This window comes from Podarcis bocagei (genome assembly GCF_964188305.1).
Source record: "Podarcis bocagei genome assembly, chromosome: 13".
Classification (NCBI taxonomy): Eukaryota; Metazoa; Chordata; class Lepidosauria; order Squamata; family Lacertidae; genus Podarcis; species Podarcis bocagei.
The window spans coordinates 151,794-437,746 of record NC_138138.1 but is presented as its reverse complement, the minus strand read 5'-3'; the positions used below and the strand labels follow the sequence as shown (position 1 = coordinate 437,746).

At 53.1% G+C, this 285,953-nt stretch overlaps 1 long non-coding RNA gene across 1 annotated transcript; it reads left to right on the top strand.

The window, feature by feature from the left end:
* Positions 1 to 58,762: 58,762 nt before the first annotated feature.
* Positions 58,763 to 275,387, top strand: LOC308572517. Its single transcript, XR_014001795.1, has 3 exons — positions 58,763 to 58,791; positions 247,659 to 247,729; positions 275,333 to 275,387. It is a non-coding gene; the product is annotated as an uncharacterized lncRNA (long non-coding RNA).
* Positions 275,388 to 285,953: the final 10,566 nt, after the last annotated feature.

The following is a 285,953-nucleotide window of genomic DNA, read 5'->3' as shown; positions in this document are numbered from 1 at the left end:
AGCTTGAAAAACGTGGGAGCCATTTTGCAATCCAAAAGGCATAACTCTATATTCGTAGGTCCCCAGTGGCGTGAACATGGCCGTCTTCCACTCATCTCCTTCCCGCATGCGAATGAGGTTGTACGCCCCTCGCAGGTCTAACTTGGTGAACACTTTTCCCTTCCGCACCTTCGCTACGAGGTCGTCGATTCGGGGCATGGGGAAGTCCGATGGCTTGGTCCCACTGTTTAAAATGCGATAGTCCACGACCAGTCTTTTTTGGGGCGTGTCTCGCTTTTTAACAAAGAATACAGGACTGCCCCCCGCTGCCTTGGACTCTCGGATGAAACCGCGTTCCAAATTATGATCTATGAACTCCTTGAGTTCTTGCAGTTCGTCCTCTGACATGGAATACAGTTTCCCTTTAGGCAGCGCCGCCCCCGGCAGCAGGTCAATTTTGCAGTCATATGGTCTGTGAGGGGGTAGTCTGTCCGCCTCCTTTTCGCAGAAAACTTCCAAAAATTCTGTGTACTTGTGGGGAATCGCTTGCAGCGTGCCTAGCAGCAGCTGTGACTCCTCTTCCTCTCCTTCCTGCCGGGGCACGATGCAGTGTTCAGCACAAAAGGAAGAGCCGAAGATCAGCTGCCTCTGGTACCAAGCCAGCGTTGGGCTGTGCTTGTCCAGCCAACTCATTCCCAATACAATGGGCGTATCCGATAGTTGAGTGACATTGAAGCTGATGACTTCTTTGTGATTCCCAAGTCGCATCACCATCGGTGGCGTCTGCTTCACCACTTGCCCCCCTAGCAGCTCCCTGCCATCCACCGTGACAACCTGCAGGGGCAGTGTGGCCGGCAGCAATTGTATAGCGTGTTTGTCGACAAAGTCCTGCCCTATAAAGTCCGCATTGCTGCCCGAGTCCACGGTGATTGGCACGTCCATGGTGATTCCATTGGGCAGCTGGAGAGATGCGGTGAGCCTCACCACTGGTTTGGGCGGGAGGGGGTTCACGGGCTGTAAAATCTCTGGGGACTGCGTCACTAACACGTCTGGCTGGGTCCCAGTGCCTCTTCCTCCAGCCAGACTGCGTCGTTTCCCTGCTGTGGTCCACCTTGCTGCGTCGCTGCAGTCACCATTGCTGAGGCTGCAGTGAGCTTGTGGGGCCTCTGGGGACACTCTTTCGCCATGTGCCCTGGCTCCTCACAGACGTAACACTTCCTGTTCCCTCTAGGAGGCTTCGCTTTCACTGCTGCCGGTGCTAGGGCTCTGGTTGCTGACTGAGCCCTTGCACCTCCAACCTCCATAGGTTCCGCTCCTCCTCCTGGTGGAGGCGTGGATTGCGCACGCGCTGCGTCTCTGGGAAGGAAGGAGAGGCCCCTGGCTGGTTCGCGCCCTCCACGCCCTTCGTCCCTGCTCCACGGACGTTCTTCCAGCCGCACCCCCACTGCCAGTGCCCTCTGAACGACCTCCTGGGTGGTCCGGGGTCTCTCCCCCCCTCGCGATTTCATCTTTAATCGAGCTTTGCAGCCCCTCCCAAAAGAGGTCTCTCACAGGGGCCGAATCTCTGTCCCATTCCAGGGCACTGACCAAAGCGAAAAAGCGGGCATGATATTGCCTTACGCTGGCCCTCCCTTGCCTTAGTCCATGCACCTCCTTCCGGGCAAGATCCACGTCAATGCTTGATAAAAAACACCCATCCATCGCTTTAATAAAGGCATCCGCATCTTGGAGCGCCGGATCCTTATCTCTCCATAGATTGCGCAGCCATGCTTTAGCATCCCCATGCAAATGGGACATGATGAATCCCACCTTCTCTTGCTCATCTCTAAAGTCTTTATTCAGCAGTTGCAGTGCGCACAGTACATCTGCTCTAAAGTTGGGATACTGTTGCAGGTTCCCATCGAAGTGAGAGACCAGACCGCCTGTTCGTCTCGCCAACCCAATTCCCTCCTGTCTGGGTGTCTGCTTTGTAAGCACGTCTAACCTGACTTGGAGATCCCTGCAGGCGGCAGCTGCCTCCTCCTCTCTCTTCCGGGATGCGAGAGCCTCTGCATTCAGTTGTGACACTGCTTCTCTGAGTTCCGCTATCTGCTGCTCAGCCGTCATGTCGGCTGCCGTTCGTGAGCTCGCTGGTAGGCACCTGCTTCTCTCCCCTCCTCGAGGCTGTAGATGCCCACACTTGAGTGACGGAGCTTACTGTCAGAGCTGCTCGAAGATCCTAGCTCACAGAGGATCACGCTAGCCAGCGATCATTAAGTAAAAGTCTTTATTGAGTTACAGTTTCCATTCTCAAGCTGCTGCGTGCAACTCTACGTCTAGTAGCTAGATCGGCGAAGCTCCGTCTGATTCTCCGCCCCTTGTGCACCAACTTAATATCCTAGCCCTGCTCCACCTTTTCCGCCTGACTGTTCTCCTCTGGGTCCCTCTGCCCCCCGGGGTTTCTTCCTTCCGGGATTCTTCTGACGCTGACCCTCCTGCCTCCTTGCGCCGGGCTTTAGGACCTGGCTCCCTTTCCGGGCTGCTTACTGCGCCGCCTTCCTCTGCATTTGAACTTGGCGCGCGTGCCCAACCTTCCACTTTCCGCTTAACCGTTTCTTCGCTCCCCGATGGAGGTGTGGCCACTCCTGACTCATGCCCTCCCTCCTGTGGTGAGCTGCCAGCGCTTGCCCCCTGGCTCCCTTCCTCCTCCCTGCTCCCTAGCGGTGACGCTGGTCCCGATTTCCAACTGCTCTCCTCTGAGTCCCCTCTGGCTCTATCTTCCTGGGGTGCCCCCCTAAACTCCCCCCTTGCCCTGGCCACTGGTGCTCCTTTCTGTGAATCCTCTGATTCACTGGAAAGACTCGGAGATCTCGGGTCGTCGTCATCACTCATCTTTTCTTCTGCCTCCTCCCCTTCGCTCTCTGTTTCCTCCCTTGCCCTTGCCTCTGCTCCTAAACCCCTGACAATGAGTGATGACGACGACCCGAGATCTCCGAGTCTTTCCAGTGAATCAGAAGATTCACAGAAAGGAGCACCAGTGGCCAGGGCAAGGGGGGAGCCTAGGGGGACACCCCAGGAAGATAGAGCCAGAGGGGACTCAGAGGAGAGCAGTTGGAAATCGGGACCAGCGTCACAGTCAGAGAGCAGGGAAGAGGAAGAGCGCCAGAGATCAAGCGCTGGCAGCTCACAACAAGGGGGAGGGCACGAGTCAGGAGTGGCCACACCTCCATCGGGGAGCGAAGAAACGGTCAGACGGAAAGTGGAAGGTTGGGCGCGCGCGCCAAGTTCAAATGCACAGGAAAGTGACGCAGTAGGCAGCCCGGAAAGGGAGCCAGGTCCTAAAGCCCGGCACAAGGAGACAGGGAGTTCCGGGGGGTCGGCGTCAGAAGAATCCCGGAAGGAAGAGACCCCGGGGGGCAGAGGGACCCAGAGGAGAACAGTCAGGCGGAAAAGGTGGAGCAGGGCTAGGATATTAAGTTGGTGCACAAGGGGCGGAGACTCAGACGGAGCTTCGCCGATCTAGCCATTAGACGTAGAGTTGCACGCAGCAGCTTGAGAATGGAAACTGTAACTCAATAAAGACTTTTACTTAATGACCGCTGGCTAGCGTGATCCTCTGTGAGCTAGGATCTTGAAGCAGCTCTGACAGTAAGCTCCGTCTCTTGATTGTGGGCATCTACAGCCTCGAGGAGAGGAGAGAAGCAGGTGCTCACGAACGGCAGACAACATGACGGCTGAGCAGCAGATAGAGGAACTCAGAAAAGCAGTGTCACAACTGAATGCCGAGGCTCTCGCATCCAGGAAGAGAGAGGAGGAGGCAGCTGCCGCCTGCAGGGATCTCCAGGTCAGGTTGGACATGCTTACGAAGCAAGGGCAACTGACACCCAAACAGGAGGGAATTGGGTTGGCGAGACGAACAGGCGGTCTGGTCTCTCACTTCGATGGGAACCTGCAGCAGTACCCCAACTTTAGAGCAGATGTAATGTGCGCACTGGAACTGCTGAAAAAAGACTTTAGAGATGAGCAAGAGAAAGTGGGGTTCATCATGTCCCATTTGCATGGGGAAGCTAAAGCATGGCTGCGCAATTTGTGGAGGGATAAGGATCCGGCGCTCCAAAATGCGGATGCCTTTATTAAAGCGATGGATGGGTGTTTTTTATCAAGCATTGACGTGGACCTTGCTCGGCAGCAGATACATGGACTGAAACAAGGGAGGGCCAGCGTAAGGCAGTATCATGCCCGCTTTTTCGCTTTGGTCAGTGCTCTGGAATGGGACAGGGATTCGGCTCCTGTAAGAGACCTGTTTTGGGAGGGATTGCACGGCTCTGTTAAAGATGAAATTGCGAGGGGGGAGAGACCCCGGACCACGCAGGAGATCGTTCAGAGGGCGCTAGCCGTGGGGGTGCGGCTGGAAGAACGTCCGTGGAGCAGGGACGAAGGGCGTGGAGGGCGCGAACCAGCCAGGGGCTCCTCCTTCCTTCCCAGAGAAGCAGCGCGTGCGCAATCCACGCCTCCGCCAGGAGGAGGGGTGGAACCTATGGAGGTTGGAAGTGCAAGGGCTCAGTCAGCAGCCAGAGCCCTAGCACCGACAACAGTGAAAGCGAAGCCTCCTAGAGGGAACAGGAAGTGTTACATCTGCGAGGATCCAGGGCATATGGCGAAAGAGTGTCCCCGGAGGCTCCACAAGCACACTGCAGCCTCAGCAATGGTAACTGCAGCAACGCAACAAGGAGGACCACAGCAGGGAAACGACGATGTCTGGCTGGAGGAAGAGGCACTGGGGCCCAGCCAGACGTGTCAGTGAAGAAGTCCCCGGAGATTTCACAGCCCATGGACCCCCTCCCGCCCAAACCAGTAGTGAGGCTCACCGCATCGCTCCAGCTGCCCAATGGAATCACCATGGACGTGCCGCTCACCATTGACTCGGGAAGCAATGCGGACTTTATAGGGCAGGACTTTGTAGACCGGCACGCTATACAGTTGCTGCCGGCCACGCTGCCCCTGCAGGTGGTCACGGTGGATGGCAGAGAGCTGCTAGGGGGGCAAGTGGTGAAGCAGACGCCACCAATGGTGATGCGCCTTGGGAATCACAGGGAAATCATCAGCTTCAACGTCACTCAACTATCGGACATGCCCATTGTATTGGGCATGAGTTGGCTGGACAAGCACAGCCCAACGCTGGCTTGGTACCAGAGGCAGCTGACCTTCGGCTCTTCCTTTTGTGCTGAACACTGCATCGTGCCCCGGCAGGAAGGAGAGGAAGAGGAGTCACAGCTGCTGCTAGGCACGCTGCAAACGATTCCCCACAAGTACGCAGAATTTTTGGAGGTTTTCTGCGAGAAGGAGGCAGACAGGCTACCCCCCCACAGACCATATGACTGCAAAATTGACCTGCTGCCGGGGGCGGCGCTGCCTAAAGGGAAGCTGTATTCCATGTCTGAGGACGAACTGCAGGAACTCAAAGAGTTCATAGATCATAATTTGGAGCGCGGTTTCATCCGGGAGTCCAAGGCAGCGGGGGGCAGTCCTGTATTCTTTGTTAAGAAGCGGGACACGCCCCAAAAAAGACTTGTGGTGGACTATCGCATCTTAAACAGTGTGACCAAGCCATCGGACTTCCCCATGCCCCGAATCGACGACCTCCTCGCAAAGGTACGGAAGGGCAGCGTGTTCACCAAGTTAGACCTGCGAGGGGCGTACAACCTCATTCGCATGCGGGAAGGAGATGAGTGGAAGACAGCCATGTTCACGCCTCTGGGCACCTACGAATATAGAGTTATGCCTTTTGGATTGCAAAATGGCTCCCACGTTTTTCAAGCGTTCATGCATCACGTGTTGGCGGGGCTCCTCTACAAGACGTGCGTCTGTTTCTTAGATGACATCCTGATCTTTTCGGAATCGCAGCAGGAGCATGACAGACACGTCAAAGAAGTGCTAAGCAGGCTACAGCAGCATAGGCTCTACGCCAAGCTGGAGAAGTGCCAATTCGACGTGACGGAGGTGGATTTTCTGGGCTACAAGTTGTCTGACAAGGGGCTCGCCATGGACAGCGCCAAGGTTCGAGTGGTGTTGGACTGGAAGAGCCCACGCAACCGGAAGGAGGTCCAACGGTTTGTCGGCTTCGCGAACTTCTATCGCAAGTTTATCAAAGGCTTCGCTATGCAGACAGCGGCCATCACGGACACGCTTAGCTCCAAGAAGAAGAAGTTCATCTGGACAGAGCAGGCGGAGCAGTCCTTTCAGGCACTCAAGCGTCTCTTCGCATCGGAAGAGCAGCTGCTGCATGTCGACCCCAGCAGGCCGATGAGGGTGGAGACAGACGCCTCGGACAGAGCCGTGGGGGCAGTCCTGCTGCAGAAAGACCCGCAGGGGGTTTGGCGGCCAGGAGCGTTTTACTCCAGGAAGCTCAGCAAGTCCGAGCAGAACTACACCATCTGGGACAGGGAGTTGCTGGCCATTCATGCAGCATTCAAAGCATGGAGGCACTTCCTGATCGGCGCCAAGCACACGGTGCAGGTCTGCACGGACCACAAGAATCTGGAGCACTGGCGCACGGCACAGTTCCTGAACCAAAGGCAGATACGTTGGGCTGAGTTCTTTGCGAACTTCAACTTCCGAATAGAGTATGTCCCGGGGGACACCAACATCATGGCGGACGCTCTCTCTCGTAAGCCACAATATCTGGAGGACGCCAAGCCAGCGGCCGCCATGCACATCTTCGCACCAACAGTGTGGGCGTGCGCTGCGGCAACAGTGGACCTGGAGGCGGTGCGACGAGCGTTGCAGGATGACTCCTTCGCACAAGCAAAGATGGCAGAGGTGCACAGGGGCACGTCAGCGACCGACGAGTTCCAGCTGAGAGATGGATTGCTCATTCGTAAAGGGGCCATCTACGTGCCGGGAGACGAACTTCGCGCCAAGGTACTGCAGCAGCTGCACGACGCGCCCACTGCCGGGCACTTTGGCAAGGAGAAGACGGTGGACTTAGTCGCCAGGGACTTCTGGTGGCCCGGAATGAGAGGGGAGGTCGCGGACTACGTGGCGAGGTGTGACACCTGCCAGAGGGCCAAACCGGTGCACAAACCGCAGGCCGGACTGTTGGAACCGCTGCAAACTCCGGTCGAACCATGGGAGAGAGTGGCCCTGGACTTTGTCACGGATCTGCCCAGCTCGAGGGGCAAGACGGCCGTGCTGGTGGTGGTGGACTTGTTCTCCAAGATGGCACATTTCATTCCATGTGCCAAGGTGGCCACGGCGGAGCAAACCGCCAAACTGTTCATAGACCACGTGTTCAAGGTTCACGGTCTGCCACAGTCTATTCTGTCCGACCGGGGGCGACAGTTCATCTCGAATTTCTGGCAGAAGCTGATGGGCTTCCTGAACGTCAAGATCAACCTGGCGTCGGCGAGACACCCGCAGACCAACGGGCAGGCGGAGCGGGTCAATGCCATCATGCAGCAGTACCTGAGATGTTATGCGAATCAACAGCCTGCGACGTGGGTGGATTACCTGCCGCTCGCCGAGTTTGCCTACAACAACACGAAGCACATGTCCACGGGGGTCACGCCGTTCTTCGCCAACAACGGGAGGCACCCCAGAACCTTCCCGGGACTGGAAAGAATGGGGGAGGGGGAGCCGCAGACAGCAGATGCGTTCGCGTCGGAGTTGCAGGAGGTCCACGATCAGCTGCGGCGGCATCTGGAGCTGGCCAAACATGCATACAAGGTGCAAGCGGACAAACACAGAAGGGTTGGTGAAGAGATCCATGTGGGAGACTGGGTCTGGTTAGCAGCCCACGCAGTGCCGGCCAGGTCGTTGGCCAAGAAGAAGCTGGGGCATAAGCAACTGGGGCCCTACCAAGTCGAAGAGCAGGTCAACCCGGTGGCTTTCAGGCTGGCGCTTCCGGAGGGTTCCAGAATGCATCCGGTGTTCCACAGATCGGTGCTCACTCCCTACAAGGCACCGCACAGGTTTCAGGAACCCGGAACGGCACCGAGTCCGCTCAGAGAAGGAACCGGGCACGCGGGAGTGGCACAGGAGGAACGCATCAACGAAGTCACGGAGATTTTGGACTCCAGATGGGGGGAAGAAGGGGTAGAATACCTTCTCGCCAAGGAGGGCACCCCGGCCAGTGCGAACAGCTGGGTGCCGGGCTACGCCTTGGACGAACCTCTGCTCAAAGACGAGTTTCATGCCCTCTTCCCGCATAGACCAATGCCAGCAGACTTTTTCGACGACTGGCTTTTCACGCCCACGCTTTCTGCCAGCACGTTCCGGGGGTTCGACTCGGACGAGGACCCGATACGAGACGCCCGCTCCCCGGAGGGGTCACCCTCGGGATCTGCCTCAGAACCCTCGTATTGGTGGGACGATAGACCAGAGGAGCTGTGGCGCAGGAAGTGGCAGGAAGGTCCAGGACGAGCAACGCCGCCAGGAGGAAGTGAGGGAGAGACGGACATGGACGTTTTCGGGGACGACCCTGGTTTCGAGTACGGCGGCACAGAGATGGAAGCGGAGGTGACCGTCGTCGACGAGAGCAGGGAGGCAGAACCGGGAGACTTCAGATGGAGGCCCGCCACGGGAAGCGAACTGTATCCGACGTTCGTCCCTCTGACACAGCAACACCCAGTTCCCGCACCGGAAGGAGGGGAGGGGGGAACGGGGGGCTTCGAGGGGGGGATGGATGTCAGGGGTTCAGGAGCAGAGGCAAGGGCAAGGGAGGAAACAGAGAGCGAGGGGGAGGAGGCAGAAGAAAAGATGAGTGATGACGACGACCCGAGATCTCCGAGTCTTTCCAGTGAATCAGAAGATTCACAGAAAGGAGCACCAGTGGCCAGGGCAAGGGGGGAGCCTAGGGGGACACCCCAGGAAGATAGAGCCAGAGGGGACTCAGAGGAGAGCAGTTGGAAATCGGGACCAGCGTCACAGTCAGAGAGCAGGGAAGAGGAAGAGCGCCAGAGATCAAGCGCTGGCAGCTCACAACAAGGGGGAGGGCACGAGTCAGGAGTGGCCACACCTCCATCGGGGAGCGAAGAAACGGTCAGACGGAAAGTGGAAGGTTGGGCGCGCGCGCCAAGTTCAAATGCACAGGAAAGTGACGCAGTAGGCAGCCAGGAAAGGGAGCCAGGTCCTAAAGCCCGGCGCAAGGAGACAGGGAGTTCCGGGGGGTCGGCGTCAGAAGAATCCCGGAAGGAAGAGACCCCGGGGGGCAGAGGGACCCAGAGGAGAACAGTCAGGCGGAAAAGGTGGAGCAGGGCTAGGATATTAAGTTGGTGCACAAGGGGCGGAGACTCAGACGGAGCTTCGCCGATCTAGCCATTAGACGTAGAGTTGCACGCAGCAGCTTGAGAATGGAAACTGTAACTCAATAAAGACTTTTACTTAATGACCGCTGGCTAGCGTGATCCTCTGTGAGCTAGGATCTTGAAGCAGCTCTGACACCACCACACATGAAAGAACGTCCCTTCTTTTTCTTTACATTTCCAACATTTGTTACACGTCTTATACATCTTTGCTAACTTTACAGGTGTGATGTACCATCTGTAAAACATTTTCATAACATTTTCTTTCAGTGCCGTGCATGCAGTAAATTTTATATTCTCTTTCCACAATTTTCCCCATTCATCAAATTGAATATTATACCCAAAATCTTTGGCCCACTGTATCATTACCGATTTAACCTCTTCATCTTTCGTATGCCATTCCAACAATATCTTATACATTTTTGACCGAGTTTTATATTAATTGTTTATTATGTCTATTTGAAATTTAGATTCTTTTTCTACATAACCCCTTTCTTTTAAGTCTTTTTTAAACATTTCATTTACTTGAAAGTAATGCAACCTGTCAGGGGTTCAGGAGCAGAGGCAAGGGCAAGGGAGGAAACAGAGAGCGAGGGGGAGGAGGCAGAAGAAAAGATGAGTGATGACGACGACCCGAGATCTCCGAGTCTTTCCAGTGAATCAGAAGATTCACAGAAAGGAGCACCAGTGGCCAGGGCAAGGGGGGAGCCTAGGGGGACACCCCAGGAAGATAGAGCCAGAGGGGACTCAGAGGGGAGCAGTTGGAAATCGGGACCAGCGTCACCGCCAGAGAGCAGGGAAGAGGAAGGGCGCCAGGGATCAAGCGCTGGCAGCTCACAACAGGGGGGAGGGCACGAGTCAGGAGTGGCCACACCTCCATCGGGGAGCGAAGAAACGGTCAGACGGAAAGTGGAAGGTTGGGCGCGCGCGCCAAGTTCAAATGCACAGGAAAGTGACGCAGTAGGCAGCCCGGAAAGGGAGCCAGGTCCTAAAGCCCGGCGCAAGGAGACAGGAGGGTCCGGGGGGTCGGCGTCAGAAGAATCCCGGAAGGAAGAGACCCCGGGGGGCAGAGGGACCCAGAGGAGAACAGTCAGGCGGAAAAGGTGGAGCAGGGCTAGGATATTAAGTTGGTGTACAAGGGGCGGAGACTCAGACGGAGCTTCGCCGATCTAACGTATAAGACGTAGAGTTGCACGCAGCAGCTTGAGAATGGAAACTGTAACTCAATAAAGACTTTTACTTAATGATCGCTGGCTAGCGTGATCCTCTGTGAGCTAGGATCGGGAAGCAGCTCTGACACAACCAATCATATACATAATCTTTAACTTGTTCAAATGGTTTCAATTTCCATTTTCCTCCTTCTTTAATTACCAATTCACCATATGTACTCCAATTACCTCTCATATTAATTTTCTTAACACTCATTACCTCCAGCGGAGATAGCCAATAGGGGACTTTTGGCTCCAATATATTTTTGTATCCATCCCATACTTCTATTAAAGAACTCCTGAAAATGTGGTTTCCCGCTCAGGCTTGTGCGATTTTGAATATGACACCTGAAGCTGGAGGATGCCCCACGGCGATTGGTGGAGCTGGGATTGGGCTGAGGTGGGTGATGAAGGTGGGGCTCACACAAGGCACCCCTAAGTGTCCGGGTCAGGAGGGATGACCATTGAGTGCCTCCAGCTCACAACCCTGTGTGGTGGGCTGAGGGGATGGGAATGAATCATCCCAATAACAATTTACACCCGGCTGGGTGTGAACGGAGCTGATTCAGCCCTCTCTTTCTCTCCTGATAAGTATTTTCTATTTTCTAGGGTGCTAGTCTCCGTCCAGGTGGGCGCCGTGCCACCCGCCTCGCAAGCGAGACTCTTCCGCTACCACTACCAGCTTTCCAGGGAGAAAGTGGCAAGTCAGGGTTTGCTTGGGCCAATGGAACTCCCTGCCAAAGGAAGAGCCTCCGGCACTTGAATCCACTGCCCACCTGACTCTTCTTTTCATCTCTCAGCTGGCACCGAGTTCTGGTTGGGCCTGGCAAGAGGAGAAGCTTCTGGTCGACAGCGGTGGCAAGTTTCAGGCAAGCCTTCTCAGAAAGTTTGGGGGCTGTGGGACTGCCTGCCACTGGAGTTGCTATAATAATGAATTTTCCTTATGTTATTCCTGTTAAACTCCTTTTAAAGGTGACAGTGTTTGTCCACCTTTGGGACTGCCTGCCACTGGATGCCCTATAAAGATATGGGGCTTTTCAGCATGAAAAAGAAATCCCAATGACCCCTTTGGGACTCACTGCTACAGTGCCGGGGGGCTTTGGAACTCCCTGCCACTTTGAAATGCCTCTCTGGGCGAGGCGTTCAGCAGGTGGTGGGTTCGAATTCCTCCCTGGCAGGAATGCAGACTTAAAGCTGCTAGTCTGAACCCGTGTCTTGCGGTGGACAACATAGCGTACGCAGCCGGAGGTGGGTGCGAGGAGCAGTGCCAGGAGAGCAGCAAGGAAGGTGAAGAAGCCCAGCAATTGGTGGATCCAGGGTTTGAGAGACAGTATTTTTGCACGGCTTCTTTCCGGCCAGAGCAAAGAAAAGTGACCATGAGAGTAGAGATAATTTATTAAATTTATCTGCTTTATCTGGTTCAATAATTATAATAATTATAATTATTATTTAATTATATATTCTAATTTTAATAATTACAATTACAATAAGAAAAGTAAGCAAAATTACAATAAGAAAAATTGCAATCATTATTATAATTATAATCACGATAGCAATTTTTCTTTCTAAACACACAGACACAGGTAGAAGCCCAAAATGGTAGAGCTAGAAGGGACCCTGGTGGTCATCCAGTCCAATCCCCTGCAATGCATAGACACACAGGCACATACTTTCTGCCCCCAGGGAGCAGAGGCCCTACCCTGCCTTGGGGGGTGCCGTCACTTTGCATTTGTAGGACCGGGTCTGGATTGCGGAGCTGCCCGTTGGTGGACTAACAGGCTCGCCCCCTTCTCCCAAGAAGCCTGCCCAGAAAAGAGAAGTCTGCCTCAGAGATAGTAGTCTGCCCAGAGACAGCCTGTTGGTTGGTTAACAGTAAAGGTAAGGTAAAGTATAATAAGCCTAAAGAAAGCAAAACAGGTTGTTTTGGGTTCCGTCTACATAGAAAGAAGAATCTTGGATTTTGCTTATTAAAAAGTCGTGTTCTTTGGTGTTAATGCACATTTACCCAAAAATCGCAAAGTGAATGTAATGCGACCAAAATAAAGAAACACCATATTTCCTCTTCCATATGCTTCTTCCAGAAGACGAATAAGCTTCGAGAGGGCTTATTTGAATTTGCATGGTGTTTTTGGGGTTTGCACTAGAATCACACAACCAAAGCAAAAAGAATGCACATTCAACCCAAAATCGCAGTGAAATGTTTGTTATCAGCCAAAATCAAACATAGGTTGTTTAACTTAATCTCAATCGAAAGAGGACGAATAAGCTTGGATTGCATTTCAGTATTCATTTACCCACAAACTGCAAATCGAAGTGTCATAAGCATAAACAAAGCAAAACAGGTTGTTTTGGATACCATCTACATAGAAAGAAGAATCTTGGATTTCGCTTATTTCAAAGTCGTGTTCTTTGGTTCTAATGTACATTGACCCACAAATCGCCAAGTGAGTGTAATGAGCCTAAAATGACAAAACACCATATTTTCGCTTCTTTCTCCGCATATGGAAGACGCATAAGCTTCGACGCATAAGCTTCGAGGCTTATTTCAATTCACAGGGTGTTTTTTGGGTTTGCACTAGAATCACACAACCAAAGCAAAAAGAATACACATTCAACCAAAAATCGCAGAGTGAAATGTTTTTTATCAGCCAAAATCAACCATAGGTGTTTAAGTTCATCTCAATAGAAAGAACGAATAAGCTTGGATTGCTCTTTCGGTGTTCATTTACCCACAAATAACAAAGCAAAGTGTAATAAGCCTAAAGAAAGCAAAACAGGTATTCGGTTCCATCTACATAGAAATAAGAATCTTGGATATCGCTTATTTCAAAGTCGTGTTCTTTGGTATTAATGCACTTTTACCCAGAAATCGCAAAGTGTATGTAATGAGACCAAAATAACAAAACGCCATATTTCCGCAACCATATGCGTAGAAAGAAGACGAATAAGCTTCGATTGGGCTTATTTCAATTCATAGAATCATAGTTGGAATTTACATGGTGTTTTTTGGGTGAGCACCAGAATCACCCCCAAACAAAGCAATAAGGTGTTTTGCGTTCCATCTACGTAGAAAGAAGATGAAAACGCTCTGATTGGGTTTATTTCAAATAGCTGTTTTTGGGGTTAGAATGCACATTCAACCAAAAATCACAGAGCGAAATGTTATCAGCCCAAATCAAGCATAGGTGTTTTAGTTAATAGAAAGAGGACAAATAAGCTTGGATTGCTCTTTCGGTGTTCATTCTCCCACCAACGGGCAGCTCCGCAATCCAGACCCGGTCCTACAAATGCAAAGTGACGGCACCCCGCAAGGCAGGGTGGGGGCTCTGCTCCCTGGGGGCAGAAAGAATCCATTAGTATGTGCCTGTGTGTGGATTGCAGGGGATTGGACTGGATGACCACCAGGGTCCCTTCTAGCTCTACCATTCTGGGCTTCTACCTGTGTCTGTGCGTTTAGAAAGAAAAATTGCTATCGTGATTATAATTATAATAATGATTGCAATTTTTCTTATTGTAATTTTGCTTACTTTTCTTATTGTAATTGTAATTATTAAAATTAGAATATATAATTGTCAGAGCCGCTTCCAGGTCCCAGCTCACAGAGGACCACGCTAGCCGGCAGTACTGTACAAAAGTCTTGATTAAGTTACAGTTTCAATTTCCAAGCCGCAGCGCGCAGCTCTACGTCTTAGAAGCTAGACCGGCGAAGCTCCGTCTGAGTCTCCGCCTCCTGTACACCAACTTAATACTCTAGCCTTGCTCCACCTCTTCCGTCTTTCCTTCCTCCTCTGGGTCCCTCTACCCCCCGTGGCCTCTTCCTTCCTGGACTCTTCTGACGCTGACCCCCCGGACTCTTCTCCCTCCTTGCGGCGGGCTTTAGGACCTGGCTCCCTATCCGGGCTGCTTACTGTGCCGCCTTCCTGTGTATTTGAACTTGGCGCGCACGCCCAGCCTTCAACCTTCCTCTTGACCGTTTCCTCGCTCCCCGATGGAGGTGTGGCCAATCTTGACCCATGCCCTCCCGCTTGCGGCGAGCCGCCAGATCCCGATACCTGGGACCCCTCCCCCCTACTGCGCTCTGGTGGGGAAGCTGGTCCCGATTTCCAACTGCTGCTCTCTGAGTCCCCTCTGGTCCCTTCTTCCTGGGGTGTCCCCCTAGGCGCCCCCCTTGCTCTGACCACTGGCGCCCCTTTCTGTGAATCTTCCGATTCACTGGAAAGACTCAGAGATCTGGGGCTGCTGTCATCGCTCATATTTCCTTCGGATTCCTCCCCCTCGCTCTCTGTTTCCTCCCTTTCCTGTGCCTCTGCTCCTGAACCCCTGACATCCATCCCCCCTCGAAGCCCCCCTTTCCCCCCTCCCCTCCATCAGGTGTGGGTGCTGGGTGCTCCGTTGTTATGGGGGTGAGTGCCGGATACAGTTCGTTTCCCGTGGCGTACATCCAACTGGATAAGTCCTGCTCTTCCTCCTTGCCCTCGCCGACGTCGATCTCCTCTGTTTCCATCTCTGTGCCGCCGTGCTCGAACCCAAGGTCCTCCCTGAACACGTCCATGTCCGTCTCTCCCTCGGTCTCTTGGTACGTTGCTCGCCCGGGACCTTCCTGCCACTTCCTGCGCCACAGCTCCTCTGGTCTATCGTCCCACCAATACGAGGGTTCTGAGGCAGATCCCGAGGGTGACCCCTCCGGGGAGCGGGCGTCTCGTATCGGGTCCTCGTCCGAGTCGAACCCCCGGAACGTGCTGGCAGAAAGCGTGGGCGTGAAAAGCCAGTCGTCGAAAAAGTCTGCTGGCATTGGTCTATGCGGGAAGAGGGCATGAAACTCGTCTTTGAGCAGAGGTTCGTCCAAGGCGTAGCCCGGCACCCAGCTGTTGGCACTGGCTGAGGTGCCCTCTCTGGCGAGAAGGTATTCTACTCCCTCTTCCCCCCATCTTGAGTCTAAAATCTCTGTGACCTCGTTGATGGGCTCCCCCTCTGGCGACCCCCCCCTGCGTGGTCCTTTCCCTGAGCAGGCTCGGTGCCGTCCCTGGCTCCTGAAATCTGTGAGGTGCCTTGTAGGGAATGAGTACTGACCTATGGAAAACCGGATGCATCCTGGATCCCTCCGGAAGCGTCAGCCGGAAAGCCACCGGATTGATCTGTGCCTCGACTTGGTAGGGCCCTAGCTGCTTATGTCCAAGCTTCTTTTTCGCTAACGATCTGGCCGGCACTGCCTGGGCTGCCAACCAAACCCAGTCTCCCACCTGTATTTCTTCCCCAACCCTCCTGTGTCTGTCAGCCTGCAGTTTGTATGCGTGCTTAGCTAGCTCTAACTGCCTTCGAAGCTGTTCGTGGACCTCCTGCAACTCTGACGCGAAGACGTCTGCTGCCTGTGGCTCCCCCTCCCCCACTCTCTGTAGTCCCGGGAAGGTTCTGGGATGCCTCCCATTGTTGGCGAAGAACGGCGTCACCCCCGTGGACACGTGCTTCGTGTTGTTGTAGGCGAACTCGGCGAGTGGCAGGTAGTCCACCCACGCTGCAGGCTGCTGATTTGCGTAACATCTCAGGTACTGCTGCATGATGGCATTGACCCGCTCCGCTTGTCCGTTGGTCTGCGGGTGTCTCGCCGACGCTAGGTTGATCTTGACATTCAGGATGCCCATCAGCTTCTGCCAGAAGTTCGAGATGAACTGTCGCCCCCGGTCGGACAGTATAGACCGTGGCAGACCGTGAACCTTGAACACGTGATCTATGAACAGTTTGGCGGTCTGTTCCGCCGTGGCCACTTTCGCACACGGAATGAAATGTGCCATTTTGGTGAACACGTCCACCACCACTAGCACTGCTGTCTTGCCCCTCGAGCTGGGCAGATCCGTGACAAAGTCCAGGGCCACCCTCTCCCACGGTTCGAGCGGAGTTTGCAGCGGTTCCAGCAGTCCCGCCGGCGGTTTATGTCTTAGCCCTCTGGCAGGTGTCGCACCTCGCGACGTAACCCGCGACTTCTCCCCGCATCTTGGGCCACCAGAAGTCTCTGGCGACTAATTCTGTCGTCTTCTTAGTGCCAAAGTGCCCGGCGGTGGGTGCGTCGTGCAACTGCTGCAGTACCTTAGCGCGGAGTTCGTCTCCCGGCACGTAGAGGGCCCCTTTGCGGATGAGCAACCCTTCGCGTATCTGGAACTCGTCGCCCTTCGCCGTGCCCCTGTGCACCTCCTCCATCTTCGCTCGTGCGAAGGAGTCTTCCTGCAGCGCGCGACGTACAGCATCCAGGTCTACGGTTGCCGAAGCGCACGCCCATGCTTCTGGTGCGAAAATGTGCTTGGCCGCCGCTGGCGTCGCCTCCTCGAGGTATTGCGGCTTCCTGGACAGTGCATCCGCCATGACGTTGTTGTCACCTGGGACGTACTCTATCCTGAAGTCGAAGTTCCGCAAAGAACTCAACCCAACGTATGTGTCTCTGGTTCAGGAACCTCGCCGTGCGCCAGTACTCCAGATTCTTATGGTCCGTGCGGACCTGCACTGTGTGTTTGGCTCCGATCAGGAAGTGCCTCCACGCCTTGAATGCTGCATGAATGGCAAGCAACTCCCTGTCCCAGATGGTGTAGTTCTGCTCCGACTTGCTGAGCTTCCTGGAGTAGAAGGCGCACGGCCTCCAATCCCCATGCGGGTCTTGCTGCAACAGGACTGCTCCCACGGCCCTGTCTGAGGCGTCTGTTTCAACCCTCATCGGTTTGCCGGGATTTACATGCAGTAGCTGCTCTTCGGACGAGAAGAGGCGCTTGAGTTTCCGAAAGGACTGCTCCGCCTGCTCCGTCCAGATGAACTTCTTCTTCTTGGAGCTGAGCGTGTCGGTAATGGCCGCTGTCTGCATCGCGAACCCCTTGATGAACTTGCGATAGAAGTTAGCAAAGCCGACAAACCGCTGGACCTCCTTCCGGCTGCGCGGGCTCTTCCAGTCCAACACTGCACGAACCTTGGCGCTGTCCATGGCTAGCCCCTTGTCCGACAACTTGTAGCCCAGGAAATCCACCTCCGTCATGTCGAACTGGCACTTCTCCAGCTTGGCGTACAGTCTATGCTCCTGTAGCCTTTGCAGAACTTCCTTGACATCTCTGTCGTGAACCTCCTGTGATTCTGAAAATATCAGGATGTCGTCCAGGAAGCAGACACACTTCTTGTAGAGGAGCCCCGCTAACACGTGATGCATGAAAGCTTGAAAACAGTGGGAGCCATTTTGTAATCCAAACGGCATAACTCTGTATTCGTAGGTGCCCAGGGGCGTGAACATGGCCGTCTTCCACTTGTCGCCCTCCCGTATGCGAATAAGGTTGTACGCCCCTCGCAGATCCAACTTGGTGAACACGCGTCCTTTGCGCACCGTCGCGAGGAGGTCGTCGATCTTGGGCATGGGGAAAGCCGTGGGCTTGGTTTTCGAGTTCAAAATCCTATAGTCCACCACAAGTCTTTTTTGGGGCGTGTCCTTCTTCCTCACAAAGAATACAGGACTGCCCCCCACTGCCTTGGACTCCCGGATGAACCCGCGCTCCAAATTATGATCTATGAACTCCCTGAGTTCCTGCAGCTCATCTTCAGACATGGAATACAGTTTCCCTGTCGGCAGCGTCGCCCCTGGCAGGAGGTCAATCTTGCAGTCATAGGGCCTGTGGGGAGGCAGCTTGTCCGCCTCCTTCTCGCAGAAAACCTCCAAAAATTCTGCGTACTTGTGGGGCACTGCTTGCAGCGTGCCTAATTGCAGCTGTGTGTCCTCTTCTTCCCCCTCCGGTCTGGGCAGGATGCAGTGTTCTGCACAGTAAGAGGAGCCGAAAGTTAGTTGCCGCTGGTACCAAGCCAACGTTGGACTGTGCCTGTCCAGCCAACTCATGCCCAATACTACAGGCGTGTCCGACAGTTGGGTGACATTAAAGCTGATGACTTCCCTGTGATTTCCAATTTGCATCACCATCGGTGGCGTTTGCTTCACCACCTGCCCCCCTAGCAATTCCCTGCCATCCACCGTGACAACCTTCAGGGGCAGCGTGGCTGGCAGTAGCGTTATATTGTGCTGCTCGATGAAATCCTGTCCTATAAAGTCCGCGTTGCTACCAGAGTCAATGGTAATTGGCACTTCCATTGTAAGTCCATTGGGTAGCTGGAGCGATGCGGTGAGCTGCACTACTGGTTTGGGCGGGAGGGGGTCTGTGGGCTGCAAAATCTCTGGGGACTGCTTCACTGACTCGTCTGGCTGGGCCCCAGTGCCTCTGTTTCCAGCCAGACTCCGTCGTTTCCCTGCTGTGGTTCTCTCTGCTGAGTTGCTTCTGTTACCATCGCGGAGGCTGCAGTGTGCTTGTGGAGCCTCTGGGGACACTCTTTCGCCATGTGCTGAGGACTGTCACAGAGGTAGCACTTCCTGTTCCCTCTAGGAGGCTTCACTTTGACTGCTCCCAGTGCTAGGGCTCTGGTTGCTGACTGAGCCCTGGCGCCTCCAACCTCCATAGGTTCCCCTCCTCCTCCTGGCGGAGGCGTGGAGTGCGCACGCGCTGCATCCCTGGGAAAGAAGGAAGGCGCTCTTGCCGACTCGCGTCCTCCACGCCCTTCGTCTCTGCTCCATGGACGTTCTTCTAGACGCACCCCAATCGTCAGCGCCCTCTGAACGATCTCCTGAGTGCTCCGGGGTCTCTCCCCCCGCGCAATTTCGTCTTTTACCGCACTGTTCAACCCTTCCCAGAAAAGGTCTCTGACTGGAGCTGAATCTTTGTCCCATTCCAGGGCACTGACCAGTGCAAAAAAGTGGGAATGATACTGCCTCACACTGGCCCTCCCTTGTTTCAGCCCATGTATCTCTTTTCTGGCGATATCAACGTCTATATTTGATAAAAAACACGAATCCATCGCTTTAATGAAGGCATCCGTACTTCGGAGCGCCGGATCCTGATCTCTCCACAGATTGCGCAGCCACGCTTTAGCGTCTCCATGCAAATGGGATAAAATAAACCCCACCTTCTCTTGCTCATCTCTAAAGTCTTTGTCCAGCAGTTGCAGCGCAAACTGCACATCTGCTCGGAAGTTGGGGTACTGCTGTAAATTCCCATCGAAATGAGATACAAGGCTGCCTCCTCTTCTCTCCAGCCCAATTCCCTCCGATTTGGGTCCCGGTTGCCCCTGCTTTGTAAGCACTTCCAACCTGACCTGGAGATCCTTGTAGGCGGCAGCCGCTTCCTCCTCCCTCTTCCTGGATGCGAGTATCTCGGCGTTTAGTTGTGTCACTGCGTTTTGCAGGGCTGCTATCTGATGTTCACTGTTCATCTCGTCCGACTTTCGTGAGCTCGCGAAGCACCAATCTTCACCCCTCGCTGCGCCCACTCACGCTGCGAGGCTTTTGGTACAAAAGGGAGACGGAGCTTACTGTCAGAGCCGCTTCCAGGTCCCAGCTCACAGAGGACCACGCTAGCCGGCAGTACTGTACAAAAGTCTTTATTGAGTTACAGTTTCAATTTCCAAGCCGCAGCGCGCAGCTCTACGTCTTAGAAGCTAGACCGGCGAAGCTCCGTCTGAGTCTCCGCCTCCTGTACACCAACTTAATACTCTAGCCTTCCTCCACCTCTTCCGTCTTTCCTTCCTCCTCTGGGTCCCTCTACCCCCCGTGGCCTCTTCCTTCCTGGACTCTTCTGACGCTGACCCCCCCGGGCTCTTCTCCCTCCTTGCGGCGGTCTTTAGGACCTGGCTCCCTATCCGGGCTGCTTACTGTGCTGCCTTCCTGTGTATTTGAACTTGGCGTGCACGCCCAGCCTTCAACCTTCCTCTTGACCGTTTCCTCGCTCCCCGATGGAGGTGTGGCCAATCCTGACTCATGCCCTCCCGCTTGCGGCGAGCCGCCAGATCCCGATACCTGGGACCCCTCCCCCCTACTGCGCTCTGGTGGGGAAGCTGGTCCCGATTTCCAACTGCTGCTCTCTGAGTCCCCTCTGGTCCCTTCTTCCTGGGGTGTCCCCCTAGGCGCCCCCCTTGCTCTGACCACTGGCGCCCCTTTCTGTGAATCTTCCGATTCACTGGAAAGACTCAGAGATCTGGGGCCGCTGTCATCGCTCATATTTCCTTCGGATTCCTCCCCCTCGCTCTCTGTTTCCTCCCTTTCCTGTGCCTCTGCTCCTGAACCCCTGACAATAATTAAATAATAATTATAATTATTATAATTATTGAACCAGATAAAGCAGATAAATTTAATAAATTATCTCTACTCTCATGGTCACTTTTCTTTGCTCTGGCCGGAAAGAAGCCGTGCAAAAATACTGTCTCTCAAACCCTGGATCCACCAATTGCTGGGCTTCTTCACCTTCCTTGCTGCTCCCCTGGCACTGCTCCTCGCACCCACCTCCGGCTGCGTACGCTATGTTGTCCACCGCAAGACACGGGTTCAGACTAGCAGCTTTAAGTCTGCATTCCTGCCAGGGAGGAATTCGAACCCACCACCTGCTGAACGCCTCGCCCAGAGAGGCATTTCAAAGTGGCAGGGAGTTCCAAAGCCCCCCCGGCACTGTAGCAGTGAGTCCCAAAGGGGTCATTGGGATTTCTTTTTCATGCTGAAAAGCCCCATATCTTTATAGGGCATCCAGTGGCAGGCAGTCCCAAAAGTGGACAAACACTGTCACCTTTAAAAGGAGTTTAACAGGAATAACATAAGGAAAATTCATTATTATAGCAACTCCAGTGGCAGGCAGTCCCACAGCCCCCAAACTTTCTGAGAAGGCTTGCCTGAAACTTGCCACCGCTGTCGACCAGAAGCTTCTCCTCTTGCCAGGCCCAACCGGAACTCGGTGCCAGCTGAGAGATGAAAAGAAGAGTCAGGTGGGCAGTGGATTCAAGTGCCGGAGGCTCTTCCTTTGGCAGGGAGTTCCATTGGCCCAAGCAATCCCTGACTTGCCACTTTCTCCCTGGAAAGCTGGTAGTGGTAGCGGAAGAGTCTCGCTTGCGAGGCGGGTGGCACGGCGCCCACCTGGACGGAGACTAGCACCCTAGAAAATAGAAAATACTTATCGGGAGAGAAAGAGAGGGCTGAATCAGCTCCGTTCACACCCAGCCGGGTGTAAATTGTTATTGGGATGATTCATTCCCATCCCCTCAGCCCACCACACAGGGTTGTGAGCTGGAGGCACTCAATGGTCATCCCTCCTGACCCGGACACTTAGGGGTGCCTTGTGTGAGCCCCACCTTCATCACCCACCTCAGCCCAATCCCAGCTCCACCAATCGCCGTGGGGCATCCTCCAGCTTCAGGTGTTGTCAGAGCTGCTTCCAGATCCTAGCTCACAGAGGATAACGCTAGCCAGCGATCATTAAGTAAAAGTCTTTATTGAGTTACAGTTTCCATTCTCAAGCTGCTGCGTGCAACTCTACGTCTAGTGGCTAGATCGGCGAAGCTCCGTCTGAGTCTCCGCCCCTTGTGCACCAACTTAATATCCTAGCCCTGCTCCACCTTTTCCGCCTGACTGTTCTCCTCTGGGTCCCTCTGCCCCCCGGGGTCTCTTCCTTCCTGGATTCTTCTGACGCCGACCCCCCGGACCCTCCTGTCTCCTTGCGCCGGGCTTTAGGACCTGGCTCTCTTTCAGGGCTGCCTACTGCGTCACTTTCCTGTGCATTTGAACTTGGCGCGCGCGCCCAACCTTCCACTTTCCGTCTGACCGTTTCTTCGCTCCCCGATGGAGGTGTGGCCACTCCTGACTCATGCCCTCCCTCCTGTTGTGAGCTGCCAGCGCTTGCTCCCTGGCTCCCTTCCTCTTCCCTGCTCTCTGGCGGTGACGCTGGTCCCGATTTCCAACTGCTCTCCTCTGAGACCCCTCTGGCTCTATCTTCCTGGGGTGCCCCCCTAGACTCCCCCCTTGCCCTGGCCACTGGTGCTCCTTTCTGTGAATCTTCTGATTCACTGGAAAGACTCGGAGATCTCGGGTCGTCGTCATCACTCATCTTTTCTTCTGCCTCCTCCCCTTCGCTCTCTGTTTCCTCCCTTGCTCTTGCCTCTGCTCCTGAACCCCTGACAGGTGTCATATTCAAAATCGCACAAGCCTGAGCGGGAAACCACATTTTCAGGAGTTCTTTAATAGAAGTATGGGATAGATACAAAAATATATTGGAGCCAAAAGTCCCTTATTGGCTATCTCCGCTGGAGGTAATGAGTGTTAAGAAAATTAATATGAGAGGTAATTGGAGTACATATGGTGAATTGGTAATTAAAGAAGGAGGAAAATGGAAATTGAAACCATTTGAACAAGTTAAAGATTATGTATATGATTGGTTGCATTACTTTCAAGTAAATGAAATGTTTAAAAAAGACTTAAAAGAAAGGGGTTATGTAGAAAAAGAATCTAAATTTCAAATAGACATAATAAACAATTAATATAAAACTCGGTCAAAAATGTATAAGATATTGTTGGAATGGCATACGAAAGATGAAGAGGTTAAATCGGTAATGATACAGTGGGCCAAAGATTTTGGGTATAATATTCAATTTGATGAATGGGAAAAATTGTGGAAAGAGAATATAAAATTTACTGCATGCACGGCACTGAAAGAAAATGTTATGAAAATGTTTTACAGATGGTACATCACACCTGTAAAGTTAGCAAAGATGTATAAGACGTGTAACAAATGTTGGAAATGTAAAGGAAAAGAAGGGACGTTCTTTCATGTGTGGTGGGAATAAGAAAGTGAAAAGCTTTTGGGAAATGATATACAATAAAATGAAAAAACTGTTAAGATATACTTTTGCCAGTGGCGTAGCGTGGGGGGTGCAGGGGGGGCCGGCCGCACCGGCCGCAACATCTGGGGGTTAGGGGGCGCAAATCCACGGGTTAGGGGGCGCAAATCCACGGGTTAGGGGGCGCAAATTACTTGCCTTGCCCCGGGTGCTGACGCTACGCCACTGACTTTTGCAAAAAAAACCGGAGGCTTTTCTTTTCTTTTAGAGATCTTAGGAAAGGACATAAGAAGAAAAGACTGTAAACTCTTTCAATATGCAGCAACGGCAGCCAGAATCTTGTTGGCCCAGAAATGGAAGCAAGAGGAAATACCGACGATAAAAGAATGGAGACTGAAATTGACAGATTATGCGGAATTGGACAAATTAACTGGGAAAATCAGATACACCAAAGACCAAAAGTTCATCGAAGACTGGGGAAAGTTCCTACTGAAAGTTACTATCTGAAAAACGTATGCGGCGTTGTCAGGGGTTCAGGAGCAGAGGCAAGGGCAAGGGAGGAAACAGAGAGCGAGGGGGAGGAGGCAGAAGAAGAGATGAGTGATGACGACGACCCGAGATCTCCGAGTCTTTCCAGTGAATCAGAAGATTCACAGAAAGGAGCACCAGTGGCCAGGGCAAGGGGGGAGCCTAGGGGGACACCCCAGGAAGATAGAGCCAGAGGGGACTCAGAGGAGAGCAGTTGGAAATCGGGACCAGCGTCACAGCCAGACAGCAGGGAAGAGGAAGAGCGCCAGAGATCAAGCGCTGGCAGCTCGCAACAGGGGGGAGGGCACGAGTCAGGAGTGGCCACACCTCCATCGGGGAGCGAAGAAACGGTCAGACGGAAAGTGGAAGGTTGGGCGCGCGCGCCAAGTTCAAATGCACAGGAAAGTGACGCAGTAGGCAGCCCGGAAAGGGAGCCAGGTCCTAAAGCCCGGCGCAAGGAGACAGGGAGTTCCGGGGGGTCGGCGTCAGAAGAATCCCGGAAGGAAGAGACCCCGGGGGGCAGAGGGACCCAGAGGAGAACAGTCAGGCGGAAAAGGTGGAGCAGGGCTAGGATATTAAGTTGGTGCACAAGGGGCGGAGACTCAGACGGAGCTTCGCCGATCTAGCCATTAGACGTAGAGTTGCACGCAGCAGCTTGAGAATGGAAACTGTAACTCAATAAAGACTTTTACTTAATGACCGCTGGCTAGCGTGATCCTCTGTGAGCTAGGATCTTGAAGCAGCTCTGACAGTAAGCTCTGTCTCATAATTGTGGGCATCTACAGCCTCGAGGAGAAGAGAGAAGCAGGTGCCTACTAGCTAGCTCACGAACGGCAGTCAACATGACGGCTGAGCAGCAGATAGAGGAACTCAGAAAAGCAGTGTCACAACTGAATGCCGAGGCTCTCGCATCCAGGAAGAGAGAGGAGGAGGCAGCTGCCGCCTGCAGGGATCTCCAGGTCAGGTTGGACATGCTTACGAAGCAAGGGCAACTGACACCCAAACAGGAGGGAATTGGGTTGGCGAGACGAACAGGCGGTCTGGTCTCTCACTTCGATGGGAACCTGCAGCAGTACCCCAACTTTAGAGCAGATGTAATGTGCGCACTGGAACTGCTGAAAAAAGACTTTAGAGATGAGCAAGAGAAAGTGGGGTTCATCATGTCCCATTTGCATGGGGAAGCTAAAGCATGGCTGCGCAATTTGTGGAGGGATAAGGATCCGGCGCTCCAAAATGCGGATGCCTTTATTAAAGCGATGGATGGGTGTTTTTTATCAAGCATTGACGTGGATCTTGCTCGGCAGCAGATACATGGACTGAAACAAGGGAGGGCCAGCGTAAGGCAGTATCATGCCCGCTTTTTCGCTTTGGTCAGTGCTCTGGAATGGGACAGGGATTCGGCTCCTGTAAGAGACCTGTTTTGGGAGGGATTGCACGGCTCTGTTAAAGATGAAATTGCGAGGGGGGAGAGACCCCGGACCACGCAGGAGATCGTTCAGAGGGCGCTAGCCGTGGGGGTGCGGCTGGAAGAACGTCCGTGGAGCAGGGACGAAGGGCGTGGAGGGCGCGAACCAGCCAGGGGCTCCTCCTTCCTTCCCAGAGAAGCAGCGCGTGCGCAATCCACGCCTCTGCCAGGAGGAGGGGTGGAACCTATGGAGGTTGGAAGTGCAAGGGCTCAGTCAGCAGCCAGAGCCCTAGCACCGACAACAGTGAAAGCGAAGCCTCCTAGAGGGAACAGGAAGTGTTACATTTGCGAGGATCCAGGGCATATGGCGAAAGAGTGTCCCCGGAGGCTCCACAAGCACACTGCAGCCTCAGCAATGGTAACTGCAGCAACGCAACAAGGAGGACCACAGCAGGGAAACGACGATGTCTGGCTGGAGGAAGAGGCACTGGGGCCCAGCCAGACGTGTCAGTGAAGAAGTCCCCGGAGATTTCACAGCCCATGGACCCCCTCCCGCCCAAACCAGTAGTGAGGCTCACCGCATCGCTCCAGCTGCCCAATGGACTCACCATGGACGTGCCGCTCACCATTGACTCGGGAAGCAATGCGGACTTTATAGGGCAGGACTTTGTCGACCGGCACGCTATACAGTTGCTGCCTGCCACGCTGCCCCTGCAGGTGGTCACGGTGGATGGCAGGGAGCTGCTAGGGGGGCAAGTGGTGAAGCAGACGCCACCGATGGTGATGCGACTTGGGAATCACAGGGAGATCATCAGCTTCAACGTCACTCAACTATCGGACACGCCCATTGTATTGGGCATGAGTTGGCTGGACAAGCACAGCCCAACGCTGGCTTGGTACCAGAGGCAGCTGACCTTCGGCTCTTCCTTTTGTGCTGAACACTGCATCGTGCCCCGGCAGGAAGGAGAGGAAGAGGAGTCACAGCTGCTGCTAGGCACGCTGCAAACGATTCCCCACAAGTACGCAGAATTTTTGGAGGTTTTCTGCGAGAAGGAGGCAGACAGGCTACCCCCCCACAGACCATATGACTGCAAAATTGACCTGCTGCCGGGGGCGGCGCTGCCTAAAGGGAAGCTGTATTCCATGTCTGAGGACGAACTGCAGGAACTCAAAGAGTTCATAGATCATAATTTGGAGCGCGGTTTCATCCGGGAGTCCAAGGCAGCGGGGGGCAGTCCTGTATTCTTTGTTAAGAAGCGGGACACGCCCCAAAAAAGACTTGTGGTGGACTATCGCATCTTAAACAGTGTGACCAAGCCATCGGACTTCCCCATGCCCCGAATCGACGACCTCCTCGCAAAGGTACGGAAGGGCAGCGTGTTCACCAAGTTAGACCTGCGAGGGGCGTACAACCTCATTCGCATGCGGGAAGGAGATGAGTGGAAGACAGCCATGTTCACGCCCCTGGGCACCTACGAATATAGAGTTATGCCTTTTGGATTGCAAAATGGCTCCCACGTTTTTCAAGCGTTCATGCATCATGTGTTGGCCGGGCTCCTCTACAAGACGTGCGTCTGTTTCTTGGATGACATCCTGATCTTTTCGGAATCGCAGCAGGAGCATGACAGACACGTCAAAGAAGTGCTAAGCAGGCTACAGCAGCATAGGCTCTACGCCAAGCTGGAGAAGTGCCAATTCGACGTGACGGAGGTGGATTTTCTGGGCTACAAGTTGTCTGACAAGGGGCTCGCCATGGACAGCGCCAAGGTTCGAGCGGTGTTGGACTGGAAGAGCCCACGCAACCGGAAGGAGGTCCAACGGTTTGTCGGCTTCGCGAACTTCTATCGCAAGTTTATCAAAGGCTTCGCTATGCAGACAGCGGCCATCACGGACACGCTTAGCTCCAAGAAAAAGAAGTTCATCTGGACAGAGCAGGCGGAGCAGTCCTTTCAGGCACTCAAGCGTCTCTTCGCGTCGGAAGAGCAGCTGCTGCATGTCGACCCCAGCAGGCCGATGAGGGTGGAGACAGACGCCTCGGACAGAGCCGTGGGAGCAGTCCTGCTGCAGAAAGACCCGCAGGGGGTTTGGCGGCCGGGAGCGTTTTACTCCAGGAAGCTCAGCAAGTCCGAACAGAACTACACCATCTGGGACAGGGAGTTGCTGGCCATTCATGCAGCATTCAAAGCATGGAGGCACTTCCTGATCGGCGCCAAGCACACGGTGCAGGTCTGCACGGACCACAAGAATCTGGAGCACTGGCGCACGGCACAGTTCCTGAACCAAAGGCAGATACGTTGGGCTGAGTTCTTTGCGAACTTCAACTTCCGAATAGAGTATGTCCCGGGGGACACCAACATCATGGCGGACGCTCTCTCTCGTAAGCCACAATATCTGGAGGACGCCAAGCCAGCGGCCACCATGCACATCTTCGCACCAACAGTGTGGGCGTGCGCTGCGGCAACAGTGGACCTGGAGGCGGTGCGACGAGCGTTGCAGAATGACTCCTTCGCGCAAGCAAAGATGGCAGAGGTGCACAGGGGCACGGCAGCGACCGACGAGTTCCAGCTGAGAGATGGATTGCTCATTCGTAAAGGGGCCATCTACGTGCCGGGAGACGAACTTCGCGCCAAGGTACTGCAGCAGCTGCACGACGTGCCCACTGCCGGGCACTTTGGCAAGGAGAAGACGGTGGAATTAGTCGCCAGGGATTTCTGGTGGCCCGGAATGAGAGGGGAGGTCGCGGACTACGTGGCGAGGTGTGACACCTGCCAGAGGGCCAAACCGGTGCACAAACCGCCGGCCGGACTGTTGGAACCGCTGCAAACTCCGGTCGAACCATGGGAGAGAGTGGCCCTGGACTTTGTCACGGATCTGCCCAGCTCGAGGGGCAAGACGGCCGTGCTGGTGGTGGTGGACTTGTTCTCCAAGATGGCACATTTCATTCCGTGTGCCAAGGTGGCCACGGCGGAGCAAACCGCCAAACTGTTCATAGACCACGTGTTCAAGGTTCACGGTCTGCCACGGTCTATTCTGTCCGACCGGGGGCGACAGTTCATCTCGAATTTCTGGCAGAAGCTGATGGGCTTCCTGAACGTCAAGATCAACCTGGCGTCGGCGAGACACCCGCAGACCAACGGGCAGGCGGAGCGGGTCAATGCCATCATGCAGCAGTACCTGAGATGTTATGCGAATCAACAGCCTGTGACGTGGGTGGATTACCTGCCGCTCGCCGAGTTTGCCTACAACAACACGAAGCACGTGTCCACGGGGGTCACGCCGTTCTTCGCCAACAACGGGAGGCACCCCAGAACCTTCCCGGGACTGGAAAGGATGGGGGAGGGGGAGCCGCAGACAGCAGATGCGTTCGCGTCGGAGTTGCAGGAGGTCCACGATCAGCTGCGGCGGCACCTGGAGCTGGCCAAACATGCATACAAGGTGCAAGCGGACAAACACAGAAGGGTTGGCGAAGAGATCCATGTGGGAGACTGGGTCTGGTTGGCAGCCCACGCAGTGCCGGCCAGGTCGTTGGCCAAGAGGAAGCTGGGGCATAAGCAACTGGGGCCCTACCAAGTCGAAGAGCAGGTCAACCCGGTAGCTTTCAGGCTGGCGCTTCCGGAGGGTTCCAGAATGCATCCGGTGTTCCACAGATCGGTGCTCACTCCCTACAAGGCACCGCACAGGTTTCAGGAACCCGGAACGGCACCGAGTCCGCTCAGAGAAGGAACCGGGCACGCGGGAGTGGCACAGGAGGAACGCATCAACGAAGTCACGGAGATTTTGGACTCCAGATGGGGGGAAGAAGGGGTAGAATACCTTCTCGCCAAGGAGGGCACCCCGGCCAGTGCGAACAGCTGGGTGCCGGGCTACGCCTTGGACGAACCTCTGCTCAAAGACGAGTTTCATGCCCTCTTCCCACATAGACCAATGCCAGCAGACTTTTTCGACGACTGGCTTTTCACGCCCACGCTTTCTGCCAGCACGTTCCGGGGGTTCGACTCGGACGAGGACCCGATACGAGACGCCCGTTCCCCGGAGGGGTCACCCTCGGGATCTGCCTCAGAACCCTCGTATTGGTGGGACGATAGACCAGAGGAGCAGTGGCGCAGGAAGTGGCAGGAAGGTCCAGGACGAGCAACGCCGCCAGGAGGAAGTGAGGGAGAGACGGACATGGACGTTTTCGGGGACGACCCTGGTTTCGAGCACGGCGGCACAGAGATGGAAGCGGAGGTGACCGTCGTCGACGAGAGCAGGGAGGAAGAACCGGGAGACTTCAGATGGAGGCCCGCCACGGGAAGCGAACTGTATCCGACGTTCGTCCCTCTGACACAGCAGCACCCAGTTCCCGCACCGGAAGGAGGGGAGGGGGGAACGGGGGGCTTCGAGGGGGGGATGGATGTCAGGGGTTCAGGAGCAGAGGCAAGGGCAAGGGAGGAAACAGAGAGCGAGGGGGAGGAGGCAGAAGAAGAGATGAGTGATGACGACGACCCGAGATCTCCGAGTCTTTCCAGTGAATCAGAAGATTCACAGAAAGGAGCACCAGTGGCCAGGGCAAGGGGGGAGCCTAGGGGGACACCCCAGGAAGATAGAGCCAGAGGGGACTCAGAGGAGAGCAGTTGGAAATCAGGACCAGCGTCACCGCCAGAGAGCAGGGGAGAGGAAGAGCGCCAGAGATCAAGCGCTGGCAGCTCGCAACAGGGGGGAGGGCACGAGTCAGGAGTGGCCACACCTCCTTCGGGGAGCGAAGAAACGGTCAGACGGAAAGTGGAAGGTTGGGCGCGCGCGCCAAGTTCAAATGCACAGGAAAGTGACACTGTAGGCAGCCAGGAAAGGGAGCCAGGTCCTAAAGCAAGGAGACAGGGAGTTCCGGGGGGTCGGCGTCAGAAGAATCCCGGAAGGAAGAGACCCCGGGGGGCAGAGGGACCCAGAGGAGAACAGTCAGGCGGAAAAGGTGGAGCAGGGCTAGGATATTAAGTTGGTGCACAAGGGGCGGAGACTCAGACGGAGCTTCACCGATCTAGCCATTAGACGTAGAGTTGCACGCAGCAGCTTGAGAATGGAAACTGTAACTCAATAAAGACTTTTACTTAATGACCGCTGGCTAGCGTGATCCTCTGTGAGCTAGGATCTTGAAGCAGCTCTGACAGGCGTGAACACAACTCTAGTGGGATTTCAAGAGGCACTGTAAAAATAGAGAAATATTGTTAATATGAAATAGTGGGGGAAGGGAGGTATAATGGCAATACGAAAGAAGGGAATGTGTAATTAAAGTTATAAATATGGATGATTATCAGAGACGCTGAAGGAAGTTCAAAAAAGGAGATAATTTGTTGTATTTTGGATAAAAATGTATAATTGCATGGAAAATCAATAAAATTTATTTTAAAAAAACAAAAAAAACCTTATGCAAATAAAGCATTGCTTATTCTTCATCCACTTGGTGTGCTTATTGGCTCCAGATCCAGAAATAACCCTGCCCTTGGCAGAACATATACAGTGCTTTTTTCTGGGGGGGGGGGCACAGAGGAATGCATAAAACATTTTGTGAATGTACTTTTGTCCATTTACTGTATTTATTTTTCCCGGTTTGAACTAAAAAATGGCGATTTTCTTGAGTCAAAATGAGAGTACCCCCAATCATTTTTTTTAGAAAAGAAGCACTGCATATATACATATATCCGTTTTATTTTTATTTATTTACAAACGGACACCTATATCTAGGTATGTATATTCTTGTATATAAACTTCCGCGGCCCACCCGCCCCATCCCTCCGCCAAGGGGCACGAGAGGAAGGCCACTGGGGGAGAAAGGCAGGTGAGGGCGGGGCGGGGGGCAGGCCTGCCCCCTGGGGAGAGCGGGGTCGAGAGAGAGTGGGCGGGAGAAAGAGAGAGGGCCAGCCTGGCTCGGCACGTCTCTGCTGGCCCAAGGTCGCAGCGCCTCTTCCGCCCGTTTCCCTCCCCTTCCTGTCAGCTTGCCTCTCCTCCGGTGGCACCTCCTTCCGGTACCCCTGCCCTCGCCCAAGATGGCGGCAGCACAGGCTCTTCCGCCCGTTTCCCTCCCCTTCCTGTCCTCTTGCCTCTCCTCCGGTGGCACCTCCTTCCGGTACGCCTGCCCTCGCCCAAGATGGCGGCAGCACAGGCTCTTCCGCCCGTTTCCCTCCCCTTCCTGTCCTCTTGCCTCTCCTCCGGTGGCACCTCCTTCCGGGTACCACTGCCCTCGCCCAAGATGGCGGCAGCACAGGCTCTTCCGCCCGTTTCCCTCCCCTTCCTGTCGGCTTGCCTCTCCTCCGGTGGCACCTCCTTCCGGGTACCCCCTGCCCTCGCCCAAGATGGCGGCAGCACAGGCTCTTCCGCCCGTTTCCCTCCCCTTCTGTTTGCACCAGAATCACACTACCAAAGCAGAAAGGTCTTCTACATAGGAAGAAGATGAAAACGCTCTGATTGGGCTTATTTCAAATAAGTGTTTTTGGGGTTACAATGCACATTCAACCAAAAATCGCAGAGCGAAATGTATGTTATCAGCCCAAATCAAGCATGGGTGTTTTGGTTCATCTCAATTGAAAGAGGGAGAAGAAGCTTGGATTGCACTCGGTTTTCATTCACCCACAAATAGAAAATCGAAGTATCATAAGCATAATCAACGCAAAACAGGTTGTTTTGGGTTCCGTCTACATAGAAAGAAGAATCTTGGATTTCGCTTAATAAAAAGTATTGTTCTTTGGTGTTAATGCACATTTACCCCAAAATGGCAAAGTGAATGTAATGCGACCAAAATAAAGAAACACCATTCCTCTTCCATATACTTCTTCCAGAAGACGAATAAGCTTCGAGAGGGCTTATTTGAATTTGCATGGTGTTTTTTGGGTTTGCACTAGAATCACACAACCAAAGCAAAAAGAATGCACATTCAACCAAAAATCGCAGTGAAATGTTTGTTATCAGCCAAAATCAACCATAGGTGTTTAAGTTAATCTCAATCGAAAGAGGACAAATAAGCTTGGATTGCATTTCGGTATTCATTGACCCACAAACTGCAAATCGAAGTGTCATAAGCATAAACAAAGCAAAACAGGTTGTTTTGGATACCATCTACATAGAAAGAAGAATCTTGGATTGCGCTTATTTCAAAGTCGTGTTCTTTGGTTCTAATGTACATTGAGCCACAAATCGCCAAGTGAGTGTAATGAGCCTAAAATGACAAAACACCATATTTCCGCTTCCATATGCGGAGAAAGAAGACGCATAAGCTTCGAGGCTTATTTCAATTCACAGGGTGTTTTTTGGGTTTGCACTAGAATCACACAACCAAAGCAAAAAGAATGCACATTCAACCAAAAATCACAGTGAAATGTTTTTTATCAGCCAAAATCAACCATATAGGTGTTTAAGTTCATCTCAATAGAAAGAGAACGAATAAGCTTGGATTGCTCTTTCGGTGTTCATTCACCCACAAATAACAAAGCAAAGTGTAATAAGCCTAAAGAAAGCAAAACAGGTTGTATTCGGTTCCATCTACATAGAAATAAGAATCTTGGATTTCGCTTATTTCAAAGTCGTGTTCTTTGGTATTAATGCACAATTAATTTGGTATTAATTTCAATTCATAGAATCATAGAATCATAGTTGGAATTTATATGGTGTTTTTTGGGTGAGCACCAGAATCACCCCCAAACAAAGCAATAAGGTGTTTTGCGTTCCATCTACGTAGAAAGAAGATGAACACGCTCTGATTGGGCTTATTTCAAATAGCTGTTTTTGGGGTTAGAATGAACATTCAACAAAGAATCACAGAGCCAAATGTTTGTTATCAGCCCAAATCAACCATAAGTGTTTATGTTTATCTCAATAGAAAGAGAACGAAAAAGCTTGGATTGCTCTTTCGGTGTTCATTCACCCACAAGCTGCAAAGCAAAGTGTCATAAGCATAAACAACGCAAAACAGGTTGTTTTGGTTTCCATCTACATAGAAAGAAGAATCTTGGATTTCGCTTATTTCAAAATCGTGTTCTTTGGAGTTAATGCATATTTACCCAGAAATCGCAGTGTATGTAATGAGACCAAAATAACAAAACGACATATTTCCGCTTCCATGTGAGTAGAAAGAAGACGAATAAGCTTCGATTGGGCTTATTTCAATTCATAGAATCATAGAATCATAGAGTTGAAATTAGCGTGGTGTTTTTTGGGTGTTTTTTTGGGTGTGCACCAGAATCACAAAACCAAAGCAAAAAGGTCTTTTGGTTAACATAAGCTTCGATTGGGCTTATTTCAATTCATAGAACGTCTTCTTTCTACTCATATGGAAGCGGAAATATGTCGATTTGTTATTTTGGTCTCATTACATACACTGCGATTTCTGGGTAAATGTGCATTAACATTTTGAAATAAGCGAAATCCAAGATTCTTCTTTCTATGTAGATGGAAACCAAAACAACCTGTTTTGCGTTGTTTATGCTTATGACACTTTGCTTTGCAGCTTGTGGGTGAATGAACAACGAAAGAGCAATCCAAGCTTATTCGTTCTCTTTCTATTGAGATGAACATAAACACCTATGGTTGATTTGGGCTGATAACAAACATTTCGCTCAGTGATTTTTTTTGTTGAATGTGCATTCTAACCCCAAAAACAGCTATTTGAAATAATCTAAATCAGAGCGTTTTTATCTTCTTCCTACGTAGATAGGACGCAAAATACTTTATTGCTTTCTTTGGGGGTGATTCTGGTGTACACCCAAAAAAGACCATGCAAATTCAAATAAGCCCTCTCGAAACTTATTCGTCTTCTTTCTACGCAAATGGAAGCGGAAATATGGCGTTTTGTTATTTTGGTCTCATTACATACACTGCGATTTCAGGGTAAATGTGCATTAACACCAAAGAACACGACTTTGAAATAAGCGAAATCCAAGATTCTTCTTTCTATGTAGATGGAACCGAAAACAACGTGTTTTGCTTTCTTTAGGCTTATTACACTTTGCTTTGTTATTTGTGGGTGAATGAACACCGAAAAGGCAATCCAAGCTTATTCGTCCTCTTTCTATTGAGATTAACTAAAACACCTATGCTTGATTTGGGCTGATAACAAACATTTGCGATTTTTGGTTGAATGTGCATTCTAACCCAAAAAACACCAATTTGAAATAAGCCCAATGAGAGCGTTATCATCTTCTTTTTATGTAGATTGAACCCAGAACACCTTCTTGCTTTGGTTAGGTGATTCTGGTGCACACCCAAAAAACACCACGCTATTTTCAACTATGATTCTATGATTCCATGAATTGAAATAAGCCCAATCGAAGCTTATTCGTCTTTTTTCTACTCATATGGAAGCGGAAATATGTCGTTTTGTTATTTTGGTCTCATTACATACACTGCGATTTCTGGGTAAATGTGCATTAACTCCAAAGAACACGATTTTGAAATAAGCGAAATCCAAGATTCTTCTTTCTATGTAGATGGAAACCAAAACAACCTGTTTTGCGTTGTTTATGCTTATGACACTTTGCTTTGCAGCTTGTGGGTGAATGAACAACGAAAGAGCAATCCAAGCTTATTCGTTCTCTTTCTATTGAGATGAACATAAACACCTATGGTTGATTTGGGCTGATAACAAACATTTCGCTCAGTGATTTTTTTTGTTGAATGTGCATTCTAACCCCAAAAACAGCTATTTGAAATAAGCCCAATCAGAGCGTGTTCATCTTCTTTCTACGTAGATGGAACGCAAAACACCTTATTGCTTTGTTTGGGGGTGATTCTGGTGCTCACCCAAAAAACACCATATAAATTCCAACTATGATTCTATGATTCTATGAATTGAAATAAGCCCAATCGAAGCTTATTCGTCTTCTTTCTACGCATATGGTTGCGGAAATATGGCGTTTTGTTATTTTGGTCTCATTACATACACTGCGATTGCTGGGTAAATGTGCATTAACTCCAAAGAACACGATTTTGAAATAAGCGAAATCCAAGATTCTTCTTTCTATGTAGATGGAAACCAAAACAACCTGTTTTGCGTTGTTTATGCTTATGACACTTTGCTTTGCAGCTTGTGGGTGAATGAACAACGAAAGAGCAATCCAAGCTTATTCGTTCTCTTTCTATTGAGATGAACATAAACACCTATGGTTGATTTGGGCTGATAACAAACATTTCGCTCAGTGATTTTTTTTGTTGAATGTGCATTCTAACCCCAAAAACAGCTATTTGAAATAATCTAAATCAGAGCGTTTTTATCTTCTTCCTACGTAGATAGGACGCAAAATACTTTATTGCTTTCTTTGGGGGTGATTCTGGTATACACCCAAAAAAGACCATGCAAATTCAAATAAGCCCTCTCGAAACTTATTCGTCTTCTTTCTACGCAAATGGAAGCGGAAATATGGCGTTTTGTTATTTTGGTCTCATTACATACACTGCGATTTCAGGGTAAATGTGCATTAACACCAAAGAACACGACTTTGAAATAAGCGAAATCCAAGATTCTTCTTTCTATGTAGATGGAACCGAAAACAACGTGTTTTGCTTTCTTTAGGCTTATTACACTTTGCTTTGTTATTTGTGGGTGAATGAACACCGAAAAGGCAATCCAAGCTTATTCGTCCTCTTTCTATTGAGATTAACTAAAACACCTATGCTTGATTTGGGCTGATAACAAACATTTGCGATTTTTGGTTGAATGTGCATTCTAACCCAAAAAACACCAATTTGAAATAAGCCCAATGAGAGCGTTATCATCTTCTTTTTATGTAGATTGAACCCAGAACACCTTCTTGCTTTGGTTAGGTGATTCTGGTGCACACCCAAAAAACACCACGCTAATTTCAACTATGATTCTATGATTCTATGAATTGAAATAAGCCCAATCGAAGCTTATTCGTCTTCTTTCTACTCATATGGTTGCGGAAATATGTCGTTTTGTTATTTTGGTCTCATTACATACACTGCGATTTCTGGGTAAATATGCATTAACTCCAAAGAACACGATTTTGAAATAAGCGAAATCCAAGATTCTTCTTTCTCTGTAGATGGAAACCAAAACAACCTGTTTTGCGTTGTTTATGCTTATGACACATTGCTTTGCAGCTTGTGGGTGAATGAACACCGAAAGAGCAATCCAAGCTTATTCGTTCTCTTTCTATTGAGATAAACATAAACACTTATGGTTGATTTGGGCTGATAACAAACATTTGGCTCTGTGATTTTTTTGTTGAATGTTCATTCTAACCCCAAAAACAGCTATTTGAAATAAGCCCAATCAGAGCGTGTTCATCTTCTTTCTACGTAGATGGAACGCAAAACACCTTTGTTTGGGGGTGATTCTGGTGCTCACCCAAAAAACACCATATAAATTCCAACTATGATTCTATGATTCTATGAATTGAAATAAGCCCAATCGAAGCTTATTCGTCTTCTTTCTACGCATATGGTTGCGGAAATATGGCGTTTTGTTATTTTGGTCTCATTACATACACTTTGCGATTTCTGGGTAAAAGTGCATTAATACCAAAGAACACGACTTTGAAATAAGCGAAATCCAAGATTCTTATTTCTATGTAGATGGAACCGAATACAACCTGTTTTGCTTTCTTTAGGCTTATTACACTTTGCTTTGTTATTTGTGGGTGAATGAACACCGAAAGAGCAATCCAAGCTTATTCGTTCTCTTTCTATTGAGATGAACCTATATGGTTGATTTTGGCTGATAAAAAACATTTCACTCTGCGATTTTTGGTTGAATGTGCATTCTTTTTGCTTTGGTTGTGTGATTCTAGTGCAAACCCAAAAAATACCGTGTGAATTGAAATAAGCCTCGAAGCTTATGCGTCTTCTTTCTCCGCATATGGAAGCGGAAATATGGTGTTTTGTCATTTTAGGCTCATTACACTCACTTGGCGATTTGTGGGTCAATGTACATTAGAACCAAAGAACCCGACTTTGAAATAAGCGCAATCCAAGATTCTTCTTTCTATGTAGATGGTATCCAAAACAACCTGTTTTGCTTTGTTTATGCTTATGACACTTCGATTTGCAGTTTGTGGGTCAATGAATACCGAAATGCAATCCAAGCTTATTTGTCCTCTTTCGATTGAGATTAACTTAAACACCTATGGTTGATTTTGGCTGATAACAAACATTTCACTGCGATTTTTGGTTGAATGTGCATTCTTTTTGCTTTGGTTGTGTGATTCTAGTGCAAACCCAAAAAACACCATGCAAATTCAAATAAGCCCTCTCGAAGCTTATTCGTCTTCTGGAAGAAGTATATGGAAGAGGAATGGTGTTTCTTAATTTTGGTCGCATTACATTCACTTTGCCATTTTGGGGTAAATGTGCATTAACACCAAAGAACAATACTTTTTATTAAGCGAAATCCAAGATTCTTCTTTCTATGTAGACGGAACCCAAAACAACCTGTTTTGCGTTGATTATGCTTATGATACTTCCATTTTCTATTTGTGGGTGAATGAAAACCGAGTGCAATCCAAGCTTCTTCTCCCTCTTTCAATTGAGATGAACCAAAACACCCATGCTTGATTTGGGCTGATAACATACATTTTGCTCTGCGATTTTTGGTTGAATGTGCATTGTAACCCCAAAAACACTTATTTGAAATAAGCCCAATCAGAGCGTTTTCATCTTCTTCCTATGTAGATGGAATCCAGAAGACCTTTCTGCTTTGGTAGTGTGATTCTGGTGCAAACAGAAGGGGAGGGAAACGGGCGGAAGAGCCTGTGCTGCCGCCATCTTGGGCGAGGGCAGGGGGTACCCGGAAGGAGATGCCACCGGAGGAGAGGCAAGCCGACAGGAAGGGGAGGGAAACGGGCGGAAGAGCCTGTGCTGCCGCCATCTTGGGCGAGGGCAGTGGTACACGGAAGGAGGTGCCACCGGAGGAGAGGCAAGAGGACAGGAAGGGGAGGGAAACGGGCGGAAGAGCCTGTGCTGCCGCCATCTTGGGCGAGGGCAGGGGTACCGAAAGGAGGTGCCACCGGAGGAGAGGCAAGCTGACAGGAAGGGGAGGGAAACGGGCGGAAGAGGCGCTGCGACCTTGGGCCAGCAGAGACGTGCCGAGCCAGGCTGGCCCTCTCTCTTTCTCCCGCCCACTCTCTCTCGACCCCGCTCTCCCCAGGGGGCAGCCCTGCCCCCCGCCCCGCCCTCACCTGCCTTTCTCCCCCAGTGGCCTTCCTCTCGTGCCCCTTGGCGGAGGGATGGGGCGGGTGGGCCGCGGAAGTTTATATACAAGAATATACATACCTAGATATAGGTGTCCGTTTGTAAATAAATAAAAATAAAACGGATATATGTATATGTGTGTGTTTATATGCAGTGCTTATTTTCTAAAAAAAATGATTGGGGGTACTCTCATTTTGTCTCAAGAAAATCGCCATTTTTTAGTTCAAACCGGGAAAAATAAATACAGTAAATGGACAAAAGTACATTCACAAAATGTTTTATGCATTCCTCTGTGCCCCCCCCCCCCAGAAAAATGCACTGTATATGTTCTGCCAAGGGCAGGGTTATTTCTGGATCTGGAGCCAATAAGCACACCAGTGGATGAATAAGCAATGCTTTATTTGCATAAGGTTTTTTTTGTTTTTTTTATAATAAATTTTATTGATTTTCCATGCAATTATACATTTTTATCCAAAATACAACAAATTATCTCCTTTTTTGAACTTCCTTCAGCGTCTCTGATAATCATCCATATTTATAACTTTAATTACACATTCCCTTCTTTCGTATTGCCATTATACCTCCCTTCCCCCACTATTTCATATTAACAATATTTCTCTATTTTTACAGTGCCTCTTGAAATCCCACTAGAGTTGTGTTCACGCCGCATACGTTTTTCAGATAGGAACTTTCAGTAGGAACTTTCCCCAGTCTTCGATGAACTTTTGGTCTTTGGTGTATCTGATTTTCCCAGTTAATTTGTCCAATTCCGCATAATCTGTCAATTTCAGTCTCCATTCTTTTATCGTCGGTATTTGCTTCCATTTCTGGGCCAACAAGAATTTCAGTCTGTCAATTTCAGTCTCCATTCTTTTATCGTCGGTATTTGCTTCCATTTCTGGGCTGCCGTTGCTGCATATTGAAAGAGTTTACAGTCTTTTCTTCTTATGTCCTTTCCTAAGATCTCTAAAAGAAAAGAAAAGCCTCCGGTTTTTTTTGCAAAAGTCAGTGGCGTAGCGTCAGCACCCGGGGCAAGGCAAGTAATTTGCGCCCCCTAACCCGTGGATTTGCGCCCCCTAACCCTAACCCCCAGATGTTGCGGCCGGTGCGGCCGGCCCCCCCTGCACCCCCCACGCTACGCCACTGGCAAAAGTATATCTTAACAGTTTTTTCATTTTATTGTATATCATTTCCCAAAAGCTTTTCACTTTCTTATTCCCACCACACATGAAAGAACGTCCCTTCTTTTTCTTTACATTTCCAACATTTGTTACACGTCTTATACATCTTTGCTAACTTTACAGGTGTGATGTACCCTCTGTAAAACATTTTCATAACATTTTCTTTCAGTGCCGTGCATGCAGTAAATTTTATATTCTCTTTCCACAATTTTTCCCATTCATCAAATTGAATATTATACCCAAAATCTTTGGCCCACTGTATCATTACCGATTTAACTTCTTCATCTTTCGTATGCCATTCCAACAATATCTTATACATTTTTGACCGAGTTTTATATTAATTGTTTATTATGTCTATTTGAAATTTAGATTCTTTTTCTACATAACCCCTTTCTTTTAAGTCTTTTTTAAACATTTCATTTACTTGAAAGTAATGCAACCAATCATATACATAATCTTTAACTTGTTCAAATGGTTTCAATTTCCATTTTCCTCCTTCTTTAATTACCAATTCACCATATGTACTCCAATTACCTCTCATATTAATTTTCTTAACACTCATTACCTCCAGCGGAGATAGCCAATAAGGGACTTTTGGCTCCAATATATTTTTGTATCTATCCCATACTTCTATTAAAGAACTCCTGAAAATGTGGTTTCCCGCTCAGGCTTGTGCGATTTTGAATATGACACCTGAAGCTGGAGGATGCCCCACGGCGATTGGTGGAGCTGGGATTGGGCTGAGGTGGGTGATGAAGGTGGGGCTCACACAAGGCACCCCTAAGTGTCCGGGTCAGGAGGGATGACCATTGAGTGCCTCCAGCTCACAACCCTGTGTGGTGGGCTGAGGGGATGGGAATGAATCATCCCAATAACAATTTACACCCGGCTGGGTGTGAACGGAGCTGATTCAGCCCTCTCTTTCTCTCCCGATAAGTATTTTCTATTTTCTAGGGTGCTAGTCTCCGTCCAGGTGGGCGCCGTGCCACCCGCCTCGCAAGCGAGACTCTTCCGCTACCACTACCAGCTTTCCAGGGAGAAAGTGGCAAGTCCGGGTTTGCTTGGGCCAATGGAACTCCCTGCCAAAGGAAGAGCCTCCGGCACTTGAATCCACTGCCCACCTGACTCTTCTTTTCATCTCTCAGCTGGCACCGAGTTCCGGTTGGGCCTGGCAAGAGGAGAAGCTTCTGGTCGACAGCGGTGGCAAGTTTCAGGCAAGCCTTCTCAGAAAGTTTGGGGGCTGTGGGACTGCCTGCCACTGGAGTTGCTATAATAATGAATTTTCCTTATGTTATTCCTGTTAAACTCCTTTTAAAGGTGACAGTGTTTGTCCACTTTTGGGACTGCCTGCCACTGGATGCCCTATAAAGATATGGGGCTTTTCAGCATGAAAAAGAAATCCCAATGACCCCTTTGGGACTCACTGCTACAGTGCCGGGGGGGCTTTGGAACTCCCTGCCACTTTGAAATGCCTCTCTGGGCGAGGCGTTCAGCAGGTGGTGGGTTCGAATTCCTCCCTGGCAGGAATGCAGACTTAAAGCTGCTAGTCTGAACCCGTGTCTTGCGGTGGACAACATAGCGTACGCAGCCGGAGGTGGGTGCGAGGAGCAGTGCCAGGGGAGCAGCAAGGAAGGTGAAGAAGCCCAGCAATTGGTGGATCCAGGGTTTGAGAGACAGTATTTTTGCACGGCTTCTTTCCGGCCAGAGCAAAGAAAAGTGACCATGAGAGTAGAGATAATTTATTAAATTTATCTGCTTTATCTGGTTCAATAATTATAATAATTATAATTATTATTTAATTATATATTCTAATTTTAATAATTACAATTACAATAAGAAAAGTAATCAAAATTACAATAAGAAAAATTGCAATCATTATTATAATTATAATCACGATAGCAATTTTTCTTTCTAAACACACAGACACAGGTAGAAGCCTAGAATGGTAGAGCTAGAAGGGACCCTGGTGGTCATCCAGTCCAATCCCCTGCAATGCATAGACACACAGGCACATACTTTCTGCCCCCAGGGAGCAGAGGCCCCACCCTGCCTTGGGGGGTGCCGTCACTTTGCATTTGTAGGACCGGGTCTGGATTGCGGAGCTGCCCGTTGGTGGACTAACAGGCTCGCCCCCTTTTCCCAAGAAGCCTGCCCAGAAAAGAGAAGTCTGCCTCAGAGATAGTAGTCTGCCCAGAGACAGCCTGTTGGTTGGTTAACAGTAAAGGTAAAGTATAATAAGCCTAAAGAAAGCAAAACAGGTTGTTTTGGGTTCCGTCTACATAGAAAGAAGAATCTTGGATTTTGCTTATTAAAAAGTCGTGTTCTTTGGTGTTAATGCACATTTACCCAAAAATCGCGAAGTGAATGTAATGCGACCAAAATAAAGAAACACCATATTTCCTCTTCCATATGCTTCTTCCAGAAGACGAATAAGCTTCGAGAGGGCTTATTTGAATTTGCATGGTGTTTTTTGGGTTTGCACTAGAATCACACAACCAAAGCAAAAAGAATGCACATTCAACCAAAAATCGCAGTGAAATGTTTTTTATCAGCCAAAATCAACCATAGGTGTTTAAGTTCATCTCAATAGAAAGAACGAATAAGCTTGGATTGCTCTTTCGGTGTTCATTTACCCACAAATAACAAAGCAAAGTGTAATAAGCCTAAAGAAAGCAAAACAGGTATTCGGTTCCATCTACATAGAAATAAGAATCTTGGATTTTGCTTATTTCAAAGTCGTGTTCTTTGGTTCTAATGTACATTGACCCACAAATCGCCAATTGAGTGTAATGAGCCTAAAATGACAAAACACCATATTTCCGCTTCTTTCTCCGCATATGGAAGACGCATAAGCTTCGACGCATAAGCTTCGAGGCTTATTTCAATTCACAGGGTGTTTTTTGGGTTTGCACTAGAATCACACAACCAAAGCAAAAAGAATACACATTCAACCAAAAATCGCAGAGTGAAATTGTCAGGGGTTTAGGTGCAGAGGCACGGGCAAGGGAGGAAACAGAGAGCGAAGGGGAGGAGACAGAGGAAAGGATGAGTGATGACGACGACCCGAGATCTCCCAGTCTTTCCAGTGAATCAGAGGATTCACAGAAAGGAGCACCAGTGGCCAGGGCAAGGGGGGAGTCTAGGGAGGCACCCCAGGAAGATAGAGCCAGAGGAGACTCAGGGGGAAGCAGCTGGAAATCGGGACCAGCGTCACCGCCAGGAAGCAGGGAAGAGGAAAGGAGCCAGGAGGGAAGCGCTGGCAGCTCACCACAGGAGGGAGGGCAGGAGTCAGGAGTGGCCACACCTCCATCGGGGAGCGAAGAAACGGTTAAGAGGAAAGTGGAAGGTTGGGCGCGCGCGCCAAGTTCAAATGCAGAGGAAGGCGGCGCAGTGAGCAGCCCCGAAAGGGAACCGGGTCCTAAAGCCCGGCGCAAGGAGGCAGAAGGGTCCGGGTCAGCGTCAGAAGAATCCCGGAAGGAAGAAGCCCCGGGGGGTAGAGGGACCCAGAGGAGGACAGTCAGGAGGAAAAGGTGGAGCAAGGCTAGGATATTAAGTTGGTGCGCACGGGGCGGAGACTCAGACGGAGCCTCGCCGATCTAGCTAGTAGACGTAGAGTTGCAGACAGCAGCGTGAGAATGGAAACTGTAATTCAATAAAGACTTTTACTTAATGACCGCTGGCTAGCGTGATCCTCTGTGAGCTAGGATCTTGAAGCAGCTCTGACAGAAATGTTTTTTATCAGCCAAAATCAACCATAGGTGTTTAAGTTCATCTCAATAGAAAGAACGAATAAGCTTGGATTGCTCTTTCGGTGTTCATTTACCCACAAATAACAAAGCAAAGTGTAATAAGCCTAAAGAAAGCAAAACAGGTATTCGGTTCCATCTACATAGAAATAAGAATCTTGGATTTCGCTTATTTCAAAGTCGTGTTCTTTGGTATTAATGTACTTTTACCCAGAAATCGCAAAGTGTATGTGTCAGGGGATCAGGAGCAGAGGCAAGGGCAAGGGAGGAAACAGAGAGCGAGCGGGAGGAGGCAGAAGAAAAGATGAGTGATGACGACGACCCGAGATCTCCGAGTCTTTCCAGTGAATCAGAAGATTCACAGAAAGGAGCACCAGTGGCCAGGGCAAGGGGGGAGCCTAGGGGGACACCCCAGGAAGATAGAGCCAGAGGGGACTCAGAGGAGAGCAGTTGGAAATCGGGACCAGCGTCACCGCCAGAGAGCAGGGAAGAGGAAGGGAGCCAGGGATCAAGCGCTGGCAGCTCACAACAGGGGGAAGGGCACGAGTCAGGAGTGGCCACACCTCCATCGGGGAGCGAAGAAACGGTCAGACGGAAAGTGGAAGGTTGGGCGCGCGCGCCAAGTTCAAATGCACAGGAAAGTGACGCAGTAGGCAGCCCGGAAAGGGAGCCAGGTCCTAAAGCCCGGCGCAAGGAGACAGGAGGGTCCGGGGGGTCGGCGTCAGAAGAATCCAGGAAGGAAGAGACCCCGGGGGGCAGAGGGACCCAGAGGAGAACAGTCAGGCGGAAGAGGTGGAGCAGGGCTAGGATATTAAGTTGGTGCACAAGGGGCGGAGACTCAGACGGAGCTTCGCCGATCTAACCACTAGACGTAGAGTTGCACGCAGCAGCTTGAGAATGGAAACTGTAACTCAATAAAGACTTTTACTTAATGATCGCTGGCTAGCGTGATCCTCTGTGAGCTAGGATCGGGAACATAGGCGCCGACTCCATGGGGCTTGAGGGGGCCCGAGCCCCCTCAAAAATTCGTTTGGGGGGGCTCAGCCCCCCCAATAATCTCGGGCGGCGGTGGGCGCGTCCGCGGCTTTTATAGGGCGCCCGGCGCGCACCAGCTCGATAACAGGCACCGGCGCGGCGGGGGGCGCCGGGCCGGGGGAGGAGGGCGGCCGGCCTGTCTCCTTGGCAACCCCATTGAGCAGCGCCGGCTCCCCCGGGAGGGCCATCCCCCCGCGCCGCCGATCGCCAACACCGCCGACGCTGTGGCTGCCCGAGCCCGAGCCTGAGCCTGAGCCCGACCCGGAGCCCGAGCCCGAGCCCGAGCCTGAGCCCGAGCCCGAGCTCGACCCGGAGCCTGAGCCCGAGCCCAAGCCCGTCAGTCAGTCAGTCAGGAAGGAAGGAGAAATGGGGAGGGAGACGAGGGAGGAAAATTGCGCGCAGGGTGAAGAAAGGAGAAGGGCGAACGAGACGAGCTTCCAACCCAAAAAAGGGCTGGAAGACTGGGAGGATGCAGGATCGGGAAAGAAAGCGACGCCTTCCCCGCCCGCGACGTCGCCCGCTTGTCATTGGCAGCGCAGCGGGCGCCCAGAGGAGCTGGGCACCGGCGCAGGGCCGCTCCGCAGCCGCGGAGGACAGCTGCGCGGCTACCAAGGTGTGCCGCGTAGAGCGCGGCCCTTGTGTGGCCCGGTGGCCAGGCAAGCTTGGGCGGGGACCCCCATGCAAATCTAAGACGGGAGAAGAGGGCAGAGCAAAGGGGGTCCCTTCCCCAACCTCCGGCTTTGAGACTTCCCTGCGCCCCAGAAAAGCGAAAGGATTTTCTCTTCTTCTTTTTTTATAAATATTTTATTAAGGTTTCAAATACAAAGTTAGAAACATACACTGAAGAAAAAAGTAAAAGAACAAGAAAAAGAAAAAAAGAAAAAGAAGAAAAGAAAACCAACCATTCAACACATTTTTTATATAACTAACTGGACTTCCTCGCATCTCCCTTACCCTGCATTCTTTATAATAAAGATATCAGCAAATTATTACCTTGTTTCGTACCTTATTTTGTACTTTTCAAATACTATACCTCTAAATTTAACATACTTTTCATCAGTTACTTATATCTTAAATTAAACATAGTATTACCTTAGATTTTGACCTTTTCTTACTTAAAATATAATTTCCTGTTTCCCAAATCTAATTGCTGAAGCTATAGTTTCCGAATCGTGTAAATTTTTAACATTCATACAACTTATATTGTTTTTGTAAATAGTCCTTAAATTTTTTCCAGTCCTCTTCCGTTGTTTCTTCTCCCAAATCTCGGATTCTGCCAGTCATTTCAGCCAGTTCCATGTAGTCCATCAATTGCGTCTGCCACTCTTCCAGTGTGGGCAAATCTTGTGTCTTCCAATATTTTGCGATAAGTATTCTTGCTGCTGTAGTTGCATACATAAAGAAAGTTCTATCCTTCTTTAACACTTTCTGGCCAACAATGCCCAAGAGGAAGGCCTCTGGTTTCTTGGGAAAGGTATACTTAAATACCTTTTTTAACTCATTATAGATCATTTCCCAGAAGGCCTTCACTTTTGGACAAGTCCACCAGAGGTGAAAGAATGTCCCTTCAGCCTCCTTACATTTCCAACATTTATTATCAGACAGGTGATATATTTTTGCAAGCTTGACTGGGGTCATGTACCACCTATAAATAATTTTCATAATATTTTCCTTCAAGGCATTACATGCCGTGAATTTCATTCCGGTGGTCCATAACCTTTCCCAGTCCTCAAACATGATGTTATACCCAATATCCTGAGCCCATTTTATCATGGCTGATTTGACTGTCTCATCCTGAGTGATTTTCTCTTCAACCTGCCCTCCATCCTCTTGCAGAAAACTCTTTGCCTGCCCTGCCCGTATCTCGTTTTTGCTTTTTAATTCCACACACGCACCCTTCGGACTTCGTGGCAATCGGGCGCGCGGGTGCGTTTCCTAAGAGAGTGAGGACCCCCGCGTCCTCCCCACCTGCTCCCTCGCCAGCCAGCCAGCCACACGCCCTAGCCGGAGAGCCCCGGCCGTCCCCGTCGCGCAATCGGCTGGATCTCCCTTCAGCAGGCCGTGCTCACAACTCGGCCCAGGGACCCCCCAGCAGCGGATCTCCGGCCCAGCTGAAGAATCCGGCAACAAGCCCCCTCCTCCCCAATCGCTCCGCCGAAATACGCTCCAAAAACCCCCAGATAGGCCGCCAGCCGCCAAGTCTAGTGGCGCCCTGAGCGAGGGTCTCTCCCCAACACCGCCACCTCGAACTGCGTTCTCCCGGCTACCCGAGCGAACCAGCGGCAGGACCCCGGTATGGGCCCCCCCAATATTTTTTATAAGTCGGCGCCCCTGATCGGGAAGCAGCTCTGACAGTAAGCTCCGTCTCTTAATTGTGGGCATCTACAGCCTCAAGGAGAGGAGAGAAGCGGGTGCCTACTAGCGAGCTCACGAACGGCAGACAACATGACGGCTGAGCAGCAGATAGCGGAACTCAGAGAAGCAGTGTCACAACTGAATGCCGAGGCTCTCGCATCCAGGAAGAGAGAGGAGGAGGCAGCTGCCGCCTACAGGGATCTCCAGGTCAGGTTGGACATGCTTACGAAGCAAGGGCAACTGACACCCAAACAGGAGGGAATTGGGTTGGGGAGACGAACAGGCGGTCTGGTCTCTCACTTCGATGGGAACCTGCAACAGTACCCCAACTTTAGAGCAGATGTAATGTGTGCACTGCAACTGCTGAACAAGGACTTTAGAGATGAACAAGAGAAAGTGGGATTAATCATGTCCCATTTGCATGGAGATGCTAAAGCATGGCTGCGCAATTTGTGGAGGGATAAGGATCCGGCGCTCCAAAATGCGGATGCCTTTATTAAAGCGATGGATGGGTGCTTTTTATCAAGCATTGACGTGGATCTTGCTCGGCAGCAGATACATGGACTGAAGCAAGGGAGGGCCAGCGTAAGGCAGTACCATGCCCGCTTTTTCGCTTTGGTCAGTGCCCTGGAATGGGACAGAGATTCGGCTCTGGTAAGAGACCTGTTCTGGGAGGGATTGCACGGCTCGGTTAAAGATGAAATTGCAAGGGGGGAGAGACCCCGGACCATGCAGGAGATCGTTCAGAGGGCGCTGGCGGTGGGGGTACGGCTGGAAGAACGTCCGTGGAGCAGGGACGAAGGGCGCGGAGGGTGCGAAACAGCCAGGGGCTCCTCCTTCCTTCCCAGAGAAGCAACGCGTGCGCAATCCACGCCTCCGCCTGGAGGAGGGACGGAACCTATGGAGGTTGGAAGTGCAAGGGCTCAGTCAGCAGCCAGAGCCCTAGCACCGGCAGCAGTGAAAGCGAAGCCTCCTAGAGGGAACAGGAAGTGTTACATCTGCGATGATCCGCAGCATATGGCGAAAGAGTGTCCCCGGAGGCTCCACCAGCACACTGCAGCCTCAGCTATGGTAACTGCAGCAACGCAGCAGGGAAACGACAGAGTCTGGCTGGAAGAAGAGTCACTGGGGCACAGCCAGACGTGTCAGTGAAGAAGTCCCCGGAGATTTTACAGCCCATGGACCCCCTCCCGCCCAAACCAGTAGTGAGGCTCACCGCATCGCTCCAGCTGCCCAATGGAATCACCATGGACGTGCCAATCACCATTGACTCGGGAAGCAATGCGGACTTTATAGGGCAGGACTTTGTCGACCGGCACGCTATACAGTTGCTGCCTGCCACGCTGCCCCTGCAGGTGGTCACGGTGGACGGCAGGGAGCTGCTAGGGGGGCAAGTGGTGAAGCAGACGCCACCAACGGTGATGCGACTTGGAAATCACAGGGAAATCATCAGCTTCAACGTCACTCAACTATCGGACACGCCCATTGTATTGGGCATGAGTTGGCTGGACAAGCACAGCCCAACGCTGGCTTGGTACCAGAGGCAGCTGACCTTCGGCTCTTCCTTTTGTGCTGAACACTGCATCGTGCCCCGGCAGGAAGGAGAGGAAGAGGAGTCACAGCTGCAGCTGGGCACGCTGCAAGCGGTTCCCCACAAGTACGCAGAATTTTTGGAGGTTTTCTGCGAGAAGGAGGCTGTCAGGGCTGCCACTCAGTCCCAGCTCACATAGGACCACGCTAGCCAGCGTTCAGGTTAAAAGAGTCTTTATTGGATTACAGGTTCCATTTCCAAACTGCAATGTGCAGCCCTACTTCTTCTAGGTCAGACCGGCGAAGACCCGTCTGAGTCTCCGCCTCTAGCACACCAGCTTAATACCCTAGCCTTGCTCCACCTCCTGCGCCTTTCCCTCCGTCTCTGGGTCCTTCTGCCCCCCGGGGTCTCCTTTTTCCTACTCTCTTCTGACGCGGACCCCCCTGACCCTTCCGCCTCCTTGCGGCGGGCTTTGGGACCTGGTTCACTCTCTGGGCTGCTTACTGCGCTAGCTTCCGCTACATTTGAACTTGGCGCGCGCGCCCAACTCTCAACCTTCCTCTTGATCGTTTCGTCGCTCCCCGAGGTGGGCGTGACTACTCCTGACTCATGCCCTCCCTCCTTCTGAAAGCCTCCGGAACCCGATATCTGGTCCCCTTTCTCCCCGCTGTTCCCGTCTGGGTACGTGGGTCCCGATCTCCAACTGCTGCTCTCTGATTCCTCTCTGGACCCTTCTTCCTGGGATGTCCCCCTGCTTTCCCCCCTTGCTCTGACTGCTGGCGCTCCCTTCTGGGAATCCTCGGACTCACTGGATAAGCTCGGCGATCTCGGTTCGTCATCCCCACTCATCTTTCCTTCGTATTCCTCCCCCTCGCTCTCTGTCTCCTCCCTTCTCTGCGTCTCTGCTTCTGAACCCCTGACATCCATCCCCCCCTCGAAGCCCCCCCTTCCCCCCTCCCCACTTTCAAGGGTGGTTGCAGGGTGCTCCATCATCACAGGAGTGAATGCCGGATACAGTTCGCTCCTCGTTGCTGGCCGCCAACTGAAGACCTCCGAGTCTTCCTCCTCGCGTTCGTCAACGGTGAGCTGCTCCGCCTCCATTTCAGTGCCGCCGTGCTCGAAACCGAGATCCTCCCCGCACACGTCCATGTCAGTCTCTGCGTCGGTCGCTTGACCTGGCATCTCCAGCCACCTCCGGCGCCACTGCTCCTCTGGCCGATCGTCCCACCAATACGAGGTGTCGGACGCCGAACCCTCCGGTGACCCCTCTGGGGAATGTGTGCGCTGTGCGGGCTCCCCGTCCGAGTCGAAGCCATGGAACGTGCTGGAGGAAAGTGTGGGCGTGAACAACCAGTCGTCGAAGAAGCCTGCTGGCATGGGTCTGTGTGGGAAAAGGGCATGAAACTCGTCCTTGAGCAGGGGTTCCTCCAAAGCGTAGTCTGGCACCCAGCTATTAGCACTAGCCCGGGTGCCCTCTCTGGCTAGGAGGTATTCCACTCCGTCTTCCCCCCATCTGGAGTCCAAAATCTCCGTGACTTCGTTGATGGGGTCCTGCTGTGGCAATCTTCCCGCCTCCGACCGCTCCTGAGACGGACTCGGTGCTGTTCCTGGTTCCTGGAACCTGTGAGGTGTCCTGTAGGGAGTGAGCACCGACCTGTGGAACACCGGATGCATCCTGGAACCCTCCGGTAGCACCAGCCTGAAAGCTACTGGATTGATCTGCGCTTCGACTTGGTATGGACCGAGTTGCTTGTGCCCCAACTTCTTTTTGGCTAACGATCTGGTCGGCACTGCGTGGGCTGCCAACCAGACCCAGTCTCCCACTCGGATCTCTTCGCCAACCCGCCTGTGCTTGTCCGCTTGCACCTTGTATGCGTGCTTCGCTAGCTCCAGCTGCCGTCGGAGTTGATCGTGGACCTCCTGCAACTCAGACGCGAAAGCGTCCGCCGTCTGCGGTTCCCCTTCCCCCACTCTGTCCAGTCCCGGGAAGGTTCTGGGATTCCTCCCATTGTTGGCGAAGAACGGTGTCACCCCTGTGGACACGTGCTTCGTGTTGTTGTAGGCGAACTCGGCGAGCGGCAGGTAATCCACCCACGTCGCAGGCTGTTGATTGGCATAGCATCTCAGGTACTGCTGCATGATGGCATTGACCCTCTCCGCTTGCCCGTTGGTCTGCGGGTGTCTCGCTGATGTCAGGTTGATTTTGACGTTCAGGAAGCCCATCAGCTTCTGCCAGAAATTCGAGATGAACTGGCGACCGCGGTCGGACAGTATAGACCGCGGCAGCCCGTGCACTTTGAACACGTGATCTATGAACAGTTTGGCTGTTTGTTCTGCCGTGGCCACCTTCGCACACGGTATGAAGTGTGCCATCTTGGTGAACAAGTCCACCACCACTAGTACAGCCGTCTTGCCTCTCGAGCTGGGTAGATCCGTGACAAAGTCCAGGGCCACCCTCTCCCACGGTTCAAACGGCGTTTGCAGCGGTTCGAGCAGTCCCGCCGGTGGTTTGTGCACCGGCTTGGCCCTCTGGCAGGTGTCGCACCTCGCGACGTAGTCCGCGACTTCCCCTCTCAGTCTGGGCCACCAAAAGTCCCTTGCGACTAATTCCACCGTTTTTTCCGTGCCAAAGTGCCCGGCCGTGGGTGCGTCGTGCAACTGCTGCAGTACCTTGGCGCGAAGTTCATCTCCCGGCACGTAGATGGCCCCTTTACGTAAGAGCAAGCCGTCCCGTATCTGGAACTCGTCGCTCTTCGCCATGCCCTTGTGCACCTCGGCCATCTTCGCCTGCGCGAATGAGTCGTCCTGCAACGCCCGCCGCACCGCATCCAGGTCTACTGTGGCTGAAGCGCACGCCCACGCTGTTGGCGCGAAGATGTGCATGGCTGCCGCTGGCGTCGCCTCTTCGAGGTATTGCGGTTTTCGGGACAGTGCATCCGCCATGATGTTGGTGTCGCCTGGGACGTACTCTATTCGGAAATCGAAGTCAGCAAAGAACTCCGCCCAACGTATCTGCCTCTGGTTCAGGAACTTCGCCGTGCGCCAGTGCTCCAGATTCTTGTGGTCCGTGCAGACCTGCACCGTGTGCTTGGCGCCGATCAGGAAGTGCCTCCATGCTTTGAATGCTGCATGAATGGCCAGCAACTCCCTGTCCCAGATGGTGTAGTTCTGCTCCGACTTGCTGAGCTTTCTGGAGTAGAACGCTCCCGGTCTCCAGACCCCCTGTGGGTCCCTCTGCAGCAGGACAGCTCCCACTGCTCTATCGGACGCGTCTGTCTCTACCCGCATCGGTCTGCTGGGGTCGATATGCAGCAGTTGCTCTTCCGACGCGAAGAGACGCTTGAGTGCCTGAAAGGACTGCTCTGCCTGCTCCGTCCAGATGAATTTCTTTTTCTTGGAGCTTAGCGTGTCCGTAATAGCCGCCGTCTGCATCGCGAACCCTTTGATAAACTTGCGATAGAAGTTGGCGAAGCCGACAAACCGCTGGACCTCCTTCCGGTTGCGCGGGCTCTTCCAATCCAACACCGCTCGCACCTTGGCGCTGTCCATGGCTAGCCCCTTGTCCGACAACTTGTAACCCAAGAAATCCACCTCCGTCGTGTCGAACTGGCACTTCTCCAGTTTGGCGTACAGTCTATGCTGCTGCAACCTCTCCAGCACCTCCCGAACATCCTGGTCATGCGCTTGCTGCGACTCGGAGAATATCAGGATGTCATCCAGAAAGCAGACGCACTTCTTGTAGAGGAGTCCCGCCAACACATGATGCATGAAAGCTTGAAAAACGTGGGAGCCATTTTGCAATCCAAACGGCATCACTCTGTACTCGTAGGTTCCCAGAGGCGTGAACATGGCTGTCTTCCACTCATCGCCCTCCCTCATGCGGATGAGATTGTACGCCCCTCGCAGGTCCAACTTGGTAAACACGCGTCCCTTGCGCACCGTCGCCAGTAGGTCGTCAATCCTGGGCATGGGGAAATCAGAGGGCTTGGTCAACTTGTTCAAGAGGCGAAAATCCACCACCAGCCTTTTTTGGGGCGTGTCCTTTTTCTTCACAAAGAAAACAGGACTGCCCCCTACTGCCCTGGACTCCCGGATGAAACCGCGCTCCAAATTGTGATCTATGAACTGTTTGAGTTCCTGTAGTTCATCCTCCGACATGGAATACAGCCTCCCCTTCGGTAGCGTCGCCCCTGGTAGGAGGTCAATCTTGCAGTCATATTGCCTGTGCGGTGGTAACTTGTCTGCCTCCTTCTCGCAGAAGACGTCCAGAAAGTCTGCATATTTGTGGGGGACTGCTTGCAACGTTCCCAACTGCAGTTGTGATTCCTCCTCCTCTCCCTCCTGTTCGGGCAGGATGCAGTGTTCTGCGCAGTAAGAGGAGCCGAAGATCAGCTGTCGCTGGTACCAAGCCAGTGTCGGACTGTGCTTTGTCCAGCCAACTCATGCCCAACACAATGGGTGTGTCCGACAGGCGGGTGACATTAAAACTGATGACTTCCCTGTGGTTGCCAAGGCGCATCACCATTGGCGGCGTTTGCTTCACCACCTGCCCCCCCAGCAACTCTCTACCATCCACTGTGACGACTTGCAGGGGCAGAGTGGCCGGTAATAGCTGTATAGCGTGCTGCTCCACAAAATCCTGTGCTATAAAGTCTGCGTTGCTTCCAGAATCCACAGAAAGCGGCACTTCGATAGTGACGCCATCGGGCAGCTGGAGAGATGCTGTGAGTTGCACTACTGGTTTGGGTGGGAGGGGGTCCGTGGGTTGCAAGATTGCTGGGGACTGCTTCAGTGATGCGTCTGGCTGGGCCCCAGTGCCTCTGTCTCCAGCCAGACATCGTCGTTTCCCTGCTGTTGTTCGCTGTGTTGCGTGGCCGCTTTCACCATTGCGGAGGCTGCAGTGTGCTTGGAGCTCCTCTGGGGACACTCTTTCGCCAAGTGTTGAGAGCTGTCGCATATATAACACTTCCTGGTCCCTCTAGGAGGTTTAGTCTTGACTGCCGCCGGTGCAGGGGCTCTGGTAGCTGACTGAGCCCTGGCGCCTCCCACCTCCATAGGTTCCACTCCCCCTCCTGGCGGAGGTGTGGATTGCGCACGCGCAGCTTCCCTGGGAACGAAAGAGAAACTTCTCGCTGCTTCGCGCCCTCCACGTCCTTCGTCTCTGCACCATGGACGTTCTTCCAGCCTCACCCCCACAGTCAGCGCCCTTTGGACCACCTCCTGCGTGCTCCGGGGCCTCTCCCCCCTCGCAATTTCGTCTTTAACAGCACTGCTCAAACCTTCCCAGAAGAGGTCTCTGACTGGGGGCGAATCCCGGTCCCATTCTAAGGCACTGACCAGCGCAAAAAAGCGGGCGTGATACTGGCGTACGCTCGCCCTCCCTTGTTTCAGTCCATGAATCTCCCGTCGGGCAAGATCCACGTCAATGGTAGATAAAAAGCACGCATCCATCGCTTTGATAAAGGCATCTGCATTCTGAAGCGCCGGATCTTTATCCCTCCACAAATTGCGTAGCCACGCTTTCGCATCCCCATGCAAATGGGATAGTATAAACCCCACTTTCTCTTCCTCATCCCTAAAGTCTTTCGCCAGCAGTTGCAGTGCGCACATTACGTCTGCTCGAAAATTGGGGTACTGTTGTAAATTCCCATCGAAGTGAGCCACAAGCCCTCCTGCTCTCCGTGCCAACCCAACCCCCTCCGGTCTGGGTCCTGGCTGCCCATGCTTAACCAATGCTTCAAACCTGGCGTGGAGATCTCTGTAGGCGGCTGCCGCATCCTCCTCCCTTTTCTTGGATGCCTGTACCTCCGCGTTCAATTGGGTCACTGCCTGTTGCAGCGCTGAAATTTTCTCTGCTTCCGTCATCTCTGCCAACCGTTGTGAGCTCGCTCCCAAACACCAATTTCCTCCTCTCGCTGCTTCTGCCTCCGCTGCGAGGTATCAGGTGTCCGAAGCTTTAAAGAGACGGGTCTTACTGTCAGGGCTGCCACTCAGTCCCAGCTCACATAGGACCACGCTAGCCAGCGTTCAGGTTAAAAGAGTCTTTATTGGATTACAGGTTCCATTTCCAAACTGCAATGTGCAGCCCTACTTCTTCTAGGTCAGACCGGCGAAGACCCGTCTGAGTCTCCGCCTCTAGCACACCAGCTTAATACCCTAGCCTTGCTCCACCTCCTGCGCCTTTCCCTCCGTCTCTGGGTCCTTCTGCCCCCCGGGGTCTCCTTTTTCCTACTCTCTTCTGACGCGGACCCCCCTGACCCTTCCGCCTCCTTGCGGCGGGCTTTGGGACCTGGTTCACTCTCTGGGCTGCTTACTGCGCCAGCTTCCGCTACATTTGAACTTGGCGCGCGCGCCCAACTCTCAACCTTCCTCTTGATCGTTTCGTCGCTCCCCGAGGTGGGCGTGACTACTCCTGACTCATGCCCTCCCTCCTTCTGAAAGCCTCCGGAACCCGATATCTGGTCCCCTTTCTCCCCGCTGTTCCCGTCTGGGTACGTGGGTCCCGATCTCCAACTGCTGCTCTCTGATTCCTCTCTGGACCCTTCTTCCTGGGATGTCCCCCTGCTTTCCCCCCTTGCTCTGACTGCTGGCGCTCCCTTCTGGGAATCCTCGGACTCACTGGATAAGCTCGGCGATCTCGGTTCGTCATCCCCACTCATCGTTCCTTCGTATTCCTCCCCCTCGCTCTCTGTCTCCTCCCTTCTCTGCGTCTCTGCTTCTGAACCCCTGACAGAGGCAGACAGGCTACCCCCCCACAGACCATATGACTGCAAAATTGACCTGCTGCCGGGGGCGGCGCTGCCCAAAGGGAAGCTGTATTCCATGTCTGAGGACGAACTGCAGGAACTCAAAGAGTTCATAGATCATAATTTGGAGCGCGGTTTCATCCGAGAGTCCAAGGCAGCGGGGGGCAGTCCTGTATTCTTTGTTAAGAAGCGGGACACGCCCCAAAAAAGGCTTGTAGTGGAATATCGCATCTTAAACAGTGTGACCAAGCCATCGGACTTCCCCATGCCCCGAATCGACGACCTCCTCGCATACGTACGGAAGGGCCGCGTGTTCACCAAGTTGGATCTGCGTGGGGCGTACAACCTTATTCGCATGCGGGAAGGAGATGAGTGGAAGACAGCCATGTTCACGCCCCTGGGCACCTACGAATATAGAGTTATGCCTTTTGGATTGCAAAATGGCTCATACGTTTTTCAAGCGTTCATGCATCACGTGTTGGCCGGGCTCCTCTACAAGACGTGCGTCTGTTTCTTGGATGACATCCTGATCTTTTCGGAATCGCAGCAGGAGCCTGACAGACACGTCAAGGAAGTGCTGAGCAGACTACAGCAGCATAGGCTTTACGCTAAGCTGGAGAAGTGCCAATTCGATGTGACGGAGGTGGATTTCCTGGGCTACAGGTTGTCTGACAAGGGGCTCGCCATGGACAGCGCCAAGGTTCGAGCAGTGTTGGATTGGAAAAGCCCACGCAACCGGAAGGAGGTCCAACGGTTTGTCGGCTTCGCGAACTTCTATCGCAAGTTTATCAAAGGCTTTGCCATGCAGACAGCGGCCATCACGGACACACTCAGCTCCAAGAAGAAGAAGTTCATCTGGACAGAGCAGGCGGAGCAGTCATTTCAGGCACTCAAGCGTCTCTTCGCGTCGGAAGAGCAGCTGCTTCATGTCAACCCCAGCAGGCCGATGAGGGTGGAGACAGACGCTTCGGACAGAGCCGTGGGAGCAGTCCTGCTGCAGAAAGACCCGCAGGGGGTTTGGAGGCCGGGAGCGTTTTACTCCAGGAAGCTCAGCAAGTCCGAACAGAACTACACCATCTGGGACAGGGAGTTGCTGGCCATTCATGCAGCGTTCAAAGCGTGGAGGCACTTCCTGATCGGCGCCAAGCACACGGTGCAGGTCTGCACGGACCACAAGAATCTGGAGCACTGGCGCACGGCACAGTTCCTGAACCAGAGGCAGATACGTTGGGCTGAGTTCTTTGCGAACTTCGACTTCAGAATAGAGTATGTCCCGGGGGACACCAACATCATGGCGGATGCTCTCTCCCGTAAGCCGCAGTATCTGGAGGAGGCAACGCCAGCGGCCGCCATGCACATCTTCGCACCAACAGTGTGGGCGTGCGCTGCGGCAACAGTTGACCTGGAGGCGGTGCGACGAGCGTTGCAGGATGACTCCTTCGCGCAAGCAAAGATGGCAGAGGTGCACAGGGGCACGGCAGCGACCGACGAGTTCCAGCTGCGAGATGGATTGTAAAGGGGCCATCTACGTGCCGGGAGACGAACTTTGCGCCAAGGTACTGCAGCAGCTGCACGACGCGCCCACTGCCGGGCACTTTGGCAAGGAAAAGACGGTGGAATTAGTCGCCAGAGACTTCTGGTGGCCCGGAATGAGAGGGGAAGTCGCGGACTACGTAGCGAGGTGTGACACCTGCCAGAGGGCCAAACCAGTGCACAGACCGCGGGCCGGACTGTTGGAACCGCTGCAAACTCCGGTCGAACCATGGGAGAGAGTGGCCCTGGACTTTGTCATGGATCTGCCCAGCTCGAGGGGCAAGACGGCCGTGCTGGTGGTGGTGGACTTGTTCTCCAAGATGGCACATTTCATTCCGTGTGCTAAGGTGGCCACGGCGGAACAAACCGCCAAACTGTTAATAGACCACGTGTTCAAGGTTCACGGTCTGCCACGGTCTATTCTGTCCGACCGGGGGCGACAGTTCATCTCGAATTTCTGGCAGAAGCTGATGGGCTTCCTGAACGTCAAGATCAACCTGGCGTCGGCGAGACACCCGCAGACCAACGGGCAAGCGGAGCGGGTCAATGCCATCATGCAGCAGTACCTGAGATGTTATGCGAATCAACAGCCTGCGACGTGGGTGGATTACCTGCCTCTCGCCGAGTTCGCCTACAACAACACGAAGCACGTGTCCACGGGAGTCACTCCGTTCTTCGCCAACAACGGGAGGCACCCCAGAACCTTCCTGGGACTGGAAAGAATGGGGGAGGGGGAGCCGCAGACAGCAGATGAGTTCGCGTCGGAGTTGCAGGAGGTCCACGATCAGCTGCGACGGCACCTGGAGCTGGCCAAACACGCATACAAGGTACAAGCGGACAAACACAGAAGGGTTGGCGAAGAGATCCATGTGGGAGACTGGGTCTGGTTAGCAGCCCACGCAGTGCCGGCCAGGTCGTTGGCAAAGAAGAAAGTAGGGCATAAGCAACTGGGGCCCTACCAAGTCGAAGAGCAGGTCAACCCGGTGGCTTTCAGGCTGGCGCTTCCGGAGGGTTCCAGGATGCATCCGGTGTTCCACAGATCGGTGCTCACTCCCTACAAGGCACCGCACAGGTTTCAGGAACCCGGAACGGCACCGAGTCCGCTCAGAGGAAGAACCGGGCAAGCGGGAGTGGCACAGGAGGAGCGCATCAACGAAGTCACGGAGATTTTGGACTCCAGATGGGGGGAAGAGGGGGTAGAATACCTTCTTGCCAAGGAGGGCACCCAGGCCAGTGCGAACAGCTGGGTGCCGGGCTACGCTTTGGACGAACCTCTGCTCAAAGACGAGTTTCATGCCCTCTTCCCACATAGACCAATGGCAGAAGACTTTTTCGACGACTGGCTTTTCACGCCCACGCTTTCAGCCAGCACGTTCCGGGGGTTCGACTCGGAGGAGGAACCGATACGAGACGCCCGTTCCCCGGAGGGGTCACCCTCGGGATCTGCCTCAGAACCCTCGTATTGGTGGGACGATAGACCAGAGGAGCAGTGGCGCAGGAAGTGGCTGGAGGGTCCCGGACGAGCAACGCCGCCAGGAGGAAGCGAGGGAGAGACGGACATGGACGTTTTCGCGGACGAACCAGGTTTTGAGCACGGCGGCACAGAGATGGAAGCGGAGGTGACTGTGGTCGACGAGAGCAGGGAGGAAGAACCGGAAGACTTCAGATGGAGGCCCGCCACGGGAAACGAACTGTATCCGACATTCGTCCCCCTGACACAGCAGCACCCAGCTCCCGCACCGGAAGGAGGGGAGGGGGGAACGGGGGGCTTCGAGGGGGGATGGATGTCAGGGGTTCAGGAGCAGAGGCAAGGGCAAGGGAGGAAACAGAGAGCGAAGGGGAGGAGGCAGAAGAAAAGATGAGTGATGACGACGACCCGAGATCTCCGAGTCTTTCCAGTGAATCAGAAGTTTCACAGAAAGGAGCACCAGTGGCCAGGGCAAGGGGGGAGCCTAGCGGGACACCCCAGGAAGATAGAGCCAGAGGGGACTCAGAGGAGAGCAGTTGGAAATCGAGACCAGCGTCACCGCCAGAGAGCAGGGAAGAGGAAGGGAGCCAGGGATCAAGCGCTGGCAGCTCACAACAGGGGGAAGGGCACGAGTCAGGAGTGGCCACACCTCCATCGGGGAGCGAAGAAACGGTCAGACGGAAAGTGGAAGGTTGGGCGCGCGCGCCAAGTTCAAATGCACAGGAAAGTGACGCAGTAGGCAGCCCGGAAAGGGAGCCCGGTCCTAAAGCCCGGCGCAAGGAGACAGGAGGGTCCGGGGGGTCGGAGTCAGAAGAATCCAGGAAGGAAGAGACCCCGGGGGGCAGAGGGACCCAGAGGAGAACAGTCAGGCGGAAGAGGTGGAGCAGGGCTAGGATATTAAGTTGGTGCACAAGGGGCGGAGACTCAGACGGAGCTTCGCCGATCTAACCACTAGACGTAGAGTTGCACGCAGCAGCTTGAGAATGGAAACTGTAACTCAATAAAGACTTTTACTTAATGATCGCTGGCTAGCGTGATCCTCTATGAGCTAGGATCGGGAAGCGGCTCTGACAGGAATGAATCATCCCAATAAAAATTTACACCCGGCTGGGTGTGAACGGAGCTGATTCAGCCCTCTCTTTCTCTCCCGATAAGTATTTTCTATTTTCTAGGGTGCTAATCTCCGTCCAGGTGGGCGCCGTGCCACCCGCCTCGCAAGCGAGACTCTTCCGCTACCACTACCAGCTTTCCAGGGAGAAAGTGGCAAGTCAGGGTTTGCTTGGGCCAATGGAACTCCCTGCCAAAGGAAGAGCCTCCGGCACTTGCATCCAATGCCCACCTGACTCTTCTTTTCATCTCTCAGCTGGCACCGAGTTCTGGTTGGGCCTGGCAAGAGGAGAAGCTTCTGGTCGACAGCGGTGGCAAGTTTCATGCAAGCCTTCTCAGAAAGTTTGGGGGCTGTGGGACTGCCTGCCACTGGAGTTGCTATAATAATGAATTTTCCTTATGTTATTCCTGTTAAACTCCTTTTAAAGGTGACAGTGTTTGTCCACTTTTGGGACTGCCTGCCACTGGATGCCCTATAAAGATATGGGGCTTTTCAGCATGAAAAAGAAATCCCAATGACCCCTTTGGGACTCACTGCTACAGTGCCGGGGGGGCTTTGGAACTCCCTGCCACTTTGAAATGCCTCTCTGGGCGAGGCGTTCAGCAGGTGGTGGGTTCGAATTCCTCCCTGGCAGGAATGCAGACTTAAAGCTGCTAGTCTGAACCCGTGTCTTGCGGTGGACAACATAGCGTACGCAGCCGGAGGTGGGTGCGAGGAGCAGTGCCAGGGGAGCAGCAAGGAAGGTGAAGAAGCCCAGCAATTGGTGGATCCAGGGTTTGAGAGACAGTATTTTTGCACGGCTTCTTTCCGGCCAGAGCAAAGAAAAGTGACCATGAGAGTAGAGATAATTTATTAAATTTATCTGCTTTATCTGGTTCAATAATTATAATAATCATAATTATTATTTAATTATTGTCAGGGGTTCAGGAGCAGAGGCACAGGAAAGGGAGGAAACAGAGAGCGAGGGGGAGGAATCCGAAGGAAATATGAGCGATGACAGCGGCCCCAGATCTCTGAGTCTTTCCAGTGAATCGGAAGATTCACAGAAAGGGGCGCCAGTGGTCAGAGCAAGGGGGGCGCCTAGGGGGACACCCCAGGAAGAAGGGACCAGAGGGGACTCAGAGAGCAGCAGTTGGAAATCGGGACCAGCTTCCCCACCAGAGCGCAGTAGGGGGGAGGGGTCCCAGGTATCGGGATCTGGCGGCTCGCCGCAAGCGGGAGGGCATGAGTCAGGATTGGCCACACCTCCATCGGGGAGCGAGGAAACGGTCAAGAGGAAGGTTGAAGGCTGGGCGTGCGCGCCAAGTTCAAATACACAGGAAGGCAGCACAGTAAGCAGCCCGGATAGGGAGCCAGGTCCTAAAGCCCGCCGCAAGGAGGGAGAAGAGTCCGGGGGGGTCAGCGTCAGAAGAGTCCAGGAAGGAAGAGGCCACGGGGGGTAGAGGGACCCAGAGGAGGAAGGAAAGACGGAAGAGGTGGAGCAAGGCTAGAGTATTAAGTTGGTGTACAGGAGGCGGAGACTCAGACGGAGCTTCGCCGGTCTAGCTTCTAAGACGTAGAGCTGCGCGCTGCGGCTTGGAAATTGAAACTGTAACTCAATAAAGACTTTTGTACAGTACTGCCGGCTAGTGTGGTCCTCTGTGAGCTGGGACCTGGAAGCGGCTCTGACAGTAAGCTCCGTCTCCCTTTTGTACCAAAAGCCTCGCAGCGTGAGTGGGCGCAGCGAGGGGTGAAGATTGGTGCTTCGCGAGCTCACGAAAGTCGGACGAGATGAATAGTGAACAGCAGATAGCAGCCCTGCAAAACGCAGTGACACAACTAAACGCCGAGATACTCGCATCCAGGAAGAGGGAGGAGGAATCGGCTGCCGCCTACAAGGATCTCCAGGTCAGGTTGGAAGTGCTTACAAAGCAGGGGCAACCGGGACCCAAATCGGAGGGAATTGGGCTGGAGAGAAGAGGAGGCAGCCTTGTATCTCATTTCGATGGGAATTTACAGCAGTACCCCAACTTCCGAGCAGATGTGCAGTTTGCGCTGCAACTGCTGGACAAAGACTTTAGAGATGAGCAAGAGAAGGTGGGGTTTATTTTATCCCATTTGCATGGAGACGCTAAAGCGTGGCTGCGCAATCTGTGGAGAGATCAGGATCCGGCGCTCCGAAGTGCAAATGCCTTCATTAAAGCGATGGATTCGTGTTTTTTATCAAATATAGACGTTGATATCGCCAGAAAAGAGATACATGGGCTGAAACAAGGGAGGGCCAGTGTGAGGCAGTATCATTCCCACTTTTTTGCACTGGTCAGTGCCCTGGAATGGGACAAAGATTCAGCTCCAGTCAGAGACCTTTTCTGGGAAGGGTTGAACAGTGCGGTAAAAGACGAAATTGCGCGGGGGGAGAGACCCCGGAGCACTCAGGAGATCGTTCAGAGGGCGCTGACGATTGGGGTGCGTCTAGAAGAACGTCCATGGAGCAGAGACGAAGGGCGTGGAGGACGCGAGTCGGCAGGAGCACCTTCCTTCTTTCCCAGGGATGCAGTGCGTGCGCAATCCACGCCTCCGCCAGGAGGAGGAGGGGAACCTATGGAGGTTGGAGGCGCCAGGGCTCAGTCAGCAACCAGAGCCCTAGCATCGGGAGCAGTCAAAGCGAAGCATCCTAGAGGGAACAGGAAGTGCTACCTCTGTGACAGTCCTCAGCACATGGCGAAAGAGTGTCCCCAGAGGCTCCACAAGCACACTGCAGCCTCCGCGACGGTAACAGAAGCAACTCAGCAGAGAGAACCACAGCAGGGAAACGACGGAGTCTGGCTGGAAACAGAGGCACTGGGGCCCAGCCAGACGAGTCAGTGAAGCAGTCCCCAGAGATTTTGCGGCCCACAGACCCCCTCCCGCCCAAACCAGTAGTGCAGCTCACCGCATCGCTCCAGCTACCCAATGGACTTACAATGGAAGTGCCAATTACCATTGACTCTGGTAGCAACGCGGACTTTATAGGACAGGATTTCATCGAGCAGCACAATATAACGCTACTGCCAGCCACGCTGCCCCTGAAGGTTGTCACAGTGGATGGCAGGGAATTGCTAGGGGGGCAGGTGGTGAAGCAAACGCCACCGATGGTGATGCAAATTGGAAATCACAGGGAAGTCATCAGCTTTAATGTCACCCAACTGTCGGACACGCCTGTAGTATTGGGCATGAGTTGGCTGGACAGGCACAGTCCAACGTTGGCTTGGTACCAGCGGCAACTAACTTTCGGCTCCTCTTACTGTGCAGAACACTGCATCCTGCCCAGACCGGAGGGGGAAGAAGAGGACACACAGCTGCAATTAGGCACGCTGCAAGCAGTGCCCCACAAGTATGCAGAATTTTTGGAGGTTTTCTGCGAGAAGGAGGCGGACAAGCTGCCTCCCCACAGGCCCTATGACTGCAAGATTGACCTCCTGCCAGGGGCGACACTGCCGACAGGGAAACTGTATTCCATGTCTGAAGATGAGCTGTAGGAACTCAGGGAGTTCATAGATCATAATTTGGAGCGCGGGTTCATCCGGGAGTCCAAGGCAGTGGGGGGCAGTCCTGTATTCTTTGTGAGGAAGAAGGACACGCCCCAAAAAAGGCTTGTGGTGGACTATAGGATTTTGAACTCGAAAACCAAGCCCACGGCTTTCCCCATGCCCAAAATCGACGACCTCCTCGCGACGGTGCGCAAAGGACGCGTGTTCACCAAGTTGGATCTGCGAGGGGCGTACAACCTTATTCGCATACGGGAGGGCGACAAGTGGAAGACGGCCATGTTCACGCCCCTGGGCACCTACGAATACAGAGTTATGCCATTTGGATTACAAAATGGCTCCCACTGTTTTCAAGCTTTCATGTATCACGTGTTAGCGGGGCTCCTCTACAAGAAGTGTGTCTGCTTCCTGGACGACATCCTGATATTTTCAGAATCACAGGAGGTTCACGACAGAGACGTCAAGGAAGTTCTGCAAAGGCTACAGGAGCATAGACTGTATGCCAAGCTGGAGAAGTGCCAGTTCGACATGACGGAGGTGGATTTCCTGGGCTACAAGTTGTCGGACAAGGGGCTAGCCATGGACAGCGCCAAGGTTCGTGCAGTGTTGGACTGGAAGAGCCCGCGCAGCCGGAAGGAGGTCCAGCGGTTTGTCGGCTTTGCTAACTTCTATCGCAAGTTCATCAAGGGGTTCGCGATGCAGACAGCGGCCATTACCGACACGCTCAGCTCCAAGAAGAAGAAGTTCATCTGGACGGAGCAGGCGGAGCAGTCCTTTCGGAAACTCAAGCGCCTCTTCTCGTCCGAAGAGCAGCTACTGCATGTAAATCCCGGCAAACCGATGAGGGTTGAAACAGACGCCTCAGAAAGGGCCGTGGGAGCAGTCCTGTTGCAGCAAGACCCGCATGGGGATTGGAGGCCGTGCGCCTTCTACTCCAGGAAGCTCAGCAAGTCGGAGCAGAACTACACCATCTGGGACAGGGAGTTGCTTGCCATTCATGCAGCATTCAAGGCGTGGAGGCACTTCCTGATCGGAGCCAAACACACAGTGCAGGTCCGCACGGACCATAAGAATCTGGAGTACTGGCGCACGGCGAGGTTCCTGAACCAGAGACACATACGTTGGGCGGAGTTCTTTGCGGAACTTCGACTTCAGGATAGAGTACGTCCCAGGTGACAACAACGTCATGGCGGATGCACTGTCCAGGAAGCCGCAATACCTCGAGGAGGCGACGCCAGCGGCGGCCAAGCACATTTTCGCACCAGAAGCATGGGTGTGCGCTTCGGCAACCGTAGACCTGGATGCTGTACGTCGCGCGCTGCAGGAAGACTCCTTCGCACGAGCGAAGATGGAGGAGGTGCACAGGGGCACGGCGAAGGGCGACGAGTTCCAGATACGCGAAGGGTTGCTCATCCGCAAAGGGGCCCTCTACGTGCCGGGAGACGAACTCCGCGCTAAGGTACTGCAGCAGTTGCACGACGCACCCACCGCCGGGCACTTTGGCACTGAGAAGACGACAGAATTAGTCGCCAGAGGTGCGACACCTGCCAGAGGGCTAAGACAGTGCATAAACCGCCGGCGGGACTGCTGGAACCGCTGCAAACTCCGCTCGAACCGTGGGAGAGGGTGGCCCTGGACTTTGTCACGGATCTGCCCAGCTCGAGGGGCAAGACAGCAGTGCTAGTGGTGGTGGACATGTTCACCAAAATGGCACATTTCATTCCGTGTGCGAAAGTGGCCACGGCGGAACAGACCGCCAAACTGTTCATAGATCACGTGTTCAAGGTTCACGGTCTGCCACGGTCTATTCTGTCCGACCGGGGGCGACAGTTCATCTCGAACTTCTGGCAGAAGCTGATGGGCATCCTGAATGTCAAGATCAACCTAGCGTCGGCGAGACACCCGCAGACCAACGGACAAGCGGAGCAGGTCAATGCCATCATGCAGCAGTACCTGAGATGTTACGCAAATCAGCAGCCTGCAACGTGGGTGGACTACCTGCCACTCGCCGAGTTCGCCTACAACAACACGAAGCATGTGTCCACGGGGGTGACGCCGTTCTTCGCCAACAATGGGAGGCATCCCAGAACCTTCCCGGGACTACAGAGAGTGGGGGAGGGGGAGCCACAGGCAGCGGACGTCTTCGCGTCAGAGTTGCAGGAGGTCCACGAACAGCTTCGAAGGCAGTTAGAGCTAGCTAAGCACGCATACAAACTGCAGGCTGACAGACACAGGAGGGTTGGGGAAGAAATACAGGTGGGAGACTGGGTTTGGTTGGCAGTCCAGGCAGTGCCGGCCAGATCGTTAGCGAAAAAGAAGCTCGGACATAAGCAGCTAGGGCCCTACCAAGTCGAGGCACAGATCAATCCGGTGGCTTTCCGGCTGACGCTTCCGGAGGGATCCAGGATGCATCCGGTTTTCCATAGGTCAGTACTCACTCCCTACAAGGCACCTCACAGATTTCAGGAGCCAGGGACGGCACCGAGCCCGCTCAGGGAAAGGACCACGCAGGGGGGGTCGCCAGAGGGGGAGCCCATCAACGAGGTCACAGAGATTTTAGACTCAAGATGGGGGAAGAGGGAGTAGAATACCTTCTCGCCAGAGAGGGCACCTCAGCCAGTGCCAACAGCTGGGTGCCGGGCTACGCTTTGGAGGAACCTCTGCTCAAAGACGAGTTTCATGCCCTCTTCCCACACAGGCCCATGCCAGCCGAGTTTTTCGACGACTGGCTTTTCACACCCACGCTTTCAGCCAGCACGTTCCAGGGGTTCGACTCGGACGAGGAACCGGCACTGGACACACGTTCCCCGGAGGGGTCACCCTCGGGATCTGCCTCAGAACCCTCGTATTGGTGGGATGATCGACCAGAGGAGCAGTGGCGCAGGAAATGGCTGGAGGGTCCCGGGCGAGCAACGTACCCAGAAGAGACCGAGGGAGAGACGGACATGGACGTGTTCAGGGAGGACCTTGGGTTCGAGCACGGCGGCACAGAGATGGAAGCAGAGGAGATCGACGTCGGCGAGGGCAAGGAGGAAGAGCAGGACTTATCCAGTTGGATGTACGCCACGGGAAACGAACTGTATCCGGCACTCACCCCCATAACAACGGAGCACCCAGCACCCACACCTGAAGGAGGGGAGGGGGGAAAGGGGGGCTTCGAGGAGGGATGGATGTCAGGGGTTCAGGAGCAGAGGCACAGGAAAAGGAGGAAACAGAGAGCGAGGGGGAGGAATCCGAAGGAAATATGAGCGATGACAGCGGCCCCAGATCTCTGAGTCTTTCCAGTGAATCGGAAGATTCACAGAAAGGGGCGCCAGTGGTCAGAGCAAGGGGGGCGCCTAGGGGGACACCCCAGGAAGAAGGGACCAGAGGGGACTCAGAGAGCAGCAGTTGGAAATCGGGACCAGCTTCCCCACCAGAGCGCAGTAGGGGGGAGGGGTCCCAGGTATCGGGATCTGGCGGCTCGCCGCAAGCGGGAGGGCATGAGTCAAGATTGGCCACACCTCCATCGGGGAGCGAGGAAACGGTCAAGAGGAAGGTTGAAGGCTGGGCGTGCGCGCCAAGTTCAAATACACAGGAAGGCGGCACAGTAAGCAGCCCGGATAGGGAGCCAGGTCCTAAAGCCCGCCGCAAGGAGGGAGAAGAGTCCGGGGGGTCAGCGTCAGAAGAGTCCAGGAAGGAAGAGGCCACGGGGGGTAGAGGGACCCAGAGGAGGAAGGAAAGACGGAAGAGGTGGAGCAAGGCTAGATTATTAAGTTGGTGTACAGGAGGGGGAGACTCAGACGGAGCTTCGCCGGTCTAGCTTCTAAGACGTAGAGCTGCACGCTGCAGCTTGGAAATTGAAACTGTAACTTAATCAAGACTTTTGTACAGTACTGCCGGCTAGCGTGGTCCTCTGTGAGCTGGGACCTGGAAGCGGCTCTGACAATTATATATTCTAATTTTAATAATTACAATTACAATAAGAAAAGTAAGCAAAATTACAATAAGAAAAATTGCAATCATTATTATAATTATAATCACGATAGCAATTTTTCTTTCTAAACACACAGACACAGGTAGAAGCCCAGAATGGTAGAGCTAGAAGGGACCCTGGTGGTCATCCAGTCCAATCCCCTGCAATGCACACACAGGCACATACTAATGGATTCTTTCTGCCCCCAGGGAGCAGAGCCCCCACCCTGCCTTGCGGGGTGCCGTCACTTTGCATTTGTAGGACCGGGTCTGGATTGCGGAGCTGCCCATTGGTGGGAGAATGAACACCGAAAGAGCAATCCAAGCTTATTTGTCCTCTTTCTATTAACTAAAACACCTATGCTTGATTTGGGCTGATAACATTTCGCTCTGTGATTTTTGGTTGAATGTGCATTCTAACCCCAAAAACAGCTATTTGAAATAAACCCAATCAGAGCGTTTTCATCTTCTTTCTACGTAGATGGAACGCAAAACACCTTATTGCTTTGTTTGGGGGTGATTCTGGTGCTCACCCAAAAAACACCATGTAAATTCCAACTATGATTCTATGAATTGAAATAAGCCCAATCGAAACTTATTCCTCTTCTTTCTACGCATATGGATGCGGAAATATGGCGTTTTGTTATTTTGGTCTCATTACATACTGTCAGAGCTGCTTCCAGAACCTAGCTCACAGAGGATCACGCTAGCCAGCGATCATTAAGTAAAAGTCTTTATTGAGTTACAGTTTCCATTCTCAAGCTGCTGCGTGCAACTCTACGTCTAGTGGTTAGATCGGTGAAGCTCCGTCTGAGTCTCCGCCCCTTGTGCACCAACTTAATATCCTAGCCCTGCTCCACCTTTTCCGCCTGACTGTTCTCCTCTGGGTCCCTCTGCCCCCCGGGGTCTCTTCCTTCCTGGATTCTTCTGACGCCGACCCCCCGGACCCTCATGTCTCCTTGCGCCGGGCTTTAGGACCTGGCTCCCTTTCCGGGCTGCCTACTGCGTCACTTTCCTGTGCATTTGAACTTGGCGCGCGCCCCCAACCTTCCACTTTCCGTCTGACCGTTTCTTCGCTCCCCGATGGAGGTGTGGCCACTCCTGACTCGTGCCCTCCCCCCTGTTGTGAGCTGCCAGCGCTTGATCCCTGGCTCCCTTCCTCTTCCCTGCTCTCTGGCGGTGACGCTGGTCCCGATTTCCAACTGCTCTCCTCTGAGTCCCCTCTGGCTCTATCTTCCTGGGGTGTCCCCCTAGGCTCCCCCCTTGCCCTGGCTACTGGTGCTCCTTTCTGTGAATCTTCTGATTCACTGGAAAGACTCGGAGATCTCGGGTCATCGTCATCACTCATCTTTTCTTCTGCCTCCTCCCCCTCGCTCTCTGTTTCCTCCCTTGCCCTTGCCTCTGCTCCTAAACCCCTGACAGGTATTAATGCACTTTTACCCAGAAATCGCAAAGTGTATGTGTCAGAATTTTTGGAGGTTTTCTGCGAGAAGGAGGCAGACAGGCTACCCCCCCACAGACCATATGACTGCAAAATTGACCTGCTGCCGGGGGTGGCGCTGCCCAAAGGGAAGCTGTATTCCATGTCTGAGGACGAACTGCAGGAACTCAAAGAGTTCATAGATCATAATTTGGAGCGCGGTTTCATCCGAGAGTCCAAGGCAGCGGGGGGCAGTCCTGTATTCTTTGTTAAGAAGCGGGAAACACCCCAAAAAAGGCTTGTAGTGGACTATCGCATCTTAAACAGTGGGACCAAGCCATCGGACTTCCCCATGCCCCGAATCGACGACCTCCTCGCGAAGGTACGGAAGGGCAGAGTGTTCACCAAGTTGGACCTGCGAGGGGCGTACAACCTCATTCACATGCGGGAAGGAGATGAGTGGAAGACAGCCATGTTCATGCCCCTGGGCACCTACGAATATAGAGTTATGCCTTTTGGATTGCAAAATGGCTCCCACGTTTTTCAAGCGTTCATGCATCACGTGTTGGCCGGGCTCCTCTACAAGACGTGCGTCTGTTTCTTGGATGACATCCTGATCTTTTCGGAATCGCAGCAGGAGCATGACAGACACGTCAAGGAAGTGCTGAGCAGACTACAGCAGCATAGGCTTTACGCCAAGCTGGAGAAGTGCCAATTGGACGTGACGGAGGTGGATTTCCTGGGCTACAGGTTGTCTGACAAGGGGCTCGCCATGGACAGCGCCAAGGTTCGAGCAGTGTTGGATTGGAAAAGCCCACGCAACCGGAAGGAGGTCCAACGGTTTGTCGGCTTCGCGAACTTCTATCGGCTTCGCACCGAGTCCGTCTCAGGAGCGGTCGGAGGCGGGAAGATTGCCACAGCAGGACCCCATCAACGAAGTCACGGAGATTTTGGACTCCAGATGGGGGGAAGACGGAGTGGAATACCTCCTAGCCAGAGAGGGCACCCGGGCTAGTGCTAATAGCTGGGTGCCAGACTACGCTTTGGAGGAACCCCTGCTCAAGGACGAGTTTCATGCCCTTTTCCCACACAGACCCATGCCAGCAGGCTTCTTCGACGACTGGTTGTTCACGCCCACACTTTCCTCCAGCACGTTCCATGGCTTCGACTCGGACGGGGAGCCCGCACAGCGCACACATTCCCCAGAGGGGTCACCGGAGGGTTCGGCGTCCGACACCTCGTATTGGTGGGACGATCGGCCAGAGGAGCAGTGGCGCCGGAGGTGGCTGGAGATGCCAGGTCAAGCGACCGACGCAGAGACTGACATGGACGTGTGCGGGGAGGATCTCGGTTTCGAGCACGGCGGCACTGAAATGGAGGCGGAGCAGCTCACCGTTGACGAACGCGAGGAGGAAGACTCGGAGGTCTTCAGTTGGCGGCCAGCAACGAGGAGCGAACTGTATCCGGCATTCACTCCTGTGATGATGGAGCACCCTGCAACCACCCTTGAAAGTGGGGAGGGGGGAAGGGGGGGCTTCGAGGGGGGGTGGATGTCAGGGGTTCAGAAGCAGAGACGCAGAGAAGGGAGGAGACAGAGAGCGAGGGGGAGGAATACGAAGGAAAGATGAGTGGGGATGACGAACCGAGATCGCCGAGCTTATCCAGTGAGTCCGAGGATTCCCAGAAGGGAGCGCCAGCGGTCAGAGCAAGGGGGGAAAGCAGGGGGACACCCCAGGAAGAAGGGTCCAGAGAGGAATCAGAGAGCAGCAGTTGGAGATCGGGACCCACGTACCCAGCCGGGAGCAGCGGGGAGAAAGGGGACCAGATATCGGGTTCCGGAGGCTTTCAGAAGGAGGGAGGGCATGAGTCAGGAGTAGTCACGCCCACCTCGGGGAGCGACGAAACGATCAAGAGGAAGGTTGAGAGTTGGGCGCGCGCGCCAAGTTCAAATATAGCGGAAGCTGGCGCAGTAAGCAGCCCAGAGAGTGAACCAGGTCCCAAAGCCCGCCGCAAGGAGGCGGAAGGGTCAGGGGGGTCCGCGTCAGAAGAGAGTAGGAAAAAGGAGACCCCGGGGGGCAGAAGGACCCAGAGACGGAGGGAAAGGCGCAGGAGGTGGAGCAAGGCTAGGGTATTAAGCTGGTGTGCTAGAGGCGGAGACTCAGACGGGTCTTCGCCGGTCTGACCTAGAAGAAGTAGGGCTGCATATTGCAGTTTGGAAATGGAAGCTGTAATCCAATAAAGACTCTTTTAACCTGAACGCTGGCTAACGTGGTCCTATGTGAGCTGGGACTGAGTGTCAGCCCTGACAGCAGCAGATAGAGGAACTCAGAAAAGCAGTGTCACAACTGAATGCCGAGGCTCTCGCATCCAGGAAGAGAGAGGAGGAGGCAGCTGCCGCCTGCAGGGATCTCCAGGTCAGGTTGGACATGCTTACGAAGCAAGGGCAACTGACACCCAAACAGGAGGGAATTGGGTTGGCGAGACGAACAGGCGGTCTGGTCTCTCACTTCGATGGGAACCTGCAGCAGTACCCCAACTTTAGAGCAGATGTAATGTGCGCACTGGAACTGCTGAAAAAAGACTTTAGAGATGAGCAAGAGAAAGTGGGGTTCATCATGTCCCATTTGCATGGGGAAGCTAAAGCATGGCTGCGCAATTTGTGGAGGGATAAGGATCCGGCGCTCCAAAATGCGGATGCCTTTATTAAAGCGATGGATGGGTGTTTTTTATCAAGCATTGACGTGGATCTTGCTCGGCAGCAGATACATGGACTGAAACAAGGGAGGGCCAGCGTAAGGCAGTATCATGCCCGCTTTTTCGCTTTGGTCAGTGCTCTGGAATGGGACAGGGATTCGGCTCCTGTAAGAGACCTGTTTTGGGAGGGATTGCACGGCTCTGTTAAAGATGAAATTGCGAGGGGGGAGAGACCCCGGACCATGCAGGAGATCGTTCAGAGGGCGCTAGCCGTGGGGGTGCGGCTGGAAGAACGTCCGTGGAGCAGGGACGAAGGGCGTGGAGGGCGCGAACCAGCCAGGGGCTCCTCCTTCCTTCCCAGAGAAGCAGCGCGTGCGCAATCCATGCCTCCGCCAGGAGGAGGGGTGGAACCTATGGAGGTTGGAAGTGCAAGGGCTCAGTCAGCAGCCAGAGCCCTAGCACCGACAACAGTGAAAGCGAAGCCTCCTAGAGGGAACAGGAAGTGTTACATCTGCGAGGATCCAGGGCATATGGCGAAAGAGTGTCCCCGGAGGCTCCACAAGCACACTGCAGCCTCAGCAATGGTAACTGCAGCAACACAACAAGGAGGACCACAGCAGGGAAACGACGATGTCTGGCTGGAGGAAGAGGCACTGGGGCCCAGCCAGACGTGTCAGTGAAGAAGTCCCCGGAGATTTCACAGCCCATGGACCCCCTCCCACCCAAACCAGTAGTGAGGCTCACCGCATCGCTCCAGCTGCCCAATGGACTCACCATGGACGTGCCGCTCACCATTGACTCGGGAAGCAATGCGGACTTTATAGGGCAGGACTTTGTAGACCGGCACGCTATACAGTTGCTGCCGGCCACGCTGCCCCTGCAGGTGGTCACGATGGATGGCAGGGAGCTACTAGGGGGGCAAGTGGTGAAGCAGACGCCACCAATGGTGATGCGCCTTGGGAATCACAGGGAAATCATCAGCTTCAACGTCACTCAACTATCGGACACGCCCATTGTATTGGGCATGAGTTGGCTGGACAAGCACAGCCCAACGCTGGCTTGGTACCAGAGGCAGCTGACCTTCGGCTCTTCCTTTTGTGCTGAACACTGCATCGTGCCCCGGCAGGAAGGAGAGGAAGAGGAGTCACAGCTGCTGCTAGGCACGCTGCAAGCGATTCCCCACAAGTACGCAGAATTTTTGGAGGTTTTCTGCGAGAAGGAGGCAGACAGGCTACCCCCCCCCCACAGACCATATGACTGCAAAATTGACCTGCTGCCGGGGGCGGCGCTGCCTAAAGGGAAGCTGTATTCCATGTCTGAGGACGAACTGCAGGAACTCAAAGAGTTCATAGATCATAATTTGGAGCGCGGTTTCATCCGGGAGTCCAAGGCAGCGGGGGGCAGTCCTGTATTCTTTGTTAAGAAGCGGGACACGCCCCAAAAAAGACTTGTGGTGGACTATCGCATCTTAAACAGTGTGACCAAGCCGTCGGACTTCCCCATGCCCCGAATCGACGACCTCCTCGCAAAGGTACGGAAGGGCAGCGTGTTCACCAAGTTAGACCTGCGAGGGGCGTACAACCTCATTCGCATGCGGGAAGGATATGAGTGGAAGACAGCCATGTTCACGCCTCTGGGCACCTACGAATATAGAGTTATGCCTTTTGGATTGCAAAATGGCTCCCACGTTTTTCAAGCGTTCATGCATCACGTGTTGGCGGGGCTCCTCTACAAGACGTGCGTCTGTTTCTTAGATGACATCCTGATCTTTTCGGAATCGCAGCAGGAGCATGACAGACACGTCAAAGAAGTGCTAAGCAGGCTACAGCAGCATAGGCTCTACGCCAAGCTGGAGAAGTGCCAATTCGACGTGACGGAGGTGGATTTTCTGGGCTACAAGTTGTCTGACAAGGGGCTCGCCATGGACAGCGCCAAGGTTCGAGCGGTGTTGGACTGGAAGAGCCCACGCAACCGGAAGGAGGTCCAACGGTTTGTCAGCTTCGCGAACTTCTATCGCAAGTTTATCAAAGGCTTCGCTATGCAGACAGCGGCCATCACGGACACGCTTAGCTCCAAGAAAAAGAAGTTCATCTGGACAGAGCAGGCGGAGCAGTCCTTTCAGGCACTCAAGCGTCTCTTCGCGTCGGAAGAGCAGCTGCTGCATGTCGACCCCAGCAGGCCGATGAGGGTGGAGACAGACGCCTCGGACAGAGCCGTGGGAGCAGTCCTGCTGCAGAAAGACCCGCAGGGGGTTTGGCGGCTGGGAGCGTTTTACTCCAGGAAGCTCAGCAAGTCCGAACAGAACTACACCATCTGGGACAGGGAGTTGCTGGCCATTCATGCAGCATTCAAAGCATGGAGGCACTTCCTGATCGGCGCCAAGCACACGGTGCAGGTCTGCACGGACCACAAGAATCTGGAGCACTGGCGCACGGCACAGTTCCTGAACCAAAGGCAGATACGTTGGGCTGAGTTCTTTGCGAACTTCAACTTCCGAATAGAGTATGTCCCGGGGGACACCAACATCATGGCGGACGCTCTCTCTCGTAAGCCACAATATCTGGAGGACGCCAAGCCAGCGGCCGCCATGCACATCTTCGCACCAACAGTGTGGGCGTGTGCTGCGGCAACAGTGGACCTGGAGGCGGTGCGACGAGCGTTGCAGGATGACTCCTTCGCGCAAGCAAAGATGGCAGAGGTGCACAGGGGCACGGCAGCGACCGACGAGTTCCAGCTGAGGGATGGATTGCTCATTCGTAAAGGGGCCATCTACGTGCCGGGAGACGAACTTCGCGCCAAGGTACTGCAGCAGCTGCACGACGCGCCCACTGCCGGGCACTTTAGCAAGGAGAAGACGGTGGAATTAGTCGCCAGGGACTTCTGGTGGCCCGGAATGAGAGGGGAAGTCGCGGACTACGGTGTGACACCTGCCAGAGGGCCAAACCGGTGCACAAACCGCCGGCCGGACTGTTGGAACCGCTGCAAACTCCGGTCGAACCATGGGAGAGAGTGGCCCTGGACTTTGTCACGGATCTGCCCAGCTCGAGGGGCAAGACGGCCGTGCTGGTGGTGGTGGACTTGTTCTCCAAGATGGCACATTTCATTCCGTGTGCCAAGGTGGCCACGGCGGAGCAAACCGCCAAACTGTTCATAGACCACGTGTTCAAGGTTCACGGTCTGCCACGGTCCATTCTGTCCGACCGCGGGCGGCAGTTCATCTCGAATTTCTGGCAGAAGCTGATGGGCTTCCTGAACGTCAAGATCAACCTGGCGTCGGCGAGACACCCGCAGACCAACGGGCAGGCGGAGAGGGTCAATGCCATCATGCAGCAGTACCTGAGATGTTATGCGAATCAACAGCCTGCGATGTGGGTGGATTACCTGCCGCTCGCCGAGTTTGCCTACAACAACACGAAGCACGTGTCCACGGGGGTCACGCCGTTCTTCGCCAACAACGGGAGGCACCCCAGAACCTTCCCGGGACTGGAAAGGATGGGGGAGGGGGAGCCACAGACAGCAGATGCGTTCGCGTCGGAGTTGCAGGAGGTCCACGATCAGCTGCGGCGGCACCTGGAGCTGGCCAAACATGCATACAAGGTGCAAGCGGACAAACACAGAAGGGTTGGCAAAGAGATCCATGTGGGAGACTGGGTCTGGTTAGCAGCCCACGCAGTGCCGGCCAGGTCGTTGGCCAAGAAGAAGCTGGGGCATAAGCAACTGGGGCCCTACCAAGTCGAAGAGCAGGTCAACCCGGTGGCTTTCAGGCTGGCGCTTCCGGAGGGTTCCAGAATGCATCCGGTGTTCCACAGATCGGTGCTCACTCCCTACAAGGCACCGCACAGGTTTCAGGAACCCGGAACGGCACCGAGTCCGCTCAGAGAAGGAACCGGGCACGCGGGAGTGGCACAGGAGGAACGCATCAACGAAGTCACGGAGATTTTGGACTCCAGATAGGGAGAATACCTTTGGACTCCAGAAGAAGGGGTAGAATACCTTCTCGCCAAGGAGGGCACCCCGGCCAGTGCGAACAGCTGGGTGCCGGGCTACGCCTTGGACGAACCTCTGCTCAAAGACGAGTTTCATGCCCTCTTCCCACATAGACCAATGCCAGCAGACTTTTTCGACGACTGGCTTTTCACGCCCACGCTTTCTGCCAGCACGTTCCGGGGGTTCGACTCGGACGAGGACCCGATACGAGACGCCCGTTCCCCGGAGGGGTCACCCTCGGGATCTGCCTCAGAACCCTCGTATTGGTGGGACGATAGACCAGAGGAGCTGTGGCGCAGGAAGTGGCAGGAAGGTCCAGGACGAGCAACGCCGCCAGGAGGAAGTGAGGGAGAGACGGACATGGACGTTTTCGGGGACGACCCTGGTTTCGAGCACGGCGGCACAGAGATGGAAGCGGAGGTGACCGTCGTCGACGAGAGCAGGGAGGAAGAACCGGGAGACTTCAGATGGAGGCCCGCCACGGGAAGCGAACTGTATCCGACGTTCGTCCCTCTGACACAGCAGCACCCAGTTCCCGCACCGGAAGGAGGGGAGGGGGGAACGGGGGGCTTCAAGGGGGGATGGATGTCAGGGGTTCAGGAGCAGAGGCAAGGGCAAGGGAGGAAACAGAGAGCGAGGGGGAGGAGGCAGAAGAAAAGATGAGTGATGACGACGACCCGAGATCTCCGAGTCTTTCCAGTGAATCAGAAGATTCACAGAAAGGAGCACCAGTGGCCAGGGCAAGGGGGGAGCCTAGGGGGACACCCCAGGAAGATAGAGCCAGAGGGGACTCAGAGGAGAGCAGTTGGAAATCGGGACCAGCGTCACAGCCAGAGAGCAGGGAAGAGGAAGAGCGCCAGAGATCACGCGCTGGCAGCTCGCAACACGGGGGAGGGCACGAGTCAGGAGTGGCCACACCTCCATCGGGGAGCGAAGAAACGGTCAGACGGAAAGTGGAAGGTTGGGCGCGCGCGCCAAGTTCAAATGCACAGGAAAGTGACGCAGTAGGCAGCCAGGAAAGGGAGCAAGGTCCTAAAGCCCGGCGCAAGGAGACAGGGAGTTCCGGGGGGTCGGCGTCAGAAGAATCCCGGAAGGAAGAGACCCCGGGGGGCAGAGGGACCCAGAGGAGAACAGTCAGGCGGAAAAGGTGGAGCAGGGCTAGGATATTAAGTTGGTGCACAAGGGGCGGAGACTCAGACGGAGCTTCGCCGATCTAGCCATTAGACGTAGAGTTGCACGCAGCAGCTTGGGAATGGAAACTGTAACTCAATAAAGACTTTTACTTAATGACCGCTGGCTAGCGTGATCCTCTGTGAGCTAGGATCTTGAAGCACCTCTGACAGTGATTATAATTATAATAATGATTGCAATTTTTCTTATTGTAATTTTGATTACTTTTCTTATTGTAATTGTAATTATTAAAATTAGAATATATAATTAAATAATAATTATAATTATTATAATTATTGAACCAGATAAAGCAGATAAATTTAATAAATTATCTCTACTCTCATGGTCACTTTTCTTTGCTCTGGCCGGAAAGAAGCCGTGCAAAAATACTGTCTCTCAAACCCTGGATCCACCAATTGCTGGGCTTCTTCACCTTCCTCGCTGCTCCCCTGGCACTGCTCCTCGCACCCACCTCCGGCTGCGTACGCTATGTTGTCCACCGCAAGACACGGGTTCAGACTAGCAGCTTTAAGTCTGCATTCCTGCCAGGGAGGAATTCGAACCCACCACCTGCTGAACGCCTCGCCCAGAGAGGCATTTCAAAGTGGCAGGGAGTTCCAAAGCCCCCCCGGCACTGTAGCAGTGAGTCCCAAAGGGGTCATTGGGATTTCTTTTTCATGCTGAAAAGCCCCATATCTTTATAGGGCATCCAGTGGCAGGCAGTCCCAAAAGTGGACAAACACTGTCACCTTTAAAAGGAGTTTAACAGGAATAACATAAGGAAAATTCATTATTATAGCAACTCCAGTGGCAGGCAGTCCCACAGCCCCCAAACTTTCTGAGAAGGCTTGCCTGAAACTTGCCACCGCTGTCGACCAGAAGCTTCTCCTCTTGCCAGGCCCAACCAGAACTCGGTGCCAGCTGAGAGATGAAAAGAAGAGTCAGGTGGGCAGTGGATTCAAGTGCCGGAGGCTCTTCCTTTGGCAGGGAGTTCCATTGGCCCAAGCAAACCCTGACTTGCCACTTTCTCCCTGGAAAGCTGGTAGTGGTAGCGGAAGAGTCTCGCTTGCGAGGCGGGTGGCACGGCGCCCACCTGGACGGAGACTAGCACCCTAGAAAATAGAAAATACTTATCGGGAGAGAAAGAGAGGGCTGAATCAGCTCCGTTCACACCCAGCCGGGTGTAAATTGTTATTGGGATGATTCATTCCCATCCCCTCAGCCCACCACACAGGGTTGTGAGCTGGAGGCACTCAATGGTCATCCCTCCTGACCCGGACACTTAGGGGTGCCTTGTGTGAGCCCCACCTTCATCACCCACCTCAGCCCAATCCCAGCTCCACCAATCGCCGTGGGGCATCCTCCAGCTTCAGGTGTCATATTCAAAATCGCACAAGCCTGAGCGGGAAACCACATTTTCAGGAGTTCTTTAATAGAAGTATGGGATAGATACAAAAATATATTGGAGCCAAAAGTCCCTTATTGGCTATCTCCGCTGGAGGTAATGAGTGTTAAGAAAATTAATATGAGAGGTAATTGGAGTACATATGGTGAATTGGTAATTAAAGAAGGAGGAAAATGGAAATTGAAACCATTTGAACAAGTTAAAGATTATGTATATGATTGGTTGCATTACTTTCAAGTAAATGAAATGTTTAAAAAAGACTTAAAAGAAAGGGGTTATGTAGAAAAAGAATCTAAATTTCAAATAGACATAATAAACAATTAATATAAAACTCAGTCAAAAATGTATAAGATATTGTTGGAATGGCATACGAAAGATGAAGAGGTTAAATCGGTAATGATACAGTGGGCCAAAGATTTTGGGTATAATATTCAATTTGATGAATGGGAAAAATTGTGGAAAGAGAATATAAAATTTACTGCATGCACGGCACTGAAAGAAAATGTTATGAAAATGTTTTACAGAGGGTACATCACACCTGTAAAGTTAGCAAAGATGTATAAGACGTGTAACAAATGTTGGAAATGTAAAGAAAAAGAAGATGGGAATAAGAAAGTGAAAAGCTTTTGGGAAATGATATACAATAAAATGAAAAAACTGTTAAGATATACTTTTGCCAGTGGCGTAGCGTGGGGGGTGCAGGGGGGGCCGGCCGCACCGGCCGCAACATCTGGGGGTTAGGGTTAGGGGGCGCAAATCCACGGGTTAGGGGGCGCAAATCCACGGGTTAGGGGGCGCAAATTACTTGCCTTGCCCCGGGTGCTGACAACCCACGCTACGCCACTGACTTTTGCAAAAAAACCGGAGGCTTTTCTTTTCTTTTAGAGATCTTAGGAAAGGACATAAGAAGAAAAGACTGTAAACTCTTTCAATATGCAGCAACGGCAGCCAGAATCTCGTTGGCCCAGAAATGGAAGCAAGAGGAAATACCGACGATAAAAGAATGGAGACTGAAATTGACAGATTATGCGGAATTGGACAAATTAACTGGGAAAATCAGATACACCAAAGACCAAAAGTTCATCGAAGACTGGGGAAAGTTCGTAGATTATCTGAAAAACGTATGCGGCGTGAACACAACTCTAGTGGGATTTCAAGAGGCATTGTAAAAATAGAAAAATATTGTTAATATGAAATAGTGGGGGAAGGGAGGTATAATGGCAATACGAAAGAAGGGAATGTGTAATTAAAGTTATAAATATGGATGATTATCAGAGACGCTGAAGGAAGTTCAAAAAAGGAGATAATTTGTTGTATTTTGGATAAAAATGTATAATTGCATGGAAAATCAATAAAATTTATTATAAAAAAAACAAAAAAAAACCTTATGCAAATAAAGCATTGCTTATTCATCCACTGGTGTGCTTATTGGCTCCAGATCCAGAAATAACCCTGCCCTTGGCAGAACATATACAGTGCTTTTTCGGGGGGGGGGGCACAGAGGAATGCATAAAACATTTTGTGAATGTACTTTTGTCCATTTACTGTATTTATTTTTCCCGGTTTGAACTAAAAAATGGCGATTTTCTTGAATCAAAATGAGAGTACCCCCAATCATTTTTTTTAGAAAATAAGCACTGCATATATACACACACATATACATATATCCGTTTTATTTTTATTTATTTACAAACGGACACCTATATCTAGGTATGTATATTCTTGTATATAAACTTCCGCGGCCCACCCGCCCCATCCCTCCGCCAAGGGGCACGAGAGGAAGGCCACTGGGGGAGAAAGGCAGGTGAGGGCGGGGCGGGGGGCAGGGCTGCCCCCTGGGGAGAGCGGGGTCGAGAGAGAGAGTGGGCGGGAGAAAGAGAGAGGGCCAGCCTGGCTCGGCACGTCTCTGCTGGCCCAAGGTCGCAGCGCCTCTTCCGCCCGTTTCCCTCTCCTTCCTGTCCTCTTGCTTCTCCTCCGGTGGCACCTCCTTCCTGTACCCCTGCCCTCGCCCAAGATGGCGGCAGCACAGGTTCTTCCGCCCGTTTCCCTCCCCTTCCTGTACGCTTGCCTCTCCTCCGGTGGCACCTCCTTCCGGTACGCCTGCCCTCGCCCAAGATGGCGGCAGCACAGGCTCTTCCGCCCGTTTCCCTCCCCTTCCTGTCCGCTTGTCTCTCCTCCGGTGGCACCTTCTTCCGGGTACCACTGCCCTCGCCCAAGATGGCGGCAGCACAGGCTCTTCCGCCCGTTTCCCTCCCCTTCCTGTCGGCTTGCCTCTCCTCCGGTGGCACCTCCTTCCCGGTACCCCCTGCCCTCGCCCAAGATGGCGGCAGCACAGGCTCTTCCGCCCGTTTCCCTCCCCTTCTGTTTGCACCAGAATCACACTACCAAACAGAAAGGTCTTCTGGATTCCATCTACATAGGAAGAAGATGAAAACGCTCTGATTGGGCTTATTTCAAATAAGTGTTTTTGGGGTTACAATGCACATTCAACCAAAAATCGCAGAGCGAAATGTATGTTATCAGCCCAAATCAAGCATGGGTGTTTTGGTTCATCTCAATTGAAAGAGGGAGAAGAAGCTTGGATTGCACTCGGTTTTCATTCACCCACAAATAGAAAATCGAAGTATCATAAGCATAATCAACGCAAAACAGGTTGTTTTGGGTTCCGTCTACATAGAAAGAAGAATGTTGGATTTCGCTTAATAAAAAGTATTGTTCTTTGGTGTTGTCAGGGGTTTAGGAGCAGAGGCACGGGCAAGGGAGGAAACAGAGAGCGAAGGGGAGGAGGCAGAAGAAAAGATGAGTGATGACGACGACCCGAGATCTCCTAGTCTTTCCAGTGAATCAGAGGATTCACAGAAAGGAGCACCAGTGGCCAGGGCAAGGGGGGCACCCCAGGAAGATAGAGCCAGAAGGGACTCAGGGGGGAGCAGCTGGAAATCGGGACCAGCGTCACCGCCAGGAAGCAGGGAAGAGGAAGGGAGCCAGGGGGGAAGCGCTGGCAGCTCACCACAGGAGGGAGGGCATGAGTCAGGAGTGGCCACACCTCCATCGGGGAGCGAAGAAACGGTTAAGAGGAAGGTGGAAGGTTGGGCGCGCGCGCCAAGTTCAAATGCAGAGGAAGGCGGCGCAGTAAGCAGCCCCGAAAGGGAACCAGGTCCTAAAGCCCGGCGCAAGGAGGCAGGAGGGTCCGGGTCAGCGTCAGAAGAATCCCGGAAGGAGGAGGCCCCGGGGGGTAGAGGGACCCAGAGGAGGACAGTCAGGCGGAAAAGGTGGAGCAAGGCTAGGATATTAAGCTGGTGCTCACGGGGCGGAGACTCAGACGGAGCTTCGCCGATCTAGCTACTAGACGTAGAGTTTGCGCGCAGCAGCGTGAGAATGGAAACTGTAATTCAATAAAGACTTTTACTTAATGATCGCTGGCTAGCGTGATCCTCTGTGAGCTAGGATCTTCAAGCAGCTCTGACAGTAAGCTCCGTCTCTCCATTGTGGGCATCTACAGCCTCGAGGAGGGGAGAGAAACAGGTGCCTACTAGCGAGCTCACGAACGGCAGACGACATGACGGCTGAGCAGCAGATAGAGGACCTCAGAAAAGCAGTGGCACAACTGAACGCCGAGGTTCTCGCATCCAGGAAGAGAGAGGAGGAGGCAGCTGCCGCCTGCAGGGATCTCCAGGTCAGGTTAGACGTGCTGACAAAGCAGACACCCCGGCAGGAGGGAATTGGGTTGGCGAGACGGACAGGCGGGCTGGTCTCTCACTTCGATGGGAACCTGCAACAGTATCCCAACTTTAGAGCCGACATACTGTGCGCACTGCAACTGCTGCATAAAGACTTTAGAGATGAACAAGAGAGAGTGGGGTTCATCATGTCCCATCTGCATGGGGATGCGAAAGCATGGCTACGCAATTTATGGAGAGATAAGGATCCGGCGCTCCAGAATGCGGATGCCTTTATTAAAGCAATGGATGGGTGCTTTTTATCAAGTATTGACGTGGATCTTGCACGGAAGGAGGTGCATGGGCTGAGACAAGGGAGGGCCAGCGTCAGGCAGTATCATGCCCGCTTTTTCGCCTTGGTCAGTGCCCTGGAATGGGACAGAGATTCGGCTCCTGTAAGAGACCTCTTTTGGGAGGGGCTGCACAACTCGATTAAAGATGAGATCGCGAGGGGGGAGAGACCCCGAACCACCCAGGAGGTCGTTCAGAGGGCACTGGCAGTGGGGGTGAGGCTGGAAGGACGTCCGTGGAGCAAGGACGAAGGGCGTGGAGGGCGCGAACCAGCCGGGGGCCCCTCCTTCCTTCCCAGAGAAGCAGCGCGGGCGCAATCCACGCCTCCGCCAGGAGGAGGAGCCGAACCTATGGAGGTTGGAGGTGCAAGGGCTCAGTCAGCAACCAGAGCCCTAGCACCGGCAGCAGTGAAAGCGAAGCCTCCTAGAGGGAACAGGAAGTGTTACGTCTGTGAGGAACCAGGGCATATGGCAAAAGAGTGTCCCCAGAGGCCCCACAAGCTCACTGCAGCCTCAGCAATGGTGACTGCAGCAACGCAGCAAGGAGGACCACAGCAGGGAAACGACGCGGTCTGGCTGGAGGAAGAGGCACTGGGGCCCAGCCAGACGTGTTAGTGACGCAGTCCCCAGAGATTTTACAGCCCGTGAACCCCCTCCCGCCCAAACCAGTAGTGAGGCTCACAGCATCTCTCCAGCTGCCCAATGGAATCACCATGGACGTGCCAATCACCATTGACTCAGGCAGCAATGCGGACTTTATAGGGCAGGACTTTGTCGACAGGCACGCTGTGCAGTTGCTGCCGGCCACACTGCCCCTGCAGGTTGTCACGGTGGATGGCAGGGAGCTGCTCGGGGGGCAAGTGGTGACGCAGACGCCACCAATGGTGATGCGACTTGGGAATCACAAAGAAATCATCAGCTTCAACGTCACTCAACTATCTGACACGCCCGTTGTATTGGGCATGAGTTGGCTGGACAAGCACAGCCCAACGATGGCTTGGTACCAGAGGCAGTTGATCTTCGGCTCTTCCTTTTGTACTGAACACTGCATCGTGCCCAGGCAGGAAGGAGAGGAAGAGGAGTCACAGCTGCTGCTCGGCACGCTGCAAGCGATTCCCCACAAGTACGCTGAATTTTTGGAAGTTTTCTGCGAGAAGGAGGCAGACAGGCTACCCCCTCACAGACCATATGACTGCAAAATTGACCTGCTGCCGGGGGCGGCGCTGCCTAAAGGGAGACTGTATTCCATGTCAGAGGACGAACTGCAAGAACTCAAGGAGTTCATTGATCATAATTTGCAGCGCGGCTTCATCCGGGAGTCCAAGGCAGTGGGGGGCAGTCCCGTATTCTTTGTTAAGAAGCGGGACACGCCCCAAAAGAGACTCGTAGTGGATTACAGGATTTTGAACAGTGTGACTAGGCCATCGGACTTCCCCATGCCCCGAATTGACGACCTCCTCGCAAAGGTACGGAAGGGCAGAGTGTTCACCAAGTTGGACCTGCGGGGGGCGTACAACCTCATTCGCATGCGGGAGGGTGATGAGTGGAAGACAGCCATGTTCACGCCCACGCTTTCGGCCAGCACGTTCCGTGGGTTCGACTCGGACGAGGAACCGACACGAGACGTCCGTTCCCCGGAGGGGTCACCCTCGGGATCCGCCTCGGAACCCTCGTATTGGTGGGACGATAGGCCAGAGGAGCAGTTCCGCAGAAAGTGGCTGGAATGCTCAGGACGAGCAACGCCGCCAGGAGGAAGTGAGGGAGAGACGGACATGGACATTTTCGGGGACGACCCTGGTTTCGAGCACGGCGGCACAGAGATGGAAGCGGAGGTGACCGTCGTCGACGAGAGCAGGGAGGAAGAACCGGAAGACTTCAGATGGAGGCCCGCCACGGGAAGCGACCGATATCCGACGTTCGTCCCTTTGCAACAGCAGCCCCCAGCTCCAGCACCGGAAGGAGGGGAGGGGGGAATGGGGGGCTTCGAGGGGGGGATGGATGTCAGGGGTTTAGGAGCAGAGGCACGGGCAAGGGAGGAAACAGAGAGCGAAGGGGAGGAGGCAGAAGAAAAGATGAGTGATGACGACGACCCGAGATCTCCTAGTCTTTCCAGTGAATCAGAGGATTCACAGAAAGGAGCACCAGTGGCCAGGGCAAGGGGGGCACCCCAGGAAGATAGAGCCAGAAGGGACTCAGGGGGGAGCAGCTGGAAATCGGGACCAGCGTCACCGCCAGGAAGCAGGGAAGAGGAAGGGAGCCAGGGGGGAAGCGCTGGCAGCTCACCACAGGAGGGAGGGCATGAGTCAGGAGTGGCCACACCTCCATCGGGGAGCGAAGAAACGGTTAAGAGGAAGGTGGAAGGTTGGGCGCGCGCGCCAAGTTCAAATGCAGAGGAAGGCGGCGCAGTAAGCAGCCCCGAAAGGGAACCAGGTCCTAAAGCCCGGCGCAAGGAGGCAGGAGGGTCCGGGTCAGCGTCAGAAGAATCCCGGAAGGAGGAGGCCCCGGGGGGTAGAGGGACCCAGAGGAGGACAGTCAGGCGGAAAAGGTGGAGCAAGGCTAGGATATTAAGCTGGTGCTCACGGGGCGGAGACTCAGACGGAGCTTCGCCGATCTAGCTACTAGACGTAGAGTTTGCGCGCAGCAGCGTGAGAATGGAAACTGTAATTCAATAAAGACTTTTACTTAATGATCGCTGGCTAGCGTGATCCTCTGTGAGCTAGGATCTTCAAGCAGCTCTGACAGGTGTTAATGCACATTTACCCCAAAATGGCAAAGTGAATGTAATGCGACCAAAATAAAGAAACACCATTCCTCTTCCATATACTTCTTCCAGAAGACGAATAAGCTTCGAGAGGGCTTATTTGAATTTGCATGGTGTTTTTTGGGTTTGCACTAGAATCACACAACCAAAGCAAAAAGAATGCACATTCATCCAAAAATCGCAGTGAAATGTTTGTTATCAGCCAAAATCAACCATAGGTGTTTAAGTTAATCTCAATCGAAAGAGGACAAATAAGCTTGGATTGCATTTCGGTATTCATTGACCCACAAACTGCAAATCGAAGTGTCATAAGCATAAACAAAGCAAAACAGGTTGTTTTGGATACCATCTACATAGAAAGAAGAATCTTGGATTGCGCTTATTTCAAAGTCGTGTTCTTTGGTTCTAATGTACATTGACCCACAAATCGCCAAGTGAGTGTAATGAGCCTAAAATGACAAAACACCCATTTCCGCTTCCATATGCGGAGAAAGAAGATGCATAATGTCAGAGCTGCTTGAAGATCCTAGCTCACAGAGGATCACGCTAGCCAGCGATCATTAAGTAAAAGTCTTTATTGAATTACAGTTTCCATTCTCACGCTGCTGCGCGCAAACTCTACGTCTAGTAGCTAGATCGGCGAAGCTCCGTCTGAGTCTCCGCCCCGTGAGCACCAACTTAATATCCTAGCCTTGCTCCACCTTTTCCGCCTGACTGTCCTCCTCTGGGTCCCTCTACCCCCCGGGGCCTCCTCCTTCCGGGATTCTTCTGACGCTGACCCGGACCCTCCTGCCTCCTTGCGCCGGGCTTTAGGACCTGGTTCCCTCTCGGGGCTGCTTACTGCGCCGCCTTCCTCTGCATTTGAACTTGGCGCGCGCGCCCAACCTTCCACCTTCCTCTTAACCGTTTCTTCGCTCCCCGATGGAGGTGTGGCCACTCCTGACTCATGCCCTCCCTCCTGTGGTGAGCTGCCAGCGCTTCCCCCCTGGCTCCCTTCCTCTTCCCTGCTTCCTGGCGGTGACGCTGGTCCCGATTTCCAGCTGCTCCCCCCTGAGTCCCTTCTGGCTCTATCTTCCTGGGGTGCCCCCCTTGCCCTGGCCACTGGTGCTCCTTTCTGTGAATCCTCTGATTCACTGGAAAGACTAGGAGATCTCGGGTCGTCGTCATCACTCATCTTTTCTTCTGCCTCCTCCCCTTCGCTCTCTGTTTCCTCCCTTGCCCGTGCCTCTGCTCCTAAACCCCTGACATCCATCCCCCCCTCGAAGCCCCCCATTCCCCCCTCCCCTCCTTCCGGTGCTGGAGCTGGGGGCTGCTGTTGCAAAGGGACGAACGTCGGATATCGGTCGCTTCCCGTGGCGGGCCTCCATCTGAAGTCTTCCGGTTCTTCCTCCCTGCTCTCGTCGACGACGGTCACCTCCGCTTCCATCTCTGTGCCGCCGTGCTCGAAACCAGGGTCGTCCCCGAAAATGTCCATGTCCGTCTCTCCCTCACTTCCTCCTGGCGGCGTTGCTCGTCCTGAGCATTCCAGCCACTTTCTGCGGAACTGCTCCTCTGGCCTATCGTCCCACCAATACGAGGGTTCTGAGGCGGATCCCGAGGGTGACCCCTCCGGGGAACGGACGTCTTGTGTCGGTTCCTCGTCCGAGTCGAACCCCCGGAACGTGCTGGCCGAAAGCGTGGGCGTGAAAAGCCAGTCGTCGAAAAAGTCTGCTGGCATAGGTCTATGTGGGAAGAGGGCATGAAACTCGTCTTTGAGCAGAGGTTCGTCTAAGGCGTAGCCCGGCACCCAGCTGTTCGCACTGGCCGGGGTGCCCTCCTTGGCGAGAAAGTATTCTACCCCCTCTTCCCCCCATCTGGAGTCCAAAATCTCCGTGACTTCGTTGATGCGCTCCTTCTGTGCCACTCCCGCGTGCCCTGTTCTGTCTCTGGCCGGACTCGGCGCCGTTCCGGGTTCCTGGAACCTGTGCGGTGCCTTGTAGGGAGTGAGCACCGATCTGTGGAATACCGGATGCATCCTGGAACCCTCCGGAAGTGCCAGTCTGAAAGCTACCGGGTTGACCTGCTCTTCGACTTGGTAGGGCCCCAGTTGCTTATGCCCTAGTTTCTTCTTGGCCAACGACCTGGCCGGCACTGCGTGGGCTGCTAACCAAACCCAGTCTCCCACGTGGAGCTCTTCTCCAACCCTTCTGTGCTTGTCTGCTTGTACCTTGTATGCGTGCTTGGCCAGCTCCAGGTGGCGCCTCAGCTGATCGTGGACTTCCTGCAGCTCCGACGCGAACGCATCTGCTGTCTGCGGCTCCCCCTCCCCCATTCTTTCCAGTCCCGGGAAGGTTCTGGGGTGCCTCCCGTTGTTGGCGAAGAACGGCGTGACCCCCGTGGACACGTGCTTCGTGTTGTTGTAGGCGAACTCGGCAAGCGGCAGGTAATCCACCCACGTCGCAGGCTGTTGATTTGCATAACATCTCAGGTACTGCTGCATGATGGCATTGACCCGCTCCGCTTGCCCGTTGGTCTGCGGGTGTCTCGCCGACGCCAGGTTGATCTTGACGTTCAGGAAGCCCATCAGCTTCTGCCAGAAATTCGAGATGAACTGCCGCCCCCGGTCGGACAGAATAGACCGTGGCAGACCGTGAACCTTGAACACGTGGTCTATGAACAGTTTGGCGGTTTGCTCCGCCGTGGCCACCTTAGCACACGGAATGAAATGGGCCATCTTGGAAAACAGGTCCACCACCACCAGCACTGCCGTCTTGCCCCTTGAGCTGGGCAGATCCGTGACAAAGTCCAGGGCCACCCTTTCCCAAGGTTCGACCGGAGTTTGCAGCGGTTCCAACAGTCCGGCCGGCGGTTTGTGCACTGGTTTGGCCCTCTGGCAGGTGTCACACCTCGCCACGTAGTCTGTGACCTCCCCTCTCATTCCAGGCCACCAGAAATCCCTGGCTACTAATTCCACCGTCTTCTCCTTGCCAAAGTGCCCGGCCGTGGGCGCGTCGTGCAGCTGCTGCAGCACCTTGGCTCGAAGTTCGTCTCCCGGCACGTAGATGGCCCCTTTACGGATGAGCAATCCATCTCTTAGCTGGAAACCGTCGGCCGCTGCCTTGCCCCTTTGCACCTCTGCCATCTTTGCTCGTGCGAAGGAGTCCCCCTGCAACGCTCGTCGCACCGCCTCTAGGTCCACGGTCGCCGCGGCGCACGCCCACACTGTCGGTGCGAAGATGTGCATGGCGGCCGCTGGTGTTGCGTCCTCCAGATACTGTGGCTTACGGGAGAGAGCGTCTGCCATGATGTTGGTGTCCCCCGGGACATACTCTATTCGGAAGTCGAAGTTCGCAAAGAACTCAGCCCAACGTATCTGCCTCTGATTCAGGAACTGTGCCGTGCGCCAGTGCTCTAGATTCTTGTGGTCCGTGCAAACCTGCACCGTGTGCTTGGCGCCGATCAGAAAGTGCCTCCCCGCCTTGAACGCTGCGTGAATGGCCAGCAACTCCCTGTCCCAGATGGTGTAGTTCTGCTCGGACTTGCTGAGCTTCCTGGAGTAAAACGCTCCCGGTCGCCACACCCCCTGCGGGTCTTTCTGCAGCAGGACCGCCCCCACGGCTCTGTCCGAAGCGTCTGTCTCCACCCTCATCGGCTTGCTGGGGTTGACATGAAGCAGCTGCTCTTCCGACGCGAAGAGACGCTTGAGTGCCTGAAAGGACTGCTCCGCCTGCTCTGTCCAAATGAACTTCTTTTTCTTGGAGCTAAGCGTGTCAGTGATGGCCGCCGTCTGCATCGCGAAGCCCTTGATAAACTTGCGATAGAAGTTCGCAAAGCCGACAAACCGTTGGACCTCCTTCCGGTTGCGCGGGCTCTTCCAATCCAGCACCGCTCGAACCTTGGCGCTGTCCATGGCGAGCCCCTTGTCAGACAGCTTGTAGCCCAGAAAATCCACCTCCGTCACGTCAAATTGGCACTTCTCCAGCTTGGCGTAGAGCCTATGTTGCTTTAGCCTGCTCAGCACTTCCTTGACGTGCTTGTCATGCTCCTGCTGCGACTCCGAAAAGATCAGGATGTCATCTAAGAAACAGACGCACGTCTTGTAGAGAAGTCCCGCCAACACGTGATGCATAAATGCTTGAAAAACGTGGGAGCCATTTTGCAATCCAAAAGGCATAACTCTATATTCGTAGGTCCCCAGTGGCGTGAACATGGCTGTCTTCCACTCATCACCCTCCCGCATGCGAATGAGGTTGTACGCCCCCCGCAGGTCCAACTTGGTGAACACTCTGCCCTTCCGTACCTTCGCGAGGAGGTCGTCAATTCGGGGCATGGGGAAGTCCGATGGCCTAGTCACACTGTTCAAAATCCTGTAATCCACTACGAGTCTCTTTTGGGGCGTGTCCCGCTTCTTAACAAAGAATACGGGACTGCCCCCCACTGCCTTGGACTCCCGGATGAAGCCGCGCTGCAAATTATGATCAATGAACTCCTTGAGTTCTTGCAGTTCGTCCTCTGACATGGAATACAGTTTCCCTTTAGGCAGCGCCGCCCCCGGCAGCAGGTCAATTTTGCAGTCATATGGTCTGTGAGGGGGTAGCCTGTCTGCCTCCTTCTCGCAGAAAACTTCCAAAAATTCAGCGTACTTGTGGGGAATCGCTTGCAGCGTGCCTAGCAGCAGCTGTGACTCCTCTTCCTCTCCTTCCTGCCTGGGCACGATGCAGTGTTCAGCACAAAAGGAAGAGCCGAAGGTCAGCTGCCTCTGGTACCAAGCCATCGTTGGGCTGTGCTTGTCCAGCCAACTCATGCCCAATACAACGGGCGTGTCAGATAGTTGAGTGACGTTGAAGCTGATGATTTCTCTGTGATTCCCAAGTCGCATCACCATTGGTGGCGTCTGCTTCACCACTTGCCCCCCGAGCAGCTCCCTGCCATCCACCGTGACAACCTGCAGGGGCAGTGTGGCTGGCAGCAACTGCACAGCGTGCCTGTCGACAAAGTCCTGCCCTATAAAGTCCGCATTGCTGCCTGAGTCGATGGTGATTGGCACGTCTATGGTGATTCCATTGGGCAGCTGGAGAGATGCTGTGAGCCGCACTACTGGTTTGGGCGGGAGGGGGTTCACGGGCTGCAAAATTTCTGGGGACTGCGTCACTAACACGTCTGGCTGGGCCCCAGTGCCTCTTCCTCCAGCCAGACTGCGTCGTTTCCCTGCTGTGGTCCTCCTTGCTGCGTTGCTGCAGTCACCATTGCTGAGGCTGCAGTGAGCTTGTGGGGCCTCTGGGGACACTCTTTTGCCATATGCCCTGGTTCCTCACAGACGTAACACTTCCTGTTCCCTCTAGGAGGCTTCGCTTTCACTGCTGCCGGTGCTAGGGCTCTGGTTGCTGACTGAGCCCTTGCACCTCCAACCTCCATAGGTTCGGCTCCTCCTCCTGGCGGAGGCGTGGATTGCGCCCGCGCTGCTTCTCTGGTAAGGAAGGAGGGGCCCCCGGCTGGTTCGCGCCCTCCACGCCCTTCGTCCCTGCTCCACGGACGTCCTTCCAGCCTCACCCCCACTGCCAGCGCCCTCTGAACGACCTCCTGGGTGGTTCGGGGTCTCTCCCCCCTCGCGATCTCATCTTTAATCGAGTTGTGCAGCCCCTCCCAAAAGAGGTCTCTTACAGGAGCCGAATCTCTGTCCCATTCCAGGGCACTGACCAAGGCGAAAAAGCGGGCATGATACTGCCTGACGCTGGCCCTCCCTTGTCTCAGCCCATGCACCTCCTTCCGTGCAAGATCCACGTCAATACTTGATAAAAAGCACCCATCCATCGCTTTAATAAAGGCATCCGCATTCTGGAGCGCCGGATCCTTATCTCTCCATAAATTGCGTAGCCATGCTTTCGCATCCCCATGCAGATGGGACATGATGAACCCCACTCTCTCTTGTTCATCTCTAAAGTCTTTATGCAGCAGTTGCAGTGCGCACAGTACGTCGGCTCTAAAGTTGGGATACTGTTGCAGGTTCCCATCGAAGTGAGAGACTAGCCCGCCTGCCCGTCTCGCCAACCCAATTCCCTCCTGCCGGGGTGTCTGCTTTGTCAGCACGTCTAACCTGACCTGGAGATCCCTGCAGGCGGCAGCTGCCTCCTCCTCTCTCTTCCTGGATGCGAGAACCTCGGCGTTCAGTTGTGCCACTGCTTTTCTGAGGTCCTCTATCTGCTGCTCAGCCATCATGTCGTCTGCCGTTCGTGAGCTCGCTAGTAGGCACCTGTTTCTCTCCCCTCCTCGAGGCTGTAGATGCCCACAATGAGGAGACGGAGCTTACTGTCAGAGCTGCTTGAAGATCCTAGCTCACAGAGGATCACGCTAGCCAGCGATCATTAAGTAAAAGTCTTTATTGAATTACAGTTTCCATTCTCACGCTGCTGCGCGCAAACTCTACGTCTAGTAGCTAGATCGGCGAAGCTCCGTCTGAGTCTCCGCCCCGTGAGCACCAACTTAATATCCTAGCCTTGCTCCACCTTTTCCGCCTGACTGTCCTCCTCTGGGTCCCTCTACCCCCCGGGGCCTCCTCCTTCCGGGATTCTTCTGACGCTGACCCGGACCCTCCTGCCTCCTTGCGCCGGGCTTTAGGACCTGGTTCCCTCTCGGGGCTGCTTACTGCGCCGCCTTCCTCTGCATTTGAACTTGGCGCGCGCGCCCAACCTTCCACCTTCCTCTTAACCGTTTCTTCGCTCCCCGATGGAGGTGTGGCCACTCCTGACTCATGCCCTCCCTCCTGTGGTGAGCTGCCAGCGCTTCCCCCCTGGCTCCCTTCCTCTTCCCTGCTTCCTGGCGGTGACGCTGGTCCCGATTTCCAGCTGCTCCCCCCTGAGTCCCTTCTGGCTCTATCTTCCTGGGGTGCCCCCCTTGCCCTGGCCACTGGTGCTCCTTTCTGTGAATCCTCTGATTCACTGGAAAGACTAGGAGATCTCGGGTCGTCGTCATCACTCATCTTTTCTTCTGCCTCCTCCCCTTCGCTCTCTGTTTCCTCCCTTGCCCGTGCCTCTGCTCCTAAACCCCTGACATCCATCCCCCCCTCGAAGCCCCCCATTCCCCCCTCCCCTCCTTCCGGTGCTGGAGCTGGGGGCTGCTGTTGCAAAGGGACGAACGTCGGATATCGGTCGCTTCCCGTGGCGGGCCTCCATCTGAAGTCTTCCGGTTCTTCCTCCCTGCTCTCGTCGACGACGGTCACCTCCGCTTCCATCTCTGTGCCGCCGTGCTCGAAACCAGGGTCGTCCCCGAAAATGTCCATGTCCGTCTCTCCCTCACTTCCTCCTGGCGGCGTTGCTCGTCCTGAGCATTCCAGCCACTTTCTGCGGAACTGCTCCTCTGGCCTATCGTCCCACCAATACGAGGGTTCTGAGGCGGATCCCGAGGGTGACCCCTCCGGGGAACGGACGTCTTGTGTCGGTTCCTCGTCCGAGTCGAACCCCCGGAACGTGCTGGCCGAAAGCGTGGGCGTGAAAAGCCAGTCGTCGAAAAAGTCTGCTGGCATAGGTCTATGTGGGAAGAGGGCATGAAACTCGTCTTTGAGCAGAGGTTCGTCTAAGGCGTAGCCCGGCACCCAGCTGTTCGCACTGGCCGGGGTGCCCTCCTTGGCGAGAAAGTATTCTACCCCCTCTTCCCCCCATCTGGAGTCCAAAATCTCCGTGACTTCGTTGATGCGCTCCTTCTGTGCCACTCCCGCGTGCCCTGTTCTGTCTCTGGCCGGACTCGGCGCCGTTCCGGGTTCCTGGAACCTGTGCGGTGCCTTGTAGGGAGTGAGCACCGATCTGTGGAATACCGGATGCATCCTGGAACCCTCCGGAAGTGCCAGTCTGAAAGCTACCGGGTTGACCTGCTCTTCGACTTGGTAGGGCCCCAGTTGCTTATGCCCTAGTTTCTTCTTGGCCAACGACCTGGCCGGCACTGCGTGGGCTGCTAACCAAACCCAGTCTCCCACGTGGAGCTCTTCTCCAACCCTTCTGTGCTTGTCTGCTTGTACCTTGTATGCGTGCTTGGCCAGCTCCAGGTGGCGCCTCAGCTGATCGTGGACTTCCTGCAGCTCCGACGCGAACGCATCTGCTGTCTGCGGCTCCCCCTCCCCCATTCTTTCCAGTCCCAGGAAGGTTCTGGGGTGCCTCCCGTTGTTGGCGAAGAACGGCGTGACCCCCGTGGACACGTGCTTCGTGTTGTTGTAGGCGAACTCGGCAAGCGGCAGGTAATCCACCCACGTCGCAGGCTGTTGATTTGCATAACATCTCAGGTACTGCTACATGATGGCATTGACCCGCTCCGCTTGCCCGTTGGTCTGCGGGTGTCTCGCCGACGCCAGGTTGATCTTGACGTTCAGGAAGCCCATCAGCTTCTGCCAGAAATTCGAGATGAACTGCCGCCCCCGGTCGGACAGAATAGACCGTGGCAGACCGTGAACCTTGAACACGTGGTCTATGAACAGTTTGGCGGTTTGCTCCGCCGTGGCCACCTTAGCACACGGAATGAAATGGGCCATCTTGGAAAACAGGTCCACCACCACCAGCACTGCCGTCTTGCCCCTTGAGCTGGGCAGATCCGTGACAAAGTCCAGGGCCACCCTTTCCCAAGGTTCGACCGGAGTTTGCAGCGGTTCCAACAGTCCGGCCGGCGGTTTGTGCACTGGTTTGGCCCTCTGGCAGGTGTCACACCTCGCCACGTAGTCTGCGACCTCCCCTCTCATTCCAGGCCACCAGAAATCCCTGGCTACTAATTCCACCGTCTTCTCCTTGCCAAAGTGCCCGGCCGTGGGCGCGTCGTGCAGCTGCTGCAGCACCTTGGCTCGAAGTTCGTCTCCCGGCACGTAGATGGCCCCTTTACGGATGAGCAATCCATCTCTTAGCTGGAAACCGTCGGCCGCTGCCTTGCCCCTTTGCACCTCTGCCATCTTTGCTCGTGCGAAGGAGTCCCCCTGCAACGCTCGTCGCACCGCCTCTAGGTCCACGGTCGCCGCGGCGCACGCCCACACTGTCGGTGCGAAGATGTGCATGGCGGCCGCTGGTGTTGCGTCCTCCAGATACTGTGGCTTACGGGAGAGAGCGTCTGCCATGATGTTGGTGTCCCCCGGGACATACTCTATTCGGAAGTCGAAGTTCGCAAAGAACTCAGCCCAACGTATCTGCCTCTGATTCAGGAACTGTGCCGTGCGCCAGTGCTCTAGATTCTTGTGGTCCGTGCAAACCTGCACCGTGTGCTTGGCGCCGATCAGAAAGTGCCTCCCCGCCTTGAACGCTGCGTGAATGGCCAGCAACTCCCTGTCCCAGATGGTGTAGTTCTGCTCGGACTTGCTGAGCTTCCTGGAGTAAAACGCTCCCGGTCGCCACACCCCCTGCGGGTCTTTCTGCAGCAGGACCGCCCCCACGGCTCTGTCCGAAGCGTCTGTCTCCACCCTCATCGGCTTGCTGGGGTTGACATGAAGCAGCTGCTCTTCCGACGCGAAGAGACGCTTGAGTGCCTGAAAGGACTGCTCCGCCTGCTCTGTCCAAATGAACTTCTTTTTCTTGGAGCTAAGCGTGTCAGTGATGGCCGCCGTCTGCATCGCGAAGCCCTTGATAAACTTGCGATAGAAGTTCGCAAAGCCGACAAACCGTTGGACCTCCTTCCGGTTGCGCGGGCTCTTCCAATCCAGCACCGCTCGAACCTTGGCGCTGTCCATGGCGAGCCCCTTGTCAGACAGCTTGTAGCCCAGAAAATCCACCTCCGTCACGTCAAATTGGCACTTCTCCAGCTTGGCGTAGAGCCTATGTTGCTTTAGCCTGCTCAGCACTTCCTTGACGTGCTTGTCATGCTCCTGCTGCGACTCCGAAAAGATCAGGATGTCATCTAAGAAACAGACGCACGTCTTGTAGAGAAGTCCCGCCAACACGTGATGCATAAATGCTTGAAAAACGTGGGAGCCATTTTGCAATCCAAAAGGCATAACTCTATATTCGTAGGTCCCCAGTGGCGTGAACATGGCTGTCTTCCACTCATCACCCTCCCGCATGCGAATGAGGTTGTACGCCCCCCGCAGGTCCAACTTGGTGAACACTCTGCCCTTCCGTACCTTCGCGAGGAGGTCGTCAATTCGGGGCATGGGGAAGTCCGATGGCCTAGTCACACTGTTCAAAATCCTGTAATCCACTACGAGTCTCTTTTGGGGCGTGTCCCGCTTCTTAACAAAGAATACGGGACTGCCCCCCACTGCCTTGGACTCCCGGATGAAGCCGCGCTGCAAATTATGATCAATGAACTCCTTGAGTTCTTGCAGTTCGTCCTCTGACATGGAATACAGTTTCCCTTTAGGCAGCGCCGCCCCCGGCAGCAGGTCAATTTTGCAGTCATATGGTCTGTGAGGGGGTAGCCTGTCTGCCTCCTTCTCGCAGAAAACTTCCAAAAATTCAGCGTACTTGTGGGGAATCGCTTGCAGCGTGCCTAGCAGCAGCTGTGACTCCTCTTCCTCTCCTTCCTGCCTGGGCACGATGCAGTGTTCAGCACAAAAGGAAGAGCCGAAGGTCAGCTGCCTCTGGTACCAAGCCATCGTTGGGCTGTGCTTGTCCAGCCAACTCATGCCCAATACAACGGGCGTGTCAGATAGTTGAGTGACGTTGAAGCTGATGATTTCTCTGTGATTCCCAAGTCGCATCACCATTGGTGGCGTCTGCTTCACCACTTGCCCCCCGAGCAGCTCCCTGCCATCCACCGTGACAACCTGCAGGGGCAGTGTGGCTGGCAGCAACTGCACAGCGTGCCTGTCGACAAAGTCCTGCCCTATAAAGTCCGCATTGCTGCCTGAGTCGATGGTGATTGGCACGTCTATGGTGATTCCATTGGGCAGCTGGAGAGATGCTGTGAGCCGCACTACTGGTTTGGGCGGGAGGGGGTTCACGGGCTGCAAAATTTCTGGGGACTGCGTCACTAACACGTCTGGCTGGGCCCCAGTGCCTCTTCCTCCAGCCAGACTGCGTCGTTTCCCTGCTGTGGTCCTCCTTGCTGCGTTGCTGCAGTCACCATTGCTGAGGCTGCAGTGAGCTTGTGGGGCCTCTGGGGACACTCTTTTGCCATATGCCCTGGTTCCTCACAGACGTAACACTTCCTGTTCCCTCTAGGAGGCTTCGCTTTCACTGCTGCCGGTGCTAGGGCTCTGGTTGCTGACTGAGCCCTTGCACCTCCAACCTCCATAGGTTCGGCTCCTCCTCCTGGCGGAGGCGTGGATTGCGCCCGCGCTGCTTCTCTGGTAAGGAAGGAGGGGCCCCCGGCTGGTTCGCGCCCTCCACGCCCTTCGTCCCTGCTCCACGGACGTCCTTCCAGCCTCACCCCCACTGCCAGCGCCCTCTGAACGACCTCCTGGGTGGTTCGGGGTCTCTCCCCCCTCGCAATCTCATCTTTAATCGAGTTGTGCAGCCCCTCCCAAAAGAGGTCTCTTACAGGAGCCGAATCTCTGTCCCATTCCAGGGCACTGACCAAGGCGAAAAAGCGGGCATGATACTGCCTGACGCTGGCCCTCCCTTGTCTCAGCCCATGCACCTCCTTCCGTGCAAGATCCACGTCAATACTTGATAAAAAGCACCCATCCATCGCTTTAATAAAGGCATCCGCATTCTGGAGCGCCGGATCCTTATCTCTCCATAAATTGCGTAGCCATGCTTTCGCATCCCCATGCAGATGGGACATGATGAACCCCACTCTCTCTTGTTCATCTCTAAAGTCTTTATGCAGCAGTTGCAGTGCGCACAGTACGTCGGCTCTAAAGTTGGGATACTGTTGCAGGTTCCCATCGAAGTGAGAGACTAGCCCGCCTGCCCGTCTCGCCAACCCAATTCCCTCCTGCCGGGGTGTCTGCTTTGTCAGCACGTCTAACCTGACCTGGAGATCCCTGCAGGCGGCAGCTGCCTCCTCCTCTCTCTTCCTGGATGCGAGAACCTCGGCGTTCAGTTGTGCCACTGCTTTTCTGAGGTCCTCTATCTGCTGCTCAGCCGTCATGTCGTCTGCCGTTCGTGAGCTCGCTAGTAGGCACCTGTTTCTCTCCCCTCCTCGAGGCTGTAGATGCCCACAATGAGGAGACGGAGCTTACTGTCAGAGCTGCTTGAAGATCCTAGCTCACAGAGGATCACGCTAGCCAGCGATCATTAAGTAAAAGTCTTTATTGAATTACAGTTTCCATTCTCACGCTGCTGCGCGCAAACTCTACGTCTAGTAGCTAGATCGGCGAAGCTCCGTCTGAGTCTCCGCCCCGTGAGCACCAACTTAATATCCTAGCCTTGCTCCACCTTTTCCGCCTGACTGTCCTCCTCTGGGTCCCTCTACCCCCCGGGGCCTCCTCCTTCCGGGATTCTTCTGACGCTGACCCGGACCCTCCTGCCTCCTTGCGCCGGGCTTTAGGACCTGGTTCCCTCTCGGGGCTGCTTACTGCGCCGCCTTCCTCTGCATTTGAACTTGGCGCGCGCGCCCAACCTTCCACCTTCCTCTTAACCGTTTCTTCGCTCCCCGATGGAGGTGTGGCCACTCCTGACTCATGCCCTCCCTCCTGTGGTGAGCTGCCAGCGCTTCCCCCCTGGCTCCCTTCCTCTTCCCTGCTTCCTGGCGGTGACGCTGGTCCCGATTTCCAGCTGCTCCCCCCTGAGTCCCTTCTGGCTCTATCTTCCTGGGGTGCCCCCCTTGCCCTGGCCACTGGTGCTCCTTTCTGTGAATCCTCTGATTCACTGGAAAGACTAGGAGATCTCGGGTCGTCGTCATCACTCATCTTTTCTTCTGCCTCCTCCCCTTCGCTCTCTGTTTCCTCCCTTGCCCGTGCCTCTGCTCCTAAACCCCTGACATCCATCCCCCCCTCGAAGCCCCCCATTCCCCCCTCCCCTCCTTCCGGTGCTGGAGCTGGGGGCTGCTGTTGCAAAGGGACGAACGTCGGATATCGGTCGCTTCCCGTGGCGGGCCTCCATCTGAAGTCTTCCGGTTCTTCCTCCCTGCTCTCGTCGACGACGGTCACCTCCGCTTCCATCTCTGTGCCGCCGTGCTCGAAACCAGGGTCGTCCCCGAAAATGTCCATGTCCGTCTCTCCCTCACTTCCTCCTGGCGGCGTTGCTCGTCCTGAGCATTCCAGCCACTTTCTGCGGAACTGCTCCTCTGGCCTATCGTCCCACCAATACGAGGGTTCTGAGGCGGATCCCGAGGGTGACCCCTCCGGGGAACGGACGTCTTGTGTCGGTTCCTCGTCCGAGTCGAACCCCCGGAACGTGCTGGCCGAAAGCGTGGGCGTGAAAAGCCAGTCGTCGAAAAAGTCTGCTGGCATAGGTCTATGTGGGAAGAGGGCATGAAACTCGTCTTTGAGCAGAGGTTCGTCTAAGGCGTAGCCCGGCACCCAGCTGTTCGCACTGGCCGGGGTGCCCTCCTTGGCGAGAAAGTATTCTACCCCCTCTTCCCCCCATCTGGAGTCCAAAATCTCCGTGACTTCGTTGATGCGCTCCTTCTGTGCCACTCCCGCGTGCCCTGTTCTGTCTCTGGCCGGACTCGGCGCCGTTCCGGGTTCCTGGAACCTGTGCGGTGCCTTGTAGGGAGTGAGCACCGATCTGTGGAATACCGGATGCATCCTGGAACCCTCCGGAAGTGCCAGTCTGAAAGCTACCGGGTTGACCTGCTCTTCGACTTGGTAGGGCCCCAGTTGCTTATGCCCTAGTTTCTTCTTGGCCAACGACCTGGCCGGCACTGCGTGGGCTGCTAACCAAACCCAGTCTCCCACGTGGAGCTCTTCTCCAACCCTTCTGTGCTTGTCTGCTTGTACCTTGTATGCGTGCTTGGCCAGCTCCAGGTGGCGCCTCAGCTGATCGTGGACTTCCTGCAGCTCCGACGCGAACGCATCTGCTGTCTGCGGCTCCCCCTCCCCCATTCTTTCCAGTCCCGGGAAGGTTCTGGGGTGCCTCCCGTTGTTGGCGAAGAACGGCGTGACCCCCGTGGACACGTGCTTCGTGTTGTTGTAGGCGAACTCGGCAAGCGGCAGGTAATCCACCCACGTCGCAGGCTGTTGATTTGCATAACATCTCAGGTACTGCTGCATGATGGCATTGACCCGCTCCGCTTGCCCGTTGGTCTGCGGGTGTCTCGCCGACGCCAGGTTGATCTTGACGTTCAGGAAGCCCATCAGCTTCTGCCAGAAATTCGAGATGAACTGCCGCCCCCGGTCGGACAGAATAGACCGTGGCAGACCGTGAACCTTGAACACGTGGTCTATGAACAGTTTGGCGGTTTGCTCCGCCGTGGCCACCTTAGCACACGGAATGAAATGGGCCATCTTGGAAAACAGGTCCACCACCACCAGCACTGCCGTCTTGCCCCTTGAGCTGGGCAGATCCGTGACAAAGTCCAGGGCCACCCTTTCCCAAGGTTCGACCGGAGTTTGCAGCGGTTCCAACAGTCCGGCCGGCGGTTTGTGCACTGGTTTGGCCCTCTGGCAGGTGTCACACCTCGCCACGTAGTCTGCGACCTCCCCTCTCATTCCAGGCCACCAGAAATCCCTGGCTACTAATTCCACCGTCTTCTCCTTGCCAAAGTGCCCGGCCGTGGGCGCGTCGTGCAGCTGCTGCAGCACCTTGGCTCGAAGTTCGTCTCCCGGCACGTAGATGGCCCCTTTACGGATGAGCAATCCATCTCTTAGCTGGAAACCGTCGGCCGCTGCCTTGCCCCTTTGCACCTCTGCCATCTTTGCTCGTGCGAAGGAGTCCCCCTGCAACGCTCGTCGCACCGCCTCTAGGTCCACGGTCGCCGCGGCGCACGCCCACACTGTCGGTGCGAAGATGTGCATGGCGGCCGCTGGTGTTGCGTCCTCCAGATACTGTGGCTTACGGGAGAGAGCGTCTGCCATGATGTTGGTGTCCCCCGGGACATACTCTATTCGGAAGTCGAAGTTCGCAAAGAACTCAGCCCAACGTATCTGCCTCTGATTCAGGAACTGTGCCGTGCGCCAGTGCTCTAGATTCTTGTGGTCCGTGCAAACCTGCACCGTGTGCTTGGCGCCGATCAGAAAGTGCCTCCCCGCCTTGAACGCTGCGTGAATGGCCAGCAACTCCCTGTCCCAGATGGTGTAGTTCTGCTCGGACTTGCTGAGCTTCCTGGAGTAAAACGCTCCCGGTCGCCACACCCCCTGCGGGTCTTTCTGCAGCAGGACCGCCCCCACGGCTCTGTCCGAAGCGTCTGTCTCCACCCTCATCGGCTTGCTGGGGTTGACATGAAGCAGCTGCTCTTCCGACGCGAAGAGACGCTTGAGTGCCTGAAAGGACTGCTCCGCCTGCTCTGTCCAAATGAACTTCTTTTTCTTGGAGCTAAGCGTGTCAGTGATGGCCGCCGTCTGCATCGCGAAGCCCTTGATAAACTTGCGATAGAAGTTCGCAAAGCCGACAAACCGTTGGACCTCCTTCCGGTTGCGCGGGCTCTTCCAATCCAGCACCGCTCGAACCTTGGCGCTGTCCATGGCGAGCCCCTTGTCAGACAGCTTGTAGCCCAGAAAATCCACCTCCGTCACGTCAAATTGGCACTTCTCCAGCTTGGCGTAGAGCCTATGTTGCTTTAGCCTGCTCAGCACTTCCTTGACGTGCTTGTCATGCTCCTGCTGCGACTCCGAAAAGATCAGGATGTCATCTAAGAAACAGACGCACGTCTTGTAGAGAAGTCCCGCCAACACGTGATGCATAAATGCTTGAAAAACGTGGGAGCCATTTTGCAATCCAAAAGGCATAACTCTATATTCGTAGGTCCCCAGTGGCGTGAACATGGCTGTCTTCCACTCATCACCCTCCCGCATGCGAATGAGGTTGTACGCCCCCCGCAGGTCCAACTTGGTGAACACTCTGCCCTTCCGTACCTTCGCGAGGAGGTCGTCAATTCGGGGCATGGGGAAGTCCGATGGCCTAGTCACACTGTTCAAAATCCTGTAATCCACTACGAGTCTCTTTTGGGGCGTGTCCCGCTTCTTAACAAAGAATACGGGACTGCCCCCCACTGCCTTGGACTCCCGGATGAAGCCGCGCTGCAAATTATGATCAATGAACTCCTTGAGTTCTTGCAGTTCGTCCTCTGACATGGAATACAGTCTCCCTTTAGGCAGCGCCGCCCCCGGCAGCAGGTCAATTTTGCAGTCATATGGTCTGTGAGGGGGTAGCCTGTCTGCCTCCTTCTCGCAGAAAACTTCCAAAAATTCAGCGTACTTGTGGGGAATCGCTTGCAGCGTGCCTAGCAGCAGCTGTGACTCCTCTTCCTCTCCTTCCTGCCTGGGCACGATGCAGTGTTCAGCACAAAAGGAAGAGCCGAAGGTCAGCTGCCTCTGGTACCAAGCCATCGTTGGGCTGTGCTTGTCCAGCCAACTCATGCCCAATACATCGGGCGTGTCAGATAGTTGAGTGACGTTGAAGCTGATGATTTCTCTGTGATTCCCAAGTCGCATCACCATTGGTGGCGTCTGCTTCACCACTTGCCCCCCGAGCAGCTCCCTGCCATCCACCGTGACAACCTGCAGGGGCAGTGTGGCTGGCAGCAACTGCACAGCGTGCCTGTCGACAAAGTCCTGCCCTATAAAGTCCGCATTGCTGCCTGAGTCGATGGTGATTGGCACGTCTATGGTGATTCCATTGGGCAGCTGGAGAGATGCTGTGAGCCGCACTACTGGTTTGGGCGGGAGGGGGTTCACGGGCTGCAAAATTTCTGGGGACTGCGTCACTAACACGTCTGGCTGGGCCCCAGTGCCTCTTCCTCCAGCCAGACTGCGTCGTTTCCCTGCTGTGGTCCTCCTTGCTGCGTTGCTGCAGTCACCATTGCTGAGGCTGCAGTGAGCTTGTGGGGCCTCTGGGGACACTCTTTTGCCATATGCCCTGGTTCCTCACAGACGTAACACTTCCTGTTCCCTCTAGGAGGCTTCGCTTTCACTGCTGCCGGTGCTAGGGCTCTGGTTGCTGACTGAGCCCTTGCACCTCCAACCTCCATAGGTTCGGCTCCTCCTCCTGGCGGAGGCGTGGATTGCGCCCGCGCTGCTTCTCTGGTAAGGAAGGAGGGGCCCCCGGCTGGTTCGCGCCCTCCACGCCCTTCGTCCCTGCTCCACGGACGTCCTTCCAGCCTCACCCCCACTGCCAGCGCCCTCTGAACGACCTCCTGGGTGGTTCGGGGTCTCTCCCCCCTCGCGATCTCATCTTTAATCGAGTTGTGCAGCCCCTCCCAAAAGAGGTCTCTTACAGGAGCCGAATCTCTGTCCCATTCCAGGGCACTGACCAAGGCGAAAAAGCGGGCATGATACTGCCTGACGCTGGCCCTCCCTTGTCTCAGCCCATGCACCTCCTTCCGTGCAAGATCCACGTCAATACTTGATAAAAAGCACCCATCCATCGCTTTAATAAAGGCATCCGCATTCTGGAGCGCCGGATCCTTATCTCTCCATAAATTGCGTAGCCATGCTTTCGCATCCCCATGCAGATGGGACATGATGAACCCCACTCTCTCTTGTTCATCTCTAAAGTCTTTATGCAGCAGTTGCAGTGCGCACAGTACGTCGGCTCTAAAGTTGGGATACTGTTGCAGGTTCCCATCGAAGTGAGAGACTAGCCCGCCTGCCCGTCTCGCCAACCCAATTCCCTCCTGCCGGGGTGTCTGCTTTGTCAGCACGTCTAACCTGACCTGGAGATCCCTGCAGGCGGCAGCTGCCTCCTCCTCTCTCTTCCTGGATGCGAGAACCTCGGCGTTCAGTTGTGCCACTGCTTTTCTGAGGTCCTCTATCTGCTGCTCAGCCATCATGTCGTCTGCCGTTCGTGAGCTCGCTAGTAGGCACCTGTTTCTCTCCCCTCCTCGAGGCTGTAGATGCCCACAATGAGGAGACGGAGCTTACTGTCAGAGCTGCTTGAAGATCCTAGCTCACAGAGGATCACGCTAGCCAGCGATCATTAAGTAAAAGTCTTTATTGAATTACAGTTTCCATTCTCACGCTGCTGCGCGCAAACTCTACGTCTAGTAGCTAGATCGGCGAAGCTCCGTCTGAGTCTCCGCCCCGTGAGCACCAACTTAATATCCTAGCCTTGCTCCACCTTTTCCGCCTGACTGTCCTCCTCTGGGTCCCTCTACCCCCCGGGGCCTCCTCCTTCCGGGATTCTTCTGACGCTGACCCGGACCCTCCTGCCTCCTTGCGCCGGGCTTTAGGACCTGGTTCCCTCTCGGGGCTGCTTACTGCGCCGCCTTCCTCTGCATTTGAACTTGGCGCGCGCGCCCAACCTTCCACCTTCCTCTTAACCGTTTCTTCGCTCCCCGATGGAGGTGTGGCCACTCCTGACTCATGCCCTCCCTCCTGTGGTGAGCTGCCAGCGCTTCCCCCCTGGCTCCCTTCCTCTTCCCTGCTTCCTGGCGGTGACGCTGGTCCCGATTTCCAGCTGCTCCCCCCTGAGTCCCTTCTGGCTCTATCTTCCTGGGGTGCCCCCCTTGCCCTGGCCACTGGTGCTCCTTTCTGTGAATCCTCTGATTCACTGGAAAGACTAGGAGATCTCGGGTCGTCGTCATCACTCATCTTTTCTTCTGCCTCCTCCCCTTCGCTCTCTGTTTCCTCCCTTGCCCGTGCCTCTGCTCCTAAACCCCTGACACATAAGCTTCGAGGCTTATTTCAATTCACAGGGTATTTTTTGGGTTTGCACTAGAATCACACAACCAAAGCAAAAAGAATGCACATTCAACCAAAAATCGCAGAGTGAAATGTTTTTTATCAGCCAAAATCAACCATATAGGTGTTTAAGTTCATCTGAATAGAAAGAGAACGAATAAGCTTGTATTGCTCTTTCGGTGTTCATTCACCCACAAATAACAAAGCAAAGTGTAATAAGCCTAAAGAAAGCAAAACAGGTTGTATTCGGTTCCATCTACATAGAAATAAGAATCTTGGATTTCGCTTATTTCAAAGTCGTGTTCTTTGGTATTAATGCACTTTTACCCAGAAATCGCAAAGTGTATGTAATGAGACCAAAATAACAAAACGCCATATTTCCGCAACCATATGCGTAGAAAGAAGACAAATAAGCTTCGATTGGGCTTATTTCCATTCATAGAATCATAGTTGGAATTTATATGGTGTTTTTTGGGTTTGCACCAGAATCACCCCCCAAACAAAGCAATAAGGTGTTTTGCGTTCCATCTACATAGAAAGAAGATGAACACGCTCTGATTGGGCTTATTTCAAATAGCTGTTTTTGGGGTTAGAATGAACATTCAACAAAAAAATCACAGAGCCAAATGTTTGTTATCAGCCCAAATCAACCATAAGTGTTTATGTTTATCTCAATAGAAAGAGAACGAATAAGCTTGGATTGCTCTTTCGGTGTTCATTCACCCACAAGCTGCAAAGCAAAGTGTCATAAGCATAAACAACGCAAAACAGGTTGTTTTGGTTTCCATCTACATAGAAAGAAGAATCTAGGATTTCGCTTATTTCAAAATCGTGTTCTTTGGAGTTAATGCATATTTACCCAGAAATCGCAATGTATGTAATGAGACCAAAATAACAAAACGACATATTTCCGCTTCCATATGAGTAGAAAGAAGACGAATAAGCTTCGATTGGGCTTATTTCAATTCATAGAATCATAGAATCAGAAATTAGCGTGGTGTTTTTTGGGTGTGCACCAGAATCACCTAACCAAAGCAAAAAGGTGTTCTGGGTCAATCTACATAAAAAGAAGATGATAACGCTCTCATTGGGCTTATTTCAAATTGGTGTTTTTTGGGTTAGAATGCACATTCAACCAAAAATCGGAAATGTTTGTTATCAGCCCAAATCAAGCATAGGTGTTTTAGGTAATCTCAATAGAAAGCTTGGATTGCTTTTTCGGTGTTCATTCACCCACAAATAACAAAGCAAAGTGTAATAAGCCTAAAGAAAGCAAAACACGTTGTTTTCGGTTCCATCTACATAGAAAGAAGAATCTTGGATTTCGCTTATTTCAAAGTCATGTTCTTTGGTGTTAATGCACATTTACCCTGAAATCGCAAAGTGTATGTAATGAGACCAAAATAACAAAACGCCATATTTCCGCTTCCATTTGCGTAGAAAGAAGACGAATAAGCTTCGAGAGGGCTTATTTGAATTTGCATGGTCTTTTTTGGGTGTATACCAGAATCACCCCCAAAGAAAGCAATAAAGTATTTTGCGTCCTATCTACGTAGGAAGAAGATAAAAACGCTCTGATTTAGATTATTTCAAATAGCTGTTTTTGGGGTTAGAATGCACATTCAACAAAAAAATCACTGAGCGAAATGTTTGATATCAGCCCAAATCAACCATAGGTGTTTATTTTCATCTCATGAAAACACTAGTTTTTAATAAGCGAAATCCAATATGCAGATGTTAGCCAAAAGACCTTTTTGCTTTGATTGTGTGATTCTGGTGCACACCCTAAAAAACAGCACGCTAATTTCAACTCTATGATTCTATGATTCTATGAATTGAAATAAGCCCAATCGAAGCTTATGTTAACCAAAAGACCTTTTTGCTTTGGTTTTGTGATTCTGGTGCACACCCAAAACACGCTAATTTCAACTCTCTGATTCTATGATTCTATGAATTGAAATAAGCCCAATCGAAGCTTATTCGTCTTCTTTCTACTCATATGGAAGCGGAAATATGTCGTTTTGTTATTTTGGTCTCATTACATACTGCGATTTCTGGGTAAATATGCATTAACTCCAAAGAACACGATTTTGAAATAAGCGAAATCCTAGATTCTTCTTTCTATGTAGATGGAAACCCAAACAACCTGTTTTGCGTTGTTTATGCTTATGACACTTTGCTTTGCAGCTTGTGGGTGAATGAACACTGAAAGAGCAATCCAAGCTTATTCGTTCTCTTTCTATTGAGATAAACATAAACACTTATGGTTGATTTGGGCTGATAACAAACATTTGGCTCTGTGATTTTTTTTGTTGAATGTTCATTCTAACCCCAAAAACAGCTATTTGAAATAAGCCCAATCAGAGCGTGTTCATCTTCTTTCTATGTAGATGGAACGCAAAACACCTTATTGCTTTGTTTGGGGGGTGATTCTGGTGCAAACCCAAAAAACACCATATAAATTCCAACTATGATTCTATGATTCTATGAATTGAAATAAGCCCAATCGAAGCTTATTTGTCTTCTTTCTACGCATATGGTTGCGGAAATATGGCGTTTTGTTATTTTGGTCTCATTACATACACTTTGCGATTTCTGGGTAAAAGTGCATTAATACCAAAGAACACGACTTTGAAATAAGCGAAATCCAAGATTCTTATTTCTATGTAGATGGAACCGAATACAACCTGTTTTGCTTTCTTTAGGCTTATTACACTTTGCTTTGTTATTTGTGGGTGAATGAACACCGAAAGAGCAATACAAGCTTATTCGTTCTCTTTCTATTCAGATGAACTTAAACACCTATATGGTTGATTTTGGCTGATAAAAAACATTTCACTCTGCGATTTTTGGTTGAATGTGCATTCTTTTTGCTTTGGTTGTGTGATTCTAGTGCAAACCCAAAAAATACCCTGTGAATTGAAATAAGCCTCGAAGCTTATGCATCTTCTTTCTCCGCATATGGAAGCGGAAATGGGTGTTTTGTCATTTTAGGCTCATTACACTCACTTGGCGATTTGTGGGTCAATGTACATTAGAACCAAAGAACACGACTTTGAAATAAGCGCAATCCAAGATTCTTCTTTCTATGTAGATGGTATCCAAAACAACCTGTTTTGCTTTGTTTATGCTTATGACACTTCGATTTGCAGTTTGTGGGTCAATGAATACCGAAATGCAATCCAAGCTTATTTGTCCTCTTTCGATTGAGATTAACTTAAACACCTATGGTTGATTTTGGCTGATAACAAACATTTCACTGCGATTTTTGGTTGAATGTGCATTCTTTTTGCTTTGGTTGTGTGATTCTAGTGCAAACCCAAAAAACACCATGCAAATTCAAATAAGCCCTCTCGAAGCTTATTCGTCTTCTGGAAGAAGTATATGGAAGAGGAATGGTGTTTCTTTATTTTGGTCGCATTACATTCACTTTGCCATTTTGGGGTAAATGTGCATTAACACCAAAGAACAATACTTTTTATTAAGCGAAATCCAACATTCTTCTTTCTATGTAGACGGAACCCAAAACAACCTGTTTTGCGTTGATTATGCTTATGATACTTCCATTTTCTATTTGTGGGTGAATGAAAACCGAGTGCAATCCAAGCTTCTTCTCCCTCTTTCAATTGAGATGAACCAAAACACCCATGCTTGATTTGGGCTGATAACATACATTTCGCTCTGCGATTTTTGGTTGAATGTGCATTGTAACCCCAAAAACACTTATTTGAAATGAGCCCAATCAGAGCGTTTTCATCTTCTTCCTATGTAGATGGAATCCAGAAGACCTTTCTGTTTGGTAGTGTGATTCTGGTGCAAACAGAAGGGGAGGGAAACGGGCGGAAGAGCCTGTGCTGCCGCCATCTTGGGCGAGGGCAGGGGGTACCGGGAAGGAGGTGCCACCGGAGGAGAGGCAAGCCGACAGGAAGGGGAGGGAAACGGGCGGAAGAGCCTGTGCTGCCGCCATCTTGGGCGAGGGCAGTGGTACCCGGAAGAAGGTGCCACCGGAGGAGAGACAAGCGGACAGGAAGGGGAGGGAAACGGGCGGAAGAGCCTGTGCTGCCGCCATCTTGGGCGAGGGCAGGCGTACCGGAAGGAGGTGCCACCGGAGGAGAGGCAAGCGGACAGGAAGGGGAGGGAAACGGGCGGAAGAACCTGTGCTGCCGCCATCTTGGGCGAGGGCAGGGGTACAGGAAGGAGGTGCCACCGGAGGAGAAGCAAGAGGACAGGAAGGAGAGGGAAACGGGCGGAAGAGGCGCTGCGACCTTGGGCCAGCAGAGACGTGCCGAGCCAGGCTGGCCCTCTCTCTTTCTCCCGCCCACTCTCTCTCTCGACCCCGCTCTCCCCAGGGGGCAGCCCTGCCCCCCGCCCCGCCCTCACCTGCCTTTCTCCCCCAGTGGCCTTCCTCTCGTGCCCCTTGGCGGAGGGATGGGGCGGGTGGGCCGCGGAAGTTTATATACAAGAATATACATACCTAGATATAGGTGTCCGTTTGTAAATAAATAAAAATAAAACGGATATATGTATATGTGTGTGTATATATGCAGTGCTTATTTTCTAAAAAAAATGATTGGGGGTACTCTCATTTTGACTCAAGAAAATCGCCATTTTTTAGTTCAAACCGGGAAAAATAAATACAGTAAATGGACAAAAGTACATTCACAAAATGTTTTATGCATTCCTCTGTGCCCCCCCCCCCCGAAAAAGCACTGTATATGTTCTGCCAAGGGCAGGGTTATTTCTGGATCTGGAGCCAATAAGCACACCAGTGGATGAATAAGCAATGCTTTATTTGCATAAGGTTTTTTTTGTTTTTTTTATAATAAATTTTATTGATTTTCCATGCAATTATACATTTTTATCCAAAATACAACAAATTATCTCCTTTTTTGAACTTCCTTCAGCGTCTCTGATAATCATCCATATTTATAACTTTAATTACACATTCCCTTCTTTCGTATTGCCATTATACCTCCCTTCCCCCACTATTTCATATTAACAATATTTTTCTATTTTTACAATGCCTCTTGAAATCCCACTAGAGTTGTGTTCACGCCGCATACGTTTTTCAGATAATCTACGAACTTTCCCCAGTCTTCGATGAACTTTTGGTCTTTGGTGTATCTGATTTTCCCAGTTAATTTGTCCAATTCCGCATAATCTGTCAATTTCAGTCTCCATTCTTTTATCGTCGGTATTTCCTCTTGCTTCCATTTCTGGGCCAACGAGATTCTGGCTGCCGTTGCTGCATATTGAAAGAGTTTACAGTCTTTTCTTCTTATGTCCTTTCCTAAGATCTCTAAAAGAAAAGAAAAGCCTCCGGTTTTTTTGCAAAAGTCAGTGGCGTAGCGTGGGTTGTCAGCACCCGGGGCAAGGCAAGTAATTTGCGCCCCCTAACCCGTGGATTTGCGCCCCCTAACCCGTGGATTTGCGCCCCCTAACCCTAACCCCCAGATGTTGCGGCCGGTGCGGCCGGCCCCCCCTGCACCCCCCACGCTACGCCACTGGCAAAAGTATATCTTAACAGTTTTTTCATTTTATTGTATATCATTTCCCAAAAGCTTTTCACTTTCTTATTCCCACCTTCTTTTTCTTTACATTTCCAACATTTGTTACACGTCTTATACATCTTTGCTAACTTTACAGGTGTGATGTACCCTCTGTAAAACATTTTCATAACATTTTCTTTCAGTGCCGTGCATGCAGTAAATTTTATATTCTCTTTCCACAATTTTTCCCATTCATCAAATTGAATATTATACCCAAAATCTTTGGCCCACTGTATCATTACCGATTTAACCTCTTCATCTTTCGTATGCCATTCCAACAATATCTTATACATTTTTGACTGAGTTTTATATTAATTGTTTATTATGTCTATTTGAAATTTAGATTCTTTTTCTACATAACCCCTTTCTTTTAAGTCTTTTTTAAACATTTCATTTACTTGAAAGTAATGCAACCAATCATATACATAATCTTTAACTTGTTCAAATGGTTTCAATTTCCATTTTCCTCCTTCTTTAATTACCAATTCACCATATGTACTCCAATTACCTCTCATATTAATTTTCTTAACACTCATTACCTCCAGCGGAGATAGCCAATAAGGGACTTTTGGCTCCAATATATTTTTGTATCTATCCCATACTTCTATTAAAGAACTCCTGAAAATGTGGTTTCCCGCTCAGGCTTGTGCGATTTTGAATATGACACCTGAAGCTGGAGGATGCCCCACGGCGATTGGTGGAGCTGGGATTGGGCTGAGGTGGGTGATGAAGGTGGGGCTCACACAAGGCACCCCTAAGTGTCCGGGTCAGGAGGGATGACCATTGAGTGCCTCCAGCTCACAACCCTGTGTGGTGGGCTGAGGGGATGGGAATGAATCATCCCAATAACAATTTACACCCGGCTGGGTGTGAACGGAGCTGATTCAGCCCTCTCTTTCTCTCCCGATAAGTATTTTCTATTTTCTAGGGTGCTAGTCTCCGTCCAGGTGGGCGCCGTGCCACCCGCCTCGCAAGCGAGACTCTTCCGCTACCACTACCAGCTTTCCAGGGAGAAAGTGGCAAGTCAGGGTTTGCTTGGGCCAATGGAACTCCCTGCCAAAGGAAGAGCCTCCGGCACTTGAATCAACTGCCCACCTGACTCTTCTTTTCATCTCTCAGCTGGCACCGAGTTCTGGTTGGGCCTGGCAAGAGGAGAAGCTTCTGGTCGACAGCGGTGGCAAGTTTCAGGCAAGCCTTCTCAGAAAGTTTGGGGGCTGTGGGACTGCCTGCCACTGGAGTTGCTATAATAATGAATTTTCCTTATGTTATTCCTGTTAAACTCCTTTTAAAGGTGACAGTGTTTGTCCACATTTGGGACTGCCTGCCACTGGATGCCCTATAAAGATATGGGGCTTTTCAGCATGAAAAAGAAATCCCAATGACCCCTTTGGGACTCACTGCTACAGTGCCGGGGGGGCTTTGGAACTCCCTGCCACTTTGAAATGCCTCTCTGGGCGAGGCGTTCAGCAGGTGGTGGGTTCGAATTCCTCCCTGGCAGGAATGCAGACTTAAAGCTGCTAGTCTGAACCCGTGTCTTGCGGTGGACAACATAGCGTACGCAGCCGGAGGTGGGTGCGAGGAGCAGTGCCAGGGGAGCAGCGAGGAAGGTGAAGAAGCCCAGCAATTGGTGGATCCAGGGTTTGAGAGACAGTATTTTTGCACGGCTTCTTTCCGGCCAGAGCAAAGAAAAGTGACCATGAGAGTAGAGATAATTTATTAAATTTATCTGCTTTATCTGGTTCAATAATTATAATAATTATAATTATTATTTAATTATATATTCTAATTTTAATAATTACAATTACAATAAGAAAAGTAATCAAAATTACAATAAGAAAAATTGCAATCATTATTATAATTATAATCACTGTCAGAGCTGCTTCAAGATCCTAGCTCACAGAGGATCACGCTAGCCAGCGGTCATTAAGTAAAAGTCTTTATTGAGTTACAGTTTCCATTCCCAAGCTGCTGCGTGCAACTCTACGTCTAATGGCTAGATCGGCGAAGCTCCGTCTGAGTCTCCGCCCCTTGTGCACCAACTTAATATCCTAGCCCTGCTCCACCTTTTCCGCCTGACTGTTCTCCTCTGGGTCCCTCTGCCCCCCGGGGTCTCTTCCTTCCGGGATTCTTCTGACGCCGACCCCCCGGAACTCCCTGTCTCCTTGCGCCGGGCTTTAGGACCTGGCTCCCTTTCCTGGCTGCCTACTGCGTCACTTTCCTGTGCATTTGAACTTGGTGCGCGCGCCCAACCTTCTACTTTCCGTCTGACCGTTTCTTCGCTCCCCGATGGAGGTGTGGCCACTCCTGACTCGTGCCCTCCCCCGTGTTGCGAGCTGCCAGCGCGTGATCTCTGGCGCTCTTCCTCTTCCCTGCTCTCTGGCTGTGACGCTGGTCCCGATTTCCAACTGCTCTCCTCTGAGTCCCCTCTGGCTCTATCTTCCTGGGGTGTCCCCCTAGGCTCCCCCCTTGCCCTGGCCACTGGTGCTCCTTTCTGTGAATCTTCTGATTCACTGGAAAGACTCGGAGATCTCGGGTCGTCGTCATCACTCATCTTTTCTTCTGCCTCCTCCCCCTCGCTCTCTGTTTCCTCCCTTGCCCTTGCCTCTGCTCCTGAACCCCTGACATCCATCCCCCCCTCAAAGCCCCCCGTTCCCCCCTCCCCTCCTTCCGGTGCGGGAACTGGGTGCTGCTGTGTCAGAGGGACGAACGTCGGATACAGTTCGCTTCCCGTGGCGGGCCTCCATCTGAAGTCTCCCGGTTCTTCCTCCCTGCTCTCGTCGACGACGGTCACCTCCGCTTCCATCTCTGTGCCGCCGTGCTCGAAACCAGGGTCGTCCCCGAAAACGTCCATGTCCGTCTCTCCCTCACTTCCTCCTGGCGGCGTTGCTCGTCCTGGACCTTCCTGCCACTTCCTGCGCCACTGCTCCTCTGGTCTAGCGTCCCACCAATACGAGGGTTCTGAGGCAGATCCCGAGGGTGACCCCTCTGGGGAACGGGCGTCTCGTATCGGGTCCTCGTCCGAGTCGAACCCCCGGAACGTGCTGGCAGAAAGCGTGGGCGTGAAAAGCCAGTCGTCGAAAAAGTCTGCTGGCATTGGTCTATGTGGGAAGAGGGCATGAAACTCGTCTTTGAGCAGAGGTTCGTCCAAGGCGTAGCCCGGCACCCAGCTGTTCGCACTGGCCGGGGTGCCCTCCTTGGCGAGAAGGTATTCTACCCCTTCTTCCCCCCATCTGGAGTCCAAAATCTCCGTGACTTCGTTGATGCGTTCCTCCTGTGCCACTCCCGCGTGCCCGGTTCCTTCTCTGAGCGGACTCGGTGCCGTTCCGGGTTCCTGAAACCTGTGCGGTGCCTTGTAGGGAGTGAGCACCGATCTGTGGAACACCGGATGCATTCTGGAACCCTCCGGAAGCTCCAGCCTGAAAGCCACCGGGTTGACCTGCTCTTCGACTTGGTAGGGCCCCAGTTGCTTATGCCCTAGTTTCTTCTTGGCCAACGACCTGGCCGGCACTGCGTGGGCTGCTAACCAGACCCAGTCTCCCACATGGATCTCTTCGCCAACCCTTCTGTGTTTGTCCGCTTGCACCTTGTATGCATGTTTGGCCAGCTCCAGGTGCCGCCGCAGCTGATCGTGGACCTCCTGCAACTCCGACGCGAACGCATCTGCTATCTGCGGCTCCCCCTCCCCCATCCTTTCCAGTCCCGGGAAGGTTCTGGGGTGCCTCCCGTTGTTGGCGAAGAACGGCGTGACCCCCGTGGACACGTGCTTCGTGTTGTTGTAGGCAAACTCGGCGAGCGGCAGGTAATCCACCCACGTCGCAGGCTGTTGATTCGCATAACATCTCAGGTACTGCTGCATGATGGCATTGACCCGCTCCGCCTGCCCGTTGGTCTGCGGGTGTCTCGCCGACGCCAGGTTGATCTTGACGTTCAGGAAGCCCATCAGCTTCTGCCAGAAATTCGAGATGAACTGTCGCCCCCGGTCGGACAGAATAGACCGTGGCAGACCGTGAACCTTGAACACGTGGTCTATGAACAGTTTGGCGGTTTGCTCCGCCGTGGCCACCTTGGCACACGGAATGAAATGTGCCATCTTGGAGAACAAGTCCACCACCACCAGCACGGCCGTCTTGCCTCTCGAGCTGGGCAGATCCGTGACAAAGTCCAGGGCCACTCTCTCCCATGGTTCGACCGGAGTTTGCAGCGGTTCTAACAGTCCGGCCGGCGGTTTGTGCACCGGTTTGGCCCTCTGGCAGGTGTCACACCTCGCCACGTAGTCCACGACCTCCCCTCTCATTCCGGGCCACCAGAAATCCCTGGCGACTAATTCCACCGTCTTCTCCTTGCCAAAGTGCCCGGCAGTGGGCGCGTCGTGCAGCTGCTGCAGTACCTTGGCGCGAAGTTCGTCTCCCGGCACGTAGATGGCCCCTTTACGAATGAGCAATCCATCTCTCAGCTGGAACTCGTCGGTCGCTGCCGTGCCCCTGTGCACCTCTGCCATCTTTGCTTGCGCGAAGGAGTCATCCTGCAACGCTCGTCGCACCGCCTCCAGGTCCACTGTTGCTGCAGCGCACGCCCACACTGTTGGTGCGAAGATGTGCATGGCGGCCGCTGGCTTGGCATCCTCCAGATATTGTGGCTTACGAGAGAGAGCGTCCGCCATGATGTTGGTGTCCCCCGGGACATACTCTATTCGGAAGTTGAAGTTCGCAAAGAACTCAGCCCAACGTATCTGCCTTTGGTTCAGGAACTGTGCCGTGCGCCAGTGCTCCAGATTCTTGTGGTCCGTGCAGACCTGCACCGTGTGCTTGGCGCCGATCAGGAAGTGCCTCCATGCTTTGAATGCTGCATGAATGGCCAGCAACTCCCTGTCCCAGATGGTGTAGTTCTGTTCGGACTTGCTGAGCTTCCTGGAGTAAAACGCTCCCGGCCGCCAAACCCCCTGCGGGTCTTTCTGCAGCAGGACTGCTCCCACGGCTCTGTCCGAGGCGTCTGTCTCCACCCTCATCGGCCTGCTGGGGTCGACATGCAGCAGCTGCTCTTCCGACGCGAAGAGACGCTTGAGTGCCTGAAAGGACTGCTCCGCCTGCTCTGTCCAGATGAACTTCTTTTTCTTGGAGCTAAGCATGTCCGTGATGGCCGCTGTCTGCATAGCGAAGCCTTTGATAAACTTGCGATAGAAGTTCGCGAAGCCGACAAACCGTTGGACCTCCTTCCGGTTGCGTGGGCTCTTCCAGTCCAACACCGCTCGAACCTTGGCGCTGTCCATGGCGAGCCCCTTGTCAGACAACTTGTAGCCCAGAAAATCCACCTCCGTCACGTCGAATTGGCACTTCTCCAGCTTGGCGTAGAGCCTATGCTGCTGTAGCGTGCTTAGCACTTCTTTGACGTGTCTGTCATGCTCCTGCTGCGATTCCGAAAAGATCAGGATGTCATCTAAGAAACAGACGCACGTCTTGTAGAGGAGCCCCGCCAACACGTGATGCATGAACGCTTGAAAAACGTGGGAGCCATTTTGCAATCCAAAAGGCATAACTCTATATTCGTAGGTGCCCAGAGGCGTGAACATGGCTGTCTTCCACTCATCTCCTTCCCGCATGCGAATGAGGTTGTACGCCCCTCGCAGGTCTAACTTGGTGAACACGCTGCCCTTCCGTACCTTTGCGAGGAGGTCGTCGATTCGGGGCATGGGGAACTCCGATGCCTTGGTCACACTGTTTAAGATGCAATAGTCCACCACAAGTCTTTTTTGGGGCGTGTCCCGCTTCTTAACAAAGAATACAGGACTGCCCCCCGCTGCCTTGGACTCCCGGATGAAACCGCGCTCCAAATTATGATCTATGAACTCTTTGAGTTCCTGCAGTTCGTCCTCAGACATGGAATACAGCTTCCCTTTAGGCAGCGCCGCCCCCGGCAGCAGGTCAATTTTGCAGTCATATGGTCTGTGGGGGGGTAGCCTGTCTGCCTCCTTCTCGCAGAAAACCTCCAAAAATTCTGCGTACTTGTGGGGAATTGCTTGCAGCGTGCCTAGCAGCAGCTGTGACTCCTCTTCCTCTCCTTCCTGCCGGGGCACGATGCAGTGTTCAGCACAAAAGGAAGAGCCGAAGGTCAGCTGCCTCTGGTACCAAGCCAGCGTTGGGCTGTGCTTGTCCAGCCAACTCATGCCCAATACAATGGGCGTGTCCGATAGTTGAGTGACGTTGAAGCTGATGATCTCCCTGTGATTCCCAAGTCGCATCACCATCGGTGGCGTCTGCTTCACCACTTGCCCCCCTAGCAGCTCCCTGCCATCCACCGTGACCACCTGCAGGGGCAGCGTGGCAGGCAGCAACTGTATAGCGTGCCGGTCGACAAAGTCCTGCCCTATAAAGTCCGCATTGCTTCCCGAGTCAATGGTGAGCGGCACGTCCATGGTGAGTCCATTGGGCAGCTGGAGCGATGCGCTGAGCCTCACTACTGGTTTGGGCGGGAGGGGGTCCATGGGCTGTGAAATCTCCGGGGACTTCTTCACTGACACGTCTGGCTGGGCCCCAGTGCCTCTTCCTCCAGCCAGACATCGTCGTTTCCCTGCTGTGGTCCTCCTTGTTGCGTTGCTGCAGTTACCATTGCTGAGGCTGCAGTGTGCTTGTGGAGCCTCCGGGGACACTCTTTCGCCATATGCCCTGGATCCTCGCAGATGTAACACTTCCTGTTCCCTCTAGGAGGCTTCGCTTTCACTGCTGTCGGTGCTAGGGCTCTGGCTGCTGACTGAGCCCTTGCACTTCCAACCTCCATAGGTTCCACCCCTCCTCCTGGCGGAGGCGTGGATTGCGCACACGCTGCTTCTCTGGGAAGGAAGGAGGAGCCCCTGGCTGGTTCGTGCCCTCCACGCCCTTCGTCCCTGCTCCACGGACGTTCTTCCAGCCGCACCCCCACGGCTAGCGCCCTCTGAACGATCTCCTGCGTGGTCCGGGGTCTCTCCCCCCTCGCAATTTCATCTTTAACAGAGCCGTGCAATCCCTCCCAAAACAGGTCTCTTACAGGAGCCGAATCCCTGTCCTATTCCAGAGCACTGACCAAAGCGAAAAAGCGGGCATGATACTGCCTTACGCTGGCCCTCCCTTGTTTCAGTCCATGTATCTGCTGCCGAGCAAGATCCACATCAATGCTTGATAAAAAACACCCATCCATCGCTTTAATAAAGGCATCCGCATTTTGGAGCGCCGGATCCTTATCCCTCCACAAATTGCGCAGCCATGCTTTAGCTTCCCCATGCAAATGGGACATGATGAACCCCACTTTCTCTTGCTCATCTCTAAAGTCTTTTTTCAGCAGTTCCAGTGCGCACATTACATCTGCTCTAAAGTTGGGGTACTGCTGCAGGTTCCCATCGAAGTGAGAGACCAGACCGCCTGTTCGTCTCGCCAACCCAATTCCCTCCTGTTTGGGTGTCAGTTGCCCTTGCTTCGTAAGCATGTCCAACCTGACCTGGAGATCCCTGCAGGCGGCAGCTGCCTCCTCCTCTCTCTTCCTGGATGCGAGAGCCTCGGCATTCAGTTGTGACACTGCTTTTCTGAGTTCCTCTATCTGCTGCTCAGCCGTCATGTTGTCTGCCGTTCGTGAGCTAGCTAGTAGGCACCTGCTTCTCTCCTCTCCTCGAGGCTGTAGATGCCCACAATTAAGAGACGGAGCTTACTGTCAGAGCTGCTTCAAGATCCTAGCTCACAGAGGATCACGCTAGCCAGCGGTCATTAAGTAAAAGTCTTTATTGAGTTACAGTTTCCATTCTCAAGCTGCTGCGTGCAACTCTACGTCTAATGGCTAGATCGGCGAAGCTCCGTCTGAGTCTCCGCCCCTTGTGCACCAACTTAATATCCTAGCCCTGCTCCACCTTTTCCGCCTGACTGTTCTCCTCTGGGTCCCTCTGCCCCCCGGGGTCTCTTCCTTCCGGGATTCTTCTGACGCCGACCCCCCGGAACTCCCTGTCTCCTTGCGCCGGGCTTTAGGACCTGGCTCCCTTTCCTGGCTGCCTACTGCGTCACTTTCCTGTGCATTTGAACTTGGTGCGCGCGCCCAACCTTCCACTTTCCGTCTGACCGTTTCTTCGCTCCCCGATGGAGGTGTGGCCACTCCTGACTCGTGCCCTCCCCCCTGTTGCGAGCTGCCAGCGCTTGATCTCTGGCGCTCTTCCTCTTCCCTGCTCTCTGGCTGTGACGCTGGTCCCGATTTCCAACTGCTCTCCTCTGAGTCCCCTCTGGCTCTATCTTCCTGGGGTGTCCCCCTAGGCTCCCCCCTTGCCCTGGCCACTGGTGCTCCTTTCTGTGAATCTTCTGATTCACTGGAAAGACTCGGAGATCTCGGGTCGTCGTCATCACTCATCTTTTCTTCTGCCTCCTCCCCCTCGCTCTCTGTTTCCTCCCTTGCCCTTGCCTCTGCTCCTGAACCCCTGACAGTACATCACACCTGTAAAGTTAGCAAAGATGTATAAGACGTGTAACAAATGTTGGAAATGTAAATAAAAAGAAGGTGGGAATAAGAAAGTGAAAAGCTTTTGGGAAATGATATACAATAAAATGAAAAAACTGTTAAGATATACTTTTGCCAGTGGCGTAGCGTGGGGGGTGCAGGGGGGGCCGGCCGCACCGGGCGCAACATCTGGGGGTTAGGGTTAGGGGGCGCAAATCCACGGGTTAGGGGGCGCAAATCCACGGGTTAGGGGGCGCAAATTACTTGCCTTGCCACGGGTGCTGACAACCCACGCTACGCCACTGACTTTTGCAAAAAAAACCGGAGGCTTTTCTTTTCTTTTAGAGATCTTAGGAAAGGACATAAGAAGAAAAGACTGTAAACTGTTTCAATATGCAGCAACGGCAGCCAGAATCTTGTTGGCCCAGAAATGGAAGCAAGAGGAAATACCGACGATAAAAGAATGGAGACTGAAATTGACAGATTATGCGGAATTGGACAAATTAACTGGGAAAATCAGATACACCAAAGACCAAAAGTTCATCGAAGACTGGGGAAAGTTCGTAGATTATCTGAAAAACGTATGCGGCGTGAACACAACTCTAGTGGGATTTCAAGAGGCACTGTAAAAATAGAAAAATATTGTTAATATGAAATAGTGGAGGAAGGGAGGTATAATGGCAATACGAAAGAAGGGAATGTGTAATTAAAGTTATAAATATGGATGATTATCAGAGACGCTGAAGGAAGTTCAAAAAAGGAGATAATTTGTTGTATTTTGGATAAAAATGTATAATTGCATGGAAAATCAATAAAATTTATTATAAAAAAACAAAAAAATCCCTTATGCAAATAAAGCATTGCTTATTCTTCATCCACTGGTGTGCTTATTGGCTCCAGATCCAGAAATAACCCTGCCCTTGGCAGAACATATACAGTGCATTTTTCTGGGGGGGGGGGCACAGAGGAATGCATAAAACATTTTGTGAATGTACTTTTGTCCATTTACTGTATTTATTTTTCCCGGTTTGAACTAAAAAATGGCGATTTTCTTGAGTCAAAATGAGAGTACCCCCAATCATTTTTTTTAGAAAAGAAGCACTGCATATATACACACACATATACATATATCCGTTTTATTTTTATTTATTTACAAACGGACACCTATATCTAGGTATGTATATTCTTGTATATAAACTTCCGCGGCCCACCCGCCCCATCCCTCCGCCAAGGGGCACGAGAGGAAGGCCACTGGGGGAGAAAGGCAGGTGAGGGCGGGGCGGGGGGCAGGGCTGCCCCCTGGGGAGAGCGGGGTCGAGAGAGAGTGGGCGGGAGAAAGAGAGAGGGCCAGCCTGGCTCGGCACGTCTCTGCTGGCCCAACGTCGCAGCGCCTCTTCCGCCCGTTTCCCTCCCCTTCCTGTCAGCTTGCCTCTCCTCCGGTGGCACCTCCTTCCGGTACCCCTGCCCTCGCCCAAGATGGCGGCAGCACAGGCTCTTCCGCCCGTTTCCCTCCCCTTCCTGTCCGCTTGCCTCTCCTCCGGTGGCACCTCCTTCTGGTACGCCTGCCCTCGCCCAAGATGGCGGCAGCACAGGCTCTTCCGCCCGTTTCCCTCCCCTTCCTGTCCGCTTGTCTCTCCTCCGGTGGCACCTCCTTCCGGGTACCACTGCCCTCGCCCAAGATGGCGGCAGCACAGGCTCTTCCGCCCGTTTCCCTCCCCTTCCTGTCGGCTTGCCTCTCCTCCGGTGGCACCTCCTTCCCGGTACCCCCTGCCCTCGCCCAAGATGGCGGCAGCACAGGCTCTTCCGCCCGTTTCCCTCCCCTTCTGTTTGCACCAGAATCACACTACCAAACAGAAAGGTCTTCTGGATTCCATCTACATAGGAAGAAGATGAAAACGCTCTGATTGGGCTTATTTCAAATAAGTGTGTCAGGGGTTTAGGAGCAGAGGCAAGGGCAAGGGAGGAAACAGAGAGCGAAGGGGAGGAGGCAGAAGAAAAGATGAGTGATGACGACGACCCGAGATCTCCGAGTCTTTCCAGTGAATCAGAGGATTCACAGAAAGGAGCACCAGTGGCCAGGGCAAGGGGGGAGTTTAGGGGGGCACCCCAGGAAGGTAGAGCCAGAGGGGACTCAGAGGAGAGCAGTTGGAAATCGGGACCAGCGTCACCGCTAGGGAGCAGGGAGGAGGAAGGGAGCCAGGGGGCAAGCGCTGGCAGCTCACCACAGGAGGGAGGGCATGAGTCAGGAGTGGCCACACCTCCATCGGGGAGCGAAGAAACGGTTAAGCGGAAAGTGGAAGGTTGGGCGCGCGCGCCAAGTTCAAATGCAGAGGAAGGCGGCGCAGTAAGCATCCCGGAAAGGGAGCCAGGTCCTAAAGCCCGGCGCAAGGAGGCAGGAGGGTCCGGGTCAGCGTCAGAAGAATCCCGGAAGGAAGAAACCCCGGGGGGCAGAGGGACCCAGAGGAGAACAGTCAGGCGGAAAAGGTGGAGCAGGGCTAGGATATTAAGTTGGTGCACAAGGGGCGGAGAATCAGACGGAGCTTCGCCGATCTAGCTACTAGACGTAGAGTTGCACGCAGCAGCTCGAGAATGGAAACTGTAACTCAATAAAGACTTTTACTTAATGATCGCTGGCTAGCGTGATCCTCTGTGAGCTAGGATCTTCGAGCAGCTCTGACAATACCAAAGAACACGACTTTGAAATAAGCGAAATCCAAGATTCTTATTTCTATGTAGATGGAACCGAATACCTGTTTTGCTTTCTTTAGGCTTATTACACTTTGCTTTGTTATTTGTGGGTAAATGAACACCGAAAGAGCAATCCAAGCTTATTCGTTCTTTCTATTGAGATGAACTTAAACACCTATGGTTGATTTTGGCTGATAAAAAACATTTCACTCTGCGATTTTTGGTTGAATGTGCATTCTTTTTGCTTTGGTTGTGTGATTCTAGTGCAAACCCAAAAAACACCATGCAAATTCAAATAAGCCCTCTCGAAGCTTATTCGTCTTCTGGAAGAAGCATATGGAAGAGGAAATATGGTGTTTCTTTATTTTGGTCGCATTACATTCACTTTGCGATTTTTGGGTAAATGTGCATTAACACCAAAGAACACGACTTTTTAATAAGCAAAATCCAAGATTCTTCTTTCTATGTAGACGGAACCCAAAACAACCTGTTTTGCTTTGTTTATGCTTATGACACTTCGATTTGCAGTTTGTGGGTCAATGAATACCGAAATGCAATCCAAGCTTCTTGGGAGAAGGGGGCGAGCCTGTTAGTCCACCAACGGGCAGCTCCGCAATCCAGACCCGGTCCTACAAATGCAAAGTGACGGCACCCCCCAAGGCAGGGTGGGGCCTCTGCTCCCTGGGGGCAGAAAGTATGTGCCTGTGTGTCTATGCATTGCAGGGGATTGGACTGGATGACCACCAGGGTCCCTTCTAGCTCTACCATTCTGGGCTTCTACCTGTGTCTGTGTGTTTAGAAAGAAAAATTGCTATCGTGATTGTCAGGGGTTCAGGAGCAGAGGCAAGGGCAAGGGAGGAAACAGAGAGCGAGGGGGAGGAGGCAGAAGAAAAGATGAGTGATGACGACGACCCGAGATCTCCGAGTCTTTCCAGTGAATCAGAAGATTCACAGAAAGGAGCACCAGTGGCCAGGGCAAGGGGGGAGCCTAGGGGGACACCCCAGGAAGATAGAGCCAGAGGGGACTCAGAGGAGAGCAGTTGGAAATCGGGACCAGCGTCACAGCCAGAGAGCAGGGAAGAGGAAGAGCGCCAGAGATCAAGCGCTGGCAGCTCGCAACAGGGGGGAGGGCACGAGTCAGGAGTGGCCACACCTCCATCGGGGAGCGAAGAAACGGTCAGACGGAAAGTGGAAGGTTGGGCGCGCGCGCCAAGTTCAAATGCACAGGAAAGTGACGCAGTAGGCAGCCAGGAAAGGGAGCCAGGTCCTAAAGCCCGGCGCAAGGAGACAGGGAGTTCCGGGGGGTCGGCATCAGAAGAATCCCGGAAGGAAGAGACCCCGGGGGGCAGAGGGACCCAGAGGAGAACAGTCAGGCGGAAAAGGTGGAGCAGGGCTAGGATATTAAGTTGGTGCACAAGGGGCGGAGACTCAGACGGAGCTTCGCCGATCTAGCCATTAGAGGTAGAGTTGCACGCAGCAGCTTGAGAATGGAAACTGTAACTCAATAAAGACTTTTACTTAATGACCGCTGGCTAGCGTGATCCTCTGTGAGCTAGGATCTTGAAGCAGCTCTGACAGTAAGCTCCGTCTCAAAATTGTGGGCATCTACAGCCTCGAGGAGAGGAGAGAAGCAGGTGCCTACTAGCTAGCTCACGAACGGCAGACAACATGACGGCTGAGCAGCTGTCAGGGGTTCAGAAGCAGAGACGCAGAGAAGGGAGGAGACAGAGAGCGAGGGGGAGGAATACGAAGGAAAGATGAGTGGGGATGACGAACCGAGATCGCCGAGCTTATCCAGTGAGTCCGAGGATTCCCAGAAGGGAGCGCCAGCGGTCAGAGCAAGGGGGGAAAGCAGGGGGACACCCCAGGAAGAAGGGTCCAGAGAGGAATCAGAGAGCAGCAGTTGGAGATCGGGACCCACGTACCCAGCCGGGAGCAGCGGGGAGAAAGGGGACCAGATATCGGGTTCCGGAGGCTTTCAGAAGGAGGGAGGGCATGAGTCAGGAGTAGTCACGCCCACCTCGGGGAGCGACGAAACGATCAAGAGGAAGGTTGAGAGTTGGGCGCGCGCGCCAAGTTCAAATATAGCGGAAGCTGGCGCAGTAAGCAGCCCAGAGAGTGAACCAGGTCCCAAAGCCCGCCGCAAGGAGGCGGAAGGGTCAGGGGGGTCCGCGTCAGAAGAGAGTAGGAAAAAGGAGACCCCAGGGGGCAGAAGGACCCAGAGACGGAGGGAAAGGCGCAGGAGGTGGAGCAAGGCTAGGGTATTAAGCTGGTGTGCTAGAGGCGGAGACTCAGACGGGTCTTCGCCGGTCTGACCTAGAAGAAGTAGGGCTGCATATTGCAGTTTGGAAATGGAAGCTGTAATCCAATAAAGACTCTTTTAACCTGAACGCTGGCTAACGTGGTCCTATGTGAGCTGGGACTGAGTGGCAGCCCTGACAGCAGCAGATAGAGGAACTCAGAAAAGCAGTGTCACAACTGAATGCCGAGGCTCTCGCATCCAGGAAGAGAGAGGAGGAGGCAGCTGCCGCCTGCAGGGATCTCCAGGTCAGGTTGGACATGCTTACGAAGCAAGGGCAACTGACACCCAAACAGGAGGGAATTGGGTTGGCGAGACGAACAGGCGGTCTGGTCTCTCACTTCGATGGGAACCTGCAGCAGTACCCCAACTTTAGAGCAGATGTAATGTGCGCACTGGAACTGCTGAAAAAAGACTTTAGAGATGAGCAAGAGAAAGTGGGGTTCATCATGTCCCATTTGCATGGGGAAGCTAAAGCATGGCTGCGCAATTTGTGGAGGGATAAGGATCCGGCGCTCCAAAATGCGGATGCCTTTATTAAAGCGATGGATGGGTGTTTTTTATCAAGCATTGACGTGGATCTTGCTCGGCAGCAGATACATGGACTGAAACAAGGGAGGGCCAGCGTAAGGCAGTATCATGCCCGCTTTTTCGCTTTGGTCAGTGCTCTGGAATGGGACAGGGATTCGGCTCCTGTAAGAGACCTGTTTTGGGAGGGATTGCACGGCTCTGTTAAAGATGAAATTGCGAGGGGGGAGAGACCCCGGACCATGCAGGAGATCGTTCAGAGGGCGCTAGCCGTGGGGGTGCGGCTGGAAGAACGTCCGTGGAGCAGGGACGAAGGGCGTGGAGGGCGCGAACCAGCCAGGGGCGGCTCCTTCCTTCCCAGAGAAGCAGCGCGTGCGCAATCCACGCCTCCGCCAGGAGGAGGGGTGGAACCTATGGAGGTTGGAAGTGCAAGGGCTCAGTCAGCAGCCAGAGCCCTAGCACCGACAACAGTGAAAGCGAAGCCTCCTAGAGGGAACAGGAAGTGTTACATCTGCGAGGATCCAGGGCATATGGTGAAAGAGTGTCCCCGGAGGCTCCACAAGCACACTGCAGCCTCAGCAATGGTAACTGCAGCAACACAACAAGGAGGACCACAGCAGGGAAACGACGATGTCTGGCTGGAGGAAGAGGCACTGGGGCCCAGCCAGACGTGTCAGTGAAGAAGTCCCCGGAGATTTCACAGCCCATGGACCCCCTCCCGCCCAAACCAGTAGTGAGGCTCACCGCATCGCTCCAGCTGCCCAATGGACTCACCATGGACGTGCCGCTCACCATTGACTCGGGAAGCAATGCAGACTTTATAGGGCAGGACTTTGTAGACCGGCACGCTATACAGTTGCTGCCGGCCACGCTGCCCCTGCAGGTGGTCACAGTGGATGGCAGGGAGCTACTAGGGGGGCAAGTGGTGAAGCAGACGCCACCAATGGTGATGCGCCTTGGGAATCACAGGGAAATCATCAGCTTCAACGTCACTCAACTATCGGACACGCCCATTGTATTGGGCATGAGTTGGCTGGACAAGCACAGCCCAACGCTGGCTTGGTACCAGAGGCAGCTGACCTTCGGCTCTTCCTTTTGTGCTGAACACTGCATCGTGCCCCGGCAGGAAGGAGAGGAAGAGGAGTCACAGCTGCTGCTAGGCACGCTGCAAGCGATTCCCCACAAGTACGCAGAATTTTTGGAGGTTTTCTGCGAGAAGGAGGCAGACAGGCTACCCCCCCACAGACCATATGACTGCAAAATTGACCTGCTGCCGGGGGCGGCGCTGCCTAAAGGGAAGCTGTATTCCATGTCTGAGGACGAACTGCAGGAACTCAAAGAGTTCATAGATCATAATTTGGAGCGCGGTTTCATCCGGGAGTCCAAGGCAGCGGGGGGCAGTCCTGTATTCTTTGTTAAGAAGCGGGACACGCCCCAAAAAAGACTTGTGGTGGACTATCGCATCTTAAACAGTGTGACCAAGCCGTCGGACTTCCCCATGCCCCGAATCGACGACCTCCTCGCAAAGGTACGGAAGGGCAGCGTGTTCACCAAGTTAGACCTGCGAGGGGCGTACAACCTCATTCGCATGCGGGAAGGAGATGAGTGGAAGACAGCCATGTTCACGCCTCTGGGCACCTACGAATATAGAGTTATGCCTTTTGGATTGCAAAATGGCTCCCACGTTTTTCAAGCGTTCATGCATCACGTGTTGGCGGGGCTCCTCTACAAGACGTGCGTCTGTTTCTTAGATGACATCCTGATCTTTTCGGAATCGCAGCAGGAGCATGACAGACACGTCAAAGAAGTGCTAAGCAGGCTACAGCAGCATAGGCTCTACGCCAAGCTGGAGAAGTGCCAATTCGACGTGACGGAGGTGGATTTTCTGGGCTACAAGTTGTCTGACAAGGGGCTCGCCATGGACAGCGCCAAGGTTCGAGCGGTGTTGGACTGGAAGAGCCCACGCAACCGGAAGGAGGTCCAACGGTTTGTCGGCTTCGCGAACTTCTATCGCAAGTTTATCAAAGGCTTTGCTATGCAGACAGCGGCCATCACGGACACGCTTAGCTCCAAGAAAAAGAAGTTCATCTGGACAGAGCAGGCGGAGCAGTCCTTTCAGGCACTCAAGCGTCTCTTCGCGTCGGAAGAGCAGCTGCTGCATGTCGACCCCAGCAGGCCGATGAGGGTGGAGACAGACGCCTCGGACAGAGCCGTGGGAGCAGTCCTGCTGCAGAAAGACCCGCAGGGGGTTTGGCGGCTGGGAGCGTTTTACTCCAGGAAGCTCAGCAAGTCCGAACAGAACTACACCATCTGGGACAGGGAGTTGCTGGCCATTCATGCAGCATTCAAAGCATGGAGGCACTTCCTGATCGGCGCCAAGCACACGGTGCAGGTCTGCACGGACCACAAGAATCTGGAGCACTGGCGCACGGCACAGTTCCTGAACCAAAGGCAGATACGTTGGGCTGAGTTCTTTGCGAACTTCAACTTCCGAATAGAGTATGTCCCGGGGGACACCAACATCATGGCGGACGCTCTCTCTCGTAAGCCACAATATCTGGAGGACGCCAAGCCAGCGGCCGCCATGCACATCTTCGCACCAACAGTGTGGGCGTGTGCTGTGGCAACAGTGGACCTGGAGGCGGTGCGACGAGCGTTGCAGGATGACTCCTTCGCGCAAGCAAAGATGGCAGAGGTGCACAGGGGCACGGCAGCGACCGACGAGTTCCAGCTGAGGGATGGATTGCTCATTCGTAAAGGGGCCATCTACGTGCCGGGAGACGAACTTCGCGCCAAGGTACTGCAGCAGCTGCACGACGCGCCCACTGCCGGGCACTTTAGCAAGGAGAAGACGGTGGAATTAGTCGCCAGGGACTTCTGGTGGCCCGGAATGAGAGGGGAAGTCGCGGACTACGTGGCGCGGTGTGACACCTGCCAGAGGGCCAAACCGGTGCACAAACCGCCGGCCGGACTGTTGGAACCGCTGCAAACTCCGGTCGAACCATGGGAGAGAGTGGCCCTGGACTTTGTCACGGATCTGCCCAGCTCGAGGGGCAAGACGGCCGTGCTGGTGGTGGTGGACTTGTTCTCCAAGATGGCACATTTCATTCCGTGTGCCAAGGTGGCCACGGCGGAGCAAACCGCCAAACTGTTCATAGACCACGTGTTCAAGGTTCACGGTCTGCCACGGTCTATTCTGTCCGACCGGGGGCGACAGTTCATCTCGAATTTCTGGCAGAAGCTGATGGGCTTCCTGAACGTCAAGATCAACCTGGCGTCGGCGAGACACCCGCAGACCAACGGGCAGGCGGAGAGGGTCAATGCCATCATGCAGCAGTACCTGAGATGTTATGCGAATCAACAGCCTGCGATGTGGGTGGATTACCTGCCGCTCGCCGAGTTTGCCTACAACAACACGAAGCACGTGTCCACGGGGGTCACGCCGTTCTTCGCCAACAACGGGAGGCACCCCAGAACCTTCCCGGGACTGGAAAGGATGGGGGAGGGGGAGCCGCAGACAGCAGATGCGTTCGCGTCGGAGTTGCAGGAGGTCCACGATCAGCTGCGGCGGCACCTGGAGCTGGCCAAACATGCATACAAGGTGCAAGCGGACAAACACAGAAGGGTTGGCGAAGAGATCCATGTGGGAGACTGGGTCTGGTTAGCAGCCCACGCAGTGCCGGCCAGGTCGTTGGCCAAGAAGAAGCTGGGGCATAAGCAACTGGGGCCCTACCAAGTCGAAGAGCAGGTCAACCCGGTGGCTTTCAGGCTGGCGCTTCCGGAGGGTTCCAGAATGCATCCGGTGTTCCACAGATCGGTGCTCACTCCCTACAAGGCACCGCACAGGTTTCAGGAACCCGGAACGGCACCGAGTCCGCTCAGAGAAGGAACCGGGCACGCGGGAGTGGCACAGGAGGAACGCATCAACGAAGTCACGGAGATTTTGGACTCCAGATAGGGAGAATACCTTTGGACTCCAGAAGAAGGGGTAGAATACCTTCTCGCCAAGGAGGGCACCCCGGCCAGTGCGAACAGCTGGGTGCCGGGCTACGCCTTGGACGAACCTCTGCTCAAAGACGAGTTTCATGCCCTCTTCCCACATAGACCAATGCCAGCAGACTTTTTCGACGACTGGCTTTTCACGCCCACGCTTTCTGCCAGCACGTTCCGGGGGTTCGACTCGGACGAGGACCCGATACGAGACGCCCGTTCCCCGGAGGGGTCACCCTCGGGATCTGCCTCAGAACCCTCGTATTGGTGGGACGATAGACCAGAGGAGCTGTGGCGCAGGAAGTGGCAGGAAGGTCCAGGACGAGCAACGCCGCCAGGAGGAAGTGAGGGAGAGACGGACATGGACGTTTTCGGGGACGACCCTGGTTTCGAGCACGGCGGCACAGAGATGGAAGCGGAGGTGACCGTCGTCGACGAGAGCAGGGAGGAAGAACCGGGAGACTTCAGATGGAGGCCCGCCACGGGAAGCGAACTGTATCCGACGTTCGTCCCTCTGACACAGCAGCACCCAGTTCCCACACCGGAAGGAGGGGAGGGGGGAACGGGGGGCTTCGAGGGGGGATGGATGTCAGGGGTTCAGGAGCAGAGGCAAGGGCAAGGGAGGAAACAGAGAGCGAGGGGGAGGAGGCAGAAGAAAAGATGAGTGATGACGACGACCCGAGATCTCCGAGTCTTTCCAGTGAATCAGAAGATTCACAGAAAGGAGCACCAGTGGCCAGGGCAAGGGGGGAGCCTAGGGGGACACCCCAGGAAGATAGAGCCAGAGGGGACTCAGAGGAGAGCAGTTGGAAATCGGGACCAGCGTCACAGCCAGAGAGCAGGGAAGAGGAAGAGCGCCAGAGATCACGCGCTGGCAGCTCGCAACACGGGGGAGGGCACGAGTCAGGAGTGGCCACACCTCCATCGGGGAGCGAAGAAACGGTCAGACGGAAAGTGGAAGGTTGGGCACGCGCACCAAGTTCAAATGCACAGGAAAGTGACGCAGTAGGCAGCCAGGAAAGGGAGCCAGGTCCTAAAGCCCGGCGCAAGGAGACAGGGAGTTCCGGGGGGTCGGCGTCAGAAGAATCCCGGAAGGAAGAGACCCCGGGGGGCAGAGGGACCCAGAGGAGAACAGTCAGGCGGAAAAGGTGGAGCAGGGCTAGGATATTAAGTTGGTGCACAAGGGGCGGAGACTCAGACGGAGCTTCGCCGATCTAGCCATTAGACGTAGAGTTGCACGCAGCAGCTTGGGAATGGAAACTGTAACTCAATAAAGACTTTTACTTAATGACCGCTGGCTAGCGTGATCCTCTGTGAGCTAGGATCTTGAAGCAGCTCTGACAGTGATTATAATTATAATAATGATTGCAATTTTTCTTATTGTAATTTTGATTACTTTTCTTATTGTAATTGTAATTATTAAAATTAGAATATATAATTAAATAATAATTATAATTATTATAATTATTGAACCAGATAAAGCAGACAAATTTAATAAATTATCTCTACTCTCATGGTCACTTTTCTTTGCTCTGGCCGGAAAGAAGCCGTGCAAAAATACTGTCTCTCAAACCCTGGATCCACCAATTGCTGGGCTTCTTCACCTTCCTCGCTGCTCCCCTGGCACTGCTCCTCGCACCCACCTCCGGCTGCGTACGCTATGTTGTCCACCGCAAGACACGGGTTCAGACTAGCAGCTTTAAGTCTGCATTCCTGCCAGGGAGGAATTCGAACCCACCACCTGCTGAACGCCTCGCCCAGAGAGGCATTTCAAAGTGGCAGGGAGTTCCAAAGCCCCCCCGGCACTGTAGCAGTGAGTCCCAAAGGGGTCATTGGGATTTCTTTTTCATGCTGAAAAGCCCCATATCTTTATAGGGCATCCAGTGGCAGGCAGTCCCAAAAGTGGACAAACACTGTCACCTTTAAAAGGAGTTTAACAGGAATAACATAAGGAAAATTCATTATTATAGCAACTCCAGTGGCAGGCAGTCCCACAGCCCCCAAACTTTCTGAGAAGGCTTGCCTGAAACTTGCCACCGCTGTCGACCAGAAGCTTCTCCTCTTGCCAGGCCCAACCAGAACTCGGTGCCAGCTGAGAGATGAAAAGAAGAGTCAGGTGGGCAGTGGATTCAAGTGCCGGAGGCTCTTCCTTTGGCAGGGAGTTCCATTGGCCCAAGCAAACCCTGACTTGCCACTTTCTCCCTGGAAAGCTGGTAGTGGTAGCGGAAGAGTCTCGCTTGCGAGGCGGGTGGCACGGCGCCCACCTGGACGGAGACCTAGAAAATAGAAAATACTTATCGGTAGAGAAAGAGAGGGCTGAATCAGCTCCGTTCACACCCAGCTGGGTGTAAATTGTTATTGGGATGATTCATTCCCATCCCCTCAGCCCACCACACAGGGTTGTGAGCTGGAGGCACTCAATGGTCATCCCTCCTGACCCGGACACTTAGGGGTGCCTTGTGTGAGCCCCACCTTCATCACCCACCTCAGCCCAATCCCAGCTCCACCAATCGCCGTGGGGCATCCTCCAGCTTCAGGTGTCATATTCAAAATCGCACAAGCCTGAGCGGGAAACCACATTTTCAGGAGTTCTTTAATAGAAGTATGGGATAGATACAAAAATATATTGGAGCCAAAAGTCCCTTATTGGCTATCTCCGCTGGAGGTAATGAGTGTTAAGAAAATTAATATGAGAGGTAATTGGAGTACATATGGTGAATTGGTAATTAAAGAAGGAGGAAAATGGAAATTGAAACCATTTGAACAAGTTAAAGATTATGTATATGATTGGTTGCATTACTTTCAAGTAAATGAAATGTTTAAAAAAGACTTAAAAGAAAGGGGTTATGTAGAAAAAGAATCTAAATTTCAAATAGACATAATAAACAATTAATATAAAACTCAGTCAAAAATGTATAAGATATTGTTGGAATGGCATACGAAAGATGAAGAGGTTAAATCGGTAATGATACAGTGGGCCAAATATTTTGGGTATAATATTCAATTTGATGAATGGGAAAAATTGTGGAAAGAGAATATAAAATTTACTGCATGCACGGCACTGAAAGAAAATGTTATGAAAATGTTTTACAGAGGGTACATCACACCTGTAAAGTTAGCAAAGATGTATAAGACGTGTAACAAATGTTGGAAATGTAAAGAAAAAGAAGGTGGGAATAAGAAAGTGAAAAGCTTTTGGGAAATGATATACAATAAAATGAAAAAACTGTTAAGATATACTTTTGCCAGTGGCGTAGCGTGGGGGGTGCAGGGGGGGCCGGCCGCACCGGCCGCAACATCTGGGGGTTAGGGTTAGGGGGCGCAAATCCACGGGTTAGGGGGCGCAAATCCACGGGTTAGGGGGCGCAAATTACTTGCCTTGCCCCGGGTGCTGACAACCCACGCTACGCCACTGACTTTTGCAAAAAAACCGGAGGCTTTTCTTTTCTTTTAGAGATCTTAGGAAAGGACATAAGAAGAAAAGACTGTAAACTCTTTCAATATGCAGCAACGGCAGCCAGAATCTCGTTGGCCCAGAAATGGAAGCAAGAGGAAATACCGACGATAAAAGAATGGAGACTGAAATTGACAGATTATGCGGAATTGGACAAATTAACTGGGAAAATCAGATACACCAAAGACCAAAAGTTCATCGAAGACTGGGGAAAGTTCGTAGATTATCTGAAAAACGTATGCGGCGTGAACACAACTCTAGTGGGATTTCAAGAGGCATTGTAAAAATAGAAAAATATTGTTAATATGAAATAGTGGGGGAAGGGAGGTATAATGGCAATACGAAAGAAGGGAATGTGTAATTAAAGTTATAAATATGGATGATTATCAGAGACGCTGAAGGAAGTTCAAAAAAGGAGATAATTTGTTGTATTTTGGATAAAAATGTATAATTGCATGGAAAATCAATAAAATTTATTATAAAAAAAACAAAAAAAACCTTATGCAAATAAAGCATTGCTTATTCATCCACTGGTGTGCTTATTGGCTCCAGATCCAGAAATAACCCTGCCCTTGGCAGAACATATACAGTGCTTTTTCGGGGGGGGGGGGCACAGAGGAATGCATAAAACATTTTGTGAATGTACTTTTGTCCATTTACTGTATTTATTTTTCCCGGTTTGAACTAAAAAATGGCGATTTTCTTGAGTCAAAATGAGAGTACCCCCAATCATTTTTTTTAGAAAATAAGCACTGCATATATACACACACATATACATATATCCGTTTTATTTTTTTTTATTTACAAACGGACACCTATATCTAGGTATGTATATTCTTGTATATAAACTTCCGCGGCCCACCCGCCCCATCCCTCCGCCAAGGGGCACGAGAGGAAGGCCACTGGGGGAGAAAGGCAGGTGAGGGCGGGGCGGGGGGCAGGGCTGCCCCCTGGGGAGAGCGGGGTCGAGAGAGAGAGTGGGCGGGAGAAATAGAGAGGGCCAGCCTGGCTCGGCACGTCTCTGCTGGCCCAAGGTCGCAGCGCCTCTTCCGCCCGTTTCCCTCCCCTTCCTGTCCTCTTGCCTCTCCTCCGGTGGCACCTCCTTCCTGTACCCCTGCCCTCGCCCAAGATGGCGGCAGCACAGGTTCTTCCGCCCGTTTCCCTCCCCTTCCTGTCCTCTTGCCTCTCCTCCGGTGGCACCTCCTTCCGGTACGCCTGCCCTCGCCCAAGATGGCGGCAGCACAGGCTCTTCCGCCCGTTTCCCTCCCCTTCCTGTCCGCTTGTCTCTCCTCCGGTGGCACCTTCTTCCGGGTACCACTGCCCTCGCCCAAGATGGCGGCAGCACAGGCTCTTCCGCCCGTTTCCCTCCCCTTCCTGTCGGCTTGCCTCTCCTCCGGTGGCACCTCCTTCCCGGTACCCCCTGCCCTCGCCCAAGATGGCGGCAGCACAGGCTCTTCCGCCCGTTTCCCTCCCCTTCTGTTTGCACCAGAATCACACTACCAAACAGAAAGGTCTTCTGGATTCCATCTACATAGGAAGAAGATGAAAACGCTCTGATTGGGCTCATTTCAAATAAGTGTTTTTGGGGTTACAATGCACATTCAACCAAAAATCGCAGAGCGAAATGTATGTTATCAGCCCAAATCAAGCATGGGTGTTTTGGTTCATCTCAATTGAAAGAGGGAGAAGAAGCTTGGATTGCACTCGGTTTTCATTCACCCACAAATAGAAAATCGAAGTATCATAAGCATAATCAACGCAAAACAGGTTGTTTTGGGTTCCGTCTACATAGAAAGAAGAATGTTGGATTTCGCTTAATAAAAAGTATTGTTCTTTGGTGTTAATGCACATTTACCCCAAAATGGCAAAGTGAATGTAATGCGACCAAAATAAAGAAACACCATTCCTCTTCCATATACTTCTTCCAGAAGACGAATAAGCTTCGAGAGGGCTTATTTGAATTTGCATGGTGTTTTTTGGGTTTGCACTAGAATCACACAACCAAAGCAAAAAGAATGCACATTCAACCAAAAATCGCAGTGAAATGTTTGTTATCAGCCAAAATCAACCATAGGTGTTTAAGTTAATCTCAATCGAAAGAGGACAAATAAGCTTGGATTGCATTTCGGTATTCATTGACCCACAAACTGCAAATCGAAGTGTCATAAGCATAAACAAAGCAAAACAGGTTGTTTTGGATACCATCTACATAGAAAGAAGAATCTTGGATTGCGCTTATTTCAAAGTCGTGTTCTTTGGTTCTAATGTACATTGACCCACAAATCGCCAAGTGAGTGTAATGAGCCTAAAATGACAAAACACCCATTTCCGCTTCCATATGCGGAGAAAGAAGATGCATAAGCTTCGAGGCTTATTTCAATTCACAGGGTATTTTTTGGGTTTGCACTAGAATCACACAACCAAAGCAAAAAGAATGCACATTCAACCAAAAATCGCAGAGTGAAATGTTTTTTATCAGCCAAAATCAACCATATAGGTGTTTAAGTTCATCTGAATAGAAAGAGAACGAATAAGCTTGTATTGCTCTTTCGGTGTTCATTCACCCACAAATAACAAAGCAAAGTGTAATAAGCCTAAAGAAAGCAAAACAGGTTGTATTCGGTTCCATCTACATAGAAATAAGAATCTTGGATTTCGCTTATTTCAAAGTCGTGTTCTTTGGTATTAATGCACTTTTACCCAGAAATCGCAAAGTGTATGTAATGAGACCAAAATAACAAAACGCCATATTTCCGCAACCATATGCGTAGAAAGAAGACAAATAAGCTTCGATTGGGCTTATTTCAATTCATAGAATCATAGAATCATAGTTGGAATTTATATGGTGTTTTTTGGGTTTGCACCAGAATCACCCCCCAAACAAAGCAATAAGGTGTTTTGCGTTCCATCTACATAGAAAGAAGATGAACACGCTCTGATTGGGCTTATTTCAAATAGCTGTTTTTGGGGTTAGAATGAACATTCAACAAAAAAAATCACAGAGCCAAATGTTTGTTATCAGCCCAAATCAACCATAAGTGTTTATGTTTATCTCAATAGAAAGAGAACGAATAAGCTTGGATTGCTCTTTCAGTGTTCATTCACCCACAAGCTGCAAAGCAAAGTGTCATAAGCATAAACAACGCAAAACAGGTTGTTTTGGTTTCCATCTACATAGAAAGAAGAATCTAGGATTTCGCTTATTTCAAAATCGTGTTCTTTGGAGTTAATGCATATTTACCCAGAAATCGCAGTATGTAATGAGACCAAAATAACAAAACGACATATTTCCGCTTCCATATGAGTAGAAAGAAGACGAATAAGCTTCGATTGGGCTTATTTCAATTCATAGAATCATAGAATCAGAGAGTTGAAATTAGCGTGTTTTGGGTGTGCACCAGAATCACAAAACCAAAGCAAAAAGGTCTTTTGGTTAACATAAGCTTCGATTGGGCTTATTTCAATTCATAGAATCATAGAATCATAGAGTTGAAATTAGCGTGCTGTTTTTTAGGGTGTGCACCAGAATCACACAATCAAAGCAAAAAGGTCTTTTGGCTAACATCTGCATATTGGATTTCGCTTATTAAAAACTAGTGTTTTCATGAGATGAAAATAAACACCTATGGTTGATTTGGGCTGATATCAAACATTTCGCTCAGTGATTTTTTTGTTGAATGTGCATTCTAACCCCAAAAACAGCTATTTGAAATAATCTAAATCAGAGCGTTTTTATCTTCTTCCTACGTAGATAGGACGCAAAATACTTTATTGCTTTCTTTGGGGGTGATTCTGGTATACACCCAAAAAAGACCATGCAAATTCAAATAAGCCCTCTCGAAGCTTATTCGTCTTCTTTCTACGCAAATGGAAGCGGAAATATGGCGTTTTGTTATTTTGGTCTCATTACATACACTTTGCGATTTCAGGGTAAATGTGCATTAACACCAAAGAACATGACTTTGAAATAAGCGAAATCCAAGATTCTTCTTTCTATGTAGATGGAACCGAAAACAACGTGTTTTGCTTTCTTTAGGCTTATTACACTTTGCTTTGTTATTTGTGGGTGAATGAACACCGAAAAAGCAATCCAAGCTTATTCGTCTTTCTATTGAGATTACCTAAAACACCTATGCTTGATTTGGGCTGATAACAAACATTTCCGATTTTTGGTTGAATGTGCATTCTAACCCAAAAAACACCAATTTGAAATAAGCCCAATGAGAGCGTTATCATCTTCTTTTTATGTAGATTGAACCCAGAACACCTTTTTGCTTTGGTTAGGTGATTCTGGTGCACACCCAAAAAACACCACGCTAATTTCTGATTCTATGATTCTATGAATTGAAATAAGCCCAATCGAAGCTTATTCGTCTTCTTTCTACTCATATGGAAGCGGAAATATGTCGTTTTGTTATTTTGGTCTCATTACATACATTGCGATTTCTGGGTAAATATGCATTAACTCCAAAGAACACGATTTTGAAATAAGCGAAATCCTAGATTCTTCTTTCTATGTAGATGGAAACCAAAACAACCTGTTTTGCGTTGTTTATGCTTATGACACTTTGCTTTGCAGCTTGTGGGTGAATGAACACCGAAAGAGCAATCCAAGCTTATTCGTTCTCTTTCTATTGAGATAAACATAAACACTTATGGTTGATTTGGGCTGATAACAAACATTTGGCTCTGTGATTTTTTTGTTGAATGTTCATTCTAACCCCAAAAACAGCTATTTGAAATAAGCCCAATCAGAGCGTGTTCATCTTCTTTCTATGTAGATGGAACGCAAAACACCTTATTGCTTTGTTTGGGGGGTGATTCTGGTGCAAACCCAAAAAACACCATATAAATTCCAACTATGATTCTATGATTCTATGAATTGAAATAAGCCCAATCGAAGCTTATTTGTCTTCTTTCTACGCACATGGTTGCGGAAATATGGCGTTTTGTTATTTTGGTCTCATTACATACACTTTGCGATTTCTGGGTAAAAGTGCATTAATACCAAAGAACACGACTTTGAAATAAGCGAAATCTAAGATTCTTATTTCTATGTAGATGGAACCGAATACAACCTGTTTTGCTTTCTTTAGGCTTATTACACTTTGCTTTGTTATTTGTGGGTGAATGAACACCGAAAGAGCAATACAAGCTTATTCGTTCTCTTTCTATTCAGATGAACTTAAACACCTATATGGTTGATTTTGGCTGATAAAAAACATTTCACTCTGCGATTTTTGGTTGAATGTGCATTCTTTTTGCTTTGGTTGTGTGATTCTAGTGCAAACCCAAAAAACACCATGCAAATTCAAATAAGCCCTCTCGAAGCTTATTCGTCTTCTGGAAAGAAGTATATGGAAGAGGAATGGTGTTTCTTTATTTTGGTCGCATTACATTCACTTTGCCATTTTGGGGTAAATGTGCATTAACACCAAAGAACAATACTTTTTATTAAGCGAAATCCAAGATTCTTCTTTCTATGTAGACGGAACCCAAAACAACCTGTTTTGCGTTGATTATGCTTATGATACTTCGATTTTCTATTTGTGGGTGAATGAAAACCGAGTGCAATCCAAGCTTCTTCTCCCTCTTTCAATTGAGATGAACCAAAACACCCATGCTTGATTTGGGCTGATAACATACATTTCGCTCTGCGATTTTTGGTTGAATGTGCATTGTAACCCCAAAAACACTTATTTGAAATGAGCCCAATCAGAGCGTTTTCATCTTCTTCCTATGTAGATGGAATCCAGAAGACCTTTCTGTTTGGTAGTGTGATTCTGGTGCAAACAGCAGGGGAGGGAAACGGGCGGAAGAGCCTGTGCTGCCGCCATCTTGGGCGAGGGCAGGGGGTACCGGGAAGGAGGTGCCACCGGAGGAGAGGCAAGCCGACAGGAAGGGGAGGAAACGGGCGGAAGAGCCTGTGCTGCCGCCATCTTGGGCGAGGGCAGTGGTACCCGGAAGAAGGTGCCACCGGAGGAGAGACAAGCGGACAGGAAGGGGAGGGAAACGGGCGGAAGAGCCTGTGCTGCCGCCATCTTGGGCGAGGGCAGGCGTACCGGAAGGAGGTGCCACCGGAGGAGAGGCAAGAGGACAGGAAGGGGAGGGAAACGGGCGGAAGAACATGTGCTGCCGCCATCTTGGGCGAGGGCAGGGGTACAGGAAGGAGGTGCCACCGGAGGAGAAGCAAGAGGACAGGAAGGGGAGGGAAACGGGCGGAAGAGGCGCTGCGACCTTGGGCCAGCAGAGACGTGCCGAGCCAGGCTGGCCCTCTCTCTTTCTCCCGCCCACTCTCTCTCTCGACCCCGCTCTCCCCAGGGGGCAGCCCTGCCCCCCGCCCCGCCCTCACCTGCCTTTCTCCCCCAGTGGCCTTCCTCTCGTGCCCCTTGGCGGAGGGATGGGGCGGGTGGGCCGCGGAAGTTTATATACAAGAATATACATACCTAGATATAGGTGTCCGTTTGTAAATAAATAAAAATAAAACGGATATATGTATATGTGTGTGTATATATGCAGTGCTTCTTTTCTAAAAAAAATGATTGGGGGTACTCTCATTTTGACTCAAGAAAATCGCCATTTTTTAGTTCAAACCGGGAAAAATAAATACAGTAAATGGACAAAAGTACATTCACAAAATGTTTTATGCATTCCTCTGTGCCCCCCCCCGAAAAAGCACTGTATATGTTCTGCCAAGGGCAGGGTTATTTCTGGATCTGGAGCCAATAAGCACACCAGTGGATGAATAAGCAATGCTTTATTTGCATAAGGTTTTTTTTGTTTTTTTTATAATAAATTTTATTGATTTTCCATGCAATTATACATTTTTATCCAAAATACAACAAATTATCTCCTTTTTTGAACTTCCTTCAGCGTCTCTGATAATCATCCCATATTTATAACTTTAATTACACATTCCCTTCTTTCGTATTGCCATTATACCTCCCTTCCCCCACTATTTCATATTAACAATATTTTTCTATTTTTACAATGCCTCTTGAAATCCCACTAGAGTTGTGTTCACGCCGCATACGTTTTTCAGATAATCTACGAACTTTCCCCAGTCTTCGATGAACTTTTGGTCTTTGGTGTATCTGATTTTCCCAGTTAATTTGTCCAATTCCGCATAATCTGTCAATTTCAGTCTCCATTCTTTTATCGTCGGTATTTCCTCTTGCTTCCATTTCTGGGCCAACGAGATTCTGGCTGCCGTTGCTGCATATTGAAAGAGTTTACAGTCTTTTCTTCTTATGTCCTTTCCTAAGATCTCTAAAAGAAAAGAAAAGCCTCCGGTTTTTTTGCAAAAGTCAGTGGCGTAGCGTGGGTTGTCAGCACCCGGGGCAAGGCAAGTAATTTGCGCCCCCTAACCCGTGGATTTGCGCCCCCTAACCCGTGGATTTGCGCCCCCTAACCCTAACCCCCAGATGTTGCGGCCGGTGCGGCCGGCCCCCCCTGCACCCCCCACGCTACGCCACTGGCAAAAGTATATCTTAACAGTTTTTTCATTTTATTGTATATCATTTCCCAAAAGCTTTTCACTTTCTTATTCCCACCTTCTTTTTCTTTACATTTCCAACATTTGTTACACGTCTTATACATCTTTGCTAACTTTACAGGTGTGATGTACCCTCTGTAAAACATTTTCATAACATTTTCTTTCAGTGCCGTGCATGCAGTAAATTTTATATTCTCTTTCCACAATTTTTCCCATTCATCAAATTGAATATTATACCCAAAATCTTTGGCCCACTGTATCATTACCGATTTAACCTCTTCATCTTTCGTATGCCATTCCAACAATATCTTATACATTTTTGACTGAGTTTTATATTAATTGTTTATTATGTCTATTTGAAATTTAGATTCTTTTTCTACATAACCCCTTTCTTTTAAGTCTTTTTTAAACATTTCATTTACTTGAAAGTAATGCAACCAATCATATACATAATCTTTAACTTGTTCAAATGGTTTCAATTTCCATTTTCCTCCTTCTTTAATTACCAATTCACCATATGTACTCCAATTACCTCTCATATTAATTTTCTTAACACTCATTACCTCCAGCGGAGATAGCCAATAAGGGACTTTTGGCTCCAATATATTTTTGTATCTATCCCATACTTCTATTAAAGAACTCCTGAAAATGTGGTTTCCCGCTCAGGCTTGTGCGATTTTGAATATGACACCTGAAGCTGGAGGATGCCCCACGGCGATTGGTGGAGCTGGGATTGGGCTGAGGTGGGTGATGAAGGTGGGGCTCACACAAGGCACCCCTAAGTGTCCGGGTCAGGAGGGATGACCATTGAGTGCCTCCAGCTCACAACCCTGTGTGGTGGGCTGAGGGGATGGGAATGAATCATCCCAATAACAATTTACACCCGGCTGGGTGTGAACGGAGCTGATTCAGCCCTCTCTTTCTCTCCCGATAAGTATTTTCTATTTTCTAGGGTGCTAGTCTCCGTCCAGGTGGGCGCCGTGCCACCCGCCTCGCAAGCGAGACTCTTCCGCTACCACTACCAGCTTTCCAGGGAGAAAGTGGCAAGTCAGGGTTTGCTTGGGCCAATGGAACTCCCTGCCAAAGGAAGAGCCTCCGGCACTTGAATCCACTGCCCACCTGACTCTTCTTTTCATCTCTCAGCTGGCACCGAGTTCTGGTTGGGCCTGGCAAGAGGAGAAGCTTCTGGTCGACAGCGGTGGCAAGTTTCAGGCAAGCCTTCTCAGAAAGTTTGGGGGCTGTGGGACTGCCTGCCACTGGAGTTGCTATAATAATTGTCAGGGGTTCAGGAGCAGAGACGCAGATAAGGGAGGAGACAGAGAGCGAGGGGGAGGAATACGAAGGAAAGATGAGTGGGGATGACGAACCGAGATCGCCGAGCTTATCCAGTGAGTCCGAGGATTCCCAGAAGGGAGCGCCAGCGGTCAGAGCAAGGGGGGAAAGCAGGGGGGCACCCCAGGAAGAAGGGTCCAGAGAGGAATCAGAGAGCAGCAGTTGGAGATTGGGACCCACGTACCCAGCCGGGAGCAGCGGGGAGAAAGGGGACCAGATAGCGGGTTCCGGAGGCTTTCAGAAGGAGGGAGGGCATGAGTCAGGAGTAGTCACGCCCACCTCGGGGAGCGACGAAACGATCAAGAGGAAGGTTGAGAGTTGGGCGCGCGCGCCAAGTTCAAATGTAGCGGAAGCTGGCGCAGTAAGCAGCCCAGAGAGGAGCCAGGTCCCAAAGCCCGCCGCAAGGAGGCGGAAGGGTCAGGGGGGTCCGCGTCAGAAGAGAGTAGGAAAGAAGAGACCCCGGGGGGCAGAAGGACCCAGAGACGGAAGGAAAGGCGCAGGAGGTGGAACAAGGCTAGGGTATTAAGCTGGTGTGCTAGAGGCGGAGACTCAGACGGGTCTTCGCCGGTCTGACCTAGAAGAAGTAGGGCTGCACGTTGCAGTTTGGAAATGGAACCTGTAATCCAATAAAGACTCTTTTAACCTGAACGCTGGCTAACGTGGTCCTATGTGAGCTGGGACTGAGTGGCAGCCCTGACAATAATGAATTTTCCTTATGTTATTCCTGTTAAACTCCTTTTAAAGGTGACAGTGTTTGTCCACTTTTGGGACTGCCTGCCACTGGATGCCCTATAAAGATATGGGGCTTTTCAGCATGAAAAAGAAATCCCAATGACCCCTTTGGGACTCACTGCTACAGTGCCGGGGGGGCTTTGGAACTCCCTGCCACTTTGAAATGCCTCTCTGGGCGAGGCGTTCAGCAGGTGGTGGGTTCGAATTCCTCCCTGGCAGGAATGCAGACTTAAAGCTGCTAGTCTGAACCCGTGTCTTGCGGTGGACAACATAGCGTACGCAGCCGGAGGTGGGTGCGAGGAGCAGTGCCAGGGGAGCAGCGAGGAAGGTGAAGAAGCCCAGCAATTGGTGGATCCAGGGTTTGAGAGACAGTATTTTTGCACGGCTTCTTTCCGGCCAGAGCAAAGAAAAGTGACCATGAGAGTAGAGATAATTTATTAAATTTATCTGCTTTATCTGGTTCAATAATTATAATAATTATAATTATTATTTAATTATATATTCTAATTTTAATAATTACAATTACAATAAGAAAAGTAATCAAAATTACAATAAGAAAAATTGCAATCATTATTATAATTATAATCACTGTCAGAGCTGCTTCAAGATCCTAGCTCACAGAGGATCACGCTAGCCAGCGGTCATTAAGTAAAAGTCTTTATTGAGTTACAGTTTCCATTCCCAAGCTGCTGCGTGCAACTCTACGTCTAATGGCTAGATCGGCGAAGCTCCGTCTGAGTCTCCGCCCCTTGTGCACCAACTTAATATCCTAGCCCTGCTCCACCTTTTCCGCCTGACTGTTCTCCTCTGGGTCCCTCTGCCCCCCGGGGTCTCTTCCTTCCGGGATTCTTCTGACGCCGACCCCCCGGAACTCCCTGTCTCCTTGCGCCGGGCTTTAGGACCTGGCTCCCTTTCCTGGCTGCCTACTGCGTCACTTTCCTGTGCATTTGAACTTGGTGCGCGCGCCCAACCTTCCACTTTCCGTCTGACCGTTTCTTCGCTCCCCGATGGAGGTGTGGCCACTCCTGACTCGTGCCCTCCCCCGTGTTGCGAGCTGCCAGCGCGTGATCTCTGGCGCTCTTCCTCTTCCCTGCTCTCTGGCTGTGACGCTGGTCCCGATTTCCAACTGCTCTCCTCTGAGTCCCCTCTGGCTCTATCTTCCTGGGGTGTCCCCCTAGGCTCCCCCCTTGCCCTGGCCACTGGTGCTCCTTTCTGTGAATCTTCTGATTCACTGGAAAGACTCGGAGATCTCGGGTCGTCGTCATCACTCATCTTTTCTTCTGCCTCCTCCCCCTCGCTCTCTGTTTCCTCCCTTGCCCTTGCCTCTGCTCCTGAACCCCTGACATCCATCGCCCCCTCAAAGCCCCCCGTTCCCCCCTCCCCTCCTTCCGGTGCGGGAACTGGGTGCTGCTGTGTCAGAGGGACGAACGTCGGATACAGTTCGCTTCCCGTGGAGGGCTTCCATCTGAAGTCTCCCGGTTCTTCCTCCCTGCTCTCGTCGACGACGGTCACCTCCGCTTCCATCTCTGTGCCGCCGTGCTCGAAACCAGGGTCGTCCCCGAAAACGTCCATGTCCGTCTCTCCCTCACTTCCTCCTGGCGGCGTTGCTCGTCCTGGACCTTCCTGCCACTTCCTGCGCCACTGCTCCTCTGGTCTAGCGTCCCACCAATACGAGGGTTCTGAGGCAGATCCCGAGGGTGACCCCTCCGGGGAACGGGCGTCTCGTATCGGGTCCTCGTCCGAGTCGAACCCCCGGAACGTGCTGGCAGAAAGCGTGGGCGTGAAAAGCCAGTCGTCGAAAAAGTCTGCTGGCATTGGTCTATGTGGGAAGAGGGCATGAAACTCGTCTTTGAGCAGAGGTTCGTCCAAGGCGTAGCCCGGCACCCAGCTGTTCGCACTGGCCGGGGTGCCCTCCTTGGCGAGAAGGTATTCTACCCCTTCTTCCCCCCATCTGGAGTCCAAAATCTCCGTGACTTCGTTGATGCGTTCCTCCTGTGCCACTCCCGCGTGCCCGGTTCCTTCTCTGAGCGGACTCGGTGCCGTTCCGGGTTCCTGAAACCTGTGCGGTGCCTTGTAGGGAGTGAGCACCGATCTGTGGAACACCGGATGCATTCTGGAACCCTCCGGAAGCTCCAGCCTGAAAGCCACCGGGTTGACCTGCTCTTCGACTTGGTAGGGCCCCAGTTGCTTATGCCCTAGTTTCTTCTTGGCCAACGACCTGGCCGGCACTGCGTGGGCTGCTAACCAGACCCAGTCTCCCACATGGATCTCTTCGCCAACCCTTCTGTGTTTGTCCGCTTGCACCTTGTATGCATGTTTGGCCAGCTCCAGGTGCCGCCGCAGCTGATCGTGGACCTCCTGCAACTCCGACGTGAACGCATCTGCTATCTGCGGCTCCCCCTCCCCCATCCTTTCCAGTCCCGGGAAGGTTCTGGGGTGCCTCCCATTGTTGGCGAAGAACGGCGTGACCCCCGTGGACACGTGCTTCGTGTTGTTGTAGGCAAACTCGGCGAGCGGCAGGTAATCCACCCACGTCGCAGGCTGTTGATTCGCATAACATCTCAGGTACTGCTGCATGATGGCATTGACCCGCTCCGCCTGCCCGTTGGTCTGCGGGTGTCTCGCCGACGCCAGGTTGATCTTGACGTTCAGGAAGCCCATCAGCTTCTGCCAGAAATTCGAGATGAACTGTCGCCCCCGGTCGGACAGAATAGACCGTGGCAGACCGTGAACCTTGAACACGTGGTCTATGAACAGTTTGGCGGTTTGCTCCGCCGTGGCCACCTTGGCACACGGAATGAAATGTGCCATCTTGGAGAACAAGTCCACCACCACCAGCACGGCCGTCTTGCCTCTCGAGCTGGGCAGATCCGTGACAAAGTCCAGGGCCACTCTCTCCCATGGTTCGACCGGAGTTTGCAGCGGTTCTAACAGTCCGGCCGGCGGTTTGTGCACTGGTTTGGCCCTCTGGCAGGTGTCACACCTCGCCACGTAGTCCGCGACCTCCCCTCTCATTCCGGGCCACCAGAAATCCCTGGCGACTAATTCCACCGTCTTCTCCTTGCCAAAGTGCCCGGCAGTGGGCGCGTCGTGCAGCTGCTGCAGTACCTTGGCGCGAAGTTCGTCTCCCGGCACGTAGATGGCCCCTTTACGAATGAGCAATCCATCTCTCAGCTGGAACTCGTCGGTCGCTGCCGTGCCCCTGTGCACCTCTGCCATCTTTGCTTGCGCGAAGGAGTCATCCTGCAACGCTCGTCGCACCGCCTCCAGGTCCACTGTTGCCGCAGCGCACGCCCACACTGTTGGTGCGAAGATGTGCATGGCGGCCGCTGGCTTGGCATCCTCCAGATATTGTGGCTTACGAGAGAGAGCGTCCGCCATGATGTTGGTGTCCCCCGGGACATACTCTATTCGGAAGTTGAAGTTCGCAAAGAACTCAGCCCAACGTATCTGCCTCTGGTTTAGGAACTGTGCCGTGCGCCAGTGCTCCAGATTCTTGTGGTCCGTGCAGACCTGCACCGTGTGCTTGGCGCCGATCAGGAAGTGCCTCCATGCTTTGAATGCTGCATGAATGGCCAGCAACTCCCTGTCCCAGATGGTGTAGTTCTGTTCGGACTTGCTGAGCTTCCTGGAGTAAAACGCTCCCAGCCGCCAAACCCCCTGCGGGTCTTTCTGCAGCAGGACTGCTCCCACGGCTCTGTCCGAGGCGTCTGTCTCCACCCTCATCGGCCTGCTGGGGTCGACATGCAGCAGCTGCTCTTCCGACGCGAAGAGACGCTTGAGTGCCTGAAAGGACTGCTCCGCCTGCTCTGTCCAGATGAACTTCTTTTTCTTGGAGCTAAGCGTGTCCGTGATGGCCGCTGTCTGCATAGCAAAGCCTTTGATAAACTTGCGATAGAAGTTCGCGAAGCCGACAAACCGTTGGACCTCCTTCCGGTTGCGTGGGCTCTTCCAGTCCAACACCGCTCGAACCTTGGCGCTGTCCATGGCGAGCCCCTTGTCAGACAACTTGTAGCCCAGAAAATCCACCTCCGTCACGTCGAATTGGCACTTCTCCAGCTTGGCGTAGAGCCTATGCTGCTGTAGCCTGCTTAGCACTTCTTTGACGTGTCTGTCATGCTCCTGCTGCGATTCCGAAAAGATCAGGATGTCATCTAAGAAACAGACGCACGTCTTGTAGAGGAGCCCCGCCAACACGTGATGCATGAACGCTTGAAAAACGTGGGAGCCATTTTGCAATCCAAAAGGCATAACTCTATATTCGTAGGTGCCCAGAGGCGTGAACATGGCTGTCTTCCACTCATCTCCTTCCCGCATGCGAATGAGGTTGTACGCCCCTCGCAGGTCTAACTTGGTGAACACGCTGCCCTTCCGTACCTTTGCGAGGAGGTCGTCGATTCGGGGCATGGGGAAGTCCGATGGCTTGGTCACACTGTTTAAGATGCGATAGTCCACCACAAGTCTTTTTTGGGGCGTGTCCCGCTTCTTAACAAAGAATACAGGACTGCCCCCCGCTGCCTTGGACTCCCGGATGAAACCGCGCTCCAAATTATGATCTATGAACTCTTTGAGTTCCTGCAGTTCGTCCTCAGACATGGAATACAGCTTCCCTTTAGGCAGCGCCGCCCCCGGCAGCAGGTCAATTTTGCAGTCATATGGTCTGTGGGGGGGTAGCCTGTCTGCCTCCTTCTCGCAGAAAACCTCCAAAAATTCTGCGTACTTGTGGGGAATTGCTTGCAGCGTGCCTAGCAGCAGCTGTGACTCCTCTTCCTCTCCTTCCTGCCGGGGCACGATGCAGTGTTCAGCACAAAAGGAAGAGCCGAAGGTCAGCTGCCTCTGGTACCAAGCCATCGTTGGGCTGTGCTTGTCCAGCCAACTCATGCCCAATACAATGGGCGTGTCCGATAGTTGAGTGACGTTGAAGCTGATGATCTCCCTGTGATTCCCAAGTCGCATCACCATTGGTGGCGTCTGCTTCACCACTTGCCCCCCTAGCAGCTCCCTGCCATCCACCGTGACCACCTGCAGGGGCAGCGTGGCAGGCAGCAACTGTATAGCGTGCCGGTCGACAAAGTCCTGCCCTATAAAGTCCGCATTGCTTCCTGAGTCAATGGTGAGCGGCACGTCCATGGTGAGTCCATTGGGCAGCTGGAGCGATGCGCTGAGCCTCACTACTGGTTTGGGCGGGAGGGGGTCCATGGGCTGTGAAATCTCCGGGGACTTCTTCACTGACACGTCTGGCTGGGCCCCAGTGCCTCTTCCTCCAGCCAGACATCGTCGTTTCCCTGCTGTGGTCCTCCTTGTTGCGTTGCTGCAGTTACCATTGCTGAGGCTGCAGTGTGCTTGTGGAGCCTCCGGGGACACTCTTTCGCCATATGCCCTGGATCCTCGCAGATGTAACACTTCCTGTTCCCTCTAGGAGGCTTCGCTTTCACTGCTGTCGGTGCTAGGGCTCTGGCTGCTGACTGAGCCCTTGCACTTCCAACCTCCATAGGTTCCACCCCTCCTCCTGGCGGAGGCGTGGATTGCGCACGCGCTGCTTCTCTGGGAAGGAAGGAGGAGCCCCTGGCTGGTTCGCGCCCTCCACGCCCTTCGTCCCTGCTCCACGGACGTTCTTCCAGCCGCACCCCCACGGCTAGCGCCCTCTGAACGATCTCCTGCGTGGTCCGGGGTCTCTCCCCCCTCGCAATTTCATCTTTAACAGAGCCGTGCAATCCCTCCCAAAACAGGTCTCTTACAGGAGCCGAATCCCTGTCCCATTCCAGAGCACTGACCAAAGCGAAAAAGCGGGCATGATACTTCCTTACGCTGGCCCTCCCTTGTTTCAGTCCATGTATCTGCTGCCGAGCAAGATCCACGTCAATGCTTGATAAAAAACACCCATCCATCGCTTTAATAAAGGCATCCGCATTTTGGAGCGCTGGATCCTTATCCCTCCACAAATTGCGCAGCCATGCTTTAGCTTCCCCATGCAAATGGGACATGATGAACCCCACTTTCTCTTGCTCATCTCTAAAGTCTTTTTTCAGCAGTTCCAGTGCGCACATTACATCTGCTCTAAAGTTGGGGTACTGCTGCAGGTTCCCATCGAAGTGAGAGACCAGACCGCCTGTTCGTCTCGCCAACCCAATTCCCTCCTGTTTGGGTGTCAGTTGCCCTTGCTTCGTAAGCATGTCCAACCTGACCTGGAGATCCCTGCAGGCGGCAGCTGCCTCCTCCTCTCTCTTCCTGGATGCGAGAGCCTCGGCATTCAGTTGTGACACTGCTTTTCTGAGTTCCTCTATCTGCTGCTCAGCCGTCATGTTGTCTGCCGTTCGTGAGCTAGCTAGTAGGCACCTGCTTCTCTCCTCTCCTCGAGGCTGTAGATGCCCACAATTAAGAGACGGAGCTTACTGTCAGAGCTGCTTCAAGATCCTAGCTCACAGAGGATCACGCTAGCCAGCGGTCATTAAGTAAAAGTCTTTATTGAGTTACAGTTTCCATTCTCAAGCTGCTGCGTGCAACTCTACGTCTAATGGCTAGATCGGCGAAGCTCCGTCTGAGTCTCCGCCCCTTGTGCACCAACTTAATATCCTAGCCCTGCTCCACCTTTTCCGCCTGACTGTTCTCCTCTGGGTCCCTCTGCCCCCCGGGGTCTCTTCCTTCCGGGATTCTTCTGACGCCGACCCCCCGGAACTCCCTGTCTCCTTGCGCCGGGCTTTAGGACCTGGCTCCCTTTCCTGGCTGCCTACTGCGTCACTTTCCTGTGCATTTGAACTTGGCGCGCGCGCCCAACCTTCCACTTTCCGTCTGACCGTTTCTTCGCTCCCCGATGGAGGTGTGGCCACTCCTGACTCGTGCCCTCCCCCCTGTTGCGAGCTGCCAGCGCTTGATCTCTGGCGCTCTTCCTCTTCCCTGCTCTCTGGCTGTGACGCTGGTCCCGATTTCCAACTGCTCTCCTCTGAGTCCCCTCTGGCTCTATCTTCCTGGGGTGTCCCCCTAGGCTCCCCCCTTGCCCTGGCCACTGGTGCTCCTTTCTGTGAATCTTCTGATTCACTGGAAAGACTCGGAGATCTCGGGTCGTCGTCATCACTCATCTTTTCTTCTGCCTCCTCCCCCTCGCTCTCTGTTTCCTCCCTTGCCCTTGCCTCTGCTCCTGAACCCCTGACAGTACATCACACCTGTAAAGTTAGCAAAGATGTATAAGACGTGTAACAAATGTTGGAAATGTAAATAAAAAGAAGGTGGGAATAAGAAAGTGAAAAGCTTTTGGGAAATGATATACAATAAAATGAAAAAACTGTTAAGATATACTTTTGCCAGTGGCGTAGCGTGGGGGGTGCAGGGGGGGCCGGCCGCACCGGGCGCAACATCTGGGGGTTAGGGTTAGGGGGCGCAAATCCACGGGTTAGGGGGCGCAAATCCACGGGTTAGGGGGCGCAAATTACTTGCCTTGCCACGGGTGCTGACAACCCACGCTACGCCACTGACTTTTGCAAAAAAAACCGGAGGCTTTTCTTTTCTTTTAGAGATCTTAGGAAAGGACATAAGAAGAAAAGACTGTAAACTGTTTCAATATGCAGCAACGGCAGCCAGAATCTTGTTGGCCCAGAAATGGAAGCAAGAGGAAATACCGACGATAAAAGAATGGAGACTGAAATTGACAGATTATGCGGAATTGGACAAATTAACTGGGAAAATCAGATACACCAAAGACCAAAAGTTCATCGAAGACTGGGGAAAGTTCGTAGATTATCTGAAAAACGTATGCGGCGTGAACACAACTCTAGTGGGATTTCAAGAGGCACTGTAAAAATAGAAAAATATTGTTAATATGAAATAGTGGGGGAAGGGAGGTATAATGGCAATACGAAAGAAGGGAATGTGTAATTAAAGTTATAAATATGGATGATTATCAGAGACGCTGAAGGAAGTTCAAAAAAGGAGATAATTTGTTGTATTTTGGATAAAAATGTATAATTGCATGGAAAATCAATAAAATTTATTATAAAAAAAACAAAAAAAACCTTATGCAAATAAAGCATTGCTTATTCTTCATCCACTGGTGTGCTTATTGGCTCCAGATCCAGAAATAACCCTGCCCTTGGCAGAACATATACAGTGCATTTTTCTGGGGGGGGGGGCACAGAGGAATGCATAAAACATTTTGTGAATGTACTTTTGTCCATTTACTGTATTTATTTTTCCCGGTTTGAACTAAAAAATGGCGATTTTCTTGAGTCAAAATGAGAGTACCCCCAATCATTTTTTTTAGAAAAGAAGCACTGCATATATACACACACATATACATATATCCGTTTTATTTTTATTTATTTACAAACGGACACCTATATCTAGGTATGTATATTCTTGTATATAAACTTCCGCGGCCCACCCGCCCCATCCCTCCGCCAAGGGGCACGAGAGGAAGGCCACTGGGGGAGAAAGGCAGGTGAGGGCGGGGCGGGGGGCAGGGCTGCCCCCTGGGGAGAGCGGGGTCGAGAGAGAGTGGGCGGGAGAAAGAGAGAGGGCCAGCCTGGCTCGGCACGTCTCTGCTGGCCCAACGTCGCAGCGCCTCTTCCGCCCGTTTCCCTCCCCTTCCTGTCAGCTTGCCTCTCCTCCGGTGGCACCTCCTTCCGGTACCCCTGCCCTCGCCCAAGATGGCGGCAGCACAGGCTCTTCCGCCCGTTTCCCTCCCCTTCCTGTCCGCTTGCCTCTCCTCCGGTGGCACCTCCTTCCGGTACGCCTGCCCTCGCCCAAGATGGCGGCAGCACAGGCTCTTCCGCCCGTTTCCCTCCCCTTCCTGTCCGCTTGTCTCTCCTCCGGTGGCACCTCCTTCCCGGTACCCCCTGCCCTCGCCCAAGATGGCGGCAGCACAGGCTCTTCCGCCCGTTTCCCTCCCCTTCCTGTCAGCTTGCCTCTCCTCCGGTGGCACCTCCTTCCCGGTACCCCCTGCCCTCGCCCAAGATGGCGGCAGCACAGGCTCTTCCGCCCGTTTCCCTCCCCTTCTGTTTGCACCAGAATCACACTACCAAACAGAAAGGTCTTCTGGATTCCATCTACATAGGAAGAAGATGAAAACGCTCTGATTGGGCTTATTTCAAATAAGTGTGTCAGGGGTTTAGGAGCAGAGGCAAGGGCAAGGGAGGAAACAGAGAGCGAAGGGGAGGAGGCTGAAGAAAAGATGAGTGATGACGACGACCCGAGATCTCCGAGTCTTTCCAGTGAATCAGAGGATTCACAGAAAGGAGCACCAGTGGCCAGGGCAAGGGGGGAGTTTAGGGGGGCACCCCAGGAAGGTAGAGCCAGAGGGGACTCAGAGGAGAGCAGTTGGAAATCGGGACCAGCGTCACCGCTAGGGAGCAGGGAGGAGGAAGGGAGCCAGGGGGCAAGCGCTGGCAGCTCACCACAGGAGGGAGGGCATGAGTCAGGAGTGGCCACACCTCCATCGGGGAGCGAAGAAACGGTTAAGCGGAAAGTGGAAGGTTGGGCGCACGCGCCAAGTTCAAATGCAGAGGAAGGCGGCGCAGTAAGCAGCCCGGAAAGGGAGCCAGGTCCTAAAGCCCGGCGCAAGGAGGCAGGAGGGTCCGGGTCAGCGTCAGAAGAATCCCGGAAGGAAGAAACCCCGGGGGGCAGAGGGACCCAGAGGAGAACAGTCAGGCGGAAAAGGTGGAGCAGGGCTAGGATATTAAGTTGGTGCACAAGGGGCGGAGAATCAGACGGAGCTTCGCCGATCTAGCTACTAGACGTAGAGTTGCACGCAGCAGCTCGAGAATGGAAACTGTAACTCAATAAAGACTTTTACTTAATGATCGCTGGCTAGCGTGATCCTCTGTGAGCTAGGATCTTCGAGCAGCTCTGACAGTAAGCTCCGTCTCTCAAGTGTGGGCATCTACAGCCTCGAGGAGGGGAGAGAAGCAGGTGCCTACCAGCGAGCTCACGAACGGCAGCCGACATGATGGCTGAGCAGCAGATAGAGGAACTCAGAAAAGCAGTGTCACAACTGAATGCAGAGGCTCTCGCATCCCGGAAGAGAGAGGAGGAGGCAGCTGCCGCCTGCAGGGATCTCCAAGTCAGGTTAGACGTGCTTACAAAGCAGACACCCAGACAGGAGGGAATTGGGTTGGCGAGACGAACAGGCGGTCTGGTCTCTCACTTCGATGGGAACCTGCAACAGTATCCCAACTTTAGAGCAGATGTACTGTGCGCACTGCAACTGCTGAATAAAGACTTTAGAGATGAGCAAGAGAAGGTGGGATTCATCATGTCCCATTTGCATGGGGATGCTAAAGCATGGCTGCGCAATCTATGGAGAGATAAGGATCCGGCGCTCCAAGATGCGGATGCCTTTATTAAAGCGATGGATGGGTGTTTTTTATCAAGCATTGACGTGGATCTTGCCCGGAAGGAGGTGCATGGACTAAGGCAAGGGAGGGCCAGCGTAAGGCAATATCATGCCCGCTTTTTCGCTTTGGTCAGTGCCCTGGAATGGGACAGAGATTCGGCCCCTGTGAGAGACCTCTTTTGGGAGGGGCTGCACAGCTCGATTAAAGATGAAATCGCGAGGGGGGAGAGACCCCGGACCACCCAGGAGGTCGTTCAGAGGGCACTGGCAGTGGGGGTGCGGCTGGAAGAACGTCCGTGGAGCAGGGACGAAGGGCGTGGAGGGCGCGAACCAGCCAGGGGCCCCTCCTTCCTTCCCAGAGACGCAGCGCGGGCGCAATCCACGCCTCCACCAGGAGGAGGAGCGGAACCTATGGAGGTTGGAGGTGCAAGGGCTCAGTCAGCAACCAGAGCCCTAGCACCGGCAGCAGTGAAAGCGAAGCCTCCTAGAGGGAACAGGAAGTGTTACGTCTGTGAGGAGCCAGGGCACATGGCGAAAGAGTGTCCCCAGAGGCCCCACAAGCTCACTGCAGCCTCAGCAATGGTGACTGCAGCGACGCAGCAAGGTGGACCACAGCAGGGAAACGACGCAGTCTGGCTGGAGGAAGAGGCACTGGGGCCCAGCCAGACGTGTTAGTGACGCAGTCCCCAGAGATTTTACAGCCCGTGAACCCCCTCCCGCCCAAACCAGTAGTGAGGCTCACCGCATCTCTCCAGCTGCCCAATGGAATCACCATGGACGTGCCAATCACCGTGGACTCGGGCAGCAATGCGGACTTTATAGGGCAGGACTTTGTCGACAAACACGCTATACAGTTGCTGCCGGCCACACTGCCCCTGCAGGTTGTCACGGTGGATGGCAGGGAGCTGCTAGGGGGGCAAGTGGTGAAGCAGACGCCACCGATGGTGATGCGACTTGGGAATCACAAAGAAGTCATCAGCTTCAATGTCACTCAACTATCGGATACGCCCATTGTATTGGGAATGAGTTGGCTGGACAAGCACAGCCCAACGCTGGCTTGGTACCAGAGGCAGCTGATCTTCGGCTCTTCCTTTTGTGCTGAACACTGCATCGTGCCCCGGCAGGAAGGAGAGGAAGAGGAGTCACAGCTGCTGCTAAGCACGCTGCAAGCGATTCCCCACAAGTACGCAGAATTTTTGGAAGTTTTCTGCGAAAAGGAGGCGGACAGACTACCCCCTCACAGACCATATGACTGCAAAATTGACCTGCTGCCGGGGGCGGCGCTGCCTAAAGGGAAACTGTATTCCATGTCAGAGGACGAACTGCAAGAACTCAAGGAGTTCATAGATCATAATTTGGAGCGCGGTTTCATCCGAGAGTCCAAGGCAGCGGGGGGCAGTCCTGTATTCTTTGTTAAAAAGCGAGACACGCCCCAAAAAAGACTGGTCGTGGACTATCGCATTTTAAACAGTGGGACCAAGCCATCGGACTTCCCCATGCCCCGAATCGACGACCTCCTAGCGAAGGTGCGGAAGGGAAAAGTGTTCACCAAGTTGGACCTGCGAGGGGCGTACAACCTCATTCGCATGCGGGAAGGAGATGAGTGGAAGACGGCCATGTTCACGCCACTGGGGACCTACGAATATAGAGTTATGCCTTTTGGATTGCAAAATGGCTCCCACGTTTTTCAAGCTTTCATGCATCACGTGTTGGCGGGACTTCTCTACAAGACGTGCGTCTGTTTCTTAGATGACATCCTGATCTTTTCGGAATCGCAGCAGGAGCATGACGGGCACGTCAAGGAAGTGCTGAGCAGGCTAAAGCAACATAGGCTCTACGCCAAGCTGGAGAAGTGCCAATTTGACGTGACGGAGGTGGACTTTCTGGGCTACAAGCTGTCTGACAAGGGGCTCGCCATGGACAGCGCCAAGGTTCGAGCGGTGTTGGATTGGAAGAGTCCACGCAACCGGAAGGAGGTCCAACGGTTTGTCGGCTTCGCGAACTTCTATCGCAAGTTTATCAAAGGCTTCGCTATGCAGACAGCGGCCATCACAGACACGCTTAGCTCCAAGAAAAAGAAGTTCGTTTGGACGGAGCAGGCGGAGCAGTCCTTTCAGGCACTCAAGCGTCTCTTCGCGTCGGAAGAGCAGCTGCTTCATGTCAACCCCAGCAGGCCGATGAGGGTGGAGACAGACGCCTCGGACAGAGCCGTGGGGGCGGTCCTGCTGCAGAAGGACCAGCAGGGGGTGTGGCGACCGGGAGCGTTTTACTCCAGGAAGCTCAGCAAGTCCGAGCAGAACTACACCATCTGGGACAGGGAGTTGCTGGCCATTCATACAGCGTTCAAAGCGTGGAGGCACTTCCTGATCGCCGCCAAGCACACGGTGCAGGTTTGCACGGACCACAAGAATCTGGAGCACTGGCGCACGGCACAGTTCCTAAACCAGAGGCAGATACGTTGGGCTGAGTTCTTTGCGAACTTCGACTTCCGCATAGAGTATGTCCCGGGGGACACTAACATCATGGCGGCCGCCCTCTCCCGTAAGCCACAGTATCTGGAGGACGCAACGCCAGCGGCCGCCATGCACATCTTCGCACCAACAGTGTGGGCGTGCGCCGCGGCCACCGTGGACCTGGAGGCGGTGCGACGAGCGTTGCAGGATGACTCCTTCGCGCAAGCAAAGATGGCAGAGGTGCAAAGGGGCAAGGCTGCGGCCGACGGTTTCCAGCTACGAGATGGATTGCTCATCCGTAAAGGGGCCATCTACGTGCCGGGAGACGACCTCCGCGCCAAGGTGCTGCAGCAGCTGCACGACGCGCCCACGGCCGGGCACTTTGGCAAGGAGAAGACGGTGGAATTAGTAGCCAGGGATTTCTGGTGGCCTGGAATGAGAGGGGAGGTCGCAGAGTACTTGGCGAGGTGTGACACCTGCCAGAGGGCCAAGCCAGTGCACAGACCGCCGGCCGGACTGTTGGAAACGCTGCAAACTCCGGTCGAACCATGGGAGAGGGTGGCCCTGGACTTTGTCACAGATCTGCCCAGCTCGAGAGGCAAGACGGCAGTGCTGGTGGTGGTGGACCTGTTTTCCAAGATGGCACATTTCATTCCGTGTGCGAAGGTGGCCACGGCGGAGCAAACCGCCAAACTGTTCATAGACCACGTGTTCAAGGTTCACGGTCTGCCACGGTCTATTCTGTCCGACCGGGGGCGGCAGTTCATCTCGAATTTCTGGCAGAAGCTGATGGGCTTCCTGAACGTCAAGATCAACCTGGCGTCGGCGAGACACCCGCAGACCAACGGACAAGCGGAGCGGGTCAATGCCATCATGCAGCAGTACCTGAGATGTTATGCAAATCAACAGCCTGCGACGTGGGTGGATTACCTGCCGCTTGCCGAGTTCGCCTACAACAACACGAAGCACGTGTCCACGGGGGTCACGCCGTTCTTCGCCAACAATGGGAGGCACCCCAGAACCTTCCCGGGACTGGAAAGAATGGGGGAGGGGGAGCCGCAGACAGCAGATGCGTTCGCGTCGGAGCTGCAGGAAGTCCACGATCAGCTGAGGCGCCACCTGGAGCTGGCCAAACACGCATACAAGGTACAAGCGGACAAGCACAGAAGGGTTGGCGAAGAGCTCCACGTGGGAGACTGGGTCTGGTTAGCAGCCCACGCAGTGCCGGCCAGGTCGTTGGCCAAGAAGAAACTAGGGCATAAACAACTGGGGCCCTACCAAGTCGAAGAGCAGGTCAACCCGGTAGCTTTCAGACTGGCACTTCCGGAGGGTTCCAGAATGCATCCGGTGTTCCACAGATCGGTGCTCACTCCCTACAAGGCACCGCACAGGTTCCAGGAACACGGACCGGCGCCGAGTCCGGTCAGAGACAGAACAGGGCACGCGGGAGTGGCACAGAAGGAGCGCATCAACGAAGTCACGGAGATTTTGGACTCCAGATGGGGGGAAGAGGGGGTAGAATACTTTCTCACCAAGGAGGGCACCCCGGCCAGTGCGAACAGCTGGGTGCCGGGCTACGCCTTGGACGAACCTCTACTCAAAGACGAGTTTCATGCCCTCTTCCCACATAGACCAATGCCAGCAGACTTTTTCGACGACTGGCTTTTCACGCCCACGCTTTCGGCCAGCACTTTCCGGGGGTTCGACTCGGACGAGGACCCGACACAAGACGTCCGTTCCCCGGAGGGGTCACCCTCGGGATCTGCATCAGAACCCTCGTATTGGTGGGACGATAAACCAGAGGAGCAGTTCCGCAGAAAGTGGCTGGAATGCCCAGGACGAGCAACGCCGCCAGGAGGAAGTGAGGGAGAGACGGACATGGAAGTTTTCGGGGACGACCCTCGTTTCAAGCACGGCGGCACAGAGATGGAAGCGGAGGTGACCGTCGTCGACGGGAGCAGGGAGGAAGACCCGGGAGCCTTCAGATGGAGGCCCGCCACGGGAAGCGAACGATATCCGACGTTCGTCCCTTTGCAACAGCAGCACCCAGCTCCAGCACCGGAAGGAGGGGAGGGGGGAATGGGGGGCTTCGAGGGGGGGATGGATGTCAGGGGTTTAGGAGCAGAGGCAAGGGCAAGGGAGGAAACAGAGAGCGAAGGGGAGGAGGCAGAAGAAAAGATGAGTGATGACGACGACCCGAGATCTCCGAGTCTTTCCAGTGAATCAGAGGATTCACAGAAAGGAGCACCAGTGGCCAGGGCAAGGGGGGAGTTTAGGGGGGCACCCCAGGAAGATAGAGCCAGAGGGGACTCAGAGGAGAGCAGTTGGAAATCGGGACCAGCGTCACCGCTAGGGAGCAGGGAGGAGGAAGGGAGCCAGGGGGCAAGCGCTGGCAGCTCACCACAGGAGGGAGGGCATGAGTCAGGAGTGGCCACACCTCCATCGGGGAGCGAAGAAACGGTTAAGCGGAAAGTGGAAGGTTGGGCGCACGCGCCAAGTTCAAATGCAGAGGAAGGCGGCGCAGTAAGCAGCCCGGAAAGGGAGCCAGGTCCTAAAGCCCGGCGCAAGGATGCAGGAGGGTCCGGGTCAGCGTCAGAAGAATCCCGGAAGGAAGAAACCCCGGGGGGCAGAGGGACCCAGAGGAGAACAGTCAGGCGGAAAAGGTGGAGCAGGGCTAGGATATTAAGTTGGTGCACAAGGGGCGGAGAATCAGACGGAGCTTCGCCGATCTAGCTACTAGACGTAGAGTTGCACGCAGCAGCTCGAGAATGGAAACTGTAACTCAATAAAGACTTTTACTTAATGATCGCTGGCTAGCGTGATTGTCAGGGCTGCCACTCAGTCCCAGCTCACATAGGACCACGTTAGCCAGCGTTCAGGTTAAAAGAGTCTTTATTGGATTACAGCTTCCATTTCCAAACTGCAATATGCAGCCCTACTTCTTCTAGGTCAGACCGGCGAAGACCCGTCTGAGTCTCCGCCTCTAGCACACCAGCTTAATACCCTAGCCTTGCTCCACCTCCTGCGCCTTTCCCTCCGTCTCTGGGTCCTTCTGCCCCCCGGGGTCTCCTTTTTCCTACTCTCTTCTGACGCGGACCCCCCTGACCCTTCCGCCTCCTTGCGGCGGGCTTTGGGACCTGGTTCACTCTCTGGGCTGCTTACTGCGCCAGCTTCCGCTACATTTGAACTTGGCGCGCGCGCCCAACTCTCAACCTTCCTCTTGATCGTTTCGTCGCTCCCCGAGGTGGGCGTGACTACTCCTGACTCATGCCCTCCCTCCTTCTGAAAGCCTCCGGAACCCGATATCTGGTCCCCTTTCTCCCCGCTGTTCCCGTCTGGGTACGTGGGTCCCGATCTCCAACTGCTGCTCTCTGATTCCTCTCTGGACCCTTCTTCCTGGGGTGTCCCCCTGCTTTCCCCCCTTGCTCTGACTGCTGGCGCTCCCTTCTGGGAATCCTCGGACTCACTGGATAAGCTCGGCGATCTCGGTTCGTCATCCCCACTCATCTTTCCTTCGTATTCCTCCCCCTCGCTCTCTGTCTCCTCCCTTCTCTGCGTCTCTGCTTCTGAACCCCTGACATCCATCCCCCCCTCGAAGCCCCCCCTTCCCCCCTCCCCACTTTCAAGGGTGGTTGCAGGGTGCTCCATCATCACAGGAGTGAATGCCGGATACAGTTCGCTCCTCGTTGCTGGCCGCCAACTGAAGACCTCCGAGTCTTCCTCCTCGCGTTCGTCAACGGTGAGCTGCTCCGCCTCCATTTCAGTGCCGCCGTGCTCGAAACCGAGATCCTCCCCGCACACGTCCATGTCAGTCTCTGCGTCGGTCGCTTGACCTGGCATCTCCAGCCACCTCCGGCGCCACTGCTCCTCTGGCCGATCGTCCCACCAATACGAGGTGTCGGACGCCGAACCCTCCGGTGACCCCTCTGGGGAATGTGTGCGCTGTGCGGGCTCCCCGTCCGAGTCGAAGCCATGGAACGTGCTGGAGGAAAGTGTGGGCGTGAACAACCAGTCGTCGAAGAAGCCTGCTGGCATGGGTCTGTGTGGGAAAAGGGCATGAAACTCGTCCTTGAGCAGGGGTTCCTCCAAAGCGTAGTCTGGCACCCAGCTATTAGCACTAGCCCGGGTGCCCTCTCTGGCTAGGAGGTATTCCACTCCGTCTTCCCCCCATCTGGAGTCCAAAATCTCCGTGACTTCGTTGATGGGGTCCTGCTGTGGCAATCTTCCCGCCTCCGACCGCTCCTGAGACGGACTCGGTGCTGTTCCTGGTTCCTGGAACCTGTGAGGTGTCCTGTAGGGAGTGAGCACCGACCTGTGGAACACCGGATGCATCCTGGAACCCTCCGGGAGCACCAGCCTGAAAGCTACTGGGTTGATCTGCGCTTCGACTTGGTATGGACCGAGTTGCTTGTGCCCCAACTTCTTTTTGGCTAACGATCTGGTCGGCACTGCGTGGGCTGCCAACCAGACCCAGTCTCCCACTCGGATCTCTTCGCCAACCCGCCTGTGCTTGTCCGCTTGCACCTTGTATGCGTGCTTCGCTAGCTCCAGCTGCCGTCGGAGTTGATCGTGGACCTCCTGCAACTCAGACGCGAAAGCGTCCGCCGTCTGCGGTTCCCCTTCCCCCACTCTGTCCAGTCCCGGGAAGGTTCTGGGATTCCTCCCATTGTTGGCGAAGAACGGTGTCACCCCTGTGGACACGTGCTTCGTGTTGTTGTAGGCGAACTCGGCGAGTGGCAGGTAATCCACCCACGTCGCAGGCTGTTGATTGGCATAGCATCTCAGGTACTGCTGCATGATGGCATTGACCCTCTCCGCTTGCCCGTTGGTCTGCGGGTGTCTCGCTGATGTCAGGTTGATTTTGACGTTCAGGAAGCCCATCAGCTTCTGCCAGAAATTCGAGATGAACTGGCGACCGCGGTCGGACAGTATAGACCGCGGCAGCCCGTGCACTTTGAACACGTGATCTATGAACAGTTTGGCTGTTTGTTCTGCCGTGGCCACCTTCGCACACGGTATGAAGTGTGCCATCTTGGTGAACAAGTCCACCACCACTAGTACAGCCGTCTTGCCTCTCGAGCTGGGTAGATCCGTGACAAAGTCCAGGGCCACCCTCTCCCACGGTTCAAACGGCGTTTGCAGCGGTTCGAGCAGTCCCGCCCGTGGTTTGTGCACCGGCTTGGCCCTCTGGCAGGTGTCGCACCTCGCGACGTAGTCCGCGACTTCCCCTCTCAGTCTGGGCCACCAAAAGTCCCTTGCGACTAATTCCACCGTTTTTTCCGTGCCAAAGTGCCCGGCCGTGGGTGCGTCGTGCAACTGCTGCAGTACCTTGGCGCGAAGTTCATCTCCAGGCACGTAGATGGCCCCTTTACGTAAGAGCAAGCCGTCCCGTATCTGGAACTCGTCGCTCTTCGCCGTGCCCTTGTGCACCTCGGCCATCTTCGCCTGCGCGAATGAGTCGTCCTGCAACGCCCGCCGCACCGCATCCAGGTCTACTGTGGCTGAAGCGCACGCCCACGCTGTTGGCGCGAAGATGTGCATGGCTGCCGCTGGCGTCGCCTCTTCGAGGTATTGCGGTTTTCGGGACAGTGCATCCGCCATGATGTTGGTGTCGCCTGGGACGTACTCTATTCGGAAATCGAAGTCAGCAAAGAACTCCGCCCAACGTATCTGCCTCTGGTTCAGGAACTTCGCCGTGCGCCAGTGCTCCAGATTCTTGTGGTCCGTGTAGACCTGCACCGTGTGCTTGGCGCCGATCAGGAAGTGCCTCCATGCTTTGAATGCTGCATGAATGGCAAGCAACTCCCTGTCCCAGATGGTGTAGTTCTGCTCCGACTTGCTGAGCTTTCTGGAGTAGAACGCTCCCGGTCTCCAGACCCCCTGTGGGTCCCTCTGCAGCAGGACAGCTCCCACTGCTCTATCGGACGCGTCCGTCTCTACCCGCATCGGTCTGCTGGGGTCGATATGCAGCAGTTGCTCTTCCGACGCGAAGAGACGCTTGAGTGCCTGAAAGGACTGCTCTGCCTGCTCCGTCCAGATGAATTTCTTTTTCTTGGAGCTTAGCGTGTCCGTAATAGCCGCCGTCTGCATCGCGAACCCTTTGATAAACTTGCGATAGAAGTTGGCGAAGCCGACAAACCGCTGGACCTCCTTCCGGTTGCGCGGGCTCTTCCAATCCAACACCGCTCGCACCTTGGCGCTGTCCATGGCTAGCCCCTTGTCCGACAACTTGTAACCCAAGAAATCCACCTCCGTCGTGTCGAACTGGCACTTCTCCAGTTTGGCGTACAGTCTATGCTGCTGCAACCTCTCCAGCACCTCCCGAACGTCTTGGTCATGCGCTTGCTGCGACTCGGAGAATATCAGGATGTCATCCAGAAAGCAGACGCACTTCTTGTAGAGGAGTCCCGCCAACACATGATGCATGAAAGCTTGAAAACAGTGAGAACCGTTTTGCAATCCAAACGGCATCACTCTGTACTCGTAGGTGCCCAGAGGCGTGAACATGGCTGTCTTCCACTCATCGCCCTCCCTCATGCGGATGAGATTGTACGCCCCTCGCAGGTCCAACTTGGTAAACACGCGTCCCTTGCGCACCGTCGCCAGTAGGTCGTCAATCCTGGGCATGGGGAAATCAGAGGGCTTGGTCATCTTGTTCAAGAGGCGAAAATCCACCACCAGCCTCTTTTGGGGCGTGTCCTTCTTCTTCACAAAGAAAACAGGACTGCCCCCTACTGCCCTGGACTCCCGGATGAAACCGCGCTCCAAATTGTGATCTATGAACTGTTTGAGTTCCTGTAGTTCATCCTCAGACATGGAATACAGCTTCCCCTTCGGTAGCGTCGCCCCTGGTAGGAGGTCAATCTTGCAGTCATATTGCCTGTGCGGTGGTAACTTGTCTGCCTCCTTCTCGCAGAAGACCTCCAGAAAGTCTGCGTATTTGTGGGGGACTGCTTGCAACGTTCCCAACTGCAGTTGTGATTCCTCCTCCTCTCCCTCCTGTCCGGGCAGGATGCAGTGTTCTGCGCAGTAAGAGGAGCCGAAGATCAGCTGTCGCTGGTACCAAGCCAGTGTCGGACTGTGCCTGTCCAGCCAACTCATGCCCAACACAATGGGTGTGTCCGACAGTCGTGTGACGTTAAAACTGATGACTTCCCTGTGGTTGCCAAGGCGCATCACCATTGGCGGCGTTTGCTTCACCACCTGCCCCCCCAGCAACTCCCTGCCATCCACTGTGACGACTTGCAGGGGCAGAGTGGCCGGTAATAGCTGTATAGCGTGCTGCTCCACAAAATCCTGTGCTATAAAGTCTGCGTTGCTTCCAGAATCCACAGAAAGCGGGACTTCGATAGTGACGCCATCGGGCAGCTGGAGAGATGCTGTGAGTTGCACTACTGGTTTGGGTGGGAGGGGGTCTGTGGGTTGCAAGATCGCTGGGGACTGCTTCAGTGATGCGTCTGGCTGGGCCCCAGTGCCTCTGTCTCCAGCCAGACATCGTCGTTTCCCTGCTGGTGTTCGCTGTGTTGCATGGCCGCTTTCACCGTTGCGGAGGCTGCAGTGTGCTTGGAGCTCCTCTGGGGACACTCTTTCGCCAAGTGTTGAGAGCTGTCGCATATATAACACTTCCTAGTCCCTCTAGGAGGTTTAGTCTTGACTGCCGCCGGTGCAGGGGCTCTGGTAGCTGACTGAGCCCTGGCTCCTCCCACCTCCATAGGTTCCACTCCCCCTCCTGGCGGAGGTGTAGATTGCGCACGCGTAGCGTCCCTGGGAACGAAAGAGAAACTTCTCGCTGCTTCGCGCCCTCCACGTCCTTCGTCTCTGCACCACGGACGTTCTTCCAGCCTCACCCCCACAGTCAGCGCCCTTTGGACCACCTCCTGCGTGCTCCGGGGCCTCTCCCCCCTCGCAATTTCGTCTTTAACAGCACTGCTTAAACCCTCCCAGAATAGGTCTCTGACTGGGGGCGAATCCCGGTCCCATTCCAAGGCACTGACCAGCGCAAAAAAGCGGGCGTGATACTGGCATACGCTCGCCCTCCCTTGTTTCAGTCCATGAATCTCCCGTCGGGCAAGATCCACGTCAATGGTAGATAAAAAGCACGCATCCATCGCTTTGATAAAGGCATCTGCATTCTGAAGCGCCGGATCTTTATCCCTCCACAAATTGCGTAGCCACGCTTTAGCATCCCCATGCAAATGGGATAGTATAAACCCCACTTTCTCTTCCTCATCCCTAAAGTCTTTCGCCAGCAGTTGCAGTGCGCACATTACGTCTGCTCGAAAATTGGGGTACTGTTGTAAATTCCCATCGAAGTGAGCCACAAGCCCTCCTGCTCTCCGTGCCAACCCAACCCCCTCCGGTCTGGGTCCTGGCTGCCCATGCTTAACCAATGCTTCAAACCTGGCGTGGAGATCTCTGTAGGCGGCTGCCGCATCCTCCTCCCTTTTCTTGGATGCCTGTACCTCCGCGTTCAATTGGGTCACTGCCTGTTGCAGCGCTGAAATTTTCTCTGCTTCCGTCATCTCTGCCAACCGTTGTGAGCTCGCTCCCAAACACCAATTTCCTCCTCTCGCTGCTTCTGCCTCCGCTGCGAGGTATCAGGTGTCCGAAGCTTAAAGGAGACGGGTCTTACTGTCAGGGCTGCCACTCAGTCCCAGCTCACATAGGACCACGTTAGCCAGCGTTCAGGTTAAAAGAGTCTTTATTGGATTACAGCTTCCATTTCCAAACTGCAATATGCAGCCCTACTTCTTCTAGGTCAGACCGGCGAAGACCCGTCTGAGTCTCCGCCTCTAGCACACCAGCTTAATACCCTAGCCTTGCTCCACCTCCTGCGCCTTTCCCTCCGTCTCTGGGTCCTTCTGCCCCCCGGGGTCTCCTTTTTCCTACTCTCTTCTGACGCGGACCCCCCTGACCCTTCCGCCTCCTTGCGGCGGGCTTTGGGACCTGGTTCACTCTCTGGGCTGCTTACTGCGCCAGCTTCCGCTACATTTGAACTTGGCGCGCGCGCCCAACTCTCAACCTTCCTCTTGATCGTTTCGTCGCTCCCCGAGGTGGGCGTGACTACTCCTGACTCATGCCCTCCCTCCTTCTGAAAGCCTCCGGAACCCGATATCTGGTCCCCTTTCTCCCCGCTGTTCCCGTCTGGGTACGTGGGTCCCGATCTCCAACTGCTGCTCTCTGATTCCTCTCTGGACCCTTCTTCCTGGGGTGTCCCCCTGCTTTCCCCCCTTGCTCTGACTGCTGGCGCTCCCTTCTGGGAATCCTCGGACTCACTGGATAAGCTCGGCGATCTCGGTTCGTCATCCCCACTCATCTTTCCTTCGTATTCCTCCCCCTCGCTCTCTGTCTCCTCCCTTCTCTGCGTCTCTGCTTCTGAACCCCTGACAGTGATCCTCTGTGAGCTAGGATCTTCGAGCAGCTCTGACAATACCAAAGAACACGACTTTGAAATAAGCGAAATCCAAGATTCTTATTTCTATGTAGATGGAACCGAATACCTGTTTTGCTTTCTTTAGGCTTATTACACTTTGCTTTGTTATTTGTGGGTAAATGAACACCGAAAGAGCAATCCAAGCTTATTCGTTCTTTCTATTGAGATGAACTTAAACACCTATGGTTGATTTTGGCTGATAAAAAACATTTCACTCTGCGATTTTTGGTTGAATGTGCATTCTTTTTGCTTTGGTTGTGTGATTCTAGTGCAAACCCAAAAAACACCATGCAAATTCAAATAAGCCCTCTCGAAGCTTATTCGTCTTCTGGAAGAAGCATATGGAAGAGGAAATATGGTGTTTCTTTATTTTGGTCGCATTACATTCACTTTGCGATTTTTGGGTAAATGTGCATTAACACCAAAGAACACGACTTTTTAATAAGCAAAATCCAAGATTCTTCTTTTTAGGGAGACGGAACCCAAAACAACCTGTTTTGCTTTCTTTAGGCTTATTATACTTTACCTTACCTTTACTGTTAACCAACCAACAGGCTGTCTCTGGGCAGACTACTATCTCTGAGGCAGACTTCTCTTTTCTGGGCAGGCTTCTTGGGAGAAGGGGGTGAGCCTGTTAGTCCACCAACGGGCAGCTCCGCAATCCAGACCCGGTCCTACAAATGCAAAGTGACGGCACCCCCCAAGGCAGGGTGGGGCCTCTGCTCCCTGGGGGCAGAAAGTATGTGCCTGTGTGTCTATGCATTGCAGGGGATTGGACTGGATGACCACCAGGGTCCCTTCTAGCTCTACCATTCTGGGCTTCTACCTGTGTCTGTGTGTTTAGAAAGAAAAATTGCTATCGTGATTGTCAGGGGTTCAGGAGCAGAGGCAAGGGCAAGGGAGGAAACAGAGAGCGAGGGGGAGGAGGCAGAAGAAAAGATGAGTGATGACGACGACCCGAGATCTCTGAGTCTTTCCACTGAATCAGAAGATTCACAGAAAGGAGCACCAGTGGCCAGGGCAAGGGGGGAGCCTAGGGGGACACCCCAGGAAGATAGAGCCAGAGGGGACTCAGAGGAGAGCAGTTGGAAATCGGGACCAGCGTCACAGCCAGAGAGCAGGGAAGAGGAAGAGCGCCAGAGATCAAGCGCTGGCAGCTCGCAACACGGGGGAGGGCACGAGTCAGGAGTGGCCACACCTCCATCGGGGAGCGAAGAAACGGTCAGACGGAAAGTGGAAGGTTGGGCGCGCGCGCCAAGTTCAAATGCACAGGAAAGTGACGCAGTAGGCAGCCAGGAAAGGGAGCCAGGTCCTAAAGCCCGGCGCAAGGAGACAGGGAGTTCCGGGGGGTCGGCGTCAGAAGAATCCCGGAAGGAAGAGACCCCGGGGGGCAGAGGGACCCAGAGGAGAACAGTCAGGCGGAAAAGGTGGAGCAGGGCTAGGATATTAAGTTGGTGCACAAGGGGCGGAGACTCAGACGGAGCTTCGCCGATCTAGCCATTAGACGTAGAGTTGCACGCAGCAGCTTGGGAATGGAAACTGTAACTCAATAAAGACTTTTACTTAATGACCGCTGGCTAGCGTGATCCTCTGTGAGCTAGGATCTTGAAGCAGCTCTGACAGTGATTATAATTATAATAATGATTGCAATTTTTCTTATTGTAATTTTGATTACTTTTCTTATTGTAATTGTAATTATTAAAATTAGAATATATAATTAAATAATAATTATAATTATTATAATTATTGAACCAGATAAAGCAGATAAATTTAATAAATTATCTCTACTCTCATGGTCACTTTTCTTTGCTCTGGCCGGAAAGAAGCCGTGCAAAAATACTGTCTCTCAAACCCTGGATCCACCAATTGCTGGGCTTCTTCACCTTCCTCGCTGCTCCCCTGGCACTGCTCCTCGCACCCACCTCCGGCTGCGTACGCTATGTTGTCCACCGCAAGACACGGGTTCAGACTAGCAGCTTTAAGTCTGCATTCCTGCCAGGGAGGAATTCGAACCCACCACCTGCTGAACGCCTCGCACAGAGAGGCATTTCAAAGTGGCAGGGAGTTCCAAAGCCCCCCCGGCACTGTAGCAGTGAGTCCCAAAGGGGTCATTGGGATTTCTTTTTCATGCTGAAAAGCCCCATATCTTTATAGGGCATCCAGTGGCAGGCAGTCCCAAAAGTGGACAAACACTGTCACCTTTAAAAGGAGTTTAACAGGAATAACATAAGGAAAATTCATTATTATAGCAACTCCAGTGGCAGGCAGTCCCACAGCCCCCAAACTTTCTGAGAAGGCTTGCCTGAAACTTGCCACCGCTGTCGACCAGAAGCTTCTCCTCTTGCCAGGCCCAACCAGAACTCGGTGCCAGCTGAGAGATGAAAAGAAGAGTCAGGTGGGCAGTGGATTCAAGTGCCGGAGGCTCTTCCTTTGGCAGGGAGTTCCATTGGCCCAAGCAAACCCTGACTTGCCACTTTCTCCCTGGAAAGCTGGTAGTGGTAGCGGAAGAGTCTCGCTTGCGAGGCGGGTGGCACGGCGCCCACCTGGACGGAGACTAGCACCCTAGAAAATAGAAAATACTTATCGGGAGAGAAAGAGAGGGCTGAATCAGCTCCGTTCACACCCAGCCGGGTGTAAATTGTTATTGGGATGATTCATTCCCATCCCCTCAGCCCACCACACAGGGTTGTGAGCTGGAGGCACTCAATGGTCATCCCTCCTGACCCGGACACTTAGGGGTGCCTTGTGTGAGCCCCACCTTCATCACCCACCTCAGCCCAATCCCAGCTCCACCAATCGCCGTGGGGCATCCTCCAGCTTCAGGTGTCATATTCAAAATCGCACAAGCCTGAGCGGGAAACCACATTTTCAGGAGTTCTTTAATAGAAGTATGGGATAGATACAAAAATATATTGGAGCCAAAAGTCCCTTATTGGCTATCTCCGCTGGAGGTAATGAGTGTTAAGAAAATTAATATGAGAGGTAATTGGAGTACATATGGTGAATTGGTAATTAAAGAAGGAGGAAAATGGAAATTGAAACCATTTGAACAAGTTAAAGATTATGTATATGATTGGTTGCATTACTTTCAAGTAAATGAAATGTTTAAAAAAGACTTAAAAGAAAGGGGTTATGTAGAAAAAGAATCTAAATTTCAAATAGACATAATAAACAATTAATATAAAACTCAGTCAAAAATGTATAAGATATTGTTGGAATGGCATACGAAAGATGAAGAGGTTAAATCGGTAATGATACAGTGGGCCAAAGATTTTGGGTATAATATTCAATTTGATGAATGGGAAAAATTGTGGAAAGAGAATATAAAATTTACTGCATGCACGGCACTGAAAGAAAATGTTATGAAAATGTTTTACAGAGGGTACATCACACCTGTAAAGTTAGCAAAGATGTATAAGACGTGTAACAAATGTTGGAAATGTAAAGAAAAAGAAGGTGGGAATAAGAAAGTGAAAAGCTTTTGGGAAATGATATACAATAAAATGAAAAAACTGTTAAGATATACTTTTGCCAGTGGCGTAGCGTGGGGGGTGCAGGGGGGGCCGGCCGCACCGGGAGCAACATCTGGGGGTTAGGGTTAGGGGGCGCAAATACACGGGTTAGGGGGCGCAAATCCACGGGTTAGGGGGCGCAAATTACTTGCCTTGCCCCGGGTGCTGACAACCCACGCTACGCCACTGACTTTTGCAAAAAAACCGGAGGCTTTTCTTTTCTTTTAGAGATCTTAGGAAAGGACATAAGAAGAAAAGACTGTAAACTCTTTCAATATGCAGCAACGGCAGCCAGAATCTCGTTGGCCCAGAAATGGAAGCAAGAGGAAATACCGACGATAAAAGAATGGAGACTGAAATTGACAGATTATGCGGAATTGGACAAATTAACTGGGAAAATCAGATACACCAAAGACCAAAAGTTCATCGAAGAAGGATTGTTTGATACAACCGTTGCTGGAGGTTTGCAACCAGATTATGGAGGGGAGAAGGGCACCGGAAACGTGGAAAGAAGCATTCATCACATTGATTCCTAAGTCAGAGAAGGAAAAGACTCAGCTTAAGAACTACCGTCCCATCTCACTCCTGAATGTGGATTACAAAATATTTGCAGACATTTTAGCAAGTAGACTTAAAAACGTTTTAAACGAAGTAATTCACAAGGACCAAGCAGGCTTTCTCCCTGGTAGACACATGTCTGATAACACCAGGAACATTATTGATATATTGGAGTTGTTGAGAATTAGAAACACAAGGGCTGCTTTAATCTTTATTGATGCGGAGAAAGCATTTGACAACATTTCTTGGATGTTTATGAAGAAAAACTTGAAGGGGATGGGAGTGGGACGGGGGTTTGAAAATGGACTAGAAGCAATTTATTCAGAGCAAAAAGCCAAGTTGATAGTGAACAATGTGGTGTCGGATGAACTTCTAATTGAAAAAGGGACACGACAGGGGTGCCCTTTATCCCCTCTGCTATTTATCTCTGTTCTGGAGGTATTGCTGAATATGATTAGGGAGGACCAGTTGGTGCAAGGTATAGAGGTCGGAGCGAAACAATACAAACTGAAAGCCTTTGCAGATGACCTAGTCTTGACAGTACAGGAGCCAGTATCTAGTACAAAAAGAGTTTTGGAACTTATCCTGGAGTTTGGTCGGGTGGCGGGATTCAAGTTAAATAAACAAAAAACTAAGGTTTTGGTCAAAAATTTGACATCTACAGAGATAGAGGGGTATCAGAAAGAGACAGAGCTAAGTGTGGTTAAGAAAGTGAAATACCTGGGGGTATATTTGTCCACCAAAAATTTAAATCTTTTTAAAGATAACTATGAAAAATGTTGGTTGGAAATTAAAAAAGATCTGGATATTTGGTCAAGATTGAAACTTACCTTGTCAGGCCGAATCGCAGCTATAAAGATGTGTGTTTTGCCAAAAATGCTGTTCTTATTTCAAACCCTTCAGGTCGTGGACAGAATGGAATGTTTTGGAAAATGGCAGAAGGATATTTCTAAGTTTGTCTGGCAGGGCAAAAAGCCCCGAATAAAATTTAAAATACTAACCGACTCAAAAGAAAGAGGGGGGTTTGCCCTGCCGGACCTAAGGTTGTACTATGAAGCTGCAGCCTTCTGCTGGTTGAAGGATTGGTTCCTGTTGGAAAACACCGATGTCCTAGATCTGGAAGGGTTTGACAATGTGTATGGTTGGCATGCATACTTGTGGTATGACAAGGCGAAGGTTCATAAATTGTTTAAAAACCATATTGTCAGAAAATCAATTTTTGCCGTCTGGACGAAGTACAAGGACTTATTAGAAAGCAAGACCCCGAGGTGGCTATCACCTGTGGAAGCCAAGATTTCAAAAAAAAAGCCCAATATGGAGGCCTACTGGCCAAAGTATTGGGAACTGATTGAAAGAGTTGGAGATAATTGGAAGCTCCAAAGCCAGGACAAATTAAAAGGTAAGGTGCGAGACTGGCTACATTATGCTCAAATTCAAGAGGTATTCAAAATGGACAGAAAAGTGGGTTTCCAGTTGGAAAAATCGAAACTGGAGACGGAGTTGCTAGAACCAAAGATTAAGGTACTTTCGAGAATGTATGACTTGCTGCTTAAATGGAACACACAGGATGAGACAGTTAAATCTGCTATGATAAAATGGGCACAGGATGTGGGACACAACATTATGTCTGAAGACTGGGAAAGGTTATGGAACACCGGTATGAAATTCACGGCATGTAGTGCCTTGAAAGAGAACATTATGAAAATGGTATACCGGTGGTACATGACTCCAGTCAAGTTGGCTAAAATATATCATCTTTCTGATAATAAGTGTTGGAAATGCAAGGAGGCAGAAGGGACATTCTTTCACCTCTGGTGGACCTGCCCGAAAGTAAAGGCCTTTTGGGAAATCATACATAATGAGCTGAAAAAGGTATTTAGATATACCTTCTCTAAGAAACCAGAGGCCTTTCTCTTGGGCATGGTGGACCGGAAGGTGCCAAAGAAGGATAGAACCTTGTTTATGTATGCAACCACAGCAGCTAGGATTCTCATCGCTAAGTTCTGGAAAACACCAGATTTACCCACACTGGAGGACTGGCAGACGCAGTTGATGGACTACATGGAGTTGGCAGAAATGACTGGCAGAATCCGAGATCTGAGCGAAGAAACTATGGAGGAGGACTGGAAAAAATTTAAGGACTATTTGCAAAAACATTATAAGTTGTTTGAATGTTAAGATAGCGCACGATTAAGAAATGCTATGTTTCCGTAATTTATTTTAAGAAATGATAAAGTAAGTATTGATAGAAAAAACGAGAAATATTTGAAACAAATTATTATGTTTATTAACAATGTCAAAACTAAATTACAATTTTTTGAAATTGGTAACATAATATATTTAAAGGTACAATAAGATGGGAAACAAGATAACAAATTGCTGAACTGGTTAGAATAAGGAACGCAATGCTGAGAGGATGTGAGGAGGTCCAAAAGTGAAATGCTGAAGGATGTTAAGGAAAGTTTCATAACATTTTTTCTTGTTTTTATTTTTTCTTATATATATATATAAAAAATGTTTCTTGTATCTTGCCATGTAAACAAATTTGTAAATCTATGAAAAGAAACGCAATAAAAAATCTTTAAAAAAAAAAAACAAAAGTTCATCGAAGACTGGGGAAAGTTCGTAGATTATCTGAAAAACGTATGCGGCGTGAACACAACTCTAGTGGGATTTCAAGAGGCATTGTAAAAATAGAAAAATATTGTTAATATGAAATAGTGGGGGAAGGGAGGTATAATGGCAATACGAAAGAAGGGAATGTGTAATTAAAGTTATAAATATGGATGATTATCAGAGACGCTGAAGGAAGTTCAAAAAAGGAGATAATTTGTTGTATTTTGGATAAAAATGTATAATTGCATGGAAAATCAATAAAATTTATTATAAAAAAAACAAAAAAAAACCTTATGCAAATAAAGCATTGCTTATTCATCCACTGGTGTGCTTATTGGCTCCAGATCCAGAAATAACCCTGCCCTTGGCAGAACATATACAGTGCTTTTTCGGGGGGGGGGCACAGAGGAATGCATAAAACATTTTGTGAATGTACTTTTGTCCATTTACTGTATTTATTTTTCCCGGTTTGAACTAAAAAATGGCGATTTTCTTGAGTCAAAATGAGAGTACCCCCAATCATTTTTTTTAGAAAAGAAGCACTGCATATATACACACACATATACATATATCCGTTTTATTTTTATTTATTTACAAACGGACACCTATATCTAGGTATGTATATTCTTGTATATAAACTTCCGCGGCCCACCCGCCCCATCCCTCCGCCAAGGGGCACGAGAGGAAGGCCACTGGGGGAGAAAGGCAGGTGAGGGCGGGGCGGGGGGCAGGGCTGCCCCCTGGGGAGAGCGGGGTCGAGAGAGAGAGTGGGCGGGAGAAAGAGAGAGGGCCAGCCTGGCTCGGCACGTCTCTGCTGGCCCAAGGTCGCAGCGCCTCTTCCGCCCGTTTCCCTCTCCTTCCTGTCCTCTTGCTTCTCCTCCGGTGGCACCTCCTTCCTGTACCCCTGCCCTCGCCCAAGATGGCGGCAGCACAGGTTCTTCCGCCCGTTTCCCTCCCCTTCCTGTACGCTTGCCTCTCCTCCGGTGGCACCTCCTTCCGGTACGCCTGCCCTCGCCCAAGATGGCGGCAGCACAGGCTCTTCCGCCCGTTTCCCTCCCCTTCCTGTCCGCTTGTCTCTCCTCCGGTGGCACCTTCTTCCGGGTACCACTGCCCTCGCCCAAGATGGCGGCAGCACAGGCTCTTCCGCCCGTTTCCCTCCCCTTCCTGTCGGCTTGCCTCTCCTCCGGTGGCACCTCCTTCCCGGTACCCCCTGCCCTCGCCCAAGATGGCGGCAGCACAGGCTCTTCCGCCCGTTTCCCTCCCCTTCTGTTTGCACCAGAATCACACTACCAAACAGAAAGGTCTTCTGGATTCCATCTACATAGGAAGAAGATGAAAACGCTCTGATTGGGCTTATTTCAAATAAGTGTTTTTGGGGTTACAATGCACATTCAACCAAAAATCGCAGAGCGAAATGTATGTTATCAGCCCAAATCAAGCATGGGTGTTTTGGTTCATCTCAATTGAAAGAGGGAGAAGAAGCTTGGATTGCACTCGGTTTTCATTCACCCACAAATAGAAAATCGAAGTATCATAAGCATAATCAACGCAAAACAGGTTGTTTTGGGTTCCGTCTACATAGAAAGAAGAATGTTGGATTTCGCTTAATAAAAAGTATTGTTCTTTGGTGTTGTCAGGGGTTTAGGAGCAGAGGCACGGGCAAGGGAGGAAACAGAGAGCGAAGGGGAGGAGGCAGAAGAAAAGATGAGTGATGACGACGACCCGAGATCTCCTAGTCTTTCCAGTGAATCAGAGGATTCACAGAAAGGAGCACCAGTGGCCAGGGCAAGGGGGGCACCCCAGGAAGATAGAGCCAGAAGGGACTCAGGGGGGAGCAGCTGGAAATCGGGACCAGCGTCACCGCCAGGAAGCAGGGAAGAGGAAGGGAGCCAGGGGGGAAGCGCTGGCAGCTCACCACAGGAGGGAGGGCATGAGTCAGGAGTGGCCACACCTCCATCGGGGAGCGAAGAAACGGTTAAGAGGAAGGTGGAAGGTTGGGCGCGCGCGCCAAGTTCAAATGCAGAGGAAGGCGGCGCAGTAAGCAGCCCCGAAAGGGAACCAGGTCCTAAAGCCCGGCGCAAGGAGGCAGGAGGGTCCGGGTCAGCGTCAGAAGAATCCCGGAAGGAGGAGGCCCCGGGGGGTAGAGGGACCCAGAGGAGGACAGTCAGGCGGAAAAGGTGGAGCAAGGCTAGGATATTAAGCTGGTGCTCACGGGGCGGAGACTCAGACGGAGCTTCGCCGATCTAGCTACTAGACGTAGAGTTTGCGCGCAGCAGCGTGAGAATGGAAACTGTAATTCAATAAAGACTTTTACTTAATGATCGCTGGCTAGCGTGATCCTCTGTGAGCTAGGATCTTCAAGCAGCTCTGACAGTAAGCTCCGTCTCTCCATTGTGGGCATCTACAGCCTCGAGGAGGGGAGAGAAACAGGTGCCTACTAGCGAGCTCACGAACGGCAGACGACATGACGGCTGAGCAGCAGATAGAGGACCTCAGAAAAGCAGTGGCACAACTGAACGCCGAGGTTCTCGCATCCAGGAAGAGAGAGGAGGAGGCAGCTGCCGCCTGCAGGGATCTCCAGGTCAGGTTAGACGTGCTGACAAAGCAGACACCCCGGCAGGAGGGAATTGGGTTGGTGAGACGGACAGGCGGGCTGGTCTCTCACTTCGATGGGAACCTGCAACAGTATCCCAACTTTAGAGCCGACGTACTGTGCGCACTGCAACTGCTGCATAAAGACTTTAGAGATGAACAAGAGAGAGTGGGGTTCATCATGTCCCATCTGCATGGGGATGCGAAAGCATGGCTACGCAATTTATGGAGAGATAAGGATCCGGCGCTCCAGAATGCGGATGCCTTTATTAAAGCAATGGATGGGTGCTTTTTATCAAGTATTGACGTGGATCTTGCACGGAAGGAGGTGCATGGGCTGAGACAAGGGAGGGCCAGCGTCAGGCAGTATCATGCCCGCTTTTTCGCCTTGGTCAGTGCCCTGGAATGGGACAGAGATTCGGCTCCTGTAAGAGACCTCTTTTGGGAGGGGCTGCACAACTCGATTAAAGATGAGATCGCGAGGGGGGAGAGACCCCGAACCACCCAGGAGGTCGTTCAGAGGGCACTGGCAGTGGGGGTGAGGCTGGAAGGACGTCCGTGGAGCAAGGACGAAGGGCGTGGAGGGCGCGAACCAGCCGGGGGCCCCTCCTTCCTTCCCAGAGAAGCAGCGCGGGCGCAATCCACGCCTCCGCCAGGAGGAGGAGCCGAACCTATGGAGGTTGGAGGTGCAAGGGCTCAGTCAGCAACCAGAGCCCTAGCACCGGCAGCAGTGAAAGCGAAGCCTCCTAGAGGGAACAGGAAGTGTTACGTCTGTGAGGAACCAGGGCATATGGCAAAAGAGTGTCCCCAGAGGCCCCACAAGCTCACTGCAGCCTCAGCAATGGTGACTGCAGCAACGCAGCAAGGAGGACCACAGCAGGGAAACGACGCGGTCTGGCTGGAGGAAGAGGCACTGGGGCCCAGCCAGACGTGTTAGTGACGCAGTCCCCAGAGATTTTACAGCCCGTGAACCCCCTCCCGCCCAAACCAGTAGTGAGGCTCACAGCATCTCTCCAGCTGCCCAATGGAATCACCATGGACGTGCCAATCACCATTGACTCAGGCAGCAATGCGGACTTTATAGGGCAGGACTTTGTCGACAGGCACGCTGTGCAGTTGCTGCCGGCCACACTGCCCCTGCAGGTTGTCACGGTGGATGGCAGGGAGCTGCTCGGGGGGCAAGTGGTGACGCAGACGCCACCAATGGTGATGCGACTTGGGAATCACAAAGAAATCATCAGCTTCAACGTCACTCAACTATCTGACACGCCCGTTGTATTGGGCATGAGTTGGCTGGACAAGCACAGCCCAACGATGGCTTGGTACCAGAGGCAGTTGATCTTCGGCTCTTCCTTTTGTACTGAACACTGCATCGTGCCCAGGCAGGAAGGAGAGGAAGAGGAGTCACAGCTGCTGCTCGGCACGCTGCAAGCGATTCCCCACAAGTACGCTGAATTTTTGGAAGTTTTCTGCGAGAAGGAGGCAGACAGGCTACCCCCTCACAGACCATATGACTGCAAAATTGACCTGCTGCCGGGGGCGGCGCTGCCTAAAGGGAGACTGTATTCCATGTCAGAGGACGAACTGCAAGAACTCAAGGAGTTCATTGATCATAATTTGCAGCGCGGCTTCATCCGGGAGTCCAAGGCAGTGGGGGGCAGTCCCGTATTCTTTGTTAAGAAGCGGGACACGCCCCAAAAGAGACTCGTAGTGGATTACAGGATTTTGAACAGTGTGACTAGGCCATCGGACTTCCCCATGCCCCGAATTGACGACCTCCTCACAAAGGTACGGAAGGGCAGAGTGTTCACCAAGTTGGACCTGCGGGGGGCGTACAACCTCATTCGCATGCGGGAGGGTGATGAGTGGAAGACAGCCATGTTCACGCCCACGCTTTCGGCCAGCACGTTCCGTGGGTTCGACTCGGACGAGGAACCGACACGAGACGTCCGTTCCCCGGAGGGGTCACCCTCGGGATCCGCCTCGGAACCCTCGTATTGGTGGGACGATAGGCCAGAGGAGCAGTTCCGCAGAAAGTGGCTGGAATGCTCAGGACGAGCAACGCCGCCAGGAGGAAGTGAGGGAGAGACGGACATGGACATTTTCGGGGACGACCCTGGTTTCGAGCACGGCGGCACAGAGATGGAAGCGGAGGTGACCGTCGTCGACGAGAGCAGGGAGGAAGAACCGGAAGACTTCAGATGGAGGCCCGCCACGGGAAGCGACCGATATCCGACGTTCGTCCCTTTGCAACAGCAGCCCCCAGCTCCAGCACCGGAAGGAGGGGAGGGGGGAATGGGGGGCTTCGAGGGGGGGATGGATGTCAGGGGTTTAGGAGCAGAGGCACGGGCAAGGGAGGAAACAGAGAGCGAAGGGGAGGAGGCAGAAGAAAAGATGAGTGATGACGACGACCCGAGATCTCCTAGTCTTTCCAGTGAATCAGAGGATTCACAGAAAGGAGCACCAGTGGCCAGGGCAAGGGGGGCACCCCAGGAAGATAGAGCCAGAAGGGACTCAGGGGGGAGCAGCTGGAAATCGGGACCAGCGTCACCGCCAGGAAGCAGGGAAGAGGAAGGGAGCCAGGGGGGAAGCGCTGGCAGCTCACCACAGGAGGGAGGGCATGAGTCAGGAGTGGCCACACCTCCATCGGGGAGCGAAGAAACGGTTAAGAGGAAGGTGGAAGGTTGGGCGCGCGCGCCAAGTTCAAATGCAGAGGAAGGCGGCGCAGTAAGCAGCCCCGAAAGGGAACCAGGTCCTAAAGCCCGGCGCAAGGAGGCAGGAGGGTCCGGGTCAGCGTCAGAAGAATCCCGGAAGGAGGAGGCCCCGGGGGGTAGAGGGACCCAGAGGAGGACAGTCAGGCGGAAAAGGTGGAGCAAGGCTAGGATATTAAGCTGGTGCTCACGGGGCGGAGACTCAGACGGAGCTTCGCCGATCTAGCTACTAGACGTAGAGTTTGCGCGCAGCAGCGTGAGAATGGAAACTGTAATTCAATAAAGACTTTTACTTAATGATCGCTGGCTAGCGTGATCCTCTGTGAGCTTCTTTCTATGTAGATGGAAACCCAAACAACCTGTTTTGCGTTGTTTATGCTTATGACACTTTGCTTTGCAGCTTGTGGGTGAATGAACACCGAAAGAGCAATCCAAGCTTATTCGTTCTCTTTCTATTGAGATAAACATAAACACTTATGGTTGATTTGGGCTGATAACAAACATTTGGCTCTGTGATTTTTTTGTTGAATGTTCATTCTAACCCCAAAAACAGCTATTTGAAATAAGCCCAATCAGAGCGTGTTCATCTTCTTTCTATGTAGATGGAACGCAAAACACCTTATTGCTTTGTTTGGGGGGTGATTCTGGTGCAAACCCAAAAAACACCATATAAATTCCAACTATGATTCTATGATTCTATGAATTGAAATAAGCCCAATCGAAGCTTATTTGTCTTCTTTCTACGCATATGGTTGCGGAAATATGGCGTTTTGTTATTTTGGTCTCATTACATACACTTTGCGATTTCTGGGTAAAAGTGCATTAATACCAAAGAACACGACTTTGAAATAAGCGAAATCCAAGATTCTTATTTCTATGTAGATGGAACCGAATACAACCTGTTTTGCTTTCTTTAGGCTTATTACACTTTGCTTTGTTATTTGTGGGTGAATGAACACCGAAAGAGCAATACAAGCTTATTCGTTCTCTTTCTATTCAGATGAACTTAAACACCTATATGGTTGATTTTGGCTGATAAAAAACATTTCACTCTGCGATTTTTGGTTGAATGTGCATTCTTTTTGCTTTGGTTGTGTGATTCTAGTGCAAACCCAAAAAATACCCTGTGAATTGAAATAAGCCTCGAAGCTTATGCATCTTCTTTCTCCGCATATGGAAGCGGAAATGGGTGTTTTGTCATTTTAGGCTCATTACACTCACTTGGCGATTTGTGGGTCAATGTACATTAGAACCAAAGAACACGACTTTGAAATGAGCGCAATCCAAGATTCTTCTTTCTATGTAGATGGTATCCAAAACAACCTGTTTTGCTTTGTTTATGCTTATGACACTTCGATTTGCAGTTTGTGGGTCAATGAATACCGAAATGCAATCCAAGCTTATTTGTCCTCTTTCGATTGAGATTAACTTAAACACCTATGGTTGATTTTGGCTGATAACAAACATTTCACTGCGATTTTTGGTTGAATGTGCATTCTTTTTGCTTTGGTTGTGTGATTCTAGTGCAAACCCAAAAAACACCATGCAAATTCAAATAAGCCCTCTCGAAGCTTATTCGTCTTCTGGAAGAAGTATATGGAAGAGGAATGGTGTTTCTTTATTTTGGTCGCATTACATTCACTTTGCCATTTTGGGGTAAATGTGCATTAACACCAAAGAAAAATACTTTTTATTAAGCGAAATCCAACATTCTTCTTTCTATGTAGACGGAACCCAAAACAACCTGTTTTGCGTTGATTATGCTTATGATACTTCGATTTTCTATTTGTGGGTGAATGAAAACCGAGTGCAATCCAAGCTTCTTCTCCCTCTTTCAATTGAGATGAACCAAAACACCCATGCTTGATTTGGGCTGATAACATACATTTCGCTCTGCGATTTTTGGTTGAATGTGCATTGTAACCCCAAAAACACTTATTTGAAATGAGCCCAATCAGAGCGTTTTCATCTTCTTCCTATGTAGATGGAATCCAGAAGACCTTTCTGTTTGGTAGTGTGATTCTGGTGCAAACAGAAGGGGAGGGAAACGGGCGGAAGAGCCTGTGCTGCCGCCATCTTGGGCGAGGGCAGGGGGTACCGGGAAGGAGGTGCCACCGGAGGAGAGGCAAGCCGACAGGAAGGGGAGGGAAACGGGCGGAAGAGCCTGTGCTGCCGCCATCTTGGGCGAGGGCAGTGGTACCCGGAAGAAGGTGCCACTGGAGGAGAGACAAGCGGACAGGAAGGGGAGGGAAACGGGCGGAAGAGCCTGTGCTGCCGCCATCTTGGGCGAGGGCAGGCGTACCGGAAGGAGGTGCCACCGGAGGAGAGGTAAGAGGACAGGAAGGGGAGGGAAACGGGCGGAAGAACCTGTGCTGCCGCCATCTTGGGCGAGGGCAGGGGTACAGGAAGGAGGTGCCACCGGAGGAGAAGCAAGAGGACAGGAAGGGGAGGGAAACGGGCGGAAGAGGCGCTGCGACCTTGGGCCAGCAGAGACGTGCCGAGCCAGGCTGGCCCTCTCTCTTTCTCCCGCCCACTCTCTCTCTCGACCCCGCTCTCCCCAGGGGGCAGCCCTGCCCCCCGCCCCGCCCTCACCTGCCTTTCTCCCCCAGTGGCCTTCCTCTCGTGCCCCTTGGCGGAGGGATGGGGCGGGTGGGCCGCGGAAGTTTATATACAAGAATATACATACCTAGATATAGGTGTCCGTTTGTAAATAAATAAAAATAAAACGGATATATGTATATATGCAGTGCTTCTTTTCTAAAAAAAATGATTGGGGGTACTCTCATTTTGACTCAAGAAAATCGCCATTTTTTAGTTCAAACCGGGAAAAATAAATACTGTAAATGGACAAAAGTACATTCACAAAATGTTTTATGCATTCCTCTGTGCCCCCCCCGAAAAAGCACTGTATATGTTCTGCCAAGGGCAGGGTTATTTCTGGATCTGGAGCCAATAAGCACACCAGTGGATGAATAAGCAATGCTTTATTTGCATGAGGTTTTTTTTGTTTTTTTTATAATAAATTTTATTGATTTTCCATGCAATTATACATTTTTATCCAAAATACAACAAATTATCTCCTTTTTTGAACTTCCTTCAGCGTCTCTGATAATCATCCATATTTATAACTTTAATTACACATTCCCTTCTTTCGTATTGCCATTATACCTCCCTTCCCCCACTATTTCATATTAACAATATTTTTCTATTTTTACAATGCCTCTTGAAATCCCACTAGAGTTGTGTTCACGCCGCATACGTTTTTCAGATAATCTACGAACTTTCCCCAGTCTTCGATGAACTTTTGGTCTTTGGTGTATCTGATTTTCCCAGTTAATTTGTCCAATTCCGCATAATCTGTCAATTTCAGTCTCCATTCTTTTATCGTCGGTATTTCCTCTTGCTTCCATTTCTGGGCCAACGAGATTCTGGCTGCCGTTGCTGCATATTGAAAGAGTTTACAGTCTTTTCTTCTTATGTCCTTTCCTAAGATCTCTAAAAGAAAAGAAAAGCCTCCGGTTTTTTTGCAAAAGTCAGTGGCGTAGCGTGGGTTGTCAGCACCCGGGGCAAGGCAAGTAATTTGCGCCCCCTAACCCGTGGATTTGCGCCCCCTAACCCGTGGATTTGCGCCCCCTAACCCTAACCCCCAGATGTTGCGGCCGGTGCGGCCGGCCCCCCCTGCACCCCCCACGCTACGCCACTGGCAAAAGTATATCTTAACAGTTTTTTCATTTTATTGTATATCATTTCCCAAAAGCTTTTCACTTTCTTATTCCCACCTTCTTTTTCTTTACATTTCCAACATTTGTTACACGTCTTATACATCTTTGCTAACTTTACAGGTGTGATGTACCCTCTGTAAAACATTTTCATAACATTTTCTTTCAGTGCCGTGCATGCAGTAAATTTTATATTCTCTTTCCACAATTTTTCCCATTCATCAAATTGAATATTATACCCAAAATCTTTGGCCCACTGTATCATTACCGATTTAACCTCTTCATCTTTCGTATGCCATTCCAACAATATCTTATACATTTTTGACTGAGTTTTATATTAATTGTTTATTATGTCTATTTGAAATTTAGATTCTTTTTCTACATAACCCCTTTCTTTTAAGTCTTTTTTAAACATTTCATTTACTTGAAAGTAATGCAACCAATCATATACATAATCTTTAACTTGTTCAAATGGTTTCAATTTCCATTTTCCTCCTTCTTTAATTACCAATTCACCATATGTACTCCAATTACCTCTCATATTAATTTTCTTAACACTCATTACCTCCAGCGGAGATAGCCAATAAGGGACTTTTGGCTCCAATATATTTTTGTATCTATCCCATACTTCTATTAAAGAACTCCTGAAAATGTGGTTTCCCGCTCAGGCTTGTGCGATTTTGAATATGACACCTGAAGCTGGAGGATGCCCCACGGCGATTGGTGGAGCTGGGATTGGGCTGAGGTGGGTGATGAAGGTGGGGCTCACACAAGGCACCCCTAAGTGTCCGGGTCAGGAGGGATGACCATTGAGTGCCTCCAGCTCACAACCCTGTGTGGTGGGCTGAGGGGATGGGAATGAATCATCCCAATAACAATTTACACCCGGCTGGGTGTGAACGGAGCTGATTCAGCCCTCTCTTTCTCTCCCGATAAGTATTTTCTATTTTCTAGGGTGCTAGTCTCCGTCCAGGTGGGCGCCGTGCCACCCGCCTCGCAAGCGAGACTCTTCCGCTACCACTACCAGCTTTCCAGGGAGAAAGTGGCAAGTCAGGGTTTGCTTGGGCCAATGGAACTCCCTGCCAAAGGAAGAGCCTCCGGCACTTGAATCCACTGCCCACCTGACTCTTCTTTTCATCTCTCAGCTGGCACCGAGTTCTGGTTGGGCCTGGCAAGAGGAGAAGCTTCTGGTCGACAGCGGTGGCAAGTTTCAGGCAAGCCTTCTCAGAAAGTTTGGGGGCTGTGGGACTGCCTGCCACTGGAGTTGCTATAATAATGAATTTTCCTTATGTTATTCCTGTTAAACTCCTTTTAAAGGTGACAGTGTTTGTCCACTTTTGGGACTGCCTGCCACTGGATGCCCTATAAAGATATGGGGCTTTTCAGCATGAAAAAGAAATCCCAATGACCCCTTTGGGACTCACTGCTACAGTGCCGGGGGGGCTTTGGAACTCCCTGCCACTTTGAAATGCCTTTCTGGGCGAGGCGTTCAGCAGGTGGTGGGTTCGAATTCCTCCCTGGCAGGAATGCAGACTTAAAGCTGCTAGTCTGAACCCGTGTCTTGCGGTGGACAACATAGCGTACGCAGCCGGAGGTGGGTGCGAGGAGCAGTGCCAGGGGAGCAGCGAGGAAGGTGAAGAAGCCCAGCAATTGGTGGATCCAGGGTTTGAGAGACAGTATTTTTGCACGGATTCTTTCCGGCCAGAGCAAAGAAAAGTGACCATGAGAGTAGAGATAATTTATTAAATTTATCTGCTTTATCTGGTTCAATAATTATAATAATTATAATTATTATTTAATTATATATTCTAATTTTAATAATTACAATTACAATAAGAAAAGTAATCAAAATTACAATAAGAAAAATTGCAATCATTATTGTCAGGGGTTCAGAAGCAGAGACGCAGAGAAGGGAGGAGACAGAGAGCGAGGGGGAGGAATACGAAGGAAAGATGAGTGGGGATGACGAACCGAGATCGCCGAGCTTATCCAGTGAGTCCGAGGATTCCCAGAAGGGAGCGCCAGCAGTCAGAGCAAGGGGGGAAAGCAGGGGGACACCCCAGGAAGAAGGGTCCAGAGAGGAATCAGAGAGCAGCAGTTGGAGATCGGGACCCACGTACCCAGCCGGGAACAGCGGGGAGAAAGGGGACCAGATATCGGGTTCCGGAGGCTTTCAGAAGGAGGGAGGGCATGAGTCAGGAGTAGTCACGCCCACCTCGGGGAGCGACGAAACGATCAAGAGGAAGGTTGAGAGTTGGGCGCGCGCGCCAAGTTCAAATGTAGCGGAAGCTGGCGCAGTAAGCAGCCCAGAGAGTGAACCAGGTCCCAAAGCCCGCCGCAAGGAGGCGGAAGGGTCAGGGGGGTCCGCGTCAGAAGAGAGTAGGAAAAAGGAGACCCCGGGGGGCAGAAGGACCCAGAGGCGGAGGGAAAGGCGCAGGAGGTGGAGCAAGGCTAGGGTATTAAGCTGGTGTGCTAGAGGCGGAGACTCAGACGGGTCTTCGCCGGTCTGACCTAGAAGAAGTAGGGCTGCATATTGCAGTTTGGAAATGGAAGCTGTAATCCAATAAAGACTCTTTTAACCTGAACGCTGGCTAACGTGGTCCTATGTGAGCTGGGACTGAGTGGCAGCCCTGACAATTATTATAATTATAATCACTGTCAGAGCTGCTTCAAGATCCTAGCTCACAGAGGATCACGCTAGCCAGCGGTCAGTAAGTAAAAGTCTTTATTGAGTTACAGTTTCCATTCCCAAGCTGCTGCGTGCAACTCTACGTCTAATGGCTAGATCGGCGAAGCTCCGTCTGAGTCTCCGCCCCTTGTGCACCAACTTAATATCCTAGCCCTGCTCCACCTTTTCCGCCTGACTGTTCTCCTCTGGGTCCCTCTGCCCCCCGGGGTCTCTTCCTTCCGGGATTATTCTGACGCCGACCCCCCGGAACTCCCTGTCTCCTTGCGCCGGGCTTTAGGACCTGGCTCCCTTTCCTGGCTGCAACTGCGTCACTTTCCTGTGCATTTGAACTTGGCGCGCGCGCCCAACCTTCCACTTTCCGTCTGACCGTTTCTTCGCTCCCCGATGGAGGTGTGGCCACTCCTGACTCGTGCCCTCCCCCGTGTTGCGAGCTGCCAGCGCGTGATCTCTGGCGTTCTTCCTCTTCCCTGCTCTCTGGCTGTGACGCTGGTCCCGATTTCCAACTGCTCTCCTCTGAGTCCCCTCTGGCTCTATCTTCCTGGGGTGTCCCCCTAGGCTCCCCCCTTGCCCTGGCCACTGGTGCTCCTTTCTGTGAATCTTCTGATTCACTGGAAAGACTCGGAGATCTCGGGTCGTCGTCATCACTCATCTTTTCTTCTGCCTCCTCCCCCTCGCTCTCTGTTTCCTCCCTTGCCCTTGCCTCTGCTCCTGAACCCCTGACATCCATCCCCCCTCGAAGCCCCCCGTTCCCCCCTCCCCTCCTTCCGGTGCGGGAACTGGGTGCTGCTGTGTCAGAGGGACGAACGTCGGATACAGTTCGCTTCCCGTGGCGGGCCTCCATCTGAAGTCTCCCGGTTCTTCCTCCCTGCTCTCGTCGACGACGGTCACCTCCGCTTCCATCTCTGTGCCGCCGTGCTCGAAACCAGGGTCGTCCCCGAAAACGTCCATGTCCGTCTCTCCCTCACTTCCTCCTGGCGGCGTTGCTCGTCCTGGACCTTCCTGCCACTTCCTGCGCCACAGCTCCTCTGGTCTATCGTCCCACCAATACGAGGGTTCTGAGGCAGATCCCGAGGGTGACCCCTCCGGGGAACGGGCGTCTCGTATCGGGTCCTCGTCCGAGTCGAACCCCCGGAACGTGCTGGCAGAAAGCGTGGGCGTGAAAAGCCAGTCGTCGAAAAAGTCTGCTGGCATTGGTCTATGTGGGAAGAGGGCATGAAACTCGTCTTTGAGCAGAGGTTCGTCCAAGGCGTAGCCCGGCACCCAGCTGTTCGCACTGGCCGGGGTGCCCTCCTTGGCGAGAAGGTATTCTACCCCTTCTTCTGGAGTCCAAAGGTATTCTCCCTATCTGGAGTCCAAAATCTCTGTGACTTCGTTGATGCGTTCCTCCTGTGCCACTCCCGCGTGCCCGGTTCCTTCTCTGAGCGGACTCGGTGCCGTTCCGGGTTCCTGAAACCTGTGCGGTGCCTTGTAGGGAGTGAGCACCGATCTGTGGAACACCGGATGCATTCTGGAACCCTCCGGAAGCGCCAGCCTGAAAGCCACTGGGTTGACCTGCTCTTCGACTTGGTAGGGCCCCAGTTGCTTATGCCCCAGCTTCTTCTTGGCCAACGACCTGGCCGGCACTGCGTGGGCTGCTAACCAGACCCAGTCTCCCACATGGATCTCTTCGCCAACCCTTCTGTGTTTGTCCGCTTGCACCTTGTATGCATGTTTGGCCAGCTCCAGGTGCCGCCGCAGCTGATCGTGGACCTCCTGCAACTCCGACGCGAACGCATCTGCTGTCTGCGGCTCCCCCTCCCCCATCCTTTCCAGTCCCGGGAAGGTTCTGGGGTGCCTCCCGTTGTTGGCGAAGAACGGCGTGACCCCCGTGGACACGTGCTTCGTGTTGTTGTAGGCAAACTCGGCGAGCGGCAGGTAATCCACCCACATCGCAGGCTGTTGATTCGCATAACATCTCAGGTACTGCTGCATGATGGCATTGACCCTCTCCGCCTGCCCGTTGGTCTGCGGGTGTCTCGCCGACGCCAGGTTGATCTTGACGTTCAGGAAGCCCATCAGCTTCTGCCAGAAATTCGAGATGAACTGTCGCCCCCGGTCGGACAGAATAGACCGTGGCAGACCGTGAACCTTGAACACGTGGTCTATGAACAGTTTGGCGGTTTGCTCCGCCGTGGCCACCTTGGCACACGGAATGAAATGTGCCATCTTGGAGAACAAGTCCACCACCACCAGCACGGCCGTCTTGCCCCTCGAGCTGGGCAGATCCGTGACAAAGTCCAGGGCCACTCTCTCCCATGGTTCGACCGGAGTTTGCAGCGGTTCCAACAGTCCGGCCGGCGGTTTGTGCACCGGTTTGGCCCTCTGGCAGGTGTCACACCGCGCCACGTAGTCCGCGACTTCCCCTCTCATTCCGGGCCACCAGAAGTCCCTGGCGACTAATTCCACCGTCTTCTCCTTGCTAAAGTGCCCGGCAGTGGGCGCGTCGTGCAGCTGCTGCAGTACCTTGGCGCGAAGTTCGTCTCCCGGCACGTAGATGGCCCCTTTACGAATGAGCAATCCATCCCTCAGCTGGAACTCGTCGGTCGCTGCCGTGCCCCTGTGCACCTCTGCCATCTTTGCTTGCGCGAAGGAGTCATCCTGCAACGCTCGTCGCACCGCCTCCAGGTCCACTGTTGCCGCAGCACACGCCCACACTGTTGGTGCGAAGATGTGCATGGCGGCCGCTGGCTTGGCGTCCTCCAGATATTGTGGCTTACGAGAGAGAGCGTCCGCCATGATGTTGGTGTCCCCCGGGACATACTCTATTCGGAAGTTGAAGTTCGCAAAGAACTCAGCCCAACGTATCTGCCTTTGGTTCAGGAACTGTGCCGTGCGCCAGTGCTCCAGATTCTTGTGGTCCTTGCAGACCTGCACCGTGTGCTTGGCGCCGATCAGGAAGTGCCTCCATGCTTTGAATGCTGCATGAATGGCCAGCAACTCCCTGTCCCAGATGGTGTAGTTCTGTTCGGACTTGCTGAGCTTCCTGGAGTAAAACGCTCCCGGTCGCCACACCCCCTGCTGGTCTTTCTGCAGCAGGACTGCTCCCACGGCTCTGTCCGAGGCGTCTGTCTCCACCCTCATCGGCCTGCTGGGGTCGACATGCAGCAGCTGCTCTTCCGACGCGAAGAGATGCTTGAGTGCCTGAAAGGACTGCTCCGCCTGCTCTGTCCAGATGAACTTCTTTTTCTTGGAGCTAAGCGTGTCCGTGATGGCCGCTGTCTGCATAGCGAAGCCTTTGATAAACTTGTGATAGAAGTTCGCGAAGCCGACAAACCGTTGGACCTCCTTCCGGTTGCGTGGGCTCTTCCAGTCCAACACCGCTCGAACCTTGGCGCTGTCCATGGCGAGCCCCTTGTCAGACAACTTGTAGCCCAGAAAATCCACCTCCGTCACGTCGAATTGGCACTTCTCCAGCTTGGCGTAGAGCCTATGCTGCTGTAGCCTGCTTAGCACTTCTTTGACGTGTCTGTCATGCTCCTGCTGCGATTCCGAAAAGATCAGGATGTCATCTAAGAAACAGACGCACGTCTTGTAGAGGAGCCCCGCCAACACGTGATGCATGAACGCTTGAAAAACGTGGGAGCCATTTTGCAATCCAAAAGGCATAACTCTATATTCGTAGGTGCCCAGAGGCGTGAACATGGCTGTCTTCCACTCATATCCTTCCCGCATGTGAATGAGGTTGTACGCCCCTCACAGGTCTAACTTGGTGAACACGCTGCCCTTCCGTACCTTTGCGAGGAGGTCGTCGATTCGGGGCATGGGGAAGTCCGACGGCTTGGTCACACTGTTTAAGATGCGATAGTCCACCACAAGTCTTTTTTGGGGCGTGTCCCGCTTCTTAACAAAGAATACAGGACTGCCCCCCGCTGCCTTGGACTCCCGGATGAAACCGCGCTCCAAATTATGATCTATGAACTCTTTGAGTTCCTGCAGTTCGTCCTCAGACATGGAATACAGCTTCCCTTTAGGCAGCGCCGCCCCCGGCAGCAGGTCAATTTTGCAGTCATATGGTCTGTGGGGGGGGGGGGTAGCCTGTCTGCCTCCTTCTCGCAGAAAACCTCCAAAAATTCTGCGTACTTGTGGGGAATCGCTTGCAGCGTGCCTAGCAGCAGCTGTGACTCCTCTTCCTCTCCTTCCTGCCGGGGCACGATGCAGTGTTCAGCACAAAAGGAAGAGCCTAAGGTCAGCTGCCTCTGGTACCAAGCCAGCGTTGGGCTGTGCTTGTCCAGCCAACTCATGCCCAATACAATGGGCGTGTCCGATAGTTGAGTGACGTTGAAGCTGATGATTTCCCTGTGATTCCCAAGGCGCATCACCATTGGTGGCGTCTGCTTCACCACTTGCCTCCCTAGTAGCTCCCTGCCATCCACCGTGACCACCTGCAGGGGCAGCGTGGCCGGCAGCAACTGTATAGCGTGCCGGTCTACAAAGTCCTGCCCTATAAAGTCCGCATTGCTTCCCGAGTCAATGGTGAGCGGCACGTCCATGGTGAGTCCATTGGGCAGCTGGAGCGATGCGGTGAGCCTCACTACTGGTTTGGGCGGGAGGGGGTCCATGGGCTGTGAAATCTCCGGGGACTTCTTCACTGACACGTCTGGCTGGGCCCCAGTGCCTCTTCCTCCAGCCAGACATCGTCGTTTCCCTGCTGTGGTCCTCCTTGTTGTGTTGCTGCAGTTACCATTGCTGAGGCTGCAGTGTGCTTGTGGAGCCTCCGGGGACACTCTTTCGCCATATGCCATGGATCCTCGCAGATGTAACACTTCCTGTTCCCTCTAGGAGGCTTCGCTTTCACTGTTGTCGGTGCTAGGGCTCTGGCTGCTGACTGAGCCCTTGCACTTCCAACCTCCATAGGTTCCACCCCTCCTCCTGGCGGAGGCGTGGATTGCGCACGCGCTGCTTCTCTGGGAAGGAAGGAGGAGCCCCTGGCTGGTTCGCGCCCTCCACGCCCTTCGTCCCTGCTCCACGGACGTTCTTCCAGCCGCACCCCCACGGCTAGCGCCCTCTGAACGATCTCCTGCATGGTCCGGGGTCTCTCCCCCCTCGCAATTTCATCTTTAACAGAGCCGTGCAATCCCTCCCAAAACAGGTCTCTTACAGGAGCCGAATCCCTGTCCCATTCCAGAGCACTGACCAAAGCGAAAAAGCGGGCATGATACTGCCTTACGCTGGCCCTCCCTTGTTTCAGTCCATGTATCTGCTGCCGAGCAAGATCCACGTCAATGCTTGATAAAAAACACCCATCCATCGCTTTAATAAAGGCATCCGCATTTTGGAGCGCCGGATCCTTATCCCTCCACAAATTGCGCAGCCATGCTTTAGCTTCCCCATGCAAATGGGACATGATGAACCCCACTTTCTCTTGCTCATCTCTAAAGTCTTTTTTCAGCAGTTCCAGTGCGCACATTACATCTGCTCTAAAGTTGGGGTACTGCTGCAGGTTCCCATCGAAGTGAGAGACCAGACCGCCTGTTCGTCTCGCCAACCCAATTCCCTCCTGTTTGGGTGTCAGTTGCCCTTGCTTCGTAAGCATGTCCAACCTGACCTGGAGATCCCTGCAGGCGGCAGCTGCCTCCTCCTCTCTCTTCCTGGATGCGAGAGCCTCGGCATTCAGTTGTGACACTGCTTTTCTGAGTTCCTCTATCTGCTGCTCAGCCGTCATGTTGTCTGCCGTTCGTGAGCTAGCTAGTAGGCACCTGCTTCTCTCCTCTCCTCGAGGCTGTAGATGCCCACAATTAAGAGACGGAGCTTACTGTCAGAGCTGCTTCAAGATCCTAGCTCACAGAGGATCACGCTAGCCAGCGGTCATTAAGTAAAAGTCTTTATTGAGTTACAGTTTCCATTCCCAAGCTGCTGCGTGCAACTCTACGTCTAATGGCTAGATCGGCGAAGCTCCGTCTGAGTCTCCGCCCCTTGTGCACCAACTTAATATCCTAGCCCTGCTCCACCTTTTCCGCCTGACTGTTCTCCTCTGGGTCCCTCTGCCCCCCGGGGTCTCTTCCTTCCGGGATTCTTCTGACGCCGACCCCCCGGAACTCCCTGTCTCCTTGCGCCGGGCTTTAGGACCTGGCTCCCTTTCCTGGCTGCCTACTGCGTCACTTTCCTGTGCATTTGAACTTGGCGCGCGCGCCCAACCTTCCACTTTCCGTCTGACCGTTTCTTCGCTCCCCGATGGAGGTGTGGCCACTCCTGACTCGTGCCCTCCCCCCTGTTGCGAGCTGCCAGCGCTTGATCTCTGGCGCTCTTCCTCTTCCCTGCTCTCTGGCTGTGACGCTGGTCCCGATTTCCAACTGCTCTCCTCTGAGTCCCCTCTGGCTCTATCTTCCTGGGGTGTCCCCCTAGGCTCCCCCCTTGCCCTGGCCACTGGTGCTCCTTTCTGTGAATCTTCTGATTCACTGGAAAGACTCAGAGATCTCGGGTCGTCGTCATCACTCATCTTTTCTTCTGCCTCCTCCCCCTCGCTCTCTGTTTCCTCCCTTGCCCTTGCCTCTGCTCCTGAACCCCTGACAATCACGATAGCAATTTTTCTTTCTAAACACACAGACACAGGTAGAAGCCCAGAATGGTAGAGCTAGAAGGGACCCTGGTGGTCATCCAGTCCAATCCCCTGCAATGCATAGACACACAGGCACATACTTTCTGCCCCCAGGGAGCAGAGGCCCCACCCTGCCTTGGGGGGTGCCGTCACTTTGCATTTGTAGGACCGGGTCTGGATTGCGGAGCTGCCCGTTGGTGGACTAACAGGCTCGCCCCCTTCTCCCAAGAAGCCTGCCCAGAAAAGAGAAGTCTGCCTCAGAGATAGTAGTCTGCCCAGAGACAGCCTGTTGGTTGGTTAACAGTAAAGGTAAGGTAAAGTATAATAAGCCTAAAGAAAGCAAAACAGGTTGTTTTGGGTTCCGTCTACATAGAAAGAAGAATCTTGGATTTTGCTTATTAAAAAGTCGTGTTCTTTGGTGTTAATGCACATTTACCCAAAAATCGCAAAGTGAATGTAATGCGACCAAAATAAAGAAACACCATATTTCCTCTTCCATATGCTTCTTCCAGAAGACGAATAAGCTTCGAGAGGGCTTATTTGAATTTGCATGGTGTTTTTTGGGTTTGCACTAGAATCACACAACCAAAGCAAAAAGAATGCACATTCAACCAAAAATCGCAGAGTGAAATGTTTTTTATCAGCCAAAATCAACCATAGGTGTTTAAGTTCATCTCAATAGAAAGAACGAATAAGCTTGGATTGCTCTTTCGGTGTTCATTTACCCACAAATAACAAAGCAAAGTGTAATAAGCCTAAAGAAAGCAAAACAGGTATTCGGTTCCATCTACATAGAAATAAGAATCTTGGATTTCGCTTATTTCAAAGTCGTGTTCTTTGGTATTGTCAGAGCTGCTCGAAGATCCTAGCTCACAGAGGATCACGCTAGCCAGCGATCATTAAGTAAAAGTCTTTATTGAGTTACAGTTTCCATTCTCGAGCTGCTGCGTGCAACTCTACGTCTAGTAGCTAGATCGGCGAAGCTCCGTCTGATTCTCCGCCCCTTGTGCACCAACTTAATATCCTAGCCCTGCTCCACCTTTTCCGCCTGACTGTTCTCCTCTGGGTCCCTCTGCCCCCCGGGGTTTCTTCCTTCCGGGATTCTTCTGACGCTGACCCGGACCCTCCTGCCTCCTTGCGCCGGGCTTTAGGACCTGGCTCCCTTTCCGGGCTGCTTACTGCGCCGCCTTCCTCTGCATTTGAACTTGGCGCGTGCGCCCAACCTTCCACTTTCCGCTTAACCGTTTCTTCGCTCCCCGATGGAGGTGTGGCCACTCCTGACTCATGCCCTCCCTCCTGTGGTGAGCTGCCAGCGCTTGCCCCCTGGCTCCCTTCCTCCTCCCTGCTCCCTAGCGGTGACGCTGGTCCCGATTTCCAACTGCTCTCCTCTGAGTCCCCTCTGGCTCTATCTTCCTGGGGTGCCCCCCTAAACTCCCCCCTTGCCCTGGCCACTGGTGCTCCTTTCTGTGAATCCTCTGATTCACTGGAAAGACTCGGAGATCTCGGGTCATCGTCATCACTCATCTTTTCTTCTGCCTCCTCCCCTTCGCTCTCTGTTTCCTCCCTTGCCCTTGCCTCTGCTCCTAAACCCCTGACATCCATCCCCCCCTCGAAGCCCCCCATTCCCCCCTCCCCTCCTTCTGGTGCTGGAGCTGGGTGCTGCTGTTGCAAAGGGACGAACGTCGGATATCGTTCGCTTCCCGTGGCGGGCCTCCATCTGAAGGCTCCCGGGTCTTCCTCCCTGCTCCCGTCGACGACGGTCACCTCTGCTTCCATCTCTGTGCCGCCGTGCTCGAAACCAGGGTCGTCCCCGAAAACGTCCATGTCCGTCTCTCCCTCACTTCCTCCTGGCGGCGTTGCTCGTCCTGGGCATTCCAGCCACTTTCTGCGGAACTGCTCCTCTGGTTTATCGTCCCACCAATACGAGGGTTCTGATGCAGATCCCGAGGGTGACCCCTCCGGGGAACGGACGTCTTGTGTCGGGTCCTCGTCCGAGTCGAACCCCCGGAAAGTGCTGGCCGAAAGCGTGGGCGTGAAAAGCCAGTCGTCGAAAAAGTCTGCTGGCATTGGTCTATGTGGGAAGAGGGCGTGAAACTCGTCTTTGAGTAGAGGTTCGTCCAAGGCGTAGCCCGGCACCCAGCTGTTCGCACTGGCCGGGGTGCCCTCCTTGGCGAGAAAGTATTCTACCCCCTCTTCCCCCCATCTGGAGTCCAAAATCTCCGTGACTTCGTTGATGCGCTCCTTCTGTGCCACTCCCGCGTGCCCTGTTCTGTCTCTGACCGGACTCGGCGCCGGTCCGGGTTCCTGGAACCTGTGCGGTGCCTTGTAGGGAGTGAGCACCGATCTGTGGAACACCGGATGCATTCTGGAACCCTCCGGAAGTGCCAGTCTGAAAGCTACCGGGTTGACCTGCTCTTCGACTTGGTAGGGCCCCAGTTGTTTATGCCCTAGTTTCTTCTTGGCCAACGACCTGGCCGGCACTGCGTGGGCTGCTAACCAGACCCAGTCTCCCACGTGGAGCTCTTCGCCAACCCTTCTGTGCTTGTCCGCTTGTACCTTGTATGCGTGTTTGGCCAGCTCCAGGTGGCGCCTCAGCTGATCGTGGACTTCCTGCAGCTCCGACGTTAACGCATCTGCTGTCTGCGGCTCCCCCTCCCCCATTCTTTCCAGTCCCGGGAAGGTTCTGGGGTGCCTCCCATTGTTGGCGAAGAACGGCGTGACCCCCGTGGACACGTGCTTCGTGTTGTTGTAGGCGAACTCGGCAAGCGGCAGGTAATCCACCCACGTCGCAGGCTGTTGATTTGCATAACATCTCAGGTACTGCTGCATGATGGCATTGACCCGCTCCGCTTGTCCGTTGGTCTGCGGGTGTCTCGCCGACGCCAGGTTGATCTTGACGTTCAGGAAGCCCATCAGCTTCTGCCAGAAATTCGAGATGAACTGCCGCCCCCGGTCGGACAGAATAGACCGTGGCAGACCGTGAACCTTGAACACGTGGTCTATGAACAGTTTGGCGGTTTGCTCCGCCGTGGCCACCTTCGCACACGGAATGAAATGTGCCATCTTGGAAAACAGGTCCACCACCACCAGCACTGCCGTCTTGCCTCTCGAGCTGGGCAGATCTGTGACAAAGTCCAGGGCCACCCTCTCCCATGGTTCGACCGGAGTTTGCAGCGGTTCCAACAGTCCGGCCGGCGGTCTGTGCACTGGCTTGGCCCTCTGGCAGGTGTCACACCTCGCCACGTAGTCTGCGACCTCCCCTCTCATTCCAGGCCACCAGAAATCCCTGGCTACTAATTCCACCGTCTTCTCCTTGCCAAAGTGCCCGGCCGTGGGCGCGTCGTGCAGCTGCTGCAGCACCTTGGCGCGAAGGTCGTCTCCCGGCACGTAGATGGCCCCTTTACGGTTGAGCAATCCATCTCGTAGCTGGAAACCGTCGGCCGCAGCCTTGCCCCTTTGCACCTCTGCCATCTTTGCTTGCGCGAAGGAGTCATCCTGCAACGCTCGTCGCACCGCCTCCAGGTCCACGGTGGCCGCGGCGCACGCCCACACTGTTGGTGCGAAGATGTGCATGGCGGCCGCTGGCGTTGCGTCCTCCAGATACTGTGGCTTACGGGAGAGGGCGTCCGCCATGATGTTAGTGTCCCCCGGGACATACTCTATGCGGAAGTCGAAGTTCGCAAAGAACTCAGCCCAACGTATCTGCCTCTGGTTTAGGAACTGTGCCGTGCGCCAGTGCTCCAGATTCTTGTGGTCCGTGCAAACCTGCACCGTGTGCTTGGCGGCGATCAGGAAGTGCCTCCACGCTTTGAACGCTGCATGAATGGCCAGCAACTCCCTGTCCCAGATGGTGTAGTTCTGCTCGGACTTGCTGAGCTTCCTGGAGTAAAACGCTCCCGGTCGCCACACCCCCTGCTGGTCCTTCTGCAGCAGGACCGCCCCCACGGCTCTGTCCGAGGCGTCTGTCTCCACCCTCATCAGCCTGCTGGGGTTGACATGAAGCAGCTGCTCTTCCGACGCGAAGAGACGCTTGAGTGCCTGAAAGGACTGCTGCGCCTGCTCCGTCCAAACGAACTCCTTTTTCTTGGAGCTAAGCGTGTCTGTGATGGCCGCTGTCTGCATAGCGAAGCCTTTGATAAACTTGCGATAGAAGTTCGCGAAGCCGACAAACCGTTGGACCTCCTTCCGGTTGCGTGGACTCTTCCAATCCAACACCGCTCGAACCTTGGCGCTGTCCATGGCGAGCCCCTTGTCAGACAGCTTGTAGCCCAGAAAGTCCACCTCCGTCACGTCAAATTGGCACTTCTCCAGCTTGGCGTAGAGCCTATGTTGCTTTAGCCTGCTCAGCACTTCCTTGACGTGCCCGTCATGCTCCTGCTGCGATTCCGAAAAGATCAGGATGTCATCTAAGAAACAGACGCACGTCTTGTAGAGAAGTCCCGCCAACACGTGATGCATGAAAGCTTGAAAAACGTGGGAGCCATTTTGCAATCCAAAAGGCATAACTCTATATTCGTAGGTCCCCAGTGGCGTGAACATGGCCGTCTTCCACTCATCTCCTTCCCGCATGCGAATGAGGTTGTACGCCCCTCGCAGGTCCAACTTGGTGAACACTTTTCCCTTCCGCACCTTCGCTAGGAGGTCGTCGATTCGGGGCATGGGGAAGTCCGATGGCTTGGTCCCACTGTTTAAAATGCGATAGTCCACGACCAGTCTTTTTTGGGGCGTGTCTCGCTTTTTAACAAAGAATACAGGACTGCCCCCCGCTGCCTTGGACTCTCGGATGAAACCGCGCTCCAAATTATGATCTATGAACTCCTTGAGTTCTTGCAGTTCGTCCTCTGACATGGAATACAGTTTCCCTTTAGGCAGCGCCGCCCCCGGCAGCAGGTCAATTTTGCAGTCATATGGTCTGTGAGGGGGTAGTCTGTCCGCCTCCTTTTCGCAGAAAACTTCCAAAAATTCTGCGTACTTGTGGGGAATCGCTTGCAGCGTGCTTAGCAGCAGCTGTGACTCCTCTTCCTCTCCTTCCTGCCGGGGCACGATGCAGTGTTCAGCACAAAAGGAAGAGCCGAAGATCAGCTGCCTCTGGTACCAAGCCAGCGTTGGGCTGTGCTTGTCCAGCCAACTCATTCCCAATACAATGGGCGTATCCGATAGTTGAGTGACATTGAAGCTGATGACTTCTTTGTGATTCCCAAGTCGCATCACCATCGGTGGCGTCTGCTTCACCACTTGCCCCCCTAGCAGCTCCCTGCCATCCACCGTGACAACCTGCAGGGGCAGTGTGGCCGGCAGCAACTGTATAGCGTGTTTGTCGACAAAGTCCTGCCCTATAAAGTCCGCATTGCTGCCCGAGTCCACGGTGATTGGCACGTCCATGGTGATTCCATTGGGCAGCTGGAGAGATGCGGTGAGCCTCACTACTGGTTTGGGCGGGAGGGGGTTCACGGGCTGTAAAATCTCTGGGGACTGCGTCACTAACACGTCTGGCTGGGCCCCAGTGCCTCTTCCTCCAGCCAGACTGCGTCGTTTCCCTGCTGTGGTCCACCTTGCTGCGTCGCTGCAGTCACCATTGCTGAGGCTGCAGTGAGCTTGTGGGGCCTCTGGGGACACTCTTTCGCCATGTGCCCTGGCTCCTCACAGACGTAACACTTCCTGTTCCCTCTAGGAGGCTTCGCTTTCACTGCTGCCGGTGCTAGGGCTCTGGTTGCTGACTGAGCCCTTGCACCTCCAACCTCCATAGGTTCCGCTCCTCCTCCTGGTGGAGGCGTGGATTGCGCCCGCGCTGCGTCTCTGGGAAGGAAGGAGGGGCCCCTGGCTGGTTCACGCCCTCCACGCCCTTCGTCCCTGCTCCACGGACGTTCTTCCAGCCGCACCCCCACTGCCAGTGCCCTCTGAACGACCTCCTGGGTGGTCCGGGGTCTCTCCCCCCTCGCGATTTCATCTTTAATCGAGCTGTGCAGCCCCTCCCAAAAGAGGTCTCTCACAGGGGCCGAATCTCTGTCCCATTCCAGGGCACTGACCAAAGCGAAAAAGCGGGCATGATATTGCCTTACGCTGGCCCTCCCTTGCCTTAGTCCATGCACCTCCTTCCGGGCAAGATCCACGTCAATGCTTGATAAAAAACACCCATCCATCGCTTTAATAAAGGCATCCGCATCTTGGAGCGCCGGATCCTTATCTCTCCATAGATTGCGCAGCCATGCTTTAGCATCCCCATGCAAATGGGACATGATGAATCCCACCTTCTCTTGCTCATCTCTAAAGTCTTTATTCAGCAGTTGCAGTGCGCACAGTACATCTGCTCTAAAGTTGGGATACTGTTGCAGGTTCCCATCGAAGTGAGAGACCAGACCGCCTGTTCGTCTCGCCAACCCAATTCCCTCCTGTCTGGGTGTCTGCTTTGTAAGCACGTCTAACCTGACTTGGAGATCCCTGCAGGCGGCAGCTGCCTCCTCCTCTCTCTTCCGGGATGCGAGAGCCTCTGCATTCAGTTGTGACACTGCTTTTCTGAGTTCCTCTATCTGCTGCTCAGCCATCATGTCGGCTGCCGTTCGTGAGCTCGCTGGTAGGCACCTGCTTCTCTCCCCTCCTCGAGGCTGTAGATGCCCACACTTGAGAGACGGAGCTTACTGTTAGAGCTGCTCGAAGATCCTAGCTCACAGAGGATCACGCTAGCCAGCGGTCATTAAGTAAAAGTCTTTATTGAGTTACAGTTTCCATTCTCGAGCTGCTGCGTGCAACTCTACGTCTAATGGCTAGATCGGCGAAGCTCCGTCTGATTCTCCGCCCCTTGTGCACCAACTTAATATCCTAGCCCTGCTCCACCTTTTCCGCCTGACTGTTCTCCTCTGGGTCCCTCTGCCCCCCGGGGTTTCTTCCTTCCGGGATTCTTCTGACGCCGACGACCCGGACCCTCCTGCCTCCTTGCGCCGGGCTTTAGGACCTGGCTCCCTTTCCGGGCTGCTTACTGCGCCGCCTTCCTGTGCATTTGAACTTGGCGCGCGCGCCCAACCTTCCACTTTCCGCTTAACCGTTTCTTCGCTCCCCGATGGAGGTGTGGCCACTCCTGACTCGTGCCCTCCCTCCTGTTGCGAGCTGCCAGCGCTTGATCTCTGGCGCTCTTTCTCTTCCCTGCTCTCTGGCTGTGACGCTGGTCCCGATTTCCAACTGCTCTCCTCTGAGTCCCCTCTGGCTCTATCTTCCTGGGGTGTCCCCCTAGGCTCCCCCCTTGCCCTGGCCACTGGTGCTCCTTTCTGTGAATCTTCTGATTCACTGGAAAGACTCGGAGATCTCGGGTCGTCGTCATCACTCATCTTTTCTTCTGCCTCCTCCCCCTCGCTCTCTGTTTCCTCCCTTGCCCTTGCCTCTGCTCCTGAACCCCTGACATCCATCCCCCCTTGAAGCCCCCCGTTCCCCCCTCCCCTCCTTCCGGTGCGGGAACTGGGTGCTGCTGTGTCAGAGGGACGAACGTCGGATACAGTTCGCTTCCCGTGGCGGGCCTCCATCTGAAGTCTCCCGGTTCTTCCTCCCTGCTCTCGTCGACGACGGTCACCTCCGCTTCCATCTCTGTGCCGCCGTGCTCGAAACCAGGGTCGTCCCCGAAAACGTCCATGTCCGTCTCTCCCTCACTTCCTCCTGGCGGCGTTGCTCGTCCTGGACCTTCCTGCCACTTCCTGCGCCACTGCTCCTCTGGTCTATCGTCCCACCAATACGACGGTTCTGAGGCAGATCCCGAGGGTGACCCCTCCGGGGAACGGGCGTCTCGTATTGGGTCCTCGTCCGAGTCGAACCCCGGGAACGTGCTGGCAGAAAGCGTGGGCGTGAAAAGCCAGTCGTCGAAAAAGTCTGCTGGCATTGGTCTATGTGGGAAGAGGGCATGAAACTCGTCTTTGAGCAGAGGTTCGTCCAAGGCGTAGCCCGGCACCCAGCTGTTCGCACTGGCCGGGGTGCCCTCCGTGGCGAGAAGGTATTCTACCCCTTCTTCCCCCCATCTGGAGTCCAAAATCTCCGTGACTTCGTTGATGCGTTCCTCCTGTGCCACTCCCGCGTGCCCGGTTCCTTCTCTGAGCGGACTCGGTGCCGTTCCGGGTTCCTGAAACCTGTGCGGTGCCTTGTAGGGAGTGAGCACCGATCTGTGGAACACCGGATGCATTCTGGAACCCTCCGGAAGCGCCAGCCTGAAAGCCACCGGGTTGAACTGCTCTTCGACTTGGTAGGGCCCCAGTTGCTTATGCCCCAGCTTCTTCTTGGCCAACGACCTGGCCGGCACTGCGTGGGCTGCTAACCAGACCCAGTCTCCCACATGGATCTCTTCGCCAACCCTTCTGTGTTTGTCCGCTTGCACCTTGTATGCATGTTTGGCCAGCTCCAGGTGCCGCCGCAGCTGATCGTGGACCTCCTGCAACTCCGACGCGAACGCATCTGCTGTCTGCGGCTCCCCCTCCCCCATCCTTTCCAGTCCCGGGAAGGTTCTGGGGTGCCTCCCGTTGTTGGCGAAGAACGGCGTGACCCCCGTGGACACGTGCTTCGTGTTGTTGTAGGCAAACTCGGCGAGCGGCAGGTAATCCACCCACGTCGCAGGCTGTTGATTCGCATAACATCTCAGGTACTGCTGCATGATGGCATTGACCCGCTCCGCCTGCCCGTTGGTCTGCGGGTGTCTCGCCGACGCCAGGTTGATCTTGACGTTCAGGAAGCCCATCAGCTTCTGCCAGAAATTCGAGATGAATTCTTCTGGCGCCGACCCCCCGGAACTCCCTGTCTCCTTGCGCCGGGCTTTAGGACCTGGCTCCCTTTCCTGGCTGCCTACTGCGTCACTTTCCTGTGCATTTGAACTTGGCGCGCGCGCCCAACCTTCCACTTTCCGTCTGACCGTTTCTTCGCTCCCCGATGGAGGTGTGGCCACTCCTGACTCGTGCCCTCCCCCCTGTTGCAAGCTGCCAGCGCTTGATCTCTGGCGCTCTTCCTCTTCCCTGCTCTCTGGCTGTGACGCTGGTCCCGATTTCCAACTGCTCTCCTCTGAGTCCCCTCTGGCTCTATCTTCCTGGGGTGTCCCCCTAGGCTCCCCCCTTGCCCTGGCCACTGGTGCTCCTTTCTGTGAATCTTCTGATTCACTGGAAAGACTCGGAGATCTCGGGTCGTCGTCATCACTCATCTTTTCTTCTGCCTCCTCCCCCTCGCTCTCTGTTTCCTCCCTTGCCCTTGCCTCTGCTCCTGAACCCCTGACAGTACATCACACCTGTAAAGTTAGCAAAGATGTATAAGACGTGTAACAAATGTTGGAAATGTAAATAAAAAGAAGGTGGGAATAAGAAAGTGAAAAGCTTTTGGGAAATGATATACAATAAAATGAAAAAACTGTTAAGATATACTTTTGCCAGTGGCGTAGCGTGGGGGGTGCAGGGGGGGCCGGCCGCACCGGGCGCAACATCTGGGGGTTAGGGTTAGGGGGCGCAAATCCACGGGTTAGGGGGCGCAAATCCACGGGTTAGGGGGCGCAAATTACTTGCCTTGCCACGGGTGCTGACAACCCACGCTACGCCACTGACTTTTGCAAAAAAAACCGGAGGCTTTTCTTTTCTTTTAGAGATCTTAGGAAAGGACATAAGAAGAAAAGACTGTAAACTGTTTCAATATGCAGCAACGGCAGCCAGAATCTTGTTGGCCCAGAAATGGAAGCAAGAGGAAATACCGACGATAAAAGAATGGAGACTGAAATTGACAGATTATGCGGAATTGGACAAATTAACTGGGAAAATCAGATACACCAAAGACCAAAAGTTCATCGAAGACTGGGGAAAGTTCGTAGATTATCTGAAAAACGTATGCGGCGTGAACACAACTCTAGTGGGATTTCAAGAGGCACTGTAAAAATAGAAAAATATTGTTAATATGAAATAGTGGGGGAAGGGAGGTATAATGGCAATACGAAAGAAGGGAATGTGTAATTAAAGTTATAAATATGGATGATTATCAGAGACGCTGAAGGAAGTTCAAAAAAGGAGATAATTTGTTGTATTTTGGATAAAAATGTATAATTGCATGGAAAATCAATAAAATTTATTATAAAAAAAAACAAAAAAATACCTTATGCAAATAAAGCATTGCTTATTCTTCATCCACTGGTGTGCTTATTGGCTCCAGATCCAGAAATAACCCTGCCCTTGGCAGAACATATACAGTGCATTTTTCTGGGGGGGGGGGCACAGAGGAATGCATAAAACATTTTGTGAATGTACTTTTGTCCATTTACTGTATTTATTTTTCCCGGTTTGAACTAAAAAATGGCGATTTTCTTGAGTCAAAATGAGAGTACCCCCAATCATTTTTTTTAGAAAAGAAGCACTGCATATATACACACACATATACATATATCCGTTTTATTTTTATTTATTTACAAACGGACACCTATATCTAGGTATGTATATTCTTGTATATAAACTTCCGCGGCCCACCCGCCCCATCCCTCCGCCAAGGGGCACGAGAGGAAGGCCACTGGGGGAGAAAGGCAGGTGAGGGCGGGGCGGGGGGCAGGGCTGCCCCCTGGGGAGAGCGGGGTCGAGAGAGAGTGGGCGGGAGAAAGAGAGAGGGCCAGCCTGGCTCGGCACGTCTCTGCTGGCCCAACGTCGCAGCGCCTCTTCCGCCCGTTTCCCTCCCCTTCCTGTCAGCTTGCCTCTCCTCCGGTGGCACCTCCTTCCGGTACCCCTGCCCTCGCCCAAGATGGCGGCAGCACAGGCTCTTCCGCCCGTTTCCCTCCCCTTCCTGTCCGCTTGCCTCTCCTCCGGTGGCACCTCCTTCCGGTACGCCTGCCCTCGCCCAAGATGGCGGCAGCACAGGCTCTTCCGCCCGTTTCCCTCCCCTTCCTGTCCGCTTGTCTCTCCTCCGGTGGCACCTCCTTCCGGGTACCACTGCCCTCGCCCAAGATGGCGGCAGCACAGGCTCTTCCGCCCGTTTCCCTCCCCTTCTGTTTGCACCAGAATCACACTACCAAACAGAAAGGTCTTCTGGATTTCATCTACATAGGAAGAAGATGAAAACGCTCTGATTGGGCTTATTTCAAATAAGTGTGTCAGGGGTTTAGGAGCAGAGGCAAGGGCAAGGGAGGAAACAGAGAGCGAAGGGGAGGAGGCAGAAGAAAAGATGAGTGATGACGACGACCCGAGATCTCCGAGTCTTTCCAGTGAATCAGAGGATTCACAGAAAGGAGCACCAGTGGCCAGGGCAAGGGGGGAGTTTAGGGGGGCACCCCAGGAAGGTAGAGCCAGAGGGGACTCAGAGGAGTCCCAGGAAGGTAGAGCCAGAGGGGACTGTTAAGATATACTTTTGCCAGTGGCGTAGCGTGGGGGGTGCAGGGGGGGCCGGCCGCACCGGCCGCAACATCTGGGGGTTAGGGTTAGGGGGCGCAAATCCACGGGTTAGGGGGCGCAAATCCATGGGTTAGGGGGCGCAAATTAATTGCCTTGCCCCGGGTGCTGACAACCCACGCTACGCCACTGACTTTTGCAAAAAAACTGGAGGCTTTTCTTTTAGAGATCTTAGGAAAGGACATAAGAAGAAAAGACTGTAAACTCTTTCAATATGCAGCAACGGCAGCCAGAATCTTGTTGGCCCAGAAATGGAAGCAAGAGGAAATACCGACTGTCAGGGCTGCCACTCAGTCCCAGCTCACATAGGACCACGTTAGCCAGCGTTCAGGTTAAAAGAGTCTTTATTGGATTACAGGTTCCATTTCCAAACTGCAACGTGCAGCCCTACTTCTTCTAGGTCAGACCGGCGAAGACCCGTCTGAGTCTCCGCCTCTAGCACACCAGCTTAATACCCTAGCCTTGCTCCACCTCCTGCGCCTTTCCTTCCGTCTCTGGGTCCTTCTGCCCCCCGGGGTCTCTTCTTTCCTACTCTCTTCTGACGCGGACCCCCCTGACCCTTCCGCCTCCTTGCGGCGGGCTTTGGGACCTGGCTCACTCTCTGGGCTGCTTACTGCGCCAGCTTCCGCTACATTTGAACTTGGCGCGCGCGCCCAACTCTCAACCTTCCTCTTGATCGTTTCGTCGCTCCCCGAGGTGGGCGTGACTACTCCTGACTCATGCCCTCCCTCCTTCTGAAAGCCTCCGGAACCCGATATCTGGTCCCCTTTCTCCCCGCTGCTCCCGGCTGGGTACGTGGGTCCCGATCTCCAACTGCTGCTCTCTGATTCCTCTCTGGACCCTTCTTCCTGGGGTGTCCCCCTGCTTTCCCCCCTTGCTCTGACCGCTGGCGCTCCCTTCTGGGAATCCTCGGACTCACTGGATAAGCTCGGCGATCTCGGTTCGTCATCCCCACTCATCTTTCCTTCGTATTCCTCCCCCTCGCTCTCTGTCTCCTCCCTTCTCTGCGTCTCTGCTCCTGAACCCCTGACATCCATCCCCCCCTCGAAGCCCCCCTTCCCCCCTCCCCACTTTCAAGGGTGGTTGCTGGGTGCTCCATCATCACAGGAATGAATGCCGGATACAGTTCGCTCCTCGTCGCTGGCCGCCAACTGAAGACCTCCGAGTCTTCCTCCTCGCGTTCGTCAACGTTGAGCTGCTCCGCCTCCATTTCAGTGCCGCCGTGCTCGAAACCGAGATCCTCCCCGCACACGTCCATGTCAGTCTCTGCGTCGGTCGCTGGACCTGGCATCCCCAGCCACCTCCGGCGCCACTGCTCCTCTGGCCGATCGTCCCACCAATACGAGGTGTCGGACGCCGAACCCTCCGGTGACCCCTCTGGGGAACGTGCGCGCTGTGCGGGCTCCCCGTCCGAGTCGAAGCCATGGAACGTGCTGGAGGAAAGTGTGGGCGTGAACAACCAGTCGTCGAAGAAGCCTGCTGGCATGGGTCTGTGTGGGAAAAGGGCATGAAACTCGTCCTTGAGCAGGGGTTCCTCCAAAGCGTAGTCTGGCACCCAGCTATTAGCACTAGCCCGGGTGCCCTCTCTGGCTAGGAGGTATTCCACTCCGTCTTCCCCCCATCTGGAGTCCAAAATCTCCGTGACTTCGTTGATGGGGTCCTGCTGTGGCAATCTTCCCGCCTCCGTCCGCTCCTGAGACGGACTCGGTGCTGTTCCTGGTTCCTGGAACCTGTGAGGTGTCCTGTAGGGAGTGAGCACCGACCTGTGGAACACCGGATGCATCCTGGAACCCTCCGGTAGCACCAGCCTGAAAGCTACTGGGTTGATCTGCGCTTCGACTTGGTATGGACCGAGTTGCTTGTGCCCCAACTTCTTTTTGGCTAACGATCTGGTCGGCACTGTGTGGGCTGCCAACCAGACCCAGTCTCCCACTCGGATCTCTTCGCCAACCCGCCTGTGCTTGTCCGCTTGCACCTTGTATGCGTGCTTCGCTAGCTCCAGCTGGCGTCGGAGTTGATCGTGGACCTCCTGCAACTCAGACACGAAAGCGTCCGCCGTCTGCGGTTCCCCTTCCCCCACTCTGTCCAGTCCCGGGAAGGTTCTGGGATTCCTCCCATTGTTGGCGAAGAACGGCGTCACCCCTGTGGACACGTGCTTCGTGTTGTTGTAGGCGAACTCGGCGAGCGGCAGGTAATCCACCCACGTCGCCGGCTGTTGATTGGCATAGCATCTCAGGTACTGCTGCATGATGGCATTGACCCTCTCCGCTTGCCCGTTGGTCTGTGGGTGTCTCGCTGATGTCAGGTTGATCTTGACGTTCAGGAAGCCCATCAGCTTCTGCCAGAAATTCGAGATGAACTGGCGACCGCGGTCGGACAGTATAGACCGCGGCAGCCCGTGCACTTTGAACACGTGATCTATGAACAGTTTGGCTGTTTGTTCTGCCGTGGCCACCTTCGCACACGGTATGAAGTGTGCCATCTTGGTGAACAAGTCCACCACCACTAGTACAGCTGTCTTGCCTCTCGAGCTGGGTAGATCCGTGACAAAGTCCAGGGCCACCCTCTCCCACGGTTCAAACGGCGTTTGCAGCGGTTCCAGCAGTCCCGCCGGTGGTTTGTGTACCGGCTTGGCCCTCTGGCAGGTGTCGCACCTCGCGACGTAGTCCGCGACTTCCCCTCTCAGTCTGGGCCACCAAAAGTCCCTTGCGACTAATTCCACCGTTTTTTCCGTGCCAAAGTGCCCGGCCGTGGGTGCGTCGTGCAACTGCTGCAGTACCTTGGCGCGAAGTTCATCTCCCGGCACGTAGATGGCCCCTTTACGTAAGAGCAAGCCGTCCCGTATCTGGAACTCGTCGCTCTTCGCCGTGCCCTTGTGCACCTCGGCCATCTTCGCCTGCGCGAATGAGTCGTCCTGCAACGCCCGCCGCACCGCATCCAGGTCTACTGTGGCTGAAGCGCACGCCCACGCTGTTGGCGCGAAGATGTGCATGGCTGCTGCTGGCGTCGCCTCTTCGAGGTATTGCGGTTTTCGGGACAGTGCATCCGCCATGATGTTGGTGTTGCCTGGGACGTACTCTATTCGGAAATCGAAGTCAGCAAAGAACTCCGCCCAACGTATCTGCCTCTGGTTCAGGAACTTCGCCGTGCGCCAGTGCTCCAGATTCTTGTGGTCCGTGCAGACCTGCACCGTGTGCTTGGCGCCGATCAGGAAGTGTCTCCACGCCTTGAAGGCTGCATGAATGGCAAGCAACTCCCTGTCCCAGATGGTGTAGTTCTGCTCCGACTTGCTGAGCTTTCTGGAGTAGAACGCTCCCGGCCTCCAGACCCCCTGTGGGTCCCTCTGCAGCAGGACAGCTCCCACTGCTCTATCGGACGCGTCCGTCTCTACCCGCATCGGTCTGCTGGGGTCGATATGCAGCAGTTGCTCTTCCGACGCGAAGAGACGCTTGAGTGCCTGAAAGGACTGCTCCGCCTGCTCCGTCCAGATGAATTTCTTTTTCTTGGAGCTTAGCGTGTCCGTAATAGCCGCCGTCTGCATCGCGAACCCTTTGATAAACTTGCGATAGAAGTTGGCGAAGCCGACAAACCGCTGGACCTCCTTCCGGTTGCGCGGGCTCTTCCAATCCAACACCGCCCGAACCTTGGCGCTGTCCATGGCTAGCCCCTTGTCCGACAACTTGTAACCCAAGAAATCCACCTCCGTCGTGTCGAACTGGCACTTCTCCAGTTTGGCGTACAGTCTATGCTGCTGCAACCTCTCCAGCACCTCCCGAACGTCTTGGTCATGCGCTTGCTGCGACTCGGAGAATATCAGGATGTCATCCAGAAAGCAGACGCACTTCTTGTAGAGGAGTCCCGCCAACACATGATGCATGAAAGCTTGAAAACAGTGAGAACCGTTTTGCAATCCAAACGGCATCACTCGGTACTCGTAGGTGCCCAGAGGCGTGAACATGGCTGTCTTCCACTCATCGCCCTCCCTCATGCGGATGAGATTGTACGCCCCTCGCAGGTCCAACTTGGTAAACACGCGTCCCTTGCGCACCGTCGCCAGTAGGTCGTCAATCCTGGGCATGGGGAAATCAGAGGGCTTGGTCATCTTGTTCAAGAGGCGAAAATCCACCACCAGCCTTTTTTGGGGCGTGTCCTTCTTCTTCACAAAGAAAACAGGACTGCCCCCTACTGCTCTGGACTCCCGGATGAAACCGCGCTCCAAATTGTGATCTATGAACTGTTTGAGTTCCTGTAGTTCATCCTCAGACATGGAATACAGCTTCCCCTTCGGTAGCGTCGCCCCTGGTAGGAGGTCAATCTTGCAGTCATATTGCCTGTGCGGTGGTAACTTGTCTGCCTCCTTCTCGCAGAAGACCTCCAGAAAGTCTGCTTATTTGTGGGGGACTGCTTGCAACGTTCCCAACTGCAGTTGTGATTCCTCCTCCTCTCCCTCCTGTCCTGGCAGGATGCAGTGTTCTGCGCAGTAAGAGGAGCCGAAGATCAGCTGTCGCTGGTACCAAGCCAGTGTCGGACTTTGCCTGTCCAGCCAACTCATGCCCAACACAATGGGTGTGTCCGACAGTCGGGTGACGTTAAAACTGATGACTTCCCTGTGGTTGCCAAGGCGCATCACCATTGGCGGCGTTTGCTTCACCACCTGCCCCCCCAGCAACTCCCTGCCATCCACTGTGACGACTTGCAGGGGCAGAGTGGCCGGTAATAGCTGTATAGCGTGCTGCTCCACAAAATCCTGTGCTATAAAGTCTGCGTTGCTTCCAGAATCCACAGAAAGCGGCACTTCGATAGTGACGCCATCGGGCAGCTGGAGAGATGCTGTGAGTTGCACTACTGGTTTGGGTGGGAGGGGGTCCGTGGGTTGCAAGAGCGCTGGGGACTGCTTCAGTGATGCGTCTGGCTGGGCCCCAGTGCCTCTGTCTCCAGCCAGACATCGTCGTTTCCCTGCTGGTGTTCGCTGTGTTGCGTGGCCGCTTTCACCGTTGCGGAGGCTGCAGTGTGCTTGGAGCTCCTCTGGGGACACTCTTTCGCCAAGTGTTGAGAGCTGTCGCATATATAACACTTCCTGGTCCCTCTAGGAGGTTTAGTCTTGACTGCCGCCGGTGCAGGGGCTCTGGTAGCTGACTGAGCCCTGGCGCCTCCCACCTCCATAGGTTCCACTCCCCCTCCTGGCGGAGGTGTGGATTGCGCACGCGCAGCTTCCCTGGGAACGAAAGAGAAACTTCTCGCTGCTTCGCGCCCTCCACGTCCTTCGTCTCTGCACCACGGACGTTCTTCCAGCCTCACCCCCACAGTCAGCGCCCTTTGGACCACCTCCTGCGTGCTCCGGGGCCTCTCCCCCCTCGCAATTTCGTCTTTAACAGCACTGCTCAAACCCTCCCAGAATAGGTCTCTGACTGGGGGCGAATCCCGGTCCCATTCCAAGGCACTGACCAGCGCAAAAAAGTGGGCGTGATACTGGCGTACGCTCGCCCTCCCTTGTTTCAGTCCATGAATCTCCCGTCGGGCAAGATCCACGTCAATGGTAGATAAAAAGCACGCATCCATCGCTTTGATAAAGGCATCTGCATTCTGAAGCGCCGGATCTTTATCCCTCCACAAATTGCGTAGCCACGCTTTAGCATCCCCATGCAAATGGGATAGTATAAACCCCACTTTCTCTTCCTCATCCCTAAAGTCTTTCGCCAGCAGTTGCAGTGCGCACATTACGTCTGCTCGAAAATTGGGGTACTGTTGTAAATTCCCATCGAAGTGAGCCACAAGCCCTCCTGCTCTCCGTGCCAACCCAACCCCCTCCGGTCTGGGTCCTGGCTGCCCATGCTTAACCAATGCTTCAAACCTGGCGTGGAGATCTCTGTAGGCGGCTGCCGCATCCTCCTCCCTTTTCTTGGATGCCTGTACCTCCGCGTTCAATTGGGTCACTGCCTGTTGCAGCGCTGAAATTTTCTCTGCTTCCGTCATCTCTGCCAACCGTTGTGAGCTCGCTCCCAAACACCAATTTCCTCCTCTCGCTGCTTCTGCCTCCGCTGCGAGGTATCAGGTGTCCGAAGCTTTAAGGAGACGGGTCTTACTGTCAGGGCTGCCACTCAGTCCCAGCTCACATAGGACCACGTTAGCCAGCGTTCAGGTTAAAAGAGTCTTTATTGGATTACAGGTTCCATTTCCAAACTGCAACGTGCAGCCCTACTTCTTCTAGGTCAGACCGGCGAAGACCCGTCTGAGTCTCCGCCTCTAGCACACCAGCTTAATACCCTAGCCTTGCTCCACCTCCTGCGCCTTTCCTTCCGTCTCTGGGTCCTTCTGCCCCCTGGGGTCTCTTCTTTCCTACTCTCTTCTGACGCGGACCCCCCTGACCCTTCCGCCTCCTTGCGGCGGGCTTTGGGACCTGGCTCACTCTCTGGGCTGCTTACTGCGCCAGCTTCCGCTACATTTGAACTTGGCGCGCGCGCCCAACTCTCAACCTTCCTCTTGATCGTTTCGTCGCTCCCCGAGGTGGGCGTGACTACTCCTGACTCATGCCCTCCCTCCTTCTGAAAGCCTCCGGAACCCGATATCTGGTCCCCTTTCTCCCCGCTGCTCCCGGCTGGGTACGTGGGTCCCGATCTCCAACTGCTGCTCTCTGATTCCTCTCTGGACCCTTCTTCCTGGGGTGTCCCCCTGCTTTCCCCCCTTGCTCTGACCGCTGGCGCTCCCTTCTGGGAATCCTCGGACTCACTGGATAAGCTCGGCGATCTCGGTTCGTCATCCCCACTCATCTTTCCTTCGTATTCCTCCCCCTCGCTCTCTGTCTCCTCCCTTCTCTGCGTCTCTGCTCCTGAACCCCTGACACCGACGATAAAAGAATGGAGAGTGAAATTGACAGATTATGCGGAATTGGACAAATTAACTGGGAAAATCAGATACACCAAAGACCAAAAGTTCATCGAAGACTGGGGAAAGTTCCTACTGAAAGTTCCTATCTGAAAAACGTATGCGCCGTGAACACAACTCTAGTGGGATTTCAAGAGGCACTGTAAAAATAGAGAAATATTGTTAATATGAAATAGTGGGGGAAGGGAGGTATAATGGCAATACGAAAGAAGGGAATGTGTAATTAAAGTTATAAATATGGATGATTATCAGAGACGCTGAAGGAAGTTCAAAAAAGGAGATAATTTGTTGTATTTTGGATAAAAATGTATAATTGCATGGAAAAATCAATAAAATTTATTATAAAAAAAACAAAAAAAAACCTTATGCAAATAAAGCATTGCTTATTCTTCATCCACTGGTGTGCGTATTGGCTCCAGATCCAGAAATAACCCTGCCCTTGGCAGAACATATACAGTGCTTTTTTCGGGGGGGGGGGGCACAGAGGAATGCATAAAACATTTTGTGAATGTACTTTTGTCCATTTACTGTATTTATTTTTCCCGGTTTGAACTAAAAAATGGCGATTTTCTTGAGTCAAAATGAGAGTACCCCCAATCATTTTTTTTAGAAAAGAAGTACTGCATATATACACACACATATACATATATCCGTTTTATTTTTATTTATTTACAAACGGACACCTATATCTAGGTATGTATATTCTTGTATATAAACTTCCGCGGCCCACCCGCCCCATCCCTCCGCCAAGGGGCACGAGAGGAAGGCCACTGGGGGAGAAAGGCAGGTGAGGGCGGGGCGGGGGGCGGGGCTGCCCCCTGGGGAGAGCGGGGTCGAGAGAGAGTGGGCGGGAGAAAGAGAGAGGGCCAGCCTGGATCGGCACGTCTCTGCTGGCCCAACGTCGCAGCGCCTCTTCCGCCCGTTTCCCTCCCCTTCTTGTCAGCTTGCCTCTCCTCCGGTGGCACCTCCTTCCGGTACCCCTGCCCTCGCCCAAGATGGCGGCAGCACAGGCTCTTCCGCCCGTTTCCCTCCCCTTCCTGTCCTCTTGCCTCTCCTCCGGTGGCACCTCCTTCCGGGTACCACTGCCCTCGCCCAAGATGGCGGCAGCACAGGCTCTTCCGCCCGTTTCTCTCCTTTTCCTGTCGGCTTGCCTCTCCTCCGGTGGCACCTCCTTCCCGGTACCCCCTGCCCTCGCCCAAGATTGCGGCAGCACAGGCTCTTCCGCCCGTTTCCCTCCCCTTCTGTTTGCATCAGAATCACACTACCAAAGCAGAAAGGTCTTCTGGATTCCATCTACATAGGAAGAAGATGAAAACGCTCTGATTGGGCTTATTTCAAATAAGTGTTTTTGGGGTTACAATGCACATTCAACCAAAAATCGCAGAGCGAAATGTATGTTATCAGCCCAAATCAAGCATGGGTGTTTTGGTTCATCTCAATTGAAAGAGGGAGAAGAAGCTTGGATTGCACTCGGTTTTCATTCACCCACAAATAGAAAATCGAAGTATCATAAGCATAATCAACGCAAAACAGGTTGTTTTGGGTTCCATCTACATAGAAAGAAGAATCTTGGATTTCGCTTAATAAAAAGTATTTTTCTTTGGTGTTAATGCACATTTACCCCAAAATGGCAAAGTGAATGTAATGCGACCAAAATAAAGAAACACCATTCCTCTTCCATATACTTCTTCCAGAAGACGAATAAGCTTCGAGAGGGCTTATTTGAATTTGCATGGTGTTTTTTGGGTTTGCACTAGAATCACACAACCAAAGCAAAAAGAATGCACATTCAACCAAAAACCGCAGTGAAATGTTTGTTATCAGCCAAAATCAACCATAGGTGTTTAAGTTAATCTCAATCGAAAGAGGACAAATAAGCTTGGATTGCATTTCGGTATTCATTGACCCACAAACTGCAAATCGAAGTGTCATAAGCATAAACAAAGCAAAACAGGTTGTTTTGGATACCATCTACATAGAAAGAAGAATCTTGGATTGCGCTTATTTCAAAGTCGTGTTCTTTGGTTCTAATGTACATTGACCCACAAATCGCCAAGTGAGTGTAATGAGCCTAAAATGACAAAACACCATATTTCCGCTTCCATATGCGGAGAAAGAAGACGCATAAGCTTCGAGGCTTATTTCAATTCACAGGGTGTTTTTTGGGTTTGCACTAGAATCACACAACCAAAGCAAAAAGAATGCACATTCAACCAAAAATCGCAGAGTGAAATGTTTTTTATCAGGCAAAATCAACCATATAGGTGTTTAAGTTCATCTCAATAGAAAGAGAACGAATAAGCTTGGATTGCTCTTTCGGTGTTCATTCACCCACAAATAACAAAGCAAAGTGTAATAAGCCTAAAGAAAGCAAAACAGGTTGTATTCGGTTCCATCTACATAGAAATAAGAATCTTGGATTTCGCTTATTTCAAAGTCGTGTTCTTTGGTATTAATGCACTTTTACCCAGAAATCGCAAAGTGTATATAATGAGACCAAAATAACAAAACGGCATATTTCCGCAACCATATGCGTAGAAAGAAGACGAATAAGCTTCGATTGGGCTTATTTCAATTCATAGAATCATAGAATCATAGTTGGAATTTATATGGTGTTTTTTGGGTGTGCACCAGAATCACCTAACCAAAGCAAAAAGGTGTTCTGGGTTCAATCTACATAAAAAGAAGATGACAACGCTCTCATTGGGCTTATTTCAAATTGGTGTTTTTTGGGTTAGAATGCACATTCAACCAAAAATCGCAAATGTTTGTTATCAGCCCAAATCCAGCATAGTTGTTTTAGTTAATCTCAATAGAAAGAGGACGAATAAGCTTGGATTGCTCTTTCGTTGTTCATTCACCCACAAGCTGCAAAGCAAAGTGTCATAAGCATAAACAACGCAAAACAGGTTGTTTTGGTTTCCATCTACATAGAAAGAAGAATCTTGGATTTCGCTTATTTCAAAATCGTGTGCATTAACATCAAAGAACACTACTTTTTAAAAAGCGAAATCCAATATTATTCCTTTATGCAGATGTTAGCCAAAAGACCTTTTTGCTTTGGTTGTGTGATTCTGGTGCACACCCAAAAAACACCACGCTAATTTCAACTCTATGATTCTATGAATTGAAATAAGCCCAATCGAAGCTTATTCGTCTTCTTTCTACTCATATCGAAGCGGAAATATGTCGTTTTGTTATTTTGGTCTCATTACATACACTGCAATTTCTGGGTAAATATGCATTAACTCCAAATAATACGATTTTGAAATAAGCGAAATCCAAGATTCTTCTTTCTATGTAGATGGAAACCAAAACAACCTGTTTTGCGTTGTTTATGCTTATGACACTTTGCTTTGCAGCTTGTGGGTGAATGAACACCGAAAGAGCAATCCAAGCTTATTCGTTCTCTTTCTATTGAGATAAACATAAACACTTATGGTTGATTTGGGCTGATAACAAACATTTGGCTCTGTGATTTTTTGTTGAATGTTCATTCTAACCCCAAAAACAGCTATTTGAAATAAGCCCAATCAGAGCGTGTTCATCTTCTTTCTACGTAGATGGAACGCAAAACACCTTATTGCTTTGTTTGGGGGTGATTCTGGTGCAAACCCAAAAAACACCATATAAATTCCAACTATGATTCTATGATTCTATGAATTGAAATAAGCCCAATCGGAGCTTATTCGTCTTCTATCTACGCATATGGTTGCGGAAATATGGCGTTTTGTTATTTTGGTCTCATTACATACACTTTGCGATTTCTGGGTAAAAGTGCATTAATACCAAAGAACACGACTTTGAAATAAGCGAAATCCAAGATTCTTATTTCTATGTAGATGGAACCGAATACAACCTGTTTTGCTTTCTTTAGGCTTATTACACTTTGCTTTGTTATTTGTGGGTGAATGAACACCGAAAGAGCAATCCAAGCTTATTCGTTCTCTTTCTATTGAGATGAACTTAAACACCTATATGGTTGATTTTGCCTGATAAAAAACATTTCACTCTGCGATTTTTGGTTGAATGTGCATTCTTTTTGCTTTGGTTGTGTGATTCTAGTGCAAACCCAAAAAACACCCTGTGAATTGAAATAAGCCTCGAAGCTTATGCGTCTTCTTTCTCCGCATATGGAAGCGGAAATATGGTGTTTTGTCATTTTAGGCTCATTACACTCACTTGGCGATTTGTGGGTCAATGTACATTAGAACCAAAGAACACGACTTTGAAATAAGCGCAATCCAAGATTCTTCTTTCTATGTAGATGGTATCCAAAACAACCTGTTTTGCTTTGTTTATGCTTATGACACTTCGATTTGCAGTTTGTGGGTCAATGAATACCGAAATGCAATCCAAGCTTATTTGTCCTCTTTCGATTGAGATTAACTTAAACACCTATGGTTGATTTTGGCTGATAACAAACATTTCACTGCGGTTTTTGGTTGAATGTGCATTCTTTTTGCTTTGGTTGTGTGATTCTAGTGCAAACCCAAAAAACACCATGCAAATTCAAATAAGCCCTCTCGAAGCTTATTCGTCTTCTGGAAGAAGTATATGGAGGAGGAATGGTGTTTCTTTATTTTGGTCGCATTACATTCACTTTGCGATTTTTGGGTAAATGTGCATTAACACCAAAGAACAATACTTTTTATTAAGCGAAATCCAAGATTCTTCTTTCTATGTAGACGGAACCCAAAACAACCTGTTTTGCGTTGATTATGCTTATGATACTTCGATTTTCTATTTGTGGGTGAATGAAAACCGAGTGCAATCCAAGCTTCTTCTCCCTCTTTCAATTGAGATGAACCAAAACACCCATGCTTGATTTGGGCTGATAACATACATTTCGCTCTGCGATTTTTGGTTGAATGTGCATTGTAACCCCAAAAACACTTATTTGAAATAAGCCCAATCAGAGCGTTTTCATCTTCTTCCTATGTAGATGGAATCCAGAAGACCTTTCTGCTTTGGTAGTGTGATTCTGGTGCAAACAGAAGGGGAGGGAAACGGGCGGAAGAGCCTGTGCTGCCGCCATCTTGGGCGAGGGCAGTGGTACCCGGAAGGAGGTGCCACCGGAGGAGAGGCAAGAGGACAGGAAGGGGAGGGAAACGGGCGGAAGAGCCTGTGCTGCCGCCATCTTGGGCGAGGGCAGGCGTACCGGAAGGAGGTGCCACCGGAGGAGAGGCAAGCGGACAGGAAGGGGAGGGAAACGGGCGGAAGAGCCTGTGCTGCCGCCATCTTGGGCGAGGGCAGGGGTACCGGAAGGAGGTGCCACTGGAGGAGAGGCAAGCTGACAGGAAGGGGAGGGAAACGGGCGGAACAGGCGCTGCGACGTTGGGCCAGCAGAGACGTGCCGAGCCAGGCTGGCCCTCTCTCTTTCTCCCGCCCACTCTCTCTCGACCCCGCTCTCCCCAGGGGGCAGCCCTGCCCCCCGCCCCGCCCTCACCTGCCTTTCTCCCCCAGTGGCCTTCCTCTCGTGCCCCTTGGCGGAGGGATGGGGCGGGTGGGCCGCGGAAGTTTATATACAAGAATATACATACCTAGTGTCAGGGGTTCAGGATCAGAGGCAAGGGCAAGGGAGGAAACAGAGAGCGAGGGGGAGGAGGCAGAAGAAAAGATGAGTGATGACGACGACCCGAGATCTCCGAGTCTTTCCAGTGAATCAGAAGATTCACAGAAAGGAGCACCAGTGGCCAGGGCAAGGGGGGAGCCTAGGGGGACACCCCAGGAAGATAGAGCCAGAGGGGACTCAGAGGGGAGCAGTTGGAAATCGGGACCAGCGTCACCGCCAGAGAGCAGGGAAGAGGAAGGGCGCCAGGGATCAAGCGCTGGCAGCTCACAACAGGGGGGAGGGCACGAGTCAGGAGTGGCCACACCTCCATCGGGGAGCGAAGAAACGGTCAGACGGAAAGTGGAAGGTTGGGCGCGCGCGCCAAGTTCAAATGCACAGGAAAGTGACGCAGTAGGCAGCCCGGAAAGGGAGCCAGGTCCTAAAGCCCGGCTCAAGGAGACAGGAGGGTCCGGGGGGTCGGCGTCAGAAGAATCCCGGAAGGAAGAGACCCCGGGGGGCAGAGGGACCCAGAGGAGAACAGTCAGGCGGAAAAGGTGGAGCAGGGCTAGGATATTAAGTTGGTGTACAAGGGGCGGAGACTCAGACGGAGCTTCGCCGATCTAACGTATAAGACGTAGAGTTGCACGCAGCAGCTTGAGAATGGAAACTGTAACTCAATAAAGACTTTTACTTAATGATCGCTGGCTAGCGTGATCCTCTGTGAGCTAGGATCGGGAAGCAGCTCTGACACCTAGATATAGGTGTCCGTTTGTAAATAAATAAAAATAAAACGGTGTCAGAGCTGCTCCCCGATCCTAGCTCACAGAGGATCACGCTAGCCAGCGATCATTAAGTAAAAGTCTTTATTGAGTTACAGTTTCCATTCTCAAGCTGCTGCGTGCAACTCTACGTCTTATGGTTAGATCGGCGAAGCTCCGTCTGAGTCTCCGCCCCTTGTACACCAACTTAATATCCTAGCCCTGCTCCACCTTTTCCGCCTGACTGTTCTCCTCTGGGTCCCTCTGCCCCCCGGGGTCTCTTCCTTCCGGGATTCTTCTGACGCCGACCCCCCGGACCCTCCTGTCTCCTTGCGCCGGGCTTTAGGACCTGGCTCCCTCTCCGGGCTGCCTACTGCGTCACTTTCCTGTGCATTTGAACTTGGCGCGCGCACCCAACCTTCCACTTTCCGTCTGACCGTTTCTTCGCTCCCCGATGGAGGTGTGGCCACTCCTGACTCATGCCCTCCCTCCTGTTGTGAGCTGCCAGCGCTTGATCCCTGGCGCCCTTCCTCTTCCCTCCTCTCTGGCAGTGACGCTGGTCCCGATTTCCAACTGCTCCCCTCTGAGTCCCCTCTGGCTCGATCTTCCTGGGGTGTCCCCCTAGGCTCCCCCCTTGCCCTGGCCACTGGTGCTCCTTTCTGTGAATCTTCTGATTCACTGGAAAGACTCGGAGATCTCGGGTCGTCGTCATCACTCATCTTTTCTTCTGCCTCCTCCCCCTCGCTCTCTGTTTCCTCCCTTGCCCTTGCCTCTGCTCCTGAACCCCTGACATCCATCCCCCCTCGAAGCCCCCTCTTCCCCCCTCCCCTCCTTCCGGTGCGGGAGCTGGGTGCTGCTGTGTCAGGGGGACGAATGTCGGATACAGTTCGCTTCCCGTGGCGGGCCTCCATCTGAAGTCTTCCGGTTCTTCCTCCCTGCTCTCGTCGACGACGGTCACCTCCGCTTCCATCTCTGCGCCGCCGTGCTCGAAACCTGGGTCGTCCCCGAAAACGTCCATGTCCGTCTCTGCCTCGCTTCCTTCCGGAGACGTTGCTCGTCCTGGACCCTCCAGCCACTTTCTGCGGAACTGCTCCTCTGGTCGATCATCCCACCAATATGAGGGTTCTGAAGCAGATCCCGAGGGTGACCCCTCCGGGGAACGGGCGTCTCGTGTCGGTTCCTCGTCCGAGTCGAACCCCCGGAACGTGCTGGCTGAAAGCGTGGGCGTGAAAAGCCAGTCGTAGAAAAAGTCTGCTGGCATTGGCCTATGTGGGAAGAGGGCATGAAACTCTTCTTTGAGCAGAGGTTAGTCTAAAGCGTAGCCCGGCACCCAGCTGTTGGCACTGGCCGGGGTGCCCTCCTTGGCGAGAAGGTATTCTACCCCCTCTTCCCCCCATCTGGAGTCCAAAATCTCCGTGACTTCGTTGATGCGCTCCTCCTGTGCCACTCCCGCTTGCCTGGTTCTCTCTCTGAGCAGACTCGGTGCCGTTCCGGGTTCCTGAAACCTGTGAGGTGGCTTGTAGGGAGTGAGCACCGATCTGTGGAACACTGGATGCATCCTGGAACCCTCCGGAAGCGCCAGCCTGAAAGCCACCGGGTTGACCTGCTCTTCGACTTGGTAGGGCCCCAGTTGCTTATGCCCTAGTTTCTTCTTCGCCAACGACCTGGCCGGCACTGCGTGGGCTGCTAACCAGACCCAGTCTCCCACATGGATCTCTTCGCCAACCCTTCTGTGTTTGTCCACTTGTACCTTGTATGCGTGTGTGGCCAGCTCAAGGTGCCGCCGCAGCTGATCGTGGACCTCCTGCAACTCCGACGCGAACGCATCTGCTGTCTGCGGCTCCCCCTCCCCCATTCTTTCCAGTCCCGGGAAGGTTCTGGGGTGCCTCCCGTTGTTGGCGAAGAACGGCGTGACCCCTGTGGACACGTGCTTCGTGTTGTTGTAGGCGAACTCGGCGAGAGGCAGGTAATCCACCCACGTCGCAGGCTGTTGATTCGCATAACATGTCAGGTACTGCTGCATGATGGCATTGACCCGCTCCGCTTGCCCGTTGGTCTGCGGGTGTCTAGCCGACGCCAGGTTGATCTTGACGTTCAGGAAGCCCATCAGCTTCTGCCAGAAATTCGAGATGAACTGTCGCCCTCGGTCAGACAGAATAGACCACGGCAGACCGTGAACCTTGAACACGTGGTCTATGAACAGTTTGGCGGTTTGTTCCGCCGTGGCCACCTTAGCAAACGGAATGAAATGTGCCATCTTGGAGAACAAGTCCACCACCACCAGCACGGCCGCCTTGCCCCTCGAGCTGGGCAGATCCGTGAGAAAGTCCAGGGCCACTCTCTCCCATGGTTCGACCGGAGTTTGCAGCGGTTCCAACAGTCCGGCCGGCGGTCTGTGCACTGGTTTGGCCCTCTGGCAGGTGTCACACCTCGCGACGTAGTCCGCGACTTCCCCTCTCATTCCGGGCCACCAGAAGTCTCTGGCGACTAATTCCACCGTCTTCTCCTTGCCAAAGTGCCCGGCAGTGGGCGCGTCGTGCAGCTGCTGCAGTACCTTGGCGCGAAGTTCGTCTCCCGGCACGTAGATGGCCCCTTTACGGATGAGCAATCCATCTCGCAGGTGGAACTCGTCGGTCGCTGCCGTGCCCCTGTGCACCTCTGCCATCTTTGCTTGCGCGAAGGAGTCATCCTGCAACGCTCGTCGCACCGCCTCCAGGTCAACTGTTGCCGCAGCGCACGCCCACACTGTTGGTGCGAAGATGTGCATGGCGGCCGCTGGCATTGCCTCCTCCAGATACTGCGGCTTACGGGAGAGAGCATCCGCCATGATGTTGGTGTCCCCCGGGACATACTCTATTCGGAAGTCGAAGTTCGCAAAGAACTCAGCCCAACGTATCTGCCTCTGGTTCAGGAACTGTGCCGTGCGCCAGTGCTCCAGATTCTTGTGGTCCGTGCAGACCTGCACCGTGTGCTTGGCGCCGATCAGGAAGTGCCTCCACGCTTTGAACGCTGCATGAATGGCCAGCAACTCCCTGTCCCAGATGGTGTAGTTCTGTTCGGACTTGCTGAGTGTCAGAGCTGCTTCAAGATCCTAGCTCACAGAGGATCACGCTAGCCAGCGGTCATTAAGTAAACGTCTTTATTGAGTTACAGTTTCCATTCCCAAGCTGCTGCGTGCATCTCTACGTCTAGTGGCTAGATCGGCGAAGCTCCGTCTGAGTCTCCGCCCCTTGTGCACCAACTTAATATCCTAGCCCTGCTCCACCTTTTCCGCCTGACTGCTCTCCTCTGGGTCCCTCTGCCCCCCGGGGTCTCTTCCTTCCGGGATTCTTCTGACGCCGACCCCCCGGAACTCCCTGTCTCCTTGCGCCGGGCTTTAGGACCTGGCTCCCTTTCCTGGCTGCCTACTGCGTCACTTTCCTGTGCATTTGAACTTGGCGCGCGCGCCCAACCTTCCACTTTCCGTCTGACCGTTTCTTCGCTCCCCGATGGAGGTGTGGCCACTCCTGACTCGTGCCCTCCCCCCTGTTGCGAGCTGCCAGCGCTTGATCTCTGGCGCTCCTCCTCTTCCCTGCTCTCTGGCTGTGACGCTGGTCCCGATTTCCAACTGCTCTCCTCTGAGTCCCCTCTGGCTCTATCTTCCTGGGGTGTCCCCCTAGGCTCCCCCCTTGCCCTGACCACTGGTGCTCCTTTCTGTGAATCTTCTGATTCACTGGAAAGACTCGGAGATCTCGGGTCGTCGTCATCACTCATCATTTCTTCTGCCTCCTCCCCCTCGCTCTCTGTTTCCTCCCTTGCCCTTGCCTCTGCTCCTGAACCCCTGACATCCATCCCCCCGAAGCCCCCCGTTCCCCCCTCCCCTCCTTCCGGTGCGGGAACTGGGTGCTGCTGTGTCAGAGGGACGAACGTCGGATACAGTTCGCTTCCCGTGGCGGGCCTCCATCTGAAGTCTCCCGGTTCTGCCTCCCTGCTCTCGTCGACGACGGTCACCTCCGCTTCCATCTCTGTGCCGCCGTGCTCGAAACCAGGGTCGTCCCCGAAAACGTCCATGTCCGTCTCTCCCTCACTTCCTCCTGGCGGCGTTGCTCGTCCTGGACCTTCCTGCCACTTCCTGCGCCACTGCTCCTCTGGTCTATCGTCCCACCAATACGAGGGTTCTGAGGCAGATCCCGAGGGTGACCCCTCCGGGGAACGGGCGTCTCGTATTGGGTCCTCGTCCGAGTCGAACCCCGGGAACGTGCTGGCAGAAAGCGTGGGCGTGAAAAGCCAGTCGTCGAAAAAGTCTGCTGGCATTGGTCTATGTGGGAAGAGGGCATGAAACTCGTCTTTGAGCAGAGGTTCGTCCAAGGCGTAGCCCGGCACCCAGCTGTTCGCACTGGCCGGGGTGCCCTCCGTGGCGAGAAGGTATTCTACCCCTTCTTCCCCCCATCTGGAGTCCAAAATCTCCGTGACTTCGTTGATGCGTTCCTCCAGTGCCACTCCCGCGTGCCCGGTTCCTTCTCTGAGCGGACTCGGTGCCGTTCCGGGTTCCTGAAACCTGTGCGGTGCCTTGTAGGGAGTGAGCACCGATCTGTGGAACACCGGATGCATTCTGGAACCCTCCGGAAGCGCCAGCCTGAAAGCCACCGGGTTGACCTGCTCTTCGACTTGGTAGGGCCCCAGTTGCTTATGCCCCAGCTTCTTCTTGGCCAACGACCTGGCCGGCACTGCGTGGGCTGCTACCCAGACCCAGTCTCCCACATGGATCTCTTCGCCAACCCTTCTGTGCTTGTCCGCTTGCACCTTGTATGCATGTTTGGCCAGCTCCAGGTGCCGCCGCAGCTGATCGTGGACCTCCTGCAACTCCGACGCGAACGCATCTGCTGTCTGCGGCTCCCCCTCCCCCATCCTTTCCAGTCCCGGGAAGGTTCTGGGGTGCCTCCCGTTGTTGGCGAAGAACGGCGTGACCCCTGTGGACACGTGCTTCGTGTTGTTGTAGGCGAACTCGGCGAGAGGCAGGTAATCCACCCACGTCGCAGGCTGTTGATTCGCATAACATCTCAGGTACTGCTGCATGATGGCATTGACCCGCTCCGCTTGCCCGTTGGTCTGCGGGTGTCTAGCCGACGCCAGGTTGATCTTGACGTTCAGGAAGCCCATCAGCTTCTGCCAGAAATTCGAGATGAACTGTCGCCCTCGGTCAGACAGAATAGACCACGGCAGACCGTGAACCTTGAACACGTGGTCTATGAACAGTTTGGCGGTTTGTTCCGCCGTGGCCACCTTAGCAAACGGAATGAAATGTGCCATCTTGGAGAACAAGTCCACCACCACCAGCACGGCCGCCTTGCCCCTCGAGCTGGGCAGATCCGTGAGAAAGTCCAGGGCCACTCTCTCCCATGGTTCGACCGGAGTTTGCAGCGGTTCCAACAGTCCGGCCGGCGGTCTGTGCACTGGTTTGGCCCTCTGGCAGGTGTCACACCTCGCGACGTAGTCCGCGACTTCCCCTCTCATTCCGGGCCATCAGAAGTCTCTGGCGACTAATTCCACCGTCTTCTCCTTGCCAAAGTGCCCGGCAGTGGGCGCGTCGTGCAGCTGCTGCAGTACCTTGGCGCGAAGTTCGTCTCCCGGCACGTAGATGGCCCCTTTACGGATGAGCAATCCATCTCGCAGGTGGAACTCGTCGGTCGCTGCCGTGCCCCTGTGCACCTCTGCCATCTTTGCTTGCGCGAAGGAGTCATCCTGCAACGCTCGTCGCACCGCCTCCAGGTCAACTGTTGCCGCAGCGCACGCCCACACTGTTGGTGCGAAGATGTGCATGGCGGCCGCTGGCATTGCCTCCTCCAGATACTGCGGCTTACGGGAGAGAGCATCCGCCATGATGTTGGTGTCCCCCGGGACATACTCTATTCGGAAGTCGAAGTTCGCAAAGAACTCAGCCCAACGTATCTGCCTCTGGTTCAGGAACTGTGCCGTGCGCCAGTGCTCCAGATTCTTGTGGTCCGTGCAGACCTGCACCGTGTGCTTGGCGCCGATCAGGAAGTGCCTCCACGCTTTGAACGCTGCATGAATGGCCAGCAACTCCCTGTCCCAGATGGTGTAGTTCTGTTCGGACTTGCTGAGTGTCAGAGCTGCTTCAAGATCCTAGCTCACAGAGGATCACGCTAGCCAGCGGTCATTAAGTAAACGTCTTTATTGAGTTACAGTTTCCATTCCCAAGCTGCTGCGTGCATCTCTACGTCTAGTGGCTAGATCGGCGAAGCTCCGTCTGAGTCTCCGCCCCTTGTGCACCAACTTAATATCCTAGCCCTGCTCCACCTTTTCCGCCTGACTGCTCTCCTCTGGGTCCCTCTGCCCCCCGGGGTCTCTTCCTTCCGGGATTCTTCTGACGCCGACCCCCCGGAACTCCCTGTCTCCTTGCGCCGGGCTTTAGGACCTGGCTCCCTTTCCTGGCTGCCTACTGCGTCACTTTCCTGTGCATTTGAACTTGGCGCGCGCGCCCAACCTTCCACTTTCCGTCTGACCGTTTCTTCGCTCCCCGATGGAGGTGTGGCCACTCCTGACTCGTGCCCTCCCCCCTGTTGCGAGCTGCCAGCGCTTGATCTCTGGCGCTCCTCCTCTTCCCTGCTCTCTGGCTGTGACGCTGGTCCCGATTTCCAACTGCTCTCCTCTGAGTCCCCTCTGGCTCTATCTTCCTGGGGTGTCCCCCTAGGCTCCCCCCTTGCCCTGACCACTGGTGCTCCTTTCTGTGAATCTTCTGATTCACTGGAAAGACTCGGAGATCTCGGGTCGTCGTCATCACTCATCATTTCTTCTGCCTCCTCCCCCTCGCTCTCTGTTTCCTCCCTTGCCCTTGCCTCTGCTCCTGAACCCCTGACATCCATCCCCCCCCGAAGCCCCCCGTTCCCCCCTCCCCTCCTTCCGGTGCGGGAACTGGGTGCTGCTGTGTCAGAGGGACGAACGTCGGATACAGTTCGCTTCCCGTGGCGGGCCTCCATCTGAAGTCTCCCGGTTCTGCCTCCCTGCTCTCGTCGACGACGGTCACCTCCGCTTCCATCTCTGTGCCGCCGTGCTCGAAACCAGGGTCGTCCCCGAAAACGTCCATGTCCGTCTCTCCCTCACTTCCTCCTGGCGGCGTTGCTCGTCCTGGACCTTCCTGCCACTTCCTGCGCCACTGCTCCTCTGGTCTATCGTCCCACCAATACGAGGGTTCTGAGGCAGATCCCGAGGGTGACCCCTCCGGGGAACGGGCGTCTCGTATTGGGTCCTCGTCCGAGTCGAACCCCGGGAACGTGCTGGCAGAAAGCGTGGGCGTGAAAAGCCAGTCGTCGAAAAAGTCTGCTGGCATTGGTCTATGTGGGAAGAGGGCATGAAACTCGTCTTTGAGCAGAGGTTCGTCCAAGGCGTAGCCCGGCACCCAGCTGTTCGCACTGGCCGGGGTGCCCTCCGTGGCGAGAAGGTATTCTACCCCTTCTTCCCCCCATCTGGAGTCCAAAATCTCCGTGACTTCGTTGATGCGTTCCTCCAGTGCCACTCCCGCGTGCCCGGTTCCTTCTCTGAGCGGACTCGGTGCCGTTCCGGGTTCCTGAAACCTGTGCGGTGCCTTGTAGGGAGTGAGCACCGATCTGTGGAACACCGGATGCATTCTGGAACCCTCCGGAAGCGCCAGCCTGAAAGCCACCGGGTTGACCTGCTCTTCGACTTGGTAGGGCCCCAGTTGCTTATGCCCCAGCTTCTTCTTGGCCAACGACCTGGCCGGCACTGCGTGGGCTGCTACCCAGACCCAGTCTCCCACATGGATCTCTTCGCCAACCCTTCTGTGTTTGTCCGCTTGCACCTTGTATGCATGTTTGGCCAGCTCCAGGTGCCGCCGCAGCTGATCGTGGACCTCCTGCAACTCCGACGCGAACGCATCTGCTGTCTGCGGCTCCCCCTCCCCCATCCTTTCCAGTCCCGGGAAGGTTCTGGGGTGCCTCCCGTTGTTGGCGAAGAATGGCGTGACCCCCGTGGACACGTGCTTCGTGTTGTAGGCAAACTCGGCGAGCGGCAGGTAATCCACCCACGTCGCAGGCTGTTGATTCGCATAACATCTCAGGTACTGCTGCATGATGGCATTGACCCGCTCCGCTTGCCCGTTGGTCTGCGGGTGTCTAGCCGACGCCAGGTTGATCTTGACGTTCAGGAAGCCCATCAGCTTCTGCCAGAAATTCGAGATGAACTGTCGCCCTCGGTCAGACAGAATAGACCACGGCAGACCGTGAACCTTGAACACGTGGTCTATGAACAGTTTGGCGGTTTGTTCCGCCGTGGCCACCTTAGCAAACGGAATGAAATGTGCCATCTTGGAGAACAAGTCCACCACCACCAGCACGGCCGCCTTGCCCCTCGAGCTGGGCAGATCCGTGAGAAAGTCCAGGGCCACTCTCTCCCATGGTTCGACCGGAGTTTGCAGCGGTTCCAACAGTCCGGCCGGCGGTCTGTGCACTGGTTTGGCCCTCTGGCAGGTGTCGCACCTCGCGACGTAGTCCGCGACTTCCCCTCTCATTCCGGGCCACCAGAAGTCTCTGGCGACTAATTCCACCGTCTTCTCCTTGCCAAAGTGCCCGGCAGTGGGCGCGTCGTGCAGCTGCTGCAGTACCTTGGCGCGAAGTTCGTCTCCCGGCACGTAGATGGCCCCTTTACGGATGAGCAATCCATCTCGCAGGTGGAACTCGTCGGTCGCTGCCGTGCCCCTGTGCACCTCTGCCATCTTTGCTTGCGCGAAGGAGTCATCCTGCAACGCTCGTCGCACCGCCTCCAGGTCAACTGTTGCCGCAGCGCACGCCCACACTGTTGGTGCGAAGATGTGCATGGCGGCCGCTGGCATTGCCTCCTCCAGATACTGCGGCTTACGGGAGAGAGCATCCGCCATGATGTTGGTGTCCCCCGGGACATACTCTATTCGGAAGTCGAAGTTCGCAAAGAACTCAGCCCAACGTATCTGCCTCTGGTTCAGGAACTGTGCCGTGCGCCAGTGCTCCAGATTCTTGTGGTCCGTGCAGACCTGCACCGTGTGCTTGGCGCCGATCAGGAAGTGCCTCCACGCTTTGAACGCTGCATGAATGGCCAGCAACTCCCTGTCCCAGATGGTGTAGTTCTGTTCGGACTTGCTGAGTGTCAGAGCTGCTTCAAGATCCTAGCTCACAGAGGATCACGCTAGCCAGCGGTCATTAAGTAAACGTCTTTATTGAGTTACAGTTTCCATTCCCAAGCTGCTGCGTGCATCTCTACGTCTAGTGGCTAGATCGGCGAAGCTCCGTCTGAGTCTCCGCCCCTTGTGCACCAACTTAATATCCTAGCCCTCCTCCACCTTTTCCGCCTGACTGCTCTCCTCTGGGTCCCTCTGCCCCCCGGGGTCTCTTCCTTCCGGGATTCTTCTGACGCCGACCCCCCGGAACTCCCTGTCTCCTTGCGCCGGGCTTTAGGACCTGGCTCCCTTTCCTGGCTGCCTACTGCGTCACTTTCCTGTGCATTTGAACTTGGCGCGCGCGCCCAACCTTCCACTTTCCGTCTGACCGTTTCTTCGCTCCCCGATGGAGGTGTGGCCACTCCTGACTCGTGCCCTCCCCCCTGTTGCGAGCTGCCAGCGCTTGATCTCTGGCGCTCCTCCTCTTCCCTGCTCTCTGGCTGTGACGCTGGTCCCGATTTCCAACTGCTCTCCTCTGAGTCCCCTCTGGCTCTATCTTCCTGGGGTGTCCCCCTAGGCTCCCCCCTTGCCCTGACCACTGGTGCTCCTTTCTGTGAATCTTCTGATTCACTGGAAAGACTCGGAGATCTCGGGTCGTCGTCATCACTCATCATTTCTTCTGCCTCCTCCCCCTCGCTCTCTGTTTCCTCCCTTGCCCTTGCCTCTGCTCCTGAACCCCTGACATCCATCCCCCCCTCGAAGCCCCCCGTTCCCCCCTCCCCTCCTTCCGGTGCGGGAACTGGGTGCTGCTGTGTCAGAGGGACGAACGTCGGATACAGTTCGCTTCCCGTGGCGGGCCTCCATCTGAAGTCTCCCGGTTCTGCCTCCCTGCTCTCGTCGACGACGGTCACCTCCGCTTCCATCTCTGTGCCGCCGTGCTCGAAACCAGGGTCGTCCCCGAAAACGTCCATGTCCGTCTCTCCCTCACTTCCTCCTGGCGGCGTTGCTCGTCCTGGACCTTCCTGCCACTTCCTGCGCCACTGCTCCTCTGGTCTATCGTCCCACCAATACGAGGGTTCTGAGGCAGATCCCGAGGGTGACCCCTCCGGGGAACGGGCGTCTCGTATTGGGTCCTCGTCCGAGTCGAACCCCGGGAACGTGCTGGCAGAAAGCGTGGGCGTGAAAAGCCAGTCGTCGAAAAAGTCTGCTGGCATTGGTCTATGTGGGAAGAGGGCATGAAACTCGTCTTTGAGCAGAGGTTCGTCCAAGGCGTAGCCCGGCACCCAGCTGTTCGCACTGGCCGGGGTGCCCTCCGTGGCGAGAAGGTATTCTACCCCTTCTTCCCCCCATCTGGAGTCCAAAATCTCCGTGACTTCGTTGATGAGTTCCTCCAGTGCCACTCCCGCGTGCCCGGTTCCTTCTCTGAGCGGACTCGGTGCCGTTCCGGGTTCCTGAAACCTGTGCGGTGCCTTGTAGGGAGTGAGCACCGATCTGTGGAACACCGGATGCATTCTGGAACCCTCCGGAAGCGCCAGCCTGAAAGCCACCGGGTTGACCTGCTCTTCGACTTGGTAGGGCCCCAGTTGCTTATGCCCCAGCTTCTTCTTGGCCAACGACCTGGCCGGCACTGCGTGGGCTGCTACCCAGACCCAGTCTCCCACATGGATCTCTTCGCCAACCCTTCTGTGTTTGTCCGCTTGCACCTTGTATGCATGTTTGGCCAGCTCCAGGTGCCGCCGCAGCTGATCGTGGACCTCCTGCAACTCCGACGCGAACGCATCTGCTGTCTGCGGCTCCCCCTCCCCCATCCTTTCCAGTCCCGGGAAGGTTCTGGGGTGCCTCCCGTTGTTGGCGAAGAACGGCGTGACCCCCGTGGACACGTGCTTCGTGTTGTTGTAGGCAAACTCGGCGAGCGGCAGGTAATCCACCCACGTCGCAGGCTGTTGATTCGCATAACATCTCAGGTACTGCTGCATGATGGCATTGACCCGCTCCGCCTGCCCGTTGGTCTGCGGGTGTCTCGCCGACGCCAGGTTGATCTTGACGTTCAGGAAGCCCATCAGCTTCTGCCAGAAATTCGAGATGAACTGTCGCCCCCGGTCGGACAGAATAGACCGTGGCAGACCGTGAAACTTGAACACGTGGTCTATGAACAGTTTGGCGGTTTGCTCCGCCGTGGCCACCTTGGCACACGGAATGAAATGTGCCATCTTGGAGAACAAGTCCACCACCACCAGCACGGCCGTCTTGCCCCTCGAGCTGGGCAGATCCGTGACAAAGTCCAGGGCCACTCTCTCCCATGGTTCGACCGGAGTTTGCAGCGGTTCCAACAGTCCGGCCGGCGGTTTGTGCACCGGTTTGGCCCTCTGGCAGGTGTCACACCTCGCCACGTAGTCCGCGACCTCCCCTCTCATTCCGGGCCACCAGAAATCCCTGGTGACTAATTCCACCGTCTTCTCCTTGCCAAAGTGCCCGGCAGTGGGCGCGTCGTGCAGCTGCTGCAGTACCTTGGCGCGAAGTTCGTCTCCCGGCACGTAGATGGCCCCTTTACGAATGAGCAATCCATCTCTCAGCTGGAACTTGTCGGTCGCTGCCGTGCCCCTGTGCACCTCTGCCATCTTTGCTTGCGCGAAGGAGTCATCCTGCAACGCTCGTCGCACCGCCTCCAGGTCCACTGTTGCCGCAGCGCACGCCCACACTGTTGGTGCGAAGATGTGCATGGCGGCCGCTGGCTTGGCGTCCTCCAGATATTGTGGCTTACGAGAGAGAGCGTCCGGCATGATGTTGGTGTCCCCCGGGACATACTCTATTCGGAAGTTGAAGTTCGCAAAGAACTCAGCCCAACGTATCTGCCTTTGGTTCAGGAACTGTGCCGTGCGGCAGTGCTCCAGATTCTTGTGGTCCGTGCAGACCTGCACTGCGTGCTTGGCGCCGATCAGGAAGTGCCTCCATGCTTTGAATGCTGCATGAATGGCCAGCAACTCCCTGTCCCAGATGGTGTAGTTCTGTTCGGACTTGCTGAGCTTCCTGGAGTAAAACGCTCCCGGCCGCCAAACCCCCTGCGGGTCTTTCTGCAGCAGGACTGCTCCCACGGCTCTGTCCGAGGCGTCTGTCTCCACCCTCATCGGCCTGCTGGGGTCGACATGCAGCAGCTGCTCTTCCGACGCGAAGAGACGCTTGAGTGCCTGAAAGGACTGCTCCGCCTGCTCTGTCCAGATGAACTTCTTTTTCTTGGAGCTAAGCGTGTCCGTGATGGCCGCTGTCTGCATAGCGAAGCCTTTGATAAACTTGCGATAGAAGTTCGCGAAGCCGACAAACCGTTGGACCTCCTTCCGGTTGCGTGGGCTCTTCCAGTCCAACACCGCTCGAACCTTGGCGCTGTCCATGGCGAGCCCCTTGTCAGACAACTTGTAGCCCAGAAAATCCACCTCCGTCACGTCGAATTGGCACTTCTCCAGCTTGGCGTAGAGCCTATGCTGCTGTAGCCTGCTTAGCACTTCTTTGACGTGTCTGTCATGCTCCTGCTGCGATTCCGAAAAGATCAGGATGTCATCTAAGAAACAGACGCACGTCTTGTAGAGGAGCCCCGCCAACACGTGATGCATGAATGCTTGAAAAACGTGGGAGCCATTTTGCAATCCAAAAGGCATAACTCTATATTCGTAGGTGCCCAGAGGCGTGAACATGGCTGTCTTCCACTCATCTCCTTCCCGCATGCGAATGAGGTTGTACGCCCCTCGCAGGTCTAACTTGGTGAACACGCTGCCCTTCCGTACCTTTGTGAGGAGGTCGTCGATTCGGGGCATGGGGAAGTCCGATGGCTTGGTCACACTGTTCAAGATGCGATAGTCCACCACAAGTCTTTTTTGGGGCGTGTCCCGCTTCTTAACAAAGAATACAGGACTGCCCCCCGCTGCCTTGGACTCCCGGATGAAACCGCGCTCCAAATTATGATCTATGAACTCTTTGAGTTCCTGCAGTTCGTCCTCAGACATGGAATACAGCTTCCCTTTAGGCAGCGCCGCCCCCGGCAGCAGGTCAATTTTGCAGTCATATGGTCTGTGGGGGGGTAGCCTGTCTGCCTCCTTCTCGCAGAAAACCTCCAAAAATTCTGCGTACTTGTGGGGAATCGCTTGCAGCGTGCCTAGCAGCAGCTGTGTCTCCTCTTCCTCTCCTTCCTGCAGGGGGACGATGCAGTGTTCAGCACAAAAGGAAGAGCCGAAGGTCAGCTGCCTCTGGTACCAAGCCAGCGTTGGGCTGTGCTTGTCCAGCCAACTCATGCCCAATACAATGGGCGTGTCCGATAGTTGAGTGACGTTGAAGCTGATGATTTCCTTGTGATTCCCAAGGCGCATCACCATTGGTGGCGTCTGCTTCACCACTTGCCCCCCTAGCAGCTCCCTGCCATCCACCGTGACCACCTGCAGGGGCAGCGTGGCCGGCAGCAACTGTATAGCGTGCCGGTCTACAAAGTCTTGCCCTATAAAGTCCGCATTGCTTCCCGAGTCAATGGTGAGCGGCACGTCCATGGTGATTCCATTGGGCAGCTGGAGCGATGCGGTGAGCCTCACTACTGGTTTGGGCGGGAGGGGGTCCATGGGCTGTGAAATCTCCGGGGACTTCTTCACTGACACGTCTGGCTGGGCCCCATTGCCTCTTCCTCCAGCCAGACATCGTCGTTTCCCTGCTGTGGTCCTCCTTGTTGCGTTGCTGCAGTTACCATTGCTGAGGCTGCAGTGTGCTTGTGGAGCCTCCGGGGACACTCTTTCGCCATATGCTGTGGATCATCGCAGATGTAACACTTCCTGTTCCCTCTAGGAGGCTTCGCTTTCACTGTTGCCGGTGCTAGGGCTCTGGCTGCTGACTGAGCCCTTGCACTTCCAACCTCCACAGGTTCCGCCCCTCCTCCTGGCGGAGGCGTGGATTGCGCACGCGCTGCTTCTCTGGGAAGGAAGGAGGAGCCCCTGGCTGGTTCGCGCCCTCCACGCCCTTCGTCCCTGCTCCACGGACGTTCTTCCAGCCGCACCCCCACCGCCAGCGCCCTCTGAACGATCTCCTGTGTGGTCCGGGGTCTCTCCCCCCTCTCAATTTCATCTTTAACCGAGCCGTGCAATCCCTCCCAAAACAGGTCTCTTACAGGAGCCGAATCTCTGTCCCATTCCAGGGCACTGACCAAAGCGAAAAAGCGGGCATGGTACTGCCTTATGCTGGCCCTCCCTTGCTTCAGTCCATGTATCTGCTGCCGAGCAAGATCCACGTCAATGCTTGATAAAAGCACCCATCCATCGCTTTAATAAAGGCATCCGCATTTTGGAGCGCTGGATCCTTATCCCTCCACAAATTGCGCAGCCATGCTTTAGCATCTCCATGCAAATGGGACATGATGAATCCCACTTTCTCTTGCTCATCTCTAAAGTCCTTGTTCAGCAGTTGCAGTGCACACATTACATCTGCTCTAAAGTTGGGGTACTGTTGCAGATTCCCATCGAAGTGAGAGACCAGACCGCCTGTTCGTCTCCCCAACCCAATTCCCTCCTGTTTGGGTGTCAGTTGCCCTTGCTTCGTAAGCACTTCCAACCTGACCTGGAGATCCCTGTAGGCGGCAGCTGCGTCCTCCTCTCTCTTCCTGGATGCAAGAGCCTCGGCATTCAGTCGTGACACTGCTTCTCTGAGTTCCGCTATCTGCTGTTCAGCCGTCATGTTGTCTGCCGTTCGTGAGCTCGCTAGTAGGCACCCGCTTTCTCTCCTCTCCGTGAGGCCGTAGATGCCCACAATTAAGAGACGGAGCTTACTGTCAGAGCTGCTCCCCGATCCTAGCTCACAGAGGATCACGCTAGCCAGCGATCATTAAGTAAAAGTCTTTATTGAGTTACAGTTTCCATTCTCAAGCTGCTGCGTGCAACTCTACGTCTTATGGTTAGATCGGCGAAGCTCCGTCTGAGTCTCCGCCCCTTGTGCACCAACTTAATATCCTAGCCCTGCTCCACCTTTTCCGCCTGACTGTTCTCCTCTGGGTCCCTCTGCCCCCCGGGGTCTCTTCCCTCCGGGATTCCTCTGAGGCCGACCCCCCGGACCCTCCTGTCTCCTTGCGCCGGGCTTTAGGACCTGGCTCCCTCTCCGGGCTGCCTACTGCGTCACTTTCCTGTGCATTTGAACTTGGCGCGCGCGCCCAACCTTCCACTTTCCGTCTGACCGTTTCTTCGCTCCCCGATGGAGGTGTGGCCACTCCTGACTCGTGCCCTCCCCCCTGTTGTGAGCTGCCAGTGCTTGATCCCTGGCTCCCTTAGAATCATAGAATCATAGAATCATAGAGTTGGAAGAGACCACAAGGGCCATCGAGTCCAACCCCCTGCCAAGCAGGAAACACCATCAGAGCACTCCTGACATATGGTTGTCAAGCCTCTGCTTAAAGACCTCCAAAGTAGGAGACTCCACCACACTCCTTGGCAGCAAATTCCACTGTCGAACAGCTCTTACTGTCAGGAAGTTCTTCCTAATGTTTAGGTGGAATCTTCTTTCTTGTAGTTTGGATCCATTGCTCCGTGTTCGCTTCTCTGGAGCAGCAGAAAACAACCTTTCTCCCTCCTCTATGTGACATCCTTTTATATATTTGAACATGGCTATCATATCACCCCTTAACCTCCTCTTCTCCAGGCTAAACATGCCCAGCTCCCTTAGCCGTTCCTCATAAGGCATCGTTTCCAGGCCTTTGACCATTTTGGTTGCCCTCCTCTGGACACGTTCCAGTTTGTCAGTGTCCTTCTTGAATTGTGGTGCCCAGAACTGGACACAGTACTCCAGGTGTGGTCTGACCAGAGCAGAATACAGTGGCACTATTACTTCCCTTGATCTAGATGCTATACTCCTATTGATGCAGCCCAGAATTGCATTGGCTTTTTTAGCTGCCGCGTCACACTGTTGGCTCATGTCAAGTTTGTGGTCAACCAAGACTCCTAGATCCTTTTCACATGTACTGCTCTCAAGCCAGGTGTCACCCATCTTGTATTTGTGCCTCTCATTTTTTTTGCCCAAGTGCAATACTTTACATTTCTCCCTGTTAAAATTCATCTTGTTTGTTTTTGCCCAGTTCTCTAATCTGTCAAGGTCGTTTTGAAGTGTGATCCTGTCCTCTGGGGTGTTAGCCACCCCTCCCAGTTTGGTGTCATCTGCAAATTTGATCAGGATGCCCTTGAGTCCATCATCCAAGTCGTTGATAAAGATGTTAAATAAGACCGGGCCCAAGACAGAACCCTGTGGCACCCCACTAGTCACTCTTCTCCAGGATGAAGAGGAACCATTGATGAGCACCCTTTGGGTTCGGTCAGTCAGCCAGTTACAAATCCACTGAGTGGTAGCAGAGTCAAGACCGCATTTTACCAGCTTCTTTACAAGAATATCATGGGGCACCTTGTCAAATGCCTTACTGAAATCAAGGTAGGCTATATCCACTGAGTTCCCTTCATCTACCAGGCTTGTAATTCTGTCAAAAAATGAGATCAGGTTAGTCTGACATGACTTATTTTTCAGAAATCCATGCTGACTATTGGTGATCACAGCATTCCTTTCTAGGTGTTCACAGACTGTTTGCTTAATGATCTGCTCCAGAATCTTCCCTGCTATTGATGTCAGACTGACTGGGCGGTAATTATTTGGGTCCTCTCTTTTCCCCTTTTTGAAAATAGGGACAACATTTGCCCTCCTCCAGTCTGCCGGGACTTCGCCTGTTCTCCAGGATTTCTCGAAGATGACTGCCAGTGGTTCTGAGATCACATCTGCCAGTTCTTTTAATACTCTTGGATGCAGTTCATCTGGCCCTGGAGACTTGAATACATCTAAACTAGCCAAATATTCTTGTACTGTCTCCTTAGTTATTCTGGGCTGTGTTTCCTTTGCTGAATCATTTGCTCCAAATTCTTCAGGTCGGGCATTGTTTTCTTTATCGGAGAAGACTGAGGCAAAGAAGGCATTGAGGAGTTCAGCCCTTTCTGTGTCCCCTGTTTGCATTTCACCATCTTCTCCTCTGAGTGACCCCACTGTTTCTTTGTTCTTCCTTTTGCTACGAACATACCCATAAAAGCCTTTTTTGTTGCTTTTAACCTCTCTAGCAAGCCTGAGTTCATTCTGTGCTTTAGCTTTTCTGACTTTGTGTCTACACGTGCTGGCTATTTGTTTGAATTCCTCTTTGGTGGTTTCCCCCCTTTTCCATTTTTTGTACACATCCTTTTTTAATCTTAATTCAGTTAAAAGTTCTTTAGATAGCCACCCTGGCTTCTTTAGGCACCTTCCATGTTTCCGTCTCATTGGTATTGCCTGACGTTGTGCTTTTACTATCTCCCTCTTAACAAACTCCCAGCCATCATGAACTCCCTTTCCTTTTAGTATTGCTGTCCATGGGATCTCACCCAGCACTTCCCTAAGTTTTATGAAGTCGGCTTTCTTAAAGTCAAGAAATTGAGTCCTAGTATGCTTGGCTGCTCCTTTCCGCTGTATAGTAAACTTCAGAAGAGCATGATCACTCGCGCCTAATGATCCTTCCACTTCTACCCCACTAACCAGGTCATCAACATTGGTTAGGACCAGATCTAAAATGGCTGTTCCTCTTGTTGCTTCTCCCACTTTCTGGACAATGAAGTTGTCTGCAAGGCCAGTGAGGAATCTGTTTGACCTTATGCTCTTGGCTGAGTTTGACGTCCAACAAATATCCGGGTAATTGAAGTCCCCCATTACTACTATCTCCCTTCCTTTTGCATGCTTGGCCATCTGTTCCAGGAAGGCATCATCTATGTCCTCCGTTTGGCTTGGGGGTCTATAGTAAACTCCCACAATGAGGTCTCTGTTATTCTTCTCTCCCTTAATTTTGACCCAAATGCTCTCACATTGGCTTTGAGGTTCTAAATCTTGGATCTCTTCACAGGTATACACATCCCTGACATATAACGCCACTCCTCCTCCTTTCTTGTCTGGTCTGTTTCTCTGAAATAGATTGTATCCCCCCATTATTACATTCCAATCGTGGGACTTATCCCACCAGGTTTCAGTGATGCCTATTATGTCATATTTATTTTGCTGTACCAAGAGCTCAAGCTCATCTTGTTTATTTCCCATGCTTTGCGCATTAGTGTACAGACATTGAAGTCCATTAATCATTCCCCCGTGTCTCTTATTTAAGGATTTTTTCCTCCCACCACTAGGTCCGCGTGCTGTTTGCTCCATTTGGTCTATGACATTTGGATGATCATCTTCATTAATTGATAGACTCCTACCTTCAGGAGCACTGTCTCCCTCCCCCACATTAGTCAGTTTAAAGCCCTCCTGATGAGGTTTCTGAGATTTTTGGCAAAAACATTCCTCCCAACCGTTGTGAGGTGCAGCCCATCACTTGCCAGAAGTCCATCTTCAAGAAACTGCAGTCCGTGATCTAAGAATCCAAACCGTTCCTGTTTACACCATTTGCGAAGCCAGCTGTTCACTTCCACTATTTTCCCCTCTCTCCCTGGGCCACGTCGTTCAACTGGGAGGACAGACGAGATGACAATTTGTGCATTTAGTTGCTTCAATTTCCTGCCGAGAGCCTCGTAGTCTCTTTTGATCTTCTGGAGGCTATTGCTTGCAGTGTCATTGGTTCCCACATGAACCAAGAGGAAGGGGTATTTGTCAGTGGGTTTTATGATTCCTTGCAGTCGTTCAGTTACATCTTGGATCTTAGCCCCGGGGAGACAGCACACTTCCCGAGACATCTTGTCAGGCCCACAGATCACTGCTTCTGTTCCCCTCAGTAGGGAATCCCCTATCACCACTACACGCCTCCTCTTGGGTTTGGTCGGGGTTCTTCCGTGAGCTGTCCGTTCCAAGGTCGCCTGCACATTCCCTGAGGACTGACTTTGCTGCTCGTCTTCATATACCTGATCGACTGTAATGAGGGAGAGATCCTCAAATGGAGTCTGCTCTTCGTCTTCCATGCTAGGGGAGAGGACCTCAAAGCGATTGTGTATTTCTAAACAATCAGAGTGAACCCTGGGCCTCCTACTTCTTTGAGTCACGTTTCTCCATATATCTGGCTCCTGTGTTGATGAACTAGCCTCCTTCTCAGGGGAGTCCCCTGTCTCCTCCTTGGTGGGGACGGTGTGCTCTGTTGCTTCCAAGAAGAGCTCCAGCTCTCTAATTCTTTGGAGCGTAGCTACACGTTCCTCCAGTTGCTGGACTTTGTCTTTTAAAAGGGCAATCAACATGCAATTGCTGCAGGTGAAGCTGCCTGCAACCTTTGGCAAGATGGCAAACATTGCGCAGGAATCGCAGGCGACTGCAGCTGTTCCCTCCCCTTCCATCTTGAGATCGTGTTGTTGGGGGTGGCTACAGAGGTCCTCCATCATAAAAAGCTTGAAGACAGGACAAATAACTTCGCCCACAAAAAAAAAACCTAGGTCTCCCCCAACAAACGTTTGAGACTAGCTCCCCTAAGTCTAAAAGATGGATATAACTGCGCGCGCCGCTGCCCTACAAACTCTGATAAGCTCCTCCCACAGCTAATCCCCTGCCTCAACAGAAACCCTGCCCCCTCTGACCTTTACACAGGGAAAAGAGCTAATCAGCCACAAGAAACACACACACACACAAGAAAACCCTTTTTGCTCCTTCTTCAACTGCTGCCCTACAAACTCTGATAAGCTCCTCCCACAGCTAATCCCCTGCCTCAACAGAAACCCTGCCCCCTCTGACCTTTACACAGGGAAAAGAGCTAATCAGCCACAAGAAACACACACACACAAGAAAACCCTTTTTGCTCCTTCTTCAACTGCTGCCCTACAAACTCTGATAAGCTCCTCCCACAGCTAATCCCCTGCCTCAACAGAAACCCTGCCCCCTCTGACCTTTACACAGGGAAAAGAGCTAATCAGCCACAAGAAACACACACACACAAGAAAACCCTTTTTGCTCCTTCTTCAACTGCTGCCCTACAAACTCTGATAAGCTCCTCCCACAGCTAATCCCCTGCCTCAACAGAAACCCTGCCCCCTCTGACCTTTACACAGGGAAAAGAGCTAATCAGCCACAAGAAACACACACACACAAGAAAACCCTTTTTGCTCCTTCTTCAACTGCTGCCCTACAAACTCTGATAAGCTCCTCCCACAGCTAATCCCCTGCCTCAACAGAAACCCTGCCCCCTCTGACCTTTACACAGGGAAAAGAGCTAATCAGCCACAAGAAACACAAACACACAAGAAAACCCTTTTTGCTCCTTCTTCAACTGCTGCCCTTCCTCTTCCCTGCTCTCTGGTGGTGACGCTGGTCCCGATTTCCAACTGCTCCCCTCTGAGTCCCCTCTGGCTCGATCTTCCTGGGGTGTCCCCCTAGGCTCCCACCTTGCCCTGGCCACTGGTGCTCCTTTCTGTGAATCTTCTGATTCACTGGAAAGACTCGGAGATCTCGGGTCGTCGTCATCACTCATCTTTTCTTCTGCCTCCCCCCCTCGCTCTCTGTTTCCTACCTTGCCCTTGCCTCTGCTCCTGAACCCCTGACAAACGGATATATGTATATGTGTGTGTATATATGCAGTGCTTCTTTTCTAAAAAAAATGATTGGGGGTACTCTCATTTTGACTCAAGAAAATCGCCATTTTTTAGTTCAAACCGGGAAAAATAAATACAGTAAATGGACAAAAGTACATTCAGAAAATGTTTTATGCATTCCTCTGTGCCCCCCCCCCAGAAAAAAGCACTGTATATGTTCTGCCAAAATGGGACGCGGGTGGCGCTGTGGGCTAAAGCCTCAGCGCCTAGGGCTTGCCTATCGAAAGGTCGGCGGTTCGAATCCCCGCGGCGGGGTGCGCTCCCGCTGCTCGGTCCCAGCGCCTGCCAACCTAGCAGTTCGAAAGCACCCCCGGGTGCAAGTAGATAAATAGGTACCGCTTACCAGCGGGAAGGTAAACGGCGTTCCGTGTGCTGCGCTGGCTCGCCAGATGCAGCTTTGTCACGCTGGCCACGTGACCCGGAAGTGTCTCCGGACAGCGCTGGCCCCCGGCCAATAGATGTGAGATGGGCGCACAAACCCCAGAGTCTGTCAAGACTGGCCCGTTTGGGCAGGGGTACCTTTACCTTTACCTTTATGTTCTGCCAAGGGCAGGGTTATTTCTGGATCTGGAGCCAATAAGCACACCAGTGGATGAAGAATAAGCAATGCTTTATTTGCATAAGGGTTTTTTTTGTTTTTTTATAATAAATTTTATTGATTTTCCATGCAATTATACATTTTTATCCAAAATACAACAAATTATCTCCTTTTTTGAACTTCCTTCAGCGTCTCTGATAATCATCCATATTTATAACTTTAATTACACATTCCCTTCTTTCGTATTGCCATTATACCTCCCTTCCCCCACTATTTCATATTAACAATATTTCTCTATTTTTACAGTGCCGCTTGAAATCCCACTAGAGTTGTGTTCACGCCGCATACGTTTTTCAGATAATCTACGAACTTTCCCCAGTCTTCGATGAACTTTTGGTCTTTGGTGTATCTGATTTTCCCAGTTAATTTGTCCAATTCCGCATAATCTGTCAATTTCAGTCTCCATTCTTTTATCGTCGGTATTTCCTCTTGCTTCCATTTCTGGGCCAACAAGATTCTGGCTGCCGTTGCTGCATATTGAAAGAGTTTACAGTCTTTTCTTCTTATGTCCTTTCCTAAGATCTCTAAAAGAAAAGCCTCCGTTTTTTTTGCAAAAGTCAGTGGCGTAGCGTGGGTTGTCAGCACCCGGGGCAAGGCAAGTAATTTGCGCCCCCTAACCCATGGATTTGCGCCCCCTTTACCATCTGTAAAACATTTTCATAACATTTTCTTTCAGTGCCGTGCATGCAGTAAATTTTATATTCTCTTTCCACAATTTTTCCCATTCATCAAATTGAATATTATACCCAAAATCTTTGGCCCACTGTATTATTACCGATTTAACCTCTTCATCTTTCGTATGTGTCAGGGGTTCCGGAGCAGAGGCAAGGGCAAGGGAGGAAACAGAGAGCGAGGGGGAGGAGGCAGAAGAAAAGATGAGTGATGACGACGGCCCGAGATCTCCGAGCCTTTCCAGTGAATCAGAAGATTCACAGAAAGGGGCACCAGTGGTCAGGGCAAGGGGGGAGCCTAGGGGGACACCCCAGGAAGATAGAGCCAGAGGGGACTCCGAGGGGAGCAGTTGGAAATCGGGACCAGCGTCACAGCCAGAGAGCAGGGAAGAGGAAGAGCGCCAGAGATCAAGCGCTGGCAGCTCGCAACAGGGGGGAGGGCACGAGTCAGGAGTGGCCACACCTCCATCGGGGAGCGAAGAAACGGTCAGACGGAAAGTGGAAGGTTGGGCGCGCGCGCCAAGTTCAAATGCACAGGAAAGTGACGCAGTAGGCAGCCAGGAGAGGGAGCCAGGTCCTAAAGCCCGGCGCAAGGAGACAGGGAGTTCCGGGGGGTCGGCGTCAGAGGAATCCCGGAGGGAGGAGACCCCGGGGGGCAGAGGGACCCAGAGGAGAGCAGTCAGGCGGAAAAGGTGGAGCAGGGCTAGGATATTAAGTTGGTGCACAAGGGGCGGAGACTCAGACGGAGCTTCGCCGATCTAGCCATTAGACGTAGAGTTGCACGTAGCAGCTTGAGAATGGAAACTGTAACTCAATAAAGACTTTTACTTAATGACCGCTGGCTAGCGTGATCCTCTGTGAGCTAGGATCTTGAAGCAGCTCTGACAGTAAGCTCCGTCTCCAAAAATTGTGGGCATCTACAGCCTCAAGGAGAGGAGAGAAGCAGGTGCCTACTAGCTAGCTCACAAACGGCAGACAACATGACGGCTGAGCAGCAGATAGAGGAACTCAGAAAAGCAGTGTCACAACTGACTGCCGAGGCTCTTGCATCCAGGAAGAGAGAGGAGGAGGCAGCTGCCGCCTGCAGGGATCTCCAGGTCAGGTTGGACATGCTTACGAAGCACGGGCAACTGACACCCAAACAGGAGGGAATTGGGTTGGCGAGACGAACAGGCGGGCTGGTCTCTCACTTCGATGGGAATTTGCAACAGTACCCCAATTTTAGAGCAGATGTAATGTGTGCACTGCAACTGCTGGACAAAGACTTTAGAGATGAGCAAGAGAAAGTGGGGTTCATCATGTCCCATTTGCATGGGGAAGCTAAAGCATGGCTACGCAATTTGTGGAGGGATAAGGATCCGGCGCTCCAAAATGCGGATGCCTTTATTAAAGCGATGGATGGGTGTTTCTTATCAAGCATTGACGTGGATCTTGCTCGGCAGCGGATACATGGACTTAAACAAGGAAGGGCCAGTGTAAGGCAGTATCATGCCCGCTTTTTCGCTTTGGTCAGTGCTCTGGAATGGGACAGGGATTCGGCTCCTGTAAGAGACCTGTTTTGGGAGGGATTGCACGGCTCTGTGAAAGATGAAATTGCGAGGGGGGAGAGACCCCGGACCACGCAGGAGATCGTTCAGAGGGCGCTAGCCGTGGGGGTGCGGCTGGAAGAACGTCCGTGGAGCAGGGACGAAGGGCGTGGAGGGCGCGAACCAGCCAGGGGCTCCTCCTTCCTTCCCAGAGAAGCAGCGCGTGCGCAATCCACGCCTCCACAAGGAGGAGGTGGGGAACCTATGGAGGTTGGAAGTGCAAGGGCTCAATCAGCAGCCAGAGCCCTAGCACCGACAACAGTGAAAGCGAAGCCTCCTAGAGGGAACAGGAAGTGTTACATCTGCGAGGAGCCAGGGCATATGGCGAAAGAGTGTCCCCAGAGGCTCCACAAGCACACTGCAGCCTCAGCAATGGTAACTGCAGCAACGCAACAAGGAGGACCACAGCAGGGAAACGACGATGTCTGGCTGGAGGAAGAGGCAATGGGGCCCAGCCAGACGTGTCACTAAAGAAGTCCCCGGAGATTTCACAGCCCATGGACCCCCTCCCGCCCAAACCGGTAGTGCGGCTCACCGCATCGATCCAGCTGCCCAATGGAATCACCATGGACGTGCCGCTCACCATTGACTCCGGAAGCAATGCGGACTTTATAGGGCAGGACTTTGTAGACCGGCACGCTATACAGTTGCTGCCGGCCACGCTGCCCCTGCAGGTGGTCACGGTGGATGGCAGGGAGCTGCTAGGGGGGCAAGTGGTGAAGCAGACGCCACCAATGGTGATGCGCCTTGGGAATCACAAGGAAATCATCAGCTTCAACGTCACTCGACTGTCGGACACGCCCATTGTATTGGGCATGAGTTGGCTGGACAAGCACAGCCCAACGCTGGCTTGGTACCAGAGGCAGCTGACCTTCGGCTCTTCCTTTTGTGCTGAACACTGCATCGTCCCCCGGCAGGACGGGGAGGAAGAGGAGTCACAGCTGCTGCTAGGCACGCTGCAAGCGATTCCCCACAAGTACGCAGAATTTTTGGAGGTTTTCTGCGAGAAGGAGGCGGACAGGCTACCCCCCCACAGACCATATGACTGCAAAATTGACCTGCTGCCGGGGGCGGCGCTACCTAAAGGGAAGCTGTATTCCATGTCTGAGGACGAACTACAGGAACTCAAAGAGTTCATAGATCATAATTTGGAGCGCGGTTTCATCAGGGAGTCCAAGGCAGCGGGGGGCAGTCCGGTATTCTTTGTTAAGAAGCGGGACACGCCCCAAAAAAGACTGGTGGTGGACTATCGCATCTTAAACAGTGTGACCAAGCCATCGGACTTCCCCATGCCCCGGATCGACGACCTCCTCGCAAAGGTACGGAAGGGCAGCGTGTTCACCAAGTTAGACCTGCGAGGGGCGTACAACCTCATTCGCATGCGGGAAGGAGATGAGTGGAAGACGGCCATGTCCACGCCTCTGGGCACCTACGAATATAGAGTTATGCCTTTTGGATTGCAAAATGGCTCCCACGTTTTTCAAGCGTTCATGCATCACGTGTTGGCGGGGCTGCTCTACAAGACGTGCGTCTGTTTCTTAGATGACATCCTGATCTTTTCGGAATCGCAGCAGGAGCATGACAGACACGTCAGAGAAGTGCTAAGCAGGCTACAGCAGCATAGGCTCTACGCCAAGCTGGAGAAGTGCCAATTCGACGTGACGGAGGTGGATTTTCTGGGCTACAAGTTGTCTGACAAGGGGCTCGCCATGGACAGCGCCAAGGTTCGAGCGGTGTTGGACTGGAAGAGCCCACGCAACCGGAAGGAGGTCCAACGGTTTGTCGGCTTCGCGAACTTCTATCGCAAGTTTATCAAAGGCTTCGCTATGCAGACAGCGGCCATCACGGACACGCTTAGCTCCAAGAAAAAGAAATTCATCTGGACAGAGCAGGCGGAGCAGTCCTTTCAGGCACTCAAGCGTCTCTTCGCGTCGGAAGAGCAGCTGCTGCATGTCGACCCCAGCAGGCTGATGAGGGTGGAGACAGATGCCTCGGACAGAGCCGTGGGAGCAGTCCTGCTGCAGAAAGACCCGCAGGGGGTTTGGAGACCGGGAGCGTTTTACTCCAGGAAGCTCAGCAAGTCCGAACAGAATTACACCATCTGGGACAGGGAGTTGCTGGCCATTCATGCAGCATTCAAAGCATGGAGGCACTTCCTGATCGGCGCCAAGCACGCAGTGCAGGTCTGCACGGACCACAAGAATCTGGAGCACTGGCGCACGGCACAGTTCCTGAACCAAAGGCAGATACGTTGGGCTGAGTTCTTTGCGAACTTTAACTTCCGAATAGAGTATGTCCCGGGGGACACCAACATCATGGCGGACGCTCTCTCTCGTAAGCCACAATATCTGGAGGACGCCAAGCCAGCGGCCGCCATGCACATCTTCGCACCAACAGTGTGGGCGTGCGCTGCGGCAACAGTGGACCTGGAGGCGGTGCGGCGAGCGTTGCAGGATGACTCCTTCGCGCAAGCGAAGATGGCAGAGGTGCACAGGGGCACGGCAGCGACCAACGAGTTCCAGCTGAGAGATGGATTGCTCATTCGTAAAGGGGCCATCTACGTGCCGGGAGACGAACTTCGCGCCAAGGTACTGCAGCAGCTGCACGACGCGCCCACTGCCGGGCACTTTGGCAAGGAGAAGACGGTGGAATTAGTCACCAGGGACTTCTGGTGGCCCGGAATGAGAGGGGAGGTCGCGGACTACGTGGCGCGGTGTGACACCTGCCAGAGGGCCAAACCGGTGCACAAACCGCCGGCCGGACTGTTGGAACCGCTGCAAACTCCGGTCGAACCATGGGAGAGAGTGGCCCTGGACTTTGTCACGGATCTGCCCAGCTCGAGGGGCAAGACGGCCGTGCTGGTGGTGGTGGACTTGTTCTCCAAGATGGCACATTTCATTCCGTGTGCCAAGGTGGCCACGGCGGAGCAAACCGCCAAACTGTTCATAAACCACGTGTTCAAGGTTCACGGTCTGCCACGGTCTATTCTGTCCGACCGGGGGCGGCAGTTCATCTCGAGTTTCTGGCAGAAGCTAATGGGCTTCCTGAACGTAAAGATCAACCTGGCGTCGGCGAGACACCCGCAGACCAACGGGCAAGCGGAGCGGGTCAATGCCATCATGCAGCAGTACCTGAGATGTTATGCGAATCAACAGCCTGCGACGTGGGTGGATTACCTGCCGCTCGCCGAGTTTGCCTACAACAACACGAAGCACGTGTCCACGGGGGTCACGCCGTTCTTCGCCAACAATGGGAGGCACCCCAGAACCTTCCCGGGACTGGAAAGAGTGGGGGAGGGGGAGCCGCAGACAGCAGATGCGTTCGCGTCGGAGTTGCAGGAAGTCCACGATCAGCTGCGGCGACACCTGGAGCTGGCCAAACATGCATACAAGGTGCAAGCGGACAAACACAGAAGGGTTGGCGAAGAGATCCATGTGGGAGACTGGGTCTGGTTAGCAGCCCACGCAGTGCCGGCCAGGTCGTTGGCCAAGAAGAAGCTGGGGCATAAGCAACTGGGGCCCTACCAAGTCGAAGAGCAGGTCAACCCGGTAGCTTTCAGGCTGGCGCTTCCGGAGGGTTCCAGAATGCATCCGGTGTTCCACAGATCGGTGCTCACTCCCTACAAGGCACCGCACAGGTTTCAGGAACCCGGAACGGCACCGAGTCCGCTCAGAGAAGGAACCGGGCACGCGGGAGTGGCACAGAAGGAACGCATCAACGAAGTCACGGAGATTTTGGACTCCAGATGGGGGGAAGAAGGGGTAGAATACCTTCTCGCCAAGGAGGGCACCCCGGCCAGTGCGAACAGCTGGGTGCCGGGCTACGCCTTGGACGAACCTCTGCTCAAAGACGAGTTTCATGCCCTCTTCCCACATAGACCAATGCCAGCAGACTTTTTCGACGACTGGCTTTTCACGCCAACGCTTTCTGCCAGCACGTTCCGGGGGTTCGACTCGGACGAAGACCCGATACGAGACGCCCGTTCCACGGAGGGATCACCCTCGGGATCTGCCTCAGAACCCTCGTATTGGTGGGACGATAGACCAGAGGAGCAGTGGCGCAGGAAGTGGCAGGAAGGTCCAGGACGAGCAACGCCGCCAGGAGGAAGTGAGGGAGAGACGGACATGGACGTTTTCGGGGACGACCCTGGTTTCGAGCACGGCGGCACAGAGATGGAAGCGGAGGTGACCGTCGTCGACGAGAGCAGGGAGGCAGAACCGGGAGACTTCAGATGGAGGCCCGCCACGGGAAGCGAACTGTATCCGACGTTCGTCCCTCTGACACAGCAGCACCCAGTTCCCGCACCGGAAGGAGGGGAGGGGGGAACGGGGGGCTTCGAGGGGGGGATGGATGTCAGGGGTTCAGGAGCAGAGGCAAGGGCAAGGGAGGAAACAGAGAGCGAGGGGGAGGAGGCAGAAGAAAAGATGAGTGATGACGACGGCCCGAGATCTCCGAGCCTTTCCAGTGAATCAGAAGATTCACAGAAAGGGGCACCAGTGGTCAGGGCAAGGGGGGAGCCTAGGGGGACACCCCAGGAAGATAGAGCCAGAGGGGACTCCGAGGGGAGCAGTTGGAAATCGGGACCAGCGTCACAGCCAGAGAGCAGGGAAGAGGAAGAGCGCCAGAGATCAAGCGCTGGCAGCTCGCAACAGGGGGGAGGGCACGAGTCAGGAGTGGCCACACCTCCATCGGGGAGCGAAGAAACGGTCAGACGGAAAGTGGAAGGTTGGGCGCGCGCGCCAAGTTCAAATGCACAGGAAAGTGACGCAGTAGGCAGCCAGGAAAGGGAGCCAGGTCCTAAAGCCCGGCGCAAGGAGACAGGGAGTTCCGGGGGGTCGGCGTCAGAGGAATCCCGGAGGGAGGAGACCCCGGGGGGCAGAGGGACCCAGAGGAGAGCAGTCAGGCGGAAAAGGTGGAGCAGGGCTAGGATATTAAGTTGGTGCACAAGGGGCGGAGACTCAGACGGAGCTTCGCCGATCTAGCCATTAGACGTAGAGTTGCACGTAGCAGCTTGAGAATGGAAACTGTAACTCAATAAAGACTTTTACTTAATGACCGCTGGCTAGCGTGATCCTCTGTGAGCTAGGATCTTGAAGCAGCTCTGACAGTATGCCATTCCAACAATATCTTATACATTTTTGACCGAGTTTTATATTAATTGTTTATTATGTCTATTTGAAATTTAGATTCTTTTTCTACATAACCCCTTTCTTTTAAGTCTTTTTTAAACATTTCATTTACTTGAAAGTAATGCAACCAATCATATACATAATCTTTAACTTGTTCAAATGGTTTCAATTTCCATTTTCCTCCTTCTTTAATTACCAATTCACCATATGTACTCCAATTACCTCTCATATTAATTTTCTTAACACTCATTACCTCCAGCGGAGATAGCCAATAAGGGACTTTTGGCTCCAACACAGTGGTGCCTCGCAAGACGAAATTAATTCGTTCCGCAAGTTCTTTCTTCTTGCGAGTTTTTCGTCTTGCGAAGCACGGTTTCCCATAGGAATGCATTGAAAATCATTTAATGCGTTCCTAGGGAAACCGCTTGCCAGGCTGGCGGTGCGGAGAAGGGCTTTTCTCCGCACCGCAAGCCTTCAGGACAGGTACGGGAACAGAGGGGAAGGCGCGCAGCGCTTCTCCTCTGTTCCCGGGGCTTGCGTGGGAGGAGGGTTTTTCCTCCCCACCGCCAACATTCAGAACAGCATTCTGAATGTTGGCGGTGGGAAGGAAAACCCTCCTCCCACCCCAAGTCTTCAGGACAGCCATCCGATGCCGGGCTGCGGGAGGAGGCGTTCCCCCCGCCCGGCATTGGAGCTTCGTTCCGATGTCCGGGGGCGGGAGGAGACGTTCCCCCCCCGCCGGACATCGGAGCTTCGTTCCCATGTCCGTTGGAGGGAGGAGACGTCCCCCCCCCGCCGGACATCGGAGCTTCGTTCCGATGTCCGGGGCGGGAGGAGATGTCCCCCCCCCCCGCCGGACATCGGAGCTTCGTTCCGATGTCCGTTGGAGGGAGGAGACGTTCCCCCCCGCCGGACATCGGAGCTTCGTTCCGATGTCCGTTGGAGGGAGGAGACGTCCCCCCCCGCCGGACATCGGAGCTTCGTTCCGATGTCCGGCGGCGGGAGGAGGTCCGAGGACAGTGGGGAAGACGCGCTGCGCTTCCCGGCTGTCCCGGAGATTTCCCTATGGGCTGTCGTCTTGCGAAGCAAGCCCATAGGGAAATTCGTTTTGCGAAGCGCCTCCAAAACGGAAAACCCTTTCGTCTAGCGGGTTTTCCGTCTTGCGAGGCGTTCGTCTTGCGGGGTACCACTGTATATTTTTGTATCTATCCCATACTTCTATTAAAGAACTCCTGAAAATGTGGTTTCCCGCTCAGGCTTGTGCGATTTTGAATATGACACCTGAAGCTGGAGGATGCCCCACGGCGATTGGTGGATCTGGGATTGGGCTGAGGTGGGTGATGAAGGTGGGGCTCACACAAGGCACCCCTAAGTGTCCGGGTCAGGAGGGATGACCATTGAGTGCCTCCAGCTCACAACCCTGTGTGGTGGGCTGAGGGGATGGGAATGAATCATCCCAATAACAATTTACACCCGGCTGGGTGTGAACGGAGCTGATTCAGCCCTCTCTTTCTCTCCCGATAAGTATTTTCTATTTTCTAGGGTGCTAGTCTCCGTCCAGGTGGGCGCTGTGCCACCCGCCTCGCAAGCGAGACTCTTCCGCTACCACTACCAGGGAGAAAGTGGCAAGTCAGGGTTTGCTTGGGCCAATGGAACTCCCTGCCAAAGGAAGAGCCTCCGGCACTTGAATCCACTGCCCACCTGACTCTTCTTTTCATCTCTCAGCTGGCACCGAGTTCTGGTTGGGCCTGGCAAGAGGAGAAGCTTCTGGTCGACAGCGGTGGCAAGTTTCAGGCAAGCCTTCTCAGAAAGTTTGGGGGCTGTGGGACTGCCTGCCACTGGAGTTGCTATAATAATGAATTTTCCTTATGTTATTCCTGTTAAACTCCTTTTAAAGGTGACAGTGTTTGTCCACTTTTGGGACTGCCTGCCACTGGATGCCCTATAAAGATATGGGGCTTTTCAGCATGAAAAAGAAATCCCAATGACCCCTTTGGGACTCACTGCTACAGTGCCGGGGGGGCTTTGGAACTCCCTGCCACTTTGAAATGCCTCTCTGGGCGAGGCGTTCAGCAGGTGGTGGGTTCGAATTCCTCCCTGGCAGGAATGCAGACTTAAAGCTGCTAGTCTGAACCCGTGTCTTGCGGTGGACAACATAGCGTACGCAGCCGGAGGTGGGTGCGAGGAGCAGTGCCAGGGGAGCAGCAAGGAAGGTGAAGAAGCCCAGCAATTGGTGGATCCAGGTTTTGAGAGACAGTATTTTTGCATGGCTTCTTTCCGGCCAGAGCAAAGAAAAGTGACCATGAGAGTAGAGATAATTTATTAAATTTATCTGCTTTATCTGGTTCAATAATTATAATAATTATAATTATTATTTAATTATTGTCAGGGGTTCAGGAGCAGAGGTACAGGAAAGGGAGGAAACAGAGAGCGAGGGGGAGGAATCCGAAGGAAATATGAGCGATGACAGCGGCCCCAGATCTCTGAGTCTTTCCAGTGAATCGGAAGATTCACAGAAAGGGGCACCAGTGGTCAGAGCAAGGGGGCGCCTAGGGGGACACCCCAGGAAGATGGGACCAGAGGGGACTCAGAGAGCAGCAGTTGGAAATCGGGACCAGCTTCCCCACCAGAGCGCAGTAGGGGGGAGGGGTCCCAGGTATCGGGATCTGGCGGCTCGCCGCAAGCGGGAGGGCATGAGTCAGGATTGGCCACAGCTCCATCGGGGAGCGAGGAAACGGTCAAGAGGAAGGTTGAAGGCTGGGCGTGCGCGCCAAGTTCAAATACACAGGAAGGCAGCACAGTAAGCAGCCCGGATAGGGAGCCAGGTCCTAAAGCCTGCCGTAAGGAGAGAGAAGAGTCCGGGGGGTCAGCGTCAGAAGAGTCCAGGAAGGAAGAGGCCACGGGGGGTAGAGGGACCCAGAGGAGGAAGGAAAGACGGAAGAGGTGGAGCAAGGCTAGAGTATTAAGTTGGTGTACAGGAGGCGGAGACTCAGACGGAGCTTTGCCGGTCTAGCTTCTAAGACGTAGAGCTGCGCGCTGCGGCTTGGAAATTGAAACTGTAACTCAATAAAGACTTTTGTACAGTACTGCCGGCTAGCGTGGTCCTCTGTGAGCTGGGACCTGGAAGCGGCTCTGACAGTAAGCGCCGTCTCCCTTTTGCACCAAAAGCCTCGCAGCGTGAGTGGGCGCAGCGAGGGGTGAAGATTGGTGCTTCGCGAGCTCACGAAAGTCGGACGAGATGAATAGTGAACAGCAGATAGCAGCCCTGCAAAACGCAGTGACACAACTAAACGCCGAGATACTCGCATCCAGGAAGAGGGAGGTGGAAGCGGCTGCCGCCTACAAGGATCTCCAGGTCAGGTTGGAAGTGCTTACAAAGCAGGGGCAACCGGGACCCAAATCGGAGGGAATTGGGCTGGAGAGAAGAGGAGGCAGCCTTGTATCTCATTTCGATGGGAATTTACAGCAGTACCCCAACTTCCGAGCAGATGTGCAGTTTGCGCTGCAACTGCTGGACAAAGACTTTAGAGATGAGCAAGAGAAGGTGGGGTTTATTTTATCCCATTTGCATGGAGACGCTAAAGCGTGGCTGCGCAATCTGTGGAGAGATCAGGATCCGGCGCTCCGAAGTGCGGATGCCTTCATTAAAGCGATGGATTCGTGTTTTTTATCAAATATAGACGTTGATATCGCCAGAAAAGAGATACATGGGCTGAAACAAGGGAGGGCCAGTGTGAGGCAGTATCATTCCCACTTTTTTGCACTGGTCAGTGCCCTGGAATGGGACAAAGATTCAGCTCCAGTCAGAGACCTTTTCTGGGAAGGGTTGAACAGTGCGGTAAAAGACGAAATTGCGCGGGGGGAGAGACCCCGGAGCACTCAGGAGATCGTTCAGAGGGCGCTGACGATTGGGGTGCGTCTAGAAGAACGTCCATGGAGCAGAGACGAAGGGCGTGGAGGACGCGAGTCGGCAAGAGCGCCTTCCTTCTTTCCCAGGGATGCAGCGCGTGCGCACTCCACGCCTCCGCCAGGAGGAGGAGGGGAACCTATGGAGGTTGGAGGCGCCAGGGCTCAGTCAGCAACCAGAGCCCTAGCACCGGGAGCAGTCAAAGCGAAGCCTCCTAGAGGGAACAGGAAGTGCTACCTCTGTGACAGTCCTCAGCACATGGCGAAAGAGTGTCCCCAGAGGCTCCACAAGCACACTGCAGCCTCTGCGACGGTAACAGAAGCAACTCAGCAGAGAGAACCACAGCAGGGAAACGACGGAGTCTGGCTGGAAACAGAGGCACTGGGGCCCAGCCAGACGAGTCAGTGAAGCAGTCCCCAGAGATTTTGCAGCCCACAGACCCCCTCCCGCCCAAACCAGTAGTGCAGCTCACCGCATCGCTCCAGCTACCCAATGGACTTACAATGGAAGTGCCAATTACCATTGACTCTGGTAGCAACGCGGACTTTATAGGACAGGATTTCATCGAGCAGCACAATATAACGCTACTGCCAGCCACGCTGCCCCTGAAGGTTGTCACGGTGGATGGCAGGGAATTGCTAGGGGGGCAGGTGGTGAAGCAAACGCCACCGATGGTGATGCAAATTGGAAATCACAGGGAAGTCATCAGCTTTAATGTCACCCAACTGTCGGACACGCCTGTAGTATTGGGCATGAGTTGCCAGGGGCGACGCTGCCGACAGGGAAACTTTATTCCATGTCTGAAGATGAGCTGTAGGAACTCAGGGAGTTCATAGATCATAATTTGGAGCGCGGGTTCATCCGGGAGTCCAAGGCAGTGGGGGGCAGTCCTGTATTCTTTGTGAGGAAGAAGGACACGCCCCAAAAAAGACTTGTGGTGGACTATAGGATTTTGAACTCGAAAACCAAGCCCACGGCTTTCCCCATGCCCAAGATCGACGACCTCCTCGCGACGGTGCGCAAAGGACGCGTGTTCACCAAGTTGGATCTGCGAGGGGCGTACAACCTTATTCGCATACGGGAGGGCGACAAGTGGAAGACGGCCATGTTCACGCCCCTGGGCACCTACGAATACAGAGTTATGCCGTTTGGATTACAAAATGGCTCCCACTGTTTTCAAGCTTTCATGCATCACGTGTTAGCGGGGCTCCTCTACAAGAAGTGTGTCTGCTTCCTGGACGACATCCTGATATTTTCAGAATCACAGGAGGTTCACGACAGAGACGTCAAGGAAGTTCTGCAAAGGCTACAGGAGCATAGACTGTACGCCAAGCTGGAGAAGTGCCAGTTCGACATGACGGAGGTGGATTTCCTGGGCTACAAGTTGTCGGACAAGGGGCTAGCCATGGACAGCGCCAAGGTTCGTGCAGTGTTGGACTGGAAGAGCCCGCGCAGCCGGAAGGAGGTCCAGCGGTTTGTCGGCTTTGCTAACTTCTATCGCAAGTTCATCAAGGGGTTCGCGATGCAGACAGCGGCCATTACCGACACGCTCAGCTCCAAGAAGAAGAAGTTCATCTGGACGGAGCAGGCGGAGCAGTCCTTTCGGAAACTCAAGCGCCTCTTCTCGTCCGAAGAGCAGCTACTGCATGTAAATCCCGGCAAACCGATGAGGGTTGAAACAGATGCCTCAGACAGGGCCGTGGGAGCAGCCCTGTTGCAGCAAGACCCGCATGGGGATTGGAGGCCGTGCGCCTTCTACTCCAGGAAGCTCAGCAAGTCGGAGCAGAACTACACCATCTGGGACAGGGAGTTGCTTGCCATTCATGCAGCATTCAAGGCGTGGAGGCACTTCCTGATCGGAGCCAAACACACAGTGCAGGTCCGCACGGACCATAAGAATCTGGAGTACTGGCACACGGCGAGGTTCCTGAACCAGAGACACATACGTTGGGCGGAGTTCTTTGCGGAACTTCGACTTCAGGATAGAGTACGTCCCAGGTGACAACAACGTCATGGCGGATGCACTGTCCAGGAAGCCGCAATACCTCGAGGAGGCGACGCCAGCGGCGGCCAAGCACATTTTCGCACCAGAAGCATGGGCGTGCGCTTCGGCAACCGTAGACCTGGATGCTGTACGTCGCGCGCTGCAGGAAGACTCCTTCGCACGAGCGAAGATGGAGGAGGTGCACAGGGGCACGGCGAAGGGCGACGAGTTCCAGATACGCGAAGGGTTGCTCATCCGCAAAGGGGCCCTCTACGTGCCGGGAGACAAACTCCGCGCTAAGGTACTGCAGCAGTTGCACGACGCACCCACCGCCGGGCACTTTGGCACTGAGAAGACGACAGAATTAGTCGCCAGAGACTTCTGGTGGCCCAAGATGCGGGGAGAAGTCGCGGATTACGTCACGAGGTGCGACACCTGCCAGAGGGCTAAGACAGTGCATAAACCGCCGGCGGGACTGCTGGAACCGCTGCAAACTCCGCTCGAACCGTGGGAGAGGGTGGCCCTGGACTTTGTCACGGATCTGCCCAGCTCGAGGGGCAAGACAGCAGTGCTAGTGGTGGTGGACATGTTCACCAAAATGGCACATTTCATTCCGTGTGCGAAAGTGGCCACGGCGGAACAGACCGCCAAACTGTTCATAGATCACGTGTTCAAGGTTCACGGTCTGCCACGGTCTATACTGTCCGACCAGGGGCGACAGTTCATCTCGAACTTCTGGCAGAAGCTGATGGGCATCCTGAATGTCAAGATCAACCTAGCGTCGGCGAGACACCCGCAGACCAACGGACAAGCGGAGCGGGTCAATGCCATCATGCAGCAGTACCTGAGATGTTACGCACATCAGCAGCCTGCAACGTGGGTGGACTACCTGCCACTCGCCGAGTTCGCCTACAACAACACGAAGCACGTGTCCACGGGGGTCACGCCGTTCTTCGCCAACAATGGGAGGCATCCCAGAACCTTCCCGGGACTACAGAGAGTGGGGGAGGGGGAGCCACAGGCAGCGGACGTCTTTGCGTCAGAGTTGCAGGATGTCCACGAACAGCTTCGAAGGCAGTTAGAGCTAGCTAAGCACGCATACAAACTGCAGGCTGACAGACACAGGAGGGTTGGGGAAGAAATACAGGTGGGAGACTGGGTTTGGTTGGCAGCCCAGGCAGTGCCGGCCAGATCGTTAGCGAAAAAGAAGCTCGGACATAAGCAGCTAGGGCCCTACCAAGTCGAGGCACAGATCAATCCGGTGGCTTTCCGGCTGACGCTTCCGGAGGGTTCCAGGATGCATCCGGTTTTCCATAGGTCAGTACTCACTCCCTACAATGCACCTCACAGATTTCAGGAGCCAGGGACGGCACCGAGCCCGCTCAGGGAAAGGACCACGCAGGGGGGGTCGCCAGAGGGGGAGCCCATCAACGAGGTCACAGAGATTTTAGACTCAAGATGGGGGGAAGAGGGAGTAGAATACCTTCTTGCCAGAGAGGGCACCTCAGCCAGTGCCAACAGCTGGGTGCCGGGCTACGCTTTGGAGGAACCTCTGCTCAAAGACGAGTTTCATGCCCTCTTCCCACACAGGCCCATGCCAGTTGGATGTACGCCACGGGAAATGAACTGTATCCGGCACTCACCCCCATAACAACGGAGCACCCAGCACCCACACCTGAAGGAGGGGAGGGGGGAAAGGGGGGCTTCGAGGGGGGATGGATGTCAGGGGTTCAGGAGCAGAGGCACAGGAAAGGGAGGAAACAGAGAGCGAGGGGGAGGAATCCGAAGGAAATATGAGCGATGACAGCGGCCCGAGATCTCTGAGTCTTTCCAGTGAATCGGAAGATTCACAGAAAGGGGCGCCAGTGGTCAGAGCAAGGGGGGCGCCTAGGGGGACACCCCAGGAAGAAGGGACCAGAGGGGACTCAGAGAGCAGCAGTTGGAAATCGGGACCAGCTTCCCCACCAGAGCGCAGTAGGGGGGAGGGGTCCCAGGTATCGGGATCTGGCGGCTCGCCGCAAGCGGGAGGGCATGAGTCAGGATTGGCCACAGCTCCATCGGGGAGCGAGGAAACGGTCAAGAGGAAGGTTGAAGGCTGGGCGTGCGCGCCAAGTTCAAATACACAGGAAGGCGGCACAGTAAGCAGCCCGGATAGGGAGCCAGGTCCTAAAGCCCGCCGCAAGGAGGGAGAAGAGTCCGAGGGGTCAGCGTCAGAAGAGTCCAGGAAGGAAGAGGCCACGGGGGGTAGAGGGACCCAGAGGAGGAAGGAAAGACGGAAGAGGTGGAGCAAGGCTAGAGTATTAAGTTGGTGTACAGGAGGCTGAGACTCAGACGGAGCTTCGCCGGTCTAGCTTCTAAGACGTAGAGCTGCGCGCTGCGGCTTGGAAATTGAAACTGTAACTCAATAAAGACTTTTGTACAGTACTGCCGGCTAGCGTGGTCCTCTGTGAGCTGGGACCTGGAAGCGGCTCTGACAATTATATATTCTAATTTTAATAATTACAATTACAATAAGAAAAGTAATCAAAATTACAATAAGAAAAATTGCAATCATTATTATAATTATAATCACGATAGCAATTTTTCTTTCTAAACACACAGACACAGGTAGAAGCCCAGAATGGTAGAGCTAGAAGGGACCCTGGTGGTCATCCAGTCCAATCCCCTGCAATGCACACACAGGACATACTAATGGATTCTTTCTGCCCTCAGGGAGCAGAGCCCCCACCCTGCCTTGCGGGGTGCCGTCACTTTGCATTTGTAGGACCGGGTCTGGATTGCGGAGCTGCCCGTTGGTGGGAGAATGAACACCGTAAGAGCAATCCAAGCTTATTTGTCCTCTTTCTATTAACTAAAACACCTATGCTTGATTCGGGCTGATAACATTTCGCTCTGTGATTTTTGGTTGAATGTGCATTCTAACCCCAAAAACAGCTATTTGAAATAAACCCAATCAGAGCGTTTTCATCTTCTTTCTACGTAGATGGAACGCAAAACACCTTATTGCTTTGTTGGGGGGTGATTCTGGTGCTCACCCAAAAAACACCATGTAAATTCCAACTATGATTCTATGAATTGAAATAAGCCCAATCGAAACTTATTCCTCTTCTTTCTACGCATATGGATGCAGAAATATGGCGTTTTGTTATTTTGGTCTCATTACATACACTTTGCGATTTCTGGGTAAAAGTGCATTAATACCAAAGAACACGACTTTGAAATAAGCGAAATCCAAGATTCTTATTTCTATGTAGATGGAACCGAATACCTGTTTTGCTTTCTTTAGGCTTATTACACTTTGCTTTGTTATTTGTGGGTAAATGAACACCGAAAGAGCAATCCAAGCTTATTCGTTCTTTCTATTGAGATGAACTTAAACACCTATGGTTGATTTTGGCTGATAAAAAACATTTCACTCTGCGATTTTTGGTTGAATGTGTATTCTTTTTGCTTTGGTTGTGTGATTCTAGTGCAAACCCAAAAAACACCCTGTGAATTGAAATAAGCCTCGAAGCTTATGCGTCGAAGCTTATGCGTCTTCCATATGCGGAGAAAGAAGCGGAAATATGGTGTTTTGTCATTTTAGGCTCATTACACTCACTTGGCGATTTGTGGGTCAATGTACATTAGAACCAAAGAACACGACTTTGAAATAAGCGCAATCCAAGATTCTTCTTTCTATGTAGATGGTATCCAAAACAACCTGTTTTGCTTTGTTTATGCTTATGACACTTCGATTTGCAGTTTGTGGGTCAATGAATACCGAAATGCAATCCAAGCTTATTCGTCCTCTTTCGATTGAGATTAAGTTAAACAACCTATGTTTGATTTTGGCTGATAAACATTTCACTGCGATTTTGGGTTGAATGTGCATTCTTTTTGCTTTGGTTGTGTGATTCTAGTGCAAACCCAAAAAACACCATGCAAATTCAAATAAGCCCTCCCGAAGCTTATTCGTCTTCTGGAAGAAGCATATGGAAGAGGAAATATGGTGTTTCTTTATTTTGGTCGCATTACATTCACTTTGCGATTTTTGGGTAAATGTGCATTAACACCAAAGAACACGACTTTTTAATAAGCAAAATCCAAGATTCTTCTTTCTATGTAGACGGAACCCAAAACAACCTGTTTTGCTTTCTTTAGGCTTATTATACTTTACCTTACCTTTACTGTTAACCAACCAACAGGCTGTCTCTGGGCAGACTACTATCTCTGAGGCAGACTTCTCTTTTCTGGGCAGGCTTCTTGGGAGAAGGGGGCGAGCCTGTTAGTCCACCAACGGGCAGCTCCGCAATCCAGACCCGGTCCTACAAATGCAAAGTGACGGCACCCCCCAAGGCAGGGTGGGGCCTCTGCTCCCTGGGGGCAGAAAGTATGTGCCTGTGTGTCTATGCATTGCAGGGGATTGGACTGGATGACCACCAGGGTCCCTTCTAGCTCTACCATTCTGGGCTTCTACCTGTGTCTGTGTGTTTAGAAAGAAAAATTGCTATCGTGATTATAATTATAATAATGATTGCAATTTTTCTTATTGTAATTTTGATTACTTTTCTTATTGTAATTGTAATTATTAAAATTAGAATATATAATTAAATAATAATTATAATTATTATAATTATTGAACCAGATAAAGCAGATAAATTTAATAAATTATCTCTACTCTCATGGTCACTTTTCTTTGCTCTGGCCGGAAAGAAGCCATGCAAAAATACTGTCTCTCAAACCCTGGATCCACCAATTGCTGGGCTTCTTCACCTTCCTTGCTGCTCCCCTGGCACTGCTCCTCGCACCCACCTCCGGCTGCGTACGCTATGTTGTCCACCGCAAGACACGGGTTCAGACTAGCAGCTTTAAGTCTGCATTCCTGCCAGGGAGGAATTCGAACCCACCACCTGCTGAACGCCTCACCCAGAGAGGCATTTCAAAGTGGCAGGGAGTTCCAAAGCCCCCCGGCACTGTAGCAGTGAGTCCCAAAGGGGTCATTGGGATTTCTTTTTCATGCTGAAAAGCCCCATATCTTTATAGGGCATCCAGTGGCAGGCAGTCCCAAAAGTGGACAAACACTGTCACCTTTAAAAGGAGTTTAACAGGAATAACATAAGGAAAATTCATTATTATAGCAACTCCAGTGGCAGGCAGTCCCACAGCCCCCAAACTTTCTGAGAAGGCTTGCCTGAAACTTGCCACTGCTGTCGACCAGAAGCTTCTCCTCTTGCCAGGCCCAACCAGAACTCGGTGCCAGCTGAGAGATGAAAAGAAGAGTCAGGTGGGCAGTGGATTCAAGTGCCGGAGGCTCTTCCTTTGGCAGGGAGTTCCATTGGCCCAAGCAAACCCTGACTTGCCACTTTCTCCCTGGAAAGCTGGTAGTGGTAGCGGAAGAGTCGCACTTGCGAGGCGGGTGGCACGGCGCCCACCTGGACGGAGACTAGCACCCTAGAAAATAGAAAATACTTATCGGGAGAGAAAGAGAGGGCTGAATCAGCTCCGTTCACACCCAGCCGGGTGTAAATTGTTATTGGGATGATTCATTCCCATCCCCTCAGCCCACCACACAGGGTTGTGAGCTGGAGGCACTCAATGGTCATCCCTCCTGACCCGGACACTTAGGGGTGCCTTGTGTGAGCCCCACCTTCATCACCCACCTCAGCCCAATCCCAGCTCCACCAATCGCCGTGGGGCATCCTCCAGCTTCAGGTGTCATATTCAAAATCGCACAAGCCTGAGCGGGAAACCACATTTTCAGGAGTTCTTTAATAGAAGTATGGGATAGATACAAAAATATATTGGAGCCAAAAGTCCCTTATTGGCTATCTCCGCTGGAGGTAATGAGTGTTAAGAAAATTAATATGAGAGGTAATTGGAGTACATATGGTGAATTGGTAATTAAAGAAGGAGGAAAATGGAAATTGAAACCATTTGAACAAGTTAAAGATTATGTATATGATTGGTTGCATTACTTTCAAGTAAATGAAATGCTTAAAAAAGACTTAAAAGAAAGGGGTTATGTAGAAAAAGAATCTAAATTTCAAATAGACATAATAAACAATTAATATAAAACTCGGTCAAAAATGTATAAGATATTGTTGGAATGGCATACTGTCAGAGCTGCTCCCTGATCCTAGCTCACAGAGGATCACGCTAGCCAGCGATCATTAAGTAAAAGTCTTTATTGAGTTACAGTTTCCATTCTCAAGCTGCTGCGTGCAACTCTACGTCTTATGGTTAGATCGGCGAAGCTCCGTCTGAGTCTCCGCCCCTTGTGCACCAACTTAATATCCTAGCCCTGCTTCACCTTTTCCGCCTGACTGTTCTCCTCTGGGTCCCTCTGCCCCCCGGGGTCTCTTCCTTCCGGGATTCTTCTGACGCCGACCCCCCGGACCCTCCTGTCTCCTTGCGCCGGGCTTTAGGACCTGGCTCCCTTTCCGGGCTGCCTACTGCGTCACTTTCCTGTGCATTTGAACTTGGCGCGCGCGCCCAACCTTCCACTTTCCGTCTGACCGTTTCTTCGCTCCCCGATGGAGGTGTGGCCACTCCTGACTCGTGCCCTCCCCCCTGTTGTGAGCTGCCAGCGCTTGATCCCTGGCGCCCTTCCTCTTCCCTGCTCTCTGGCGGTGACGCTGGTCCCGATTTCCAACTGCTCTCCTCTGAGTCCCCTCTGGCTCTATCTTCCTGGGGTTTCCCCCTAGGCTCCCCCCTTGCCCTGGCCACTGGTGCTCCTTTCTGTGAATCTTCTGATTCACTGGAAAGACTCGGAGATCTCGGGTCGTCGTCATCACTCATCTTTTCTTCTGCCTCCTCCCCCTCGCTCTCTGTTTCCTCCCTTGCCCTTGCCTCTGCTCCTGAACCCCTGACATCCATCCCCCCCTCGAAGCCCCCCGTTCCCCCCTCCCCTCCTTCCGGTGCGGGAGCTGGGTGCTGCTGTGTCAGGGGGACGAATGTCGGATACAGTTCGCTTCCCGTGGCGGGCCTCGATCTGAAGTCTTCCGGTTCTTCCTCCCTGCTCTCGTCGACGACGGTCACCTCCGCTTCCATCTCTGTGCTGCCGTGCTCGAAACCTGGGTCGTCCCCGAAAACGTCCATGTCCGTCTCTCCCTCGCTTCCTCCTTGCAGCGTTGCTCGTCCTGGACCCTCCAGCCACTTCCTGCGCCACTGCTCCTCTGGTCTATCGTCCCACCAATACGAGGGTTCTGAGGCAGATCCCGAGGGTGACCCCTCCGGGGAACGGGCGTCTCGTATCGGTTCCTCCTCCGAGTCGAACCCCCGGAACGTGCTGGCTGAAAGCGTGGGCGTGAAAAGCCAGTCGTCGAAAAAGTCTTCCGGCATTGGCCTATGTGGGAAGAGGGCATGAAACTCGTTTTTGAGCAGAGGTTCGTCCAAAGCGTAGCCCGGCACCCATCTGTTCGCACTGGCCGGGGTGCCCTCCTTGGCGAGAAGGTATTCTACCCCCTCTTCCCCCCATCCGGAGTCCAAAATCTCCGTGACTTCGTTGATGCGCTCCTCCTGTGCCACTCCCGCGTGCCCGGTTCTTTCTCTGAGCGGACTCGGTGCCGTTCCAGGTTCCTGAAACCTGTGCGGTGCCTTGTAGGGAGTGAGCACCGATCTGTGGAACACCGGATGCATCCTGGAACCCTCCGGAAGCGCCAGCCTGAAAGCCACCGGGTTGACCTGCTCTTCGACTTGGTAGGGCCCCAGTTGCTTATGCCCTAGTTTCTTCTTCGCCAACGACCTGGCCAGCACTGCGTGGGCTGCTAACCAGACCCAGTCTCCCACATGGATCTCTTCGCCAACCCTTCTGTGCTTGTCCGCTTGTACCTTGTATGCGTGTTTGGCCAGCTCCAGGTGCCGCCGCAGCTGATCGTGGACCTCCTCCAACTCCGACGCGAACGCATCTGCTGTCTGCGGCTCCCCCTCCCCCATTCTTTCCAGTCCCGGGAAGGTTCTGGGGTGCCTCCCGTTGTTGGCGAAGAACGGCGTGACTCCCGTGGACACGTGCTTCGTGTTGTTGTAGGCGAACTCGGCGAGAGGCAGGTAATCCACCCACGTCGCAGGCTGTTGATTCGCATAACATCTCAGGTACTGCTGCATGATGGCATTGACCCGCTCCGCTTGCCCGTTGGTCTGCGGGTGTCTCGCCGACGCCAGGTTGATCTTGACGTTCAGGAAGCCCATCAGCTTCTGCCAGAAATTCGAGATGAACTGTCGCCCCCGGTCGGACAGAATAGACCGTGGCAGACCGTGAACCTTGAACACGTGGTCTATGAACAGTTTGGCGGTTTGTTCCGCCGTGGCCACCTTAGCACACGGAATGAAATGTGCCATCTTGGAGAACAAGTCCACCACCACCAGCACGGCCGTCTTGCCCCTCGAGCTGGGCAGATCCGTGACAAAGTCCAGGGCCACTCTCTCCCATGGTTCGACCGGAGTTTGCAGCGGTTCCAACAGTCCGGCCGGCGGTCTGTGCACTGGTTTGGCCCTCTGGCAGGTGTCACACCTCGCGACGTAGTCCGCGACTTCCCCTCTCATTCCGGGCCACCAGAAGTCTCTGGCGACTAATTCCACCGTCTTTTCCTTGCCAAAGTGCCCGGCAGTGGGCGCATCGTGCAGCTGCTGCAGTACCTTGGCGCGAAGTTCGTCTCCCGGCACGTAGATGGCCCCTTTACGGATGAGCAATCCATCTCGCAGCTGGAACTCGTCGGTCGCTGCCGTGCCCCTGTGCACCTCTGCCATCTTTGCTTGCGCGAAGGAGTCATCCTGCAATGCTCGTCGCACCGCCTCCAGGTCAACTGTTGCCGCAGCGCACGCCCACACTGTTGGTGCGAAGATGTGCATGGCGGCCGCTGGCGATGCCTCCTCCAGATACTGCGGCTTACGGGAGAGAGCATCCGCCATGATGTTGGTGTCCCCCGGGACATACTCTATTCGGAAGTCGAAGTTCGCAAAGAACTCAGCCCAACGTATCTGCCTCTGGTTCAGGAACTGTGCCGTGCGCCAGTGCTCCAGATTCTTGTGGTCCGTGCAGACCTGCACCGTGTGCTTGGCGCCGATCAGGAAGTGCCTCCACGCTTTGAACGCTGCATGAATGGCCAGCAACTCCCTGTCCCAGATGGTGTAGTTCTGTTCGGACTTGCTGAGCTTCCTGGAGTAAAACGCTCCCGGCCTCCAAACCCCCTGCGGGTCTTTCTGCAGCAGGACTGCTCCCACGGCTCTGTCGAAGCGTCTGTCTCCACCCTCATCGGCCTGCTGGGGTTGACATGAAGCAGCTGCTCTTCCGACGCGAAGAGACGCTTGAGTGCCTGAAATGACTGCTCCGCCTGCTCTGTCCAGATGAACTTCTTCTTCTTGGAGCTGAGCGTGTCCGTGATGGCCGCTGTCTGCATGGCAAAGCCTTTGATAAACTTGCGATAGAAGTTCGCGAAGCCGACAAACCGTTGAACCTCCTTCCGGTTGCGTGGGCTTTTCCAATCCAACACTGCTCGAACCTTGGCGCTGTCCATGGCGAGCCCCTTGTTAGACAACCTGTAGCCCAGGAAATCCACCTCCGACACGTCGAATTGGCACTTCTCCAGCTTGGCGTAAAGCCTATGCTGCTGTAGTCTGCTCAGCACTTCCTTGACGTGTCTGTCATGCTCCTGCTGCGATTCCGAAAAGATCAGGATGTCATCCAAGAAACAGACGCACGTCTTGTAGAGGAGCCCGGCCAACACGTGATGCATGAACGCTTGAAAAACGTGGGAGCCATTTTGCAATCCAAAAGGCATAACTCTATATTCGTAGGTGCCCAGGGGCGTGAACATGGCTGTCTTCCACTCATCTCCTTCCCGCATGCGAATGAGGTTGTACGCCCCACGCAGATCCAACTTGGTGAACACTGTGCCCTTCCGTACCTTTGCGAGGAGGTCGTCGATTCGGGGCATGGGGAAGTCCGATGGCTTGGTCACACTGTTTAAGATGCAATAGTCCACTACAAGCCTTTTTTGGGGCGTGTCCCGCTTCTTAACAAAGAATACAGGACTGACCCCCGCTGCCTTGGACTCTCGGATGAAACCGCGCTCCAAATTATGATCTATGAAATCTTTGAGTTCCTGCAGTTCGTCCTCAGACATGGAATACAGCTTCCCTTTGGGCAGCGCCGCCCCCGGCAGCAGGTCAATTTTGCAGTCATATGGTCTGTGGGGGGGTAGCCTGTCTGCCTCCTTCTCGCAGAAAACCTCCAAAAATTCTGCGTACTTGTGGGGAACCGCTTGCAGCGTGCCTAGCTGCAGCGGTGACTCCTCTTCCTCTCCTTCCTGCCGGGGCACGATGCAGTGTTCAGCACAAAAGGAAGAGCCGAAGGTCAGCTGCCTCTGGTACCAAGCCAGCGTTGGGCTGTGCTTGTCCAGCCAACTCATGCCCAATACAATGGGCGTGTCCGATAGTTGAGTGACGTTGAAGCTGATGATTTCCCTGTGATTCCCAAGTCGCATCACCATTGGTGGCGTCTGCTTCACCACTTGCCCCCCTAGCAGCTCCCTGCCATCCACCGTGACCACCTGCAGGGGCAGCGTGGCAGGCAGCAACTGTATAGCGTGCCGGTCGACAAAGTCCTGCCCTATAAAGTCCGCATTGCTTCCCGAGTCAATGGTGATTGGCACGTCCATGGTGATTCCATTGGGCAGCTGGAGCGATGCGGTGAGCCTCACTACTGGTTTGGGCGGGAGGGGGTCCATGGGCTGTAAAATCTCCGGGGACTTCTTCACTGACACGTCTGGCTGGGCCCCAGTGACTCTTCCTCCAGCCAGACTCCGTCGTTTCCCTGCTGCGTTGCTGCAGTTACCATAGCTGAGGCTGCAGTGTGCTGGTGGAGCCTCCGGGGACACTCTTTCGCCATATGCTGCGGATCATCGCAGATGTAACACTTCCTGTTCCCTCTAGGAGACTTCGCTTTCACTGCTGCCGGTGCTAGGGCTCTGGCTGCTGACTGAGCCCTTGCACTTCCAACCTCCATAGGTTCAGTCCCTCCTCCAGGCGGAGACGTGGATTGCGCACGCGCTGCTTCTCTGGGAAGGAAGGAGGAGCCCCTGGCTGTTTCGCGCCCTCCGCGCCCTTCGTCCCTGCTCCACGGACGTTCTTCCAGCCGCACCCCCACCGCCAGCGCCCTCTGAACGATCTCCTGCGTGGTCCGGGGTCTCTCCCCCCTCGCAATTTCATCTTTAACCGAGCCGTGCAATCCCTCCCAAAACAGGTCTCTTACCGGAGCCGAATCTCTGTCCCATTCCAGGGCACTGACCAAAGCGAAAAAGCGGGCATGATACTGCCTTACGCTGGCCCTCCCTTGCTTCAGTCCATGTATCTGCTGCCGAGCAAGATCCACGTCAATGCTTGATAAAAAGCACCCATCCATCGCTTTAATAAAGGCATCCGCATTTTGGAGCGCCGGATCCTTATCCCTCCACAAATTGCGCAGCCATGCTTTAGCATCTCCATGCAAATGGGACATGATGAATCCCACTTTCTCTTGTTCATCTCTAAAGTCCTTGTTCAGCAGTTGCAGTGCACACATTACATCTGCTCTAAAGTTGGGGTACTGTTGCAGGTTCCCATCGAAGTGAGAGACCAGACCGCCTGTTCGTCTCCCCAACCCAATTCCCTCCTGTTTGGGTGTCAGTTGCCCTTGCTTCGTAAGCATGTCCAACCTGACCTGGAGATCCCTGTAGGCGGCAGCTGCCTCCTCCTCTCTCTTCCTGGATGCGAAAGCCTCGGCATTCAGTTGTGGCACTGCTTCTCTGAGTTCCACTATCTGCTGCTCAGCCGTCATGTTGTCTGCCGTTCGTGAGCTCGCTAGTAGGCACCCGCTTTCTCTCCTCTCCTTGAGGCCGTAGATGCCCACAATTAAGAGACGGAGCTTACTGTCAGAGCTGCTTCCAGATCCTAGCTCACAGAGGATCACGCTAGCCAGCGATCATTAAGTAAAAGTCTTTATTGAGTTACAGTTTCCATTCTCAAGCTGCTGCGTGCAACTCTACGTCTAATGGCTAGATCGGCGAAGCTCCGTCTGAGTCTCCGCCCCTTGTGCACCAACTTAATATCCTAGCCCTGCTCCACCTTTTCCGCCTGACTGTTCTCCTCTGGGTCCCTCTGCCCCCCGGGGTCTCTTCCTTCCGGGATTCTTCTGACGCCGACCCCCGGACCCTCCTGTCTCCTTGCGCCGGGCTTTAGGACCTGGCTCCCTTTCCGGGCTGCCTACTGCGTCACTTTCCTGTGCATTTGAACTTGGCGCTCGCGCCCAACCTTCCACTTTCCGTCTGACCATTTCTTCGCTCCCCGATGGAGGTGTGGCCACTCCTGACTCGTGCCCTCCCCCCTGTTGTGAGCTGCCAGCGCTTGATCCCTGGCTCCCTTCCTCTTCCCTGCTCTCTGGCGGTGACGCTGGTCCCGATTTCCAACTGCTCTCCTCTGAGTCCCTTCTGGCTCTATCTTCCTGGGGTGTCCCCCTAGGCTCCCCCCTTGCCCTGGCCACTGGTGCTCCTTTCTGTGAATCTTCTGATTCACTGGAAAGACTCGGAGATCTCGGGTCGTCGTCATCACTCATCTTTTCTTCTGCCTCCTCCCCCTCGCTCTCTGTTTCCTCCCTTGCCCTTGCCTCTGCTCCTGAACCCCTGACAACGCCGCATACGTTTTTCAGATAATCTACGAACTTTCCCCAGTCTTCGATGAACTTTTGGTCTTTGGTGTATCTGATTTTCCCAGTTAATTTGTCCAATTCCGCATAATCTGTCAATTTCAGTCTCCATTCTTTTATCGTCGGTATTTCCTCTTGCTTCCATTTCTGGGCCAACAAGATTCTGGTTGCCGTTGCTGCATATTGAAAGAGTTTACAGTCTTTTCTTCTTATGTCCTTTCCTAAGATCTCTAAAAGAAAAGAAAAGCCTCCGTTTTTTTTGCAAAAGTCAGTGGCGTAGCGTGGGTTGTCAGCACCCGGGGCAAGGCAAGTAATTTGCGCCCCCTAACCTGTGGATTTGCGCCCCCTAACCCGTGGATTTGCGCCCCCTAACCCTAACCCCCAGATGTTGCGCCCGGTGCGGCTGGCCCCCCCTGCCCCCCCCACGCTACGCCACTGGCAAAAGTATATCTTAACAGTTTTTTCATTTTATTGTATATCATTTCCCAAAAGCTTTTCACTTTCTTATTCCCACCACACATGAAAGAACGTCCCTTCTTTTTCTTTACATTTCCAACATTTGTTACACGTCTTATACATCTTTGCTAACTTTACAGGTGTGATGTACCATCTGTAAAACATTTTCATAACATTTTCTTTCAGTGCCGTGCATGCAGTAAATTTTATATTCTCTTTCCACAATTTTTCCCATTCATCAAATTGAATATTATACCCAAAATCTTTGGCCCACTGTATCATTACCGATTTAACCTCTTCATCTTTCGTATGCCATTCCAACAATATCTTATACATTTTTGACCGAGTTTTATATTAATTGTTTATTATGTCTATTTGAAATTTAGATTCTTTTTCTACATAACCCCTTTCTTTTAAGTCTTTTTTAAACATTTCATTTACTTGAAAGTAATGCAACCAATCATATACATAATCTTTAACTTGTTCAAATGGTTTCAATTTCCATTTTCCTCCTTCTTTAATTACCAATTCACCATATGTACTCCAATTACCTCTCATATTAATTTTCTTAACACTCATTACCTCCAGCGGAGATAGCCAATAAGGGACTTTTGGCTCCAATATATTTTTGTATCTATCCCATACTTCTATTAAAGAACTCCTGAAAATGTGGTTTCCCGCTCAGGCTTGTGCGATTTTGAATATGACACCTGAAGCTGGAGGATGCCCCACGGCGACTGGTGGAGCTGGGATTGGGCTGAGGTGGGTGATGAAGGTGGGGCTCACACAAGGCACCCCTAAGTGTCCGGGTCAGGAGGGATGACCATTGAGTGCCTCCAGCTCACAACCCTGTGTGGTGGGCTGAGGGGATGGGAATGAATCATCCCAATAACAATTTACACCCGGCTGGGTGTGAACGGAGCTGATTCAGCCCTCTCTTTCTCTCCCGATAAGTATTTTCTATTTTCTAGGGTGCTAGTCTCCGTCCAGGTGGGCGCCGTGCCACCCGCCTCGCAAGTGAGACTCTTCCGCTACCACTACCAGCTTTCCAGGGAGAAAGTGGCAAGTCAGGGTTTGCTTGGGCCAATGGAACTCCCTGCCAAAGGAAGAGCCTCCGGCACTTGAATCCACTGCCCACCTGACTCTTCTTTTCATCTCTCAGCTGGCACCGAGTTCTGGTTGGGCCTGGCAAGAGGAGAAGCTTCTGGTCGACAGCAGTGGCAAGTTTCAGGCAAGCCTTCTCAGAAAGTTTGGGGGCTGTGGGACTGCCTGCCACTGGAGTTGCTATAATAATGAATTTTCCTTATGTTATTCCTGTTAAACTCCTTTTAAAGGTGACAGTGTTTGTCCACTTTTGGGACTGCCTGCCACTGGATGCCCTATAAAGATATGGGGCTTTTCAGCATGAAAAAGAAATCCCAATGACCCCTTTGGGACTCACTGCTACAGTGCCGGGGGGGCTTTGGAACTCCCTGCCACTTTGAAATGCCTCTCTGGGCGAGGCGTTCAGCAGGTGGTGGGTTCGAATTCCTCCCTGGCAGGAATGCAGACTTAAAGCTGCTAGTCTGAACCCGTGTCTTGCGGTGGACAACATAGCGTACGCAGCCGGAGGTGGGTGCGAGGAGCAGTGCCAGGGGAGCAGCAAGGAAGGTGAAGAAGCCCAGCAATTGGTGGATCCAGGGTTTGAGAGACAGTATTTTTGCACGGCTTCTTTCCGGCCAGAGCAAAGAAAAGTGACCATGAGAGTAGAGATAATTTATTAAATTTATCTGCTTTATCTGGTTCAATAATTATAATAATTATAATTATTATTTAATTATATATTCTAATTTTAATAATTACAATTACAATAAGAAAAGTAATCAAAATTACAATAAGAAAAATTGCAATCATTATTATAATTATAATGACGATAGCAATTTTTCTTTCTAAACACACAGACACAGGTAGAAGCCCAGAATGGTAGAGCTAGAAGGGACCCTGGTGGTCATCCAGTCCAATCCCCTGCAATGCATAGACACACAGGCACATACTTTCTGCCCCCAGGGAGCAGAGGCCCCACCCTGCCTTGGGGGGTGCTGTCACTTTGCATTTGTAGGACCGGGTCTGGATTGCGGAGCTGCCCGTTGGTGGACTAACAGGCTCGCCCCCTTCTCCCAAGAAGCCTGCCCAGAAAAGAGAAGTCTGCCTCAGAGATAGTAGTCTGCCCAGAGACAGCCTGTTGGTTGGTTAACAGCAAAGGTAAGGTAAAGTATAATAAGCCTAAAGAAAGCAAAACAGGTTGTTTTGGGTTCCGTCTACATAGAAAGAAGAATCTTGGATTTTGCTTATTAAAAAGTCGTGTTCTTTGGTGTTAATGCACATTTACCCAAAAATCGCAAGTGAATGTAATGCGACCAAAATAAACACCATATTTCCTCTTCCATATGCTTCTTCCAGAAGACGAATAAGCTTCGAGAGGGCTTATTTGAATTTGCATGGTGTTTTTTGGGTTTGCACTAGAATCACACAACCAAAGCAAAAAGAATGCACATTCAACCAAAAATCGCAGTGAAATGTTTGTTATCAGCCAAAATCAAACATAGGTTGTTTAACTTAATCTCAATCGAAAGAGGATGAATAAGCTTGGATTGCATTTCGGTATTCATTTACCCATAATAAAGATTACCATAATAAAGGACAAAAGTGGTAAAGACCTAACTGAAGCAGAAGACATCAAGAAGTGGTGGCAAGAATACACAGAGGAATTATACCAGAAAGATATGGATGTCTCGTACACCCCAGGTAGTGTGGTTGCTGACCTTGAGCCAGACATCCTGGAGAGTGAAGTCAAATGGGCCTTAGAAAGCACTGCAAATAACAAGGCCAGTGGAAGTGATGGTATTACAGCTGAACTGTTTAAAATTTTAAAAGATGATGCTGTTAAGGTGCTACACTCAATATGCCAGCAAGTTTGGAAAACTCAGCAGTGGCCAGAGGATTGGAGAAGATCAGTCTACATCCCAATCCCAAAGAAAGGCAGTGCCAAAGAATGCTCCAACTACCGCACAATTGCACTCATTTCACACGCTAGCAAGGTTATGCTTAAAATTCTACAAGGAAGGCTCAAGCAGTATGTGGACCGAGAACTCCCAGAAGTGCAAGCTGGATTTAGAAGAGGCAGAGGAACCAGAGACCAAATTGCAAACATGCGCTGGATTATGGAGAAAGCTAGAGAGTTCCAGAAAGACATCTACTTCTGCTTCATTGACTATGCAAAAGCCTTTGACTGTGTTGACCACAGCAAACTATGGCAAGCTCTTAAAGAAATGGGAGTGCCTGATCACCTCATCTGTCTCCTGAGAAATCTCTATGTGGGACAAGAAGCTACAGTTAGAACTGGATATGGAACAACTGATTGGTTCCAAATTGGGAAAGGAGTACGGCAAGGCTGTATATTGTCTCCCTGCTTATTTAACTTATATGCAGAATTCATCATGCGAAAGGCTGGGCTGGATGAATCCCAAGCCGGAATTAAGATTGCCGGAAGAAATATCAACAACCTCAGATATGCAGATGACACAACCTTGATGGCAGAAAGTGAAGAGGAATTAAAGAACCTTTTAATGAGGGTGAAAGAGGAGAGCGCAAAATATGGTCTGAAGCTCAACATCAAAAAAACGAAGATCATGGCCACTGGGCCCATCACCTCCTGGCAAATAGAAGGGGAAGAAATGGAGGCAGTGAGAGATTTTACTTTCTTGGGCTCCATGATCAGTGCAGATGGTGACAGCAGTCACGAAATTAAAAGACGCCTGCTCCTTGGGAGAAAGGCAATGGCAAACCTAGACAACATCTTAAAAAGCAGAGACATCACCTTGCCAACAAAGGTCCGTATAGTAAAAGCCATGGTTTTCCCAGTAGTGATGTATGGAAGTGAGAGCTGGACCATAAAGAAGGCTGATCGCCGAAGAATTGATGCTTTTGAATTATGGTGCTGGAGGAGACTCTTGAGAGTCCCATGGACTGCAAGAAGATCAAACCTCTCTATTCTGAAGGAAATCAGCCCTGAGCGCTCACTGGAAGGACAGATCGTGAAGCTGAGGCTCCAATACTTTGGCCACCTCATGAGAAGAGAAGACTCCCTGGAAAAGACCCTGATGTTGGGAAAGATGGAGGGCACAAGGAGAAGGGGACGACAGAGAATGAGATGGTTGAATGGTGTGCTTGAAGCTACCAGCATGAGTTTGATCAAACTGCGGGAGGCAGTGGAGGACAGAAGTGCCTGGCGTGCTCTGGTCCATGGGGTCACGAAGAGTCGGACACGACTAAACGACTAAACAACAACATTCATTTACCCACAAACTGCAAATCGAAGTGTCATAAGCATAAACAAAGCAAAACAGGTTGTTTTGGATACCATCTACATAGAAAGAAGAATCTTGGATTGCGCTTATTTCAAAGTCGTGTTCTTTGGTTCTAATGTACATTGACCCACAAATCGCCAAGTGAGTGTAATGAGCCTAAAATGACAAAACACCATATTTCCGCTTCTTTCTCCGCATATGGAAGACGCATAAGCTTCGATGCATAAGCTTCGAGGCTTATTTCAATTCACAGGGTGTTTTTTGGGTTTGCACTAGAATCACACAACCAAAGCAAAAAGAATACACATTCAACCAAAAATCGCAGAGTGAAATGTTTTTTATCAGCCAAAATCAACCATAGGTGTTTAAGTTCATCTCAATAGAAAGAAAGAATAAGCTTGGATTGCTCTTTCGGTGTTCATTTACCCACAAATAACAAAGCAAAGTGTAATAAGCCTAAAGAAAGCAAAACAGGTATTCGGTTCCATCTACATAGAAATAAGAATCTTGGATTTCGCTTATTTCAAAGTCGTGTTCTTTGGTATTAAATGCACTTTTACCCAGAAATCGCAAAGTGTATGTAATGAGACCAAAATAACAAAACGCCATATTTCCGCATCCATATGCGTAGAAAGAAGAGGAATAAGTTTCGATTGGGCTTATTTCAATTCATAGAATCATAGTTGGAATTTACATGGTGTTTTTTGGGTGAGCACCAGAATCACCACCAAACAAAGCAATAAGGTGTTTTGCGTTCCATCTACGTAGAAAGAAGATGAAAACGCTCTGATTGGGTTTATTTCAAATAGCTGTTTTTGGGGTTAGAATGCACATTCAACCAAAAATCACAGAGCGAAATGTTATCAGCCCAAATCAAGCATAGGTGTTTTAGTTAATAGAAAGAGGACAAATAAGCTTGGATTGCTCTTTCGGTGTTCATTCTCCCACCAACGGGCAGCTCCGCAATCCAGACCCGGTCCTACAAATGCAAAGTGACGGCACCCCGCAAGGCAGGGTGGGGGCTCTGCTCCCTGGGGGCAGAAAGAATCCATTAGTATGTCCTGTGTGTGCATTGCAGGGGATTGGACTGGATGACCACCAGGGTCCCTTCTAGCTCTACCATTCTGGGCTTCTACCTGTGTCTGTGTGTTTAGAAAGAAAAATTGCTATCGTGATTATAATTATAATAATGATTGCAATTTTTCTTATTGTAATTTTGATTACTTTTCTTATTGTAATTGTAATTATTAAAATTAGAATATATAATTGTCAGAGCCGCTTCCAGGTCCCAGCTCACAGAGGACCACGCTAGCCGGCAGTACTGTACAAAAGTCTTTATTAAGTTACAGTTTCAATTTCCAAGCCGCAGCGCGCAGCTCTACGTCTTAGAAGCTAGACCGGCGAAGCTCCGTCTGAGTCTCCGTCTCCTGTACACCAACTTAATACTCTAGCCTTGCTCCACCTCTTCCGTCTTTCCTTCCTCCTCTGGGTCCCTCTACCCCCCGTGGCCTCTTCCTTCCTGGACTCTTCTGACGCTGACCCCCCGGACTCTTCTCCCTCCTTGCAGCGGGCTTTAGGACCTGGCTCCCTATCCGGGCTGCTTACTGTGCCGCCTTCCTGTGTATTTGAACCTGGCGCGCACGCCCAGCCTTCAACCTTCCTCTTGACCGTTTCCTCGCTCCCCGATGGAGGTGTGGCCAATCCTGACTCATGCCCTCCCGCTTGCGGCGAGCCGCCAGATCCCGATACCTGGGACCCCTCCCCCCTACTGCGCTCTGGTGGGGAAGCTGGTCCCGATTTCCAACTGCTGCTCTCTGAGTCCCCTCTGGTCCCTTCTTCCTGGGGTGTCCCCCTAGGCGCCCCCTTGCTCTGACCACTGGCGCCCTTTTCTGTGAATCTTCCGATTCACTGGAAAGACTCAGAGATCTGGGGCCGCTGTCATCGCTCATATTTCCTTCGGATTCCTCCCCCTCGCTCTCTGTTTCCTCCCTTTCCTGTGCCTCTGCTCCTGAACCCCTGACATCCATCCCCCCTCGAAGCCCCCCTTTCCCCCCTCCCCTCCTTCAGGTGTGGGTGCTGGGTGCTCCGTTGTTATGGGGGTGAGTGCCGGATACAGTTCGTTTCCTGTGGCGTACATCCAACTGGATAAGTCCTGCTCTTCCTCCTTGCCCTCGCCGACGTCGATCTCCTCTGCTTCCATCTCTGTGCCGCCGTGCTCGAACCCAAGGTCCTCCCTGAACAAGTCCATGTCCGTCTCTCCCTCGGTCTCTTCTGGGTACGTTGCTCGCCCGGGACCCTCCAGCCATTTCCTGCGCCACTGCTCCTCTGGTCGATCATCCCACCAATACGAGGGTTCTGAGGCAGATCCCGAGGGTAACCCCTCCGGGGAACGTGTGTCCAGTGCCGGTTCCTCGTCCGAGTCGAACCCCTGGAACGTGCTGGCTGAAAGCGTGGGTGTGAAAAGCCAGTCGTCGAAAAACTCGGCTGGCATGGGCCTGTGTGGGAAGAGGGCATGAAACTCGTCTTTGAGCAGAGGTTCCTCCAAAGCGTAGCCCGGCACCCAGCTGTTGGCACTGGCTGAGGTGCCCTCTCTGGCGAGAAGGTATTCTACTCCCTCTTCCCCCCATCTTGAGTCTAAAATCTCTGTGACCTCGTTGATGGGCTCCCCCTCTGGCGACCCCCCCTGCGTGGTCCTTTCCCTGAGCTGGCTCGGTGCCGTCCCTGGCTCCTGAAATCTGTGAGGTGCATTGTAGGGAGTGAGTACTGACCTATGGAAAACCGGATGCATCCTGGATCCCTCCGGAAGCGTCAGCCGGAAAGCCACCGGATTGATCTGTGCCTCGACTTGGTAGGGCCCTAGCTGCTTATGTCCGAGCTTCTTTTTCGCTAACGATCTGGCCGGCACTGCCTGGGCTGCCAACCAAACCCAGTCTCCCACCTGTATTTCTTCCCCAACCCTCCTGTGTCTGTCAGCCTGCAGTTTGTATGCGTGCTTAGCTAGCTCTAACTGCCTTCGAAGCTGTTCGTGGACCTCCTGCAACTCTGACGCAAAGACGTCCGCTGCCTGTGGCTCCCCCTCCCCCACTCTCTGTAGTCCCGGGAAGGTTCTGGGATGCCTCCCATTGTTGGCGAAGAACGGCGTGACCCCCGTGGACACGTGCTTCGTGTTGTTGTAGGCGAACTCGGCGAGTGGCAGGTAGTCCACCCACGTTGCAGGCTGCTGATTTGCGTAACATCTCAGGTACTGCTGCATGATGGCATTGACCCGCTCCGCTTGTCCGTTGGTCTGCGGGTGTCTCGCCGACGCTAGGTTGATCTTGACATTCAGGATGCCCATCAGCTTCTGCCAGAAGTTCGAGATGAACTGTCGCCCCCGGTCGGACAGAATAGACCGTGGCAGACCGTGAACCTTGAACACGTGATCTATGAACAGTTTGGCGGTCTGTTCCGCCGTGGCCACTTTCGCACACGGAATGAAATGTGCCATTTTGGTGAACATGTCCACCACCACTAGCACTGCTGTCTTGCCCCTTGAGCTGGGCAGATCCGTGACAAAGTCCAGGGCCACCCTCTCCCACGGTTCGAGCGGAGTTTGCAGCGGTTCCAGCAGTCCCGCCGGCGGTTTATGCACTGTCTTAGCCCTCTGGCAGGTGTCGCACCTCGCGACGTAATCCGCGACTTCTCCCCGCATCTTGGGTCACCAGAAGTCTCTGGCGACTAATTCTGTCGTCTTCTCAGTGCCAAAGTGCCTGGCGGTGGGTGCGTCGTGAAACTGCTGCAGTACCTTAGCGCGGAGTTCGTCTCCCGGCACGTAGAGGGCCCCTTTGCGAATGAGCAACCCTTCGCGTATCTGGAACTCGTCGCCCTTCGCCGTGCCCCTGTGCACCTCCTCCATCTTCGCTCGTGCGAAGGAGTCTTCCTGCAGCGCGCGACGTACAGCATCCAGGTCTACGGTTGTCGAAGCGCACGCCCATGCTTCTGGTGCGAAAATGTGCTTGGCCTCCGCTGGCGTCGCCTCCTCGAGGTATTGCGGCTTCCTGGACAGTGCATCCGCCATGACGTTGTTGTCACCTGGGACGTACTCTATCCTGAAGTCGAAGTTCCGCAAAGAACTCCGCCCAACGTATGTGTCTCTGGTTCAGGAACCTCGCCGTGCGCCAGTACTCCAGATTCTTATGGTCCGTGCGGACCTGCACTGTGTGTTTGGCTCCGATCAGGAAGTGCCTTCACGCCTTGAATGCTGCATGAATGGCAAGCAACTCCCTGTCCCAGATGGTGTAGTTCTGCTCCGACTTGCTGAGCTTCCTGGAGTAGAAGGCGCACGGCCTCCAATCCCCATGCGGGTCTTGCTGCAACAGGACTGCTCCCACGGCCCTGTCTGAGGCGTCTGTTTCAACCCTCATCGGTTTGCCGGGATTTACATGCAGTAGCTGTTCTTCGGACGAGAAGAGGCGCTTGAGTTTCCGAAAGGACTGCTCCGCCTGCTCCGTCCAGATGAACTTCTTCTTCTTGGAGCTGAGCGTGTCGGTAATGGCCGCTGTCTGCATCGCGAACCCCTTGATGAACTTGCGATAGAAGTTAGCAAAGTCGACAAACCGCTGGACCTCCTTCCGGCTGCGCGGGCTCTTCCAGTCCAACACTGCACGAACCTTGGCGCTGTCCATGGCTAGCCCCTTGTCCGACAACTTGTAGCCCAGGAAATCCACCTCCGTCATGTCGAACTGGCACTTCTCCAGCTTGGCGTACAGTCTATGCTCCTGTAGCCTTTGCAGAACTTCCTTGACGTCTCTGTCGTGAACCTCCTGTGATTCTGAAAATATCAGGATGTCGTCCAGGAAGCAGACACACTTCTTGTAGAGGAGCCCCGCTAACACGTGATGCATGAAAGCTTGAAAACAGTGGGAGCCATTTTGTAATCCAAACGGCATAACTCTGTATTCGTAGGTGCCCAGGGGCGTGAACATGGCCGTCTTCCACTTGTCGCCCTCCCATATGCGAATAAGGTTGTACGCCCCTCGCAGATCCAACTTGGTGAACACGCGTCCTTTGCGCACCGTCGCGAGGAGGTCGTCGATCTTGGGCATGGGGAAAGCCGTGGGCTTGGTTTTCGAGTTCAAAATCCAATAGTCCACCACAAGTCTTTTTGGGGCGTGTCCTTCTTCCTCACAAAGAATACAGGACTGCCCCCCCCACTTCCGGGTTGACGCGATCTGGAAATGGCGGATTCCCTCCGAGCTGCGGAGAGAATCGGCTCTACTGAGGACGGGTCTTTGCCGCGCCGGCGACGCGGGGACCCTTAAAAACCGCAGGCGCGGAAGCCTGCGGACTGAAGACTCGGCGGGTGCCTTAAGCGCCCCCCCTGATCCACGAAGAGCCTTTTTAAAGGCTGCGGAGAGGATACGGGGGTGGCGTGGCACTGAGAGTCGACCGCTACCTCGGTGGAGCGAAGCCGCGAGCCATGACCAGAGAGCGCTGACTTTCTTCCTTGAAAATTTGGACTGAAAGAATTACCCGTGAGTAAGACGGATTGGGACTTTAAAAATTTTACCCTGAATTGGAGACGACCGGGGGGTGTGCTAAAAGGAAGTCCGCACCCCCCCCTGCAGACGATCTAAGCAACGACATAAGAGCTAAGCTGGAGAGCCTACCCTTGGTGGGGTGAGTTAAAAAGGACACTAACTTTCAAGATTTAGTTAAAGGAAATTTTGTGCTGGAGAGTGGAGTTTTGGAGACCCTCTTTATGTTTTGAACAACCCCCCCTCCCGGGCCCGGGAACGTCCTGCCTTTGTGCCTGTGTAAGAGCTGCGGAGTTTGACAGCTGTCAAAGCTGTCAAACGGGCAGTTTAAAGCGGAAAAATCACTATTTAAGATCCCTCTGGATTAAGACGAGTTATAATTGAGCTAAAATTGTTGGAAACAAAGTAACAATAACAAGCTAAAGGACTGTTGGAGAAAAGACTAATAAGTAACCAGATTCCCCCTAGGGGGAACTCTGCGAAACTACAATGGATACAATGGCTGTGGATGGAAAGTTACTAGTGGAAATCGAAAGGATGTTTCAATTGGTGGGAATCTTACAAGAGCAGAGCTTAGCCATGAATAAACAACTTAACATTATGACCTTGGGAACAGGCAACTCTGCTGTTTGTATTGAGGACCTGAATGAGAAAGAATCCACAGCTGAATGGGAAACAATGTCTACAGAGGTGGAAGAGACTAAACAAGAAAAAGAGAAAGTAACCTTGGGAAGCAACAACCAAAAGCTGACATCTGTGGAACACAAGCAAGGAGACTCTGGGAACACATCTACCACAAGTCTGCGAAAGATGCAGAAGAAGAAGGAGGAGGTTCTGGGACAATATGGAATACAGGAACTTAAAATAAAGAAATATGATTGGGGCCTCCGTTTGGACTTTGACTTTGAGGATACAGGCTTTGTGGAAATACTCCAGCAGTTGCTTTCAAATCTCCTTGTGGAAAGAGAATATGTTTTGATGGTGAAAGATCTCTTTCCAGACTCGACGATTGACATAAAGGATTACCAACAAGACCGGCGGAGAGGGACTGAAAGGGACTTGAAAGCCTTGGACGTGAGGAACCCAGGCTGAGAATCTTGACTTTGGATTTTTATTGGGAAGGGACAAAAACCGGGGATGGGAGGGAGGGAAGAGGAGATTCTTAAAAACTCTTAAGACTTTTAGGTTTGGTTAATATGACTTTTAATCAAGACAAAATGTAAAATTGATGGAAGAGAACTTAAGTCCAACTTAGGAAAATCAATTTTTTATTAGAAAAGAGGTAACAAAATGAATAAGATGGTTAAGAGGAGAAATACCAACTTGCTGATATAATCTTGGGAATTGGGATACACGAGGGGGTGGTGGGGGGAAGTCAGGGAACAAGGTTATGAGAAGAGGATCTGCTGAATTTATACATGTTTGTGTCTTGTGTTATTTTTGTGTCTGTATTGTCTTTATAAAAGCGGAAAACCCAATAAAAATTTTATAAAAAAAAAAAAAGGACTGCCCCCCACTGCCTTGGACTCCCGGATGAACCCGCGCTCCAAATTATGATCTATGAACTCCCTGAGTTCCTGCAGCTCATCTTCAGACATGGAATACAGTTTCCCTGTCGGCAGCGTCGCCCCTGGCAGGAGGTCAATCTTGCAGTCATAGGGCCTGTGGGGAGGCAGCTTGTCCGCCTCCTTCTCGCAGAAAACCTCCAAAAATTCTGCGTACTTGTGGGGCACTGCTTGCAGCGTGCCTAATTGCAGCTGTGTGTCCTCTTCTTCCCCCTCCGGTCTGGGCAGGATGCAGTGTTCTGCACAGTAAGAGGAGCCGAAAGTTAGTTGCCGCTGGTACCAAGCCAACGTTGGAAAGTGCCTGTCCAGCCAACTCATGCCCAATACTACAGGCGTGTCCGACAGTTGGGTGACATTAAAGCTGATGACTTCCCTGTGATTTCCAATTTGCATCACCATCGGTGGCGTTTGCTTCACCACCTGCCCCCCTAGCAATTCCCTGCCATCCACCGTGACAACCTTCAGGGGCAGCGTGGCTGGCAGTAGCGTTATATTGTGCTGCTCGATGAAATCCTGTCCTATAAAGTCCGCGTTGCTACCAGAGTCAATGGTAATTGGCATTTCCATTGTAAGTCCATTGGGTAGCTGGAGCGATGCGGTGAGCTGCACTACTGGTTTGGGCGGGAGGGGGTCTGTGGGCTGCAAAATCTCTGGGGACTGCTTCACTGATTCGTCTGGCTGGGCCCCAGTGCCTCTGTTTCCAGCCAGACTCCGTCGTTTCCCTGCTGTGGTTCTCTCTGCTGAGTTGCTTCTGTTACCGTCGCGGAGGCTGCAGTGTGCTTGTGGAGCCTCTGGGGACACTCTTTCGCCATGTGCTGAGGACTGTCACAGAGGTAGCACTTCCTGTTCCCTCTAGGAGGCTTCGCTTTGACTGCTCCCGGTGCTAGGGCTCTGGTTGCTGACTGAGCCCTGGCGCCTCCAACCTCCATAGGTTCCCCTCCTCCTCCTGGCGGAGGCGTGGAGTGCGCACGCGCTGCATCCCTGGGAAAGAAGGAAGGCGCTCTTGCCGACTCGCGTCCTCCACGCCCTTCGTCTCTGCTCCATGGACGTTCTTCTAGACGCACCCCAATCGTCAGCGCCCTCTGAACGATCTCCTGAGTGCTCCGGGGTCTCTCCCCCCGCGCAATTTCGTCTTTTACCGCACTGTTCAACCCTTCCCAGAAAAGGTCTCTGACTGGAGCTGAATCTTTGTCCCATTCCAGGGCACTGACCAGTGCAAAAAAGTGGGAATGATACTGCCTCACACTGGCCCTCCCTTGTTTCAGCCCATGTATCTCTTTTCTGGCGATATCAACGTCTATATTTGATAAAAAACACGAATCCATCGCTTTAATGAAGGCATCCGCACTTCGGAGCGCCGGATCCTGATCTCTCCACAGATTCATAGAATCATAGAATCATAGAATCATAGAATCATAGAGTTGGAAGAGACCACAAGGGCCATCGAGTCCAACCCCCTGCCAAGCAGGAAACACCATCAGAGCACTCCTGACATAGATTGCGCAGCCACGCTTTAGCGTCTCCATGCAAATGGGATAAAATAAACCCCACCTTCTGTTGCTCATCTCTAAAGTCTTTGTCCAGCAGTTGCAGCGCAAACTGCACATCTGCTCGGAAGTTGGGGTACTGCTGTAAATTCCCATCGAAATGAGATACAAGGCTGCCTCCTCTTCTCTCCAGCCCATTTCCCTCCGATTTGGGTCCCGGTTGCCCCTGCTTTGTAAGCACTTCCAACCTGACCTGGAGATCCTTGTAGGCGGCAGCCGCTTCCTCCTCCCTCTTCCTGGATGCGAGTATCTCGGCGTTTAGTTGTGTCACTGCGTTTTGCAGGGCTGCTATCTGCTGTTCACTATTCATCTCGTCCGACTTTCGTGAGCTCGCGAAGCACCAATCTTCACCCCTCGCTGCGCCCACTCATGCTGCGAGGCTTTTGGTACAAAAGGGAGACGGAGCTTACTGTCAGAGCCGCTTCCAGGTCCCAGCTCACAGAGGACCACGATAGCCGGCAGTACTGTACAAAAGTCTTTATTGAGTTACAGTTTCAATTTCCAAGCCGCAGCACGCAGCTCTACGTCTTAGAAGCTAGACCGGCGAAGCTCCGTCTGAGTCTCCGCCTCCTGTACACCAACTTAATACTCTAGCCTTGCTCCACCTCTTCCGTCTTTCCTTCCTCCTCTGGGTCCCTCTACCCGCCGTGGCCTCTTCCTTCCTGGACTCTTCTGACGCTGACCCCCCCCGGACTCTTCTCCCTCCTTGCGGCGGGCTTTAGGACCTGGCTCCCTATCCGGGCTGCTTACTGTGCTGCCTTCCTGTGTATTTGAACTTGGCGCGCACGCCCAGCCTTCAACCTTCCTCTTGACCGTTTCCTCGCTCCCCGATGGAGGTGTGGCCAATCCTGACTCATGCCCTCCCGCTTGCGGCGAGCCGCCAGATCCCGATACCTGGGACCCCTCCCCCCTACTGCGCTCTGGTGGGGAAGCTGGTCCCGATTTCCAACTGCTGCTCTCTGAGTCCCCTCTGGTCCCTTCTTCCTGGGGTGTCCCCCTAGGCGCCCCCTTGCTCTGACCACTGGCGCCCCTTTCTGTGAATCTTCCGATTCACTGGAAAGACTCAGAGATCTGGGGCCGCTGTCATCGCTCATATTTCCTTCGGATTCCTCCCCCTCGCTCTCTGTTTCCTCCCTTTCCTGTGCCTCTGCTCCTGAACCCCTGACAATAATTAAATAATAATTATGATTATTATAATTATTGAACCAGATAAAGCAGATAAATTTAATAAATTATCTCTACTCTCATGGTCACTTTTCTTTGCTCTGGCCGGAAAGAAGCCGTGCAAAAATACTGTCTCTCAAACCCTGGATCCACCAATTTCTGGGCTTCTTCACCTACCTTGCTGCTCCCCTGGCACTGCTCCTCGCACCCACCTCCGGCTGCGTACGCTATGTTGTCCACCGCAAGACACGGGTTCAGACTAGCAGCTTTAAGTCTGCATTCCTGCCAGGGAGGAATTCGAACCCACCACCTGCTGAACGCCTCACCCAGAGAGGCATTTCAAAGTGGCAGGGAGTTCCAAAGCCCCCCCGGCACTGTAGCAGTGAGTCCCAAAGGGGTCATTGGGATTTCTTTTTCATGCTGAAAAGCCCCATATCTTTATAGGGCATCCAGTGGCAGGCAGTCCCAAAAGTGGACAAACACTGTCACCTTTAAAAGGAGTTTAACAGGAATAACATAAGGAAAATCCATTATTATAGCAACTCCAGTGGCAGGCAGTCCCACAGCCCCCAAACTTTCTGAGAAGGCTTGCCTGAAACTTGCCACCGCTGTCGACCAGAAGCTTCTCCTCTTGCCAGGCCCAACCAGAACTCGGTGCCAGCTGAGAGATGAAAAGAAGAGTCAGGTGGGCAGTGGATTCAAGTGCCGGAGGCTCTTCCTTTGGCAGGGAGTTCCATTGGCCCAAGCAAACCCTGACTTGCCACTTTCTTCCTGGAAAGCTGGTAGTGGTAGCGGAAGAGTCTCGCTTGCGAGGCGGGTGGCACGGCGCCCACCTGGACGGAGACTAGCACCCTAGAAAATAGAAAATACTTATCGGGAGAGAAAGAGAGGGCTGAATCAGCTCCGTTCACACCCAGCCGGGTGTAAATTGTTATTGGGATGATTCATTCCCATCCCCTCAGCCCACCACACAGGGTTGTGAGCTGGAGGCACTCAATGGTCATCCCTCCTGACCCGGACACTTAGGGGTGCCTTGTGTGAGCCCCACCTTCATCACCCACCTCAGCCCAATCCCAGCTCCACCAATCGCCGTGGGGCATCCTCCAGCTTCAGGTGTCATATTCAAAATCGCAGAAGCCTGAGCGGGAAACCACATTTTCAGGAGTTCTTTAATAGAAGTATGGGATAGATACAAAAATATATTGGAGCCAAAAGTCCCTTATTGGCTATCTCCGCTGGAGGTAATGAGTGTTAAGAAAATTAATGTCAGAGCTGCTTCAAGATCCTAGCTCACAGAGGATCACGCTAGCCAGCGGTCATTAAGTAAAAGTCTTTATTGAGTTACAGTTTCCATTCCCAAGCTGCTGCGTGCAACTCTACGTCTAATGGCTAGATCGGCGAAGCTCCGTCTGAGTCTCCGCCCCTTGTGCACCAACTTAATATCCTAGCCCTGCTCCACCTTTTCCGCCTGACTGCTCTCCTCTGGGTCCCTCTGCCCCCCGGGGTCTCTTCCTTCCGGGATTCTTCTGACGCCGACCCCCCGGAACTCCCTGTCTCCTTGCGCCGGGCTTTAGGACCTGGCTCCCTTTCCTGGCTGCCTACTGCGTACTTTCCTGTGCATTTGAACTTGGCGCGCACGCCCAACCTTCCACTTTCCGTCTGACCGTTTCTTCGCTCCCCGATGGAGGTGTGGCCACTCCTGACTCGTGCCCTCCCCCCTGTTGCGAGCTGCCAGCGCTTGATCTCTGGCGCTCTTCCTCTTCCCTGCTCTCTGGCTGTGACGCTGGTCCCGATTTCCAACTGCTCTCCTCGGAGTCCCCTCTGGCCCTATCTTCCTGGGGTGTCCCCCTAGGCTCCCCCCTTGCCCTGACCACTGGTGCTCCTTTCTGTGAATCTTCTGATTCACTGGAAAGACTCGGAGATCTCGGGTCGTCGTCATCACTCATCTTTTCTTCTGCCTCCTCCCCCTCGCTCTCTGTTTCCTCCCTTGCCCTTGCCTCTGCTCCTGAACCCCTGACAATTAATATGAGAGGTAATTGGAGTACATATGGTGAATTGGTAATTAAAGAAGGAGGAAAATGGAAATTGAAACCATTTGAACAAGTTAAAGATTATGTATATGATTGGTTGCATTACTTTCAAGTAAATGAAATGTTTAAAAAAGACTTAAAAGAAAGGGGTTATGTAGAAAAAGAATCTAAATTTCAAATAGACATAATAAACAATTAATATAAAACTCGGTCAAAAATGTATAAGATATTGTTGGAATGGCATACTGTCAGGGGTTCAGGAGCAGAGGCAAGGGCAAGGGAGGAAACAGAGAGCGAGGGGGAGGAGGGGAGCCAGGGATTAAGCGCTGGCAGCTCGCAACAGGGGGGAGGGCACGAGTCAGGAGTGGCCACACCTCCATCGGGGAGCGAAGAAACGGTCAGACGGAAAGTGGAAGGTTGGGCGCTCGCGCCAAGTTCAAATGCACAGGAAAGTGACGCAGTAGGCAGCCAGGAAAGGGAGCCAGGTCCTAAAGCCCGGCGCAAGGAGACAGGGAGTTCCGGGGGGTCGGCGTCAGAAGAATCCCGGAGGGAAGAGACCCCGGGGGGCAGAGGGACCCAGAGGAGAACAGTCAGGCGGAAAAGGTGGAGCAGGGCTAGGATATTAAGTTGGTGCACAAGGGGCGGAGACTCAGACGGAGCTTCGCCGATCTAGCCATTAGACGTAGAGTTGCACGCAGCAGCTTGAGAATCGAAACTGTAACTCAATAAAGACTTTTACTTAATGACCGCTGGCTAGCGTGATCCTCTGTGAGCTAGGATCTTGAAGCAGCTCTGACAGTAAGCTCCATCTCAAAATTGTGGGCATCTACAGCCTCGAGGAGAGGAGAGAAGCAGGTGCCTACTAGCTAGCTCATGAACGGCAGACAACATGACGGCTGAGCAGCAGATAGAGGAACTCAGAAAAGGAAGAGAGAGGAGGAGGCAGCTGCCGCCTGCAGGGATCTCCAGGTCAGGTTGGACATGCTTACGAAGCAAGGGCAACTGACACCCAAACAGGAGGGAATTGGGTTGGCGAGACGAACAGGCGGTCTGGTCTCTCACTTCGATGGGAACCTGCAGCAGTACCCCAACTTTAGAGCAGATGTAATGTGCGCACTGGAACTGCTGAAAAAAGACTTTAGAGATGAGCAAGAGAAAGTGGGGTTCATCATGTCCCATTTGCATGGGGAAGCTAAAGCATGGCTGCGCAATTTGTGGAGGGATAAGGATCCGGCGCTCCAAAATGCGGATGCCTTTATTAAAGCGATGGATGGGTGTTTTTTATCAAGCATTGACGTGGATCTTGCTCGGCAGCAGATACATGGACTGAAACAAGGGAGGGCCAGCGTAAGGCAGTATCATGCCCGCTTTTTCGCTTTGGTCAGTGCTCTGGAATGGGACAGGGATTCGGCTCCTGTAAGAGACCTGTTTTGGGAGGGATTGCACGGCTCTGTTAAAGATGAAATTGCGAGGGGGGAGAGACCCCGGACCACGCAGGAGATCGTTCAGAGGGCGCTAGCCGTGGGGGTGCGGCTGGAAGAACGTCCGTGGAGCAGGGACGAAGAGCGTGGAGGGCGCGAACCAGCCAGGGGCTCCTCCTTCCTTCCCAGAGAAGCAGCGCGTGCGCAATCCACGCCTCCGCCAGGAGGAGGGGTGGAACCTATGGAGGTTGGAAGTGCAAGGGCTCAGTCAGCAGCCAGAGCCCTAGCACCGGCAGCAGTGAAAGCGAAGCCTCCTAGAGGGAAGAGGAAGTGTTACATCTGCGAGGATCCAGGGCATATGGCGAAAGAGTGTCCCCGGAGGCTCCACAAGCACACTGCAGCCTCAGCAATGGTAACTGCAGCAACGCAACAAGGAGGACCACAGCAGGGAAACGACGATGTCTGGCTGGAGGAAGAGGCACTGGGGCCCAGCCAGACGTGTCAGTGAAGAAGTCCCCGGAGATTTCACAGCCCAGGGACCCCCTCCCGCCCAAACCAGTAGTGAGGCTCACCGCATCGCTCCAGCTGCCCAATGGAATCACCATGGACGTGCCGCTCACCATTGACTCGGGAAGCAATGCGGACTTTATAGGGCAGGACTTTGTAGACCGGCACGCTATACAGTTGCTGCCGGCCAAGCTGCCCCTGCAGGTGGTCACGGTGGATGGCAGAGAGCTGCTAGGGGGGCAAGTGGTGAAGCAGACGCCACCAATGGTGATGCGCCTTGGGAATCACAGGGAAATCATCAGCTTCAACGTCACTCAACTATCAGACACGCCCATTGTATTGGGCATGAGTTGGCTGGACAAGCACAGCCCAACGCTGGCTTGGTACCAGAGGCAGCTGACCTTCGGCTCTTCCTTTTGTGCTGAACACTGCATCGTGCCCCGGCAGGAAGGAGAGGAAGAGGAGTCACAGCTGCTGCTAGGCACGCTGCAAGCGATTCCCCACAAGTACGCAGAATTTTTGGAGGTTTTCTGCGAGAAGGAGGCAGACAGGCTACCCCCCCACAGACCATATGACTGCAAAATTGACCTGCTGCCGGGGGCGGCGCTGCCTAAAGGGAAGCTGTATTCCATGTCTGAGGACGAACTGCAGGAACTCAAAGAGTTCATAGATCATAATTTGGAGCGCGGTTTCATCCGGGAGTCCAAGGCAGCGGGGGGCAGTCCTGTATTCTTTGTTAAGAAGCGGGACACGCCCCAAAAGAGACTTGTGGTGGACTATCGCATCTTAAACAGTGTGACCAAGCCATCGGACTTCCCCATGCCCCGAATCGACGACCTCCTCGCAAAGGTACGGAAGGGCAGCGTGTTCACCAAGTTAGACCTGCGAGGGGCGTACAACCTCATTCGCATGCGGGAAGGATATGAGTGGAAGACAGCCATGTTCACGCCTCTGGGCACCTACGAATATAGAGTTATGCCTTTTGGATTGCAAAATGGCTCCCACGTTTTTCAAGCGTTCATGCATCACGTGTTGGCGGGGCTCCTCTACAAGACGTGCGTCTGTTTCTTAGATGACATCCTGATATTTTCGGAATCGCAGCAGGAGCATGACAGACACGTCAAAGAAGTGCTAAGCAGGCTACAGCAGCATAGGCTCTACGCCAAGTTGGAGAAGTGCCAATTCGACGTGACGGAGGTGGATTTTCTGGGCTACAAGTTGTCTGACAAGGGGCTCGCCATGGACAGCACTGTCAGGGGTTTAGGAGCAGAGGCACGGGCAAGGGAGGAAACAGAGAGCGAAGGGGAGGAGGCAGAAGAAAAGATGAGTGATGACGACGACCCGAGATCTCCTAGTCTTTCCAGTGAATCAGAGGATTCACAGAAAGGAGCACCAGTGGCCAGGGCAAGGGGGGCACCCCAGGAAGATAGAGCCAGAAGGGACTCAGGGGGGAGCAGCTGGAAATCGGGACCAGCGTCACCGCCAGGAAGCAGGGAAGAGGAAGGGAGCCAGGGGGGAAGCGCTGGCAGCTCACCACAGGAGGGAGGGCATGAGTCAGGAGTGGCCACACCTCCATCGGGGAGCGAAGAAACGGTTAAGAGGAAGGTGGAAGGTTGGGCGCGTGCGCCAAGTTCAAATGCAGAGGAAGGCGGCGCAGTAAGCAGCCCCGAAAGGGAACCAGGTCCTAAAGCCCGGCGCAAGGAGGCAGGAGGGTCCGGGTCAGCGTCAGAAGAATCCCGGAAGGAGGAGGCCCCGGGGGGTAGAGGGACCCAGAGGAGGACAGTCAGGCGGAAAAGGTGGAGCAAGGCTAGGATATTAAGCTGGTGCTCACGGGGCGGAGACTCAGACGGAGCTTCGCCGATCTAGCTACTAGACGTAGAGTTTGCGCGCAGCAGCGTGAGAATGGAAACTGTAATTCAATAAAGACTTTTACTTAATGATCGCTGGCTAGCGTGATCCTCTGTGAGCTAGGATCTTCAAGCAGCTCTGACAGTAAGCTCCGTCTCTCCATTGTGGGCATCTACAGCCTCGAGGAGGGGAGAGAAACAGGTGCCTACTAGCGAGCTCACGAACGGCAGACGACATGACGGCTGAGCAGCAGATAGAGGACCTCAGAAAAGCAGTGGCACAACTGAACGCCGAGGTTCTCGCATCCAGGAAGAGAGAGTGGGGTTCATCATGTCCCATCTGCATGGGGATGCGAAAGCATGGCTACGCAATTTATGGAGAGATAAGGATCCGGCGCTCCAGAATGCGGATGCCTTTATTAAAGCGATGGATGGGTGCTTTTTATCAAGTATTGACGTGGATCTTGCACGGAAGGAGGTGCATGGGCTGAGACAAGGGAGGGCCAGCGTCAGGCAGTATCATGCCCGCTTTTTCGCCCTGGTCAGTGCCCTGGAATGGGACAGAGATTCGGCTCCTGTAAGAGACCTCTTTTGGGAGGGGCTGCACAACTCGATTAAAGATGAGATCGCGAGGGGGGAGAGACCCCGAACCACCCAGGAGGTCGTTCAGAGGGCACTGGCAGTGGGGGTGAGGCTGGAAGGACGTCCGTGGAGCAAGGACGAAGGGCGTGGAGGGCGCGAACCAGCCGGGGGCCCCTCCTTCCTTCCCAGAGAAGCAGCGCGGGCGCAATCCACGCCTCCGCCAGGAGGAGGAGCCGAACCTATGGAGGTTGGAGGTGCAAGGGCTCAGTCAGCAACCAGAGCCCTAGCACCGGCAGCAGTGAAAGCGAAGCCTCCTAGAGGGAACAGGAAGTGTTACGTCTGTGAGGAACCAGGGCATATGGCAAAAGAGTGTCCCCAGAGGCCCCACAAGCTCACTGCAGCCTCAGCAATGGTGACTGCAGCAACGCAGCAAGGAGGACCACAGCAGGGAAACGACGCGGTCTGGCTGGAGGAAGAGGCACTGGGGCCCAGCCAGACGTGTTAGTGATGCAGTCCCCAGAGATTTTACAGCCCGTGAACCCCCTCCCGCCCAAACCTGTAGTGCGGCTCACAGCATCTCTCCAGCTGCCCAATGGAATCACCATAGACGTGCCAATCACCATTGACTCAGGCAGCAATGCGGACTTTATAGGGCAGGACTTTGTCGACAGGCACGCTGTGCAGTTGCTGCCGGCCACACTGCCCCTGCAGGTTGTCACGGTGGATGGCAGGGAGCTGCTCGGGGGGCAAGTGGTGAAGCAGACGCCACCAATGGTGATGCGACTTGGGAATCACAAAGAACTCATCAGCTTCAACGTCACTCAACTATCTGACACGCCCGTTGTATTGGGCATGAGTTGGCTGGACAAGCACAGCCCAACGATGGCTTGGTACCAGAGGCAGTTGATCTTCGGCTCTTCCTTTTGTGCTGAACACTGCATCGTGCCCAGGCAGGAAGAAGAGGAAGAGGAGTCACAGCTGCTGCTCGGCACGCTGCAAGCGATTCCCCACAAGTACGCTGAATTTTTGGAAGTTTTCTGCGAGAAGGAGGCAGACAGGCTACCCCCTCACAGACCATATGACTGCAAAATTGACCTGCTGCCGGGGGCGGCGCTGCCTAAAGGGAGACTGTATTCCATGTCAGAGGACGAACTGCAAGAACTCAAGGAGTTCATTGATCATAATTTGCAGCGCGGCTTCATCCGGGAGTCCAAGGCAGTGGGGGGCAGTCCCGTATTCTTTGTTAAGAAGCGGGACACGCCCCAAAAGAGACTCGTAGTGGATTACAGGATTTTGAACAGTGTGACTAGGCCATCGGACTTCCCCATGCCCCGAATTGACGACCTCCTCGCAAAGGTACGGAAGGGCAGAGTGTTCACCAAGTTGGACCTGCGGGGGGCGTACAACCTCATTCGCATGCGGGAGGGTGATGAGTGGAAGACAGCCATGTTCACGCCACTGGGGACCTACGAATATAGAGTTATGCCTTTTGGATTGCAAAATGGCTCCCACGTTTTTCAAGCTTTTATGCATCACGTGTTGGCGGGACTTCTCTACAAGACGTGCGTCTGTTTCTTAGATGACATCCTGATCTTTTCGGAGTCGCAGCAGGAGCATGACAAACACGTCAAGGAAGTGCTGAGCAGGCTAAAGCAACATAGGCTCTACGCCAAGCTGGAGAAGTGCCAATTCGACGTGACGGAGGTGGATTTTCTGGGCTACAAGCTGTCTGACAAGGGGCTCGCCATGGACAGCGCCAAGGTTCGAGCGGTGTTGGATTGGAAGAGCCCGCGCAACCAGAAGGAGGTCCAACGGTTTGTCGGCTTTGCGAACTTCTATCGCAAGTTTATCAAGGGCTTCGCGATGCAGACGGCGGCCATCACTGACACGCTTAGCTCCAAGAAAAAGAAGTTCATTTGGACAGAGCAGGCGGAGCAGTCCTTTCAGGCACTCAAGCGTCTCTTCGCGTCGGAAGAGCAGCTGCTTCATGTCAACCCCAGCAAGCCGATGAGGGTGGAGACAGACGCTTCGGACAGAGCCGTGGGGGCGGTCCTGCTGCAGAAAGACCCGCAGGGGGTGTGGCGACCGGGAGCGTTTTACTCCAGGAAGCTCAGCAAGTCCGAGCAGAACTACACCATATGGGACAGGGAGTTGCTGGCCATTCACGCAGCGTTCAAGGCGTGGAGGCACTTTCTGATCGGCGCCAAGCACACGGTGCAGGTTTGCACGGACCACAAGAATCTAGAGCACTGGCGCACGGCACAGTTCCTGAATCAGAGGCAGATACGTTGGGCTGAGTTCTTTGCGAACTTCGACTTCCGAATAGAGTATGTCCCGGGGAACACCAACATCATGGCAGACGCTCTCTCCCGTAAGCCACAGTATCTGGAGGACGCAACACCAGCGGCCGCCATGCACATCTTCGCACCGACAGTGTGGGCGTGCGCTGCGGCAACAGTGGACCTGGAGGCGGTGCGACGAGCGTTGCAGGATGACTCCTTCGCACGAGCAAAGATGGCAGAGGTGCACAGGGGCACGGCAGCGACCGACGAGTTCCAGCTGAGAGATGGATTACTCATTCGTAAAGGGGCCATCTACGTGCCGGGAGACGAACTTCGCACCAAGGTGCTGCAGCAGCTGCACGACGCGCCCACTGCCGGGCACTTTGGCAAGGAGAAGACGGTGGAATTAGTCGCCAGGGACTTCTGGTGGCCCGGAATGAGAGGGGAGGTCGCGGACTACGTGGCGAGGTGTGACACCTGCCAGAGGGCCAAACCGGTGCACAAACCGCCGGCCGGACTGTTGGAACCGCTGCAAACTCCGGTCGAACCTTGGGAAAGGGTGGCCCTGGACTTTGTCACGGATCTGCCCAGCTCAAGGGGCAAGACGGCAGTGCTGGTGGTGGTGGACCTGTTTTCCAAGATGGCCCATTTCATTCCGTGTGCTAAGGTGGCCACGGCGGAGCAAACCGCCAAACTGTTCATAGACCACGTGTTCAAGGTTCACGGTCTGCCACGGTCTATTCTGTCCGACCGGGGGCGACAGTTCATCTTGAATTTCTGGCAGAAGCTGATGTCTGTTCAGAAGCCTGAACGTCAAGATCAACCTGGCGTCGGCGAGACACCCGCAGACCAACGGGCAGGCGGAGCGGGTCAATGCCATCATGCAGCAGTACCTGAGATGTTATGCGACTCAACAGCCTGCGACGTGAGTGGATTACCTGCCGCTCGCCGAGTTTGCCTACAACAACACGAAGCACGTGTCCACGGGGGTCACGCCGTTCTTCGCCAACAACGGGAGGCACCCCAGAACCTTCCCGGGACTGGAAAGGATGGGGGAGGGGGAGCCGCAGACAGCAGATGCGTTCGCGTCGGAGTTGCAGGAGGTCCACGATCAGCTGCGGCGGCACCTGGAGCTGGCCAAACATGCATACAAGGTGCAAGCGGAGAAACACAGAAGGGTTGGCGAAGAGATCCATGTGGGAGACTGGGTTTGGTTAGCAGCCCACGCAGTGCCGGCCAGGTCGTTGGCCAAGAAGAAGCTGGGGCATAAGCAACTGGGGCCCTACCAAGTCGAAGAGCAGGTCAACCCGGTGGCTTTCAGGCTGGCGCTTCCGGAGGGTTCCAGAATGCATCCGGTGTTCCACAGATCGGTGCTCACTCCCTACAAGGCACCGCACAGGTTTCAGGAACCCGGAACGGCACCGAGTCCGCTCAGAGAAGGAACCGGGCACGCGGGAGTGGCACAGGAGGAACGCATCAACGAAGTCACGGAGATTTTGGACTCCAGATGGGGGGAAGAAGGGGTGGAATACAATCTCGCCAAGGAGGGTACCCCGGCCAGTGCGAACAGCTGGGTGCCGGGCTACGCCTTGGACGAACCTCTGCTCAAAGACGAGTTTCATGCCCTCTTCCCACATAGACCAATGCCAGCAGACTTTTTCGACGACTGGCATTTCACGCCCACGCTTTCTGCCAGCACGTTCCGGGGGTTCGACTCGGACGAGGACCCGATACGAGACGCCCGTTCCCCGGAGGGGTCACCCTCGGGATCCGCCTCAGAACCCTCGTATTGGTGGGACGATAGACCAGAGGAGCAGTGGCGCAGGAAGTGGCAGGAAGGTCCAGGACGAGCAACGCCGCCAGGAGGAAGCGAGGGAGAGACGGACATGGACGTTTTCAGGGACGACCCTGGTTTCGAGCACGGCGGCACAGAGATGGAAGCGGAGGTGACCGTCGTCGACGAGAGCAGGGAGGAAGAACCGGGAGTCTTCAGATGGAGGCCCGCCACGGGAAGCGAACTGTATCCGACGTTCGTCCCTCTGACACTGCAGCACCAAGTTCCCGCACCAGAAGGAGGGGAGGGGGAACGGGGGGCTTCGAGGGGGGGATGGATGTCAGGGGTTCAGGAGCAGAGGCAAGGGCAAGGGAGGAAACAGAGAGCGAGGGGGAGGAGGCAGAAGAAAAGATGAGTGATGACGACGACCCGAGATCTCCGAGTCTTTCCAGTGAATCAGAAGATTCACAGAAAGGAGCACCAGTGGCCAGGGCAAGGGGGGAGCTTAGGGGGACACCCCAGGAAGATAGAGCCAGAGGGGACTCAGAGGAGAGCAGTTGGAAATCGGGACCAGCGTCACAGCCAGAGAGCAGGGAAGAGGAAGAGCGCCAGAGATCAAGCGCTGGCAGCTCGCAACAGGGGGGAGGGCACGAGTCAGGAGTGGCCACACCTCCATCGGGGAGCGAAGAAACGGTCAGACGGAAAGTGGAAGGTTGGGCGCGCGCGCCAAGTTCAAATGCACAGGAAAGTGATGCAGTAGGCAGCCAGGAAAGGGAGCCAGGTCCTAAAGCCCGGCGCAAGGAGACAGGGAGTTCCGGGGGGTCGGCGTCAGAAGAATCCCGGAGGGAAGAGACCCCGGGGGGCAGAGGGACCCAGAGGAGAACAGTCAGGCGGAAAAGGTGGAGCAGGGCTAGGATATTAAGTTGGTGCACAAGGGGCGGAGACTCAGATGGAGCTTCGCCGATCTAGCCATTAGACGTAGAGTTGCACGCAGCAGCTTGAGAATGGAAACTGTAACTCAATAAAGACTTTTACTTAATGACCGCTGGCTAGCGTGATCCTCTGTGAGCTAGGATCTTGAAGCAGCTCTGACAGCATGGAAAATCAATAAAATTTATTATAAAAAAAACAAAAAAAAAACTTATGCAAATAAAGCATTGCTTATTCTTCATCCACTGGTGTGCTTATTGGCTCCAGATCCAGAAATAACCCTGCCCTTGGCAGAACATATACAGTGCTTTTTTCTGGGGGGGGGGGGCACAGAGGAATGCCTAAAACATTTTGTGAATGTACTTTTGTCCATTTACTGTATTTATTTTTCCCGGTTTGAACTAAAAAATGGCGATTTTCTTGAGTCAAAATGAGAGTACCCCCAATCATTTTAATAGATAAGAAGCACTGCATATATACACACACATATACATATATCCGTTTTATTTTTATTTATTTACAAACGGACACCTATATCTAGGTATGTATATTCTTGTATATAAACTTCCGCGGCCCACCCGCCCCATCCCTCCGCCAAGGGGCACGAGAGGAAGGCCACTGGGGGAGAAAGGCAGGTGAGGGCGGGGCGGGGGGAAGGGCTGCCCCCTGGGGAGAGCGGGGTCGAGAGAGAGTGGGCGGGAGAAAGAGAGAGGGCCAGCCTGGCTCGGCACGTCTCTGCTGGCCCAAGGTCGCAGCGCCTCTTCCGCCCGTTTCCCTCCCCTTCCTGTCAGCTTGCCTCTCCTCCGGTGGCACCTCCTTCCGGTACCCCTGCCCTCGCCGAAGATGGCGGCAGCACAGGCTCTTCCGCCCGTTTCCCTCCCCTTCCTGTCCTCTTGCCTCTCCTCCGGTGGCACCTCCTTCCGGTACGCCTGCCCTCGCCCAAGATGGCGGCAGCACAGGCTCTTCCACCCGTTTCCCTCCCCTTCCTGTCCTCTTGCCTCTCCTCCGGTGGCACCTCCTTCCGGGTACCACTGCCCTCGCCCAAGATGGCGGCAGCACAGGCTCTTCCGCCCGTTTCCCTCCCCTTCCTGTCCTCTTGCCTCTCCTCCGGTGGCACCTCCTTCCGGGTACCCCCTGCCCTCGTCCAAGATGGCGGCAGCACAGGCTCTTCCGCCCGTTTCCCTCCCCTTCTGTTTGCACCAGAATCACACTACCAAAGCAGAAAGGTCTTCTGGATTCCATCTACATAGGAAGAAGATGAAAACGCTCTGATTGGGCTTATTTCAAATAAGTGTTTTTGGGGTTACAATGCACATTCAACCAAAAATCGCAGAGCGAAATGTATGTTATCAGCCCAAATCAAGCATGGGTGTTTTGGTTCATCTCAATTGAAAGAGGGAGAAGAAGCTTGGATTGCACTCGGTTTTCATTCACCCACAAATAGAAAATCGAAGTATCATAAGCATAATCAACGCAAAACAGGTTGTTTTGGGTTCCGTCTACATAGAAAGAAGAATCTTGGATTTCGCTTAATAAAAAGTATTGTTCTTTGGTGTTAATGCACATTTACCCCAAAATGGCAAAGTGAATGTAATGCGACCAAAATAAAGAAACACCATTCCTCTTCCATATACTTCTTCCAGAAGACGAATAAGCTTCGAGAGGGCTTATTTGAATTTGCATGGTGTTTTTTGGGTTTGCACTAGAATCACACAACCAAAGCAAAAAGAATGCACATTCAACCAAAAATCGCAGTGAAATGTTTGTTATCAGCCAAAATCAACCATAGGTGTTTAAGTTAATCTCAATCGAAAGAGGACAAATAAGCTTGGATTGCATTTCGGTATTCATTGACCCACAAACTGCAAATCGAAGTGTCATAAGCATAAACAAAGCAAAACAGGTTGTTTTGGATACCATCTACATAGAAAGAAGAATCTTGGATTGCGCTTATTTCAAAGTCGTGTTCTTTGGTTCTAATGTACATTGACCCACAAATCGCCAAGTGAGTGTAATGAGCCTAAAATGACAAAAC